At 43.9% G+C, this 278,724-nt stretch overlaps 3 protein-coding genes across 3 annotated transcripts; 1 reads left to right on the forward strand and 2 right to left on the reverse strand.

Annotated features, from left to right (window-relative positions):
- Nucleotides 1-52,996: 52,996 nt before the first annotated feature.
- Nucleotides 52,997-181,533, reverse strand: LOC144493855 (frizzled-3). Its single transcript, XM_078213424.1, has 8 exons — nucleotides 181,444-181,533; nucleotides 177,195-177,339; nucleotides 173,008-173,594; nucleotides 103,514-103,710; nucleotides 90,541-91,558; nucleotides 67,531-67,679; nucleotides 59,377-59,610; nucleotides 52,997-58,429 (listed from the first exon to the last, which is right to left on the reverse strand). The coding sequence occupies exons 3-8, from the start codon at nucleotides 173,218-173,220 to the stop codon at nucleotides 58,219-58,221; spliced, it is 2,022 nt and encodes a 673-aa protein (XP_078069550.1). The 5' UTR covers nucleotides 173,221-173,594; nucleotides 177,195-177,339; nucleotides 181,444-181,533; the 3' UTR covers nucleotides 52,997-58,218.
- A 135-nt stretch (nucleotides 181,534-181,668) lies between these two features.
- On the forward strand, nucleotides 181,669-228,961 carry fbxo16 (F-box protein 16). The gene is made up of 9 exons (XM_078213776.1): nucleotides 181,669-181,754; nucleotides 185,566-185,714; nucleotides 188,456-188,491; nucleotides 208,204-208,410; nucleotides 210,467-210,631; nucleotides 213,689-213,894; nucleotides 215,311-215,413; nucleotides 225,049-225,274; nucleotides 227,786-228,961. The coding sequence occupies exons 2-9, from the start codon at nucleotides 185,619-185,621 to the stop codon at nucleotides 227,851-227,853; spliced, it is 1,107 nt and encodes a 368-aa protein (XP_078069902.1). The 5' UTR covers nucleotides 181,669-181,754; nucleotides 185,566-185,618; the 3' UTR covers nucleotides 227,854-228,961.
- Nucleotides 228,962-240,500: 11,539 nt separating this feature from the next.
- pnocb (prepronociceptin b) lies at nucleotides 240,501-244,004 on the reverse strand. The gene is made up of 2 exons (XM_078213777.1): nucleotides 243,879-244,004; nucleotides 240,501-241,061 (listed from the first exon to the last, which is right to left on the reverse strand). Exons 1-2 carry the CDS (start codon nucleotides 244,002-244,004, stop codon nucleotides 240,501-240,503), a joined length of 687 nt encoding a protein of 228 aa, XP_078069903.1.
- Between the last annotated feature and the right edge of the window lie 34,720 nt (nucleotides 244,005-278,724).

The following is a 278,724-nucleotide window of genomic DNA, read 5'->3' on the forward strand; positions in this document are numbered from 1 at the left end:
GATTTAAAACAGAGATGAGGAGAAATTACTTCTCCCAAAAGGTTGAGAGTCTGGAATTCACTACCCCAGAGCATGGTAGATGCCAGGACTTTGAGTAAGTTTAGTGAAGAGGTAGACAGATTGTTAATTAGTAAGGGTTTGAAGGGCTATGGTGAACGGGCAGATAAGTGGAGTTCAGGTCGAGATTCGATCAGCCATGATCATATTAAATGATGGAGCAGTCTCGAGGGCTTGAATTTCCTACTCTGTTCCTAGCTATTGTGATTCTTATGGTTCTTATGATTCCTGACATACATTTCTCCCAAATAAACCTCACTCAGAAGCACCATGGGAGCATGCAGAAGTCAAACCTAAGTGACAAAATGGAACCCAAACCCAAATGCCTGTAAGGTCCTGAATGAGTTCAAATAATGCTGTCTGTTGATCAGGGAAAGGAGGACAACTAATTGATCAATCCTCTGGTAAAGTGCATCAGGACGTAGACCAGGTAGATAACAGCCATCCCACCTCAGAGTTACAACAACAACCAGGTTTAGAGGCAACTCAACAGTACTCAATTGTTTGCCTTTCTCCAGGTGCTCTACCTCAGCTTCTCCATCCATGTGGGCACATGTCCACGCACACACAAGGCAAATCAGCACGTCCCGGTTCTTCATCTGAGGATGGTGGAAAAAGTTGAAGTAGTTGAAGTAGCCCAGGGATACAAATTTCGCCTGGCACCCCGGACATGCACATACTCTCTCAGGCATTGGTGCCCCAGCCTTTGCTGAGTGGGAGATTCAGTGATGGTAATTTAATTGAATGTTTAAGGTGATGGATGGGGTACTAATCAAACAGACTGCTTTGTCTTGAACCTTCTTGATTGTTGTTGAAACTACACTCACCCAGGCAAGTGGAGAGCATTCCACAGTCATGGGATTTTGTCCCAATTTGCTTAATTCTATAATTAGCATAATTATAATGCAGAATCTGCTGCATTAGCTTGTTTTCTTGTTTTATAACATATAGTATGGTGAAAATTAAGGTCATAAACAATACAGGAATTTGAATTGATTTAGTAATATGTTTTGCAGCGTCTCACTATTTCTCAGCACTTTTATCTCCACAAAAACTTCTGTTAATATAGGGCCTAGTAATAGGGAGCACTGAGATAATTGAAGGAAAGATTTTTGCCGGAATCATATCACTTCACGTTGGTGGGATTTTCCCATTCTGCTGCAGTGAATGGAGATTTGGCTGGCTGCTAAATTCTCTGATCTCGCTACAGTGGGAGCATGACGTGAACGGCAGGTAAGATCGCAACCTTTATTGCACAATGTGGTGCATAGGTTGGCTTGGAAGGAGAGGCCAGAAACAATGAAAGTGAAAGAAGTAAACACTTGCTTGGTCCATAAGAGAAAGTTCGTGGGTATTTGTTTTTTATATTTGTTCCTAGTATATGAGGGTGGCTGGTAAGGCCAGCATTTGTTGCTCAACCTTAGTTGCCCTTGAAAAGGTGGTGGTGAACCATCTTCTTGAACTGCTGCAATTGATATGTAGTTAAATTCACAGTGCTGTTTGGGAAGGAGGTCAGGATTTTGACCAAGTAATAGTGAAGGAATGGCAATATATTTCTAAGTGACGATGGTATGTGACTTCGAAGGGAACTTTCAGATACATCTGCTGCCCTTGACCATTTCGCTGGTGAGGTCATGGGATTGGAGGTGTCTTTTGAAGAAGCCTTGATGAGTTGCTGCAAGTCATCTTATAGATGGTACACACTGCTGCTACTGTGTGCTTCACGGTGGAAGGAGTGAATGTGTGAAAGAGTAAAGTACAGTTATTCAAGTGGAAACATACTGCAGTAAAATATTTTGGTAACAATCGACAGTTCCAAATGAATAAATCAAGACCACACAGATGCTATATTAAATTAATTTTAATTTAAGGCACGGTGCTACAGTGGTTCGCACTGCTGCCAAGGACCCGGGTTCGATTCCCAGCTTGGGTCACTGTCTGTGCAGAGTTTGCACATTCTCCCCATGTCTGTGTGGTTTCCTCCGGGTGCTACAGTTTCCTCCCACAGTCCAAAAGGCATGCTGGTTAGATGCTAAATTCTCTCTCAGTGTTGGAGTGTGGCAACTAGGGGATTTTTCACAATAACTTCATTGCAGTGTTCATGTAAACCTACTCATGACACTAATAAATAAACTAAACTAATTTTATGAAGGATTTAAAATATCGCCAATAAAAACAAAGTGCTGGAAAAACTCAGCAGGTTTGGCAGCATCCATGGAGAGGGAAACAGAGTTAACTTGTGAGTCCAATATGACTTCTTTTGAACTGAAGGGAGCTAGAAATGTGATGAGTTTCTGCTGCTGAAAACGTGGGGAGGGTCAGGTAGAAAAAAAGGAAGATCAAAATTAGGTTCGAGGCTGGTAGAAATTAAATGGGTGGGATTTTCCAGCACACCCGTGGCGTGTTTTCGGGTAGCAGAGGTGGCTCATTGTTGATCGCCAGCTGGATCTTCCGGTACTGCCGATGTCTACATCAGTTTGCGTAGCCTGTCTGTCCTGTCGCTGGGGGGGGGGGGTCACCTTTAGTGTGACCAGAAGATCTGGCTGGTGGGAAGGGCCAGAAAATCCTCCCCATTAAATGACAAAGATGTCGTGGAACAAAAGGCAACAGAAGTGGTAATGATCATAGTAAAGTAACAAAGCCTTTGTTCAGACTAAGTATTAATGACAGAATGAAGGACAGTGACACATGAAATCATAAACATGAAAACAGGATACAGATTGATACTTGGCAAAGAAAAGAATCAAAATGGAGGGCAAAGTTTACAGTCATGAAGTTGTTGAACTTGGTGTTGAGTCCTGAAGGCTGTAAAAGTGCCCTATCTGGAAGCTATCCCTCATGCTTGCACCTAGCTTCACTGGGACATTGTAACAGACCGAGGATAGAAATGTGAACATGAAAGCAAGATGGTGAATTAAAAGGACAAGCAACCAGAAGGTTGGAATCATACTTGCAGACTGGGCTGAGGTATTCGCAAGTGGTTACTCAGAGTCTGTTTGGTTTCCTCAGTGTATAGGAGACTGCATTGTGGGCTGTAAATGCAATATACTAAGTTGAAAGAAGTACAAGTAAATTGCTGCTTTAGCTGGAAGGACTGTTTGGGGCCTTAGATGGTGAAGAGAATGTTGGTAAAAGGACAGGTTTTACGCCTCCTGTGACTGCATGGGAAGTACTGAGACGTTTGGGGTGTCGGAGGAGTGGACCAGAATGTTGGGGAGATCACAGTTCCTTCTGAATTCTGACAGGGGAGGGGAGGGAAAGATGTGAGTGGTGGCATCACACTGGAGGTGGCAGAAATGGCAGAGTATGATCCTTTGAATATGGAGGCTGGTGAGGTGGAAAGTGGGGCAAGTGGAACCCTATCGTAGTACTGGGGGTTAGAAAAAGGGGCAAGGTCAGAAGTGCAGATCGGACATAGGTCAACCAGAGTGTGGGGAAATCCTCTTTTTTGTTTCAAGTTTCCAGCATCCACAGTATTTTGCTTTTATTTTAACACATTGGTACTTCTTTTGCAGGAAAGTCACAAAGTACGAAGAACATTGACTCATTACTTTTCACCATTTTTCAAGTTACTATTGTTCATCAATATGGATATGATATGTTGCATGGCATTGATCCCATTATGACCTATATCCTGATTTGCCTGTTGATATTTGGATGTATTATCTGTAAAAACATACTTATTGCTATGCTAACCAAAACCTTTATCAGGTAGGTGTATCAAAAGTCCAAAAGAAATATAGATGCATTAGTTCATTTACAAATGAAAAGTGATACAGTTCAATAACATAACAGCAGTATTCTTTGTAATTACTTAGTAGATTATGAAATTATTACTTTATTCTGGATATTTTTTTAACCAAATACATGGGATTTCTGAAATAATAAAGAACCTGAAAATGTTTGAAGGACATGTCAAACCAATGATTAAAACCTAAAGACAGAATGCCGACTGGAGATGCAGTAACTAAGCTTTCTAATTTCAGGTTCCTGTTTTGCTTATTATACATCGTATATATTAAGTTCCTGTATCAGCCTAGATTGTAGTTGAGATAATACAACTGACTTCTATGTCCAAACCGGTGACCGAAAATTTAGTCAGAAATGTCCACACCAATGTAGGCGGAATTTGGACAGCTACAAGAAAATGAGTGCAAATCCCACCAAACAAATTCTACATTAAATTTAGACTTCAGCCTGTCCAGTTAATAGAATGGATGCTCAGTTTATTATTTAATCATTGATTTCTTTAGATGTGTTCTTCTAAAACCATGGTTCAACTCTAGGTAGCCAATGCCAACTTTGCTACTGGTGAAGCTGGTTTTAGGATTTGCAATGAATGTCCCAGATCCCTGGGAATTCTGGCAATGCTGTCCTTCTGGCATGGTGAAAAGCACAAGAATGATTCACCATGAAACATGGTCTTATTAGCACTCTTAGGTCAAACAGCTTGGAAGAGACATGCGGCTAAGTAATTCTTAGTTTAGTAAGCTAGAAAAAATGGGTGTGGCGTTCTCATGTATCAAATTGTCTCCTACAGAACTGGTCACAAATCTTTATGCCTGGAATGTAAGACACCATCTCAGTGCTGAGGCAGTGGGTAATTCAGAGAGGGGTGGCCGGAAAATTAGAGGATACCATGTTTGGTTGAAATTTCAATGTCTTTAACTCATTTGCAGATCTTACCAGTGACAGGAACCATGGAGGGTTGACTTCTGATATTAAAATGGCGGGACACCAACTAAGACAGAGGCTAATTAACTAAGAATTTGGGGGTGATTTGAATTTTATCAGTTGAGCATAGGGACCATGGAGCTTTGGAACCCTACCTGAGATGGCAGTGAGGTTGGGGGTAGCAAGGGAGTGGGATAACTGCTGGCCCTGTAACAAAACCAATGCGAGAACCAGTGTGCAGTGACGGGAAGGGTACTGTGCAAACAGCATGGGCAAATGTTGGCCAATGTGGGGAAGAAGGTGCCAGATTCACACAGGTGCAGTGGTGTTTTCCGTGAAGACAGGGCTCAGAGCATGTTTGTGGTGGATGAGGGAGCCACTTTGTTTATAGGCCTAGGATTGAGAAGGAGATCAACTGCCCTGGGTTTAATTCACACAGACCCCCAGAGGCAGGTTGTCTCAGAGGGAGGCAGGTCAAGGTACTTGTGTGGCCACATCACCAAACTCAAGACAAGCAAAAAGGCCTGCCTCAAGGTGGGCATAATGCAGAAGGGCACAAATGTGCCTATCCCCAAAAGGCTGAACTTTCTGCAAAGGTCCAAGTTGCAGTATCAGTGGGAACTGAGGATCTCCAGGAAGGCTGTCACTGCTCTCTACACCATGCTGCATGATGAGGATATTAAAATGGCGGGACACCAACTAAGACAGAGGCTAATTAACTGAGGACGGTCACCTCAGCACTTCACTGTACCGCAAGCCCACGGATAACCTCAGGATGCTCCACTTCTCCAGCTTCCACCCTAAACATGTTAAAGAAGCTCCCGTCATGCCCTCCGTATACACAGGATCTGCTCGGATGAGGAGGATCGGAACAGGCACCTCCAGATGCTGAAAGATACCCTCATAAGAACAGGATATGGCGCTCGACTCATCGATCGACAGTTCCGATGCGCCACAGCGAAAAACCGCACCGACCTCCTCAGAAGACAAACATGGGACACGGGGGACAGAGTACCCTTCGTCGTCCAGTACTTCCCCGGAGCGGAGAAGCTACGACATCTTCTCCAGAGCCTTCAACATGTCATCGATGAAGATGAACATCTCGCCACTTCTTGCCTTCAAACAACCGCACAACCTCAAACAGACCATTGTCGGCAGCAAGCTACCCAGACTTCAGGAGAACTGTGACCACGACACCACAAAACCTTGCCACAGCAACCTCTGCAAGACGTGCCGGATCATCGATACGGATGCCATCATCTCACGTGAGAACACCATCCACCAGGCATGCGGTACATACACTTGCAACTCGGCCAACGTTGTCTACCTGATACACTGCAGGAAAGGATGTCCCGAGGCATGGTACATTGGCGGGACCATGCAGACGCTACGACAACGGATGAATGAACACCGCTCGACAATCATCAGGCAAGAGTGTTCTCTTCCTGTTGGGGAACGCTTCAGCGGTCACGGGCATTCGGCCTCTGATCTTCGGGGAAGCGTTCTCCAAGGCGGCCTTCACGACACACGACGATGCAGAGTCACTGGACAGAGACTGATAGCCAAGTTCCGCACACATGAGGACGGCCTCAACCGGGATCTTGGGTTCATGTCACACTATCTGTAACTCCGACGACTTGCCTGGGCTTGCAAAATCTCACTAACTGTCCTGGCTGGAGACAATACACATTTCTTTAACCTGTGCTTAACGCTCTCTCCACTCACGTTGTCTGTACCTTTAAGACTTGATTACCTGTAAAGACTCGCATTCCAACCATTATTTTGTAAATTGAGTTTGTGTCTTTATATGCCCTGTTTGTGAACAGAACTTGCACTCACCTGATGAAGGGGCAGCGCTCCGAAAGCTTGTGGCTTGTGCTACCAAATAAACCTGTTGGACTTTAACCTGGTGTTGTGAGACTTCTTATTGTGCTTCTAGATCTTTCCAAGGTTCCACTGGAAGCAACTTTGATGTGCACCTGATATCAGTGGGCCTATTATTTTAGTAAGAGTAATTTGATGTATCTGGCTGAAAAACAACAGTAAACATTCACTATCTTCACAACAGAAGATGATGGTCAGAATTCTCTGGTCTCGTATGCCCTGCTACTGCTGCTAGTACAGATCAGATGGACTTTATTACAAATGATAACTTTATGGCCATCATTACTGAGACTAACTTTCAATTCTAGATTTTCTTAATTGAATTTAAATTCCACCAGTTGCCATGGTGGGATTTGAACCCATACCTCCAAATCATTAGTCTGGGCTTCTGGATTACTGGTACATTACCATTGTCAAGCAAACACTATAACTCCTGCCACGAAACACAAACAGAAACTTGGTTCCCACTCTGTTCCCTGATGCAGGCTAGATTTCTGCTGCCATTGACATCACTATTTTATGCTCTCTCCACTTCCCTGTCACTCACTCCCCGTTCCTTGCACAGCTGCTCCCTCCCTGCTCTCCTTACTACTCCCACTCCCTTTAACACTCCGTACACCCTGATGTCTGCTTGACCTTTCTCTCCCGCTCTCTTTGCCACTCCGTATCACTTCCCGCTTCTTTCTACTTCCCACTCCCTCCCACTTACCACTCTCTCCCACTCCTTTTGTCTGCCTTCTACTGCTGCTCCCTTCTCTGCTCCCTCCTGCTTGGGTTGAGAAGCATGTGTCTAATTGGTCCAGATTCACAAGGCTTCTACTAAAATTCCTGATTTCCAGGAACAGGGTGGGGTATTATTTCGTGAAAAATTAACAAGAGGTTAGCTGCTAAAGCAATCAGCCATTGATGTCTTGGGCATTGGATCTCAGATAGCTACCGAAGCGTCAGTCTTGTTGCTTTGTGAAACTGGAATTTCATCAGATTTGTAGAAATTCTTCTGAAACTGCTCAGTCATCTAAAGCCTCATTTAACAATTAGGTGCAATCCACCTAGAAATTTTGTTTTAATCTTCAACAAGCTTAGTTTTGGACCTCCCAAAAAAATGGTTTTGCTTTTGGACCAAGGGTGGGCTCATCACTTACCCAAGGTCCAAGCGTCTCTTCCAGGAAGGTCAGCAAGGACTAGTGCGGCTCTGAGCATTACATTACCGACTCAGCCAGGACAGAGAATTTGGCTCCAAACACCCATCACCAGCCATTCAATGTTCAATAGATTGATTGCCTTATCGCCTTTTTGGAGTTTAAATTTCTTTCAGGAAATGAACTAAACACACTATACTGAGGAATAACTTTCTAAAACATCACTTTACTTACAAAGCTACTTTTTTGAAGATATTAATCTTTCCCACTTTGTCTTTATTTATTTTTCTGCAGGGACCAGGATGATATGTCAACCAAAATAGTTATGCAACGATTGACTGTTCTTATGCAGAGAGATAAGAGTTGGCTCTTCTACTTTGACCGGCTTGCATCACACTATTATATCTGTAAACTAGGCATGCCTCTGACCATCCATGAGAACAATGGTACTAATGCTTCATTCTTTAAATGTTCCTTCATAACAATCACAGTAAGTGTTTGGGTAAAATATAAGAAAGTTTTGTTTATTCTTTTATGGTTGCAGTTGCTGCTGAGTTTTCAAGTAGTTGGCCTCATCCCAAAACCTGACGCACAACAGAAGTGCCTCATAAAAAACCACATCTGATGGAGTGGGAAGTCACCAGTTCTTAGCAATTTAAAGATAAGATTGGGAGACTCGATATAGAGTCCATGCCTGTTCTCAACTTGGCATATGTTTCATCTTGGGTTTGAGGTTTGGATGGAGTTTCTTTAGGGCTTGCCTCTTACCTTAAGTATGCTGCTGTAGACTGTTATTCATAAAAACCATTCTGGTTTACATCTCAGTATTCTACATTAGGTAGTATTTCTGATTCCTACCAGATCTCAGTCTCTTAGTCATGTGAAATTGCATCATAGTTATATCATGTTTACCCTTTACATCTCCCCCCAAGTCTTTATCATGGCTGTATACATCCTCCAATATCACCCCACAGTGTCATAGGGGGCGATCTTACCAAAAACATTCTAAGTGCCGAACAATTGTGAAAATGGGAGTTTCAGAACTTTTTTTTGGCAAGGTCAATAGTACAATTTTGTGTCACTCTGCAAAAAAAATGCACAATCGGTTTCCTGCCAGAAGGGAAGGGGGAGGGGCCTAAGCTCGCCGGTAAGCCGGTAGCTGACAGTAGAGAGCTCAATCACACATGTGCAGATTTCTCTGTTCTGTGTCACCTCCACCCCTTGGATAGTGGCCATTCCTCACCCCTGGTTGATCGCAACACCCCCCCCCCCCCCCCCCCCCCCCAGCCCAGCCTGGTCGATCATCCCCATCCTGGCCTGGTTGATCATCCCCACCCTGGCCTGACCACCCCTCGGTCGATCACCAGTTGCAGAGTGCGCAACTGCCCTCCCCCTGCCACTGTCTGATCCCAGATGCAGAGTGCATAGATTTCCCTGACTACCTCCCCATAGGCCCTGCCCCCACCCAGGCCCCACCCCTTCCTCTTGGGCCTGACCCTCAGGCTCCGCCTCCTTCACACTGCCTAGAGCTCGGTGGGCACTGCCAGTGTGCCAGACTGCCCAATGGGCATTGCCAGGGTGCCAAGCTGGCAGTGCTGGGCTGGCACTACCCAGCAGGCACTGTCCATTACTCCCAACCTCAGAGGGCCTCAATAATCTCTGGTTCCACCCCGAGGCCGTATGACAGGTCCATTGACAGGGAGCATACATGATCCTCACCCATGAGGACCTTCAGCGGCGAGGCTGCTAAGGCAAGTGAGCCCAGACGATTGCTTTTCCAGGCTCACTTATAATATTTAAATCCACACTTAAATCGATTTAAATATTGGGATCAGCCTCGTGCAGTTCCTGGGCGCAAGGCTGATCTCACCAGAAATCCGGGCCTGGTGAGATTGTGAGAGGTGAGAAATTGGGCGCGAACCCGATTTTTCAACTCTCTCACGATCTGAATGGCTTTCCCCACCCATTGACCATCAACTGGCGGGAGGAGAAGATAAAATCACCCCCACAGACGTCACAGGCTTAGCGTGCGATCTTTCTGCAGTGAGCCAGGAAGATAGAGGTGCTTTCTCAGCGAAAGGCATCTTCGCAGCCCAAAAATGGCATGAAGCCAATTTAAATATTCATGACATGTGCCGAAAATCACAGCTGGTCCCCACCAATAGGAGGCCATTCAACTCCCTGGGTGGTTTGATCATGGTTGGCAGTACCAATGGGGTAATGCTAGCCTGGCACTGCCCCATCATAGCTGTGATGTGGAGATGCCGGCGTTGGACTGGGGTGAACACGGTAAGAAGTCTCACAACACCAGGTTAAAGTGCAACAGGTTTATTTGGTAGCAAATACCATAAGCTTTCGGAGCACGACTCCTTCGTCAGATGGAGTGGAAATGTGCTCTCAAACAGTGCAAACAGACAAAATCAAGTTGCAGAATACTGATTAGAATGCTAATCCTACAGCCAGCCAGGTCTTAAAGGTACAGACAATGTGGGTGGAGGGAACATTAAACACAGGTTAAAGAAATGTGTATTGCCTCCAGACAGAACAGCTAGTGAGATTCTACAAGTCCAGGAGGCAAGCTGTGGGGGTTACTGATAATGTGACATAAATCCAACATGCCGGTTTAGGCCGTCCTCATGTGTGCAGAACTTGGCTATCAGTTTCTGCTCAGCGACTCTGCGCTGTCGTGTGTCGTGAACGCCGCCTTGGAGAACGCTTACCTGAAGATCCAAGGCTGAATGCCCGTGACTGCTGAAGTGCTCCCCCACAGGAAGAGAACAGTCTTGCCTGGTGATTGTCGAGCGGTGTTCATTCATCCGTTGTTGTAGTGTCTGCATGGTTTCCCCAATGTACCATGCCTCAACTTGATTTTGTCTGTTTGCACTGTTTGAGAGCACATTTCCACTCCATCTGACGAAGGAGCAGTGCTCCAAAAGTTTATGGTATTTGCTACCAAATAAACCTGTTGGACTTTAACCTGGTGTTGTGAGACTTCTTATCATAGCTGTGCCAGGGACAGTGCAAAGTGTTGGGGCTTGAGTTGGAGTGGGGCCTGAGTGGGGATGGAGCAATGATGGCAGGGAGGCAAGGGGGGAGCTCCGCAGTGGCGGGAGGGTGCTCTGCAGGGGTGGTGATTTGCGGGTGGGAAATTTCTGCAAAGCCTGTCTAAATCTACAACTGAGGAATACAATGGAATACTATCCACTTGTCTGGATAAGTCAGCTCCAACAAGACTCAAGAAGCTCAACCCAGGACAAAGTAGATGCTTGATTGCATCCCCTCACCACCTCCCATTAATTCCTCCCACCACCCAAGGACAGCAGCAACAGTGTGTACCAGCTTGGATAAAAGACTGGCTAACTAACAGAAAACAGAAAGCCAGGATAAATGGGTCTTTTTCTGGTTGTGAAGATGTAACTAGTGGAGTGCCACAGGGTTCAGTCCTCAGGCCCCAACCACTTATAATTTATATTAATGACTTGGAACAAAGAACAGTACAGCACAGGAAACAGGCCCTTCGGCCCTCCAAGCCTGTGCCGCTCCTTGGTCCAACGAGACCAATCGTTTGTATCCCTCCATTCCCAGGCTGCTCATGTGACTATCCAGGTAAGTCTTAAACAATGTCAGCGTGCCTGCCTCCACCACCCTACTTGGCAGCGCATTCCAGGCCCCCACCACCCTCTGTGTAAAAAACATCCCTCTAATATCTGAGTTATACTTCGCCCCTCTCACCTTGAGCCCGTGACCCCTCGTGAACGTCACTTCTGATCTGGGAAAAAGCTTCCCACCGTTCACCCTATCTATCCCCTTCATAATCTTGTACATCTCTATTAGATCTCCCCTCATTCTCCGTCTTTCCAGGGAGAACAACCCCAGTTTACCCAATCTCCCCTCATAGCTAAGACTTGGATGCAGTGATTGTAGCTACCATAATCAAATTTGCAAATGACGCTAAAATCGGTGGGATAGTAAATTGTGATAATGAAATAAGAAATTTACAAATAGATATGGATAGGTTAAGTGAATGGCGTTACATTTGGCAGATGGAGTTTAACGTGATTAAATGTTAGATTATCCATTTTAGTAGAAAAAACACAAAGGCAAATTATTACCTATATGAAGAGAAACTTTGGAGTGCTTCGGTGCAGAGGGATCTGGGTGTCCTCGTGCATGAATCACAGAAAACTAGTATGCAGGTACAGCAGATAATAAGGAAAGCAAATGGAATCTTGGCATTTATTGCTGAAGCAATATAGTATAAAAGTAGTGAAGTGTTGCTGCGACTGTACAAAGCATTAGTGAGACCACACTTCAAATATTGTGTATTATTTTGGTCCCCTTGAGGAGAAATGTAGTTGCATTGGAGGCAGTTCAGAGGAGGTTCACTAGATTGATTCCAGAGATGAAGCTCTCTCACGAAGAGAGATTGGGCAGTTTAGGCTGATACTCACTTGAGTTTTGAAGAATGAGAGGAAATCTAATTGAGGTGTACAAGATGATAAGACAGGTTGACAAAGAGGATGTTTCCTCGAGAACTAGAAGCCATAGTTTTAAGATAAGGGTTAAGAGAGATGAAGAGAAATTACTCCTCTCAATGTTTAAGTTTAAGTTTATTTATTAGTGTCACAAGTACGCTTACATTAACATTGCAATGAAGTTACTGTGAAAATCCCCTAGGGTCATGAGTCTGTGGAATTCATTACCCCAGAGCTTGGTGGATGCCAGGACATTGAGTAAATTTAAGGAAAAGGTGGATAGATTTTTAAGTAGTAAGGAATTGAAGGGCTATGGTGAATGGGCAGTAAAGTGAAGTTGAGGCTGAGATGAGATCAGCCATGATTGTATTAAATGACAGAACAGGCTCAAGGGGCTGAATTGCCTACTCCTTTTAGTTCTTATGATTCTTATGATCTGCAAGGTGCACTGCAATAGTTGAACGAGGCTCCTCCGACAGCACTCTCCAACCCACAACCTCGAACATTTAGAAGGACAGGCATGTGTAGCAGGCACATGGGAACGTCGCGTCGACATATAAACTCCTCTCCACACAACATCCTGACTAGGAACTGTATTGCAGTTCCTTCACTGTCAAAGGCTAGAATTTTCCCATAATCTGTCAAAGTGTCAGGCTCTGACTGAAAATCGGAGTGTATCTCTCCAGCTGCACAACCAAGTTTTCAGACCAGATTACACTCTGACAAAAAAACATGAGGGCGTGGTTTACACTGTCAGTCTGGCAGTGCCTGGTAGAGCTGGCAAGTCTGGCTCCGCAGAGATCTGAGCGCCATATCTAAAGGGCGCCCGATCAGCAGAGAGCTGAACTTTCCCCAGAAGCCACCCCCAACCCCACCACAAAGATATCAGCGCTCTCCCTCCCGCAACCCCGCTCCACAGCACAATCATCTGGGACTCTACTCCCTCCATGGCAGTATCGCCAGCGCTTCCCTGTTCAATGCTAGGTGTCTCCTCACTGCCCACTCATCCCTGTGACTGCAAGTCCCAAAATGCCTGTACCCTCCCCATGCCAGCATTCCTCCCCTCAGTGGCTGTGCCCCCTGTCACTGCCAAGTCCCTGCTTTCAAAGGCCTTGGTGCTTCCCCCCCACGCCTTCTCCTCGCCATAATTAATAATCCCATCATCCCCACATGGGCCCCTCAGAGGCATTCCTGGGGTGATCCCTACAACTGATTCACACCTTCATGTACCTGATGTCGGCGAGGTATGAATATGAAATGAGGGAGATCATGTAGCGGGAAAGCGCATTAATAATATTAAAATTTGTTTAAATGATTTCTAATGAGATCCTTGTCCTTTTTGGGTGAAACCTCGTTATGTCATTGGTAAGGGATGTGGAAAATCAGGAAATGCATTTCTCGATTCTCGCGGGATTTTGTGCCCACACCGCTGTTCTTGCTGATGGCTATCACAGGTGCAAAATTGCCTCCATAGAGTCAAAAACCTGAAATTTCCTCCTTAAAGGCACTGTGGATGCATCTACACCACATGGGCTGCAGCTCACAACCATGTTCTCAAGGGCATTTAGGTAACTAGTGCTGGGCTTGCCAGTAACACTCATCCCATAAATAAATGAAAAATGTGTTGCAGCCTGTGAAAAGGGTCCAAAGAATCGCAAATTTTAAATGAACACAAAGGCTGTGATTCTCCCGAATTGGGGCTGAGTGCTCATGCCAGTGGGAGACCTAGATGCTAATTAATTCATATCGGGCAACCTGCCGGCCAGCCCCGCTGTTCTGGGACCGGGCCACTGTTTTTAAAGAGCAACCCGATCTCCACACTCGGAGACAGGGTCACCCCCCCCACCTCCCACAAAAATATAAATGGTGACCCCCACACTAACCAGGAAGTGCCACCAACCTGTCACCAAAGAGGGACATCCTATATCCCCCAGCCACAAATACTGTGTGACCCCCCCACCACACGGGTGTGAGGGTGACCTGACCTGACCTGACCCTCCCCCTTCCCCCCCCCCCCCCCCCACTCAGGTGCCCCATCCCTGTCAGACCTCCCACTGAGCTCTCCTTCCTCACCAGATCCCCACTCAGCCCCCCCCCCCCCCCCACTCAGACTGCCTCACTCAGGACCCCTCTGCCCTCAGACCCTCCCACTTAGGCTCTCTTCCCCAAAGATCCTCCTGCCCAGGCTCCTTAATGCAACAAACCTTGGTAATGCCAACAGTGCACTGCCCATTGGCACTGTGGTACTGATACCCTGGCCTGGCGCCTTGGGCCCGTGCATGCTCAAGGAGGTAGGGCCAGTGGCCATTTGCCTGTTTGCTGCCGCCAGGCTGCAGAGGAAAGGTTCCTTAAGGGTCCTGGGGGTTGTGTTGGCTTCAGCTGGGGGTAGGTGGTTGACCTCGCCAATCTCCACTAGGGTAGGGGTTGTGGCTGGACTGCCCCTTCTAGCCCTGGCTGACCTGAAATCACCTCTGGCATGGCGATTTCAATAAGAGTTTTAACAACACCAGGTTAAAGTCCCAGGTTTATTTGGTAGCAAATGCCATTAGCTTTCGGAGTGCTGCTCCTTCGTCAGATGGAGTGGAAATCTGCTCTCAAACAGGGCACAGAGACACAAAATCAAGTTACAGAATACTGATTAGAATGCAAATCCCTACAGCCAACCAGGTCTTAAAGATACAGACAATGTGAGTGGAGGGAGCATTAAGCACAGGTTAAAGAGATGTGTATTGTCTCCAGACAGGACAGCCAGTGAGATTCTGCAAGTCCAGGAGGCAAGCTGTGGGGGTTACTGATAGTGTGACATAAACCCAACATCCCGGTTTAGGCCGTCCTCATGTGTGCGGAACTTGGCTATCAGTTTCTGCTCAGCGACTCTGCGCTGTCGTGTGTCGTGAGGGCCGCCTTGGAGAACGCTTACCCGAAGATCGGAGGCTGAATGTCCGTGACCGCTGAAGTGCTCCCCCACAGGAAGAGAACAGTCTTGCCTGGTGATTGTCGAGCGGTGTTCATCTGTGCCCTGTTTGAGAGCAGATTTCCACTCCATCTGACGAAGGAGCAGCGCTCCGAAAGCTAATGGTATTTGCTACCAAATAAACCTGTTGGACTTTAACCTGGTGTTGTTAAAACTCTTACTGTGTTTACCCCAGTCCAATGCTGGCATCTCCACATCATGGTGATTTCACACAGCCCTGTGATTGATGTCTGCTTTCCTGCCTGACAACTGTGAGGGGGGAGGAGGCCTGAGTTGGGGGGGCCTGAAGTGACCAGGAAGCCTTAATGCCCATGCCCCTCTCCCAGCCGCCCACCCCCCTTCCCTCCCCCCACCCCCGGTCACCTGGCAGGATTTTAAATCATTGCAGCATTGCAGCACTTCATTCTGCAGCAAAGATTTTTCCTTTCTCTCTGTCAGAAGCTCCGGGTGTGAGCAGATTCCTTTGAAGTCCTCCGACTGAGAAGAGGTGTCAATTTCACTTAGGGGTGGGGGGCGCTTTCCAGACTGCCCGGCTTTGCACTCAGCCCCAAATGCACACAGCTTTGATTTGTAGTTGTGGTTTCCCAGCAAGCTGAAATCATTGAAAGTCAGTCCATTGCACTGGAAGCCTTTGATCGCAAACAAGTTCAATGTGCAATTCCTCGTAAAAGATTCAGTGTCAGATCAAGGGATTTTGACCATCCTCCAGACACTTGTGTTTATTTTGATTTCCCTTCATGGTTGATTACACCTCAGGTACCCCATTGACCCTGATCACAATGTAGACAAGAGTCTAAGCCTGATTGACAGCCTGGGGTTTCAGTCCAAGCCATCGTGATTCACAATTGGGGCTAGTGGGCCCCGAGAATCCCCCCAAAATTCCTTGAAACATTGATAACTTGTCAAAGTTTATGTCCTTAAAAGAAACATAGAAAATAGGTGCAAGAGTAGGCCATTTAACCCTTCGCGCCTGCTCCAACATTCAACATGATCATGGCTGATCCTCTATCTCAATGCCATATTCCAGCACACTCCCAATACTTCTTGACACTTAGAGTCGAGAAATCTATCTATATCCTTTTCAAATTTGGCCTCCACAACCTTCTATGGTAGAGAATTCCACATGTCCACCACCCATTGACTGAAGAAATTTCTCTTCATCTAGTCCTAACTACCCCATATCCTGAGACTGCGACCTCTTGTTCTAGACCCTCTAGCCAGAGGAAACAACATCCCTGCATCCAGTCTGTCTGGCCCTGTCAGAATTGTATACATTTCAATTAGATCCCCTCTCATTCTTCTGAATTCCATTGAATAAAAGCTCAGTCAATCTAATCTCTCCTCATACAACAATCCTGCCATCCCAGAAATTAGTCTGGTGAACCTGCATTGCACTCCCTCTATGGTCAGTACATCATTTTGTTTTAGATATGGAGACCAAAACTGCACGCAATACTCTAGGTGTGTGATCTCACCAAGGTCCTGCATAGTTGCAATAACACATCCTGGCTCCTGTACTCAAGTCCTCTTGCAATGAAGGCCAACGTGCCATTGGCCTTCCTAACTGCTTGCTCTACCTGCATATTTGCTTTCAGTGACTGGTGCACTAGGACACCCAGGTTCCTTTGTACATTTCCCAATCTATCGCCATTTAACTAATACTCTGCCAGTCTGTTTTGCTGTTTGAAGTGGGTGACTTTATATTTATTTATGTTATACTGCATCTGCACATATTTGCCCAATCACTCCACTTTTTAAAATCACCTTGGAAGCCTCTTAACATCCTTCTCACCGCTCACCTTCCCACAAAGTTCTGTGTCATCAGCAAATTTGGAAATATTGTTTTTGATTCTCTCATCCAAATCATCGATGTATATTGTGAATAGCTGGGGCCCAAGCACTGATGCCTGCAAGACCCCACTAGTCACTGTCTGCCACTTCAAAAAAAAACATTTATTCTTACTCTCTGTTTCCTATCTGCTAACCAATTCTCAAACCATGCAAATATATTATGCCCAATCCCATGTGCTTTAATTTTGTACACTAATCTCCTATGTGTGGTTTTATCAAAAGCTTTCTGAAAATCCAAATACACCACATCCACTGGTTCACCCTTACCTATTTTCTTTATTACATCCTCAAAAAATCTCCAGCAGGTTTGTCAAACATGATTTCCCTTTCATAAATCCATGTTAAATTTGTCTAATCCTGTTGATATTTTCTAAGTGTTCTGTTATCACATCCTTTATAATAGGCTCTAGCATTTTGTCCACGATTGATGTTAGGCTAGCTAGTCTGTAATTCACTGTTTTCTCCTCTCTTTCTTTAAATAGCAGGGTTACATTTGCCACTCTCCAATCTGCCAGGACTGTTCCAGAATCTTTTTTGTTGATTTGTTGTCCATTTTGGATGATGACAACTGACGCATCCACTAGTTTCATGGCCACCAACTTTAGTGCCCTGGGAAATAGATTATCAGATCTTGGAGATTTATTGGCTTTTAGTCCCATTAATTTCTCCAACACTATTTTTCGAGTAATACTAATTTACTTCAAATCCTCCTTCTTACTAGATCCTTGATTCCTAAGCATTTCTGGGAAATGATTTGTGTCTTTCTTCATGAAGACATAACTAAAGTTGTTGTTTAATTGCTCTGCCATTTTCTTGTTCTCTGTTATAAATTCTCCTCTTTCAGATTATAAGGGACCTCCATTTATCTTCACTAATCTTATTCTTTTTATACTTTTATAGAAGCTTTTATAGCTGCTTTTATGTTACTTGTAAGTTTATTCTTATACTCTATTTTTTCCTTCTTAATCAATCTCTTTGGTCTCCTTTTCTGAATGTGGAACTTCTCCAAATCCTCAGGCTTGTTACTTTTTCGAGCAACTTTATAGGACTCCTCTTTGGATCTAATAGCATACTTAATTTATTTGGTAAGCCATGGTTGGGGCTGCTTTCCTGGTTTTGTTTTTGCATCGGAAAGGAATGTATAACTTTTGCAATACATCCATTCCTTGAATATTTGCCTATCCACCATTATGCCCCTCAACAAAGTTGCCCAATCTGTTTTAGCCAACTCACGCCTCAGACCTTTGTAGTTTCTTATATTTAGATTATGGATCCTGGTTTCAGATCGGACCTCTTCACTTTCCATCCTGATGAAAAATCATATTATAGAACATTACAGCGCAGTACAGGCCCTTCGGCCCTCGATGTTCCGTAAAGGACCCCACACAACAAGATTATTTATTAACCACTTCTCATTGCATAATACCAAATCAAGGATGGCATGTTCCTTACTTGGTTCCTCAACATACTGGTCTAAAAAAAACATCTGGTACACTCTCCAGGAATTCAACTGCCACAGTATTGTTGCTAATTTGGTTTGCCCAATCTATATGTCGATTAAAGTCACCCACGATTACTGTAGCATCCTTGTTACGTGCATCTCAAATTTCCTGTTTAATGACATCCCCTACCTTAACAATACTGTTAATTCATCTTCCTATTGTGAGGGGCGGCAGAGTGGTTAGCACTGCTGCCTCACAGTGCCAGGGACCTGGGTGCAATTCCGGCCTTGGGTGGCTGTGTGGAGTTTGCACGTTCTCCCTTTGTGTGTGTGTAGGTTTCCTCTGCATGCTCCGGTTTCCTCTCACATTCCGAAATGTGTGGGTTAGATGGATTCATCACGCTAAGTTGCCCCTTAGTGTCAGGGAGATTAGTAGCGTAAATACTTGGGGTTATGAGGATAGGGCCTGGGTGGATTGTTGTCAGTGCAGACTCGATGGGCCGAATGGCCTCCTTCTGTAGTGATTTATAACTAATTTATTTATGAATGCTCCCGTGCATTCAGATACAGTGCCTTTAAACTAGTCTTTTTAACATTTTTACACATGACCTTTTGTACTCTGGCCCTTTTTGTTGTTTGCTCTCCCTTCCACTTTTGCTTTCTACTTTTCAGTCTTTCATTTTAATCTTTGTTTCCCTCTCGTGTCTTCCCATTCAGATTCCCATCCCCCAGTAGACCTGCTGTCCATTTCCATTTCTCAAAATTTGTTCAACTTAATTTATATTATTGTATTGATGTTCAATAGAAGAAGCTCCATGAAATTGAAGTATTCCTGAAGACAAGAATCATAGATTTTAAAGGGATTGGTGGTATACGGAAAAGGTGAGGCAGATGGACGGTCAGTACCTTGTTAATTGCTCATTTCCTTCTTCTTTGGCATGTATTGAGTTTCTGATGGCGATATTGAGAATGGTTATAAATATATGACAGGTAGGAAAGTGATCAAGTCCACTCCCTATTGAATTTCACTTCAAAGGGAGCAGCAAAAACTGCATTCTGGATGGTCCTGATAAAAATGCCTAAAATTAACTTGGTATTAGATATATAATTTACATATATATATATATATATATATAGTCAATTATGGTGTTTCCAAAGATTTACATCACCAGTTACTGCTTGGTAGAAAACATTTGGCATATGCGTACTGCACTTGCTGAAACCTTTCTCATAATGCATGTTCATTTTGCAAGACTCCTGATATGTCCAGAGATTTCTGAATCCTTGATATATGAAGGAGATTTGTGGATCAACTGTGACAGGTCCCAAACAGGCCTCGTGACTTCAATGCTGCCTTTCTCTGGCACAGTTTAGAGGTTTAGCTGCAGCATAGGCCTTCCAGGATCCATTGTGTACGTGAGCATAACAATTTTTTAGGTCCACTGATCCGTAAAATTTTAAATAATCCCCAAAATAGTATTGACTTTTGTAGTAAACGGATGTTTGTAATTTTGGTTCTCAACTGTGTCACAATTTTCTTCTTAGCTTTAGTTAAACTCCTTGTTTCTATATAGCCATGTCAGAGTCACTTAACAAACAACTGGTAGAAAGTTAATTTTATAGAATCACAGTGCAGTACAGCAGTGAATAAGATCAATTGGTTCACTGATCCACATCAGTTCTTCCAAAGAGCAACCCAGTTATTCCCAGTTGCTTTCCCCATTCCTACAATTATTCTTTCCTTCAAGTGTTTATCCAATTCCTTTGAAAGCCACAATTGAATATGTATTCACCACTCTATCATATAGTGCATTCCAAATCCTGCATAGGTTTATATAACTTCCCGTCTTTTATATTCTATGCCTTTATCTATAAAGCTCAGCATCTCAAATGCTTCCTTAATCTGTCCTGCCACCTTCAAGTTTTGTGCAACAGCGGTCTCTTTCTACCCCTTTTGAAATGATAGCATTTTAGCTTGTATTGTCTCTCCCCATTCTTCCTAACAAAATGTACTCCCTCATACATTACTGTTACATTCCACCAGCCTAAATGTCCTCTTGAGATCTATTTGTATAACCTTCACTGTTTCTGTAAATTGGGATGGGTTTTATTAATTTCTGTACATTGTGCTTTTTAAAAACTAGCAAACTCCAAATTAGTAATGCATGCAATTTAAGCCAGTTCATGGAATCCCCAATTCAGAGTGGCTTGGAAGTTTAACTTTGATCGTGGGGTATGGAAGGTGCTGTTAAGTCAGGAACTCAGGGATTTCTACTCAGTGACAATGAACGAATGACAACATATTTCCATGTTAGGGTGGTATGTGACTTGAGAGGATGGTGAGCCCTCTCATGCCTGCTTTTTTCATGGAATATGAGTGTAATTGACTAGATCAGTATTTGTTGCCCATCCCCAAGTGGTCTTGTTGTGGGAAATGTACCACTGAGTCAGGCTTGAAGGTTTCAAGAATAGTTTTATTTTAACGAAGCTTCGTGGAGAAAAGGCACTAACAAGCAGCAAACCTTCTCTCAATGAGACAATAGGAGCAGTCCATCTTTATACCCTTTACACAACAGATGGACTGGACATCTAGCCATTATCACATCGTTGTAATCAAGTAGGTGATCGATTGTTAACACATCGTTATAGACAAATACAGACAGATACAGACATAAACATGTTAACATCGCATTGTTCAATGAATGGATACATTTCCTTCGTCAGTGACCATCTATGGTTTTAGTTTCGGCTCATTCATATAATCATTTATAGTAATTGGTTTTCCTGCAGTTATGTATTCCCGATCCCACCTATAGCTAATCTCGTTATCCAACCCTATTGTCCTTATCCTAAAGAGTACCTCAAGCCCTGGCTGGCTTCCTGGAGGATTTGATTCCTGCATGTTTAACTTTGAATAGCTGTCTGTCCTTTATGTTTTAATCTCAGGTGGCTGTCTATACTGAAAGTCAGTGCCTGTTTAATGTCTCTTTCCCAGGTGACTGTTTATGTGCCAGGCAGCCATTTTATGTGTACCCATCTGTATATTTTTCCCACTTCAGTCCCCACTTTTGGTCGGATTATGAGTTTCACTAATCCCTAGACCAATGATTTTTATATGTATAATTCTTTGTTGTACTTCTTTCCTTCTTCGTTTCTACTGATGTCTTCGGGGATCTTCATCGGGGTTTCTTCTTCGATGTATACACTGGCTCCTGACACAATTCTAGTCAACATTATTTTAAAACAGACTTTAAGGCATCCAACAGTCAGACAACAGACAATTACAATTGAAACGAGTATGACCAATCCATGTAATAGATAAGACTCCCAGGACCCCCCTACTAACCATTCCAGCCAGTTACTTCCTTTCTTGGGTCCCTGTCTGAAGCTATCAAGTTGCTTTCTGATGCTATTGATGACCTGTGTAATGTTATAGGACTCGTCTGTGACATGGGTTATGCATTTATTGCCTATAATTGTACACACTCCCCCTTGTTGTGCTAACTGATAGTCCACTGCGTATCGTGTCTGCTGTGCATATAATCTCAGTTCAGCCATTTCTTGGTTAACAGCCTCCAGTGCTTTTGAAGTGCTGTTTCCCAGGACTGTTAGTCCACAAACAATATGATTCCTATTCTTTGCACTAATCGCTCCTGCTGCCCCCCCCCAGAGGTAAGGCTCCAAAGAACCCATATCCCAGTGAGGATCCCATTGTGCCCGGGGCTTCCCAGTCAGCGCAGAATTCTTTGCTGATAGCCCGAGTTACTATTCTCCTCCGAATATGCCCCTTCTGAGGGCATGGAACAGCTAGTGGTCCTATTGTTCCTACTGCAAAACGGTTTGGGAGGTTTGGTGTTTCTGTCATGTAAGTACCATTGAAGAGGAACACATATCCTTCTTAGTCCGGTAACATTTAGTGTCTTGATTATGAGTTTGTTCATATTGCCAATTGTTCGGTTTACTTGACTCCCTGTTTGATCCCACCACCTGGTAAGTATCAAATGGGTATGTCCATTTGGCTGAGCTTACGTGAGTTCCATTGCATTGTCCACAAATAAGCTGTCTTCCCGCGGTTATATTCAGACATTTCTGTTCACCACAAGTGCAAGTAAACTGTCCCTTATTAACCCGACAATGTTGATGGACACACTGCGTCTGTACGCAGGAATCATTCTTAGGGACCAAGACATAGGCACATCCCCATCCCTGCCCCGTAAAACAAAGCGGATAGCTTGCAGTATCTGAGCAAGCTTTTCCTCCCCTGTTGGAACTCCCTGCACACAGGATCTGTGGGGTTTACAAGTCCCACACATCTCCCCTGTATACCTCTTTTATATTTGCCAATTTGTCCCTTACAGGGTGTATCTGATGTATCTACAGTATATAAGTCATGAGGGGTCCACCCAGGGGTGGCTACAAATAGGGCTTCTACCGATTGTACTAACGGGTAACATACAGTTCGATTCCCGTGTAAATGTATGTGAGCTTTGTAAAACAAGTTATCCTCCAATCCAGTTAAATTTACAGTCGCGACAACACAAAGTAGTAGTTACATACACGATTACATACATATTCGCAACGATCAAATATCAAACCTAACACTACAATTCATATAAGCTTTACAAGTTATATTATCTATCAATCCGCGCGCGCCAGTCGTTCTTGCTTGCAGTCTTTGCCTGTGTTGAGGAAAGCATTTTCGTTAGTTCATCAATTTAATTACTTATTTGTTTTTACTAGGACTCGACTTCCCGCTGTTGGGATGACCAGCTACTCCTATCTTCTTTGTCTTGTCTCACTTTTCCTTATCTATCCACTTTCTCTGCTGCTCTAAGGTTTGAGAAGTATCCCAGCCATGCTTTTGCATTCTCTTTATTAACTCTTTCCTGTCTGTCATGTAAACTTCAATGAGGGATCCTGCAGGTCCCCTTTTAACTTCATTATCTGCCATTTCGCAGACTTCACTAACCCCGGCCACGATTACTCCCTGTAAAGTGTGCTCTCTACCGTAGGGACTTCACTATCCCCGGCCACTATTACTACTCTAGCACCGTGTTTCACTACCATTGCAGGGTTTCAAATTATACTCACGGCTTCCACTATTACCACCTCGGCAATGTGCTTCTCCACCGGAGTCCAGTTTAGGTCAAGCTCCTTTTCCGCCCCGCTTTTCACAACATTGACAGTACAGTTCCCAACTTTTCAAACTTTCATGCAATCAGATAGCAACTCTGCGTTTGTTCGCCACGACAGAGTTTGATGTTAACCGACCTCTGCCACTTGTGCTTCACAATCCTAAGTGCTCTTGGTGTCTCTTTACCCACTTCAATCTCCTGGCCTTCACGTGGGAGGTTTTTCCTCTTAACAGCCGGTCTAAGGCAGGGTTTTGAGACAGGCACTACCTTGTCCTCTTGTCGGTCAGCACAAGCAACAGTTACTTATCACTATCAGCAGTTAGTACTTATCACTATATCATATACAACAATACTTATTACTACAAATACCCCTTAAGTTTAACCCCTTGCAAACTGTATTCTTGACCTTGTCTGACTCTCACAGATTCAGTGATCTCTACCCCGGCTCCGATCGTGGCCAATCAATCTCACCAGTAATAGGATCCGTGCCGATTACACCAATTGTTGTGGGAAATGTACCACTGAGTCAGGCTTGAAGGTTTCAAGAATACAGTTTTATTTTAACTAAGGTTCGTGGAGAAAAGGTACTAACAAGCAGCAAACCTTCTCTCAATGAGACAATAGGAGCAGTCCATCTTTATACCCTTTACACAATAGATGGACCGGACATCTAGCCATTATCACATCGTTGTAATCAAGTGGGTGATCGATTGTTAACACATCGTTATAGACAAATACAGACAGATACAAACATAAACATGTTAACATCGCATTGTTTGTTGCTTTGGAGAAAGGCAGAGGTGTGACTGGTGACAGGATTTTTGGGGTAAGATTTAATTTAAAGTACTTTTTCGCGGGTGTTAGATATTTATTTAATTATTTTAAAATTTTGACACGAAACCGGCAGTGGCCGCGGGGTTTACTGGGAAGGGTCAAAAGTTATATAAAAGTCAGTTCGTTGGGGGGATAGTCCTCTTTGTTGCTTTGGAGAAAAGTGATTGAGAGCACCCCGGTGGAAGTGCCCCTACATAACAAGTACTCCTGTCTGAGTACTGTTGGGGGGGGGACAGCCCATCTGGGGGAAGCAGCAGTGGCCGTGTCTCCGGGGTGGAGTCCGGCCCTGTAACTCAGAGGGCTAAGGAAAGGAGGAGGAAGGCGGTATTAATCGGGGACTCGACAGTCAGGGGGACGGACAGGCGATTTTGCGGAGGAAGGCGGGAGTCTCGCATGGTGGTCTGCCTCCCTGGGGCTGGGATCCAGGATGTCGCTGGGCGAGTCCCAGAAATCCTGAGGTGGGAGGGAGAGGAGCCGGAGGTAGCGGTACATATTGGTACTGCTGATGTGGGTAAGAAGGGGGAAGGGAACACGAAAAAAGAGTATAGGGAATTAGGGAGACAGCTGAGAAGGAGGAAAGCAAAGGTAGTAATCTCGGGATTGCTGCCTGTGCCACGGGAAGGTGAGGAAAGGAATGGAGTGAGGTGGAGGACGAATGTGTGGCTGAGGGAATGGTGCAGGGGGCAGGGATTCAGGTTCCTGGACCATTGGGACCTCTTTAGGGGCAGGTGTGACCTGTATACTAAAAACGGGTGGCACTTGAATCCCAGGGGGACCAATATCCTGGCAGGAAGGTTGGCTAAGGCTACTGGGGAGAGTTTAAACTAGCTAGGTTGGGGGGAGGGGATCAAAGCGACGTGACTGAGAGTGAGGAACGTAGCTCGCAAACAGAGAAGGGTTATAGGCAGTGCAAGAGGGCAGGTGGACTGGGAACAGAGAAGGGGAGAGGTCAGACCATAGGATTGAGAGGTGTCTACTCTAATGTCAGGAGTATAGTGAATAAACAACTAGCTAAAGGAGGAGAGGGCTTGGGAGATGTTAGTAGCGCTTCAACAAACCGGGTCCAGATAAAGGCTGGCATAAAGACACTTTGCCTGAATGCACGAAGCATTCGAAACAAAGTAAATGAGTTGATGGCACAAATCCATACAAATGAATATGATCTAGTGTCCATCACAGAAACGTGGTTGCAGGGTGACCGGGACTGGGAACTGAATATACAGGGTTATCAGGCATTTAGGAAGGATAGACAGGTAGAAAAAGGAGGTGGGGTAGCTTTGTTAATAAAGGATAATATCAGGACGGTAGTGAGAGACGACATAGGCTCTAAGGAGCAAAACGTGGAATCGTTGTGGGTGGAGATAAGGAATAGTAGGGGGAGAAAGACACTGGTAGGCGTGGTCTATAGGCCCCCAAATAATAACTTAGAGGTGGGGAGGGCTATAAACAAGCAAATAATGGATGCGTGCAAAAGTGGAACGGCAATAATCATGGGGGATTTTAACCTACATATTGATTGGTCGACTCAAATTGGACGTGGAGGGCTTGAGGAAGAGTTCTTGGAATGCTGTCGGGATTGTTTCATTGAACAGTTTGTTACAGAACCCACGAGAGAGCGAGCTATCTTGGATCTGGTTCTGTGCAATGAGACAGGTAGGATTAAGGATCTTCTTGTGTAGGATCCTCTTGGGATGAGTGATCATAATATGGTGGAATTTCTGATACAGATGGAGGGTGAGAAAGTAGGGTCCCAAACCAGTGTCCTCTGCTTGAACAGAGGGGAGTACGATAGGATGAGGGTGGAATTGGCTAATGTAGACTGGGCGAGCAGACTGGTAGGTAGGACAGCTGAGGAACAGTGGAGGATTTTTAAGGAGATTTTTTTAAGTACTCAGCAAAAATATATTCCGGTGATAAAGAAGGACTGTAAGAAAAAGGATAACCGGACGTGGATAACGAAGGAAATAAAGGAGAGTATTAAAATAAAATCAGATGCATACAGAGTGGCCAAAAATAGTGGAGAATTAGTGGATTGGGAAAGCTTTAAAGAAAAACAAAGAACGACTAAGAAAGCGATTAAGAAAGGAAAGATAGATTATGAAACTAAACTAGCTCAAAATATAAAAAATGATAGTAAAAGTTTTTACAAGTATATAAAAAGGAATAGAGTGGCTAGAGTGAATGTTGGACCCTTGGAAGATGAGAGGGGGGATTTAATAGTGGAAAACGAGGAAATGGCTGAGACTTTAAATAAGTTCTTTGTGTCGGTCTTCAGGGTGGAAGGATCTTATTGTGAAGGACCCTCTTGGGTCTAGTGACCACAATATGGTCGAATTTCTGATTCAGATGGAAGAGGAGAAAGTTTGGTCCCAAACCAGTGTCCTCTGTTTGAACAGAGGGAAATATGATAGGATGAGGGATGAATTGGCTAAGGTAGACTGGGAGAGCAGGCTGGCAGGTAGGATAGCTGAGGAACAGTGGAGGATTTTTAAGGAGATCCTTTTCAGTTCTCAGCAAAAATATATTCCAGCAAAAAACAAGGATTGTAAGAAAAGGGAGAACCAGCCGTGGATAACGAAGGAAATAAAGGAGAGTATTAAAATAAAAACAGCTGCGTACAGAGTGGCCAAAAATAGTGGAGAAACAAGTGATTGGGAAAAATTTAAGAAACAACAAAGAGAGACTAAGAAAGCGATAAAGAAAGGAAGGATAGACTATGAAGCTAGGCTAGCAATTAATATAAAAAATGATAGTAAAAGTTTTTATAAATATATAAAAAGGAATAGAGTGGCTAGAGTGAATGTTGGACCCTTGGAGGACGAGAGGGGGGAGTTAATAGTGGGAAATGAGGATATGGCTGAGTCTTTAAATAAGTTTTTTGTGTCGGTCTTCACGGTGGAGGACACAAATAGTTTGCCAAATATTAACGATAGAGGGTTGGCAGCAGGAGAAATACTTAATACAATTAATGTTACCAGAGAGGCAGTGCTGGGTAGACTAATGGGACTGAAGGTGGATAAGTCCCCGGGTCCGGATGGAATGCATCCCAGGGTATTGAAAGAAATGTCAGAGGTAATAGTGGATGCGTTAGTGATTATTTATCAAAACTCGTTGCATTCTGGGGTAGTGCCGGTTGATTGGAAAACGGCTAATGTTACGCCGCTGTTTAAAAAAGGAAGGAGACAAAAGGCGGGTAACTATAGGCCGGTCAGCTTAACGTCTGTAGTAGGGAAAATGCTGGAATCCATTATTAAAGAGGAGATAGCAGGGCATCTGGATAGAAATGGTTCGATCAATCAGACGCAGCATGGATTCATGAGGGGAAAGTCGTGCTTGACGAACATGTTGGATTTTTATGAAGATGTGACTAGGGCGGTTGATGGAGGAGAACCGGTGGATGCGGTGTTTTTGGATTTCCAAAAGGCGTTTGATAAGGTGCCCCATAAAAGGCTACTGAAGAAGATTAGGGCACACGGAGTTGGGGGTAGTGTGTTAAAGTGGATTGGGGACTGGCTATCCGACAGGAAGCAAAGAGTCGGAATAAATGGGTGTTTTTCCGGTTGGAGGAAGGTAACTAGTGGCGTGCCGCAGGGATCGGTACTCGGGCCGCAACTATTTACCATTTATATAGATGATCTGGAGGAGGGGACGGAGTGTAGGGTAACGAAGTTTGCAGACGACACAAAGATAAGTGGAAAAGTGAATCGTGTGGAGGACGGAGAAGATCTGCAGAGAGATTTGGACAGGCTGAGTGAGTGGGCGAGGATATGGCAAATGGAGTATAACATTGAGAAATGCGAGGTTATACACTTTGGAGGAAATAATAACAAATGGGATTACTATCTCAATGGAAACAAATTAAAACATGCTACCGTGCAAAGGGACCTGGGGGTCCTTGTGCATGAGACGCAAAAGCCCAGTCTGCAGGTACAACAGGTGATCAAGAAGGCAAATGGGATGTTGGCCTATATTGCGAAGGGGATAGAATATAAAAGCAGGGATGTCTTGATGCACCTGTACAGGGCATTGGTGAGGCCGCAGCTGGAATACTGTGTGCAGTATTGGTCCCCTTATATGAGGAAGGATATATTGGCATTGGAGGGAGTGCAGAGAAGGTTCACCAGGTTGATACCGGAGATGAGGGGTTTGGATTATGAAGAGAGGCTGAGGAGATTGGGTTTGTACTCGTTGGAGTTTAGAAGGATGAGGGGGGATCTTATGGAGACTTATAAGATAATGCGGGGGCTGGATAGGGTGGAGGCGGAGAGATTCTTTCCACTTAGTAAGGAAGTTAAAACTAGAGGACACAGCCTCAAAATAAAGGGGGGTCGGTTTAAGACAGAGTTGAGGAGGAACTTCTTCTCCCAGAGGGTGGTGAATCTCTGGAATTCTCTGCCCACTGAGGTGGTGGAGGCTACCTCGCTGAATATGTTTAAAGCGCGGATGGATGGATTCCTGATCGGTAAGGAAATTAAGGGTTATGGGGATCAGGCGGGTAAGTGGTACTGATCCACGTCAGATCAGCCATGATCTTATTGAATGGCGGGGCAGGCTCGAGGGGCTAGATGGCCTACTCCTGCTCCTATTTCTTATGTTCTTATTAAGACACAAATAGTTTGCCGAATATTAGAGATCGAGAGTTGGTGGGAGGGGAGGTGCTTAATACAATTACTGTTACTAAGGAGGTGGTGCTTGGTAGACTAATAGGACTGAAGGTAGACAAGTCCCCGGGCCCGGATGGAATGCATCCCAGGGTACTGAAAGAAATGGCTGAGGTAATAGCAGATGCGTTAGTAGTAATTTATCAAAATTCGCTGGACTCTGGGGTAGTGCCGGCTGACTGGAAAACAGCTACTGTTACGCCGCTGTTTAAAAAAGGAAGTAGACAAAAGGCGGGTAACTACAGGCCGGTTAGCTTAACGTCCGTAGTTGGGAAGATGCTAGAGTCCATTATTAAAGAGGAAATAACAGAGCACCTGAATAAGAATGGTTCGATCAAGCAGACGCAGCATGGATTCATGAAGGGAAAGTCGTGTTTGACGAATCTACTGGACTTTTATGAAGATGTCACTAGTGCGGTTGACAGAGGGGAACCGGTGGATGTGGTGTTTTTAGATTTCCAGAAGGCGTTCGATAAGGTGCCTCACAAAAGGTTGCTGCAGAAGATTGGGGTACACGGAGTTAGGGGTAAGGTGTTGGCGTGGATTGGGGATTGGCTATCTAACAGGAAGCAGAGAGTTGGGATAAATGGGTGCTTTTCTGGTTGGCAGTTGGTGACCAGTGGCGTGCCGCAGGGATCGGTGCTGGGGCCTCAATTGTTTACCATTTACATAGATGATCTGGAGGAGGGGACTGAATCTAGGGTATTCAAGTTTGCTGATGACACGAAGGTGGGTAGGAAAGCGAATTGCGTGGAGGACGCGGAAAGTCTGCAGAGAGATTTGGATCGGCTGAGCGAGTGGGCGAGGATCTGGCAGATGGAATATAACGTTAGCAAATGTGAGGTTATCCACTTTGGAAGAAATAATAGTAACTTGGAATATTATTTAAATGGAGAAAAATTACATCGTGCGACTGTGCAGAGGGACCTGGGGGTCCTTGTGCACGAATCGCAAAAACTCAGTCTGCAGGTGCAGCAGGTGATCAAGAAGGTGAATGGAATGTTGGCCTTTATCGCGAGGGGGATAGAATATAAAAGCAGGGAGGTCTTGCTGCAACTGTACAAGGCACTGGTGAGGCCGCAACTGGAGTACTGTGTGCAGTTTTGGTCCCCTTATTTGCGAAAGGATATATTGGCCTTGGAGGGAGTGCAGAGAAGGTTCACCAGGTTGATACCGGAGATGAGGGGTGTGGCTTATGAGGAGAGATTAAACAGATTGGGTCTGTACTCGTTGGAGTTTAGAAGGATGAGGGGTGATCTTATAGAGACATATAAGATAATGAAGGGGCTGGATAGGGTAGAGGTGGAGAGATTCTTTCCACTTAGAAGGGAAACCAGAACTAGAGGGCACAGCCTCAAAATAAAGGGGAGCCGGTTCAAAACAGAGTTGAGGGGGAACTTCTTCTCTCAGAGGGTAGTGAATCTCTGGAATTCTCTGCCCATTGAAGTGGTGGAGGCTTCCTCGTTGAATATGTTTAAATCACGGGTAGATAGTTTTCTGATCGATAAGGGAATTAGGGGATATGTGGAGCAGGCGGGTAAGTGGAACTGATTCGCTTCAGATCAGCCATGATCTTGTTGAATGGCGGGGCAGGCTCGAAGGGCCAGATGGCCTACTCCTGCTCCTATTTCTTATGTTCTTATTGTTCTATGAATGGATACATTTCCTTCGTCAGTGACCATCAGTGGTTTTAGTTTCGGCTCATTCATATAATAATTTACAGTAATTGGCTTTCCTGCAGTTATGTATTCCCGATCCCACCTGTAGCTGATCTCGTTATCCAACCCTATTGTCCTTATCCTAAAGAGTGCCTCAAGCCCTGGCTGGCTTCCTGAAGGATTTGATTCCTGCATGTTTAACTTTGAATAGCTGTCTGTCCTTTATGTTTTAATCTCAGGTGGCTGTCTGTACTGAAAGTCAGTGCCTGTTTAATGTCTCTTTCCCAGGTGACTGTTTATGTGCCAGGCGGCCATTTTATGTGTACCCATCTGTATATTTTTCCCACTTCAGCCTTGAGAAGGTGGTGGTGAGCCCTCTTCTTGAACTGTTGCAGCCCTTGTGGTGTGGGTGCACCCACATGGCTGTTAGGAAGGGAGTTCCAAGTGTTACTTCAGTTGTGACCAGCAGTCTACTGCCACCAGACGTTCCACTCCCACCTGATGACCAGCTGCTTCTTCTGGCTGGCATCAATCCAAAGGCCTGCCAAAGAGGTCCTGGAATTAAAACTTCCGGGTTTTACTTTGCTGAGGTCAAGGAGATTTGGGTACTCACCTGCTCTATGTTAAAATCAGACACAAGGTGACGCCAGTTGCTAACTTTGTCAATCATTGCTCTATTTACAAATAACGTACAGCCTGGTCACATATTAATACTTTTTGATCTAAAGTCCAAACTCTCTTGTCAGCATCTTTCAGCTGTGTAAGATGATACTCATGCAGCCAATCAAGTCTGACGATGATGGTTTAGCTTTATTTGGTGTATTTATAGTGAGTCAGCTAGTCAGCTGACCATCACATCATTCTGTAATTGGTTCATGGTACTGGGTCAGCTGACTCTTACAGCTTGTTACATTGGTCACATTACATCCGATACAAAGTTGTCACCAGTTACATTCACAAACAGTCAAGCTGTCCATTCTTCAGCTTCTTTTCTTGATAGCTGTAAGTTGTCCACATTTCACAGCTATGCAATAGGGTGCTGAGAACGCTAATCTCATAAATACGTATCTTGACATTTACAACCAGGGAGAGCAAGTTACAGGCATAGAAGAGACAGTCTATTTGTCTTTGTAGCTGTGTTTCCATGTGGGTGACTAGCACATCATCGTCAGTGTAGAGGACTTTTCGGACTAAGACGTTTTTTGTCTTCACTTTCAGTCTGACAAATTTTAGAGATTGTCATTTGACATGGTATGCAGGTAAACTTCCATATCTGCAAGGAAGGCGAAGATCAGGAACATGGAGAAGGTACCAAACAATGTGGGGGCTAGGACTGGGGAATTAACTCAAATGGTAAGGTGCCTTAACATGCAAGACGTAAACCCTGTGTACATGTTCTTAATCCCTCCTTCATTCTCTTTGTAATGTATACAAGTTTCATCACAAAGATTATTTCCCTAATTCAGTGTCTCTTAGCTCAAGCTCCCACTTTTCTACAAGCGTAAACTATTTATCACCTCAGTTTAGCACCAGCCACTACCTCTAACCTGTAAGATAGCCACAATAATATGCCAAAACCAAAAAGTGCACAAATAAATTGTAAATGAGAAAACTGTTAATATACCAGGATTCAAAGTGCTATGGTAGCTAATCACTCATTTCCTGGTGTTTCAAGTTATCCAGTAAAATATTGAGAGACAATCTGAGAATCTGTATGTAAAATGTTAATACTTATTTTTGTTTTAGGAAGCAGGAAGAGCAAAATTTGGCTGCAATTGAATATAAAGTGAATATTCTACAGCAGAAGTTGATGAGGATAACTCTATTAAAAGAAAAGAAAAATAAGCTTCTCCTCCTCCAACTGGAAATTTTATTCTGTTTATTGGAACAAATGAAAGCGAGCACTTAACCAAAGCAGGAAGATAATACCGTGGGTTCATTCAATAGTCTTCGGTATACGAGTAATAGATTGGCCTTATTTGTCTTTCTCAGAAGCATGTTTGGAACTAAGTTCTTCCACAAACTTATATATATCCTCAGTGTATTTTTGGTACTCTTGATAGGTTGGCCTATGTATTCACTTTATTGTTTCAAAAATCTTAAGTGCCTCTAATCAGGTAGAAAGATACATTAAACTCACCCACTAATAGGGTAGTGGGCGGCACGGTAGCACAGTGGTTAGCACTGCTGCTTCACAGCTCCAGGGACCTGGGTTCGATTCCCGGCTTGGGTCACTGTCTGTGTGGAGTTTGCACATTCTCCTAGTGTCTGTGTGGGTTTCCTCCGGGTGCTCCGGTTTCCTCCCACAGTCCAAAGATGTGCGGGTTAGGTTAATTGGCTATGCTAAAATTGCCCCTTAGTGTCCTGAGATGCGTAGGTTAGAGGAATTAGTGGGTAAATATGTAGGGATGTGGGGGTAGGGCCTGGGTGGGATTGTGATTGGTGCACACTTGATGGGCAGAATGGCCTCTTTCTGTACTGTAGGGGTTCTATGATAATACCTCACTCTAAGCAGTTTTCACAGCTTCTGATTCTGCCCTTCTCCACAAAACATACTGAAAAAAATTGAGAACACAATATGTGTTCAAGCTACTTGCAATCTTGTAAACAAGGCTTTTTAAGTATGAAAATCAAATTGTATTCCGTTTCTATTTGTGAGAAGGCTAGTTACAAAACAAGGAATGGGCAAGTATTTAATTGAAGGCAGCACTACTGTAGTTAGTACAATTTATTAACCTGTGATCATAACATTACTCATCTTAAAATAAATGGAATTTCATTTTCACCAAAACTTATTCATTGACCTTCAATATCTGGTGACAGAGTGTTGCTATCGCATTGAATCAGATAGCATCTCCTATCCGAAAGTGCAGTACTTGAGGAGAATTAAGAGTAGAAAATAAATCAAAATGAATAGGAAGCAAAAATAATTTACTGTCGTCATTCTCATCCTTTCAATGAAGTTTAACCTATACCAATTTTTCCATTGTTACATCCTCATACGATTTGAGATGATTTATATGTTACTGCTGGCTTTATGATTGTACTCATAAAATCTATTTAAATGAAAATAAAATCTAACTCAGTGGCCTGGAACAATTTCTATATTGTTACACGGACAAAATTTGACACAATTTTGAAGAAGAATAGGGGAGTTATCAACATCACAAAAACAGATTGTTATTTGTGTGCTTGTGTCCAAATTGGCTGCCATATGTGATGACAGTGGCAACATCTCAAAAAAAGTACTTCATTGACTTATAGCACTATGTGAGATGTTTGATGTTCCTTAAAAGCTAGAAAAATGTAAGTCTTTCTTATACGCGAAACCTCTGAAATAATCCTTCTGTCCTATTATGGTAAAAAAAACCACAGGTTTCAAAGGCTCTGCATTCACCACACTCCGTTGGAGTTGAACCTAGCTTGATTGGATCTGGCCAAAAAATAACTGAAAGCAATAATACTAAATGCAATATTTGTGTGAGAAGATTCATGTTCAGTGAAACCTGTATGAAAGGACACATTGAAGATCTTGAATAATTTGTATGGTAACATATGCAAAAGGAGAGAACATATACAAATGGAGAGATCCATCAATATGCTGACCCATGACATGCAAAGCTAATTTGAAGATACCAAGACCTTTGATCAAGGTCAAATGTGTAAAATCTCCTTTTTTAATTTTATTCTTTCATGAGATGTGAACGTCACTGACAAGGCCAGCATTTGTTGTCCAACCCTAATTGCCTTTGAATTAAGTGACTTTCTAGGTGTTTTCAGAGGACAGCTCAGAATCAACCACCTGGCTGTCAGTCTGGAGTTACATGTATGCCAGCCAGTCAAGAGTGACATATTTTCTTCCTTAAAGAGCATTAGTGAACCAGATGGGTTTTTACAACAATTGATGACAGTTTCATGGTCACCATTACTGCTTGAGCCTAGTTTAATATTCCAGATTTTATTAATTGAATTGTAACATAGGGCCCTGGTATAAATTAGAGGTGCATGTATGAAGAGTATACTGTAATCATGGGGGACTTCAATCCATATATAGACTGGTTAAACCTAATTAACACTAATGCTGAGGAGGTCAAATTCCTGGCATGTATACACAATGATTTTCTTAACAGTAGATTGAACTGATGGGAGAACAGGTTAATTTAGTTCTCACATTGTGCAATGAGAAAGGGCTAATTAATAATCTCGTTCTAAAGGAACAGTAGATAAGAGTGATCATAATATATGGAATTTTATGTGATTTTTGAAAATAATGCAGTTCAATCCAAAACTAGGGTCTTCAGTCTAAACAAAGGAAACTCTCGGGGGAATCTACCAAAAAATGGCAGTGTTGGATCTGGTGAGAAAAACAGCAGCGGGGGAGGGGTGATCTTTCTCAAATTTCTAAGTGTTGAACGAGGGAAAACTGGAGAGTTTCAGATCTGTTTATTTGGGCGAGTTTAAAAATGCAATCTTACACCACTGTGCAAAAAAATGCACAATCTATTTTTGCCAGCAGGGGTGGGGACGAAGCTTGCTGAAAGCCAGCAGCTGACGGTAGAGGGCGCAATTGTGTATGCGCAAATCTCTCTGTTCTGTGCAATGGAACGGCAATATATTTCCAAGTCAAGATGGTGAGTGACTTGGAGGGGAACCTCCAGGTGGTGCTGCTCTGTTATTAAAGTTTATTTATTAGTGGCACAAATAGGCTTACATCAACACTGCAACAAGGTTACTGTGAAAATCCCCTAGTCGACACACTCCTGCGCCTGTTCAGATACACAGAAAGAATTTACCATGGCCAATGAATCTAACCAGCACGTCTTTCGGACTGTGGGAGGAAACCGGAGAATCTGGAGAAAACCCATGCGGACACGGATAGAATCATAGAAACCCTACAGCACAGAAAGAGGCCATTCGGCCCATCAGGTCTGCACCGACCACAATCCCACCCAGGCCCTACCCCCATACCCCTACATATTTTACCCACTAATCCCTCTAACCTACGCATCTCAGGACACCAAGGGACAATTTTAGCATGGCCAATCAACCTAACCCGCACATCTTTGGACTGTGGGAGGAAACCGGAGCACCCGGAGGAAACCCACGCAGACACGAGGAGAATGTGAAAACTCCTCATTGTCAGTGACTCAAGCTGGGAATCGAACCCGGGTCCCTGGCGCTGTGAAGCAGCAGTGTTAACCACTGTGCCACCATGCCACTTGATGGTAGTGGTCGTGAGTTTGAAAGATGATACCTAAGGAACTTTGGTGAGTTGCTTCAGTGCATCTTGTAGATTGTACACACAGCTGCCGCTGTTCATTGATGGTGGAGGGATTGAATATTTGTAGAAGGGGTAGCAATCAAGCGGGCTGCTTTGTCCTGGATGGCATCAAGTCCTGGAGCTGCAGTCATCCAGGCAAGGGGAGAGTATTGCATTACACTCCTGACTTGTACCTTGTAGATGGTGGATAGACTTTGGGAAGTTAGGAGATGAGTTACTTGCCACAGGATTCCTTGCCTTTGACGTGCTCTGGTAGCCACAGTATCTATATGGCTAGTTCAGTTCAGTTTCCGGTCAATGCTAACCCCTAGGATGTTGATAGTGCGGCATTCGGTGATGGTAATGCCATTGAATGTCATGGGCTGATGGTTAGATTCTCTGCTGTTGGAGATGGTCATTGCTGGCATGTGCCACTAGCCAGCCCAAGCCTGAAAATTGTCTAAGTCTTGCTGCATTTGGACATGGACCGCTTCAGTATTTGAGGAGTCATGAATGACACTGAACATTGTGCAGTCATCAGCGAACGTCCCAACTTCTGACGTTATAAAGGAGTCAGGTCATCGATGAAATTGCTGAAGATGATTAATCCTAGGACACTACCCTGAGAAACTCCTCAGGTGGTGTCCTGGAACTGAGATGATTGACATCCAATCACCACAACCATCTTCATTAGTGCCAAGTATGACTCCAACCAATAAAGGGTTTTCCCCCTGATTCCCATTGACTCCAGTTTTGCTCGGGTACCTTGATCATAACTTGGTCTTGATGTCAAAGACAGTCACTCTCACCTCACCTCTAGCATTCAGTTCTTTTGCCCATGTTTAAACCAAGGCTGTAATGTGGTCAGGAACTGAGTAACCCCAGCAAAATGTAAACTGAGCAACTGTGAGCAGGTAATTGCTGAGTAAGTGCCGCTTGATAGCATTGTTGATGACCCCTTCCATCACTTTACTGATGATTGAGAGTAAACTGATGGTGCGGTAATTGGTTGGGTTGATTTAGAATCATAGAATCCCTTCAGCCCATCGAACCTGGACCAACAACAATCCCATACAGGCCCTATCCCCGTAACCCCACATATTTACCTTGCTAGTGCCCCTGACACTAAGGACAGTTTAGCATGGCCAATCAACCTAACCTGCACATCTTTGGATTTGTCCTGTTTCTTGTGTGCAGGACATGTCTGGGCAAGCTTCCACATTGCTGGGTAAATGCCAGTGTTGTAGCTGTACTGGAACAGCTTGGCTAGGGGCGCAGCAAGTTTTGGAGCACAAATCTAAAGTTTAAAATGTATTTATTAGTCATAATTAAGGCTTACATTAACATTGCAATGAAGTTACTGTGAAATTCGTCACAGTCCGGCACCTGTTCGGGTCAATGCACCTAACCAGCATGTCTTTTGGACTGTGGGAGGAAACCCACGCAGACACGGGGAAAACGTGCAGACTCCACACAGATAGTGACCCAAGTCGGGAATCGAACCTGGGTCCCTGGTGCTGTGGTCCCCACAGTACTATTGCTGGAATATTGTCAGGGCTCATAGCTTTTGCAGTATCCAGTGCCTTCAGCCGTTTCTTAATATTACATGGAATTAATCAAATTCATTGTGATGCTGAGGACCTCTGGAGGAGACCAAGATGATCATCGACTCGGCACTTCTGGTTGAAGATTGTTGCAAATACTTTAGCTTTACCTTTTGCACTGATGTGCTGGGATGGAGATATTTGTGGAGCCTCCTCCTCCAGTGAGTTGTTTATTGTCCACCACCGTTCACTGCTGGATGTGGCAGGACTGCAGAGCTTAGGTATGATCTGTTTTTTGGTGGGATCTCTTAGCTCTGTCTATTACTTGCTGCTTATGTTGATTGGTATTCAAGTAGTCCTGTGCTGTAGCTTCGCCAGGTTGACACTTCATTTTTAGGTGAGTCCTGGTGTTGTTCCTGGCATGTCCTCCTGCACTCGTCATTGAACCAGGGTTGATCCCTCGGTTGGTGGTAATGGTAGATTGGGGGATATGCTGGCCACGAGGTTACAGATTATGGTAGAGTATAATTCCGTTGCTGCTGATGGCCTACAGTGCCTCATGGATGCCCAGTTTTGAGCTGCTAGATTTGTTCTTTTGCCATTTTGGCACAAGGCCCCAGATATTAGTAAGGAGTGACCTGATCTACCTGAGCTGTTACATTATCCTTGTTAGAGGCAATGCTTGGTGAACCAACTCATCCCTTCCGATGTACAACTCAGGGAGTGAGCAGTGTTTGTTTTGTCCCATTACATATTAGGCCTTCAACACTCAATTTTATTTTAAAGATTTTCCACTCTTAAAAATAGTTAAATGGCACAAGTTCATTTATACGCAGAACATACATTGAACCAATGTTTTTAACATAGCAAGATGTCCCAAAGTGCTTCAGGAATGTTACGTAAGAACTAGGAGCAGGAGTAGGCCATCTGCTCCCTCGAGCCTGCTCCGCCATTCAATGAGATCATGGCTGATCTTTTCGTGGACTCAGCTCCACTTACCCGCCCGCTCACCATAACTCTTAATTCCTTTACTGTTCAAAAATTTTTCCAACCTTGCCTTAAAAACATTCAATGAGATAGCCTCAGCTGCTTCACTGGGCAGGGAATTCCACAGATTCACAACCCTTTGGGTGAAGTTCCTCCTCAACTCCATTCTAAATCTGCTCCCTCTTATTTTGAGGCTATGCCCCCTAGTTCTAGTTTCACCCACCCAGTGAAAACAACCTCCCTGCTTCTTTCTTATCTATTCCCTTCATATATTTCTATAAGATGTCCCCTCATTCTTCTGAATTCCAATGAGTATAGCCCCAGTCTACTCAATCTGTCCTCATAAGCCAACCCTCTCAACTCCGGAATCAACCTCGTGAATCTCCTCTGCACCCCATCCAGTGCCAGTATATCCTTTCTCAAGTAAGGAGACCAAAACTGTAGAGTGCCTCAGGTGTGGCCTCACCAGCACCAACATAACATCCCTGTTTTTAAACTCCACCCCTCTAGCAACGAAGGACAAAATTCCATTTACCAATATTTGAATCAGAGCCAAAGAATGAGATATCAGGACTGACGTCCGAAAACATGGTCAAGGAGGTAGGTTTTATGGATTATGTTAAAGGAGAAGCAGAGAGCAGGAAAAAGCCATTGACTGTGAACTCTAACAAATGACAGGAGATTTATTTAGGGCGTGGTGGCTCAGTGGTTAGCACTGCTGCCTCACAGTGCCAGGAACCTGGGTTCAATTCTGGCCTCGGGTCACGGTCTGTGTGGAGTTTGCACATTCTCCCCATGTCTGTATGGGTTTCCTTCAGGTGCTCTGGTTTCCTCCCACAGTCCAAAGATGTGCGGGTTAGGTGGATTGGCCATGGTAAATTGCCCCTTAGTTTCAGGGGGACTAGCTAGGATAAATGCAAGGGGTTATGGGGATAGGGCCTGTGGGATTGTGGTCGGTGCAGATTGATGGGCTGAATGGCCTCCTTCTGCACTGTGGGGATTCAATGATATGGTTTGAGTATTTAGTAGAAGAATTAATATGAGTACTGCTTCACTTGATATCCTGAACTGGGAGTGGTTTCCTTACTGCCAGATGAAGCTTTTATGCTAGTAACTTTCAGAAGAGGGTTTCCAATTCATGTTTGAACCTTTTGTTTGGTTTTGTACATGATCCACAACCTAAAATTAAACCTAGACAATACTCTCATAGCAATGTCAAGTATCACCTGAAACTTGCAGTTGAACCCTTTAATCCATTCAGTCACTAGCACGCACATGAACATCCATCCGAGCTGACTATTTCCTGGCAATTACTTTGCTCGCCTCTCCACCATATGCCATTTCTAGCCACCTTCTCCCTTAATTTTGTCACCCTTGTCATTTCATTTTATTACACCAGTTTTGAAAGCTGCTTTCAAGTGCTTGTCTTGTTAAAAGAAGTTACTCCAAGTGCAAATATGGTGTCTGTTTACCTGAAAGGAAAATTTAAAAGAAAAATTGTTAATGTTGGAAAGTTGACATCCTTTCACAGTACAAAATATAAAAGTATAATTTTCACTGCCTTACTTGCCTCTGATCAAGAATGAGACTGAAGTCTCCCACACTCCTTCATCATGCCTGAATGTTGTCTGGCAGACCTGCTGGTGCACCAAGCATCTTGGTCATCAACCTTCTGTTGGTTGCACCATTCGAGGTCCTCATCTGTGTATTTCTGCAGCAGTACTTATTTGCCACATTGCCCTCCAAGGAACTGGCACATAGACTGGCCTGGCTACACTCCATTTATGCCCAGTGACTTAACACATGCAAATTCTGACTTTGTACTAGCCTCCAATGATTTGAGTCATGCAAATATCCAAGCTGTTGGTACTGAGTGCAAAATCAAGTGATGGTGCTGCTTCTTCAGTGCTATGGTATGGGGAAGATGTTTTCACACAGCGAGTGGTTAAGGGCCGGAATCCATTGCCTTACAACAGGTTTAATCAAGGCAATCAAAAAGGGAATCCGACTGGTATGTGAAATGGGAGAATGTGCAGGACATCAGGTGAATTGCTCATTTCCAGAGCTGGTGCAGACACGATTCTGCGAGCTGTCCAAACCATAATCAACCCTTGGAGTAATGATAGTCCTTTCTGGAACCCCGAATGCACAGGTGGGCTGTGGGGAATTCCCATCAGTCACCCCTAACTGGGACTAATGTCTCACTGAATTCAGTAACAATTGTGTTATGGACCGAAAGTGTCTGTACTTCAGACATGCTTGAGCATCAGTTCTATTTATCTTCATTGTTGTGCACGGAAGTAGACAAGGTTGCGAAACTCTGAAAACCTATGGCAGTGAAGCAGCTTGTGTGTATATTGTACATGGAGGGACAGTTCGCGAGAGATTAATTCAACATGAACTGCAGTGATCTTGCAGGCAAAAGGCCGAGGTCTAAATTTGACAGAAGTAAAATTTTATTACCTTGATTTTTTTCTGTGATGGGTTTCCTTCAAGATGTCCAATTGGGTAAATTGTTCCGGGGACAGACAAGTGCAGAACCTGAGGGGCTCAAATGACATCCTCTCATTGTGGTGGAACATTGGGTTCTACTCTCCAATATGAAGAGAATATTTGATGAGGTTGCGATGCAAACTAGGTCAAATGACATTTATAACCGACTGAACATAAATCTTTCTGCTTACAGTGTTGGCTATTCGTGCATTGGAAAACGGGCTACAGAAAACACTGCAAATACACAGGAGGTGGGAAAGCATTTGAAATAGATATTTCTCTTTGCATTAACACAAACCCAGTTAACATATTTTAAAGAGATGGGAGCCAAATTTTGGGGAAATGTTGTTATTCCCCTAACCTTTAAACATTTAAAAAATCACTTTCTATTTAGGAAATCAGAGCTGTGGTTTCAGTGCGGTGAGAACATTGATGTAAAATGTGGCACTAATATCAAGAAGTAGAAATGGATAATTGGAAAGTGAGTGCGGGCTTGCATAAAATAAATTAAGTGAAAAATTGCGAATTGATATTCAATACTCTCCTTTATCCACCCAAGACTCTATTCCTTTTACCGTTGTCCTTTGCTAAGATTTCCATGTGTCGATCAGGTTGCCACATTGAACCAATAGATGGCAGTGTATCTAAATAGCTAAACCAGAGTGGGATAGTCACACCCAGAATTTGCCCCACAGCAAATCTTGGTCTTAGCTGCACCATCCCGATGTACAATGAGGGAAGCAGTGGCCACTCCCCTGTACTGCCGAATAAACTGTTAAAAATCTTTGGCAGAACCCAGGAAACATTATCTATGTGCTTCCCCTCCCCGATTTAGAATAGTGCATAGCTTTTAATAACAAAATGGACAAATGGAACCCCAGCCCCTCCCCAATAATTGAATGAGAAACGCAGAACTCAGGCCACTAGATTCCTAGACTAAAAAGGTCTGGAGCTGAAGCTTCAGTCCCAGCTTGACTTCTGACAGTCTTTCCTGGGGGAAGAACGATGAATCCTGGTATCCATACTCAGCACAAAACTAAGTATCTTAAGCGATTTAAAATATGGCTGTTGTTAAAAGTGGAAAGGGTGTTGCAGTCTGGGTAATGGCAACATTAAGCCTGTTTCACCATTTAATTTGATCATGTCTGATATGTGCACCTCAACATGTATACCCACCTTTGATCCATATCACATGATAATATTACCCAACAAAATACTATCCATCTCTGCCCTGAAAGCTTAAATTGAACCTTGGCATCCATAAACTTATGAGGGAAAGAGTTCCAGATTTTCACCAACCTTTGTGTGAAGAAATATTTTCAGATTTCATTCCCTGGATGGCCTAGCTCTAATTTTAAAATGAGATCCAATTGTCCTTGATTCCTCCGGGGGGAATAGTTTCTCCCTATCAAACCTATTGTAATCATTAAAACCTCAATTAACCCATTTCTCAGCCTTCTATGCTCAAGGGACACAAGTCATGTTTGTGCAACTTGACTTCATGATTTAGCCCTCAAAAGCCCCACAGTGCAATTGTGGTGAATATGCATCCTTCCCAGGCGTTCCACAGGGCTGTGACCAGAACGTGAGACACTGATGAACATGTCATTGTGATTATGTGCCTGCACTCTACCTTCAGAAATCTAGCCCTCTGGCTGTCAATTATTGGAAAGTGTGGTAGTTTCAACGCCAGTGTCAACATAGACTCTTTTATGCCCCTTAAATCGGTACCCAGTGACAGACATATATTGTTGTGAAAATGCTGGAATTAAGGAAATCTTAACAATACACTTAGAAAAGGTGGTACAGTGGTTAGCACTGCTGCTTCACAGCACCAGGAACCCAGGTTCAATTCTGGCCTCAGGTCTGTGCGGAGTTTGCACAGTCTCCCCGTGTATGTGCGGGTTTCCTCTGGTGCTCCAGCTTCCTCCCACACTCCAAAGATGTGCCGGTTAGATTGTTTGGTCCTTTACTGGAGTTGAAACCCGAGATCTGGTTTGATCACATTGAATGGTGGAGCAGGCTGGTCAGGCTTGGTCTACTTCTACTTGTGTAAGAAAGATAGAAGCTAAAATTTCAAACAAATCTTTAGAAAATATTAAAATGTGGGATTTCTTAACAAAGAACAAAAACAAAGAACAATACAGCACAGGAACAGGCCCTTCAGCCCTCCAAGCCCGCACCGCTCCCTGGTCCAAACTAGACCATTCTTTTGTATCCCTCCATTCCCACTCCATTCATATGGCTGTCTAGATGAGTCTTAAACGTTCCCAGTGGGCCCGCCTCCACCACCTTGCCTGGCAGCGCATTCCAGGCCCCCACCACCTCTGTGTAAAATATGTCCTTCTGATATCCATGTTAACCACCCACCCCTCACCTTGAACCTATGACCCCTCGTGAACGTCAGCACCGACCTGGGAAAAAGCTTCCCACCGTTCACCCTATCTATGCCTTTCATAATTTTATACACCTCTATTAGGTCTCCCCTCATCCTCCGTCTTTCCAGTGAGAACAACCCCAGTTTACCCAATCTCTCCTCATAACTAAGCCCCTCCATACCAGGCAACATCCTGGTAAACCTCCTCCGCACTCTCTCTAAAGCCTCCACGTCCTTCTGGTAGTGTGGCGACCAGAACTGGACGCAGTATTCCAAATGCGGCCGAACCAACGTTCTATACATCTGCAACATCAGACCCCAACTTTTATACTCTATGCCCCATCCTATAAAGGCAAGCAGGCCATATGCCTTCTTCACCACCTTCTCCACCTGTGACATCACCTTCAAGGATCTGTGGACTTGCACACCCAGGTCCCTCTGCGTATCTACACCCTTTATGGTTCTGCCATTTATTGTATAGCTCCCCTCTACATTAGCTCTACCAAAATGCATCACTTCGCATTTATCTGGATTGAACTCCATCTGCCATTTCTTTGCCCAAATTTCCAGCCTATCTATATCCATCTGTAGCTTCTGACAATGTTGCTCACTATCTGCAAGTCCAGCCAATTTCGTGTCGTCTGCAAACTTACTGATCACCCCAGTTACACCTTCTTCCAGATCGTTTATATAAATCACGAACAGCAGAGGTCCCAATACAGAGCCCTGCGGAACACCACTAGTCACAGGCCTCCAACCGGAAAAAGACCCTTCCAATACCACCCTCTGTCTTCTGTGACCAAGCCAGTTCTCCACCCATCTAGCCACCTCCCCCTTTATCCCATGAAATCCAACCTTTTGCACCAACCTACCATGAGGTACTTTGTCAAACGCTTTACTAAAGTCCATATAGACGACATCCACAGCCCTTTCCTCGTCAACCATTCTAGTCACTTCTTCAAAAAAACTCCACCAGGTTAGTGAGGGATGACCTCCCTCTCACAAAACCATGCTGACTATCGTTAATGAGTTTATTCCTTTCTAAATGCGCATACATCCTATCTCTAAGAATCTTCTCCAACAACTTTCCTACCACGGATGTCAAGCTCACCGGCCTATAATTACCCGGGTTATCCTTCCTACCCTTCTTAAATAACGGGACCACATTAGCTTTCCTCCAATCCTCTGGGACCTCACCTGCATCCAGTGACGAGACAAAGATTTGGGTCAGAGGCCCAGCGATTTCATCTCTCGTCTCCCTGAGCAGCCTTGGATAGATTCCATCAGGCCCTGGGGATTTGTCAGTCTTTATATTCTCTAAAAAACCTAACACTTCCTCCCTTGTAATGGAGATTTTCTCTAACGGTTCAACACTCCCCTCCGAGACACTCCCAGTCAACACATCCCTCTCCTTTGTGAATACCGACGCAAAGTATTCATTTAGGATCTCCCCTACTTCTTTGGGCTCTAAGCATAATTCCCCACTTTTGTCCCTGAGAGGTCCGATTTTTTCCCTGACAACCCTTTTGTTCCTAACGTATGAATAAAATGCCTTGGGATGCTCCTTAATCCTGTCTGCCAACGACATTTCGTGACCCCTTTTTGCCCTTCTAATTCCTTGTTTGAGTTCTTTCCTACTTTCTTTGTATTCCTCCAGAGCTCCCTCCGTTCTTAGCTGCCTGGACCGAACGTATGCCTCTCTTTTCTTTTTGACCAGTCCCTCAATTTCCCTGGTTATCCACGGTTCTCGAATCCTACCCTTCCTATCCTTTTTTTACAGGCACATGCCTGTCCTGCAGCCCTAACAACTGTTCCTCAAAAGACTCCCACATGCCAGATGTGGATTTACCCTCAAACAGCCTCTCCCAATCAAGAGCTGCCAATTTCTGCCTAATCCCACTAAAGTTAGCCTTCCCCCAATCCAACACTTTACCCTTGGGACACCACTCATCCTTTTCCATCGCTATCCTAAAGCTAACAGAATTGTGGTCAGTTTGCCACATGTTCCCCTACTGAAACTTTGAAGACCTGACCGATCTCATTCCCCAGTACTAGGTCCAGTATAGCCCCCTCTCTAGTCGGGCTATCTACATATTGTTCCAAAGAACCCTCCTGTACGCATTTTACAAATTCCTCCCCATTCAGTCCTAGCTCTAAGCGATTTCCAGTCTATACCAGGGAAATTGAAGTCTCCCACTACAACAACCCTATTTTTCCTGCACCTATCCAGTATCTCCTGACATATCCGTTCTTCCACTTCCCTTGGGCTGTTGGGGGGCCTGTAGTATACCCCCAACATAGTGACTGCGCCCTTCCTGTTTCTGAGCTCCACCCACAGTGACTCGTTACACGACCCCTCTGAATTGTCCTCCCTCTGCACCGCTGTAATATGTTTTCTAACTAATACTGCTATCCCCCACCTCTTTCTCGCCTAAAACACTTGTACCCCAGAATATTCAGCTGCCAGTCCTGTCCCTCTTTCAACCAAGTCTCTGTCACCGCAACCACATCCAAATTCCTCGTAAGCATTAAGGCCCTAAGTTCGTCTGTCTTACCTGCTACGCTCCTTGCATTGAAGTAGATGCACTCCAGGCCTACTGAGGTCATCCTCCCCCAGAGTGCTCTTCTTCTTTGCCAGCCTTGTCCTGGCCCCAAGCTCATCCCCAGCCTCTACACTTGTAGACCTAATTTTTTGATCCCCACCCCCCTGCCATATTAGTTTAAACCCACCCGAACTGCACTAGTAAAACTCCCAGCCAGGATATGCGTGCCCTTCCAATTTAGTTGTGACCCGTCCTTCTTGTACAGGTGCCATCCTCTCTTGAAAACTTCCCAATGATCCAGGAAAATGAAGCCCTCCCTCCTGGACCAGTCTTTTAGCCAAGCGTTCAATTATACTAACTCCCTATTCCTAGCCTCACTGGCACAAGGCATTGGGAGCAGCCCAGGTATTGCCACCCTGGAGGCCCTACTTTTTAGCCTATTTCCCAACTCCCTGAATTGCTCTCGTAGGATCTCCCTGCTCTTCCTATCTAGGTCATTTGCACCAATGTGTACAACGACATCCGTTTCTTTATCTTCCCCTTTTAATGTGCCTTCTATCCGCTCGGAGACATCCAGTACCCCAGCACCAGGTAGGCAGACTACCATCCTGGAGTCCCGTTCCCACCCACAGAATCGCCTGTCCGTGCCTCTAACCGATGCATCCCCCACCACTATTGCTCTCCTAATTCCTCTCTTTCCTTTCCGGGCCACAGAGCCCGACTCTGTGCCAGTGACCTGGTCACTGTGGCTTACCCCTGGAGAGTCATCCTCCTCCACACTATCCAAAACAATATACCTGTTTTGGAGGGGGACAACCACAGGTGACCCCTCCACTAATTGCTCACTAAGAGCCAAGCCCTTCCTGCTATGAGAGACAACCACTGGGATACTCTCTGGTACGTTACCCTTCTGACCTTTACTCCTCCTAACTGTGACCCACGTGTCTTCCTCCCGAGGCCCCGGTGTAACTACTTGCCTATAACTCATGTCTATTAGTCTCTCATTCTCCCTGACTAGACTAAGGTCAGCAATCTGCAGCTCCAGTTCCGTGACGCGGTCCCTCAGGAGCTGCAGTTCCACGCACCTGGCGCAAATGTGGTCCTCCGGGAGGCTAGGTGTTTCCAGGAACTCCCACATCCCACACTGGAAGCAACAAACTGGCCTATCACTCATAGTTACCCTTTTCCTTTATAGGTTTGGATAAAAATAACTTACCCTGCTTCGCCCTTTCCGCCTAAGCCCTGTGAGCCAAAGCCCTTATAGTTCACACTCTGCTTCCCCACTCACTCTGCTGCCCGCTCCCGACGCTGCCCGCTGTATCCTGCGGCCTCCCTTTTATACTTTGCGCGCTTAAATAAAAAAAACTACTAAAATGTCCGCCCACGTGACCCCACACCCGGTCTACTTCCGGTTTAAAACTTAAACTTTTAAATCACTACAACCCCGCGAAAAAATAAATAATTAAAGTCGCTCCCTTACCCTTTTTACTGCACCCACCAAACACTCCTCTCTCTCTCTTGCTCCGGATGAACATAATTAATGTTAACATAATTGTAACATACGACAGACACTAAATATAAAATTTCTCATTCAGGCCAGTGAGGATGTTTAACAGTAATTATAAATTTAGTCTGTCATTAAAAATCCAGCCACATCTCATTCAACAAAGTGTAATTTTTTATACCAGGACTAACAGCACAAGAATGGAAGTCTCTTCAGCCTCTATGGCAATTTTGGCAAATTAATTTGGCGCAAATCAACTTCTGAAATACAAAATAAGTTCTCAAAATAAATGCAGTTTTTAAAAAAAACTGAATTTTAAGGCATTCTTCTGAAGTGTTAACCTACTGTGTACAAAAATCAAACACTACAAGATGAGATTAAAAATTAAAATGCAGCTAAAAGAAACTGATAAATGATTGCAATCACACAATACAAAAGGAAACCATGATTTTATTAAAAATTTACTATTCTCAAAAAGTCTAATTTACAACTACCCACATCTCAACATCTATACAATCACAGTTAAAGTGCTAAAACTGAAAAGAGACGTAATGAAACTAAACATTTGAACACAATTCTAATGTAAACAAAAAAGTTCTTTATGGGGGCGAGTGCAAGTTACAAGTTTTTCTCCTTTGCCATTTTAGTTTTGGATACACAGTCCAAGTGATGTTCCCTTTCTTCCACAGGATTGCTTCTGATGGTAAAGACAATGGTTTTCAACAACCCAGCACTCTGATCTGATTGAGGCTGGGTGATCAGGCCAGCAGTTTAGTTTTAGCATAGCTACCCTGTCACACATCTGTTCCTAAAATGACAAAAGACTTGTGGCCAGATGTGCTAACTGCACAAAGTGGGAGATTGAGCACAAGCAGTAATGGGCATCAGGTTTGTGACTTCTGATTTTAAAAAATGAACAGTTCCTCACCGCTACTGAATAAAAGTTAGGTGCACTCAATTCACTCAGTGGCTTCCAATTGGAGCTGCTGAGTTACAAAGGGGTAGAACTCGGCACAGTTAATATCAGCCACTGCTTTCACCCCCAATCAACAATTAATCAGTGTCAACAACAGCACCAAGTGACAGTGTGAAAAATGCAACCACCTGTTTCAGTGCTTCACATAAATCAAGTGCAGCCATTACAATTGGCCCAGAACAATTTTAAATTACAAAATTTACAATAAAAGTACATTTTCTCAATCTTCATTGGCTTCACTTGACAATGACTTCACTTTGATTCTTTACAAAGTCCCGATACTGAAACTGTATTCAGTCCCCTTTATTACCTTCCTGGTTACACATCTTGTAACATGCCTTCACTTATTAGGATTCAGATCAAGCGTTACTTTTGTGTGTGTGTAAGGGGTGTGTGTGTGTGTTTGGGGGGGGGAGTTGAAATAAGACGGAATTCATGAGCCCCTCTTCCTTTGAGGTTATTCTCTGCTATATACCATCCACAACACAGAAGACTTTATTTTTAATTTAAAATTATTAACCAAGGTCACCATAAAGGCTGAAAGAGACAGCTGCAATCTAACAGGGGAGAGTGATGATTGGACAAAGCAAAGTTTGGGCTTGCAAAGTCTAAAGGTTAACAGACTTAGACTGGGAAATAGGAGAGCGGGAGACTGCGAAGAATATTGACTTCAAAGCATTGACTCTAAGCAATCAAAGGAGTATATAGGAGAGCGTCTGTTGAACTTTGCAGGAACAAGGGAAATATACAGAGGAATATAACACATAGTAATGTCAATAAGGTAGAAATGCTCCAATAGAAAGGTGTTGATATAATCAAGGTGAGACAGGGATTACTTTATATTTTATTCTGCCCAGGAGATAAGAAAAGATCAAATTATAGGGCAGCTTTAGAAATACTTGGTCACGAAAAAAGAACACAATCTCTGGAGGCCAGTGAAAATTTTGAGGATAATGTTGTTGATAAATGGGGAGATAAAGGCAGATGCAATAAATTTAGTCGGCACTAAATGGATATTTAACAATTGCACCACAAGGAGGATCAGGTGTGTGAGCTGCAGTAAACCAATGAATGTAGAGAACATTTCAATGAACAGTTACACCGTGCATGGACTAGGTTCGTAATATGTTACAAAAAGAAAAACTTCATGAAACCATTCACATGTGCAGACTCAGATTTTCAGACTTGCTCTTTCCAGAATACCAGAAAATTGTTCGAAACCTCTTGTTTAAATCTTTATTTTGGATATTTTCTTGAAAATTTAAGTTGCACCAATTAATCAATTAAAACTGTTACACTCCCCATTCACCTTACTGTCAAATGAACCTCGCCTCATCCAAGCATCTCAGGAAGACTGAAAAAGGCAAGGGGATGGGATGCTTTGTGTACAGAGGTGTTATCAGCTGGAGCTCCAGCAGCAGCTGGTGTCTTGCAGTATGATGTGGAGATGCCGGCGTTGGACTGGGGTAAGCACAGTAAGAAGTCTCACAACACCAGGTTAAAGTCCAACAGGTTTATTTGGTAGCAAATGCCATAAGCTTTCGGAGCGCTGCCCCTTCGTCAGATGGAGTGAAAATCTGTTCAGAAACAAAATGCAGTTAGGGGAAAGGAAGGCAGAGAAACCAACAGATTTTCACTCCATCTGACGAAGGGGCAGCGCTCCGAAAGCTTATGGTATTTGCTACCAAATAAACCTGTTGGACTTTAACCTGGTGTTGTGAGACTTCTTACTGGTCTTGCAGTGTACCATGTGGATAGCACGTTTCTGGACATTGTCACCCTCCAGATTCAGGATTTACAGTCAGATAGAGAATGTGAGACCAGGCAGTCCAAGAGGACCAGGCATGTAGTGCAGAAGCACATCTCATTCTGAGTGGCTACAAGAACTCCAAGGGGAGAGGATGCCAGCAGTCATGGTGCATGTAGGTGATGTGGGTAGAAAGGGGGAGGAATACGATGTGGCAACAATGGAGAACAATAATGGCTGAAAAAAATGCATGGCTGACTGGTTATTAAATATTCATGAATACAAAGTGTAAAAAATGGAAATGTATGAAAGGAGTGGGGGGGGGGGGGGGGGGAGGAGGGATGTCTGTATAACACCAACCATTGTGCTACTGGTTATATTCCATCGGCCAACTACTGGAAAAAACTTAGAAGAACAAAATGGCAAAGAAATTACAGGAATTGCAAAGGCAATATAGTTTTGATGAGAATTGTAATAATTCTAATGTAGAGTAGGATAGGAATAGTGTTAAGAGCAGAGAAAGGGAAGAGTTTCTAAATATGTTCAAAAGGATTCTCTACATCAGTATGTTTCCACTGAGAAAGTAAACATTGTGGAATCTGGTTCTGGGAAGTTAGGAAGTAACGTGGATTAAGTGTCAGCAGGGATACATTTAGGGAACAGTGATGATAGTGGTTTAGGGTTTAGGTTAGCAATGGTAAAGGACAAAAGGAGCAATCCCACAGTAGAAATAGTTCATTGGGTGAGAGCAGATCTGGCCCAGGTAAATTGGAATCAAAGATTCTCAGGTAAAACTATAATTCAACAATGGACAAGAGGGAGGGATTCAAATTCCTGGGACATTGGAACCGGTTCTAAGGGAAGTGGGACCAGTACAAATCGGACAGTCTGTAACTGGACAAGACTGGAACCAATGTCCTAGGGGGAGTGTTTGCTAGTGCTGTTGGGGAGGGTTTAAACTAATGTGGCAGGGGGGTGGGAACCGATGCAGGAAGTCAGAGGGAAGTAAAGTGGGGACAGAAACAAAACGCAGTTAGGGGAAAGGAAGGCAGAGAAACCAAAGACAAAAATCAAAAAGGGTCACAGTATAGAGACTGTGGAGAACTCAGTGAATGGGTCCAGTAAAGCTAGGAGAAATAAAATACAGGAGAGTGTACAAAACAGGAAAGGACAGATGATCTGAATTGTGTTTGCTTTAACATAAGGAGTATGATGCGTAAGGCGAATGAATTTAAAGCTTAGATTACTACATGGAACTATGATGTTGTGGCAATTACAGAGACTTGGATGAAAGGAGGACAGGACTGGCAGCTTAGCATTCCAGGATTTAGATGCTTCAAGCGAGATAGAGAGGGTGATAAAAGAGGTGGGGGTGTTGTTTTTACTGATTAGGGAAAATGTCACAGCTATACAGAGAGAGAACACCTTGGTGGGATCATGCAGTGAGGCCATATGGGTAGAATTCAGAACTAGGAGCGGTGCAATCACACTGTTAGCATTGTACTACAGAACTCCTAACAGCCAGCGTGAAGTGGAGGAACTGATGGCAAGATGCAAAAACAACAGAGCTGTTGGGATGGGCAATTTTAACTGCCCCAGCGTAGACTGGGATTCCTATAGTGCCAGGGGCTTCGACAGGGCAGAGTTTGTTCAGTGTGTCCAAGAGTGCTTCTTGAGGCAACATGTAGATAGTCCAACTCGGGAAGGGGCTATTTTAGACCTCGTTCTGGGAAACGAGACCGGACAGGTAGGTGATTGATGTCTCAATGGGGGATCATTTTGGGAACAGTGATCACAATTCTATAAGTTTCAAGATACTTATAGAAAAGGATAGAAGTAGTCATAGAGTGAAAGTGCTAAACTGGGGGAAGGCCAACTATGACAGTATTAGGCAGGAGCTAGAGAATGTAGACTGGGGCAGCTGTTTGAGGGTAAATCCATATCTGATATGTGGGAGTCTTTTAAAAGTTAGTTATTAACAATTCAGGACAAGTATGTCCCTGTAAAAATGAAGGATAAAGATGGCAAGATTCGGGAATCCTGGATGACGAGATTGTGAGTTGAGTGAAAAAGAAAACGGAGGCATACATAAATTTCAGGAAAATGAAAACGGATAAGGCTCACGGAATACAAAGATAGCAGGAAAGAGCTTAAACAGGGAGTTAGGAGAGCAAAAAGGGGCCATGAAATGTCTTGGCAGGCAGGATTAAGGAGAATCCGAAGGCTTTTTATGCGTATATAAGGAGGAAGAGGGTAGCTAAGGAAAGGGTAGGTCCACTCAAGGGTAGTGGAGGAAATTTGTGTGTGGAGCCAGATGGATGGGTGAGGTCCTTAACGAGTACTTTGCATTAGTATTCACAAAGGAGAAGGGTGCAGTCGATGGTGAGTGTAGAAAGGAGGATGTTGACATTCCAGGACATGTTGAGATAAAAAGGGAGGAGGTTTTGAAAAACATTAACATAGAACATTACAGCGCAGTACAGGCCCTTTGGCCCTCAATGTTGCGCCAACCTATGAAACCAATCTAAAGCCCATTTAACCTACACTATTCCAATATCATCCATATGTTTATCCAATGACCCTTTAAATGCCCTTAATGTTGATGAGTCCACTACTGTTGCAGGCAGGGCATTCCACGCCCTTACTACTCTCTGAGGAAAGAACCTACCTCTGACATCTGTCCTAAATCTATCACCCCTCAATTTAAAGCTATGTCCCCTCGTGCTAGCCATCACCATCCGAGGAAAAAGGCTCTCACTGTCCACCCTATCTAATCCTCTGATCATCTTGTATGCCTCTATTAAGTCACCTCTTAACCTTCTTCTCTCTAACGAAAACAGCCTCAAGTCACTCAGCCTTTCCTCATAAGACCTTCCCACCATACCAGGCAACATCCTGGTAAATCTCCTCTGCACCCTTTCCAATGCTTCCTTTAAGATTAAGGTGGACAAGTCTCCAGGGCCAGATAGGGTCTATCCCAGAAAACTGAGGGGCGAGGGAAGAAATTGCTGAGACCTTGACCAAAATCTCTGTATCCTCTTTTGGTACGGGCAAGGTACCAGAGGATTGGAGAGTAGCTAACATTGTTCCTCTGTTTAAGGAAGGCAAGAGACAATCCGGGAAATTATAGGCCTGTTATAGGCCTCCCCCACATTAGTGGTGGGAAAATTATTGGAGAAGGTTCTTGGGGACAGGATATACTCACATCTGGAAGAGAATAGGCTTATTAGCGATAGGCAGCATGATTGTTTTGAAGGGGAGGTCATGTCTCAAACTTGATTGACTTCTTTGAGGAAGTGATAAGAAGAATTGACCAGGGCAGGGCAGTAGATGTTGTATATATGGACTTTAGTAAAACCTTCAATAAGGTTCCTCATGGCAGGCTAATACATAAGGTGTAGTCATATGGGATCAGAGGTGAGCTGGTAAGATGGATACAAAACTGGTTTGGGCATAGAAAGCAGAGAGTAGCAGTGGAAGGGTACTTTTCAAACTGGAAGTCTGTGACAAGGATCAGTGTTGGGGCTTCTGTTGTTTTATAGATATAAAAATAAAATGATTTGGAGGAAAATGTTCCGATTAGTAAATTTACAGATGATACAAAAATTGGGGGGAGTAAGGGATAGTGAGAATTGTCAGAGGATAAGCAGGATATAAATCAGCTGGAGACCTGGGCTGAAAGGTGGCAGATGGAATTTAATGCGGAAAATGTGAGATGTTGCAATTGGAAAGGTCTGCAGCAGAAGGAAAGTATACAGTAAATGGGAGAGCCCTTAGAAAAATATTAGCATAGAGGGATCTAGGCGTGCATATCCACAGTTCTCTGAAGGTGGCAACTTAGGTGTACATGGTGGTCAAGAAGGCATATGGCATGCTGGCCTACATCGGTCGGGCGTTGAGTATAAGAATTAGAAAATCATGTTGTAGCTGTATAAGACTTTGGTTAGGCTGCATTTGTGGTATTGTGTACAATTCTGGTCGCCACACTACCGGAAGGATGTTGATGCGTTCTAAAGGGTGCAAAACCAGGATGTTACCTGGTTTGGAGGATATAGAAAATTACAGCTCAGAAACAGGCCTTTTGGCCCTTCTTGTCTGTGCCGAACCATTTTTTGCCTAGTCCCACTGACCTGCACTTGGACCATATCCCTCCACACCCCTCTCATCCATGAACCCGTAAGAAAGGTTGAACAAACTTGGATTGTTTTCATTGGAGTGTCGGAGGATGAGGGGGGGACCTGATAGAGATTTACAAGATTATGACAGGCTTGGAAAGAGTGGGTAGTCAGAGTCTTTTTCCCAAGGTTGAAGGGTCAATTACGCGGGAGCATAGGTTGAAAGTGAGAGGGGAAAAGTTTAAAAAGAGATGTAAGGGGCAAATCTTTCACACAGAGAGTGGTGAATGCCTGGAACACGCTGCCGGAGGAGATGGTGGAAGCAGATTCTATAACAACGTTCAAGAGGCATCTGGATAGATACATGAATGGGCAGGGAATAGAGGGATATGGACCACATAAGGCAAGAAAATATCAGATTAGAGGGCACAGACTTGGTGGGCCGAAGGGCCTGTTCCTGCGCTGTACAGTTCTTTGTTCTCTTTAAAGAGGAGACAGTTTACATACAATCAAGGTGCATCCCCATAAATGGGAAAGTAGGGCAAACAAAGCTGGTGGCCCCTGGGTGGCGAGGGCAAGATGAAGCATAAAAATGGGGAAAGGTGAGGGGGGGGTGGGGTGGGCTGGGCTGGGGCAAGTGACATGTCAATTTGATAATACAAGTGAGAACTATGCTGAATATAGAAAGTTTAGAAGTGACAAGAGCGAAGAGACAGTGAGATGAGACTGACAACTAACATAAAAGAGAATCCAAAAGTTTTTCAGCATATAAATAGAAAAAGGATTGCAAAAAGAGTCAGACTAATTAGGGGCTGAAAAGTAAATTTACACGTGGAGACAGAGGGCATAGTTGAGGAAATAATTGATGACTCTGCAATCACCAAGGACAAAGATGCTGTGAATCAGTGAACGAGGAGATAGTTGAGACACTGGATAGGCTAAACATTGATAAAAGAGATATTTGACAGGTTGGCTGCATTTAAACTGAGTAAGTCACCAGGACTGGATCAGATGTATACAAAGAATGCTAAGGGAAGCAAGATAGAAATTGTGGAGGCGCTAGCCATAATCTTCCAATCCACCTTATATACAGGGGTGGTGGCAGAGGATTGGAACAATTGTATGGTAGGAAGAATGAGGAAAAGCAATATAAAGTTTGGAGTACATTTCTACAGTGGCTACAGGAACAGGTGGGCCTGGGGTGTATCACAGAACGTGACAGAGCAAATTGAGAAAAAATAAAGCATACAGGTCCCTGGGCTACATTAATAGTTACAAAAGCAAAGAGGTTGTCTCTGGAAAACAGTGGTTCAATCTCAATTAGCGTACTGTGTACAATTCTGGACACTACAGTTCAATGAAAATATGAAAGCATTGGCAAGAACAGATCTGAGAATGTAAGACTTTAGCTTTGTGGCGAGGTTGGCAAAGTTGGGGCTGTTCTTCTGGAGAGAAGGTTGAGAGGAGGTTTGCTGGATGGACTCTCAATCACGAGGGGTCTGGACAGAACAAACAATGAGAAACTGTTCTTGTTTGCAGCAGGGTTGAGAAACAGAAGACAGATTTAATTTTTGTTTATTTATTAGTGCCACAAGTAGGCTATCACTGCAATGAAGATTTAAAATGACTGGCAAAAGAATCAGAGGCAACAGGAGGAAAAATCTTTTAATGCAGTGATTGGTAAGGTGCATTTCTGAAAGTGTGATGGAGGCAGATACAATCATGACTTTCAAAAGGGGAATTGGATAATTATCTGAAGAGAAAAAATTGCAGGTCTACAGTGACCAGAACAGGGAGCGGAACTAGTGAGTAGCTGTTAGAGATGGGCCAAATGGCCTCCTTTGTTGCTCTAACCAATGATTCTACAATAACTGCATGTGTGAGACACACTACAATCCAGCCTAAGTCACAAAGGGATGATATTATTAAACCCCTGTGTTATCATGCAGTGAGAGACATTTCCATTAAGCTAATCAGATTGCTTTGAGAGAATGAACTTAGTGCAATACCTTTTACAACCTCAGGATATGCTGAAATGCTCACAGCCACTAAAGTATTGAAATGTAATCACCGTTATAATGTAGGAAATGCAGCAGCCAATTTACACATGCAAGATTAACAAACATCAATTTGATAACGACCAGAAACGTTGGTGATGTTGGTTGTGGAGGAAATATTGAAATAGTGCTGTGGGATTTCTTCCAATCCATCTGAGGGGGAACACAGGGTTTAACGTCTTATCAGAAAGATGGCATTTCTTACGCACCCTCTCGGTACTGACATACCTGCGTCGGCCTAGGTCCTGCCTTCAGAACTCTGGAATGGAACCTGAACCTATTACCTTCTAGCTCAGAGGCACCACTATAGAGGATACCAGTGATCAAATTTTCATGTCCTACAGCCTTCACTGCCCTTTGCAATCAGTGGATTACTTGGTGAATATTTTTGGTACAGAATTCATGTGGTATTTAATTACAAAGCAAAGACCTTTGTGAAAATACTGGCAAGTATTTGAAAGCACCTATTTGGACTGAGGTTTGGATAAATGGTCGGCAGGAGAGATCATTACAGGGCAATTTCACTTTTTAAAATCCTGTGTCAGTTCATTTCAGGTGAATTGTATTGAAAATGTATTGGATAGGTGCTAACAAAATATCAGCAAGGAACAATTTTTGTTGCAAAAGCAACAAATGGACAAACAGAGAGTTTATGGTGCAGTTTCCGGCAACAGTAGAATCCATTTGTCCAGATTACATTTTTTTTTGAGGTGGATGTCAGAGCTGGAGTAGGAGGCGGGGGCGTTGCCACTCTGGAGCCATTAAGCTCCCTTTATATCTGGTATAACGTATCATTGAGGTGAGTGCAGTGACACAATGCAGGTCAAACCCCAGTCCAGTATAATTCTCACCAGCTTTTCTTTTTGTTCTTTCATGAGATGTGAACATCACTGGCAAGGCCAGCATTTAAATACTTCAGGCCACAACTCCCTCCAACATCCAGCCCTCTTCAGCAATGCACTATTCAACCAAAACAGAAATGCACCAGTGATAGACTAAACAGTCAGTTTCGCTGCCTCGTCTGCTACTTGTCTGATAGGACAGATATTAGAAGGGCCACCATGAGGTAGCTTCGCAATATCCTGACACAAATAACAAAAACTTTCCATCAGCCCCTCTACAAAACCTACCTCATTTCAAGTTAATACAACATATTTCTACACTTTACACATCGCTTGATCATGACTTTTATACCATGTTTCTAGTAACAGGATTTAATCTCTGAGAGATGGGAATCCTGAAAACTAACAGGTTTCTTATTAATGTCCTTGTCAAGTCTGCCATAAACTTACGAATAGGTCCAAACAACCATCCTTTTGACCAAGGTGTAGACAGGAGTACAGTGTCTTCATAGAGAAATGTACATGTTCAATTAAAGATGTCACAGTAATGATATTAAAAAAGAGGTTGTAAACTCAGATTCATCATCAGCTTTGCAGAGGAATCCAAACTTCCTTACTCTGTCAGTTTTACAGAGAAACCACAGCCAACAGCAGAGTGTGAGGAATGAGAGGCCGAACTCAGCTTTGAGCTTCCTTCTCCTTTGCCTTCACATTGGTTACCACAGTGGTATTGTGTCTAAACTTGTGTTGTTCCAAAGAAGACTTCAGCCACATTTGTGTCAGCCACCATTTAAACCTCCTTGGCAGCATCAGTGGCATTGGATGAGATTGCAGTTAACCAGAGCATGTATGTATTACTCAGTTGCTGACCTATCACAGTGTGTCAGTAAATGAGTTCCCTCTTGCAAATGCTTTGTCAACGGCTGTGGCTTTACCTGTCTTCTATTAAAGCGTGTGCCCCTGCACTGTGTCTTGGATGAGAGGCTTTGTTTAGGCACTTGTGCAGTCTTCCTCGATGACCCGGTTCATGCTGGTACCATGAGTGATGTGAGTAGCTGGATTAGTCAGATCCCTGACACTACTTTGCCGGGACTGGTCGTTCAGGCGGTGTAAGCTGCTTTGCCGAGACTGGTCGTTGAGCCTTGGCAGGCTACCATGCACCAACCGCTCATCCAGACCTCTGAAGCTGCATGGTGTGTATCTGATTTTAAAAGAATGGTCAAATTTTCATTCACCATCACTTGGCAGGAGGTTAGTAATTATAAAACATCATGGACTGGAAAGGGTTCAGACCACAAACTAAGGTGTTCTCCTGCTAGTCTTCTCATAGACAGTGGAGACTCAGAAATACAGCATGGGCTTTTGGACACAATGATTGCTCCTGTAAAGAAAACCTCAACTAATACTCTTCCTGCACATCATGCTGCTCCATTCCCCATTCTTTCATTCTGCAGCACACAGGACAGCTGATCATGGGCAAGCCATGAGACTTGGCCAGTACAGGGATTAAACCTGCCACGTTGGGGGTATCAGCAACACACTTTAACCATTTGAGTTGACCAGGTGTTGCACTTTGCAGGTGTTCTGCTACTTTTCAGTTCACACCAGAGTCATTGATACATTTGGTGAGATTCTCCCCACCTCCCCCACCACGATTTGTGGTGGTGCAGGCAGCCCGCCATTGGCCAGTGGTGAGATCTTTTGGTCTCATCACGGTCCATGGGGGCTTCCCGTTTTCCGCACCCTCTACCGCTGGTAGGACCGGCTGGAAAATCCTGCCAATTGTCTGTGATTCTGCATCTTGTCCACTCCCAATCTCACAGAGCTGTGGCCTCTTCTCTCTAAAACAATGCTGACAGGAAGCATTCACATCTCTGCAGTTCAGCTGTTACTTGCGCCTGATATCACACCAGTAAAATGTGATCAACTCACCCACAATACAGTCTTCCCTCACCTGACCCCCTTCTTCTTAACCTTTATACCCAAATATCAAAACTCAAATCTGGTTTAACCAATGTGAAATGCAACATTAGTTATTTAATGCGATAATACAGACTGAACAGTACAGTTCTATCTGATACTTCATTTGACAAAAGCCTCTCTGACGTGTGATTTGCTGTGGTGTTTTTTTGTAGTGGTATAGCTCACCTTCCATCCCGTGACCTGTGTAGGCTCCCATGGTAACTGCTGAGTTTACTGTGGACACTGCCGGCCTTGCTCCTCTGGTCGTCCATAATGGCGAGTTGCTGCGAGGAGGCGTGAGTGGACGTGCCTTGTGTGGAGGTGCCTCGGGATTTGCGGATGATTGGAGTGTTGGGGTCTCTCAGCAGTGACTGCGCAAACTCGGGTTCTTGCAATACCTGGCGGCTCTCATTTACAGAACTGAAAGGAGAAAGGCAGGAAGTTGGGGTCAATTGTAGAACGCAGTTAACGGGAAGACAATTTTCAGGGAAACTATTAGATTTCCGTTATCGCCCATTCCCCAAAAGAACTTTTACTAAACACTGGTTTCCGATTACCTGCTCCACTTTGGCATTTAAAAATGTGGAATTTTAGGATATATATACACATACATAACAAGTGTTATAGTAAGCAACTTCCTATTTGGAATGTGTATACTCTCGTCTTTACCGGGTATGAGCATCCGTGAGCAACATCATTTGCAGTGTGAGATTTCACAGGTTTAGTCTTCCACGAGGGATCAGTATAACTAGCTGCCTCCAGCTCTGAGCTCTTGCTCTACTGTATTTCGGTATTTTTTATAATATTGAATATCACAACTACTTTTCTGTGACCAAGTTACCACATAGATGTTAGCCTTTATAGAATCCTACAGTGCAGAAGGAGGCCATTCAGCCCATCGAGTCTGCACTGACCTTAATCCCACCCAAGCCCCATCCCCATGCATTTACCCTAACAAGTCCCCCCTGACACTACAGGACAATTCATCATGGCCAATCCATCTAACCGTTGGACTGCAGGAGAAATCGGAGCACCTGGAGAAACTCATGCAGACACAGGGAGAACGTGCAGACTCCACACAGACAGTGTCCCAAGCTGGGAATCGAACCGGGTCCCTGGCACTGTGAGGCAGCAGTGCTAACCACTTGGACACCATGCCTTATTGCAAGAGGATTTGAGTACAGGAGTGAAGAAATCTTGCTGCAACTGAAGAGAGATTTGGTGAGAACACACCTGGAGTATTGTACACAGTTTGGTCGCCTTACGGGAGGAAGAATAAACTGACCATAGAGGGAGTGCAATGAAGTTCATCAGACTGGACCCTGGGATGGCAAGATTGTCATACGAGGAGAAATTGGGTCAACTGGGACTGTATTCACTGGAATTTAGAAGAATGAGGGGGGAATTCTGACAGGACAGGACAGACTGGATGCAGGAATGTTGTTTCCTCTGGCTGGAGTGGGGGGGGGGGGGGAGGGGCATTCTAGAGCAAGGGATCAGTCTCAGGATATGGGGTTGGCCATCTAGGAGAGCAGAGGAGAAGCTTCTTCACTCAAAGTGATGAACCTGTGGAATTCTCTACCACAGATGTTGAGGCCAAATCACTGAATATATTTGAGGAAATAGACTTAGACTCTAAATGTGTCAAGGGGCATGTGGAGTGTGTTGAGTATGGCGTTCAGATAGAGGATCAGCTGTGACCATATTGAATGGTGGAGCAGGCTCGAAGTGAAGATTGGCCTACTCCTTTTTGATTTGATTTATTATTGTCACATGTATTAACATACAATGAAAAGTATTGTTTCTTGCGTGCTGTACAGACAAAGCACACTGTTCATAGAGAAGGAAACGAGAGGGTGCAGAATATAGTGTTATAGTCATAGCGAGGGTATAGAGAAAGATCAACTTAATGCAAAGTATGTCCATTCAAAAGTCTGACAGCAGCAGGGAAGAAGCTGTTGAGTCGGTTGGTACATAACCTCAGACTTTTATATTTTTTTCCCAATGGAAGAAGGTGGAAGAGAGGATGTCCGGGTTGTGTGGGGTCCTTAATTATGCTGGCTGCTTTGCCGAGGCAGCGGGAAGTAGATAGAATCAATGGATAGGAGGCTGGTTTGCGTGATGGATTGGGCTACATTCACGACATTTTGTAGTTCCTTGTGGTCTTGGGCAGAGCAGGAACCATACAAAGCTATGATGCAACAGAAAGAATGCTTTCTATGGTGCAGCTTGCAAAGTTGGTGAGAGTCGTAGCTGACATGCTACATTTCCTTAGTCTTCTGAGAAAGCAGAGGCGTTGGTGGGCTTTCTTAACTATTGTGTCGGCATGGGGGGACCAGGACAGGTTGGTGGTGATCTGGACACCTAAAACCTTGAAGATCTCAACCCTTTCTACTTTTTCCCCGTTGATGTAGACAGGGGCATGTTCTCCTTTACACTTCCTGAAGTCGATGACAATCTCCCTCATTTTGTTGACACTGAGGAAGAGATTATTGTTGCCGCACCAGTTCACTAGGTTCTCTATCTCATTCCTGTACTCTGTCTCATCATTATTTGAGATCCGACCCACTACGGTGGTGTCGTCAGCAAACTTGAAAATCGAATTAGAGGGGAATTTGGCCACACAGTCATAGGTGCATAAGGAGTATAGTAGGGGGCTGAGGACACAGCCTTGTGGGGCACCGGTGTTGAGGATGATCGTGGAGGTGGTGTTGTTGCCTATCCTTACTGATTGTGGTCTGTGAGTTAGGAAATTCAGGATCCAGTCGCAGAGGGAAGTGCCGAGGCCCAGGCCACGGAGTTTGGAGATGAGTTGTGTGGGAATAATAGTGTTGAAGGCTGAGCTGTAGTCAATAAATAGGAGTCTGCCATAGGTGTCCTTGTTATCTAGGTGTTCCAGGGTGAGGACAGGAGTAAAGAAATCTTGCTGCAGCTGAGGACTACAAAGGGTCTCTACTCAAAGTTATCACTAGCATGTTTCAAATTAGGAACTTTATTATATAGCGACACAATGGCATAGTGGTTAGCACTGCTGCCTCACAGCGCCTGGGTATAAGCAACATAGAAACTTTACAGTGCAAAAGGAGGCCATTCGGCCCATCGAGTCTGCACCGACAACAATTCCATCCCAGGCCCTAAGACCACAACCCCACACACTTAATAGAACATAGAACATAGAACATTACAGCGCAGAACAGGCCCTTCGGCCCACGATGTTGCACCGACCAGTTAAAAAAAAACTGTGACCCTCCAACCTAAACCAATTTCTTTTCGTCCATGAACCTATCTACGGATCTCTTAAACGCCCCCAAACTAGGCGCATTTACTACTGATGCTGGCAGGGCATTCCAATCCCTCACCACCCTCTGGGTAAAGAACCTACCCCTGACATCGGTTCTATAACTACCCCCCCTCAATTTAAAGCCATGCCCCCTCGTGCTGGATTTCTCCATCAGAGGAAAAAGGCTATCACTATCCACCCTATCTAAACCTCTAATCATCTTATATGTTTCAATAAGATCCCCTCTTAGCCGCCGCCTTTCCAGCGAAAACAATCCCAAATCCCTCAGCCTCTCCTCATAGGATCTCCCCTCCATACCAGGCAACATCCTGGTAAACCTCCTCTGCACCCTCTCCAAAGCCTCCACATCCTTCCTGTAATGTGGGGACCAGAACTGCACACAGTACTCCAAGTGCGGCCGCACCAGAGTTGTGTACAGTTGCAACATAACGCTACGACTCCTAAATTCAATCCCCCTACCAATAAACGCCAAGACACCATATGCCTTCTTAACAACCTTATCTACTTGATTCCCAACTTTCAGGGATCTATGCACACATACACCTAGATCCCTCTGCTCCTCCACACTATTCAAAGTCCTCCCGTTAGCCCTATACTCAACACATCTGTTATTCCTACCAAAGTGAATTACCTCACACTTCTCCGCATTAAACTCCATCCGCCACCTCTCGGCCCAACTTTGCAACGTCTAAGTCTTCCTGCAAACTACGACACCCTTCCTCACTGTCTACCACACCACCGACTTTGGTGTCATCAGCAAATTTGCTAATCCACCCAACTATACCCTCATCCAGATCATTAATAAATATTACAAACAGCAGTGGCCCCAAAACAGATCCCTGAGGTACACCACTTGTAACCGCACTCCATGATGAATATTTACTATCAACCACCACCCTCTGTTTCCTATCCGCTAGCCAATTCCTGATCCAATTTCCTAGATCACCCCCAATCCCATACATCTGCATTTTCTGCAGAAGCCTACCATGGTGAACCTTATCAAACGCCTTACTAAAATCCATATATACCACGTCCACTGCCTTGCCCCCATCCACCTCCTTGGTCACTTTCTCAAAAAACTCAATAAGGTTAGTAAGGCACGACCTACCTGCCACAAAACCATGCTGACTATCACCTATCAATTCATTACTCTCCAAATAACTATAAATCCTATCCCTTATAATTTTTTCCAACATCTTGCCGACAACAGAAGTGAGACTCACCGGTCTATAATTCCCGGGGAAGTCTCTGTTCCCCTTCTTAAACAATGGGACAACATTCGCTAACCTCCAATCTTCTGGTACTATACCAGAGGCCAACGACGACCTGAAGATCAGAGCCAGAGGCTCTGCAATCACTTCTCTTGCCTCCCAGAGAATCCTTGGATAAATCCCATCCGGACCAGGGGATTTATCTATTTTCAGACCCTCCAGAATATCCTGCACATCCTCGTTATCAACTGTAATACTGTCTATTCTACTCCCTTGCAACCCAGTGTCCTCCTCAGCTATATTCATGTCCCCTTGCGTGAACACCGAAGAGAAATATTGGTTCAATGCTTCACCAATCTCCTCCGGTTCCACACATAACTTCCCTCTGCCATCTATAACTGGCCCTAAACTTGCCCTAACCAACCTTCTGTTCTTGACATACCTATAGAACGCCTTAGGATTCTCTTTAACCCTATCCGCCAAAGTCTTCTCATGTCCCCTTTTAGCCCTTCTAAGCTCGCTCTTCAACTCCCTCTTAGCCAATCTAAAGCTTTCTAGTGCACTACCCGAGTGCTCACGTCTCATCCGAACATAAGCCTCCTTTTTCTTTTTAACCAACAAAGAAACTTTTTTGGTGCACCACGGTTCCCTAGCCCTACCAATTCCTCCTTGCCTGACAGGGACATACCTATCACAGACTCGCAGTAGCTGCTCCTTGAAAAAACTCCACATGTCGGACGTTCCCAGTCCCTGTAATCTCCTAGTCCAACCTATGTTTCCTAATTCTCTCCTAATAGCCTCATAATTACCCTTCCCCCAGCTAAAACCACTGGCCCGAGGTTCATGCCTATCCCTTTCCATCACTAAGGTGAACGTAACCGAATTGTGGTCACTATCACCAAAATGCACACCAACTTCCAAGTCTAGCACCTGGTCTGGCTCATTTCCCAGCACCAGATCCAATATAGCCTCACCTCTAGTTGGCCTGTCTACATACTGAGTCAAAAAACCTTCCTGCACGCTTTGAACAAAAACTGACCCCTCTAACGAGCTAGAGCTATAACAATTCCAGTCAATATTAGTCAAGTTAAAATCCCCCATAACAATTGCCCTATTACTTTCACTCCTAAGCAGGATTGACTCCGCAATCCTTTCCTCAACCTCTCTAGAACTTTTAGGAGGTCTATAAAAGACTCCCAACAGGGTGACCTCTCCTCTCCTATTTCTAATCTCCGCCCATACTACCTCAACAGATAAGTCCTCATCAAACCTCCTCTCTGACACTGTGATACAATCTCTGACCAATAATGCTACCCCTCCCCCTCTTCTACCTCCTTCCCTACTTCGACTAAAACATTTGAACCCCGGGACCTGCAGCATCCATTCCTGCCCCTGCTCTATCCATGTCTCTGAAATAGCCACAACATCGAAGTCCCAGGTACTGATCCACGCTGCAAGTTCACCTACTTTATTGCGAATACTCCTGGCATTGAAGTATACACATTTCAAACCCTGCTCCACCCCACCTCTGCAATGCCGTGCATTGCAGTCCCCATCCATGCATCCCTCACTTTCAGCCCCACTACTCAGGATCCCTCCCCCCCCCCGAATCAGTTTAAACCTCCCTGCATGGCCTTAGCAAATTTACCCCCCAGGATATTGGTCCCCTTCTGATTAAGGTGTAGACCATCCTTCTCATAGAGGTCACACCTTCCCCAGTACGAGCCCCAATTGCTTAAGTACCTGAACCCCTCCCTCCTGCACCATCCCCTCAGCCATGAATTCAAACCTTCCCTCTCCCTATTCCTCTCTAAACTATCCCGTGGTACAGGCAAGAGTCCAGAGATAACCACTCTGTCAGTCTTGGCCTTTAGTTTCCACCCCAACTCCATAAATCCCTGCCTAATATCCCCTTCCCCTATCCTCCCTATGTCGTGTGTCCCCACATGTACAATAACTTGTGGTTTATCTCCCTCCCCCCTAAGAGTCCTGAATACCCTGTCAGACACATCCCGGACCCCAGCCCCTGGTAGGCAACACACCAACCCTGAGTCCCTACCTTTAGTTCCGACCCTCCTATCTGTCCCCTTAATTGTGGAGTCCCCAATCACAAGGCCCAGTCTTTTACAGCCCCTAACCACCTGAGCTTTCTCACTCGGCTCACCCCCAGAGATCTGCTCTCTATGCTCAGTTGATTCCTCCTCAACTGTAGCCTCCAGCACCGAAAACCTATTATGGAGGGGAACCGCCCCAGGGGATTGTCTTCCCGATTGCTTCTTACCCCTCCTCCTGGCATTGACCCAAGCCTCATTTCTAGGAGTTACTATTTCTCTATAACTCCTATCAACTTCCACCTCCGCCTCCCGAATTATGCGGAGTTCCTCTACCTCCCCCTCCAGCTCCTTTACACGCTCCTCCAGAAGCTGCAATCTAATGCACTTCTTACAACTAAAATCTCCTGAAACACTACTGGATTTCCTCACCACATACATCCCACAGGAGATGCAGCATACTGCCTGAACTGCCATCCCTGAAGCCATTACCAGCAAGAAAAAAAGAAAACAAAAAACTTCCCCACACTTCCCCAACTGTCACTCTCCACTGCAGCCCGAGCAACACTCCCTCACTGAGACACCAACTGTCACACTCTACTGCAGCCCGAGCAGCACTCCCTCACTGAGACACCAACTGTCACACTCTACTGCAGCCCGAGCAGCACTCCCTCACTGAGACACCAACTGTCACACTCTACTGCAGCCCGAGCAGCACTCCCTCACTGAGACACCAACTGTCACACTCTACTGCAGCCCGAGCAGCACTCCCACACTGAGACACCAACTGTCACTCTCTACTGCAGCCCGAGCAGCACTCCCTCACTGAGACACCAACTGTCACACTTACCCCGCTAATCCCTCTATCCTACACATCCTGGGTCACTATGGGCAATTTAGCATGGCCAATCCACCTAACCTGCACTTCTTTGGACTGTGGGAAGAAACTGGAGCACCCGGAGGAAACCCACACAGACGCGGGGAGAATGTGCAAACTCCACACAGACAGTGACCCAAGCCGGGAATCGAACCCAGATCCCTGGAGCTGTGAGGGAGCAGTGCTAACCACTGTCCCACCATGCCGCCCCATGCTCTAACCATCATTCACAATTCTCATGGGCTTGGGTCAGTCCTGATCAGAAATGTCACACACCAATTAATATGTGGTTGTACCATAAAACCACAGCAACCCAATGCAATGAATGAATAACAGCGGGAGTGACCTGTACTGAAACTGAAGTCACACAAGATCACTAGAATTACTCCCATCACAAAAGGAGGTGTGTTAGATGAATATCATCACTCACCACTTACTCGGACACTTTCAGTGCTCTTAACTACCCCAACGGGTTGCCGAAACTCAAAACATACCTCGGCACGAGTGGGATCTGGCTCTCTGCTATAGAAATGAGGCAGCAAGACCCCCCAAAAAAAAAAGAAACGAGTCAAAACACCAACTTCCCCTGTTCAGCTTTGGCAAAGCATCACCTGGACTCGAAACATCAGCTCTTTTCTTTCCTTAGAGATTCTGCCAGACCTGCTGAGATTGTCCAGCATTCTCTCTTTTGGTCCCCAGTTCACCCCCCCCCCCCCCCCCCCCCCCCCCAAGAACAAAACATGTATATTTATGGTCATCTGTTTCTCTTCTCTCAGTGACTCTGATGCAGTGTTTCACAATGAAGAGCTAGCTAGAATAAGGTGCAAATGTGTGGCAGGTAGTGCAGAAAGAGTACAGCTGAGGAGTGCAAGGGAATGCAGCACAAAAAAGCAGACTCACTCTTTTTTCTTGCGCCCATGGAAGAAGCTGGCCCATTCAAAGCAGGTCTTCTTGCTGCCAACCCAGAACACAGAGGGAATTCCAACAATCAGAGCCATCAGGTACTTCATGAGGAAGAGAATAAGATCGGGGCGGCTCACCTGGGTGACCTGATGAGAGACGGGAATAATGAGACATGGTATTTTTAAAGATTAAGAATATACATGTTGGCATATTGTGGAATTTTGCAGCCAACTCAGAGGATAGAATAATTTTATTCTAATTAAGGCTCACACTCGTGCATTAATTTACATTTTTCCATTATGGACACTATTACACATCCCATTCCACAACACACGACCATGCTGCATCCTCCTACACAATGCCATATCCCAGCCTCAGAACAAAGTTAAAGTTCATTTATTAGTCACAAGTAGGATTACATTAACACTGCAATGAAGTTACTGTGAAAATCCCCTAGTCGCCACACTCCACACCTGTTTGGGTACACCGAGGGAGAATTTAGCATGGCCAATGCACCTAACCAGCACATTGTGCCTCCCTACCTCTCACTGTAGCGCATGTACTTGAACCTTTAAGGAGTGTAGGGTGTAACGTCCCCCAATTTCAGCAAAATGCACAAATAAAATATTTTTTCTAAACTCTGTTTTTGTCAAAATTAGCGAAGAGGAAAGTACAGCCGTCAATAATTAAATTAATATTGGCTTCTATTCATTACATTTATTAATTTTCCAAATTAATTTTCCAAATAGGAGATGGATAAATGAATAAAGTTTCTATGGACCTCAGCAGTAACTCAGGACTTTTGTGTATAAAGTAAATGCAAAGTCATTTGCCTCCAAAGAATCTTAGGGGACAAGTCCAAAAATAGACTTAGGTGGATTGGCCATGATAAATTGTCCATTGTCAGGGGATTAGAAATCATAGAAACCCTACAGTACAGAAAGAGGCCATTCGCCCATCAAGTCTGCACCGACCACAATCCCACCCAGGCCCTACCCCCATATCCCTACATATTTTACCCGCTAATCCCTCTAATCTACACATCCCAGGACACTAAGGGGCAATTTTAGCATGGCCAATCAACCTAACCCGCACATCTTTGGACTGTGGGAGGAAACCGGAGCACCCGGAGGAAACCCACGCAGACACGAGGAGAATGTGCAAACTCCACACAGACAGTGACCCAAGCTGGGAATCGAACCCAGGTCCCTGGCGCTGTGAAGCAGCAGTGCTAACCACTTTTCCAACGTGCCGCCCGGGGTTACAGGGATAGGGCCTGGATGGGATCTTTGTTGCTGTGGGCTCAATGGGCCGAATGGCCTCCTTCTGCACTGTAGGGATTCTATAAAAAAGTTTCAGGCTTCCTCTTCTAGCCATCAACAGCAGAGGCTGCTTTGACCCTGCAATTACTGAAACAAAGAACTCAATAATCGGTTACCTGACGGCAGTGTCTGAAGGACATTTAAAGTGGATCCAACATCCAATTGTGCCATTAATTCTGCAGGTATCTAGAACTCATTGCACTGGAGTCTTCTACCCAAATCACTCAGGTAGGTCATTCCCCTGTAACTATAGTATTTATTATATAATGGGGAGCTGAAAACTGGCTGCTGCCTCAGCAAATGCAAGAAAGTTCATCAGTGAGGAAGGGTAAAATAATTATGGAGAAACATGGTTACAGTATCCTAGGCCCCACAACAAAAGCAAACACCATTCACATTATTAGAACATAGAACAGTACAGCACAGTACAGGCCCTTCGGCCCACGATGTTGTGCCGAACCTTTTCCGAAACCAAGATCAAGCTGTCCCACTCCCTAGTGTGCTCCATGTGCCTATCCAATAACCGCCTGAAAGTTCCTAAAGTGTCTGACTCCCCTATCACAGCAGGCAGTCCATTCCACACCCCAACCACTCTCTGAGTAAAGAACCTACCTCGTACATCCCTCCTACATCTCCCACCATGCCCCCTAGTAACAGCTACATCCACCCGAGGAAATAGTCTCTGAACGTCCACTCTATCAATCCCCCTCATCATCTTATAAACTTCTATTAAGTCGCCTCTCAACCTCCTTCGCTCTAAAGAGAAAAGCCCCAGCTCCCTCAACCTTTCCTCATAAGACCTACCCTCCAAACCAGGCAGCATCCTGGTAAATCTCCTTTGCACTCTTTCCAGTGCTTCCACATCCTTCTTATAGTGAGGTGACCAGGACTGCACACAATATTCCAAATGTGGTCTCACCAAGGTCCTGTACAGTTGCAGCATAACCCCACGGTTCTTAAACTCAAACCCCCTGTTAAGTGGCAACCGTCAGAGATCTGTGGCTATGAACCCCAAGATCTCTCTGTTCCTCCACATTCCTCAGGACCCTACCTTTCACCCTGTAATCCGCATTCAAATTTGTCCTACCAAAATGAATCACCTCGCACTTATCAATGTTAAACTCCATCTGCCATTTTTCGGCCCAGCTCTGCATCCTATCAATGTCTCTTTGCAGCCTACAACAGCCCTCCACCTCATCCACGACTCCACCAATCTTGGTGTCATCTGTAAATTTACTGATCCACCCTTCAGCCCCCTCCTCCAAGTCATTGATAAAAATCACAAATAGCAGAGGACCCAGCACTGATCCTTGTGGTACACCGCTAGTAACTGGTCTCCAGTCTGAAAATTTTCCATCCACCACCACCCTCTGTCTTCTATGAGATACAGTAAGAAGTCTCACAACACCAGATTAAAGTCCAACAGGTTTATTTGGTAGCAAATTTGTCCTACCAAAATTGCTACCAAATAAACCTGTTGGACTTTAACCTGGTGTTGTGAGACTTCTTACTGTGCTTACCCCAGTCCAACGCCGGCATCTCCACATCATGACTTCTATGAGATAGCCAGTTACTTATCCAATCAGCCAAATTTCCCTCTATCCCACACCTCCTTACTTTCTTCATGAACCGACCATGGGGAACCTTATCAAACACCTTACTAAAATCCATGTATATGACATCAACTGCTCTACCTTCATCAACACACTTAGTTACCTCCTCAAAAAATTCAATCAAATTTGTGAGGCAAGACTTGCCCTTCACGAATCCATTCTTGGCCATTTGGCTTCCTCTACCATGTAACTGGCATCAAAACACAACTGATAGCACTAGGTACTTGTGTCTAGAACCAGGAAGCTGTATGCAATATATTTTTATCCTGAATACTTCATCAGACTGTAGATAATACTTCATGATGCAAGTCTCCATGTATAATCAATTCTATTAAAAAGGCTACAGGGAAGATGAACAAAGGTGAAACATTCCCAATACACGTTTGATTTAAAGGTGTTTTCAAATGTAGCAGGAGACAATGCAATTCAAACCTGTCAATAATTAGCACCAAAGCCTCTGGCAAAGACAGGTGTTGGACATTAACTGCTATTTGTTACAACAGCTGCCTAACCCACTCAGCACAAGATGCATCAATGGACTACAACCATCACTTTACGTGCTCCACCTGTTTCCCAGAAGCTCCCAGAGCTCACATTAGAAGATGTATTGAGCATGTTCAAGACATATAGATTTCTAGATATTAATGACAACAAGGGATATGGGATAGTACAGGAAAGTGATATTGAGATAGATGAACAACCATGATGATGTAAACTGAGTGGTACAGCAGGTTCACCCGGCCATGCTAAATTGCACCTTAGTGTCCAAAAGATGTGCAGGTTAGGTGGATTGACCACGAGCGGGGCTACGGGATAGGGCGAGGGAATGGGCCTAGATAGAGTGCTCTTTCGGAGTGTTGGTGCAGACTCAATGGGCTGAATGGCCTCCTTCTGCACTGTAGAGATTCTATTCTATAGATACCGAACAGGCACAGTGCTCCAGTGCATGCTGAACCACAAAACCATGTTGACTGACTTCCCGACTGAATTTTCCACATGATCTCCCAGTAACCGAGGCTGGCCAACACTTGTATGCGTTGCCCAATCACCAATTACAGTCAGACATCACAACAGGTTTGGAAAGGGGCTACTTACTTAGATTGTGAAAAGTTGTGTACAGGGGAAAGAAGAAAGCACAAAAATACATGAATAGTTATTCCAGCTACAATTTTCTTTTGCCAAAACAATGACCGGAGAACTGGATATGCAAAGTACTGACTGACCAATGCACTATCCTGTAGAGCAGCAGGTCATGTGTTTCCCTACAAGATTCATCAAGGTAACTGAAACACAGTGAGGGTATCAGATCATTGGTCAATCCAAGCCACTTGTGGTATACTATAGGGTGTCTTGACAGAATCCTCACCTGCCTTATTAAGTTAGACACATCTCAATTCTCAGGGGTATGCGAATGGGTAAATTGTTGTATTTCTCCAACATCAGAATGTGTTATAGATCACCTGGTAAGGGAACTTCCACTTTGGCATTACCCTGCTGAGCTATTCAAAGACACATGTCACTGTAATGTCTACCTGCTAAATGTGCTGAGAATTTCATCCTATAGTTCAGGCACCGATGGATCAATGATGTTGTGTGCAGCAGAGGATGTTTTTCTCAATATGCCTTTGAGATCATCACATGACTGTAGGTTGAGAGTAAAGAAGGGGAGGTGGGGAGTAATTGTTTCTGATTATTCCTGACCATCATGGTGTAGAGCATACAATTCAAGGCTTTGATGTAGCAGACAATATCATTCTGTGCCACAGAGGCAGGATCCATACCTAGTGAGACAGGGAGTTGAGCTTTCACAAGGCTCTCCATCTCCCAGCACATTTCGCTTGCTTGATTATCACGTCAAATCTGCAGCAAGAACCTGGCTTATATCCTGGATTGGTCTTGATGCCTGTTACTTCAGATACTATGCTTAATGCTGCCAGTAGGTAAGGAGTCTCACAACACCAGGTTAAAGTCCAACAGCACTAGCTTTCGGAGTCTCAGGCTCCTTCATCAGGTGAGTGAGGACTTGTGTTCTCAAACAGGGCATAGACAGACACAAACTCAATTTACAAGATAATGGTTGGAATGCGAGTCTTTACAGGTAATCAAGTCTTAAAGGTACAGACAATGTGAGTGGAGAGAGGGCCAAGCACAGGTTAAAGCGATGTGTATTGTCTCCAGCCAGGACAGTTAGTGAGATTTTGCAAGCCCAGGAAAGTCATGGGGGTTACAGATAGTGTGACATGAACCCAAAATCCCAGTTGAGGCCGTCCTCATCTGTGCGGAACTTGGCCATCAATTTCTGCTCAGCGATTCTGCGTTGTCGTGTGTCGTGAAGGCCGCCTTGGAGAACGCTTACCCGAAGATCAGAGGCTGAATGCCCGTGACTGGTGAAGTGTTCCCCGATTGGAAGGGAATACTCCTGCCTGGTGATTGTCAGGAGTTCTCCAAGTAAGCATTCTCCAAGGTGGCCTTCACAACAATGCAGAATCGCTGAGCAGAAATTGATAGCCAAGTTCCACACACATGAGGACGGCCTCAACCGGGATCTTGGGTTTATGTCACACTATCTGAAACCCCCATGACTTGCCTGGGCTTGCAAAATCTCACTAACTGTCCTGGCTGGAGACAATACACATCTCTTTAACCTGTGCTTGGCCCTCTCTCCACTCAACATTGTCTGTCCTTTAAGACTTGATTCCAACCATTATCTTGTAAATTGAGTTTGTGTCTGTCTATGCCCTGTTTGTGAACACAAGTCCTCACTCACCTGATGAAGGAGCCTGAGACTCCGAAAGCTAGTGCTGCCAAATAAACCTGTTGGACTTTAACCTGGTGTTGTGAGACTTCTTACTGTGCTTATCCCAGTCCAACGCCGGCATCTCCACATCACAGCATTAAGCATTCCCATAGCACTGGCTGGAAACAAAACAAAATTTCCTATTCCCAACAAAATGCCTTTATTCCAATTAACAATTTCCAATCGTGTAATATCCTTTCCTAACCTCTCTTTTCAGAAGAGCCACCCCAAATAGAAGCTTTGGGTACAGGTTTTGATTTAATGCCTTTCTGCAAATTGACTGCAGTTTTATAATAAAAATCCTGTTGAAGTGTCAGCCTCAGAAATAATAAACTCTGTATGGGTTAATTTTTGAAACATTAACCCTCAGCCTATTTTAAATGGATTTTACATTGACAATGGTATTTTCAAATCTTTATTAAACACAGCTCTAATCTGTGGGGGGATTGAAACAGGCTAAAAAAAACTGCGGCAAGCTTCAACAGGACTTGGGAATCAAATTGACAAAACCTGATCCCATGCTGTTGATCCTTTAATTATCTTTCATGCTTCACAAATCTGTATGTGGTCTTAATTTGATGCGTAACGTGACAGTAGCCAGAGGGGCAATAAGGCATTGGACAATCTGACAGGTGTATTGGAAAGAATGACCCAAAATGTTAGTGAAACCAGCAGTAATTTTAGACAAACTATTTCTACTTCTCGTATATCACATGTCCAGCCACATTTAGTCCCTCTTAATTTTCAGCCTTTACTGCTGGTAATGGCTGCTTCCGGGGTACAGTTCCACCAGACTTAACAGTCCATTAGCATTTAATCCAAGTGGCGATTTTGTCTCTGATATTTGATGGGCTATTCAACCAACAAGTGAGCTAAATCCAGACCTGGTTCAGTTCTTATTCTCTGTCAGGATCAATATCAATTGCAGTAAATCTAGCACGATCCCATTCAAATCTTCAACATCTCAGAGGACGGCAGGTACAGCAAAACCTCCTGTTGTTTGTTCTGGGATACCCATCACAAAGGGAATGCTGGACTGTGAGCATTATTTACAAACGCTTTCTCCAGCTAACCTGATCTCCAAATCATCTTATTCAAGTAAAATGTTTGCTATGTTTAAAATTCTCTGGCATTAAGTAGTCCAAGTGGTGCCCAATAATACCCGGTACTGGAAAAATCAAAGTTCTAGGTGTGAGCAGAATCTCGAAATGATCACCGTGTAGCTGAAACCCCACTCTGCTAAATCATCAACTCCCTCCCGGGAGGGATCAGAATCTGTCTCTTTGTGCCCAGAGAGAGATGGTAATTGCTGCAGTCACTTTGATCCTTCTGTTTCTGTACAAGATGACTATTTTTCTATGTCTTAATCCTTCCTTCCAGCAAAGGCACAACAGTTCATGAAGATGCTGCAGCAGTGCCAGGTTTCCACTTCTGATGATTTCAGGTGGACTGCCATCGTCTCCTGAGGTTTTACCACTGGCAAAACAGTCAATGGTCTTGTTGAGTTCTATGGTGGGTTTGCTGTCCAGCACTTCCCATGACATGAATGTCTGAATGGCACTCAGCACTTCTCTGTTGTGTAGAGTTTGACCTTTGCAGATGGAAAGGTCAAACTCTGCACAACAGAGAAAGTTGAGTGATGACCATCCCCATGTTGGGCTCTAGAACATAAGAAATAGGAGCAGGAGTAGGCCATCTAGCCCCTCGAGCCTGCCCCGCCATTCAATAAGATCATGGCTGATCTGACAGTGGTTTAGTTCCACTTACCCGCCCGCTCCCCATAACCCTTAATTCCCTTATTGATCAGAAATCTATCTACCTGTGACTTAAACATATTTAACGAGGTAGCATTCCACTGCTTCAATGGGCAGAGAATTCCAGAGATTCACTACCTTCTGAGAGAAGAAGTTCCTCCTCAACTCTGTCCTAAACTGACTCCCCCTTATTTTGAGGCTGTGTCCTCTAGTTCTTGTTTCCTTTCTAAGTGGAAAGAATCTCTCTGCTTCTACCCTGTCTAGCCCCTTCATTATCTTATATGTCTCCATAAGATCTCCCCTCAGCCTTCTAAACTCCAATGAGTACAGGCCCAGTCTACTCAATCTCTCCTCATAAGCTAACCCCCTCATCTCCGGTATCAAACTGGTGAACCTCCTCTGTACTCCCTCCAAGGCCATTACATCCTTCCGCAAATAAGGGGACCAAAATTGCACACAGTACTCTAGTTGCGGCCTCACCAGTACCTTGTACAATTGCAGCAAGACCTCCCTGCTTTTATACTCCATCCCCTTCGCGATAAAGGCCAACATTCCATTTGCCTTCTTGATCACCTGCTGCACCTGCAGACTGAGTTTTTGCGATTCATGCACAAGGACCCCCAGGTCCCTCTGCACAGTAGCATGTTATAATTTTTCACTATTTAAATAATAGTCCATTTTACTATTATTCCTTCCAAAGTGGATAACCTCACACTTGTCAACGTTATACTCCATCTGCCAGATCCTCGCCCACTCACTTAGCCTATCCAAATCTCTCTGCAGACTTTCCGCATCCTCCACGTAATTTGCTTTCCCACTCATCTTTGTATCATCCGCAAACTTTGTTACCCTACACTCGGTCCCCTCCTCCAGATCGTCTATGGTAAACAGTTGAGGCCCCAGCACCGATCCCTGCGGCACGCCACTAGTCACCAACTGCCAACCAGAGAAGCACCCATTTATTCCAACTCTCTGCTTCCTGTTAGATAGCCAATCCTCAATCCACGCTAATACTTTACCCCCAACTCTGTGTACCCTAATCTTCTGCAGCAACCTTTTGTGAGGCACCTTATCGAACGCCTTCTGGAAATCCAAAAACACCACATCCACCGGTTCCCCTCTGTCAACCGCACTCGTTACATCTTCATAAAAATCCAGTAAATTCGTCAAACTCGACTTTCCCTTCATGAATCCATGCTGCGTCTGTTTGATCGAACCATTTTTTTTCCAGGTGTCCTGCTATTTCTTCTTTAATGATGGATTCCAGCAATTTCCCAACTACGGACGTTAAGCTAACTGGCCTGTAGTTACCCGCCTTTTGTCTACCTCCTTTTTTAAACAGTGGCGTCACATTAGCTGTTTTCCAATCTGCCGGCACTTCCCCAGAGCAGCGAATTATGATAAATTACAACCAACGCATTTGCTATTACTTCTGCCATTTCTTTCAGTACCCTGGGATGCATTCCATCCGGACCCGGGGACTTGTCTACCTTTAGTCCCATTAGCCTACCAAGCACTACCTCTTTAGTAATAGTAATCGTTTAAAGGACCTCACCCCCTACAGTCCCACGACCATCAATTTTCGGTAAGCTATTTGTGTCCTCTACCATGAAGACCGACACAAAAAACTTGTTTAAGGCCTCGGCCATTTCCTCATTTCCCATTATTAAATCTCCCTTCTCGTCTTCTGAGGGTCCAAAATTTACTTTAGCTACTCTTTTCGTTTTTATATATTTGTAAAAACTTTTACTATCAGTTTTTATATTTTGTGCTAGTTTAGTTTCATAATCTATCTTTCCTCTCTTTATCGCTTTCTTAGTAGTTCTTTGTTGTTTTTAAAAGCTTTCCCAATCTTCTCATTCCCCACTGGTTTTGGCCACTCTGTACGCATCGGTTTTTAATTTAATACTCTCCTTTATTTCCTTAGTTATCCACGGCTGGTTGGTTATCCCTTTTCTTATATTCCTTTTTTATCACAGGAATATATTTTTGCTGAGTACTGAGAAAAATCTCCTTAAAAATCCACCACTGTTGCTCAGCTGTCCTACCAACTAGTCTGCGCTCCCAGTCTACATTAGCCAATTCTGCCCTCATCCTATTGTACTCCCCTCTGTTCAAGCAGAGGACACTGGTTTGGGACCCTACTTTCTCACCCTCCATTTGTATTTGAAATTCAACCATATTGTGATCACTCATTCCAAGAGGATCCCTCACAAGTAGATCATTAATTTTACCTGTCTCATTACACAGGACCAGATCCAAGATAGCTTGCTCCCTCGTAGGTTCTGTAACATACTGTTTGAGGAAACTATCCCGACAGCATTCTAAGAACTCGTCCTCAAGTCCACCGCGTCCGACTTGAGTCAACCAATCAATATGCAGGTTAAAATCCCCCATGATTATTGCTGTTCCGTTTTTGCACGCATCCATTATTTGCTTGTTTATAGCCCGACCCACCTCAAAGTTATTATTTGGGAGCCTATAGACCACGCCCACCAGTGACTTTCTCCCCTTACTATTCCTTATCTCCACCCACAACGATTCCACATTATGCTAGGGGATCTGATTTGCTTGCTGCTGGACCTGATTCCTTCATATGCCCCTCAAACATCCCTGGATTCAAAGCAACTTGTTTGCTGTCTCAGAGTTTCAGCCAGTATGATTGGCACAGTGCCAAGCTTGGACTTGATGCTCTTGTTTGCTGAGCATTTACTTGAGTTCAGTAGGGTCCTCCTGTGGTCTCACTAACTGGCTCCATTTCAGTCCAGCAAGTCTCCTTTGATCTTGTTTCCCATGTGCAGTGAGTACAGGGTTATAAATGGTGTATACAGATGGCTCTACTTTGACACCGCACTTTGACCTTGGGCATTACTGTCTAAAAAAGGCTGACTGAAGATGTGTGGAACTCTGGGTCCTTTTTTAGGTCAGTGGTACAGCAACGTGTTGAGCCAAGGACAGTCTGCATCAATGACAGGGATATTCCCTTGTTAAATATCATGGGGAGGGTCTTTGTTTGTGCTGCTCTGACTAGATGACAGATCCTGGCATCTCACACACATCCATCTCAAATCTCAGTGCAGCTTCAGAGCTGGCAGATTTTCTCCCTTTGGCAGTTATAGTCTAGAAGAGCCATGAACAGCGCAGACCACTCTACCTTGCCTTCATAGACCTCAACAAGGCCTTCGCTTGTCAGCAAAGACTGACTCTATAAAGTGCTGAGAAAATATGCTGCCCCCTGGGCTCCCGGGCATCATCCCGTCTTACTATGAGAACATTCAGAATTAGTTACATGGAGCATTAGCAGGGGTTTTCAAGATCAGCAGCTGGGTAAAGCAGGGATGCCACCCTGGCACCACCTCTCTTTGGCATCTTTTTCTCCATGCTGCTATTATACACTTTCAGCGATTCAAATCAAGACGTCTACCTACAAGTCTGAGCTGATGGCAAGCTGTTAAAGCACGGCAAGACTACACGCCAAGACCAAGCCGTGTAACGTTCTAGTTCGCAAATTGCTGATGATGCTTCTTTGTCATCCCATGATGAAATTCACTTGCAACAGCTTGGGGATGGATTCTCCCGGGCCTACAAGGAGCTTGGACTGTGAGGAAGACCAAAGTTATGGCACCGCACATAGATACTCCAGCAACACTGACAACCTCACTCCGAAGCTCTTTAGCTTCACATACCTTGGATCAACAATTACCAGCAAAGTTGAGAAGTCAAGTGTGGACCAACAGCAAACCAACTGAAAATAGAAAGCTCAGTGTGTACAAGGCTTGTGTTCTCAGCACTCACCTTGACCATAGCAAGGCATGGGCAACTTACGCAAACCAAGAAAAGTAGCTAAATAGCTTCCACCTATTGAGCATCTCCCAGCAAGACACAATGCCATACATGGAAACACAACCGCATGCAGGGATCCCCAGTGTGCTTGCCTATGTCGAGCCAACACTTTTCATCTGTGCCAGCTACAGAAGGGGCAGTTACTGACAAATCACCCTCTACAGCCACAACAGACAATATTCAATACAGGTGTAACATACACCCTGGGAGCAGTCCATCATCCCAGAGACTAATAGATGTCAAAGTCAACTTTTTTTTTTCTTTTAAACTAGGAGTAGGTCATTTGGCCCTTCAAGTCTGCTCTGCCATTCATTTTGATCATGGCTAATCATCAAATTCAATATCCTGATCCCCCTTCCTCCCATAGCCCTTGATCCCTCTAGCCCCAAGAGCTACATCTAATTTCTTCTTCAAGTCTCACAACGTTTTGGCCTCAGCTACATTCTGTGGTTGTGAATTCCACACATTCTCCGCTTTCTGGGTGAAGAAACTTCTCCTTACCTCAGTTCTAAAAACTGAACCCTTTATCCTCAAACCATGCCCCCTAGTTCTGGATTCCTCCACCACTGGGAACCTTCTTTCTGAATCCACCCAGTCTAACCCTGTTAGAATTTGATATATTTCTATGGTTTCTATAAGTTTTTAAGCTCGGGTCCAATGGGTTCTTAGCACCACCGCTACTGCTAAGTGCTCAGCAATATCCATTTGGGGGAGGCTGAATGCACTCAATGATAATTTCTGCCTGAGCTGTGACCAAACTGCTCCTATTTGTTCCTCAATTTCTCTGCTTTGAACAAGTGAGGACATGTGGTTAAGGAGTCATTCCTATAAACACACAATGACGGGCACAAGGCAGTGGTGTCATGTTTCAGCAATAAGCATTTTAAATGCTGCTCGAGCTCTGTATCAATGGTCTTGCATTTTTCACAACATTTAAATCCTTTGGCAAAGGCTTGTCACTTGCACCAACTTTGGTTTGGAAAGAGGCACTTTGTGTTGGACGTTTGCACCATTTGGTTTGTTTGCCTTTATGTCCTTCTCTCTCGCTGTATGCATGAAACTGGTCAATGGCAATGCCATTTAACCCACCGTTTACAGTTAAGGATATAAACAGAACAGAATAAGTAAACTTATTTTTTTATATACATGTGTTTCCACATAAGCCAGCAGCATCTGTTGAGATTATTTAATGAATTAAACAGCCTTAAATTGAGAGAAGAAAATAAAGACAACATGGACTGGCCTGTTTAGAAACAGGATACATTTACAAACTGAAAACTCAAGACTATCTGATACAGCCTACCAGGACCAGGAGTAAGCTATTCACTCCCTCAAGCCTGCTCTGCCATTCAAATAGATCATGGCTGATCTGTATATCAATTTCATTTTTTTTCTCTCCCCTTACATAGTGAAAATCTATCATGGTCAGCATCCAAAGCCCCAAATGTCCAATTCATCTTGGCCAAGTGAACTGATGCAGATGCTGATATTTTAGAGAACATGTGAATTGATGTGAAGCCACCCATGATCAATACCATAACATTGTTCTGCATGTTTTAAGAACGCAGAAATTTCAGCACTAAATAATCGAGGCTGAACTCCCAATGGTTTGGGAAGAAAGTTTAATGCCAATACAAATGTTTTTTCATCTTAGGCAGTGCATTGGGATCGAGGGTGACTTGCTACCTCTCTGGTTTGATAGATTCTGAGATGGCTGATAAGCCCAATGGATGACCTGTAGACTTTGTCACGTGGAGCAGATGCTGCTTGAAGGGTCAGGCAAATAAGAAGTTTGGAGCTTTTTCTTTGCTCTCCTTGATGCACTGACTTTACTTCTGTGGGGACTGGCTGCCAAAGTAGTCAAGAACACTGGTCTTTCAGCATACTGGTCAAATAAAAATCTCTATCTATATTATTTAAATGGAATATTATTTAAATGGTGAAAAATTATATCATGCTGGGGGTCCTTGTGCACGAATCGCAAAAACTCAGTCTGCAGGTGCAGCAGGTGATCAAGGCGGCGAATGGAATGTTGGCCTTTATCGCGAGGGGGATAGAATATAAAAGCAGGGAGGTCTTGCTGCAACTATACAAGGCACTGGTGAGGCCGCAACTGGAGTACTGTGTGCAGTTTTGGTCCCCTTATTTGCGAAAGGATATATTGGCCTTGGAGGGAGTGCAGAGAAGGTTCACCAGGTTGATACCGGAGATGAGGGGTGTAGCTTATGAAGAGAGGTTGAACAGATTGGGTCTGTACTCGTTGGAGTTTAGAAGGCTGAGGGGTGATCTTATAGAGACATATAAGATAATGAAGGGGCTGGATAGGGTAGAGGTAGAGAGATTCTTTCCACTTAGAACGGAAACCAGAACGAGAGGGCACAGCCTCAAAATAAGTAGGGGCCGGTTCAGAACAGAGTTGAGGGGGAACTTCTTCTCTCAGGGGGTAGTGAATCTCTGGAATTCTCTGCCCATTGAAGTGGTGGAGGCTACCTCGTTGAATATGTTTAAATCACGGGTAGATAGATTTCTGATCGATAAGGGAATTAAGGGAAATGGCGAGCAGGCGGGTAAGTGGAACTGATTCGCTTCAGATCAGCCATGATCTTATTGAATGGCGGGGCAGGCTCGAGGGGCTAGATGGCCTACTCCTGCTCCTATTTCTTATGTTCTTATATTGGCTTCTAATGGTTTATGCAAAGTGAATTTAGGCAACCAACCCAATTTGAGGTGAGAATGGGACTGAAATAGAAAACTCTCAATTATTCCATAGAAATTAAGGATTGCTAAAAGACCACAAAGAAGACTGGCGTAGAAAACTCTAGTAAGCCTTGTGAACGCAGAGCAGATACTCATTTAAAATCTGAAAGCAAATGAAAGACTTGCAGTTATACAGCATCACAACATCCCAAACCACTTTACAGTCAATCAAGTATCTCTGAAATGTAGTTACTGTCGTAATTTGGGAAACCTGATTTGAATACAAGCTCACACAATAGCAATGTGATAATAGCCAGATGATACTTTGTGTGGGAGATGTTGATTGAGGGATTTTGATGCTGAGATTTTGGTGCATTTTCTTGGAGAGAAGAGGGATCTTCATCCTTAACTGAACTTGTCACATTCCCAATTTGGAATGCTGGAAACATAGGGACAGGAGGAAGCCCCTCGAGACTGTTCTGCCATTCAATGAGATCATGCCTTACCTGCAACCTAATTCCCTTTACCCACACTTTCTCCCATATTCCTTATTATATTTGGTTAGCAAAAATCTTTCAGATGTAAAATAAATAATTGAACTTGCATCAATTGTCCTTTGTAGATGAGAATTCCAAGTTTCTACCCTCTGCATGCAGAAGTGTTTCCTATTTTCACCCTGAAGGGTCTGTGTCCAATTTGTAAACAATATCTCCTAATCCTAGGCTCCACGAGAGAAATAATAGATTCTCCGTCTATTCTAATTGTTCCCCTTAATATTTTGATCAAATCACTCCATAGCCTTCTAAATTCTACAGAATACAATTCTATTTTTAGTAATCTCTCCTTTCAACTCAACTCTTAGAGCTCAGGAATTACTTAAGTGAATCTAAACTGCACTCCCTTCAAGGCCAATATTTCCTTCCTAAGGTGTGATGCACAGAACAGCTCGCCACTGTACTTCAGGTGTGGCCTACCAGGACTTTGTATAACCAAATCAGGACTTCTACCCCATTCTATTTTACACTTCACGATATAAAGGTCAGCATCCCATTTTGATTATTTTCTGTACTTGTTTGACATTTTAATGATTTGTGAACTTGGACTCCCATGTTTCTTTAGATGACTAGCCTTTCACCATAAGAAAGCATCCTGGGTTTTTTTAGGTACAAAATGATACAGCAATTTCCTACTGTTTGTCCCATTCACAATCTACCAATGCCTCTTTGTACATTTATACTTCCATCTACACTGCTTACAATGCTGCCTATTTTTGTGTCATCAGCAAATTTGGATAAGTGGCTTTCTATCCCATCTTCTATATTATTAATGAATAGCAAAGAGTTGAGGCTAACACGGATCCTTGCAGGACACTGCTAATAAGATTCTGCCAATCTGGGCACCTACATTATCCCTACTATCTGTCCTCTCCCCTTCAACCAATTTCACAAGCAGGTGGACAATTTACCTTTAGATCCGTGAGCTTCAACTTATGGTTTATTACCAGTGATTTTAGGAATTATGCCTTCTGGAAATCCACACAGATTTTATCCATAGGCAGTCCTCTGTCCACTGCTTTAGCCATCTTTTCACCAGGTTCACCTGACAGGGCCAGCCATTTATAAATCTGTGCTGCCTCTCTCTGAACTGCTGAAATGTTTCAAGTGTTCAGTCACAGGACTCTAGTAATGTCCTTAATAGATGTTACGTTAACTGGTCTATAATTCCCTGCTTTCCCTCTGTCACCTTTCTTAAACTGCAGCATTTCCTTGATAATTTTGGTGAATTTCTGTCCCTGATACAATATTCATTTCCTTGGGATTTCTGGCCTATTGAGCCGTCTCTCCACTATAAATGCTGATGCAAAGCAATTATTCAGCATGACTGCCATTTCCTTAGAATACTGACATGGTGATTAATGACAGTGAGTAAATCTAATGAGAGTTGGCACTTGAACACATTGAACAACAAGATGCTATTATACAAATTAATGCAAATGGCTTTGGAGTCATCCTGTATTGGTTGATGATTCCGTTTTCAGAAGTGTTATATCAGCACAGGGAGTTTGTTCGATATATCTGTGGATGTTTAGAAACAGCGCCCATTGTGGCGAAGGAGACTGGTGACATTGTGATAACAAGATAACATTGTGAGAGGAGCAGACAATGATTCTAACTCAAGAGTAGCTTTGTGCAAAATTATGGAAATAATAATAGTAATGCTATGAATGAAAGTAATATTATTGGACTAGTGATCCAGATGCTTGGACTAAAGCTCCAGTGACTTAAGTTCATATTTCACCATGGCGAGTGCGAGCATTTAAATTTAAATAATAAATGAAATAAGGAATACAATACTAACATCAGAGTGATAACCATGAAACTACTGTACTTCCATAAAAATCCATCCAATTCACTCATGTCCTGTCGGAAAGGAAATCTGTGGTGCTTACCAAATCTGGTCTACATCTGACTCCAGTCCCACAGCAATGAGGTTGAGAGGATTTTTAGTTGCCCTCTGAAATGGTCTATCAAAATATCAAGTTATATCAAAACCACTACAGAAAAGTTAAATAGTTAAATAATAAAACTTCCCAGCAACTGCCTAAGTGCCAGAAATTGCAAAACACACCCTGCCCAAAGAAACCCTACAAAGTCCTCCTCACTAACATCGGGGCACGTGTTCCACTCCCAAGTTGCATACCACCCTGACTTAGAACCACTGTCGTTCATGTACAGTCACTGGGCCAAATTCCTCGAACTCCCTCCCTAACAGCAATGTGGTGTACCTACATCACGTGGACTGCAACAGGTCAAGGTGGCAGCTCATCAGCACCTGTGCAAACTAATTTGGAGATGGCCACAAATGCTGGCCTTGCGAATGATGGTCACATTCCATGAATGAAAATAAAAAAGCTCATTACAAATATTTTCCAGAGATTTTGGGGGTGGGGATGGGTGCTGTGTGGTGTTGGCAGGGGGAGGCAGAGATAAAAGAATCATAACGCAAGATGTCTCTCTGCTGTAACAGCTTCTTACTTACAGTTCTCATTTAGACCATTCCCTCCTCTATCTATTGAATGGAGGGAAAGAAGAGTACGTTACTGCATTCTCTAAACCAGAACAATCTCCCTTTCCTTTGTCCTGTCAAAAAGTCTCAGTTTTATTGAAATATTAGCAGCCATAGAATTACAGAATGATTACAGCACAAAGGATGTCATTCATAAAATCATGTCTTTAAAGTGGGGGGAGGTGTGGCTAGAGAGAAAACAGGGAATTATAGACCAGTCAGCCAAACATCGGTAGTGGGGAAAATGTCGTTTATGTCCATTATAAAATATTTAATAGCAGAGCACTTGGAAAACAGTGGCAGGATCAGACAGTCAGCAAGGATTTACAACAGGGAATCATACTTGACTGGAATTATTTGAGACTATAACTAGTAGATTTGATGAGGGAGAGCCAGTGGTTATGGTTTATTTGGACTTTAAACTTACAGAAAATTTTCAACAAGGTCCCACATAAGAGATCAGAGTATAAAATTAAAACACATGGGACTGGGGGTGGTATATTGAGATGGATAGAAAACAGCTTGGCAGACAGGAAACAATGAGTAAGAGTAAACAGGTCTTTTTCCAAGTGGCAGGCAGTGAACAGTGGGGTACCACAGGAATCACTGCTAGGACCCCAGCTATTCATAATGTATATTGATGATTTAGATGAGGGAGCTAAATGTAATATCTACAAATTTGCAGATGATTCAAAGCTTGGTGGGTCGGTGAGCTGTGAGGAGCTAGCAGAACACTTGAGTATGATTTGGACAAGTTGAATGGGCAAACATGTGGCTGATGCAATATAATGTGAATAAACATGAGGTTATCTACTTTAGTAGCAAAAACATGAAGGCGGATTATTATCTGAATGGCTATAGATTGAGATGGCAACGTGCGATGAGATCTGGGTGTCCTTGTACGCCGTTCGCTGAAGGTAAGCGTGCAGGTGCAGCAGGTGGTGTATTTTGGCCTTCATAGTGAGAGGATTCGAGTACAGTGGCAGGGATGTCTTGCTGCAGTTATATAAGGCCTTGGTAAGATCATACCTGGAATACTGTGTGCAGATTTGGTCTCCTTCTCGGAGGATGTTTTTGCTATGGAGAGAGCGCAGCAAAGGTTTACCAGGTTTACTGATTCCTGGAATGGATGGACTGACGTATGAGGAGAGATTGAGTCAGTTAGGAATTTATCCGCTGGAGTTTAGAATAATGAGGGGGGGAACTCATAGAAATACAGAACTGGATGGGGTAGATGCAGGGAGGATATTCCCACTGGCAGGGCAATCCAGAACCAGGGGTCACAGTCGAAGGATACAGGGTAAACCATTTAGGACTGAACTGAGGAGAAATTTCTTTACCCAGAGAGAGATGAGCTGTGGAATTCTCTACCACAGAAAGCAGTTGAGGCCAAAACATTGTATGTTTTCAACTAAGAGTTAGATATAGCTCTTGAGGCTAAGGGGACCAAATGATATGGGGGAAAGCGAGAATAGGTTGTTGAGTTGAACGATCAGCCACAGAGATAATGAATGGTGGAGAAGACTCGAAGGGCTGAATAGTTTATTCTTACTCCTATTTTCTACGTTTCTATGTCTGCGCTGGCTCTCCAAAGGAGCAATTCACCAAGTCCGTAAATAAATTGCTGCAGCTGGGCTTTACGCTCTGCATTTGATACTCTCAGGGTAATCTGGTTTCTGCCGTTGAGTTTAATCAGTATACTGTCATTTGCCCCTCACTTCAATATAATAAGACTATCGGCTGGACTCACTTTGCTTTCTTTTGCAAACTGGGCTGACGCACATTCCAGCTCTGTCTAATTGAGCTTAACAACAAGTATCAGTCGGCTTCACTCAAGCCAAATGTGGGAATTAAGATTTGTAGATTATAAAGGCTAAGATCAAGCATCCAAATCATAGAATCCCTACAGTGCAGAAGGAGGCCATTCGGCCCATCGAGTCTGCACCGACCACAATCCCACCCAGGCCCTACCCCCACATATTTTTACCCACTAATCCCTCTAACCTACACATCCCAGGACTCTAAGGGGCAATTTTTAACCTGGCCAATCAACCTAACCCGCACATCTTTGGACTGTGGGAGGAAACCGGAGCACCCGGAGGAAACCCACGCAGACACGAGGAGAATGTGCAAACTCCACACAGACAGTGACCCGAGCCGGGAATCGAACCCGGGACCCTGGAGCTGTGAAGCAGCAGTGCTAACCACTGTGCTACCGTGCCGCTAGACCCGCCAAATCAAGCCCAAGTTGGAATGCAATGCCTTATCTTGTCAGCTTTGATCTTGTTTGTCTCTCTTGTAGTTTCCATGATTTGGATTTAATTGGAATTTGAATTTGGGCTTGCCTGGTCCATTCTGAGCATTGGCTATGTAACTTTAAGGATAGAGTATAAAAAAGGAGGCAGAAACTGCAGTCCACTCAATCTCATTTCTCTGCTTATACAGCACCACAGCAATATATTATTAAGGACTAGATCAGAAACTCTAAAGTATATTATGAAGTTAGCCTAGACCCCAACCTTTACTTTTGATTTGGGAATTAGCGTGAGCGTAAGGTGTTTCGCTCCAGGTATGATTCAATTGACCTGTGAGGAAACGAGTCAATTGAATCAAAACAAACTTTATTGAAGAACACAATTAGAATATAACCAAAGGAATTAGCACAACCTTTACCAACAAAAATGCTTAAACATAAATGAAGTATAATTCTCAATAGCCATCCATCTCCATTATTCCAATTTAGCAGCATCTCCATAAATATAAATCCCTTTTTCAGAACCAGTTAGCACCAAAAGCAGATGTGCTTATGTAGATGCTAGATTTCCAGCCTTTTCACACCTCTGGACAGAGATCTAGTTCCACATTAGTCTTCTGATTCTTGTACACAGACTCTCAGAGAAAAATATATCCTCAAACAGCAGAGCTCTGGCAGATCCTAATCTCCAGAGACACAGAGCTACCTCTTCTTTCTATAGCTCCCAAAAAGCAACTGAACTGGCTTTCTCTATGTAAGCCTAGCTCCACCCAATCACCAATCAATTTCTACTCTGCAAAACCCCATTGTAACACTAAGAACAATAGAACAGCATTAGTCCAGATTAAAACAAACATTCTACCAATTATGCTGCTACAGTAACAGTGCTGTTAGTCACCGTCAAAACTGCACTGATGATAAAACAAACTGCTACAACAGATCCTGCACAAGAAATGTGACACATATACATTTCTTAAAGGCACAGTATCGTCACAATATCAACAAATGCTTATCACAGAAATACCATGAGTTGTCAACACAGCTATTGGCAATCTTTTTTTTCATTCATTCGTGGGACATGGCCATCGCTGACTGGCCAGCATTTATTGCCCATCTATACTTGCCCTTGGAGGGCAATTGAGAGTCAACCAGATTGCTGTAGCTCTGGAGTCACATGTAGGCCAGACCAGGTAAGGATGCCAGATTTCCTTCCCTAAAGGACATTAGTGAAAAAGATGGGTTTTTCCGACAATCGACAATGGTTTCATGGTCATCAGTAGATTCTTAATTCCAGATTATTTTTATTGAATTCAAATTCCACCATCTGTTATGACAGGATTCGAACCCGGATCCCCAGAACATTAGCTGAGTTTCTGGATTAATAGTCTAGCAATAATACCACCAGGCCATTGCCTCCCCTTTATCCTTGCACCAGCTATTAGTATACATGCTAAACAACTTGATATTAATGGAAGTCAAGTTATGTAAGATGACTTCTGAACTGCGTTGCATCACATAATAAATGTAAATCACCATCTATTTCTTTCTACAGTGTGGTCATTAGCACTCAGAATTATCTTTTCTTATTCCTCCTATGAATTGAGTATTCATATCCTAAATACTCCTGCTTATACTTTCCATCTTCAGTGGAAATGAGGCTCATCACACCTACCTACTCTCACTCATTCTTTCCCAGGAGTTCATAGTTGAGGCAATTCCTATTTATCCTGGGTCTTCCCCCCTCCTTCAAATTGTAGCTTTTAAAATCTAAAAATATCATTCAATTGCTGATTGACCTCCGCCTTTTAATCTTTTCACCCCTGGTGTTTCAATCATTCAGCTTGGTTTTCCATATAATAAAGTTGTAGTTTCCTATCACTGTGCCCCTTCTGTCCACCACACCAACAACAAAGCGGATTAGACAATTCTAACCTTTGTAAATTACAAGTGACATTAGCAGATGATTAATAACAGCACAGCAATTGCAAGAGAAGTGACTTTTTTTTTAAATAGAAGGGTCCAATTTGACATTGTTTGTTAATAATTGTTGGTGTTTTGACATCATTATGAAAAAGGAGATTAAAACATGGAGGAGATTGAAGCTTTTTCCCTCTGAATTACACTCAAGCAAGGAGATTAGACAATATCAAAAACCACAACAGCAAAATAGGAGTAGTTACTGTATACCATCAAACCATCATAGGGGAGGCCGTGGTTTAGTGGCACTGTCACTGGACTAGTAATCCAAAGACTCAGGGTAATGCTCTGGGGACCCAGGCTTGAATCCCACTGCAGCAAATGGTGAAATGTGATTTCAATAAAAAAATCTGGAATTAAAAGTCTAATGATGATTATGAAATCATTGTCGATCGTTGTAAAAACCCATCTGGTTCACGAACATCCTTTAGGGAAGAAATCTGACACCCTTACCTGGTCTGGCCTACATGTGACTCCAGACCCACAGCAATGTGGTTGACCCTTAAATGCCCTCACAGATGGGTAATAAATGCTGGCCCAGCCAGCAATGCCCAAATCCCATGAACAAATAAAAAACAGACATGTGTGTGTCACGGCTTAACCTTTGCATGAGGCTGTGGGTTTGTGCCCCCACTCCAGAGTCTCCAGTACATGATCTAGGCTGGGAATAAACTGTACTCCCTTGAATAAAGAAGCTGAAAGGGTAGATCCAACTTAAGAGCTTAAGATATTTAGAGGATTTGAGAAGTAGGTCTGTAGAGAGGGAAGAGAGAGATTGAAGGAGGGATGAAGACAAAAACTATTGCATCTATTAGAAAGTCCTGAACAAGGTGCCTTAATCTTAAAATTAGAGCTCAGTTTCTCTGGGGTAATTTATCAGGGATCACTTCTTCACACAAAGTATAGTGAAAATCTGGAACTTTCTCACCCAAGAAAGCTGTTTGGCGGGGGTAGAAGGTCAATGGAAAATTTCAAGACTGAGATTGATAACTTTTGTCAGGCAAGGCTGCTAAGAGACTGTTAACAAATGCAGGCAATTGGAGTTAAGATACAGATCAGCCATGATCTAATGGCAAACATGTTCCTATAGCACTGAGTGCACTACTGAGAGGTTGCTGCATAGTTGGAGATGTCTTTCAGATGAGACTTAAAACCAAATCTGCTCTTTTAGATGGATGCGAAACATCTCACAAAACAATTTGCGGAGATTATAAGTTAATTTATTTCACCGCTGGTTGAGAGAGCTTGCCACATTTTCTACATTGCAACAGTGTGCACAGTTCAAAAATACTTCATTGATTTTTGAAGCACTTTAGGAATCCTGATGGTCGGGAACGGTGCTATACAAATGCAAGTCTTTCTTTTTAACTGTCTTGCATCCACTAAGTATTAGATATTATTTTTAGTATAACAGGTGACATTTTTTATGTTATATATACTCACATGCATACACAAACATGTATATGAGCATTTACACTTGCAGTTGGTATGTGTTATATCAGTAATTATGGAGTAATGCAGGGCATCAGTGAATACAGAGCGTAGATTGAAGCTGCAGGGCCAACACTTAACAGATTATTAGTTACACATTACTGAAAAGTTCACCTCGTTTACTAGTAGTCAGCTATGAGTTATACTTTCCTTACCCACTACATTCCAATATAAATAGTGAAGCGTGACGTACCTGGTAAGGACAGGGAATGTGGTATTCACGACACCGCTCCTGAATCCATGTCGTCTCCCATACAGTGCGGAATGCTTGCTCATAAAAGTAACATCCAATTACGACAAGGAGTGGCACGAGGTACAGGATGCTGAATACACCAATGCGGATCATGAACTTCACCAGCTTGTCCTGGTTCTCTTTTTCCAGTGGGATTTCAATCCGGACACGGTTCAGGGATATTATACCTGCTAGCAGCAAAGAAACCCCTACCACCACATAGAGACACAGAGGAGCCAAAACAAAATATCGCAGCGCGTCAACGTCATACAGTCCAACAAAGCAGACACCACTGATGTTGTCCCCTTCAATTTTGTTCATGGCGAGGAGAACGATAGTGAGGGTTCCTGGGATCCCCCAGGCACTTGCATGGAACAGGAGTGCTTTCTTCTCTATGGCCTCACTGCCCCATTTGGGAACGGCAGCTAAAAACCACGTGATGGTAAGAATGACCCACCAGACACTGCCTGCCATTGTGAAGAAGTAAAGTACCATAAACAGCATGGTGCATGCCTTATTGTGGGAACCTTGTGTCACTGTAGACGCTTTATAAACTGAAGGATCATTTCTGTTGCAGGCAACTGTGTCTTCTAGAAGAAACCCAATAAAGAACACCAAGGAAACCATCATGTAACACACTGCATAAAATATGATTGGTCGCTCTGGATAGCGGAATCGCTTCACATCAATGAGGAATGTGAGAAAGGTGAAGAGTGTAGCAGATAGGCAGACGATAGATATCACACCAATGAAGTACCTGGCAAAAGAAAGCTCTTCACGTCTGAAATACATGTTAGGACAGGGTGGTGAACAGTCTGTGACCCCGAGAAAGGAATAGCCAAGCTCAGGATCGATTTTCAATTCTCTTGGGCACCAAAAACCATAGTCCCTCTGCACAGCCATTGGGGCCTCCTCGGTGGGATCACCGCCTGAAACAGAGTCACTGTGGCGTGGGTAGGCTTCATCACAGTCTGGAAATCTGTGGGACAGAAAAAGTCAATCAGAAAATCAATTTATATTTCTCAGCTTGCAAAAGATGGGTAGCTAATTTTCACATTGCACTGATCCCCACTTCTGATTCTGTTTGGAAGAATTATGGTTAAATTAAGAAAATATGAGTGCTTCTGGCAACACCAGAAAGAATTGATCTGAAGAACCTGATGTTAACAAAGCAAGAAGTCTGAAGACCATACTTATGTGATCACTGTATCTATGTGATTGTCACCAAGGTCTTTCACACCAAAGATTATGGAATCCCTTCAGTGCAGGGGGCTATTTGGCCCATTGAGTCTGCACCAATCCTCTGAAAGAGCATTCCACCCAAGCCCACCCCTGCACTATCCCTGTAACCACACACATTCATCCCATTAATCTACCTAACCTACACATCTTTGGACATTAAGAAGCAATTTAGCATGGCCAGTCCACCTAACCCACACATCTTTGGACTGTGGGGAGAAACCGGATCACCCGGAGAAAACCCACGCAGACACGGGGAGAACGTGCAGACTCCACACAGACAGTCACCCAAGCCTGGAATCGAACCCAGGTCCGCGCCGCTGTGGGGCAGCAGCGCCGCTGTGGGGCAGCAGCGCCGCTGTGGGGCAGCAGCGCCGCTGTGGGGCAGCAGCGCCGCTGTGGGGCAGCAGCGCCGCTGTGGGGCAGCAGCGCCGCTGTGGGGCAGCAGCGCCGCTGTGGGGCAGCAGCGCCGCTGTGGGGCAGCAGCGCCGCTGTGGGGCAGCAGCGCCGCTGTGAGGCAGCAGCGCCGCTGTGAGGCAGCAGCGCCGCTGTGAGGCAGCAGCGCCGCTGTGAGGCAGCAGCGCCGCTGTGAGGCAGCAGCGCCGCTGTGAGGCAGCAGCGCCGCTGTGAGGCAGCAGCGCCGCTGTGAGGCAGCAGTGCCACTGTGAAATCACCAGATGCTCCTCTCTGAAGCCACTGCAGTCAATGCTCACTTTATCTAGAGCTCAATGACCTATAATTTGACAACTAGTTAGGATAAGTGTAGTATGATTGAGAAGAAAAGTCCACCATCTACAAGTTACAAGTCAGGAATGTGCTGGAATATGCTCCATTTGCCTGGATTAGTGCCACTCCAACAGCACTCAAAAAGCTGGACACCATCCAACACAAAGCAGCCTATTTGGCTGGCACTCACCTACCACTTTAAACATTTACTCTTCCACTAGTGCAGAGTGACAGGCAAGCATATCATCTACAAGAATCTCAGCTCCTTCAGTAGCACCTTCCAAGCATGCAACTTCTACCACCGAGAAAAACAAGGCCAGCAGTTGCGTGGGAACATCATGACTTGCAGGTTACAGAGCAAGTCAGAGCACTGTGATTTGGAACTAGAACGCTCTCCTTCACGGTCACTTGTTCAAAAACTTAGAACTCCCTTTTTTGGATGTACCTACACTGGATGGAATGTAGCAGTTCAAGAAGCTTGCTTCCCACCACCTTAAGGGCAGTTGGGCAATAAATGCTGGCTTTGCCAGCAATGCTCACATCTCAGGAATAAATTTTAAAAACAAGGTGACTTTGGAAAAAGTTTTCCACCACTGGCACTTTCCTGGCTTCAGACAATTGCGCACCCTCTACCAACTGGCATTTGGAAATAGGTCATTAACCGATTCTCAACAAATGAAAACAAAGCACAAATTAGGTGGTGAGGAAACAAAATCAGTCAGTAGGTTGTTTGTACTCATGCCAAGTCTGTCAGATTAAATATATTTGGGAATCCCCACTCTGCCCTCTCCACTCATTTATTTAGTTATATAACATGCAGGAAGAATAATTGATCCAAATCACATCTCCAGCCACTAAAACAAATGTATTTAGTATTTATTTATAACCATTTTTTAGAAAAAAAACTAAATGTTAGAAGACTGTGCCAAAGAAGCAAATCTGTGTGCTTCCCAACCAGAAACCATGGATGAGCAGGGATATCCACTGCTTGCTGAAGTCCAGGTCTGAGGCGTTCAAGTCAGGTGACCCCAACCTATACAAGAAAGCCAGATATGATCTACAGAGATCCTCAAAGATGCTAAACGACAGTACCAGACCAAGCTAGGGTCCCAGGCTAGCCACACGGACTCCCGCTGACTATGGCAAGGTCTGCAAGACATAACAGGCTATAACATGAAGGCAGATAAAATCGCCAGCTCCAATGCACCCCTCCCCGATGTGCTCAATGCATTCTATGCCCGTTTTGAGTAAGAGGTCAGCGAGAGCATGTCCTCCATCTCAAGGTTCGGACGAACCTGCATCTGAGGTCACCATGGCCGATGTCAGAGCAGCCTTCTCAAAAGTCAACCCACAGAAAACGACTGACGGTGTACTCGGATGAGCACCCAGGTCGTGCGCAGACCAGCTGGTGGGGGTATTCACAGACATCATCAACCTCTCTTCACACCAATCGGAGATCCCTACCTGCTTCAAGAAGACAACCATCATCCTAGTACCAAAGAAAGCCCAGGCAGCATGCCTTAATGACTATCATCCGGTGTCTCTGACATCATCATTATGAAGCACTTCGAAAGATTAGTCATGACACAAATCAATTCCTGCCTCCCAGACTGCCTGGATCTACTACAGTTTGCCTATCACCACAACAGGTCCACAGCAGACATCATCTCCCTGGCCCTACACTCAACCCTGGAACACCTAGATAACAAAGACATCTATGTCAGACTCCTATTCATAGACTACAGCTCAGCCTTCAACACCATTTTTCCTATGAGACTTATCTCCAAACTCCGTGACCTGGGGCTCGGCTCCTCCTTCTGCAACTGGATCCTAGACTTCCTAACCAACAGACTTCGGTCAGTAAGGATAGGCAACACCACCACCGCCACGATCATCCTCAACACCAGTGCCCACAAGGCTGTGGCCTCAGCCCCTTTCTATACTCCTTGTACACCTCTGACTGTGTGGCCAAATTCCCCTCCAATTCAATTTTCAAGTTTGCTGTTGACACCACCGTTGTGGGTCAGATCTCAAACAATGACGAGACACAGTACAGGAAAGAGAGAGAGAGCATCTGGTTAACTGGTGCGACAATAATCTCTCCCTCAATGTCAACAAAACGAAGGAGACAGTCATCAACTTCAGGAAGCCTGGTGGAGGACATGACCCTGTCTACTTCAATGGGGACGAAGTAGAGATGGTTGAGAGCTTCAAGTTTTTAGGTGCCCAGATCACCAACAGCCTGTCCTGTTCCCTCCATACAGACACTATAGTTAAGAAAGCCCACCAACGCCTCTACTTTCTCAGGAGACTAAGGAAATTTGGCATGTCCACTACAGCTCTCACCAACTTCTACAGATGCACCATAGAATGCATTATTTCTGGTTGTATCACAGCTTGGTATCGCTCCTGCTCTGTCCAAGACCGGAATAAATTACAAAGGGTCGCGAACGTAGCCCAGTCCATCACTCAAACCAGCCTCCCATCCATTGGCTCTGTCTACACTTCCCACTGCATTGGGAAAGCAGCCATCATAATCAAGGACCCCACACACCCTGGACATACTCTCTTTGACCGGGAGAAAGATACAAAAGTCTGAGAACATGTACCAACTGACTCAAAAACAGCTTCTTCCCTGCCTGCCATCAGACTTTTGAATGGACCTACCTTGCATTAAGTTGATCTTTCTCTACACCCTAGCTATGACTGTAACACTACATTCTGCACTCTCTCCTTTCCTTCCCTATGTTCGTTATGCTTTGTCTGTATAGCGAGCAAGAAACAATACTTTTCACTGTACACTAATATATATGACAATAATAAACCAAATCAAATACCTTGCACTTTTTTCCCCCTCCCTCAGCTGCACAACATTCATTGAACAGGTTCAAGACTAGGCCCTCAATTGCCCATTCCATGTGATAGCCAAACTGAGATCAGTACTCTGACTTAGATGAGGAACCTGAATCTATTCTATGGACAACACAAGTAAACAAATCAACAAGTTAGCCACTGAAGGGGAGCAATGAACACAGGCTGTAGTTGCACAGCACACTGGTGCTTCAACATACTATTTGTGGAGTGGATCTTTGGGAGGAAGCAAACAAAAGTTTTAAGGCATTTCTAATTAATTATGAGACTGAGGTACATTCTCTTATCTGATTCTTTCAGTGTAGAATTGGAATGCTAAATTGTAAGCTGATTTGCCTTTCGAATGAGATGTTAAATGGAGGCCCTCTCTGCCCATGGTGCTTTTTGGAGAGCAGAAGAGTTTTCCTGGTGCTCTGGCCAACATTTATATATGTTATAAATGAAAGAAATATGAGCAGAAGATCATACAACCCATCGAGCCCCCTCTGACATTCACTATGATCACAGTAGATTGGGGCTTCAACTCCACTTTTCCACTTGCTCCTCATTCCAGTGAGACCAAATACTGTCTGTCTTGGCCTTAAACATATTTAACAATAGTGCATCCACAAACATCTGGGATAAAGAATTCCAAAGATTCACAAATCTTTAAGTGAAGACATTTCTCATTTCAGACCCAAATGATCGACCCCTTATCCTGAAACTGTGCCTCCCTCCCCATTTTAGATTCCTTAACCAGAAGGAACAATGTCTCAGTATCTAGCCTGTAAGCCCCTTCATAATCTTGAATGTTTCCACCAGAGAATATAGACCCAATTTACTTTGCCTCTTATCATAGGTTAACCCTCTCACTCAGGGATCAATTTAGTGATCCTTTGCTGTACTGCAGCTAATACAAGTACATCCTTCCTTAAATATGGAGACCAAAATTGCATAGTTTCCAGGTGTGGCTTTGCCAAAACCCTGCACAATTGCAGCAAAACTTCAATTTCTAAGACTCTAATTCTCTTGCAGTAAAGGTTAACATGCCAACTGCTTTCCTAATTGCTTGCTGTACTTGCGCACTAACTCTCTGAAGCCCTAGTTATATGACTCTCCAGGGCACTGGTCTCAGACCATCCCAACAGTACAGCTCCCTCTTTCACCAGTGCCCCATGAATTGAATCCCATTTCTCCTATGCCATGCATCTAACTCTGATTTTCTTTCCCCTATATCAATTTGTTCATGGCTCAGGTAGTAATCCAGAGATTTTTACCTTTGGGGTTCTTTTTAATTAGCCCCTGGCAGCTCATTCTCCCTTAGCAGAACCTCTTTTTTCATTGTATCTGTGTCATTGACATGGAAACTAGATCCTTCCCCTCCCAGTCCCAAGCTCCTCTCTAGTTCAGAAATGTCATTAAACACAGCCTTTGGGACTCTCACCCTTGATTGCAGAGAACAGCATCAATCTCTAATTATACTGTCCCCTCAACTAATGCAATGGAAAACAGGTTAAGTATCACATTTGCTGTCACTGGGGCCTTTGTGTACAAAATGGTTGCTGCATTTTATCTGCTTGCATATTAAGTCACTAAATTTCTGTGAAGTGTTTTGGACGCTCTGAGGATATGAAAGATGCAACAAAGATGCAAATGCTTTCTTTTTTCAAACTCAAGCTATCTTTGCTCTATTCATTAAATCATCAGATTTCAAATTTCCAGTGCATTCTAGTCAAGTTAGCGGGAAGAGTAAAAGGGATGGGGAAAACAATCCTCGGGGGAAGGTTTGCCAAATAGCAAGTGTCTCTTCTAATGGATCGACCAGGAAATGACACAATGTATTAGATATTATTTCTTGGACCAGTATGTTGTGGAACCAACCAGGGAGCAGGATGCTCTGGATTTGGTATTGTGTAATGAGGAGGGATTAATTAATGACCTCATAGTTAAGGATCTTCTCGGGAGTAATGACCATAGTATGATGGAATTCAAAATTCAGTTTTGGGGTGAGAAAGTGGAGTCCCAAACTAGTGTTCTGGAATTAAACAAAGGATATTACATAGGCATGAGGACAGATTTGGGCCAAGTAGAGTGGGCAGGAAGGTTAAAAGGTCGGACAGCGGATGAGCAGTGGCAGCTGTTCAAGGAGATACTCAAGTCCTCACAACTAAAATATATCCCAGTGAGGAAGAAAGATGGTTAGGGGTGTAAAAAACATCCATGGTTAAACAAGGAGGTCAAGGACAATATAAAGACAAAAACTAAGGTATACCATATTGCAAAGGCCAGTGGCAGGCTGGAAGATTGGGAAACTTTCAAACATAAACAAAGGGATACTAAAAAAGTAATAAAAAGAGCTAAGATAAATTACAAAAGAAAACTAGCGCAAAATACCAAGAAGGATAGCAGGTATATAAAAGGGAAGAGAGTCGCTAGGGTGAATATTGGTTCCTTGGAAGATGAAACCAGACAGTTAATAGTGGGGAAACCTGAAATGGCAGAGATATTAAAATCAATACTTTGCCTCAGTTTTCACAGTGGACGACAAGTCAGAGGTAATAGAAAGAGTAGAACTTGGAACAATCAACATCGATAGGGAAAAGGTACTCAGCAAACTATTGGGATGGAGGGCAATGGCACAGTGGTTAGCACTGCTGCCTCACAACGCCAGGGATCCGGGTTCGATTCCCAGCTTGGTCACTGCCTGTGCGGAGTCTCTGCACGTTCTCCCAGTGTCTGCGTGGATTTCCTCCAGGTGCTCCGGTTTCCTCCCACAGTCTGAAAGACTTGCTGGTTAGGTGCATTGGCCATGCTAAATTCTCCCTCAGTGTACCCGAACAGGCGCCGGAGTGTGGCGACTAGGGGATTTTCACAGTAACTTCATTGCAGTGTTAATGTAAGCCTACATGTGACACTAACAAATAAACTTATAAATAAAGATAAGTCCCCTGGGCCTGATGGCCTACATTCTAGGGTATTAAAGGAAGTGGCGGCGGAGATAATGGATCCATTGGTTATAATATTCTAAAATTCCCTGGACGCACGAAAGGTTCCAGTGAATTGGAAAAAGCTAATGTAACACCCTTATTCAAAAAGGGAGGGAGGCAAAATGTGGGAAATTACAGACCAGTTAGTTTAACATCTGTTGTTGGGAAAGTGTTAGAATTAATTATCAAAGAAGCAATATCAGGACATTTGGAAAGTCAAAACACTATCCGTCAGAGACAGCATGGTTTTATGAAGGGCAAATCATATTTGACTAATTTGCTAGAGTTCTTCGAGGATGTAACAATCAAAGTGGATGTAGTAGATGTAGTATATCTAGACACTGGAAGGTGTTTGATAAGGTGCCGCACAAAAGGTTAATTCACAAGATTAGACCACACGGGATTAGGGGAATTCATTATCTTGGATAGGTGACTGGCTGATGGGCAGAAGACAGAGTCGGGATACATGTTTTTTTGGATGGCAAGAAGTAACTAGTGGGGTGCCACAGGTTTCGATCCTTGGGCCCCAGCTATTTACAATCTATATCAATGACTTGGATACAGGAATAGAAGGATCTACAGCCAAATTTACAGATGACACAAAAATAGGCGGGACAGTAAGTTGCAATGAGGAAATAAGAACCTTACAAATGGATGTAGATAGGTTAGGAGAGTGGGCCAAAATGTGGCAGATGGAGTTTAAAGTGGATAAATGTGAGGTCATGGATTTTGGTTGGAAAAATGGGAAGGCAACTTAGTGTCTAAATGAGGAGAGACTTCGGGGTGCTCTGGTGCAGAGGGATCTGGGTGTCCTTGTTCATGAGTGACAGAAAACTAGCATGCAGGTACAGCAGATAATAAAGAAAGTGAATGGAATGTTGGCATTTATAGCTAAAGGAATAGAATATAAAGGTAAGGAAGTATTGTTGCAACAATACAAGGCATTGGCGAGACCGCACCTGGAGTATTGTGCACAGTTTTGGTCCCCGTATTTGAGGAAAGATGTAGTGGCATTGGAGGCAGTTCAGAGGAGGTTCACTAGATTGATTCCAGAGATGAGGGGTTTGTCGTGTGAAGAGAGATTGAACCGTTAAGGCCCATACTCTCTGGAATTTAGAAAAATGAGGGGAGATCAAATTGAGTTATATAAGATGATAAAAGGCATGGATAAAGTAGACGTGGAGCAGCTGCTTCCTCTTGTGGGGCATTCTAGGACAAGAGGTCATTGTCTTAGGATAAGGGGTAACAAATTTAAAACAGAGCTGAGGAGAAACTCCTTCTCCCAAAGGGTTGTGAATCTGTGGAATTCGCTACCTCAAAGTGCGGTGGGTGCTGGGACAGTGAGTAAATTTAAGGAGGAGCTGGACAAATTTTTAATAGGTAATGCGTTGAAGGGTTATGGGGAGACAGCAGCAAAATGGGGAGGAGGAGCATATCAGCCATGATCGAATGGTGGTGCAGACTCGATGGGCCGAATGGCCTAATTCTGCTCCTATATCTTATGGACAACAGCAAATCTTTGCGGGTTACTGACTGAGGGTGGTCAAGTATATACTGGCATGGGAATGGAAACATAGATATAAAAAGGAAAAACAAAGTGCTTGATTTGGAACTTTAAAATTATCAAATGCTGGAAATTCACACAGAACTCCTACGTGAAACGATACGATATACTTGACACATCACCAAAAGAACTTGTGATAGCAATTCCAACGAATCAAGAGCATTGCAAGTCAATGTAAAAGTCCAGAGACAGTTTTCTTAAACCTTTTACTGAAGCAGCAGTAGAGCAGAAGAATGAAACACTGCTCATTTACCCATGAAACCTGTTTAAACAGAGCCCAGACTGGAGAAATAGAAGTATTCTCTCTCACTGGTTACAGGAATACTATAAGCTCAGGCAGTTTTAAAGTAGTTGAAGTTGGATGCAGCAGCGTATCCATTACAGTGATATCTGCAAAATTGACAGTCAGATAGTTGGGAGGTATTTAGGTGCCCTGAATTGGTCATTGCTCTAGGTAGGGATCAATAAAAGAGCTTTACATTTATATAGCATTTTTTCACAACCCGAGTGCTTCCCAAAGTGCTGTACAAACAATGATTAAAGGAGAAATGTGCCTCAATTGCTCTATAAATGTCATCAGAAATTTCATGCCAGCTAAGTGGCAGCTCTTAATCTTTCTACTTTATAGTCACAGGTCAGAAACAATGGGTGAGACTCTCCAACTTCCCAGCCATGTGTTCCCGCTGGCGGGAGGTGGCACGTTGTTTGCTAGCGATGGGATTCTCTTGTCCAACTGCTGCCAGTGGGAACGTCGCCCCACATTGGCGGGAAACCTGCCGGTGGGAGTATGCTGCCAGCAGTTTTAGCAACTCAGGTGTTTGACTCAGCCTTTCTCCCCACTCATTAGTGAACACAAACACTTCTCCAGTCAAAAGAAAAAGGTCTCAATATATCTGCATCCAAACTGACTACAATCACCAGTTGCAAAGTATGGAAAAGCAGTTTTGGATAGACATTATATGTACACATCCTAAATGTAGTGACAGTTCAGATATATGTATAATTTAGTGGGCATCATAGAGAAGGGTGAATGTTTTTGCACATTAAGCAGGATAACAGGGGTCTCATGACAGAGCTGTAGAATGTTATAAATCTGAAATGCACAGAAAATATTTTAAATGCCCATAGATCAGTCAACACTTGGAAGAGAAAGGAAGGTGACTATTTTGAGAAAGATCCTTTACTCAGTTGTGATAAAATTACGGGCCCGATTTTACCAAAACTTCGCGCCTGAAATCACGGTAAAGTTGGGCGTTGGTCCTTTAACGCGGTGCGCACCCGATTCCTAGCAGAGCGTGATTCGGGCCCGGATCGGGCGGCCCGCCGATTTAAATGCATTTGCATGCATTTAAATCGACTTAATGAAGCGCACGCCCAACTCTACCACCAAATCGCACTTTACCACCGTGCGGCCCAATCCGCGTCCGCGTTTTTAACGACCTGGTAAATAAAAGTCGGAAGCCGGTGCTTCCTCAGTGAGGGTTGGCAAGGAGGTAGGCGCGTTGCGTTCGGAGGCTCCCCGGTACTTACGTGTCTTGAGTCGCGGCCATTCCGCTGTCCCGGGTCCGTGGCGTCTCTGCGAGTGTGTGGGGAGGAAGGGGGGGCTGTTGCTGTGCACGAACTCCGATGTCCATGTGGCAGCACGGACCTCGGGTCCTGCAGTGCAGCTGGATCCTAGCACTGCTGCAGCCTTCCAATGTTACCAGGGGCTGTGACTGTGTGCAGCATGTGGCTGGGGGGCATGGGGGGGCTGTGACTGTGTGCAGCATGTGGCTGGGGGGCATGGGGGGGGCGGCTGTGACTGCGTGCAGCATGTGGCTGGCAGGGCTGGGGGGCATGGGGGGGCTGTGACTGCGTGCAGCATGTGGCTGGGGGGCATGGGGGGGGCGGCTGTGACTGCGTGCAGCATGTGGCTGGCAGGGCTGGGGGGGCTGTGACTGCGTGCAGCATGTGGCTGGCAGGGCTGGGGGGCATGGGGGGGCTGTGACTGCGTGCAGCATGTGGCTGGTGGGGGGCTGTGACTGTGTGCTGCAGGTGGCTGGGGGGGGCTGTGACTGTGTGCTGCAAGTGGCTGGGGGGACTGGGGGGCATGGGGGGGTCTGTAACTGGATTGTTGATGGTGAAATGTTCAGAGTCCTGTGGTGAACTTGGCAGAATTGTTCCCGTGGTGGAACTTGGTTGGAAATAAGATTCAAGGAGATTACTACATCTGGGAAACCAACCATAGTGAAAAGAAGCTTGTATTGGCAACTCTTCTCTCACATCCCATGGCAGATGTGCCCCTACTTATGAATGTGATTTGCATGGGCAACGTTGGGTGCAGCTACTCTGCCTCTGGAGCAGCCTTGGATCCTCGGTCATCTTGTTTTCATCTGAACATTGCACAGAATTAGAGGAATCCCCTTTGGAAGATAATGTCAAAGTTATAATCACAGGAACTAAAAACCTGACAGTCAAAAATCTGGGATAATATTTCAAAATGTATATCCCTCCCATCCATGTTCTGGAATATTATCCCAGATTTTTGACTGTCAGGTTTTTAGTTCCTGCGGTTACAATTTTGACATTATCTTCCAAAGGGGATTCCTCTAATTCTGTGCAATGTTCAGATGAAAACAAGATGAAAGAAAGGATCCAAGGCTGCTCCAGAGGCAGAGTAGCTGCACCCAGCATTGCCCATGCAAGTCACATTCATAAGTAGGGGCACATCGGCCATGGGATGTGAGAGAAGAGTTGCCAATACAAGCTTCTTTTCACTATGGTTGGTTTCCCAGATGTAGTAATCTCCTTGAATCTTATCATAGAATAGAATCATAGAAATCCTACAGTACAGAAATAGGCCATTCAGCCCATCGAGTCTGCACCGACCACAATCCCACCCAGGCCCTAGCCCCATATCCCTACATATTTACCCACTAATCCCTCTAACCTACACATCTCAGGACACTAAGGGCAATTTAGAATGGCCAATCAACCTAACCCGCACATCTTTGGACTTATTTCCAACCAAGTTCCACCACGGGGACAATTCTGCCAAGTTCACCACAGGACTCTGAACATTTGACCATCAACAATCCAGTTACAGACCACAAATGTATTATACAGGTCACTACTTGCTCACTAGGACACTGTAGTTTAATTACCTTTCTCATAGATAATTAGGCAGCACAAAGAGGATGCTACATTATTTGCAGTTTGCAAGATTCTCCCAAGTCCATCCGTCCCCCCCTCTCTGCTCTCTCTGCTGTTTTGTATTTCGCGCCGCTTGGGATTTTTTTTGAACTGCGCATGCACAGTTCACAACTCAGATCGGTCCGCCAGCGCCAAGCACCGCCGACAGCGCGCATCGGGCCAGAGCTGACAAAACGCGTATGGGCGCGCTGGAAAGAGGATTCCGGGCTCGGATCCGTATTACGCCCGGATCCCGCCCTTAGGCTCCGATTGGTAAAATCAGGCCCTACGTATCTTTCTCTCTAAGAATGTGACTGATCTGCTGGGTATCTCCAGCATTTTCTGAGATGCTTTTCTCACCACCTTGCTGGCTCAGAGGGTGAGGTTGCTTTCTTACTTTATACACTCCATCTCCTCTGGCCACGTGACTCCAAACATCTCCGTCAGCTTACGGCACGGCACATATGCTCGCTGACACAGCTTACGGCACGGCAGTGTAATACGCCCATATTCCGTGCAAATTGGGGCATACATCGCGCATAGGAACGGCTGCAGGTCCCGGGAACATTCCAAGTTTACAAGCGGATGGAATGGCTGAAAGAAAAAAAGCATAAATGTAAGGTTACAGTGTTCTATTTAGAAACCTCAGCTGTCAAATTCAATTAGAATGATCAGTCATGGTCAAAAGAAAATTGAAATTCATTCGTCATCTCATTACTGCAATATGGTTTAGCCAGAGATCAGCAATGTGTGCTAAAACCCAATTCAACATCTTTGACTGGACAAATATTTCGCTCCAAGCTCATTCAAGGCCAATCCACCCATTGCTCCAAACTTTCAACACATCAATAATAGTTACATTGTACTACATGGACAACATAATTACTTCCCAGCAGGCTAAACAGGGATAGTTGGCTCGGCCAAGTCTAACTCAGGAATCAGTATCACTTCCATGCCAAGTGTTACACCACTGTTTATGTTTACAAACTTTGATAAAGCTGTTTCATTTCTCCCTCCCCAGTTCAAAGAAGTTTCATTTGGAGAAACAGATCTGAAAGTACTTTGAGGAGTGGAGTACAGGAGGACTTAAATGAGATGATACATTCGAACATTAATAGGGCTGTCTTGTGCCAGTTAGAACTTTAACAACACCAGGTTAAAGTCCAACAGGTTTATTTGGTAGCAAAAGCCACACAAGCTTTGGGAGCCTTAAGCCCTTTCTTCAGGTGAGTGGGAATTCTGTTCACAAACAGGGCTATAAAGACACAAACTCAATTTACAGAATAATGGTTGGAATGCGAATCCTTACAGCTAATCAAGTCTTAAAGGTACAAACAATGTGAGTGGAGAGAGCATCAAGACAGGTTAAAGAGATGTGTATTGTCTCCTTCTTACTGTGTTTACCCCAGTCCAACGCCGGCATCTCCACATCATTGTGCCAGTTACTCAGCCATGTCATGCTGCAGAAGAGGGTACATTTGGCATAAACATCACCAAAGCTGGGATTACACACACTGCTGAGATGTTAATGCCAGTGCACGGGGACATCCAGACCACAAAGGAAGTGCTTATGGTGTTAGGAGCCAGATCAGAAACCCACAGTTACGTTATGACATTAGACTAGACCTCAATATTTTTTTGGATTTTGGCATTAGTGTGATAAGGTGTAATTCTTTTGACACATCAGGAAGCTTTTATCAAAACAAACTGTATTTAACAACACACTTCAAATATAACAAATGAATTAGCTTAAATTTTAATAATTGAAATACTTAAACATGACATGATACAATTCTTATTAGTTCTCCCCCCCTCCCTCTCTCCCCCCCTCCCTCTCTCTCTCGCCCCCCCCCCCCCATCCCTCTATTAGTTTCAATTTAAGCAAAATTCCTGATGGCGGGAGAGGGGAGACAGCAGGAGAGAGGGGGGAGAGCGGAGGGGGGGGGGGGAAGAGAAGAGAGAGGGAGGGGAGAGAGGGAGGGGGCAGAGAGAGGGAGGGGGCAGAGAGAGGGGGGGAAGAGAGAGGGGGGAAGAGAGAGGGGGGAAGAGAGAGGGGGGGAGAGAGAGGGGGGGAGAGAGAGGGGGGGAGAGAGAGGGGGGGAGAGAGAGGGGGGGAGAGAGAGGGGGGGAGAGAGAGGGGGGGAGAGAGAGGGGGGGAGAGAGAGGGGGGGAGAGAGAGAGGGGGGAGAGAGAGGGGGGGAGAGAGGGGGGGGAGAGAGAGGGGGGGGGAGAGAGAGGGGGGGGAGAGAGAGGGGGGGGAGAGGGGGGGGGAGAGGGGGGGGAGAGAGGGGGGGGGAGAGAGAGGGGGGGAGAGAGAGGGAGGGGGGAGAGAGAGGGAGGGGGGAGAGAGAGGGAGGGCGAGAGAGAGGGAGGGGGGAGAGAGAGGGAGGGGGGAGAGAGAGGGAGGGGGAGAGAGAGGGAGGGGGGAGAGAAAGGGAGGGGGAGAGAGAGGGAGGGGGGAGAGAGAGGGAGGGGGGAGAGAGAGGGAGGGGGGAGAGAGAGGGAGGGGGGAGAGAGAGGGAGGGGGGGAGAGAGGGAGGGGGGGGAGAGAGGGAGGGGGAGAGAGGGAGGGGGAGAGAGGGAGGGGGAGAGAGGGGGGAGGGGGGAGAGAGAGGGGGGTGGGGGGGGGAAGGGGAGATATAAAGAGAGATACACCTATCTACTGACAGCTCCAAAACAACTGCCTCCAGAAAGAAAGACATCTATTGCAGAAGCTAACCTGGTTTTTCCTGTAACTGAGCTCAGCCAATTCATATGACTGTCTCTTGATAATCAACGTAATTGAACCCTACTTTGAAAAACCAAGCGAAAACCAAAAATATAAAAAAATGCATGAGCTCAGTTTAAAACAAACACCCCATTATCTGGGATCAATTATTTTCCTGCATTTTCAGCATCAGCACCACATAAACAGAGCTGACTTCAAAACATACCCTTCTCAAGAAACATGATATAAATACATTTCTTATCATCACAATGGACAAAAGTCCATTCCAAGGACTGAAGCATAACATCTGGGTTGGCAACAGTACCTTACTGAAGAACAATAGATTGTCACAAGTCCCATAAACTGCAATGAGGTAAAGGGCTGGATAATCTGTTTTAGTGATGTTGATTGAAGGATAAACACTGACCAAGGCATTGAAGAGAACTTCCCAGCTGTTCTCTAAAGTAACGGTGTGGAATCTTTTATGCGCACTGTGACACATATTCACACTGTGACATAGTATTTTACTTTGCTTTAGAATCAGAAATGCACCACACTGCGCTACACAGGATACTTTGTGAAGAACTGTTTGAAGCAACTTTCAGTAACATGGAAAGCCAAACACCTGCCCAAGCAAAAGCTGAGGAATGGCAACTGCTGATCAAAAGGAGAAGCCATTGTCGATGAATCTCTGGCTATAATTGGATAGAAGAAAATGGAACCAGGTGAGTGCTGTTCCACGAATGACGGAGAGGCATCGCGGGAGCATACTGTGATCAACCACATCAATGACTGTAGAGAGGTGAAGGAAGACGAGGAGAGTTGGTTTACCTTTGTCAGAGTAACATCGGGTATCACTTGTGACTTTGATTTCTGCAGGGGCAGATACTCAATTGGAAGGAATCAAACGCGCAGTTCTGAGAAAGACAGGCGTGGATTTGGGAGGCGATGGAACATTTAAAGAATTTAAGTTAATTCAGTTTAAGTTTATTAAGTTTACTGATTAGTGTCACAAGTAGGCTTATATTAACACCACAATGAAGTAACTGTGAAAATCCCATACTCACCACACTCCAACGCCTGTTCGGGTACACTGAGGGAGAATTTAGCATGGCCAATGCACCTAAACCTGGACTATGGGAGGAAACCGGAGCACCCGGAGGAAACCCACACAGACACGGGGAGAACGTGCAAACTCCACACAGACAGTGACCCAAGCAAGGAATTATATTCAGGTCCCTGGTGCTGAGGCAGCAGTGCTAACCACTGTGGATTTGGAAAGAGGTTAGAGATGGGAAAGGAGCTTTTGATCATGTGTCCTAATATCTCATGTAGCTCGGTCTCAGATTTTGTTTGACAGCGCTCCTGTGAAGTGCCATGGGATGTTTGACTATGTTAAAAGCTGTAGAAATACAAACTGTCTTTGCTGTGGTTCTCTAAATCTTAAGATCTGTCATGAGTTAATTTAAAACCTTAATCCCACTTTCAATAAAAATTGCAACTAAAATATGTTATTTCTTTAAAAAATTCTAAAGGAAAGTATTTCAACAGGCCTCTTAATGTCATTAAATCCCAGATTCACTGGCTTAGGATGCCATCAGTTTAAACTTTATTTCTAGCGTATTAAGCTCAAGACATCATGAAGGTGGCAATTTTGTGCTCCACTTGCACCTTAAATTTAACACGTATTGTTATTCATCTGAGCGGTTGTGATGCAGGTGTCATGATTACAACCGAAATAAATAACAGCATTTTTTAAAATGTGGAGGATATAAATGAAAGTGAAGATGTCTACGGTGCTGTACTTGGACAAAGCCCTGTGTTTTTTGAATGAATTTTAATCTCTCTGAACGATAATGCTTTGCTGACACCCAACAACTGAAAATAATGAAGGCATTGGTTCAGAATTTGGTGGCAGCAATAAAAGGAGGTGATAAAGGTACTTGGAGATTGGCAGCACCAATGGCGCCTATAGGACCGGTCTCTCAGTAAAGCGTGAGGCCATCAGCGGAGAATCCACCCTGACGTAATGCAAGATACCTGACCAGCACCTCTGTTGACGGGGTTTGCGAGGCAACTGAGTATCGCTGAAAATTCAGACAATACCAGACTCACGAGGCCAGCGTCTCAGTTTAAAGATGCAACTTTTATTTAACCAGCAGCTGCTAGAGAAATCACCAAAAGGGTCAGGACTCCTCCAAACATAGATCAGCTAGACCTCGCCAATGAACTCTGACATATACAATTCAAAACAGATCAATTATAGGTTTCCTCATCAGTAACAGAGAAAGTAGAAAAGAACTCAAACAGGGACTTAGAAGGGCAAAAAGGGGTCACAAAATGTCCTTGGCAGACAGGATTAAGGAGGATCCTAAGGCATTTTATACATACGTTAGGATCAAGAGGGTTGTTAGGGAAAGAATCGGACCTCTCAGGAACAAAGGAGGGGAATTATGCTTAGAACCAAAGGAAGTAGGTGAGATCCTAAACGAATACTTTGTATCAGTATTCACAAAGGAGAGGGACATGTTGACTGGTAGTGTCTTAGAGAGATGTGTTGACCCGTTAGAAAAAATCTCAATTACAAGGGAGGAAGTGTTAGGTTTTTTAGGAAACATTAAGACAGACAAATCCCCAGGGCCGGATGGCATCTATCCTAGACTCCTCAGGGAGGCGAGAGATGCAATTGCTGTCTCTTGTCTCTTCACTGGACACAGGTGAAGTCCCAGAGGATTGGAGGATAGTAAATGTGGTCCCGTTATTTAAGAAGGGTAGCAAGGATAACCCGGGTAATTATAGGCCGGTGAGCTTGATGTCCGTGGTAGGGAAGTTGTTGGAGAAGATTCTTAGAGATAGGATATATGCACATTTAGAACGGAATAATCTCATTAGCTATACACAGCATGCCTGTCATGCCTCACAAATTTGGTTGAGTTTTTTTAGGAAGTGACAAAAATGATTGACGAGGGAAGGGCCGTGGATGTCGTCTATATGGATTTTAGTAAAACGTTTGACAAGGTCCCTCATGATAGGCTGGTGCAAAAGGTTAAATCTCACAGGATAAAAGGTGAGCTAGCTAGATGGGTGGAGAACTGGCTTAGCCATAGAAGACAGAGGGTAGCAGTGGAGGGGTCTTTTTCCAGTTGGAGGTCTGTGACTTGTGGTGTTCCGCAGGGCTCTGTACTGGGACCTCTGCTGTTTGTGATATATATAAATGATTTGGAAGAAGATGTAACTGGTGTGATCAGTAAGTTTGCGGACGACACGAAGATTGCTGGAGTTGCGGATAGTGATGAACATTGTCAGAGAATACAACAGGATATAGATAGGCTGGAACATTGGGCGGAGAAATGGCAGATGGAATTTAATCCAGATAAATGCAAAGTGATGCATTTCACTAGATCTAATGTAAGGGGGAGCTATACAATAAATGGCAGAACCATGAGGTACAGACACACAGAGGGACCTGGGTGTACAAGTCCACAGATCCTTAAAGGTGGCAGCACAGGTGGAGAGGGTGGTGAAGGCGGCATATGGCATGCTTGTCTTTATTGGACGGGGCCATAGAATATAAAAGTTGGCATATGATGTTGCAGCTGTATAGAACGATGGTTAGGCCACATTTGGAATACTGCATCCAGTTCTGGTCGCCACACTACCAGAAGGATGTGGAGGCTTTGGAGAGAGTACAGAGAAGGTTTGCCAGGATGTTGCCTGGTATGGAGGGTCTTAGCTATGAGGAGAGATTGGGTAAACTGGGGTTGTTCTCCCTGGAAAGATGGAGGATGAGGGGCGACCTAATAGAGGTGTATACAATTATGAAGGGCATAGAGTGAACAGTGGGAAGCTTTTTCCCAGGTCGGAGGTGACGAACACAAGGGGTCACAGGTTCAAGGTGAGGGGGGCAAGGTTACACACAGGTGTCAGGGGGACGTATTTTACGCAGAGGGTGGTGGGGGCCTGGAATGCACTGCCAAGCAAGGTGATTGAGGCGGACACGCTGGGATCGTTTAAGACTTATCTAGATAACCACATGAATTGGGAATAGGGGGATACAAAAGAATGGTCTAGTGGGCACATGAGCTTGGAGGGCCGAAGGGCCTGTTCCTGTGCTGTATTGTTCTTTGTTCTAACTCCTGCCTTTCATTAGCTTTAAATCAATCAAGTTCAATATACATAAATCAATAATAATACCGTCATATTCTTTAACAAATCTCATCTCACCTTCTGGGATAATGGCATTTCATTAGTCCACAGAATCCAGAAACTAACTCCTGTTTTGGCTAACCACACTTCCTGTGTTGCCTAGTAATGATGTGGAGGTGCCGGCATTGGACTGGGGTAAACACAGTAAGAAGTCTCACAACACCAGGTTAAAGTCCAACAGGTTTATTTAATAATAAATTAATAATAATAAATAAACTTGTTGGACTTTTGCCTAGTAACCTCAGATGCAAGCCATAAAGTTCAAACGACCATTCCCATAAGGTCACTGCCAAACCAGACTAACACATGACTCCAGGTCTGGACATGCATCCATCTTATCTGGACAGTGAACAAACCCTTTTCATGAAATTTGATTAAGTGTTCTGAATGTTCTCCCCATTAGAAACTCTGCTGATAAATCTTGCATACTTCAAAGGCTTGAATTTTCCCTTAAAACATGGCTTTTACCATGATGCTTTGCGGGAATCTGCCCTTGGTTAAAGTGAACAATGATTCTTAAAAATACATTAACACATTCAAAATATCAGCATTTGTGCTTTTAAATGATAATCACTTGTTTAAATCTATTACTGCATTTCATGTGTGTGTAAACTGCTTTCTTGTTAGCTTATAAATACGTTTTAACTCAATGCTGGTAGTTCTGTCAGTGTCTTAATGTCTAATGGTTTAAAAATCTTTATTAACCAATTAGGATTTTTCCCCTTGCAATCCCTTTTCCCAAGCTAGTTCAGTACAAATATGCCTTTTAAAAGAAAGTGCATTTGTCAACTATGATCATGAATCCAGTCAGTGCATGCAGTATTCAAGCAAACCAGCTCTTTTGTTCTTCCAGGCCAGTTATTTCATAGTTTTTCTTAGAATATTGTTGAGGAAATTAATGAAATTTATGAGATTACTTTTGAAAAGGTGCTTGATTGGTTCACTTCCATAGTTCCCATTTTGCTGTTCAGATAATCAAATGTCAATAAAATCTGCACATCAGCCATTCAAATAGAAGCAATTCAAATGGAGGAGAAAGATGTAGACAATTCAAATAGTGAATCTCTTGTAGAATCACAGCAGCAAGTCAGAGGATCCGCTGAATTCCAAGGATGGGAATATTGAACCATCTAAAAATGCAAAGCATTATTCAGCTGAAGTACTGGGGGTAAATTTCCTCATGCAAATTTCATTCTGCCAATGTAACTTCAGCAGAAAGTCTTCTTTAAACAAGCTAATGTTAGAAAAGGAATCATCCTAAAGATATGACTGGAATAGGCAGTTTAATTGGTATTAAGTAAACATGGGGAAGTCACTGACAGGTTGATTGTTATTCAAACCAGAGGACTCTGTCTTGTTAGTTGTTCAGAGGCCAATTTTGAGCCTAGCTATTGAAATTGGAACTCCGGCACCGTCTGATCCTCGAGTGTTTTTCTGCACATTGTAAATAACTGCACGTTTCCTTATAATTTGAGCTTCAGACTAAAATTTCCTCCTGTCTCCAACATCTGACATCAGAAGGTGAGGATTTGCACAAAAAAAATCAAAGCAAACACCACGTCAACATCTGACGGAGTCACTCAATTCATCAGGACCTGACGAGCACTGCTGCCTCACGGCACCATTTGGATTCCCGGCTTGGGTCTTTATGTGGAGTTTGCACATTCTCCCCGTGTCTGCGTGGGTTTCCTCCGCGTGCTCTGGTTTCCTCCCACAGTGCAAAAGATGTGCTGGTTAGGTTCATTGGCCATGCTAAATGTTCCCTGTGTACCCGAACAGGCACCGGAGTGTGGTGACCAGGGGATTTTCACAGTAACTCCATTGCAGTGTTAATGTAAGCCTACTTGTGACTAATAAATAAACTTTAAATAAAATTTGCATTAATCAGTGTAGATCATCTGACCTGCAAGGGCTATCATAGGCATGACGGGCCAAATGGCCTCCTTCTGTGCTGTATAATTTAAAGAAATTTCAGTTGCTTGTGCAAACTCTGACGCAATGTGTGATGGATGGGCTGATGGAACACAATACATTTCCTCGCCCAAAGATTTCATGTAAATTGGAGTGGTTACAAAGATTCTTGTTTCGTTTTTAAAAAATAACAATTATGCTAAATTTTTCATTGTGGAAACCATTCTGCAGCCACGGATATTAAGCCTGGGTAGCAGTTACCTTTCACCAGTGAGCTGTCTACCAGAATAATGAAATTAGCTTCCTTCTCCCCTCACTAGGGTACCCATTCCAAAATGACCTCTGCTGCCAAGTGTATGTGTGGGTGCTGGTGTGCCGTAGTATCAGAATCAGCTGTTATGTTCCTCATTGTTAATATCCCAACAGTGCTCACTTGCTAGGTTCACAGGGAATATCTGGATCAGGTAACAGCTGCTGACATCTGTGGAAACTTACATACTAAGGAGGGTTGGTTAACTCGATTGGCTGGATGGCTGGTTAGTGTTGCAGAGTGATGCGAGCAGCACAGGTTAATTTCCCAGACTGCCTGAGGTTATTCACGAAGGCTCACCTTCCCCCTCGCCTGAGGTGTGGTGACCCTCAGGTTAAAATCACACCAATCAGTTCTCCCCCTCAAAGGGGAGATCAGCCTATGGGACAACGGCGACTTTACCTTAAGAGAAAAGAAAGGTTGAATCTCATTTTTTTTCCAAATCCTGTATTCTAAGGGAAAGCACTCTGTAGATACTTTACACAAAATAAAACACTTTTTTTGCCAGATGTCAAGAAAAACATTTCAAACTACCATTAACTAGAATCCCTGTATTTCTTTTAAATGATTAGATAATGCTGCTAACATAGGACTGTTTAATGATTATAGGAATTTAAGTGCCTTTATATTTGAATACCTGGGGATGTTTTGTATATTAAAAATGAAAGTTGCACTTTCATAGTTTGATTGACAGGTCAAAGTTTTAGGCTTCCCATGAAAATGGAGGTGCGCAATTCTGCCTCGAGATAAACAAGGTGCCTTTGGCAATGTAAACACAGAGTCCAGCGTCAGACTCGTTTACAAATGACAGCAGCACTATTGGAGGATTGTTTTAAAAGTGTCCTGTGGGTTAAATTCCAGCTGAGGCTAGTAAGGTTGTAATCACTTTGTTGACGTTAGTTCATTTCTCATGGAAGCAGACCCCAAGGACCCCTCCAACTCCATTCTTTAAATCTAGTACGCAGCAACTGCACACGTAAAGCAGAGATGGGCAGCAAGAGACCACTGCAAAGGATGTTACATTTAATGATAGTCAAGTGCTGTCAGTGTTGGAAGAGTGATTAAGAATTTCATTGGAGAAAAAGCATTAGATAATTATGAGGGTTTTTTTGCCAAATTTCAACAGTATATTTCTTATATGCTGGAAGAAATACGGGAAGTTCTTTGCAATTTGATTTCTAAAAGAGGCCCTGATGAAGACTGAATCCTCAGAACACTTTTGTAATCAAATCTTCATCACCAAAATGATTGTCGTCAAGGATCTAAGGGGTATGCTTATCCACAGGAAACTCTTAGAGGAATTAAGCAAAATATTAATCATTTTTGACAACTGCAATGTACTGCACACCCCGAACAAAAGATACTGTTACCACTAACTTGATATCAGTTATTTTAACCATGACATCCTTTGACTCCATGGCATTAACTAATCTGCAAACCACAGAGGCAAGTCTACTGGTCGCATTGCAGCTGTGGTGCAGACGAAGAAATATGTAAATCCCAGCCCTGCAGAATGGTTTCAAGTGCTGAAACACCCTTTCTCCACTCAGGAATGCCATCCTTTGTACAGTGCCTCACCTCCTGTGGGCCCCGTCTCTCCTCCTCTGCAGAAATTAATGCCACATGGGGTGGCCCCCCACTCATTTAATTAAAATACAAAGCAGCACAATCGAGGTCAGGACAGTCGCTTCTGCTGCAGAAAGGAAGGGGGCAGGGAGAAAGGGAAATCAATGTCCTTCGACAAGTCATTTGAATTTCAAAAGACTCTCCAACTCTGACAGAATTGCATGTTCTTTGTCTGCAAATTAAATAGGAGGAAAACAGAACTTCCTTGCACATTCATCAAGCAACATCATCTAATCTGTTAGTAATCAGATATTTTAAAAAACTACTAGTGATTCATTCCATCCTTCACAAAGCAAACACCTAGATATATGGAAATGGATCTTGGAATTCTCTCCTCCACATGGTTGTGAATGTTCCATCACTGAATAGATTCAAGCTGAGATGGGCGGATTTCTGGTCTCAAGAAATCCAAGGATATGGGGCGGTGAGAAGGCAGAGCAAGGGCAACGGCTTTGAGTGGAGATGAGGCAGAAACTCAGTCATGAAAGGAAAAGCAGGTTTGAAAGGTCGAGATGTCTGCTCCAGCATCTATTCCTTATTTTTGTATGTTAACATTGATGCAGAACAATAGATACAAGAGAAGAAATGAGGAGAAAGAGAGAACAAGTTTTAAATTATCCTAAAATTATCCTAAAAGCTACGACGGGTCATCTAGACTCGAAAAGTTGGCTTTATTCTCTCCCGATGTGGAGATGCCGGCGTTGGACTGGGGTAAGCACATAAGAACTATCACAACACCAGGTTAAAGTCCAACAGGTTTATTTGGTAGCAAATATCATAAGCTTTCGGAGCACAGCTCCTTCGTCAGATGGAGTGGATATCTGTTCTCAAACAGTGCAAACAGACACAGAAATCAAATTACAGAATACTGATTAGAATGCAAATCCCTACAGCCAGCCAGGTCTTAAATGTACAGACAATATGGGTGGAGCGAGCATTCAACACAGGTTAAAGAGATGTGTATTGTCTCCAGACAGAACAGCTAGTGAAATTCTGCAAGTCCAGGAGGCAAGCTGTGGGGGTTACTGATAATGTGACAAATCCAACATCCCGGTTTAGGCCGTCCTCATGTGTGCGGAACTTGGCTATCAGTTTCTGCTCAGCGACTCTGCGCTGTCGTGTGTCGTGAAGGCCGCCTTGGAGAACGCTTACCTGAAGATCCAAGGCTGAATGCCCGTGACTGCTGAAGTGCTCCCCCACAGGAAGAGAAGAGTCTTGCCTGGTGATTGTCGAGCGGTGTTCATTCATCCGTTGTCGTAGCGTCTGCATGGTTTCCCCAATGTACCATGCCTCGGGACATCCTTTCTTGCAGCGTATCAGGTAGACAACGTTGGCCGAGTTGCAAGAGTAGGTACCGTGTACCTGGTAGATGGTGTTCTCACGTGAGATGATGGCATCCGTGTCGATGATCTGGCACGTCTTGCAGAGGTTGCTGTGGCAGGGTTGTGTGGTGTCGTGGTCACTGTTCTCCTGAAGGCTGGGTAGTTTGCTGCGGACAATGGTCTGTTTGAGGTTGCGTGGTTGTTTGAAGGCAAGAAGTGGGGGTGTGGGGATGGCCTTGGCGAGATGTTCATCTTCATCAATGACATGTTGAAGGCTCCGGAGGTGATGCCGAACCAGCATCTCCTCCGGAGCCTTCAACATGTCATTGATGAAGACGAACATCTCGCCAAGGCCATCCCCACACCCCCACTTCTTGCCTTCAAACAACCACGCAACCTCAAACAGACCATTGTCCGCAGCAAACTACCCAGCCTTCAGGAGAACAGTGACCACGACACCACACAACCCTGCCACAGCAACCTCTGCAAGACGTGCCAGATCATCGACACGGATGCCATCATCTCACGTGAGAACACCATCTACCAGGTACACGGTACCTACTCTTGCAACTCGGCCAACGTTGTCTACCTGATACGCTGCAAGAAAGGAAGTCCCGAGGCATGGTACATTGGGGAAACCATGCAGACGCTACGACAACGGATGAATGAACACCGCTCGACAATCACCAGGCAAGACTGTTCTCTTCCTGTGGGGGAGCACTTCAGCAGTCACGGGCATTCAGCCTTGGATCTTCAGGTAAGCGTTCTCCAAGGCGGCCTTCACGACACACGACAGAGCAGAGTCGCTGAGCAGAAACTGATAGCCAAGTTCCGCACACATGAGGACGGCCTAAACCGGGATGTTGGATTTATGTCACATTATCAGTAACCCCCACAGCTTGCCTCCTGGACTTGCAGAATTTCACTAGCTGTTCTGTCTGGAGACAATACACATCTCTTTAACCTGTGTTGAATGCTCCCTCCACCCACATTGTCTGTACATTTAAGACCTGGCTGGCTGTAGAGATTTGCATTCTAATCAGTATTCTGTAAATTGGTTTCTGTGTCTGTTTGCACTGTTTGAGAACAGATATCCACTCCATCTGACGAAGGAGCTGTGCTCCGAAAGCTTATGGTATTTGCTACCAAATAAACCTGTTGGACTTTAACCTGGTGTTGTGAGACTTCTTACTTTATTCTCTCCCCACATATGCTGTCAGACCTGCTGAGATTTTCCAGCATTTCCTGTTTTTGTTTAAATTATCCTGTAGCAGAATCCAAATGTTCCACGCTTAACCCCACAGTTGTAAAGAACAGATTCTACTCTTCATCCTACAGCTGACTGCACAATTCTTATAAATACATGTTATAATTACAGGAGCTTTGCAGTCAGCCGTACATGATGGAAGGAATGTATGCACGAGTAAGGAATGATTTGGACTGGCTATTTAAGTGCAGATGAAAATAAATCCACAGCAAAGGAAGACAGGTGAACAGTGTGCTCCTGCTGTTGAAGGTAATAAGGAAGAGACAGTATTGGAATTGGATATTTTTTGTGGATCTCATGAGCTGTGGCAGCATTTCAATTTAAACCCTTGGGGGCAGATTCCATTTCAGGCCTTGAACTGCCTGGATTAAGCAGCAGCAGCTAAACAAAACATGAACTATTAGTCACAAGTTTCCATCCGAGTTTGAGCACTGCTCCCTCGATTCCCCTGATCTTTCAATCTCATTCCATTGCATACATCACCTCATTTATCTTCGGGGCTACTTGTAGTAATGGAACAGGTCATATCCCGTTTTACAACCTAGAATTCCAATATATTTACCTCTGATTTTAGATTTCACTCAACAATCTCATCCATTTAAAATCAGGTCCACTACTTTGTGACCAACATTTCAATTTATAACATGGATTAGAGAACGTTTTAGGACTGGAGAGATACATTTTGCTCCAAAATGAAAACTGGAAAAGGTGGATAAACTTTTTATTCTGTTCATTTTCTGAGAAAAATTACAATTCAATGGATAAAAACCATGGGCGGCACGGTGGCACAGTGGCTAGCACTCTGCTGCCTCTCAGTTCCAGGGACATGGGTTCGATTCCCGACTTGGGTTGCTGTCTGTGTGGAGTATGCATGGGGTTCCTCCGGGTACTCCGGTTTCCTCCTACAGTCTGAAAGACGTGCTGGTTAGGTGCATTGACCATGCTAAATTCTCCCTTAGTGCACCCAAAAAGGCACCGGAGTGTGGCGACAAGGGGATTCTCACCCGTAACTTCATTGCAGTTTATATAAGCCTACTTGTGACACTACTAAATAAACTTAAATAAATAAAATAATGGTTGGATATCTGGAAATAAAAATAAAGTGCTGGATAAACTCAGCAGGTCTAGCAACATCTGTGGAGTCATTTTAGGCTATACTCTCTGGGATTTAGAAGAATGAGGGGAGATCAAATTGAGGTATTCAAGATGGTAAAAGGTATAGATAAAGTGGGGCGGATGCTTCCACTGGTGGGGCATTCTAGTACAAGAGGTCATAGTCTTAAGATAAGGGGTAGCAAATTTAAAACAGAGTTGAGGAGAAACTACTTCTCCCAAAGGGTTGTGAATCTGTGGAATTCGCTACCCCAAAGTGCGGTGGATGCTGGGACAGTGAGTAAACTTGAGGAGTTGAAAAGATTTTAAATTGGTAATGGGTTGAAAGGTTATGAGAAGGCAGGAAAATGGGGAGGAGGAGCATATCAGCCATGATCGAATGGTGGAGCGGACTCGATGGGCCGAATGGCCTAATTCTGCTCCTATATCTTATGAACTTATGAATGGCTCGTCTTCAGTTAGAGTGAGTAAAGTTTAAGATGGGTAAAGACAGAGATTTGGGCTGTATCGAGAGTGTATTCTATTGAGATGTAGTGAGATGAGAATTACCATCTATTAACTGATGTTGTTCTATTCAGAACTTTGATCACTTATGCTTCATTGATACTCATGATACTTCATTGATACTCATGACTTCACTGACAGATGCCTAAGAGGCACAAGAATGCACTTTGCGTATTTAAGCTTGCATTTATGTGGTTCGTAACCTCATTTAACATATTTGCTTCCCTGGTAATTATTTTACTTCCACAAATTTCAAATATTGAGAGAAAACATGATTTTGCCATTTAAAAACTGCACATAGATCATTAATCACACATATTCATAATACCATGCTAATCCCAGAATAGTTCTTTACATTCCCGGGTGAATCAGAAATAAGATGATGATGAGGTAATAATGTTGAACCATGCAGAAAAACAGGTGCTACCTTGAAAAGCAGCGTATGAAAGAGGTTTCACACCAATTGAAATGAAATGTACATCACAGGCTTTAGGTAGCAAAGTACTGGAAAATCAATTTGTTTTTGATGTGAAGTACTTTGGTGAGTCGGTTATTACATGAAATAGAAAGTAACACATTTGGAGCCTTTCACCAGAGCTCATGGGTTATGAATGAATGCACAGATACGTTAACTTTTCTTTCTGAGAACACCTGTGAGTGAAACACAACCAAACTCTCACTATTACTGTGGAATAGGCAAAAACTAAAGAGAGAAAAACACAGAATCTAGGAGCAGAGCAAATACAGGGATTGAAAACAATGCAGTCCAACCGTTTCCAGAACCTAAACATTCTCAAACATCCAGTGCCTCAAAAACGTAATCATTCCTCAAATATTGGTACATCATCTACCTCTTCAACCACATTCATCATCTCCCAAATCATTAAATTTAAAACTTCCCACTTGCCTTCCCTTTAAGCTAAACCAGAACCAATCATAACCTCCCAGTTACAGAGTTAATGGAAATCTCAAATGAATTTTCATGGTACAATGGATCTGTACCTTCAAGATTCTTCAGCAACCTCATTCTTAAGCCTTCTCTCCTCCAGAGTAAACACCCCTGGCTCTTCAATCTCTCTTCAGGGTAGAATTGGATAGGTGTTTGATAGTTATAGTGAGAGTTTGAATGTGTTACATATCCATGTGTGACCTCAGAAAGATGCATCTGCTGCAATCATTCATCACAAATGAAAAAGCCCATAAGCTCTGATGAAAGGTTCCAAAAGCGTTAGTTTCTTCCTACTTTATTCAGAGTGATTCGCCAAAGTACCAGAGATCTTGTGGCACAATGAGTAGCATCTGCCTCTGAGCCAGAAACTCCCAGCTCGAGTCCAGCTCCAAGAATTGATGACCAAGGAAGATGCGTTCATAACATGGTCAAACAAGTTGAGTACCAACCTGCAAAATGCTTTCAAAATATGCCAATTGCAAGTAGTAAGAACGGGGAAAAAAAGGTAGCAAGGAGAGAGTAGATGCAATGGTTTTGATTTTCCAGAATTTCCTAGACTCTTGAAGAAGTGCCATAGATCGAAAGTAATAAACTGAAAGCCACAATTCAAGAAGGAAGGAAAGAGAAAACAGGGTAACTAGTCTGTAGTTTCGTATCAGTAATAGGGAAAATGCTAGGACCTATCATTTAGAAAATCGTATGTTTGGGAAGCAGCGTAGATTTATGAATTCATGTTTAAAGCATGTTTTTTTGAGCAGGTTGTTATGGTTCAGGTTAGAAATTCCAAAGTGTTTTATGAAGGCTGCTTGAATCATAAGTTTTGCATCTTGAATTTGGCTAGGATAAGCATGATATGTTCCACTTTAGGTGTGATTTAAAAGACCCACTAGTGAACTTTTATCAAACAAAGTTTATTTCAGAATATAGTCAACATATATGGTGTGAAAATTAGCAGAAACTTTGATCAATTACAAACAAGAAACAAAACCACCACTATAATGTAAAACCCTTAATGAATATATACAAGCTGTCCCAATCAAACCAACCTCCATAAACAACCCCTTTAAACAGGTTCAACACAGCACAGACTAAGGCTCACGTGATACTGGGATTGAGGTTGTTAGTTGAATTCTGCAGTCAAATGCTCTTGAACCTCAGAACAGTTTGAAGACAAGACAGCTTCCCTAAACACCAGAAGGACTCTGGTCTAGCCCACAACAGCAGATTTTCACCCTTCAGAAAAGCAAGAGCATTTCCAAAGGAAAAAAAACAGGAAAGAGAGAGACTGCTCTTTTAGCTTGATGCTGCTAACACTACAACTCCCCAAACTGAAATCCCTGTCACCTAACCTGGCCACAGTTTCTTTTCCTCCTCCCAACAATGACATCACCTAAGGCTGGGAGTATAAATTTAAAAAAACTTTTAAAGATACACTAACATCACACTAGCAGGATAAGAGAAAACCAGTAGTTGTACTGTATTTGGATTTTCAGAAGACATCCAATAAGGTGTCACACAAGAGGTTACCACACAAAATGTGGGCTCATGGGATGGGGTAATGAGGATTGGTTAATGGATATAAACAGAGTACAAATAAATGGACTGTTTCTAGGTTGACAGGGTGTAACTAGTGGGATACTGCAAGGATCGACTTTTGGGTCTCAGCTTTTTGCAACCTAAATCAATGACTGAGATGAGGGACCACATGAATGGTAGCCAAGATTTCTGACAATGCAAAGTTAGATGGGGAAGTAAGCTTTAAGGAGGACACAAAGAGGCTACAAAGCAATGTAGGCACATGGGCAACAACATGGCAGATGCAACATGATGTGGGAAAGTGTGAAGTTATTAACTTTCAGAAGAAAAATAGAGGCGCAGAACATTTTTTAAATGGTGAAAGACGAGGAAATGTTGGTGCTCAGAAGAACACAGACATCCTTGTACGCAAATCACAAAATTTACATTCAAAAATAGGTCTAAATTTGGATTTGCAAGTATGCATACCAAATTTTGGAATAAGTGATGCTTTCTGTAATACAACCCTGTTTAGAGGATCATTTCACAAAATCAAACATCTTAACAGGAATATTTGTAAACCCTTTGGGCTGGGCGCAAACCGGCTTGAATTTCATAGCACAGAAAGAAACTATTTCAAATTTGGACAGACTGCTCATGTAAGAAGTTTTCAATAAATTAATGCAGGTCAATAATTCATTCACCTAAAATAAAATGTTAGCATTAAGAGTCTTCTAGTGATTCAGTTGGCCTATGTGGAGATAGTGTGACCAATGGAAGATCATCAGCATCAGTAATGGCAATTCAATTAAAAGCTGCTTAATCAGAAGATCCAAATGTGAACATGTTCAGGTCACAGGTTCCAGGACCTGGCACTGGTCTTGTCTCTAATCTGCTCAGTGAATTGCCTTTGTTACTGACACTAGTCACTGCCTGCCAATCGGAAAAATACCCATTTATGCCAACTCTTTGCTTCATATCTGCTAAGCGGCTCTCCCTCCATCTCAAGACACTACCCGCAATCCCAAACTGGAATCAATTTTTATAATAACTGAGCATTTGGAAAGCGCTGACAGGATCGGTCCAAGTCAGCATGGATTCACTAAAGGGAAATCATGCTGGACAAATCTTCTGGAATTTTTTGAGGATGTGACCAGTAGAGTGGACAAGGGTGAACCAATGGATGTTGTGTATTTGGACTTTCAAAAGGCCTTTGACATGGTCCCACACAAGAGATTATTAGTAAAATTAAAGCTCATGGTATTGGGGGTAATGTATTGATGTGGATAAAGAACTGGTTGACATGCAGGAAACAGAGAATCGGAATAAACGGGTCCTTTTCAGAGTGGCAGGCAGTGACTAGTGGGGTATCGCAGAGTTCAGTGCTGGGACCCCAGCTGTTCACAATATACATTAATGATTTGGACAAAGGAATTGAATGCAATTTCTCCAAATTTTCAGATGACACCAAGCTGGGTGGCAGTGTGCGTTGCGAGGAGGATGCTAAGAGGTTGCAAAGTGACTTGGGACAGGCTGACTGAGTGGACAAATACTTGGTAAATGCAATATAATGTGGATAAATGTGAGGTAATCCTCTTTGGTGGCAAAAACAGGAAGGAAGATTATCTGAATGGTGGCAGTTTAGGAAAAGGGGAAGTACAATTGAGTTTGTGTCTCTGTATGCCCTGTTTGTGAGCATTTCTCCACTCCACCTGACGATGGGGCAGCGCTCCGAAAGCTAGTGGCATTTGCTACCAAATAAACCTGTTGGACTTTAACCTGGTGTTGTTAAACTTGTTACTGTGTTTACCCAAGTCCAGCGCCGGCATCTCCACATCATTGCTGCAGTTATACAGAACACACCTCAAGTATTGTGTGCAGTTTTGGTCTCCTAGTCTGAGGAAGGACATTCTTGCTATTGAGGGGATCCAGCGAAGGTTCACCAGACTAATTCCCACTGTTCACCAGACTTATACCACTGCTTTCCAAATGCTGAGCTATGAAATCTTTGATAGTGAACTCCAGCAACTTCCCCAGGACTGACATTAGGCTCGCTGGTCTATAGTTCTCTGTTTTCTCTCTACCTCCCTTTTTGAATGGCAGGGCTGACATATAAAGACAGACTGGATCGACTGGGCTTGTGCTCAATGGAATTTAGAAGAATGAGAGGGGATTTCATAGAAACATATTAAACGCTGATGGGACAGGCTAGATGCAGGAAGAATGTTCTTGATGTTGGGGAACTCCAGAGCTAGGGGTCACAGTCTAAAATAAGGGGTAAGCCATTCAGGACTGAAATGAGGAAGAACTTCTTCACTCAGAATTGTGAATCTGTGGAATTCTCCAAGACAGAAGCTGTTGGGGCCAGTTCGTCAGATATGTTCAAGAGGGAGCTGGACATGGCTCTTGCAGCCAAGGGATCAAGGGTATGGAGAGAAAGTGGGATTGGGATATTTGATCAGCCATAATCATATTGAATGGTGCTGCAGGCTCAGAGGGCCGAATGGCCTACTCCTGCACCTATTTTCTATGTTAACTTTACATAATAGACTGCTGCGAGGCCTTTTCAAAAGTCTTCTGAAAGTCTAAATAGACCACATCCACCGGTTTTTGTTGGTCAACTGTACTCGTTACATCCTCAAAGAAATCCAATAGATTCATCAAGCATGATTTCCCCTTTATAAATCCATGTGTCTGATTATACCACTGCTTTCCATATGCTGAGTTATGAAATCTTTGACAGTGAACTCCAGCAACTTCCCCAGGACTTTCATTAGGTTCGCTGGTCTATAGTTCTCGGTTTTCTCTCTACCTCCCTTTTTGAATAGTGGGCTTACATTAGCTACCCTCCAACCTGTAGAAACCACTCCAGAGTCCAAAGGATTTTGGAAAATGACCAGAGCAAGATGGCAGTGCCATGGATCCAGGTTGCTGTCTGCGCGGAGTCTGCACGGAGTCTGCACGTTCTCCCAGTGTCTGTGTGGGTTTCCTCCGAGTGCTCCGGTTTCCACCCACAGTCCGAAAGGTGTGCTGGTTAGGTGCATTGGCTATGCTAAATTCTCCCTCAGTGTACCCGAACAGGTGCCATAGTGCCAGGGGATTTTCACAGTAACTTCATTGCAGTGTTAATGTAAGCCTACTGGTGACACTAATAATAAACGTTAAACCAATGGATCTACTATTTCCAGGGCCACTTCCTTCTGGGATGAAGGTTATCAAGCCCTGGAGATTTAGCCACCTTCAATCCCATCAATTTCCCCAAAACCATTTCTCTACTAACACCGATTTCCTTCAGCTCCGCACAAAAACTGGTTTTGCTCAGAACTTCTGGTACATTATTCATGTCTTCCTTTGTGAAGACACATGCATAAAGTACGAATTTAATTTGAGAGTACACAAATCCTGTGTATGCTTCAAGGAGAAGGCAGGTTTCAATGATGCTGTCCATCTCCTTTGTCAAACAACATAGATCAGGTAGTCTGACTGCTGCTCGGTTGTTATGGAAACTGACATATTTCTGATGAGTGTTTAGACAATCTTCATTCTAAGCTGTGACTAGCCTGCTGTGACCCAATTTCACCCACTGGGACTGACACTCTGCCACTGGGCCAAAGAATACTATAATCTGCAATACTGTTTATGAAACATAAACCATTCCCATTTACACAGGGAAAAATGGATTCAGACCAGAAAAAGGGGTGAGAGAAAGACTGGGGAGTGTAAAGTGCACAAGACAGGAAGATTGCAGGGATTCATTCAGATTCCTACCAGAGAAAAAACTTACGTCAGAAAAGATATGAATCCTTAAGAAAAGTCAACAAATCCTCTGAAGCTATGCAAACATTACAAAAGTATAATTTACAAAAGCTCTGCTAGAGCTGGCAGAGTATCCATACTTTCCATATAATTGAAATAAGAGCAACATGACTCATTCTTTATATTAGCATAAACCTCTTATGTTCCCAAAGTCCAGGTCATAAATTGGTTACCCAAGGCAATATTCTCTTGTATAAAGTGCAGCCAATCTCCTTAATCCTAGAAATATGCATAGCTGTCTGAGCAGGGGTAGAAATATATACTAATACTTTAAGACGGTTCTTTCTTCATTCTCACTAACTCCTTTATTAGGTGACGCACATTACCTTCTGAATTGTCGTTAGTTTTTTTTGGAAAAGTGTTTTCTAATCAGATGCTTTAGATAATTTATAAATAATTCTTGCATATTCCATTTCCTAAAATGATAATTCTAACTACTTGGCACAAGATAACACTGGGAATGAGTTTTACAATGTTCAGCCAACCCCTGGATGGTTGGAATCGAGTAGGTGAAAGTGCAGGTGTTGTACGTCTTGTACTTGCATGGGAAGATGACTTGGAAAGTTTTTATATTCTATTTTTCTAAACAATAAATGTATTATTGCAGAAAGGACCTGCTTTGAGCCTAGTCTTCCTGCATGACTGATTTTTACTGTCTATGGGTGGAATTTTCCAGTTGTTCACACCAGCAGGATCTTCCGATCCTGCCATTGGCACACCACCGCCACGGGTAACCTGGTGGCGAGGGGTGCATTCAACATGAAACCCCATTGACAACAGCGGGACAGACGATCCCACTGCCAGCTGATAAGTTGAACAGAAAATCCTACCCTATATGTCTATGGTACAGCCAACTATGTCTGTGTGCCTTCTTTATTTGGAAAGTGGTTTTGAAAATGTAGCATTTGGCAGGGTTTACAGCAAAGCCCCCGATAGTTATATTAGCCCACCACGAAATAAAGACACTTTCTAATAGTTTGTTGCAGATGAAACCCTGTCAGGATAAAAATGGGGTCTGCTGCAATCATCAAAATGGATTAAACACAATTCGCTCTTAAAAATAAAGTAACTAGACACTTGCGGTCCTTGGTTTCTGGTTTTATTGGAAACTGCTAATTTCATAAAGTGCTTATTTATTTGTCCAAAGATGTACAGGCTCGGTAGATAGGCTATGCTAAATTGCCCTTGTGCCCCAAGATGTGTAGGTTAGGGGTATTAGCGAGGTAAATACATGGGGCTGCAGGGATAGAGCAGGGGGTTGGGCCTGGGTAAGATGCTTTGTCAGAGAGTGGGTACATACTCAGTGGGCCGAATGGCCTTGTTATGCACTTAAGGGACTCCATGATTCAGTAAGTATTTGCAGACTGTTTATTGGATGAGATATGACTAGCAGGAAAAAACTCAGGATTCTGATTTTCAGTTGTGTGTGGATTTACTTGCAAAACTCATCGGCAACTTCTCCTACCAACAGAGGTCAGCTCAAACCAGGGATTGTGTGTGTTGTCTGAGTGTTAACCAGCAAATAATTACAAATGCAAACCTGGAAGAATGCAATACAATTTATAATTTGAGATGCAATTGGTGATTTCACAATAGCCGATTGATGAAATTTGTGTCCTGTACATCTCAGGGATCTTTCAACTCACCTCCTGAAATATATACTTTTGTAAAATTGAGACCTTTTTTGGGGACAGTTCTACGCTTCTGAGTTGGATCACTCCTTACAAGGTTCACACTGATCTGGAATATGCCGCAGTTCCATTGATTCCAAGTCATTCTACAAGCAAATCAAAGCACTCCACTTCTTCAAAGCTGGCTTTCAACAGAGTGGGTCACTCATCCAATGCCAACTTTACAATCTGGGCAATTTTCAGTTTCTTCCACTTTTCCTTGAGGCGGCAATGCCACAGGATACGGCACGGTAGCGCAGTGGTTAGCACTGCTGCTTCACAGCTCCAGGGTCCCGGGTTCGATTCCCGGCTCGGGTCACTGTCTGTGTGGAGTTTGCACATTCTCCTCGTGTCTGCGTGGGTTTCCTCCGGGTGCTCCGGTTTCCTCCCACAGTCCAAAGATGTGCGGGTTAGGTTGATTGGCCAGGTTAAAAATTGCCCCTTAGAATCATTAAAAAATGCGTAGGTTAGAGGGATTAGTGGGTAAATATGTGGGGGTAGGGCCTGGGTGGGATTGTGATCGGTGCAGACTCGTTGGGCCGAATGGCCTCCTTCTGCACTGTAGGGTTTCTATGATTTCTAAAACACACTTTCCCAAACCGTCCTCAGAACTTTTGGTCTAAGAGCTCCTTCACACATCACCAACCCAGGCAGCAAGTTACAATGCTTTCTTCCTCAAAATACGTGGCAATTAATGGCAGATGAAGGGGTGCGAATAGCAAAAATACTGGAACAGGTGAATCAACAGATGTGGAGGTTTGGATTCTTTGAAAAGAACAGGTCAGTTCATTCTTCTTTTGAGTGTTTTCATTTCAAAGTCTCTTAGCTCTCCATTAGAATAAAAAAAACCTGAATGTTACAAATTGGTGAAGAGGCTAGTAAAATTATCCATGAACATTTGGTTGTATTACTCGAGATGAATTTTTATTCGACTCTGATTTGATTTTGTTTCACAATATATTGGACTTTACAGCACACTTGATAGTGCATTGATAACACTGCGAGGCACTCGAAGAAAATGGCCAGTTATGAAGCACTGGCCTATCCATCCTTAATTTCTCTAGGATGTCCAGCAAAAGCCATTTCTTCAACATGGCTTCCTCTTGAAGTGATCAATAATGGAGGCAGTGGGACTGGCCAGAACAACTGGGCCTCCAATCACAGGTTCCTTCCCTCCCACCTGGCTGCTCTGGTCTCTGGAGGAGCAGCGAGAGCAGGAGGGAGGGAAACTGCAATTGGATAACTGTAGCAGCCAGCACAGCAAAGAAAGAATCTGTGATTGGAGGAGCAGCTCTTCACAGATTCTTACACCACATGACTGAATTTCCCCCAGACCTTTTGGGACTTGAGGATGAATTTATCCCCTGCCCCACTGTTATTTGGAATATTGCAACTGGAATCTTAGGCACTTGATAACATCCCTCCTTGACGGCAAGTTATTGACCTGGTTAGGAAATTGGCCAAGTGGCAGGAGACAGAGAATAGGGAAAATTGGCAGGATTTAAGTAATGGTGTGCTGTAAACTTATTGTAGCCTCAGCTATTCACTGTATTATTAAAGATTTAGATGATGGGATAGATGTATTCAAGTTTGCCAAGACGCAAAGATAGGCAGCATTGTAGAAGGAAGCATAGAATTACTGGGAGATTTTGATAGGTGAAGGGAATGTGCAAAATGTGAGTCATCCACTTTGGACAGAGTACTTTCTAAATGGTGAAAAATTAAAAACAGTTAAGGTCCAAAGGTTTTTGAGTGGGATGGGAGGGGTTATGGTACATGGATCATTAAGATGTCACCAACGCATTCAGAAAATAATCAAAAAGGCTAAAGGAATGCTGGTCTTTATATCTACAGGAATAGAATACAAGGAGGTAGGAGTCACACCAGCTATATAATAAAGCAGGGGTCAAAATATTCTTTTTTGTGAGCTACTTTTTGAGGTTACCATTAGTTTTCGGAACTCTGTTCCATTCTCACTAACTCCTTTATGAGGTGACGCTGTCATGTAGTGATATTACCTTCTGTATTTTCGGCTGACTTCTTTTAGGGTTTTCTTCTTTAGACAGATAAATACCAGATACCACATACATAGATAGTAAATATTTTAACTTGAAATCTATAAATAAGAAATCTCCCATGCTCCATTTCCAAAATGGGATAATGGAGTAACCTGAACTGACAGAAGTGGCATTGAATGATTCAACTTCAGTGGATGAACGAGGACGACAGGAATTTCCAATTGAAAATATTGCATCTAAAAATGAATTTCAAGCATTTTCTCAGGTAAAATATCAAATAAAGATAATTGCTTTGGCTTCACACACATGTTGTGATCAGCCCCCTCTTCACACAGACATGACTTTCTTCCTAACCACCTTTCCCCACTCACTCAGTAGCCCAGCATCGTACTCCAAACTGAGACTCTGCCTCTTGCAGTTCAAAAATAATCTATAAAATATTAGATGCAGATTTACCCTCTTCAGGGAATGTTGTGTGTAACCATTTGTTGATTTCTACAAGGCATTCCAGAATAGGCAGACATCCCCACTTACACCCACTTTGTTTTGTTCCCAAATTGCACAGCTCCCCTTGTTCCCACCCCTGCCCCTCCTCCAGCCATAGGCTGTGTCTCCGAGTAGCAGCAAGAGCTGACTGGATGATCGGAGGAGCTGCAGTGGGCAGCATGGGAGAGACAGAATTTGTGATTGGATTTTGTCACTCCCACGTATAGCAGTGACCTTTCTCTTAGCGGTGGCCGCCGTGATTGAATATTTGCTAGTTTTTTGGGAATTTGAGGGAAAATTCACATGCTGTCCTTGTTCACGTTGAACACTAATACAAAGTCTTTGCTAGGTGATAGCTGGCGTACTATTGGCAGTTCTTGGAACTCCACCTTAGAAAGCGTATACTAACATGGAGGGAGTTCAGTGAAGATTTACCAGAATTATAGCTGGACTCCCAAGGGGTATTGTTGGGATTTAGAAGATTAAGGATTGATTTGATTCAAGTTTTCAAAATATTAAAGGGGAACAGATATCGTAAAGAGTCAGAAACTGTTCCACCATTGAGAAGTTTCACAGTAACGTCATTGCAGTGTTAATGTAAGCCTACTTGTGACACTAATAAATAAAAAGTTTCAGACTAGGAGGCATAGTCTTTCAAAAATTAAATGAGGAAACACATGCAAAGAGTGGTACAAGTTTGGAACTCTCTATAAATGGAAGCTGATGCTACATCAATGGTAAAGCGATAGACTTGTTAACCAATGGTATAAAGGGATTATGGGAAAAAGATGGTATGTGGAGTTAGGTCGCAAAACAACTGCAATCTCACCGAATGGTGAATTAGGTTTGAGGGGTTAAATGGCCTACTTATGTTCCCATGTGGCACCATGTATCCACAAAAAGCCTGCACTATAATATCCAGGTATTTATTCCAAAGCCAGATCGTTTGGATTTTCAATCCATCCATCTGCTTGTTTAAGAGATTAATCTTAAACAAGCTGAACCAGGAATGTGTGGGTTGGGTGAACATTTATTTTGTTCTTCCACAGGATGTGGGTGGGCAGAGTAGACTGGGCCAGCATTTATTACCTATCCCTAATTGCCCTTGGGTAGGTGGTGGTGACAGACAGGTCATGTATTTACATTGTTCAAATACCTCATGTGGCAACACACTTGCTGATCTGTTTATGGTTTGTAATTATTGGAATTTTTCAGTAAACTTTCAAAACCAATAAATGTTTTCAAAAGAGATGATGATTAAAAAGCCCCATTTAATTTCATGAGTTGAGTGCATGCAGATAAATCAAACATTATATTTACATAATCATAACATATACATAATCATAACACATCGGTTTTAGCACAAAACCAACCTGTCTCGTCTGTTCCGGTTCTCTGCAAGAGCAATTTAGCTAGTCTCACTCCTTGACCCATTCCCTGAAGCTCTTCAATGTTTTTCCCTTCAGGTGCATGTCCAGTCTTCTTCTGGAAGCCAGGATCGAGTCTGCCTCCATCATACTCTCGGGCAGTATATTCCAGAGCTTAACCACTTGCAGTATAAACAAGATTTTCCTCAACTCACCCTTGGTTCTTTTGTCAATCACTTTTAAATCGGAGTCCTTTGGTTCTCGACCCTGCTGTTAACAGTTTGTTTCTATTTACTTTGTCTCAACACCTCATGATTTTGAGTACTTCTGTCGAATCTCCTCTTAAATGTCACTTTTCCAGGCAGAACAAACACCAGCTTTTCCAATCTAACCCATGTCCCTTATCCCTGGAACTTTTTGTGTAAATCTTTTCTGTACCTGTTCTAAAGCCTTTACATCCTTCTTAAAGGGTGAAACCCAGAAATAGACAGTGCTCCGGTTGAGGCCAAACCAGTATTTTCCAAAGGTTCACTATTACTTTCTCCTTTTCAAAAGGGATGGGAGTGGTACAAAATTGGCAAGAATCAGAGCGAATGTGATGATAGTGTGCTATTGCTATATATAGCTGTTTTTTTTAATATTTGAGTGGACTGTTTACAGATTCAGCTCTATTCTGCAGGCAGTGTGTTAGAAAAACATTTAGCTCAGATACTGGGAGAGCAGGATAATTACTAATTTTAACCTATAGTGATTACTTAGGATAGAGCTAATGGATTTTTCTTTATAAATGGAGATTTCTCCGGGATTAAGGGAATGAAGTTTTAGGTAGGCAGGGACATGTGATGATGTGGTTAATGGGAGGAGCGTGGACTGTAGCAGAGAAACAGCTTTTCAGTCCTAGCTGGGAATTGCTTGAAGACAGAGGTTTTCTGCAAGCTGCTGAAACTCATTCTCTCTCTCTGAAAATTTCAAGGCTGTCTACACTTATAGCAAGTATATTTATGGGTGCTAACTGTATTTAAAGTGGCCTTTGAGTCTCTAAGAGGATGTTGCTTATTTGGAACTGAAACTGAGAAATTAAAGTTGTTTCCTTCATTTTTAAATATTGTTCAACTGTTAATAGTTAGGCTGCTTCATTTGTTAGAGTTATGTGTGAACTGTGTTATTCAATAAAGTTTGTTTTACTATAAAAGATCCCTAACTTGTCAGTGGAATTATTCTTGGAGTGAAGCATTCTTTCCTCACATTTATGCCAAAACCGAAAAATTGTTGGGGTCTAGACTGGTTTCATAATGCACCTTGGGGTTCTGGTCCAGAACCCAAACAGGATGGAGAGTTTAATGAGCTCGGGCAAACATTTTAGGTCTGGAGGTAGTGTCAGATGTATTGGGATACAGTGAAAAGTATTGTTTCTTGCGTGCTGTACAGACAAAGCATGCTGTACACAGAGAAGGAAAGGAGAGGGTGTAGAATGTAGTGTTCCAGTCATAGCTAGGGTGCAGAGAAAGATCAACTTAATATGAGGTAGGTTCATTCAAAACTCAGATGTCAGCAGGGACATCAGACTTTTGTATCGTTTTCCCGACAGAAGGTGGTCCGGGGTGCGTGGGGTCTGTAATTATGCTGGCTGCTTTTCTGAGGCAGCAGGAAGTGGATGGGAGGCGAATGGACTGGGGTTTGTTTCTTGCCGTCTTAGACAAAGCAGGAGCCATACCAAGCTGTGATGAAACCAGAAAGAATGCTTTCTATGCATCTGTAGAAGTTAGAGTTGAAGTGGACGTGCCGACTTTTAAAGTGTTAAAGTTTTATTTATTTATGTCACAAGTAGTCTTACATTAACACTACAATGAAGTTACTGTGAAAATCCCCTAGTCATCGCACTCTGGCACCTGTTCGGGTACACTGCAAGAGAATTTAGCATGGCCAATGCACCTAACCAGCACATTTGATTTAATTTATTATTGTCACATGTATTAACAGTGAAAAGTATTGTTTCTTGCGCGTTATACAGACAAAACATAGCATTCATAGAGAAGGAAATGAGAGAGTGCAGAATGCAGTGTTACAGTCATAGCTAGGGTGTAAAGAAAGATCAACATAATGTAAGGTAAGTTGATTCAAAAGTCTGACAGCAGCAGGGAAGAAGCTGTTCTTGAGTCGGTTTGTACGTGACCTCAGACTTTTGTATCTTTTTCCTGAGAGAAGGTGGGAGAGAGAATGCCTGGGGGTGCGTTGGGTCTTTAATTATGCTGGCTGCTTTGCCGAGGTAGCGGGAAGTGTAGACAGTCAATGGATGGGAGGCTTGTTTGCGTGATGGATTGGGCTGCATTCACAACCTTTTGTAGTTTCTTGCGGTCTTGGGCAGAGCAGGAGCCATACCAAGGCTGTGATACAACCAGAAAGAATGCTTTCCATGGTGCAACTGTAAAAGTTGGAGAGAGTCATAGCTGACATGCCAAATGTCTTTGGTCTTCTAAGAAAGTAGAGGCGTTGGTGGGCTTTCTTAACTATAATGTTGGCATGGGGGGACCAAGACACCTAAAAACTTGAAGCTCTCGACCCTTTCAGACTTTCTCAACGTCTTTCGATCTGTGGGAGGAAACCAGAGCACCCGGAGGAAACCCACGCAGACACAGGCAGAACGTGCAGACTCCGCACAGGCAGTGACCCAAGCCAGTAATCGAACCTGGGTCTTTGGCATTGTGAGGCAGCAGTGCTAACCACTATGCCACCGTGCCACCAATTGGGATAAAATACCAAATCATGATGTTGCATTGCACTGTACACAAGGATGTGGTACTGAGGAGTACAGGAACAGATTTTAATATAAATGATCAGATTTAAGATCCAAAAGGAGAGATGCCAAGCCTCGACCAAGAACTTGCCAATGGGAGAAAAATATTGCTAAAAATTACAAAAGCTGAGATCTGGGAATATCAGGTTTCCCACCACCATTCCCTTTCAACAAGGAGGCAGTGAATGGTGTGGAGAATTTCACCCCTCTCAAGTTACCATTACCATAACTCTGTTCCTTGGTGGCTGAAGGTCATAATATGCATTTTCAACCATGGGCTTTAACTGACCAACTGGAAGTGGTCATCATCAGAATGCAACACGAGTCATCAAATCCTCCCTGCAGAATAGTCCATGTACTGAACAGAAAAGTTTCTGAATAAAGTGGAATCCTGTCCTATCCCTTCACAGCCCTTAAAACTGGACCCCCCCAAAATTTTCAAAGTAAACCCAACCCTTTTGGAACTAATGCATTCCATGGACTTACTGACTTATTTACTTCAGATCTACCTAAAAGCAAGCTAGACTGAGAATAGCAACGGTCAGGTTTCAGTGCTACTGAAATGCTTCAAAATGCTTTAGCAACCAGAGACAAAACAATTTCCCACTGTTAGCAATTGTTTCTGTCCGAAACATAATACTCTGAATTGTGATATGTATAGGTTACGTTTCACCTCCATTCAAGTGTGGAGTCACGGAATGGGAGTGGCCCTGCCATCAAGATTACAAGCTTGGTACAGCATTTTGCTATCTCCAATGCCGCTGCATTGAAAGAGCCCTCGAGAAATTTGCTTAAAATATTTAGAGAAAGTTGAAGCAGTATTGTATTGATTTCACAAAAGGAAGCTGCTTTGTGAAGGTTTTCTTTTAAAGAGATTAGTTCAACAAAAGCAATGCAAATTATACAGGCGATTTTATGCACTTAGATGATAGTGTAATGGAATAAAAACAGGACATGCTATATCAGACAGGTTTAACATTTTTCCTGATTTAACAGCACAAAAACAGATTAAGATTATTTAATAGACTGAGGACAACAGGACTGAAAACTTGAAACTGTACTGGACTTGTTGAAATGATTAAATCGATGCCAATGATATCAAATGGGAAGCAGGAATGTAGGGCAGGAAGAAAGGAAAGAAGCGTGGGGGCAAGAAATGCAAGTGAATTAGAAGGTAGTGAGTGTTTGCCCAATAGGTATTAATGTGGTGGCACGGTGGCACAATGGTTAGCACTGCTGCCTCACAGCGCCAGGGACCTGGATTCAATTCTCGACTTAGATCACTGTCTGTGTGGAGTTTGCATGTTCTCCCTATGGCTGCGTGGGCTTCGCCCGGGTGTTCTGGTTTCCTCCCATCATCCAAAGAAATGCTGGTTAGGTACACTGGCCATACTAAATTCTCCCTCAGTGTACCCAAACAGCTGCTAGAGTGTGGTGACATGGGGATTTTCACATAACTTCATGTAAGCCTACTTGTGACAATAACACAAACATTTTTTAAAAACTTTTAAAAAGGCTTGGCAGCAATTGACAAGAAATAGGAAAAAGAATACTAAGAGCAAAAAAAGGTCAGAATGCATTACAAATGTAGCAACAGTCAATGTGGACAATTTAATGATTTTGTACTATTTTATGTGCATGATTAATGAGACTAAAGTGAGTGCAAAAATTAGTTTGAGGTTTTACCTTTCAGGTGTTAAAATAACTGCACAAATTGATAAATTCAAAACAAAATTGTGCATGTTAATGCTGTGTCTGAGAAACACAGTAAGAAGTTTAACAACCCTTGGTTAAAGTCCAACAGGTTTATTTGGTAGCAAACGGCACTAGTTTTCGGAGCGCTGCTCCTTCGTCAGGTGGAGTGGGAGATCTGCTCACAAACAGGGAATACAGAGACACAAACTCAATTTACAGAATAATGATTGGAATGCGATTCTTTACAGCTAATCAAGTCTTAATGGTACAGACAATGTGAGCGGAGAGAGCATTAAGCACAGGTTAAAGAGATGTGTATTGTCTCCAGACAGGACAGCTAGTGAGATTTTGCAAGTCCAGGCAAGTTGTGGGGGTTACTGATAGTGTGACACGAACCCAAGATCCCAGTTGAGGCCATCCTCATGTGTGCGGAACTTGGCCATCAGTCTCTGCTCAGCGACTCTGCGTTGTCGTGTGTCGTGAAGGCCGCCTTGGAGAACGATTACCCGAAGATCACCTCTGCAAGACGTGCCGGATCATCGACACGGGTGCCATTATCTCACGTGAGAACACCATCTACCAGGTACACGGTACATGCTCTTGCAACTCGGCCAACGTTGTCTACCTGATACGCTGCAGGAAAGGATGTCCCAAGGCATGGTACATTGGGGAGACCATGCAGACGCTACGACAGCGGATGAATGAACACGGCTCGACAATCACCAGGCAAGACTGTTCTCTTCCTGTTGGGAAACACTTTAGCAGTCACGTGCATTCGGCCTCTGATCTTCGGGTAAGCGTTCTCCAAGGCGGCCTTCACGACACACGACAACGCAGTCACTGAGCAGAAACTGATAGCCAAGTTCCGCACACAAGGACGGCCTCAACCGGGATCTTGGGTTCATGTCACACTATCTGTAACCCCCAAAACGTTCCTGGACTTGCAAAATCTCATTAGCTGTCTTGTCTGGAGACAATACACATCTCTTTACCCTGTGCTTAATGCTCTCTCCATTCATTGTCTGTAGCTTTAAGACTTGATTAGCTGTAAAGAATCGCATTCCAATCATTATTCTGTAAATTGAGTTTGTCTCTCTGTATGCCCTGTTTATGCAGTAAGAAGTCTCACAACACCAGGTTAAAGTCCAACAGGTTTATTTGGTAGCAAATACCATAAGCTTTCGGAGCGCTGCTCCTTCGTCAGATGGAGTGGAAATGTGCTCTCAAACAGTGCACAGAGACACAAAATCAAGTTACAGAATACTGATTAGAATGCGAATCCCTACAACCAGCCAGGTCTTAAAGGTACAGGCAATGTGGGTGGAGGGAGCATTAAACACAGGTTACAGAGATGTGTATTGTCTCCAGACAGAACAGCTAGTAAGATTCTGCAAGTCCAGGGGGCAAGCTGTGGGGGTTACTGATAATGTGACAGAAATCCAACATCCCGGTTTAGGCCGTCCTCATGTGTGCGGAACTTGGCTATCAGTTTCTGCTCAGCGACTCGGAGCTGTCGTGTGTCGTGAAGGCCGCCTTGGAGAACGCTTACCTGAAGATCCAAGGCTGAATGCCCGTGACTGCTGAAGTGCTCCCCCACAGGAAGAGAACAGTCTTGCCTGGTGATTGTCAAGCGGTGTTCATTCATCCGTTGTCGTAGCGTCTGCATGGTTTCCCCAATGTACCATGCCTCGGGACATCCTTTCCTGCAGCGTATCAGGTAGACAATGTTGGCCGAGTTGCAAGAGTAGGTACCGTGTACCTGGTAGATGGTGTTCTCACGTGAGATGATGGCACCCGTGTCGATGATCTGGCACGTCTTGCAGAGGTTGCTGTGGCAGGGTTGTGTGGTGTCGTGGTCACTGTTCTCCTGAAGGCTGGGTAGTTTGCTGCGGACAATGGTCTGTTTGAGGTTGCGTGGTTGTTTGAAGGCAAGAAGTGGGGGTGTGGGGATGGCCTTGGCGAGATGTTCATCTTCATCAATGACATGTTGAAGGCTCCGGAGGAGATGCCGTAGCTTCTCCGCTCCGGGAAAGTACTGGACGACGAAGGACACGGTGGACAGAGTACCCTTCGTCGTCCAGTACTTCCACGGAGCGGAAGCTGCCTCATCTACTGAGTGTTTCCAGCATTTTCTGATTTTATTTTAAACAATGCCTTTGTTTTGAATTATATATTTCAACATTTCAATATGGTTGAACCAGCAGAGACCCATAGAACATTTTCAGTGGAATTAGTATCATTATTGGTGGCATGATGGCATAGTGGTTAGCACTGCTGCCTCACAGCGCCAGGGACCTCCAGGTCCTATTCCAGGCTTGGGTGACTGTGTGGACTTTGCATGCTCTCCCAGTGTCTCCAGTTTCCTCCCACAGTCCAAAGATGTGTAGGTTATGTGGATTAGTGGGATAAATGTGTGAGGTTACGGGTATAGGGCAGGGGTGGGCCTGGGTAAGGTGCTCTGTCTGAGAGTCGGTGCAGATGCGATGGGCTGAATGGCCTCCTCCTGCACTGTAGGGATTCTATGATCCTTTTGCAACAGTACGTATCTAGATCTCCATCCCACGCTAATCTCCTCCAGCCCCACAATTCTATGAGATATCTGTATTCTTAAGTCTGGCCTCTTGAGCATCCTGAATTCTAATTGCTCCACCATTGGTCACAGTGCTTTCAATTCGCTAAGCCTGCTGTGGAATTCTCTCCTGGCACCTTTCTGCCGCCACCTTCCTTACTTTTCTCCTTTAAGACATTCCTTAAAAATTACCTCTTTGACCATATTTCAAATGTGATGCGGCTCAGTGTCACATTTTGTTTCATAATGCTCCTGTCAAAGATATCTGGTTACATTTATGGTGCTGTGTAAATACAAGTTAATATGATTCTCGCTGTACCAATAAAAATGTTATTGGAACATTTGGTAGCTCGTCATCTTCTTTCACCTCTGGAAAGTAGTTTCAAATCCTGTTTACATGATGGGGAAGTTTGTTTTCTGTGCAAAGAGGTTCTCGCATCCATTTTACGGAAGTTGGCCAAGGTTCACCATCAAACTGCAGTCTGATTCAAAGGACACGAGGGTGGTCTGTCCAAAAATCCACGACGCGAGTGTCCATTTACTCTGGTACTAATTAGGAGGTGGCGATGGCCTAGTGGTATTATCGTTAGACTATTAATCCAGAAACTCAGCTAATGTTCTGGGGACCCAGGTTCCAATTCCACCATGGCAGATGGTGGAATGTGAATATAACAAAATATCTGGAATTAAGAATCTACTGATGACCATGAAACCCTTGTTGATTGTCAGAAAAACCCACCCTGTTCACGAATGTCCTTTCGTGAAAGAAATCAGCCATCCTTACCTGGTCTGGCCTACATGTGACTCCAGAGACACAACAATGTGGCTGACTCTCAACTGCCCTCGGACAACTAGGGATGGGCAATAAATGCTGGCCAGCCAGCGATGCGCATGTCCCACAAACAAATTTTTAAAACTCTGGTACTCTTGACACTGAGCAAAAGGAAAACGAAATTCACTTGGCACATCAACTTTACTCTGAGAATGCTCAACAACACCACGTGTAAAATTTGTAAGTGTTTTATATCTCAATCCTCTTTCAATCACCTTGAGGGCCATAAAATTCCGCAAAACAAAATACAGATACAAAAGACCTACAAATCTACCAGAGTACCATAAAGAGTTGAAAGGGGCCATCAACCTCAAATCCTTTGTATTGAAAGATTATTTACCAGGTGTAAGATTAAAAGAATCTCAAGAGGATTGATCCTGCAAACTGGTTGTTGGCCCGACTGTTCATTTTCTGTGGGTAGTGTCAAACCTGGGGGGGTTGGATTCAAAGGTAAATCTTTTGTTTCAGAAATCCTGTCAGAAAGAAGAGCAGAGCTTGTTCAAGGTGGGCATTATTGGAAGAGAAACGGCTGTGAATTATGGGAAACAACTTTATACAGGGAACAATAATGACCTGGAGCTCACCTCCCACAAGGGTGAGCAAGCAGAGACAATCAATAATTTCAAAAATAAACTGGTTGGACACTTGAAGGAAATAAACTTGCACGGCTATGTGAATATAGCAAGAAGACATGCCTGACTGGATTGCTGTACCAAATGTCTACATGGATCGAATAGGAAAAATGGCCTCCTATGTAGTAAGTGCCTCTGACTCTTGTACGGTCATCTAATTTTGATATTAAATAGCTTGGAGATAGTCGGTAAACTACAAGAGAATAAAAACACTGATCCAGATGGATTCATCTATTAAAAAAAGCTAAGGCATTATATATTTTATATAAAATAATTCAATAGAAAAGGGAACAGTGCCAGAGAATTGGAAGGCAGCGAATGTTATTTCTAAAATTCAGGGAAGTATAGGCCAAATAGTTTGTCAGAAAACAGCTGCAGTAGCTACTGAGGCAGGCAAAAGGTGGAAAGTAGAAAATGCTGGAAAATCTCAGCAGGTCTGACTGCATCTGGAGAGAAAATAGAGTCAATGTTTCGAGTCTGGATGACCTTTCTATGTCTCCAGGTTATGGACATCTCAACCAAGGGAAATATGGCCTTTCTAACACCTGACAAAGGGTCATCCGGACTCAACATGGGCTCTATTCTCTCTGTAAGAGTTTTAAAAACACCAGGTTAAATCCAACAGGTTTATTTGGTAGCCCTTTACAAATAAACCTGTTGGACTTTAACCTGCTGTTGTTAAAACTGGGCGGCACGGTAGCACAGTGGTTAGCACTGCTGCTTCACAGCTCCAGGGACCTGGGTTCGATTCCCAGCTTGGGTCACTGTCTGTGTGGAGTTTGCACATTCTCCTCGTGTCTGCGTGGGTTTCCTCCGGGCGCTCCGGTTTCCTCCCACAGTCCAAAGATGTGCGGGTTAGGTTGATTGGCCATGCTAAAAATTGCCCCTTAGTGTCCTGAGATGTGTAGGTTAGAGGGATTAGCGGGTAAAATATATGGGGGTAGGGCCTGGGTGGGATTGTGGTCGGTGCAGACTCGATGGGCCGAATGGCCTCCTTCCGCACTGTAGGGTTTCTGTGATTCTGTGAAAACTCTTACTGTGTTTACCCCAGTCCAACGCTGGCATCTCCACATCTATTCTCTCTCCACAGATGCTGTCAGACCTGCTGAGATTTTCCAGCATTTTGTGTTTTTCTTTCAGATTATAAAAAGGTGGAAAGTGGTATTCCAAGGAATTAATGCAGGGACCAACATTGTTCTCCATTTACATAATGAATTTGAACTCAAGAGAACAACTTTAAAATTAATGGACGACAGCAAACTGATGGTTAGAGTTAATACTGATGGTTAGAGTTAATACTGAAGATTGTGACAAAATAACATTACACTTGCAAAATGGTGTGTAAAATTAAATTAATTTCAATATAGATAAATGTGAGATGAGAGGAATGTAGAGGTCACATACTTTTTGGAAATTAAGCATCTTAATTGGGTAGAGGAGAACTCGAATCTAGGGGTACACTTTCACAAATCACTAAAAGTAGCAGCAAAGATTAACTGCCATGAATATAAAAGGGGTTTCTTACTGGAGGAACAGCATTGAAAGAGAAAGAATGCTAATTTTGTACAGAACCTTGGTTAAATCATACGTGGAGTACTATCTATAAATCTGTTTCCCAGATTACCAAGAGAATACGGAGACACTGGAGATAGTGTAAATAAATTTACAAGCACGATTCCAGAACAAGAGGATATAACTATTAGGAAAGGGAGAACAAACACTCTAGAAAAGAGAAGACCATGAGGTGACTTGATAGGTTTTTTTAAATTATGAAGGGATTTGATAGGATCGATGTAGAGAATGTGTATTTCCACTTGTCAGAGACCAAAAACTCGGGGTCATATGTACAAGATAGTCACCCAATAAGGTATTTGGAGTAGATTTCCCTATTCTGAATGGGAAGCATCTGATGATGACAACATTGGAAGTGGTTGAGGCCAACAGCACAGATGCTTTTAAGGGAAAGCTAGAAAAGCATATGAAGGGTTGGAGGTGACATGTGATGCACTAACATTGGCATAGACCTATTGGGTCAAATAACCTCTGTGATGTGAATTCTATGGTGATGGATGGTATGAAAACAAATCTATTCAGTTCTGAAGGTTTACTGAATTTTAAATTATTTATTTACAGATCCTATGTGGAGATAATCATACCAAGCAAAAGGCTGCACTATTTTCTCAGGACATAAGCACACCATGTAATGTGTATCATTGTGTAGCTATACATGATACAAACTGTTCCTTCAAGACCACAAGATCTAACTGCAAATCCTGAAGTCAATTTATCTGGGACATGTCATGGCTGAGCAGATAAAAAGCAATAAGCATAATTGTAATGCAGCTGTAGCAAGTGCACCATGTAATGTGTGACTAATATAAAGCTTTAATAGATTCAAATTAGTTGCTATTCTCACCTAATGTCTTTAGATAAGTTGCACACTTCAATATTGCAATTTTTATTTGAAAGGTCAAAAAATAAAGCAACTTTATTTCTCTTTTGAATATATAAAATCTTATAGACCATGGACACTGCATCCTTCAGATACACAATTAATTATACCGAGGAAGCTCAAAATATAGTTTTCTTGATCATTTGATCACATAGCTGATTATGAGGAAATACAGACACTGAATACAAATGCTTTATATGATTTTCTATAGATTTGCTTAATGAATTCAGCCAACAAAATTAAAATTGTAAATTGTTATCCACATGTACCTGATAGGTCAATTCCTGATAACTATTGATTTCTGTTAAGCAGATACTATTTAGCCTGCATTACCAATTCCATTTTGTCTTGTAGCTCAAATCCACAGGTAATTGTTGGATGATTTGTTACATCAACAAATTACGTTAAATTAACAACAGGAAACTATAAAACAAGTTTGTCATCTTCCACTACAATTACAGGCACAAGAACATTGAAAATTCCTTCAAACTATTAATTATTCTGAAAGGGCTGAGAATTTTTCTGAACAACAACTCAGCTCGGAGCAACTAGGCCTTATTGAACCAAAGGTGCCAAAAAAATACAACTTCCATCAAGTTTTGGAACATCCAAATTTAACAAACTTGCTTCAGCTCTGTCTCTATCACGCTAGTAGCTTCTCTCTGCTTTCAGTTGTTCATTGTAGAAATTATATAGAGCAATATCTTGTAGAATACAAGTACAGCAGGCAAGTCAGACTCTACAGAGTGGAGTGCTAGTCACAGGGCAAACACCAGTTACTTGGAAGCGAGACACTAACTTTTGGGGTCGATTTCTATAGTGGCTATGAAGAAAATGAAGTTTTGCACAAACAATACCAAAGAGCAGCACAAAATCATTCTTAAAAGTAAGAAGTTTCCAAAGCTTTAAGATACTCGTAAGGATGGGACTGGCTCACAAAATTCATTTAAACAAAAGCAAATTACCAACAAACCAAATTAACTCCTCAATGTTGCAATTCACTGCATATACTGCAACAAATTATCTCAAACACATCCCAGAATTAATTTATCAGCAACAAAATGAAATGGTGGCAACTGGCTTGAGCAGTGTCTTGAGGCTCTCCAACATACAGCACTTTCTTGATCTCAGTCATGCTACCAAATAATGGTGCTCAAAGTCACAACTAAGAAAGCCCACCAATGCCTCTACTGTCTCAGAAGACTAAGGAAATTTGGCATGTCAGCTACGACTCTCACAAGCTTTTACAGATGCACCATAGAAAGCATCCTATCCGGAAATGCCTCCTGCTCTGACCAAGAAACAAGAAACTACAAAGGGTTGTGAACAGTTCATCATGCAAATCAGCCTCCCATCCATTGACTCCGTGTACGCTTCCTGCTGCCTCGGAAAAGCAGCCAGCATAATTACAGACCCCACGCAGCCCGGACATTCTCTCTTCCACCTTCTTCCATCGGGAAAAAGATACAAAAGTCTGAGGTCACGTTCTAACCGACTCAAGAACATCTTCCCCGCTGACATCAGACTTTTGAATGGACCTACCTCGCACTAAGTTGATCTTTCTCTAAACCCTAGTAATGACTGTAACACAACATTCTGCCCTCTCATTTCCTTCTCTATGAACAGTATGCTTTGTCTGTATAGCGTGCAGGAAACAATACTTTTCACTGTCTGTTAATACATGTGACAATAATAAATCAAATAAAAATCAAAGCCGAAAGGAATCATTGCTGAGAGTTTGGAGTTCAGGCCATCTGCACCTCCTCCTGTCAGGAAAACCTGTCAATAACAGGGTAACTCTCAACAGTAGTGAAAAGGAAAACGAAACTCAGGCTGGCTGTTCGTATTGGCTCTGCAGAAATTTAAAATGGATGTCTCAGCAACTTTAGAGCATAACATTCTCAAGCAGAAGACCCAGTTCAGAGCTCTGTGCTTTCAGCAGCAGCTGCACTCTGAGCTCCCCTAGAGAAGAACTATATCACTTTCAGGGAAAGGAAAATTTAATTACTCTCTGCATATCTTAAAGCTTACCATTTGCTGGGTCGACATCAACAGAGGGAGCCAAGATTTTCTGTGAAGAAACTAGGTAATTATTCCAAAAAGACATTCAAACTGGGCTGAGATTAATAACCTTCCTGGAATCTCAAAATGGACCATTTGGAGGTGGAAAAGGTTAAAAGGAGTCTAGACATGCACTGTAGGAGTGTTTGCATATGCATGACAGTAACATTAAGCACTGACTGCAGGGAAAGGTTAAACTTTTACATGACTTTGTTTTTTAAGCAAATTGATTTTTCAAAGTCACCATGAATGTATTAAATAATATCCAAGCAAATTCCAGTTATTAAGATCAACACTTGATCTCAGAGTGAACACGACCTCCACATTATTCAACCTCCACATTGTTCAACCTCAGAAGCCTAAACTTAAAGTAACCGACTACCAATAGTGTCGTTCTGGAAAGTGAACCATTTCCAGTTATTCAGAAATTCACATTCTATAGGAACATTTTCCTAAATTAAAACACAGACATTCATTGTATATCCAACATCTATCAACAGCGGTGGCATGCAGTGGAGCTGTACATCAATAACTAGCCACATTATATTTACTCTTGCGTGGAGAACTTGTTCTACAGAAACCTTTTAACATCCAGATTGAGATTGGAGGGGGGATAAAACCACAGATTCATACCACTCATCCAAACAGGGTTTTCAAATGCTAACTGATTGACTTGTTGTTGTGCAGTTGCGTTCTCGTAATTACATCCTGTCATTCTTCTGCACTGTTTTCAGCATTTTAGGAACAGCATGTAGAATTGCCACCGCCAATGCACCCCTCCCCGATGAGCACAGCGCATTCTATGCCCGTTTTGAGCAAGAAGTCAGTGACAGCACTCCTTCCACCCCGGAAGCCTCAACTGAACCCGCATCCGAGGTCACCATCGCCGACATCAGATCAGCCTTCGCGAAAGTCAACCCACGGAAAGCGACTGGCCCGGGTGAGCACTCAGACCCTGCCCGGACCAGCTGGCGGGGACATTCACAGACATCTTAACCTCCCCTTACACCAATCTGAGGTCCCTACCTGCTTCAAGAAGACGGCTATCATTCCGGTACCCAAGGAAAGCCAGGCCATAAGACATTGGAGCAGAATTAGGCCACTCGGCCCATCGCGTCTGCTCCGCCATTCAATCACGGCTGATATTTTTCTCATCCCCATTCTCCTGTCTTTTCCCCATAACCCCCGATCCCCTTATCAATCAAGAACCTATCTATCTCTGTCTTAAAGACACTCAATGACCTGGGCTCCACAGCCTTCTGCGGCAAAGAGTTCCACACATTCACCACTCTCTGGCTGTAGAAATTCCTCCTCATCTCTGTTTTAAAGGATCGTCTCTTTAGCCTGAGGTTATGCCCTCTAGTTCTAGTTTTTCCTACTAGTGGATACTCCACGTCCACTCTACCCAGGCCTCGCAGTATCCTGTAAGTTTCAATAAGATCCCCCCTCATCCTTCTAAACTCCAACGAGTACAGACCCAGAGTCCTCAACCGTTCTTCATACGACAAGCTCTTCATTCCAGGCATCGTGCCTTAATGACCATCATCCGGTGGCTCTGACATCCATCATTATGAGGTGCTTTGAAAGGTTAGTCATAGCACAAATCAATTCCAGCCTCCCAGATTGCCTGGATCCACTACAGGTTGCCTACCACTGCAACAGGTCCACAGCAGACGCCATCTCCCCGGCCCTGCACTCAACCCTGGAACACCTGGATAACAAAGACACTTGTGTCAGACTCCTATTTATTGACTACAGCTCACCCTTCAACACCATTATTCCTACAAATCTCTAAACTCCGTGGCCTGGGGGCTCAGCTCCTCCCACTGTGACTAGGTCCTAGACTTCCTAACCCATAGACCGCAATCAATAAGGATAGGCAACAACACCTCCTCCATGATCATCTTCAACACCGGTGCTCCACATGGCTGTGCCCTCAGCCCCTTATACACCTAGATCTGTATGTCCAAATTCCCCTCCAACTTGTTTTTCAAGTTTGCTGATGACACCACCGTAGTGGGTCGAATCTCAAACAATGATGAGACACAATACAGGAAAGAGATAGAGAATCTGGTGGAAATGGAGCGACGACAATAATCTCTCCCTCGATGTCAACAAAATGAAGGAGATAAACATCAACATCAGGAAGTTGAGTGGAGGACATACCCCTGTCTACATCAATGGGGACGAAGTGGAAATGATCGAGAGCTTCACGTTTCTAGGTGTCCAGATCACCAACAACCTGTCCTGGTCCCTCCATGCTGACACTATAGTTAAGAAACCTCACCTACTTCCTCAGGAGGCTAAGGAAATTTGGTATGTCCGCTACGACTCTCACCAACCTTTACAGATGCACCATAGAAAGCATCCTTTCTGGACATATCACAGCTTGAAACTACAACGGTTGTAAACTAAGCTGGTTTGCGTGATGGACTGGGCTTAGTTCACAAAATTTTGTAGTTTCTTGCGGTCTTGGACAGAGCAGGAGCCATACCAAGCTGTAGCTCCAGTAGAGTATGGAATTCACGTAGGTGTAAATATAATTTTCACCAAATCACCCAATTGCTTAGAAGGATTACACAGCCTGAGAGGACATTTATAGAATGGAAATAAAAGGAATTACACTATGACAAGGTTCCATTTTCAGAATGCAAATTCAGAATAGAACTTTTCAATGCTGGGGTTATCAGCAGCAATAGTTTTAATTTGATTTTTTTTTAATGTTGGGTGTACTAAAACCCTTCAAGGTTCAGTGAGCAGTGACATTTTACACAATTTCAAACACATTTATATATTTTTAACCATTTAAGGTAAATCAAGACAACTCAAAAGCTTTTGGCATTAGATCAGTAAGACTAACTTTTAACGTTAGCATCCATTCCCATTGATCAAAGGTTATGTGAAAATTAGATGTAAAAATGCATCTCCCAATGCACGCGCAAGAGTGGCTGAACATCAAAAGAAAATTGTGGCTTTGAAACATTTTCACTATGATGATATTACATAAATACAAGTTATTTCTTACCTAGTAAATATCCAAAAAGGCTTTTAAAAAAAAAAATAAAAGGTCAAGATAGGAAACTGAAAAATGACCACCCATCTTAATTTTCTCTTCTTGGAGGTATGTTGAACTTTTTGTACCACTTAACATCCGAGCATCACTCACACGATTGCAATGTCCGAAACCTACTTGACTGTTATAACTTGCCCTCCGATATTTCTGTGTGCCTTTTATTCCATGCTTCCCTCTCCAAGACACCATCAACATAAACAAGCACGTAACATCCTGCCTCAGTCTAGCAATGGGCTTATTTCATTGCCGATTTGTAAATAACATTTCTTCAATATTGGGCTGAGCCAGACTGCCATCTCCCAGTCATGTTCATATATTTTGTTTTGCAATATATATAGGGCGAATTAAAATTAAACAAGGAATCAACTCAATAATAAGAGCAACAGCACACTCCCTGTCCTGAGGAAAGTTCCTAGTCTTTTCCTGAAACCTCCCTTAGTGGACATTCTGAAGTCAGAAACTGAGGAGTGACAGGAACTTGCACCCCTGTGACGCAAAGGAGCTCCAAACCATGCTGCATATTGTTAGTGGCATTACCAGGTTAATAAGAGTTACCAGGTTAACGGAGTTATCAGGTCACATATTTATATTATATACTTTAAATAAATGTACAGGCAAATGCATATCTGCACAGTGGCAGACTATAAAAGTAACATCTCAAAACCCATCAAACTAAAGTGGAAACAAGTCATCTTTGATCCTCCTTCTTGGGCAGTCCCACTGGAAAATAGACGTTTGAATTCAAGAGATCAAATACAATAAAATGGACAGGTTTTAGTGAAAAGGATACTGAAGATTAATTGCTTATATATTTAAAAAGTCTTACTAGCTTGCACTAATCCGACTGATCTTTTGCCCATAAAATATGGTTTAGAGATTCTTGGATGGGTTTGCTATTAAACGCAGATTGTTGAAACAGTGCCAATTTGTACTGAGAATATCAATGTAACTGCAGATGTGCACAAAGAATCATCTAATTACATAATTAACTAGTTGCCCATTGAATGATAGAGCTTTATTAGCTTAGGGTGGTGCATTGCCTCTGATGAGCATATTTATGGTCTTGAGGAACAAGGAGGTAGATGATTTCAAAGCACGTTACTGTATTAAGTTTGCCCATCTCTTTTCCTGCTCTAAACTTTCAAAATACTGCCTCTCAAAGTGGAATGCAGCTTGCCCAACGTCTTTCTGCTACTTGTCTGTAGTGAGCTACTGCTAGGATTCCATGTTGAAAATATAAATTGTGAAACAATTGGGTTCTCCATGGGAACATTACCTTTATTCAGCTGGACTAGAATTAAAACTTAGGCAACTGACCATCAGACATCTTTAACTTTGAGTCAGTTGATGTCACAGGTTTCCAAGTTAGAAGGTGTTAAGTTCAAGTTCCACTACAGGACTTTAGCCTGACTTTTCAAGGCAGTATTGAGGGCCAGTTGAGATACAGGAAGCTCTCCGAAGGTGTTAGTCAAACACCACCAAAAGCTGACTGTTTAGTCATTTACTGCATTGTCTAATAAAAGCAGACTTGCTAGGAACCGGCCCAGAGAAGGAGGATATAAATCAGCACCGAGGCACGAGGCCTGCATCTACCTGGGAGTCAGAGGGGCAGGTCGGCCAACTGCTGGGAACTGGCCCATGCCGAGCATGAAAGAAGAGTGAAAATAAACAACAGCATCACAGCGAAGAAGCAATATGACTAGTTGGTCAGTATCTACTTTAAGGGTCTGTTTGCAAATAGCTACATTAAAATTCACTACTTTTAGGAAAGCGGGATAATAGAAAAACAAAAATTTTAAAAATCCTTAAGGAACTTACTTTATAGACACAGGGAAGGGGCTGTTTTGGTGAGTAAGTCTACTTTACTTTCTAGTCCCCAGTTTGCAGTAAATGATCCAAAAGTAAGCTTAAGGCAGGGCAGGAAGCTCACTGTCTAGATGAGCATATGAGCAGAAGTGTCACCAGCTGCAGAAACATGAGCTCCAGGTTTCAGAACTCAAATGGCAGCTGGAGTCATTGTGGGCGCATCCATAACACTGAGGACTATGTGGATAGCACGTTTAAGGGAGGTGGTCACACCACAACTAGGACTGTGCACGCAGCGGGGGAATGGGTGACCACCAGATAGTTCTAGGAGGACCAGGCAGGTAATGTCCTCTCAGTATATCTTGCTCAAGAACCAGTTTTCCATTTTGGACACCGGTAAGGGTGATGGTTCCTCAGAGAAGTGCAGCAAGAGTTAAGTTTGTAGCAGCTCAGGCAGGAAGGGAGAAGAGTGCAGGAGGAATTGTGGTAGGGGATTCAATAGTTAAGGGAACATACAACCAAAGACATGACTCCACAATGGTATGCTGCCTCCCTGGTGCCAGGGTCAAGCATATCTGAGTGGTTGTCGGATATTATTTAGGGGCAGGGTGAACAGACAGAGATCATGGTTCACATTGGTGCCAACGACATAGTAGAAAGAGAGATGACGTTCTTAAAGCAGATTTTAAGAAGCTAGATAAGACATTAAAAATCAGGCCATCAAATCCAGTGCCACACAGCAGGGAACATAGAAATAGGAGGTTAGAATTGATGAGTGTGTGGCTGGAGAGATGGTGGAGGGAGGGATTCCAATTTCTGGGGCATTGGAATCAGTTCAGGGGCAGGTGGAACATGTAGAAGCTGTATGGTTCACACCTCAATGGAGCTGGGACCAATATCCTTGATGGGAGGTTTGCTAGTGCTGTTGGGGAGGGGTGAAATCAAAAAGGAACTTAGGAAAGCAAAAGGACAATGTTAACAAATATTAGTGAGCAAAATCAAGGTGATTTCAAAGATGTTTTATCAATACATTAAGAGTAAGAGGATAACAGAGTAAGGCCCATAAAGGACCAAAAAGGTAACCTCGATGTAGAGGTAGAAGATCTGGGTGTAGTTCTTAATGAATACTTTGCATCTGTTTTCACAAAAGGACAATGCAGATATTATAGTTGAGGAGGAGTATGAAGTATTGGATGTAATAAACATCAGGAGAGAAGAAACATTAAGGGGATTAGCATCCTTGAAAGTGGATAAATCACCAGGGCCAGATGAAATATATCCCAGACTGGTAAAAGAAGCAGGCAAGAAATAGCAGAAGGTCTGATGATCATTTTCCAATCCTCACTGGATACAGATGTGGTGCCAGAGGATTGGAGGTCTGATAATATTGTACCTTTGTTTCAAAAGGGAGGAAAGGGTAGACCAAATAGTTACAGGCCAGTCTGACCAAACTAGGTGGTGGGCAAACTACTGGAATCAATTCTAAGTGACAGGATAAACTGCTACTTAGGATAGTCAGAATGGATTTGTTAAGGGAAAGTAACATCTGACCAATTTGATTGAAATTTTGAGCAAGTAATAACGAGGATTGATGAGGGTGGTGCAGTTAATGTAGTCTATGTGGATTTTAGCAAGCTTTTTGACAAGGTCCCACATGGCAGACTGGTTAAAAACTAAAAGCCCATGGGATCCAGGGGAATGTAGCAAGCTGCTTACAAAATTGTCTCAGTGACAGGAAACAAAGGGTAATGGTTGATTAGTGTTTTTGCAATGAAAGGCAGTTTCCAGTTGGGCTTTGCAAAGGTTCAGTACTTTAAGTAGAGAGGTCAGTATAGGGAGTATAGATTTAAAATGATTGTTAGAAGGGTGGGAGATGAGGAAAGAAAATTCAGCCCTGAACTCATTGCCTGAAAGGGTAGTAGAAACCCTTAATTCATTTAAAAGGTGTCTGCATCTCAATGCTGTAACATGTAAGGCTACAGGCTAAATGCTGCTAATTGGCATTAGGCTTGGTGGCTCACTTCTCAGCCAGCAGACATGATGCGCCTCTTTCTGTGCTGCAAACTTCCTATGATTCTACAACAAATATATTTCAAAAGTAATTTATTCTATTGAAGCACTTCGAGCACTTGAAAAGGTGTTACACAAATGCAAGTACTTTCTTTCTGAAATCAATCCATTGAATTGTCTCTTCATTATCTCTTGTACCTCAGTAAAAGCTCAGAATTCTTCAATATTTGTAACATGTAAAGAATACCAATAATTTATTGACGTTTCTATTCAAGCTTTTACTTTGAGGCCAGGAGATGAAGTAGTTATTTAACCCCCTCCCCCCCCCGCCCCAGAAGAGTTGAAAGGAGCTACCAATATCACCTGTGGATTCTGAGCATGTGCAATTTGCAAAACTTCCCAGCATTTCTTGGGTTTTAAGCACAAGGTGACCGTCCTTGTGCTTTGAAGGTTTGAAAGTTTTTTTGCTCCCACTGCAATTTTTTTCCAGCAACTTCTGTGTTTAAAATACTAACAGATGCCCCTTTTCAATTATTAAATGCTTAATATTTATTTCACTCAGATGGAAAACTGAAATTAGCAGCACTCATGCTTTTTTCTTATTGACATTTACAAAACTCCCATAAACTTGGTTACTTCGGTGGGTAGGTTGGCAAAGCAAAGCTGTTTTCTTCTAAAGAGAGGTTGAGAGAAGATTTGATAAAGGTGTTCAAACTCATGAGGGGTTTGGGCAGAGTGAGTCGAGAGAAACTTCCTACTGATGAAAGGGTTATGATACCAATTTAATGTGACTAGCAAATGAACAAATGGAGTCGTTAGGAATTGGGATGCACTGCCAGGCAATGTGGTGGTGACAGATTCAATTGTGGTTTTCAAAAAGGAATTGGATAATTAACAGAGAGAAAATATTTGCAGGGCTGCAAGGAACAGGAAGGAGAAATGGGACTAGCTGAAATGCTCTTGTACATTGCCAGCACAGGCACAAGGTGCCAGATGGTCATCTTCTGCATTGTGAGCTTGAGCCACTCTCAGCTGTGGTCTAATGAGTCTTCAGGATTAACTGCTGAAAATCCAGAAAGTATTATGGCTTCAGGTTGGATAAGCCCCACTTAACAGATGAGCCAAAACTTGAATGCAAATTGAAGAAGATTCTGAGGTAAGTAATGAAACAATGTATTTTGAATGGGGGACTTCAATACTTCTCATTAAGGAAGCTTTCATAGAAATCATAGAAACCCTACAGTACAGAAAGAGGCCATTCGGCCCATCGAGTCTGCACCGACCACAATCCTACCCAGGCCCTACCCCCATATCCCTACATATTTTACCTGCTAATCCCTCTAATCTACGCATCCCAGGACACTAAGGGGCAATTTTTTAGCATGGCCAATCAACCTAACCCGCACATCTTTGGACTGTGGGAGGAAACTGGAGCACCCGGAGGAAACCCACGCAGACACGAGGAGAATGTGCAAACTCCACACAGACAGTGACCCAAGCCGGGAATCGAACCCAGGTCCCTGGAGCTGTGAAGCAGCAGTGCTAACCACTGTGCCACCGTGCCACCCTTTGGTAACACCATTATTGTTTGAACTATGTAAACCTAGGAGGTGTAGGTACCAGACTGGGTCTGCAACAGTAAAAAGAATCAGCATGTGGAAATAACTGACTTGAACTTGGCCTCATCCTCAAAAACCTATCACAAACATGTCTTTTTAGTAGAATTGGTAAGAATGACTGTTTTCACAAGATGTGGAGATGCCGGTGTTGGACTGGGGTGGGCACAGACTTCTGTGTCTCACAGCTAAGGTGAGACTCATCTGATGAAGGAGCAGCGCTCAAAGCTCGTGATACCAAATAAACCTGTTGGACTTTAACCTGGTGTGGTGGGACTTCTTACTGTTTTCACAAGGAGTGTGCAGCAACGGTGTTCCACAATGAGGGCATCCTCTGTAATGCAATAGCTAAACGAAACGAAGGATGGATCTAGCAACTCAAACTTGGGTATTCATAAGGTGCTCTGGGCCATTAGCAACAGTAGAATTATACACCATGACAATTTGTAACTCCATGGTCGAACATATTCTTTATAATAATGCAAGGAGTCTAGTTCCCAATTCAATAGCGAATGTAGACAGCAAGCTGCATAGACTAGAGTCTCTCACCCAATGGGTCAGAGTGGAAATGGATAGTTGAGCATTGTAGACTACAAGAGTACAGTGCTTTCCTCACCTCGATGCATTATTCTGAGCTTCCAGTCTTTCATGTACCCATTCATGATCCTGTGACTCATTCGTATTCTGTAGTCCCGCATCTGAAAGGCTTGTAATATTTTTGCATTCATGATAATTTAGTTCTTATTTCTACTGCCAGGAATAGCAGAATTGCTCATTTATCCAATTATTATATTCTTGCATGCTCACTCTTCTTGATCCTGCTATAGCCAAGTCCATTTGGCATGTATAACCACTGTGGCACAAGCAAGAATTATTTGCATTACAATTTGTGCTCGATTTTGGATTGGTGAAATTACAAAAATTGCAAGCTGTCCTTGGGTTTGTGTATGAAATGTTTATTCTGGGACCAACACATGACTTGCTGCTTTTATCAATTTATATTCAATGTAAATATCTATCCTAAATCTATTTTTGTTGTTTCATGTCTATGACACAGTGTTCAAAGTACCGCCCATCATCCTCACCATAGTATCTTCTTCAAATTAATTTTCCAAATTAATTTTGATAATAACAGGTTTGACTGGCTTCAACTATTTAAACGAAGCTAGTTGAAAATACGTGAACACTACTGATGAGAAAAGACCCCGACCTAGACCATTAATTCAGCAATTAGTACAGAGATGCCCAAGCTTAATCTTTATGGCCCCAAACATGTGCATACAAGTAAACCCTTGGGAGGCCACAAAATTAGAATCACTATTTCCAGTAATCTGCATCAGTCAAACTGCTGGCACTAACAGAGCTAGGTGTTCTGGTCCAAGAATAATGCAACAGTGAGGTAACAAACTAGGAAGAGGCTTGTACCATCTGCCAAGCTTAGAAAATTCAAACAGGATAACCAGAGAATGAGGATCAAGTTTGTTCAGCTTAACCTACTGGACTGCCAGGGTTCAGAGGCCACATGCAGGCTATAGTCCACAGTTTGGACATGCTTGATTAATTCTGGTATTATTCTGCTTAAATCCTGCTAATTAAATGAGAAAACAATTAAGAGAGATTGCTCCCACATTAAAAGGATTTTGCACATCAACGTCAAGCCACATAAAAGTGTTTCAGTTTTCTATTCATTGCACCTCCATTCTGGGATGGGAGGCAAAGTGACAGATACAGTTTCATAAGAATCTTGCAAAGGCAACACCAAGGATTATTTTAAAGAAATGTTGCAATGACTACCTGTTGGAATAAAGGTCAGTTTAATAAGTACTGGCAGTTTGCACTGTATCGCATGCATTTTACAATATTTTATCTGCATTACAATCTGGACAACAGTTTTAGCTGTGGCCAATGGGGTGATATTTTCTCAGCTGAGTGGACAGGAAAGCACAGTCTGCATTTTTCAGTGACTAATTTACTGAAATTAAGGCTTTTGTTGTTAAAGATTTGAGCTACATTAATCCAAACACTGAATAAATGTCGATTCAGAGGAGGCTTGGCTTGCTTACTAAAACTCTCATTGAGCTTGAAGTGAGAGTTTGGGTCAACTGGTCATACTGTGAACTCTGGCTCAAAGAGTCAAGGGATGCAACCACTCCAGGGTTTGAGCACATGATCCAGGCCACTCTTCAGTACAGAACTGAGGGTGTGATACACCGTGCACAATAGGTGAGAAATAATGCAAGGCCTCACCTGTTTGCTCAGGTGGGAGTGGCCAACATCCCTTTCCCTGACACCACTACCAAGAGGAGATTCATTGGTCCTTCAGCTGATTAATGCTTGGGGCCCTGCCGTGCATGCAATCGGCTGCCTCGTTTTCCTGTGAAAATTTGCTTTACTATCTTGGTCAAGCACCGTGATAATGCTTCAAATAATTGCAAAGTATTATTTATTAAACAAAAAGGAGAAAAGCCTGATCAATTCACTTTGAACAGAATATGGGGACTATTTCAAAGGTTATAGGGGTTAGGTGGAACATGGAGTTGAGGCCGCAATCAGATCAGCCATGAATTTATTTCATGGAGGAGTCAGCATCAGGGGCCAAATAGCCTACTCCTGCTCCTAATTTGAAAGCTCAAATTTTCCCTACCAATTCTTATATTCTCTATTAGTCATCATTAATCCTCAGATCCTTAGAATCAGTGCCATCATATAGGACTCCAATTCAAAACCTTACACATCTATCTGTAGAATTGATTTAGCACTAAATAGCCATGGCAAGTCTCGACAGTGTTGGAGGCATCCAACACTGTTCTTGCACAATCTGCAGTAGCAAATAACTGGGCCTGATGCACTGAAATCTGAATCGGGTTTCATAAAACCTCTCTCACATTTGCAATACATAATTAGATGACAGATTCACTTTGCTGTTTGCCTTCAACAAAAGTCTCACTTGTAAGAATCCTTTATCGTATCTGTTTTTAAAAACAGGCATTACTCGGAGTCAGTTGCACATCAATAGGTCTGCTCAAACATGCAAGGGCTAATAACATTTCATTCAACATGACAGCAAAAGAGGGGAAAAAAATGCATGTAAAGGTCGAGCAACTCACAACAGTTTTGATACGCTTGGCACTCTGTCATGAACCAGTATATTAAAAAATAACATTTCCAGTCATTTAATACTCTTTGATCTCTTTGCCAAGTTGGCTCATGAGGTAGGAGTTTGAAGACATTTCACAACAGCCCCAAATAAATATCTTTATCTAAACAGCAAATTAACAGAAATATTGATTTTTAAGATAATAGTTTGGGTCTGAAAATTAATATTTTATTTCTTAAAAGACAGAGCAAGTTATTCAGCCCCTCAAATAGATCATTGTTGATCTTTACCTCAACTCTATTTACTAGTCTTTAATGCCTTTACTTAAAAAAAAATCTATTGATCTCAGCTCTGAAAATTTCAATTTTCCCCAAGCATCCAAAGCCTTTTGACAGAGGACAGAATTTCAGATTTCCTTTTGTAAAAAGTGCTTTCTGATTTCACTCCTAAATGGCCTAGTTCTAATTTTATGATGCCATCCTGCTCTGGATTCCCTATATCTGCTCTATCACATATTCTTACTATTAAACACCTAAAATAAATCACCCCATAACCTTCCAAACTTAAGGAAACACAATCCAAGTTTATGTAACCATCCTCAAACCATGACATACAAGTCCTGGTATAATTTTGGTGCATCTGCAATGCATCGCTTCTTCGGTCAACATATCCTTCCTATGGTGCGGTGCACAAAACTGAATGCATTACTTCCTTCTCTTTGTATTCCAAACCCTTGAGACCAAGACCGATGCTTCATTAGTCTTTTTAATTAGTTTTGATACCTAAACAATGAAGAAACAAAAATAAATGGGCCCGTACCACAACCTCAGCTCAAGCTGGTCCTTATTTTCAAGAAACATTGTGCTGCAATCAGATGGGTCTCAGGATTCTAAGCAAACAGAATCTCGATTAAGTGAGCAGTTTTAAATTAAGGCAGCAATAGTGATTGACTGGAACAGAATGGAGGTGCTGCATATATAAGCATATGGGAACAGCTGTTTAATTTCAAACAATTTTTATATAAACGGCTCCTTGCACCTCCCACGGGATGCACATGTGATGGTTGAATCATTCTCCACCCTAACCAACCCCCCCTCCCCCAAAAAAAACACCAGAGATCCTTCTTGGACACTGTTGCTTGTAGTTCAAGCATCATGGAATCCATGACTGAAAATCACTAAATTACTCTGTTTCTAATCCTACACTATTTATCCTTGACCTGGAAATGCTCAATTGTTACGCTGTTCCATTCCTTTAACACCTCTTAAAAACAGTTGTCATTTATATAACTCCTTCAATGTAGTAAAATATCCCTAAGTACTTCACAGGATGCCACAGTGGCACCATGGTTAGCATTGCTGCCTCACAGCACCAAAGACCTGGGTTCAAATCTGGCCTTGGGTGACTGTCAGTGTCTGCAGTCACGGGTTTCCTCCGGGCGCTCCTGTTTCCTCCCACAGTCCAAAGATGTGTAGGTTAGGTGGATTGGCCAGGCTAAATTGCCCCTTAGCGTCCAGAGATGTGTAGGTTAGGTGGATTGGCTATGGTAAATGCACGGGGTTATGGGGATGGGGTGTGGGGGGGTTGGTTAAGATGCTCTTTCGGAGAGTTGGTGCAGACTCTCAATGACCAACTGGCCTCCTTCTGCAGTTGGGATTGTACAAAAAATTGACAGTCACAAAAGGAGGCGAGGGCTGGTAGAGGAAGGCAGTGGTGGTAATGTCCCAGACTAATCCAGAAGCTCAGGTGAATGCTTTGGTGACCTGGGTCCAACTCAGTTCATGAAATCTGGAATTAAAAATCTAGTCTTGGTAATAGTGACCATGAAATCATTTTCGATGATTATTAAAAAATAACTCTCTGGCTCACTCACGTCCTTTATTGACCTGGCCTGCCTTACATGCAACTCCAGACCCACAGCAATGTGGTTGACTTTTAAATTTCCTCTGAAATGGCCTAGCAAGACACTCAGTTCTACCAAGACCACTTCAAAGCTTACAAAAAGGAATGTAACCGGGTGGGCTATCCAGCATCGACCTAGGCACCAGCAACAACAAGGCAAACTCAGCCAGCGACCCTGCAAAGCTCTCCATTTCTAGGGGCTTGAGCCAAAATTGGAAGAGCTGTCCAACAGACTAGTCAAGCAACCGCCTGACATCATCTGTAAGGTATGATCCCATGAGTATACCCATGTCCTAGACATCACCATTCCTGGATATGGCCTGCCCTACTGACAGGACAGACCCATCAGAGGAGGCAGAACAGTGGTATACAGTCAGGAGGGAGTTGGCCTGTGAGTTCTCAACGTCAGCTCTGGACCCCATGGATTCTCATAGCATCAGGGCAAACATAGTCAAGGAAACCTCCTGTGATTACCAACTACCACCACATTCCCTCAGCTGATGAATCAGTACTCCATGTTAAACACCACTTGGAGGAAGCACTGCGGTTGACAAGGGTGCAGAATGTACTCTGGGTGGGAGGATGTCAATGTAGCATCACTACTGACTGAGCCCTGAAGGATATAGCTGTGGCATCTGTGGCACATGGTGAGGGAACCATCAAGGAGGAAAAAGTGACTTGACTTCGTCCTCATCAATCTACCTGTCACAGATGCATCTGTCCATGATAGCACTGGTAGTGAGCACTGCACAGTCCTTGTGGAGATGAAGACCCATCTTCACATTCAGGTTAACCTCCATCAGGATGCTCTACCACCACTGTGCTAAATGGGATAAATTTCAAACAGATCCAACAACTAAAAACTGGGCATCCATGAGGCGCTGTGGGCCATCAGCAGCAACAGAATTGTACTCAACCACATGGTCAGACATATCAACCCACTCTATTGTTACCCATGCCAGGAGATTAAACTTTCTGTTGGACAGCTCTCCCAATTTTGGCTCAAATGACGACTGCAGGAGTGCATACAGGATCAGGCATACCTAAAAATGAGGTCAACCTGTTGAAGCTACAACAAAGTACGACTTGCATACCAAGCAGCATAAACAGCACGTGAAACACAAGGCTATGCAACCCCACAACCAACAGATCAGATAAAAGCTCAGCAGTCCTGCCACGTCCAGTTGTGAATGATGGCGGACAACGAAACAATGAACATGAGGTGGAAGCTCCCCATCATGGGGGAGCCCAACACATCAGTGTAAAAGACCTAGGTCGATGCTGGATAGCCCACCCGGTTACATTCCTTTTTGAAGCAACTGCAACAATCTTCAGCCAGACTGGATGAGACATCTTGGCCTCTCCAGAAGTCCCCAGCATCACAAATGCCAGTCTTCATCCAATTCTATTCACCCCATGTGAAGTCAAGAATTGGCTGAATGCACCAGATACAGCAAAGGTTATCGGCCCTGACAACATTCTGGTAATAGTACTGAAGTTTTTGGCACAGTGGCACAGTAGTTAGTACTGGTGCATCACAGTATCAGGGATCTGGGTTTGATTCAGCCTTGGGTGATCGTGTGGAGTTTGCATGTTCTCCCCGTGTCTACGTGGGTTTCTTCTGGGTGCTCTGGTTTCCTCTCAGTCCAAAGATGTGCAGGTTAAGTTTATTTATTACTGTCACAAGTAAGCTTGCATCTGCAATGAAGTTACTGCCATACCCACACTCCCCCTGTTGAATAGTTTCCCACTTACTCTGCAGACTCATACATGAGCAAGGGCCACTTAAGTAAGGCAGTGAAGGAGAGTGATATATAGGACAGTGGAGAAAATTTGATTTATTGTCAATGTATTGGCATACAGTGAAAAGTAGTTTCTTGCACACTATACATACAAAGTATACCGTTCACAGAGTACATAGGGGAGAAGGAAAGGAAAGGGTGCATAATGTAGTGTTAAAGTCATAGCTAGCGTGTAGAGAAAGATCAATTTAATGTAAGATAGGTCCATTCAAAAGTCTGACGGCAGCAGGGAAGAAGGTTCCCCACTTTCAAGGAGCTATGAACATGTACCTCTAGATCTCTTTGTTCTGTAACTCTCCCCAACACCCTACCATTAACTGAGTAAGGCCTGAGTAAGTCGGTTGGTACGTGATCTCAGACTTTTGTATCTTTTTCCTGACGGAAGAAAAGATGCCCCGAGTATAATAAGTGGCTGAGGACATAGCCTTGTGGACACCAGTGTTGAGGATAATTGTGGAGGTGGTGTCGTTGCCTAGAAGGAGGAGAAATGAATTCCTACAAACTTAAAACATGAGTTGAGGACACAAAAACGTCAGTACTTATTTACACACACAACTTAGTTTGGTGTTGCATATTTCACCCCTTGTACTCCACACGTTACTATTCATAGAGTCATAGAGGTTTAGAGCATGGAAACAGGCCCTTCGGCCCAACTTGTCCAAGCCGCCCTTTTTTTTTAAGCCCTTAAGCTAATCCCAATTGCCCACATTTGGCCCATATCCCTCTATACCCATCTTATCCACGTAACTATCTAAATGCTTTTTAAAAGACAAAATTGTACCTGCCTCTACTACTACCTCTGGCAGCTTGTTCCAGACACTCACCACCCTGTGTGAGAAAAAATTGCCCCTCTGGACCCTTTTGTATCTCTCCCCTCTCACCTTAAACCTATGCCCTCTAGTTTTAGACTCCCCTAGAATATAAGTGTACAATACCATGACTATGGTATCCAGAACATGCACAAAGACCTTGTTATGTACGCTATATATGGGCCTTGTTATGTATGCCATATATGGGCGGCACGGTAGCACAGTGGTTAGCACTGCTGCTTCCCAGCTCCAGGGGCCTGGGTTCGATTCCCGGCTTGAGTCACTGTCTGTGTGGAGTTTGCACATTCTCCTCGTGTCTGCGTGGGTTTCCTCCAGGTGCTCCGGTTTCCTCCCACAGTCCAAAGACGTGCGGGTTAGGTTGACTGGCCATGTTAAATTGACCCTTAGTGTCCTGAGATGCGTAGATTAGAGGGATTAGCGGGTAAAATATGTAGGGATATGGGGGTAGGGCCTGGGTGGCATTGTGGTCGTTGCAGACTCGATGGGCCAAATGGCCTCTTTCTGCACCGTAGGGTTTCTATGATGCTATATGCAGACGCCAGTCCTTTTAGGAAAGGGATTGACAAGTACTCCACTGAGACAAGGCTCTAACATAAATCATGAGTGAACAGAGTAATTTACCACAGCATTCATAGTTGCTGTATTGTTACATTATGGAATATATGGCTTTCTATCAAGACGACAAAGTGAGGATATAGTAATTATACTTATTCCCCAAGGGTATAAACTTCCACCTCTACGCCACTCTAATGTTAGAGGATTTTTTGTTCTCATGTTATATCTGCTTCCAAATTTTATTCCATTTTTCTTGGCTATCCAATCTCTTTTTTGACCTACTCCTCTATAATTTTGTATTCAACCAAATAGTCATCCCCTCTCTTTACAGGATGTGAAATTATTTTTAATACATCACTGGATAATTTTTCCACTTCAGGAGTATTTTTGTTTCCAAACCCCAGCTGCTGTTGCCCTATTTTGTGTTTCTGAAGTATTCCATTTATTGTCAACAGAACATATTTATTCTCAGCAAGTCATACCTCTTGTTTTAAGTACAAGCATATGTTGGCACACTGGATCCCCATTGAATGATGTGGAGATGCCGGCGTTGGACTGGGGTAAACACAGTAAGAAGTTTAACAACACCAGGTTAAAGTCCAACAGGTTTATTTGGTAGCAAAAGCCACACAAGCTTTCGGAGCTGCAAGCCCCTTCTTCAGGTGAGTGGGAATTCTGTTCACAAACAGAGCATATAAAGACACAAACTCAATTTACATGAATAATGGTTGGAATGCGAATACTTACAACTAATCAAGTCTTTAAGAAACAAAACAGCATGAGTGGAGAGAGCATCAAGACAGGCTAAAAAGATGTGTATTGTCTCCAGACAAGACAGCCAGTGAAACTCTGTGGGGGTTACAAATAGTGTGCCATGAACCCAATATCCCGGTTGAGGCCGTCCTCGTGTGTGCGGAACTTGGCTATCAGTTTCTGCTCAGCGACTCTGCGCCGTCGTGTGTCGCGAAGGCCGCCTTGGAGAACGCTTACCCGAATATCAGAGGCCGAATGCCCGTGACCGCTGAAGTGCTCCCCAACAGGAAGAGAACAGTCTTGCCTGGTGATTGTCGAGCGGTGTTCATTCATCCGTTGTCGCAGCGTCTGCATAGTTTCCCCAATGTACCATGCCTCGGGACATCCTTTCTTGCAGCGTATCAGGTAGACAACGTTGGCCGAGTTGCAAGAGTATGTACCGTGTACCTGGTGGATGGTGTTCTCACGTGAGATGATGGCATCTGTGTCGATGATCCGGCACGTCTTGCAGAGGTTGCTGTGGCAGTTTGTGTGGTGGCATGGTCACTGTTCTCCTGAAGGCTGGGTAGTTTGCTGCGGACAATGGTCTGTTTGAGGTCCAGACCATTGTCCGCAGCAAACTACCCAGCCTTCAGGAGAACAGTGACCATGACACCACACAACCCTGCCACAGCAACCTCTGCAAGACGTGCCGGATCATCGACACGGATGCCATCATCTCACGTGAGAACACCATCTACCAGGTACACGGTACCTACTCTTGCAACTCGGCCAACGTTGTCTACCTGATACGCTGCAAGAAAGGATGTCCCGAGGCATGGTACATTGGGGAAACTATGCAGACGCTGCGACAACGGATGAATGAACACCGCTCGACAATCACCAGGCAAGACTGTTCTCTTCCTGTTGGGGAGCACTTCAGCGGTCACGGGCATTCGGCCTCTGATATTCGGGTAAGCGTTCTCCAAGGCGGCCTTCGCGACACACGACGGCGCAGAGTCGCTGAGCAGAAACTGATAGCCAAGTTCCGCACACACGAGGGCGGCCTCAACCGGGATATTGGGTTTATGGCACACTATTTGTAACCCCCACAGAGTTTCACTGGCTGTCTTGTCTGGAGACAATACACATCTTTTTAGTCTGTCTTGATGCTCTCTCCACTCATGCTGTTTTGTTTCTTAAAGACTTGATTAGTTGTACGTATTCGCATTCCAACCATTATTCATGTAAATTGAGTTTGTGTCTTTATATGCTCTGTTTGTGAACAGAATTCCCACTCACCTGAAGAAGGGGCTTGCAGCTCCGAAAGCTTGTGTGGCTTTTGCTACCAAATAAACCTGTTGGACTTTAACCTGGTGTTTGTAAACTTCTTACTGTGTTTCCCCATTGAATCACAGACTTCTATTCCTTGTCAAGTTCCTGACCTCAGTATAATTGACAAAAAATGTGGCCAAATCAAGCAAGCTGTTAGCGAGTAGTGCATAAAATGCCTCAAGACATCTGCACAGTAACTATATAACATTTGGTTTTGTGAAGGGGAGGTCATGTCTCACTAATTTGATCGCTTTTTCGAGGAAGTGACGAAGATGATTGTTGAGGGTAGGGCAGTGGATGTTGTCTACATGGACTTCCGTAAGGCTTTTGACAAGGTCCCTCATGGCAGCCTGGTGCAGAAGGTGAAGTCGCATGGGATCAGAGGTGAGCTGGCAAGTTGGATACAGAACTGGCTCGTCATAGAAGACAGGGGGTAGCAGCGGAATGGTGTGTTTCTGAATGGAGAGCCATGACAAGTGGCGTTCCTCAGGGATCAGTGCTGGAACCTTTGCTGTTTGCAATATATATAAGAAAATGTAACTGGTTTGATTAGTAAGTTTGCGGATGACACAAAGGTTGGTGGATTTTCAGATAGCGATGAGGACCATCAGAGGATACAGCAGGATATAGATCGGTTGGAGACTTGGGCGGAGAGATGGCAGATGGAGTTTAATCTGGACAAATGTGAGGTAATGCATTTTGGAAGGTCTAATACAGATTAGGAAATATACAGTCAATGGCAGAGCCCTCAAGAGTATTGATAAGCAGAGGGATCTGGGTGTACAGGTACACAGGTCACTGAAAGTGGCAATGCAGGTGGAGAAGATTGTCAAGAAGGCATGCGGCATGCTTACCTTCATCGGTCGGGACATTGAGTTTAAAAATTGACAAATCATGTTACAGCTTTATAGAACCTTAGTTAGGCCGCACTTGGAATATAGTGTTCAATTCTGGTCGCCACGCTACCAGAAGGATGTGGAGGCTTAGGAGAGGGTACAGAAAAGATTTACCAGGATGTTGCCTGGCTTGGAGGGCATTAGCTATGAGAAAACGTTGGAGAAACTTGGTTTGTTCTCACTGGAACAATGGGGGTTGAGGGGCGACCTGATAGAAGTCTACAAGATCATGAGGGGCATGGACAGAGTGGATAGTCAGAAGCTTTTTCCCAGGGTGGAGGAATCAATTACTAGGGAGTATAGGTTCACGGTGCAAGGAGCAAGGTTAAAGGAGATGTACAAGGTATGTTTTTTTTTACACATAGGGTGGTGGGTGCCTGGAACTCGCTGCCGGGGGAGGTAGTGGAAGCAGATATGATAGTGAGTTTTAAGGGGCGTCTGGACAAATACATGAATAGAATGAGAATAGAGGGATATGGTCCCCGGAAGGGTCGGTGCTGGCTCGGAGGGCCGGTCTGCTCCTGTGCTGTAATTTTCTTTGTTCTTAGGCAACAAACTTCACAGCAAAACTTCGACACTCGCAGTTATTACACATTCAATGTGACAAAAATATGTGTTTCAATTTTGCCTAATGAATGAGCTCCAAGTCCTTTAGAGATACCGAACAGGCAGTGCCCCAGTGCATGTTGAACTACAGAAGCATATTGATTGGCTTCCCGACTGAATTCCCCACATGATCCCCCAGTAAATACTAACCGAGGCTGGCCAACACTCGTATGTGTCACCTAATGACCAATTACAGCCAGACATCTCAACAGGTTTGGAAAGGAGCTACTTACTTAGGTTGTGAAAAGCTGTACACAGGGGAAAGAAGAAAACACCAAAAATACATGAATGGTTATTCCAGCTACAATTTTCTTTTGCCAAAATAATGACTGGAGAACTAGATATGCAAAGTACTGACTGACCAATGCACTATCCTATAGAGCAGCAGGTCATGTGTTTCCCTACAAGACTAAGTAAGGTAGCTGAACTTATGATACTGTGCCTTTAAAGAAATATATTTATATCATGTTTCTTGTAAGGGGTATGTTTGAAATTCAGCTCTGTTTTGCAGGGTGACAGTTTGCCTAGAAAACCTTTATATTAGTAGTGTGAATACAACACTAATGTTGCCTGGATTGGTTGGCATGCCTTATGAGGATAGGTTGAGGGAGCTCGGTCTTTTCTCCTTGGAGAGACAAAGGATGAGAAGCGACCTGATAGAGGTGTACAAGATGTTGAGAGGTATAGATCGGGTGGATTCTCGGAGGCTTTTTCCCAGGGCTGAAATGGCTGCTACGAGAGGTCACAGGTTTAAGGTGCTGGGGAGTAGGTACAGAGGAGATGTCAGGGTAAGTTTTTCACTCAGAGGGTGGTGGGTGCGTGGAATCAGCTGCCGTCAGTGGTGGTAGAGGCAAACTCGATAGGGTCTTTTAAGAGACTTCTGGATGAGTACATGGAACTTAATAGGATTGAGGGTTATAGGTAAGCCTATATATAAGCCTCGGTAGGTAGGTAGGGACATGACCGGCGCAACTTGTGGGCCGAAGGGCCTGTTTGTGCTGTATTTTTTCTATGTTCTAACATAAGTATCCATTTTAGACATGGAGTGTTTGTTTAAGCAGAGCTAATGCATTTTATGTTTACTTAGGTTCGATCTGGGGTTTCAGAGTATAGTTTTCATTAGGTTGATTGACAGGGATAGAGTCATACGCTTAATGGGAGCAACTAAGCTTGCAGGAACAGGCCAGTTTCAATTTCATTTTAAAATATAAGCAGTTGCTGCCTGAAGAAAGCAGTGTCTTTTACTCCCCCAACGGCTTACTGAAAGCTCCGAATCTGGTAGCCTAAATTAAAGCAAGTATGTCTGTGTTTTGCTAACTCATTTTAAAGAGAGGTTTTAGTCTATAAGAAAAATATTGTTTGATTGGAGCTCTTAGTAATAGGTCAGCAGATAAGAATTGTATCTTGCCATGTTTAGGTACAGTTCAATTGTTAAAAGTTAAGCCAATTCATTTGTTGTAGTTAAACTGCGTCATTAAATAAAGTTTGTTTTTATAAAGGCTTTCCAGTTTGTCAGTAGAATTACGCCTGGAGTGAAACATCTTATCCTCACACTAATGCCAAAACAGAAAATTGTTGGGGTCCAGTGATGACTTCATAATGTACCTTGAGGTTTCTGATCGGTACCTTAACAATAATTGGGGGCTCTTTTCCAGGATTAAAAGCTACAAGACAGTTGATGCTGAAAACCTGGCGTTTTCTTTTTCAGGTGTTGCATTTGGTTAGTTTAAACAGGCTTGTGGAAAAATGACTCATTCAGTGGCTAAGGTTTTCCTGGGTGTGCAAGAGGTCACTCGGAGAGGTTTACAAAAGGTGGTTAAAACAAAGCTTTTCGATTTGGCAAATAAATCAGGCTTTGCCTGAAAGGGGACAAAATAATTTCAGTGATAGTTCAGCATTTAAATTTTCCAGAGACATAGTTGGAATAATTGGAATTGGCTAAAATTTAATTACAAGTGAAACAGTTGCAACAAGAAGAATAATTGAAATAGTTTGAACAGGAAAAAAGAATTGAGACAGTTTGAATTGCAACTAAAAGCAGCGGAAAAGGAAGAAAGAAAGAATAGTCCTGGAAGAACAAAAGTGAGAGAGTGGTATTAGCAGAGGAAAAGGAAAGAGAGAGCTTTTGAACTTTGAAACTGGAACTGAAAAGCAAATGTCAAATTAAACTGGCGGAGGCAAAGGTAAAAGTTGGGTATAGTGATGAGGACAGTGAGGAAGAATGAACCCCTCAGTTAAAGGCCTAATGAGAACATGTTTAAAAACATTCAAGTGCTGCCAAGGGTTGACAAGAAGGGTGTAGAAGCCTTTTTCATTTAATTTGCGCAAGTAGCTGAAGAATTAAAGTGGCCACAGACCACATAGATATTGTTGGTCCAAAGTTGGTAAGGTAGAGCCAGAGAGATGCTTGCATTGCTATCAGAGGAGATACCCAAGGATTGTAATGGGGTGAAAAAAGCCCAGTGCATATGAACTAGTGCCAGAAGCCTACAGACAGAAGTGTAGAAATCTAAGGAAGGAACCAGATCAGACAGATAGAATTTGAATGAATTAAACAAAGTAATTTTGACTGATGGATAAGAGCATTGAAATTAGACCAGACATACGATGCTTTTGGGGAAGTGGTTATTTTGGTGAATTTTAAAAATTCACTTCCCAAAGTAGTGAGAGCTCATGTGGAGGAGCAGAGGGTTAAAACTGCGAGATCGGCAGCAAAATGGCAGCTAATTTTGAGTTAGTTCATAAATCAAGGTTTGGATTTCGTCAATTTCAATTAGTGAGGGATATAAATTGGGGGAAGAGAGAAATCCTGAGGTGGTAAACGCAAAGAGGATCTCATTGGAGATAGTAAAGATAATTTACCTCAGGTTAAAAAGGAAACATATGACGGTAGAAGAGAAATAGGAAACCTTAGATGTTTTCATTGTAATAAAGTTGATACACAAAGTTGCAGTATTGGTGGCTTAAGAAAAGCACTGGGAAGAAAGCCATGGTAAAACGGGTAAGCCAGTAGAGTTTGTTAAAGTGGTAAAGGAAACTAAAGTGGCACAAAAGAATGTACAACCTGTTCAGACGCTGGTTGATAAGCAAATACCAGATCTCTTTAAATAATTTATTTCTGTGGGTACGGTTTACTCATGTGTACCAGGAGAGTAGGTAAAGTAGTTAAGATTTTGAGATACGGGAGCAGGTAAATCTTTAATAGTTAGATATGAGGATATATATTGCCAGAAAAGATGGTAATATGTGGAATTCATGGTGAAAAGAGTGGTGTTCCATTATGTGAGGTAAGGCTGAAAGGTAAGGTGAAAAGCTGTGAAGTGGTGATAGGAGTAATGGAGGAATTATCTTTTCCAGGGCTACAGTTTATCCCGAGTTACGATACAGCTGGATCACAGATGGGAGTGATACCTACTGTGGTCGAATCATCAGTAGAAAATCAAACAACTGAGGTGTTGCAGGACGCATATCCTGGGATGTTTCCAATTGTATGGTAACAAGATCATAAAGCCACAAGTTGAAACAGGAAGAGGAGAAATCAAAGAGTTAATGCATTTGTCTTTACTTAGATACCCCCTGGAGTTTCAGAGTAGAGTTTTGATTAGGTTGACTGACAGGGACAGTGTCACATGCTTAATGGGAACAGCTAAGTTTGCAGGTTTGGAACAGTTTCATTTTCATTTTAAAATACAAGCACTTGCTGCATGGACTGCCTGAAAAAAGTAGTCTCTCTCCAAAGGCTTTTTGAAAGCTCCAAATCTGGTAACCCAAGTTAAAGTAAGTATGCCTCTGTTTTGCTAACTAATTTTAAAGGGAGGTTTCAGTGAAAAATTGCTTGATTGGAACTCTGTGATAGTAAACAGGTAAGAATTGTAACTGTTCATGCTTAGGTATTATTCAATTGTTAAAAGTAAGCAAATTCATTTGTTATTTAACAAAACAGTTTAAACTATAAAGTTTTGATAAAAGCCTCCCAGATTGCCAGTGGAAACATTTTATCCTTACACGAATGCCAAAACAAAAAATCACTGGGGCCTAGTCTGGCTTCATAATATAGCTTGGGCTTTCTGATTGATACTTTCACTATTTTAGGGTACCAATCAGCACATTGACCAATACAAGCCACTTCCTCTGTTTTACTACACAGTGGCATTAGTAGAATCCTCATGTGCCTATTAAGTTAGACAAATTTCAAATCTCAGGTGGAAATATGCAATATGGATGTGTGGAGGAATAAAGACGATTAATTTAGAATTAAAATTTCTCAGAATTAAATAGAAATGTTAATCATACAGTGCAGAAGGAGGCCATTATGCTGCCCATCAAGTACATACCGACTCTTCCACAGCGCATCCTAATCAGGCCCTGTCCCTGTAACCCCACTAATCCCCCTAACCCACACATCCTGGGACACTAAGGGGCAATTTAGCATGGCTAATCCACCTAACCGCACATCTGTGGGAGGAAACCAGAGCACCCGGAGGAAACCCACGCAGACATGGGGAGAACATGCAAACTCCACACAGTCACCCAAGACTGGAATTGAACCCGGGTCCCTGGTGCTGTGAGGCAGCAGTGCTAACCACTGTGCCACCATGCCACCCACATATTCAAAAGAACAATGCAGTATATTCATCCCTTACCTCCTCCACTCTGCTGTACATGCAATGAGTTACTTTGGGAGCTCTTACACTCCGAGCTTTCCCTACTTAACCAATCCCCTGATGCTTCACTGCACAGGATTTACACTCTCCTCCACCTTCTTTTGGAATAATTATATTTAATGAAGTCAAGGAGTAAGAGAACAGCTGTCATAGTTCAGCTATCAGCACTGCTTATTAACTGCCAGGAATTAATGGTCTCCTAGGTAACACCAACCTCTGTGGGTAGGGGGATGCTACTGTAGATTATATTTGAATAACATCTCTAGCCAAAGGTTACTGTGGTTTACCACATGCTCCAATGACAGTCAACATTTCTAACTTTGCCAGATTAAAAGGGCACTGTCACAGAGTAAAATAACTCAAGTAAACATCACTAGGTTTGTAAACAGACAAAAGTCTGATGACCTGAATGGCCTTTTTCTGTGCTACATAATTCCATGAGATATTGGAACCCTGGTCACGTCAGTTCTGACGGAGAAAATTAGAAACTTGTACAAATAACCAGAGAAAAAGCAGCATTTACACAAGTGTCCTTATATCCTCGCGATAACCTAAAATACTTAACAGTCAACAAGTTGCTTTCCAGGCAGTCACTCTTATGGGGCAGAGTTTCAGCAGCAATGTGGATGGAGCTTCCTTAGAAACTGCTCATCCTTTTACAACTCCATCAAGGTTAGTGAACTCTGGCTATATTATCAAATGTTCATAAGCTCCCCAGCACCACCATCCCCACCATCCTTCCCCACAGCCCCAGTAACATCTGCCAACAGCTCTCTTTGATTTGTCACATGTATTGGGATACAGTGAAAAGTATTGTTTCTTGCGTGCTATACGGGCAAAGCATCTGTTCATAGAATACATAGGGGAGAAGGAAAGGGAGAGGGTGTAGAATATAGTGTTACAGTCATAGCTAGGGTGTAGAGAAAGATCAACTTAATGCGAGGTAGGTCCATTCAAAAGTCTAATGGCAGCAGGGAAGAAGCTGTTCTCGAGTCAATTGGTAAATTATCTCAGACTTTTGTAACTTTTTCCTGATGGAAGATGGTGGAAGAGTGTATGTCCAGGGTGCGTGGGGTCCTTGATTATGCTGGCAGCTTTCACGAGGTAGTGGAAAGTGTAGATACAGTTGATGAGTGGAAGGCTGGTCCGCGTGATGGACTGAATTACATTCACAACCCTTTGAAGTTTCTTGCAGTCTTGGTAAGTGCAGGAGCCATACCAAGCTGTGATACATCCGGAAAGAATGGTTTCTATGATGCATCTGTAAAAATTGGTGAGTCGTAGCCAACACGCCAAATTTCCTTAGCCTCCTGAGAAAGTAGAGGCGTTGGTGGGCTTTCTTAACTATAGCGTCGGCTTGGAGGGACCAGGTCAGGTTGTTGGTGATCTGGACACCCAGAAACATAAAGCTCTCGATCACTTCTACTTCATCCCTGTTGATATGAAAGGGGCATGTCCTCCATTATGTTTCCTGAAGTCGATGACTATCTCCTTCATTTTACTGACATTGAGGAAGAGATTATTTTCATTGCACCATTTAGGGCGGCACGGTAGCACAGTGGTTAGCACTGCTGCTTCACAGCTCCAGGGTTCGATTCCCGGCTCGGGTCACTGTCTGTGTGGAGTTTGCACATTCTCCTCGTGTCTGCGTGGGTTTCCTCCGGGTGCTCCGGTTTCCTCCCACAGTCCAAAGATGTGCGGGTTAGGTTGATTGGCCAGGTTAAAAATTGCCCCTTAGAGTCTTGGGATGCATAGGTTAGAGGGATTAGCGGGTAAATATGTGGGGGTAGGGCCTGGGTGGGATTGTGGTCAGTGCAGACTCGATGGGCCAAATGGCCTCCTTCTGCACTGTAGGGTTTCTATGATTTCTATGATTTTGCCGTATTCCCTACATCTTTCCTGATCGACTCACTCATCCCAAGTGCCATCCATTTTGTTGTCAGTATAGGAGAAGTTTGCAAAACGTCACAAACTTCAACATTTAGTATACTCCTCAGTTATGGGATTTGTTAAATAGACATCCCTACCATGATGATTCTTTCCAGGACATTGAGAAACAGTTTCCTGTTGTCAGGCTCCTCCCTGCCTACAAGTGTCTTCTTTTTGCCATCAAGCCACTACAAGGTTTCAAACCTTCCACATGGGCCAAAGGGACTCCAAGCCATGACAACATATGATCAATACATCCTTAACTCACACTGCGACTTATCTATCACATACAGCAAGGAATTGGATTTGAACTCAGGGCACAGTGTTCCAACTAACTGCATCACTCAGCCACAACTTGCCTCAGAAAAATAGCAAACTTTCAAAAGGGAAAGTTTCATTCAGCAAAGCAGAATAAATAAGTCCAGAATGAAAAATACTATAGATTAAGTATTAATTGACTGCACTAAAATGTAAAAACATCAAGACAGCTCAAAGCTGGCAAAACAATGAGTTACAGGTCCAATCCACTGCAACCCAATGTTTGCACCTGCAGTTCTTTGCATGCCACTCACTGTTTTGTGTCAAACATGAAACTAAAGGTCAGGTATTTCACTAAAGAGCAGTAAATTAGACAACAGAATAAAATGACCTGCTCTCATGAACCAGCTATAGAGCAACAAGGTTAAGGGACAATTAGCCTGATCCATCGGCTGGAGAAGGGTCATTCACGGACACTGTGACAGGGTAAAAAAGTGAATAATAAAATCTTAAAGTCAGGTTTAAGAGAGGGTAACAGCAGAAAACTAAATGTTGAATTAGTGATGTTCCCATTCGCTGCTTCAATTAGATCAACACAATATTTTTCAGCAAACTATGCTTTCCTTAAGGTGCAGAAATATGAACACAATCCTCAAAGGGAAATGCTTAGAAGAAAATATCAGCTTCAGTCTACCTTCAAATGTGCAAAGACAGCTTTCGAAATGCTGCAGGGCTCAGAATGGCCTTAATCAGCCGTGATAAATTGAAACGACAACTGCACAGGTGCAAAAAATACTTGATGAACTTGTCTCAAGGGAGACAGATATGGAAGAGAGAAAAATCTAGCAAGGGAAGACAGCCAAAGGCTAACTAGCCTTTCACAGTCTAAATTATAAATCATATAAAGGATTCACACCGTTAGGAGCCAACAAAATAGCAAATGCCACAACAAAACACAGATAGCTTTTAAATTAAATTCGACAGGTACCAAGTGAGACAAATTTTGTTTTTGAAAACAAAATTGCTAGAAATAGATATGTCAGCGAGCGGCTGAAAGAGCAAGAGAGATAAATGTCTTAGGTTGGACCTCGCATCAGATGATGGGTCTGGTCAAAGGTCCCAACGGGGAACATTAACCTTTGGCTCTTTTTCAAATATTGATCGATGATCTGTGTTTTTCTGCCATTTTCTGTTTTCAATTTCCACAGTTTACAATTATTGTTGTTCCACTTTGCCTCAAAATTTACTTTGAATTCTCATTTTGAAAATTATTTCTTTTTGTTCTATTCTAGGATTGAACCAAATCTTCACCAATCCAAGTGCACTACCATCAACTTTAAAGCTTAGAAAAAAATATCAATGTTCACTTCATCTGCATTTTTGGCTTTCCCTCATTTCAACATTTCTTTCAAAAGATTTGTTTGAGATGGGGAACTCCCTGCAGGATAAACTGCAAAGTAATCCAATGTAATCTATGCCACATACATTGTGCCACTTGTACAGGAAATCTCGGGGGTTGATTTTAGTTTAAAGAAAACAGATGATAATAAAGCAAACTTTTCAGGGGATTAAAGCTTGTACGAAGTTCTGTAACAGTTCCACGAATATGCTTGTGGTAAATGCCACTACCTTACTTCACTAAGTTAGCCACAAACTCTGCACCCTTGTCAATAATTTGATCCCTCTTCCCTGCCACTGTTCTTCTTTCTCTTCCTGCACCTTCCAGTGTACTAAGGCAAACTTTTGTCTGTTTCTATAGCTAATTATTCCTGGGACAGCCTGCTAGTCTGTCACCAGAGGCTTATAGTTTGAGAGACATCTACTGACTCAGAGTCTATCCTGATCCGGCTGCCATTGGTATGTTGGAAGGATTTTGCAGGTTGGTACTCAACTTGTTTGGCCACGTTACAAACTCACCTTCGTTGGGTATCAAATCCTGGGGTGGGACTCAGACCTGGACGGAGCTTCTGGCTGAGAGGCAGGGATGTTACTCACTGCACCACAATACCTTCCTTGCCACTGTGCCAAGCTGTTAAAAATCACGGCTCAATACTTCATCACACGCTTAGCTTCTGACCCTATATCCTGTCCATTTCAAATAGCACACATTTATGATAGTTACAATCACCTATCTTTACAAGACCTCAATTCATCTGCTGCTGAAACCCCTTTCTCCAAGCCTATCACCTCCAGACTGGACTATTGCAGCATTCCGATTTCCAACTCTGCACCCTCCACTAACTTAAGCTAATCAAAAGGTTAGCTGATCAATCGTTCCTGCTGACCCATCACCGATGTCCTCACTGACATGCAGATTAGATCCCAGACCACAAAACTTCAAATTCCTTCATGGCCAGTTTCCCCTGATCTCGCTCTCTGTAAATTCAGCTGTTTTTCCAGGGCTTCTGGAACGTTAGCAGGAGATTGGGAAAGCAGATAAGATGACTTAAAACTTGATCATTAAATTTACTTTGCTATACTGGTATATATCATTGTAGGAACTGATCACATAAACATGGTGCCTAAATTTTTCTTGATAAATTCCAATCCTTCATTACCAGGTAATGAACTAACAACCACCTACAGGGAAGAAGTAGAGAAGGAAAAAAATGTCCAAGGCTTATCCAAGCTATCACTCCCTCAAGTGTTGTGTTTTCTTAGCAGGCAATTAAAATAAAGTTATTTCCTTTGATGGCAGGTGAATCTCCATGTGATGCCCTCAGTTACTTAACCACATTCCAAAACAATGGTTCCCATTCTACTCCAGAAGATTCTACCTCCAAACCAAGGGTATTCTGTAAACCTATAAACAACCAAACAAAAAGTGTGCCAAAGTTTGGACAATCTACTGCTCTCAGCTAAGTTCTGAAGAGGAGAAACATTTTTTTTAAACAAGCATTGTATCAGCAACAATACACAGCTCACTGCCACAACAGCAAGGATGGAAAGTCAGCTTACCTCCATAGCCAGGGCTGCCGTCTGCTGGTCGTAGTGATTCAGAAGATTTGGCATAAATGTCATATTGTAAGGCAGGTCACGACACATTCTCAAGGATATGGGTTCACAGGCAAACATACTGTGGCCACTAACAAGTTCCAAAAATGCAAACAGTGCATAAAATGTCCACAATACCTCCTTGACAGTCACAGCCATGACTGCAGCATTCAACATCAAAAACTCATTCTCTTACTAACGGAAGGAAGAAAAACAGGTTCACTAATTGAATGTTTGCTTTTTAATCTCCTTTGTTTGCTTACTCAAGCTGCCATTCACTTGGAACACCCTGAAACTTGTTCATATTTCTCTTTCAGTTGCGGTTTTCTGGAACTTAGCAGGTGCATTTCTCATCATTTTTTTTCTCCTCCATAAAATAGTGGTGTTTGCTTAGCAGCCAATTAAAATTAAATTCTGGCAGTCAACGGCTTTCTTTTGGTGGCAAGTGAATCTCCATGTGATTCCCTCGGTTACTTAAACCGCATTCCCAAACAACGGTTCCCATTCTATTCCAGAAGATTCTCCCTCCAAACCAAGGGTATTCTTGTGACCTATAAACAAACATACAAACAAAAGTTACCAGAGGTGTTTCGTGCCCTGCTCATCAGCATTCTCCACTCTCTGTCATGTGGTTCTATATACACCAGTCATCTTTTAGTATCCAACACAAGTGACCAGTCTTTTTGTGCAGGCAGCTTTGGTGATTGCTGACAGGCTGTTTGAGATAAGAAAGGACAGTATGAAAAAAAAAATCAAATGCTGTCTGCATCCAAGATAACCAAATACACACCTTACGCAGGAATTTCTGAATGACAATCACAAACAAAAATCCATGCTGATAAAGATCACCTAAGCCAAAAGGGCTCCTATTATCATGCCAGGGAAAGCATAGATCAAGGATCTAATTAACTGGTTCAGATAAACAGAGCCAAATATGGTTTTATGCATTTTTGTGCTTATGAATATCCCGTAATATGGGCATGAGCAAACAGTAACATCAAGTTCCTGTCCAGAACGTCAAAAGTCAAGATTATCAATCTTTGATACACCTCTTTTCATACTTTCTCTTTACTTGATACAGAATCTAACAATGACAATAAAATGACATGTATATGCAAGAAACGTATTAAAGTCTTTGTGAGGAACACACTTATAACTCGTATCATGATCCCATTACAAAACCACTGCATATGTGATCTGTAAGAGTCTTTGCAGAACCCACATTTTTATACTGTCCACTTTCACTGCTATTCAGAAAAGACACTTGCTCTCATTTTTATAGCCAGAAGAAAAAATTCGCTGGGCTCCACTGTAGAGAAGAGGCTCAATGGATGCATTGTTGAAACACAGGTGATGGGTTTTCCTTGTTTGCTAACCTAATATCGCCATCATTAATATGCAGGCAGAACCATCAACTGAATTTTGTGATGGTTTAAAAGCTACCGGCTCTCTGAACATTTGTACTAAGAAATGCAGCCAAACATGGGGAATCCACATGTCTATTATATTGCAGGAATGCAGCTGATAAGAGTCATAAAGGCTTACAGCATGGAAACAGGCCCTTCAGCCCAACTTGTTCATGCTGCCCACTAAGCTAGTCCCACTTGCCCGCTTTTGGTCCATATCCCTCTATACACATCTTACCCATGTAACTGTCTAAACACTGTTTAAAAGATAAAATTATACCCGCCTCTATTAGTACCTCTGGCAACTCATTCCAGAAACTCACAACCCTCTGTGTGAAAAGATTGCCCCTCTGGACCCTTTTGCATCTCTCCCCTCCCACCTTAAACCTATGCCCTCTAGTTTTAGACTCCACTACCTTTGGGAAAAGATATTGACTATTTTCCTTATCTATTTCTCTCATTATTTTATGGAGCTCTATAAGATCACCCCTAAGCCTTCTACGCTCCAGGGAAAAAAGTCCCAGTCTATCCAGCCTCTCCTTACAACTCAAACCATCAAGTTTCAGTAGCATCCTAGTAAATCTTTTCTGCACCCTTTCTAGTTTAATAATATCCTTTCTATAATATGACCAGAACTGTACACAATATTCCAAGTGTGGCCTTACCCATGTCGCGTCAACAAGAAGTTGTTCTGACCAATGAAACCAAGCATGCCGAATGTCTTCTTCACCACCCTGTCCACCTGCAATGCCACTTTCAAGGAGATATGAACCAGTACCCCTAGATCTATTTGTTCTATAACTCTCCCCAACCACCTACCATTAACTGAGTAAGTCCTGCCCTGGTTCGATCTACCAAAATGCATCACCTTGCATTTATCTAAATTGGGCCATTCATCAGCCCACTGGCCCAATTGATCAAGATCCTATTGCAATCCTAGATAGCTTTCCTCACTGTCCACTATGCCACCAACCTTGGTGTCATCTGCAAATGTACTCACCATACCTCCTAAATTCTCATCCAAATCATTAATATAAATGTCAAAAATCAGTGAACCCGACACCGATCCTTGAGGCATACAGGTCACAGGACTCCAGTTTGAAAAACAACCCTCTACAACCATCCGCTGCAGCCAACTTTGTATCCAATTGGCTACCTCACCCTGGATCCCGTGAGATTTAATCTTATGCAACAATCTACCATTTAGTACCTTGTCAAAGGCATTGCTAAAGTTCATGTAGACAATGTCGACTGCACTATCCTCATCTACCTTCTTGGTTACCCCTTCGAAAGACTCGATCAAATTTGAGAGACATGATTTTCCACTCACAAAGCCATGCTGACTGTCCCTAATCAGTCCTTGCCTCTTTAAATGCATGAAGATCCTGCCTCTCAGAATACCTTTTAACAACTTACCCACTACAGATGAGAGACTCACCGGCCTGTAGTTCCCAGGCATTTCCCTGCAGCCCTTCTTAAAGAAAGGCACAACATTTGCCACCCTCCAATCTTCAGGCACCTCACTTGTGGCTGTTGATGATTCAAATATCTCTACTTGGGGACCCACAATTTCCTCCCTAGCCTCCCACAATGTCCTGGGATACACTCCATCAGGTCCCAGGGATTTATCTACCTTGATGCTCTTCAAGACTTCCAGTACCTCCTTCTCTGTAATATATACACTCCTCAAGACATCACTATTTATTTCCCCAAGTTCCCGAACATCCATGCCTTTCTCAACAGTAAATACTGATGAGAAATATTCATTTAGGATCTCGCCCATCTCTTGTGGCTCTGCACATAGATGACCTTGTTGATCCTTAAGAGATCCTACTCTCTCCCTAGTTACTCTTTTACCATTTATGCATTTGTGGAAGCTCTTTGGATTCTCCTTTGCCTTATCTGCCAAAGCAATCTCGTGTCCCCTTTTTGACCTCCTGATTTCTCTCAACTCTATTCCTACACACTCTATACTCTTCAAGGGATCCATTTGATCAGTTGCCTATGCATGTCATATACCTCCTTCTTCTTCTTGACCAGGCCTCAATATCTCGAGTCATCCAGGGTTCCCTACTTCTACCTGCCTTGCCCTTCACTCTAAAAGGAACGTGCTTACCCTGAACCCTGGTTAACATACTTTTGAAAGCCTCCCACTTACAAGATGCCCCTTTGCCTGCCAACAGACTCCCCCAATCAACTTATGAAAGCTCCTTTCTAATACCTTCAAAATTGGCTTTACACCAATTTAGAATTTTAATTTTTAGGCCAAACCGATCATTCTCCGTAGCCATCTAAAAACTAACGGAATTATGGTCACTGTTCCCAAAGTGATCCCTCACTCACACTTCTGTCACCTGCCCTTCCTTATTTCCCAAGAGGAGGTCAAGTTTTGTCCCCTCTCTAGTCGGGCCATCCACATACTGAATGAGAAATTCCTCCTGAATACATTCAACAGATTTCATTCCATCCAAGCCCCTAATGAGTTTTAACCTCATCCCTGACAAAACCTCAAATACCCTGCTTATGGCATTAGTACAGCATTCTCATATTGGTCAGCTGTCTCAAGGCTGTGATCGCTAACATAATGAAGAGTCCTATTTCAGACAGCACAAAGCAACACAGATAAAGGTCCCATCTGGAATCCAGACTACTCTGCACTGTGGCCAAACTTGTTGTAAAACTGAGTCAGATGGTACAGGCATATTAATAAGCTTTCTGGAGATGGCAGGGCAGAATCAAGCATACCTGCAGGATGAAGTGTGTGAAGTTTTCCTGAAATATCCGCAAAGATAAAATGCAGATTATTTTATAGTGTGTACCGAGTTGCTGCTTAATAATACAAGCTCCCAGCAACCTTGTACAAAAGCAAAATACTGTGGCTGATGGAAATCTGAAACAAAAACAGAAAATGTTGGAGATGCTTAGCAGGTCTGGCAGACATCTGTAGAGACAGAAACAAGGGTAATGTTTCAGGTTAGACACATCTCTGAGATTAAGTATTGAGGGATAATTCACAAACAGTCGACCTGCCCATCAACTAATAAAACTGCTCCTGTGCTCATTTTCACATCTCTGCTTGAATAATTATACCAATCGACACTAAAGCACAAGATGTGAATGAAATGTCAGCTATGGTTCTGTTGGTATCACCCTTGCCTCTGAACCAAAAGATTGTGGGTTCAAGTCCTATTCCAGAGACTTTACAAAAATCTAAGGCCATATATTCCAGTAAGGGAATGCTGCCCTTCGGAGGTACCATCTTTAAGATGTGATGTTAAACAGTGACCCTGTCCGCTCTCTCTTAGTTCAAACTAACACATCCCATAGCACAATCTTTTTCAAGAAAGAACTGGGAATTCCCACCCTGATGCCCTTGCAAATATTTATTCCTCAATAAAATTATACAAAAAAGAACTGGTCACTTATCACATTGCTGTTTGTGAAAGCTTGCTGTGTGTAAATTGTCTAATGGGTTTCCTACATAACAACAATGACTACACTTCAAAAGTTAAAAGTTAATTAGCTGTAAAGTACTTTGAAACATCCTTAAGTCATGAATGGTGCTATACATAGATAAACCCTTTTTTCTACCACCCCCCCCAAACAAGCAAAATAACAAATTAACGTATACGGTTTAGTGTTATCAGCAAGTGATTAGGAAGGCAAATATAATGTCATTGTTTGCAAGGGAAATGGAATGTAAAAGTAGGGATGTTTGCTACAATTCTTCAGGGCATAGGTGAGATTCTCTCGCCTCCCCACTGCATTTTTCTCATGACAGGAAGCGACTCAGTGTTGGCCAGCGGCGAGATCTTCTGGTCCCGCTGCTGTCAATGGAATTTCCCATTGAAGCCACCACATTCTGCCAGGAAACCTGAGGCAGGGGTGCATCGCCAGCGGGAACTGCTGGAAGGTTCAGGTCCATATCTTGAGTACTGTTACAGTTTTTGTCTCATTATTTAAGAAAGTGTATACATGTGTTCAAAGAAGTTCACTTGACTGATACATGCAATGGGATATCATCTTACTAGGAGAGGTTAGATAGTCTGGGCCTTTATCCATGGGAGTTTAGACGGTTCGGATGTGATTTTATTGACAGGGTGGTTGCTGAAAGGACATTTCCCCTGGTGGGAGAGACTAGAACTAGGGGATCCATCTTAATTTTAAAACTTAAGACGGATAATTTTTTTTCTCAGAGGGTCGTGAATCTTTGGAACTTTCTTCCCCAGAACACAGTGGAGGCAGGGATAATGAATAGTTTGCCGGTAGAAGTAAATAGATTCTGGACTAATAAGGGAGTCAATGGTTATTGGGTGTAGGTGGAAAGTGGAGCTGAGGCCACAATCAGGTCGGCCATGATCTTACTGAATGGCGGAGCAGACTCGAGGGGCCAAATAGCCAACTCCTCCTCCTAATTCGTATGGACGTGTTTTCCCTATGCAGCACTACAACATATCAAACAAGAGAACAAAATAGTCAAACACAAAATATGCAGTTGAAATTAAAAATTAAAAAAACAATCTTGGGAGAGCTCAAACTTTACTTTCCAACCACAATTAAAATTTACAAGAATAATCTGACAGCTTTCCCTTCAGCACATTAGATGAACCTGTTTCGTAATCTTGGTTATGCTTACAGTTATCAAATTACAGTATGCAGGTTTTGTCTAGATCTTTCACTCTCCACTTGCAAAGCAATGTGCCTTCCCACCCAACTGCTTTTAAAGGTATCTCTGTAACATACATGTTCCGCTTTCTGAGTGGCAGGAATCTCATTACCTGGCCATTTGAAAGCCATTCTTCAGCAGTGAGGTGATTGATACTTAGAAATGACTTCAATAACTTAATGAAGAGCACAAAGCAAACAGCCAAATGCAATCTAATTTAGAAACTGAACTGCAGTAAAATACTGGGCACATCCTTCACCTTCCCCAATCTGCAATAGATCAAGGCCTAATTAGAAAGGTCTATAAGATTCCAACTCTAAAAATGAATTAATAAATTCCCATTTCAAATAGAAGAATTCTGCTTAGTATAGCTAATGTAGTGATATGCCACAGTGCTTCACAAGGCAGAGTTCAGATGTTGCAGGAAACGGGAACAGATCTTTAGTAAGTGATCAAAAAAGGTAGATTTTCAGGAGACTTCGGAAAACGGGAAGAAGTGTACTTGGGTAGAGGGATCTAGGATGGAGAAATAACAGTTGAAATTCCTGTTGCTGACAACAGTTTGACTCAGAAGGGAGACAGGACACATGGAGGTGCCAAAAGAGGCATGGAACCAAAGATTCTAATATAAATGCAATGGTGTACAAGCAACCAGCAAAGTCTGATGAGACTGGGCTGATACCTGAATGAGGTTTACATGTGATAGGATGCAAGTGGAGAGTTCTGCACAGGTTGCAGTTTGTCTACAATAGAAGTGCGAAAATGTTGGACAACTTCAGTGCCAAGGTGACAAAAATGCAAGCAAAGATTTTGTCAATGAGGGAATGGAGTGAAGACAGTGTGGGAAATCCCTCAGTGATGTTATTGGACAGTCTCAATAATGGAGGCTAGGTAAGAGTCATGACAGAGTTGCACATACCCATGCATGCATGAGGTGGAGCATGTGACCATTCCTTAGGAGGGAACCCTGGTGACCTGGTCAATATTTATCCCTTCAATTCTCACAAAAACATATCTGATCATTATCACACTACTGCTCATGGGAGTTGAAAGTTTGCAAATAAACTGCCACGTTATCTGGGTTAAGATTATCAATAAAATGCATTATACATACTTCAAAGTTTCCACTGAAGATCCTCTTTCTAAACTATAAAAGTCAAGATTCACTCATCATCTCTTGCAGATGGGGCCCTGCCTTATAGTGGTCAAACAATTCAGCTTCCTTTTATCATTACACAACATTTTTTAAATATTTTGCAGATCCCAATATAAATATTACTCATTTATTTATGAAAACCCACAACTCAGAGGTCTTGCACAGATCTCATCACTCATACTTGAGATGATCTTATTCCTCTTATATTTGAGATGAGTCATGTTCTTCTTTTTATCAACCTTATAAATCTTTTTTTTGACACGAAGACCCAAAAAGAATTTATGAAGGATCTGAACAGCTTTAGCATAACCTATATATTCTTATTTTGCAGTTTTTTGGCCACTTAAAAAAAATAGTTGCAATGTTTGCCTAAGTGTTTTACCTTACTTTAAAATTTTGTAAAAAGAGCTCAGCTGCGGTTGCTCAGATACTGTCCGTGTCTCCTGGTGCTGATTCAATACCATTCAGTGGATGTTTACTCGTATATTGTTTCTTTACCCCATTGACCTCGGCCCAATCAAATAATCTTCGTGTAAACTAAGATTTTTTAACATAAAGAAAAGATTGATGGAACAGATCTATTACCTCGACATTTACACAGCTTACAGGTTAAAAGTTAACCCACATCTCCTCACAAAATTTGAAATAAAGTGAAAAGGCAACTGCACAGATTCGGGATAGAAAAATAAATCTGAACAGGATCATTTTGCACATAATAAGAGAAAAGGAATATCTAATTTGGGGATACACACAAGCAATGAAACTCAAGACTGCGCTTTGTATTAAAACGAAGGATCGCTCACTGCAAACTCAGCCAGGGAGAAACACCGAGACACATGCATTAACAGGGATTAAAAGGCAACAGCGGCCAGTCTCGGCTCAAAACAGAGTGAAAACCCCGGGCGTGCATCTTGAGGTGGGGGAAGGAGGGGAGGGGAGGCCCCCAAGAACCGGGGGGGGGGGGGGGGGGAGAGACAGGAGACAAGAGCCGGCGACCGAGCCACAGCTGCAAGTACTGCACGACCGTTAACCGCTGCACCTGAGGGTCTGCCCTCCGGGGGAAGGGAGAGGAGCAAATCTCACAGCTGCGGTCTAACTCTCCCTTTTCCCTTCCCCTTTCCCTTCCCCTTTCCCCGCACCCGTGTCGCGGCCACCGCCATTCAGGCGCTCACCCTTCAGCAACAGCCGCCCATCTCCATCCCGGCTCCCCCGTCCGCACCACCGTCAAAACCTCACCAACCGGCACCACGCCTCCGACACGAGGCCCGATTGGCGGAGAGGAGGCGACCAATGGTGAGCGGCGATGCTCGTTGCCCGGGCGACGCGTTCCTCCCGCCTCTGAACCCGTGACCCGTGACCGATGCTATTGGTCGGAACGTTGGCCAACACGCGCGCGGGGACGGGGCCAGGCTGTTGCCGTAGAAACTGAGCCAGGCCCAAGCGGAGGCAAAGATGGAGGCTGGTGCAGCTGAGTGAACGGGAGGTGAGAAATCAGCTGGAAAAATCATGGCGTGAAATGAGAGGCGGCTCCACACGGCGGCAACCGAGTGACGACATTTGATTTGATTTATTATTGTCACATGTATTGGGATACAATGAAAAGTGTTGTTTCTTGCGCGCTATGCAGACAAAGCATACCGTTCATAGAGCATATAGGGGAGAGGGAAAGGAGAAGGTGTTGAAGTAACTGGCATTTTTGCTGAGATCCCTACAGGTCGGCCTGCCTCTGTGATCCCCAGCCAGGGCACCCTGAGGCTCCATTTCCTCCATTGTTGTGATGGGTCTTTGCAGCCAGCCAGCCCGCCCAAAATACTCTGGTGGTTCAATGGCTGCTGTCCTGTCCACTACCCCCCCTCCCCCCTCCCCCCTCCCCCCAGCTGTCAGCCCGGTAGCCATTTCATGGCAGATCATCCTGGCTCTTTGGGTGGGATTGAGGTCAGTCAACACCAGCTGACCCTGTAAACTGCCACTTAGTCATTCCTCTTGCCATAGGGTGGTTCAGCAGATGTTACCTGGCCAGTTGGGTGTTTCTGGGATTTTCTGCTTTTGTTCCAGATTTCCAGCACCTGAAATATCTTTGCTTTTATTATCTCTAGTCAGTTCATAAGATATAGGAGCAAAAGTAGGCTAGTTGGCCCATTGAGTCTGTTCAGCCAGAAAGGTTTTTCAACTCCATTTTCCTGCCTTTTCCTGCAACCTTTGATCCCCTTACTAATCGAGAATCTATCTATCTCTGTCTTAAATACACTCAATGACCTGGCCTCTGCAACCTTCTGTGGCAATGAATTCCATAGATTCACCGCCCTCTGGCTGAAGAAATTCTTCCTCACCTCAGTTCTAAAAGGTCGTCCCTTTACTCTGAGGCTGTGCCCTTGGATCCTAGCCTGTCCTACAAATGGAACTATCTTCCCCACATCCACTCTATCCAGGCCTTTCAGTGTTCTGTAAGTTTCAATGAGATCCCTGCAGTTTGCAGTGCTGTCAAACGGTGAGGAAACTTCAAGAGGACATAGGCTGACACGATGGACGGAGATACTGCAGCCCACTGCAGAAAACTGCAAGTGAATTTTGGTAGGTGAATGAGAAGAGACAATACAGTTTTAAAGGGTGTGTGAGAGGAGAGTGTCCTGGGGATGCTGATGAACAAAACTTTGAAGATGGCAGGACAGGTTAACAAAGATCATGGATCACACTTTAGAGACCTTAAACTCCTAAACATGGCTGGCAAATTAGTGCAGTATTGAGAGAGTTCTACACTTTAGGGATTGTTCTCTTGCAGACTTGTTCAACCAAGGCCTCATGTACAGCTTACCTCTTGCACATTTCTGTGGAACTCCTCCCAGAGCTCCAGCTCTCCAAGAACAGGAACAATCAACAGGAACTCCATACTGGAGTTTTTGAACTGAAAGTCAATAATAGGCGATGATAAGTGGAAGAAGTTAAAACAATACTAAATTGGAAAAAAAATGCCTGGAAAATTGACAAATAAAATTCATATTCCAAATGAAAGCAAATCAAAAAACCAAAATAAATCTCAGCACATTGTAATCCTGAACCAGCTAAACACAACTTTTCAAAATAGACTACTAATGGCAAATGAGTTTATGACTGGACTTCAGTACAGACATTGGTTATCCAGAACCGTGCGAGGGAAATGCAGGTTAGAGTCACAGCACAGAAAGAGGCCCTTTGGCCCATCGTACCTGAGCTGGCCATCAAGCACCTATGTATTCTGATCCCATTTTCCAGCCCTTGGTTTGTAGCTTCGTTTGCTATGGTGTTTCAAGTGCTCAACTAAATGCCCTTCTTAAATGTTGTGAGGATTCCTGCCTCTACCACCCTTTCAGGCAGTGAGTTCTAGATTCCAACCACCCTCTGGGTAAAGAAGTTTTTTCTGAAATCCCCTCTAAATCTCCTGCCCCTTATCTTAAATCTATGCTGCCTGGTTATTGACTTCTCTGCTAATGGAAACATTTTCTTCCTATCTATCCTTTCTATGTCTCACTTAATTTTGTACAACTTAATCAAGTCCCCCTCAGCTTTTTCTGCTCTAAGGAAAACAACCCCAGCCTAAACATCCTCTCATCATAGCTGAAGCACTCCAGACCAGGCAACATCCTGGTGAATCTCTCTGAACGCTTTCTACTACAATCACATCCTGAAAGGTGTGGCAACCAGAACTGAACACAGTAATGTTGCTGTAGCCTAACAAGCGTTTTATACAGCTTCATCATAACATCCCTACTTTTATATTCTATGCCTCAGCTAAACATCCCATATGTCTTCTTAACCACCTTAACTTCCTGTCCTGCTACCATCACGGATCTTTGGACATGCACCCCAATGAAACTCTGTACTTCCTAGTGTTTACTGTGTTCCCTTGCCTTGTTAGTCCTCCCAAAATACATCACCTCACAGTTTACAGGATTAAATTCCTTTTACAAATGCTAACTTAATTAGTATCAATCCCACATCCTTGATGTACCTAATAACAATCCAACCATGAAAAAGTAGACGATGCTTGGACTGGTAATTGACAAGTAACATTCGCGCCACAGAAGTGCCAAATAATGACCAACAAGAGAGCGTCTAACCATCACCCCACGACATTTAATGCCATTACCATCACTGAATTCCCAACTGTCAACATCCTGGGGGTTGCTATTGATCAGAAACTGAACTGGACCAGCCCCATAAATACTGTGGCACAAGAACAGGTCAGAGACTAGGCATTTTGCAGCAGGTAACTAACCTACTGACTCCCGAAAGCCTTTCCACCATCTAAAAGGCACAAGTCAGGAGTGTAATGAAATACTTGCCGCTTGCCTGAATGAGTGCAGCTCCAACAAAACTCAAGAAGCTCAACAGCATCCAGAATAAAGCAGCCCGCTTGATTGGCATCCCATCCAGGGACCTGAGACATGAATTCCCTGATGCACAATGACTGATCATTCACTGACGCATAATGGCACTACCATCTATGAGATACACTGCAGCAACTCATCAAGGTTTCTTCTATAGCACCTTCCAAACCCATAACCTCTACCACTTAGAAGGACAATGGCAGCAAATGCATGGAAACACCACTACTTGCAAGTTCCCCTTCAAGCTGCACAACATCCTGACTTGGAACTATATTGCTGTTCCTTCATTGTCAACGTTCTGGAACTCCCTTCCTAACAGCACTGTCGGTGTATCCACCCCACATGAACAGCAGTGGTTCAAGAAGGGCAATTAAGGATGGGCAATAAATGCTGGCTGTGCCAGCGATACACACATCTCATAAAAGAATAAAGAAGTGAATTTCCAGCATGTAACTGTCTGAAATTGACAAACCTCTGTAGTTAGTGAAGTCTTCCCAATGCCCAGAGCAATGGGCAATGTACTCTCACGTAGAGTTGCACACTGTACCATGGAGCACCATTGCTTTCATCCTTAATAAGAAGCCTTTGACGTAAAGGCTTTTTGATAGTCTAATCCATTGTCTACATTATTTGCATGGTTATCAAATTATAGGATAGATTTTCCATTCTAGTGCACCTGGTATGTGTCGTGGGATGTATTGGATTGAAAATAGCGGGGGATAGCTATGCAACTTCCCAGTGTACAAGAGTGCCAATGGTATCTTTCAGGCATGATACAAAACATGATCTTCCCTTCTGAATGCTGTATCCTTCAGCCTGGTATAGAGGTTAGGCTGATAGACGTGCAGTTGCTTGAATCAGATTCATTGGCTTTGATGGTTAGGTGATGCCAATGGTTTACTCATTGTTGTTCTGCCTTTTAAATTTCAGTTGAATGGATTTCACACAAGGAGAAAGAACAACTACCGACTGTTCATTTCACAATGGCATTTGCACCATCCAAGATCATGAATGGACCTAAAATGCAGACTAAGATGAGCACGTGGACACCCCTGAACCACCAACCCACCAATGACAAGGCAAGGGAATGTGACTTCAAATTACTGAGGAAAATGGCTTTTAATAATCACATTCAACAAGCTGTATCCTAGATAAATTACTTCTTTGTCGTGTGTTCTCCATATAGGCGGATAATCATGATCAGTGGTGACGGATGGTAGATATGAGGTGATCAGGCAAATTATTCTACTTCTTTCACGTGTGAAATATAGGCAGGAGCCAGGACTGAAGTTGATAACATTGAAAGGTTACAGTTCTGGCCAAATGGAGTGGAACTGCCAAGATCTAGTTGATAGGAATGTACTGCGATGAGAGAACTCTGGCTTTACAATATAACCATTCTATGGTTATCTTGAAAACCATAGAACGTTCATTCAAACTAAAATCTGGGGATTTTTGGGCCTTTTCAATGTGAATTTCCTTCGAAGCATATTGTATTTGAGGAACAACACTGCATTTCACCGGTGCCATTTGTTATACATAAGGTTTGCTGTAGTTTTATGCAAAGATAAAACAAAAGGTCTCGAAGGATTGAAAATAGATCTTTGACAAGATAGACTGTACGTCCCAAAGATTGGCTGATTAAATCAAGCAGCATGTTCCTTCAGCTGTTTGTAATAGGCAGGATACTGACCAACCTTGACAAGACTGCACTTGTAAAATCAAAACGTCTAATGTTAGATGTGATTCCACGATTGGGCAGTGCCTGTTAAATGATGCTGTGCATGCTAACAGCAACATTAACAACCAACTTAAGATAATCAGTCAAATTTATAAGGTGGCTCATTTATGCTCGCTGGAAGTGACAGATATTCCCATGGCAGGACCCATTCCCTGCAAACAGAAATACATTCAAGCCTTGTAGCGTTTTGAATTATTCAGGAGCTTGGGGGGTGTATAGTTCCCCATTACATTCTCCATAACAATGCTTCAGCAAATCAAAGTCAACTTATTCTATTACTCCTGTAGTATGAAGTGATTGTTTAAAAGTTGGCATTCTCACATTTGTCCTGAGGAGTTCAAGGTGAAAATCTTTGGCAAAATGTCTCTCTTTTCAACGATATTCTAGTTTTCTACTACCAAGCAACTGAATGTAGTTCTGCTGCAGTTGCCTATCCTATTGCTCAGGTTACAAGTTATCTTCCCTAATATACTCATACTGTGTCTAGATTGATTGAGGACAAACCTCTCGCAATTTTAATTCCTTTTAACATCACTGATCGCTAGTATTGATTTTGTTGACAAGGCTGCCTTATAAAACCATAAGACATAGGAGTAGAAGTAGGGGTTTCAGCTCATCGGGTCTGCTCCACCGTTCATGAGATCATGACTGATCTGATTGATAATCCTCAACTCCACTTTCCCGCCTTAGCCTCATAACTCTTGATTCCTTTACTGATTAAAAATCTGTCTATCTCAGCCTTGAACATACTTAACAATACAGCCTTTACAGCATCCCTGCGGTAAAGAATTCCACAGATTCACTACACGCTGAGAGAAGGAATTTCTTCCCACTCTGTCTTAAATGGGCAAACCTTTACTCATAGAATATGTCCTCTGATCCTAGATTCTCCCACAAGAGGAAGCAGCCTCTCGGCATCTACTCTTGTCAAGCCCCTGTTATATATTTAAGGGGTTGCATGTTTGCTTTAAGAGCTGATCACATGATTTGATGGTGATGTCATCAGAGTTTTTCACAGGCTCCTGCTTTTACTTTGAGTGTGTATTCTCCACAGGCAAAAGCTGCTGGAATAAATCTGTTGTTAGTTTGACTCTACATGTGCAAACCATGTTCTTTTTAAAAAAATTAATTTATGGGATGTGGGCACCACTGGCTGGGCCAGCATTTATTGCCCATCTCTAACTGCCCTCCATTTCAGAGAGCATTTTAAGAGTCAGCCACATTGCAGTGGATCTGGAGTCACATGTAGGCCAGATCAGGTAAGGATAGCAGATTTCCTTTCCTAAAGGACATGAGTGAATCAGGTGGGTTTTTGTGACAATTATTTCATGGTCATACTTGACTTTTAATTCCAGATTTTGTATTGAATTCAACTTGGGGCAACACGGTGGCACAGTGGTTAGCACTGCTGCCTCACAGCGCCAGGGACCCGGGTTCAATTCCCGGCTTGGGTCATTGTCTGTGTGGAGTTTGCACATTCTCCCTGTGTCTGCGTGGGTTTCCTCTGGTTTCCTCCCACAGTCTGAAAGACGTGCTGATTAGGTGCATTGACCCGAACAGGCGCCAGAGTGTGATGGCCAGAGGAATTTCACAGTAACTTAATTGTAATGTAAGCCTTACTTGTGACTAATAAATAAACTTTAACTTTTCATCAGCTGCCATGGTGGGATTTGAACCCGGGTCCCGAGAGCATTACCCGGGGTCTCTGGATTACTAGTCCACTGACAATACCATTACACCATCACCTCCCCTCTTTTTGTTAAAACCGACAGCCCCGAACATAGTTAGGTCATTACAGAAAGAAAATTGGTGATGAAGGTGGGATTTTGTTTCATTGCAAACATCAAGAAAGGATCCTAAGTAGAAGAGAAAAAATTGTGGGTCTTCACACTTTGAATATTAGAAGAGTGGGAAGAAGCAACCACAGGATTAAAGATTGAATTGCCTGTGCAGGAAGACAAGTAAGAAAAAGCTCCCTGTGTGGATTTAAAAGAGACACTTTGTTGGATGTGCCTTGGATATCTCCAAGAAACAGAGATTGCCTTTTAATTCTAATGTGTTCTTTTCTCATTCCATTAGGTCTTTGAAGAAAGAGGAGAATTACTTAGGAAATGGGTAAGAGGATCATTAATTGGTTTGGAGATATAAAGTTTTAATTTTAATGAAATACAAATTAGTAGATTAAAAGCAAGATACAATGGAAGCTGGAAATATGAAATTAAAGCAGAAAATGCTGGAAAAACCTAGCATCTGAGGGGAAAGAAACAGAGTTAATGTTTCGAGACTGTAGGACTGAAGAAGTTATATGGATTCAAAACATTAACAAATTAATAGATCCCTTGGCTGTTCAGAAAATTCATCCATTGAATAAATGAACAACAAAGAACAATACAGCACAAGAACAGGCCCTCCGGCCCCCCAAGCCTGCCTAAACTAAAACCGTATGCACTTAGAGTCCGTATCCTTCCATTCTCATCCTATTCATGCATTTGCCTAGATGTCCCTTAAATGCTGCTATCGTACCTGCTCCCACCACCTCCTTGGGCAGCACGTTCCAGACATTCACCACTCTCTGCCTCGTACATCTCCTCTAAACTTTTCCCCGTTCATCTTAGACCTATGTCCCCTAGCACTTGACTTTTCTACCGTAGGAAGGAGCACCTGACTATCCACTCTGTCTATGCCACTCAATCTTGTAAACCTCTATCAGGTTGCCCCTCAACCTCCGTCGTTCCAGTGAGAACAAATCAAGTTTATCCAACCTCTGGACTCAGGCAGCAGAGCTTTGAATGACCTCAGGTTTACGGAGGGTAGAATGGGGGAGGCTGGCCAGGAGTGTGCTAGAATAGTCAAATACGGAGATAAGAAAGACATGGATGAGACTTGAAGCAGCAAAGGAGCTGAGGCGGGGCAGATTCAGTCAATGATCTTAGTGATAGTACGTAATGTGGTTGAAAGCTCATCTAATGACCCTGAGATTGCAAATACCCTCCAGACCAGGCAACATCCTGGTAAACCTCTTCTGTACCCTCTCCAAAGCATCTGCATCCTTCTGGTGATGTGGCGACCAATATTTATCAGGAGTCGGCTGTAAAGGAACAGTACTTTATTGCACAAAATAAAGTAGGACAAAAAACTACAAGTCCATGGTGAACACAACAAGTCCCAACCAGGACAAAGTGATAATGGACCCACTCAGGGGTCTGCTTTATACAGGACTCGGCACATGAGCGCCATCTGGTTGGTTAATTACCAATCCCCAGGGAGCTCATATTCAACCAGTCCTAAAGGGAGGCAAGTCATGGGGTTATCACAATCAGGAAGCCTCAATGCTGAATCCCCATGTTGTGTTGGGTTAGTTGATCAGTTAGGGAGGGGGATAGGAGTGCAAGCACCATTTTATATTTATATAGCACCTTTAACATCATAGAACCTCCCAAGAAGTTTCACAGTGACATTAATATGACACTGAGTCATATCAGGAAATAATAGGGCAAATAACCAAAGTTGGCCAAAGAAGAAGTTGTAGGGAGTGTTTTTAAAGGAGGAAAGCAAGGAACAGGGATGGAGAGGTTTACAGGAGGGAATTACACAGTTTAGGACCTCGGTAGCTGAAGATGTGCGGGAGAAACTAAAATCAGGGATGTTCAAGAGGCTGGAATTAGAGGATCGCAGGCATCTTGGAGAATTGTAGGGTTAGAGGAGAATACAAAGACAAGGAGGAGCCAGATCATAATGGATTTGAAACCAAGGATGAGAATCAAGCTGTTGTTCAACCGGTAGGGGTAGTCTAGATCAGCGAGCACAGAGGTGATCAGTGCAAGTTTGGACACAGGCAGCAGAGCTTTGAATGACCTCAGGTTTACGGAGGGTAGAATGGGGGAGGCTGGCCAGGAGTGTGCTAGAATAGTCAAATACGGAGATAAGAAAGACATGGATGAGACTTGAAGCAGCAAAGGAGCTGAGGTGGGGCAGATTCAGTCAATGATCTTAGTGATAGTACGTAATGTGGTTGAAAGCTCATCTAATGACCCTGAGATTAAGGGATTGAATTGGTGATGAGGGAGCAGAGTTTGTGGCGGAGACTGAAGACATTGGCTTCAGTCTTCCCAATACTCAACTGGGGGGGATTTCTAGGGGGAATACTGTATGTCGAACAAGCAGACAATCATTTGGAGAAAATGGAGGGGTTGAGATAGGCGCTGGTGAGGTAAAACTGAGTATCATCACGTGTGGAAACTGACATTGTGTTTTCATATGATGTTGCTGAGGGGTAGCATGTAAGGATGAAATAAGAGGGAGTCAAAGATAGATCCTTCAGGGACCCAAAAATAAGAGTGCAGGATTCAATGGCTATGAATAGATAAATAAGAATCAAACCAGGCAACATCACTCCCAACTAGCTGGATGAGTGTGGCGAGTCATTGCAAGACAATGGTGTAAATAACTATATTAAAGGCTGCACACAGTCGAGAGGTGGAAATGCAGTCGAGAAGGACATGGAGAGATAGTGTTCCTTTGGCACACTGGGATGTCATTTGTGACTTTGACAACAATCCTTTTGGTACTGTGGCAGAAGCAGAAACCTGATTGAAAGGATTCAGACATGGGATGAAATCTTCCCCAAAAACTTGTTTTATAATGGGAGTGTTCCGCACTAGTATTTTGGGCGGGTTTGACACTGCAATCTTCACACAGTCTTGTCAGTTTTTCTGGCACCTGGGAGATTTGGGAGGGGGGGGGAGCGTAAATATGCCAGGGAAGCTGGCTGCAGAGTGCTCGGGCGCCATTACGCAGAGCGCCCTGATCTCCCAGTGAACTGGACCCTCCTCCCACACATATCGGACCCCCCCAATCACGAACATGGATCGCTGGCTTCGGGGCATCAGGACCCTCTAGATTAGTCCCCTGGCGGACACCCCCGACATTGCCCCCTGCCTCTTAACTTCCCCCTTGCATAGGCCACCTTTGCCCCCCTTGTGTGACCACTCCCCCTTGCAGAGCTCCCCCTTGCATGGACCCCTCTTCATCGTGCATACACCCTCTCCCATAGCCCCATCCCTATTTAGGCCCCACCCCACTCAGGCTCCACCTCTAGCACTATTGGCACAATTGTACCCAACAGGCACTGCTAGGGTGCCCGATGAGCACTGCCCTGCCACGCTCCCAACCACCTGGGGGCTTCAGTGGCCTCCAATCCTCCTGGCATGGTCACTCTCCCTCCCTATCCCTTAAATTCTGACTGTGGTCATTGATGGTCACTGCCAATAATGCAGTAGGCCCCGGAGAAGATGGAGCCCTGGAACACAGGTAAGCAGGACAGCCAGGGTCAGTCAGGAAGACTCTGGTGAGGAGGGAGGGAGGAAGCTGTAAAGGGCATAGGACATCACCCCAAGGGGAGATTCCTTGCTGCTGGCAGGTCCTACCATTGGGGACAGGTTACCTAAAAGGATGGGACATCCCCCAACCAGAGCATAGGCATCCTTGCCAGGGTTTACCTAGTGCTTAACCACAAGGCATGGCCTTCCCCCACTGCAGCAGTGGGATGAGGCCCTTAAGTGGCCCTCAAGTCCTCCTAGACCACCCCACCCCAGACTTGGGGGGAGTCAGGAAAGCAGGCGCCATGTCTTTCTGCTCCATGATACGGCTGCTCCGCCTGCTCTCGTATTGGGGTAGACATTAAATTTCACCCATCTTGTTTCTCCAAGTACCTAAATAAGCTTTCCAATGGCCTGTACCTGTGCTTATTTGAGTGTACCTGAAGGTCAGTCACACAAAATGGTTGATTCCATGCTTGGTACTGGAGTGATTCTTATCTCACAATAGCTTAGCCCTCGGAAGAACCTTCAGTGGGCTGCGACTCTCACAAGGTTGCCTGGACTGGCTAGCCCTAACTTCGATGTACTCTTTAAGACACCCATGAGGGGACAATATGGAAGCCTGGTATATGCTGGTATTCCAGGCACAGGTTCAAAGTCACCACAGATCAGCAGGATGGGAAATCCTAAGTATTATAGGGTCTATACAGCCTTACTGCTGAACTTTCACAGCTTCAGTCCTGTTCCTGAGGAACTGGCACCAACCTGTCATAAATAACCTAAGCAGTTGTAGACGGCGAAGCTGCCATTTACTTCATTAGATCTGCAACAGGTTCTGCAAGTTCTTGTTGCTACATATGACAGTGAAGTGAAGTCCACCACAACCCCTGCCGTCTGCCGCACCTCCTTCAGGCTTCCTGAAAATATCACTGTCCCTTCTGAGAGAAACTCAAAAGAAGTTAGGTACAGGCAGCAGCAGCACATGTCGCCGCAGTGGCCACACTAACTCCCAGTCAGGCCTAAGGAAATGCACAGGTGGAAAAGGTGGTGAAGAAGGCAATGGCATGCTTGCCTTTATTGGACGGGGCATAGAGTATAAAAGTTGGCATATGATGTTGCAGTTATATAGAACGTTGGTTAGGCCACATTTGGAATACTGCGTCCAGTTCTGGTCGCCACACTACCAGAAGGACGTGGAGGCTTTGGAGAGAGTGCAGAAAAGGTTTACCAGGATGTTGCCTGGTATGGAGGGTATTAGCTATGAGGAGAGATTGAGTAAACTAGGGTTGTTCTCCCTGGAAAGACGGAGGTTGAGAGGCAACCTAATAGAAGTTTATAAAATTATGAAGGGCATAGATAGGGTGAACAGTTGGAAGCTTTTTCCCAGGTCAGAAATGACAAACACAAGGGGTCACAAGTTCAAGGTAAGGGGGGCAAGGTTCAATACAGGTATGCGGGGGACATATTTTACACAGAGGGTGGTGGGGGCCTGGAATGCACTACCAAGCAAGGTGGTTGAGGCAGACACGCTGGGATCGTTTAAGACTTATCTAGATAGCCACATGAACAGCTTGGGAATAGAGGGATACAGACGGATGGTCTAGTTAGGAACACATGATCGGTGCAGGCTTGGAGGGCCGAAGGGCCTGTTCCTGTGCTGTATTGTTCTTTGTTCTTTGAAATGGGATCTCTGTGAGTGATTTGGCCCAAGCCAGTCAGAATGGGCTGATTGTGAATTGGCCACTCATTGTAAACTGTACCTGATTTCCTTTCTCATTACCTTCGGCACCGTATAAATTTGCTATCAGCAGAAACCACTTTCACCCGCTCTTTCTCTGCATCTTATGTTCAGTCGACTCAAGAACAGCTTCTTTCCTGCTGACATCAGGCTTTTGAATGGACCTACCTTATATTAAGCTGATCTCTCTCTACACCCCAGCTATGACTGTAACACTGTATTCTGTAACCTCTCGTTTCCTTCTCCTCATGTACTCTATGAACGGTATGCTTTGTCTGTATAGCAGGGAAGAAACAACACTTTTCACTGTATACCAATGCAAGTGACAATAATAAATCAAACCAAATCAAAATTCCGTATCTTGCCACATCTTTATTTTTCTTTTTCATTCTTACTGACCTTGTCTGTTAATAATCCCAACAGGAATCAGTTCAGACAGGTTACATCTGTAGCTGAAAAATACCCACAGGAATTAACATGTAATTGGCATTCTCCAAATGAGAAACCACAAAGACAGATGTGAGGAAACTGGAAATGTTACATGGAACAATAGGTTGTTCTTGGCTAAGCCTGAGGATGCAATTGTTAGTATTAGCAACACGGAGGAAACCATATCTGATCTGTGGCATACTACACCTTGGAATGTAGCAGTTAACAAGAATAAACAATGATGTCTTAATCGGAGCATCTGGATAAATAAATAAGTAAATGTAGCTGCATTGAATTTGGCTAGCAAATATATTTGTTGATCATTGTGGTTCAGTTTTTTTCTGTTCAGTGATCTCCCATAAACTTTGAAAAGAAAACTTCTTCTAAAGGATTACAGACTATCGTGAATATGTCCTTCTCTGCCATTTTACAAGTCTAGACTCATTCCCCCATTTCTTTCACAATTGCACAAATCATTTCCTCTCTGATTTGATTAGAAGCTACATGATTCCAAAATAACTCGCACTTATGTTTGAAGAAGCCAAATGTCCTTTGGCGCTTCACAGCTGGGGCAAAGCGGGTGACTGACTGAGCAGGAGCTAAAAGAGTTAGTGAAAGTGATTGAAGGTGTGGAGGAGTGATGACATTGAAAAGGGGCTAGGAGGAGAGTTGACGACAGGCGTGGAGGCCTGAGATTAAGAATGAGCAGAAACTGTGGGGAATTGTGGAATGATACAGTGCAAAAGAACGATATACAGCCTATTTTGCCTATGCTAGCCCTTTGAAAGAGTTATCCAATTAGTTCAATGATTCATGATTTAAGGATTTCTCAAAGATTACAGTGGGGCTGAAAGAATTGGGGGATGGGCAAGACAGGGCAGCATCTAGAGAAAAGCTAGAGAAGTTGACTGAAGATGTGGGAAGGTGACTGAAAACGTAGAAAGTAGGTGCATTGGAGCAGTGATAAAGGCAGTGGAGCCAGATGATAAACCACAGAGGAGAGGAGAGAGATTGATCCAGCGATCCAAAGGACAAGGCAAGTCATAGTCATAGAATCCCTACAGTGCAGAAGGAGGCTGTTTGGCCCATTGAGTCTGCATTGACCACAATCCCACCCAGACCCTATCCCCACAACCCCACATATCTACGCTGCTCGTGTCCCTGACACTAAGGGGCAATTTTCCATAGCCAATCAACCTAATCTTTTGGACTGTAGGAGAAAACCAGAGTACCCGGAGGAAACCCATGCAGACACGGAGAAGGTGCAAACTCCACACAGTCACCCGAGGCCAGAATTGAACCCAGGTCCCTGGCGTTGTGAGGCAGCAATGCTAACCACTGTGTCACCATGCCATCCCATGGTAAATGTAGCTGCATTAAATTTGGCTACCAAATATATTTGTTGATCATTGTGGTTCAATTTTTTTCTGTCCAGTGATCTCCCATAAGCTTTGAAAAGAAAAATGAGGAAGAGACAGTGCACCACATGCATAATTATTTAGGATATCATGGATTTTGACTAGGACAATGAAATGAATGTGGCAGTAATGTTTGATGACTTAGAGGGGAAGGGACTTTAGAATTGGAATGGTAGTTAGAGTTTAGGGGAGGCGATGGCCTAGTGGTATTATTGCTAAACTATTAATCCAGAAACTCAGCTAATGTTCTGGGGACCCGGGTTCAAATCCTGCCACAGCAGCTGTTGGAATTTGAATTCAATAAAACACCTCTGGAATTAAGAATCTGCTGATGACCATGAAACCATTGTCGATTGTCTTAAAAACCAATCTGATTCACTAATGCCCTTTGGAGAACGAAATTTGCCGTCCTTACCTGGTCTGGCCTACATGTGACTCCAGAGCCACAGCAATGTGGTTGACTCTCAACTGCTTTTGGGCAACGAGGGATGGGCAATAAATGCTGGCCAGCCAGCGACACCCATGTCCCACGAATGAATAAAAAAATAAAAATAAAGAAAGATAGGATAGAGGGGTTTTTTTAGGGATAGGGTTGATGTTGGCAGTTATGAAAGGATTAAAGGATAGCTTAAAGAAAGGCAGAAGTGACATTGTCAAAAAAATGTCTCACAGAAACAGGAGAATGATCAAGAGTTGGGTCAGGAAGAAGCTGAGATAGCAGGTTCCGGGTCTTTTGGAAGAGTTAAGACCATTAAGGGCTTTCCTGGAGATAAATTACACTGGGGCACTTTCGAATGATTAAAAATGGTGCTCAGTCAAATGGCCATCTTGATGTGTGAGCCTGAATGTTGACTTTGGTGGACCATTCAGCCATGAGGAGGGGACTCGCAATGAAAACCAGTCACCACGTCCAGAAGATTGATCACAAAATTAGGCACTTTGGCACCTGATTCTTTGATGCTGTCTGTGCCTTTTTGGCTCCAAAATGCAGTCCACGATATTGTGTATCTTTCAAAAGAATGCAGACTAAGCAGATTGTGATCTCAACCAAAATGTAACACTAATTAGACACCATGTTGGAGTTCAAAATGCTCCAGCTAGCATTTTTTCTTAAACATGCACAGCTAAAGATGTGTTCAATATAAAAAACGTGCTCCTTCCCCCTCAAAAGTGCTATTCAAAGAGATTATCAACTGCTTTCAGGTTAGTTGCTGATGGATTTCTACTGCGCTTTGTCGTAATTGCAGCTGTGTTTGGTGATTTCTGGAATGTAATGTTACTAAAGTAACATGGCACACGCTGAAGGACTTTACCCTGACTTCAAGGATAAACCGATTGCTAGACACACGCGCAGTAAAAGTATTCCTCTTGGACTACAGCATGACAGGAGGAATGAATAGAGGTCACACAGAGCAGGACCAACTGCTAGAAGGGTGAGATGGAGAAGGACTCTCAGAATGAGGCCATATCCCCCCCCCCCCCCCCCCGGATCAGGGAACAATTCTCCTACCTGAATCTCAGCAAGGAACTGTGTTTCAGACATCGCTGCTTCAGTGAGGACGCACTCACTAATATTTTCCACCAGCTGTTACCTCAGCAGAATGATACTGGCATTGTTAGTGGCCATGAAGGTGACCATGACTATGAACTTTAATGTGTTGGATTTCTTCAGGCTGGAGAAGGTGATATTTGCAACACCTTTCACTTCACCATCCATTGTTACATAAGAGAGGTTACTGAGGCTCTGAATGCCAAGAGAGCAGAATACATTCCATTTTTCTTTTGCCCAGAGAGAGGGAAGTAGAGCAAGCATATGTTTTTTCAAGGATTACAAGCTTTTCCAATAGCAGAGTGCCATTGACTGCACGCACATCACTTAGATCATAGATCATAGAATCCTACAGTGTAGAAGGACGCCGTTCGGCCCAGCAAGTCTGCACTGGCCGCAATCCACCCAGACCCTATCCCTATAAACCCATAAGGGGCAATTTAGCATGGCCAATCCACCTAACCCGCACATCTTTGGACTGTGGAAGGAAACCGGAGCACCCGGGGGAAACCCACGGAGACACGGAGAGAATGTACAAACTCCGCACGGACAGTGACCTAAGCCGGGAATTGAACCTGGGTCCCTGGTGCTGTGAGGCAGCCGTGCGAGCCACCGTGCCACCCCCACTTTGAGATGTACAACAACTGAAAGGAATTTTGTTCCTTTAGGGTCCAGCTGGTGTGTGGCTGTAATACAGCGTATCATGCAGGTAAATGCCTCGCATCCTGACAGCAAATATGTGCCAGAATTCTACCGCCTCGCTCGCCACGGAATCGGAGTGGGCGAAGGGTGGACAACATAAATTCCGTTAACCTCAGGCGGGAACTTCCGGTTTCGCTCAAGCGAGGCCATAAAATCCCAGCCATGATGTCTTTGTTCTGCCGCAGTCTTTTGAGATGACAGCTATCTGAAATTGAATCATTGCAACAAACCAGAGGGTGACTACTGGTTTACGATGGCTATTGCTTGATGATGTTACTCATGACCCATGCATATGTGGGCAGCATGCTGCCTCACACATTGTTATTTGATTTCATTTCATTTCATTTATTATTGTCACATGTATTAACATACAGTAAAAAATATTGTTTCTTGTGCTATACAAACAAAGCATACCATTCATAGAGAAGGAAACGAGAGAGTGCAGAATGTAGTGTTACATTCATAGCTAGCATGTAGAGAAAGATCAACTTAATGCGAGGTAATTCCATTCAAAAGTCTGATGGTAGCAGGGAAGAAGCTGTTCTTGAGTCAGACTTTTGTATCTTTTTCCCGATGGAAGAAGGTGGAAGAGAGAATGTCCGGGGTGCGTGGGGTCCTTGATTATGCTGGCTGCCTTTCCGAGGCAGTGGGAAGTGTAGACAGTGTCAATGGATGGGAGGCTGGTTTGTGTGATGGAGATAGAGCATTTTGATAAAGCAGACCATTATCATATTGAAATAACTGCCTGGAACACTCTGCATGAGCCCATAGCACTCAGCAGAGCAGACTCATGATTCACAATAGTCTCCTGCATGCTTCACAGCCCCACCATCCTGAGGGCATAGCCGTAAATCCGGCTGCCGGAGACTCGCAGAGGCCGCGGCCCCCAGTGGAGAGCCCGCAAAACGCTCTCCGCTTGAGTCTCCCGTTCTACAAAAGCAGTGCAGCAGGATGGGAGAATCGCACCCCTTACATTTCCTCTGTTACTGGCCATCACAATATTCACTTTGCCACACAACGCAAAATAAAAGAAACTACAAAACAAAATGCTGGTGCAACTCTTCCCTTGGTTTCCAATAGCGGGTTCTTGGCGACGGGAAACCGGCCTTGGCTGAATTACTACAGGAAGCAAAATATCTAGGGGTGGCACAGTGGTTAACACTGCTGCTTCACAGTGCCAGAGACTCGGGTTCGATTCCCGGCTTGGGTCACTGTCCGTGTGGAGTCTGTACTTTCTCCACATGTCTGCGTGCATCTCCTCCGGGTGCTCCGGTTTCCTTCCACAGTCCAAAGATGTGCGGGTTAGGTGGATTGGCCATGCTAAATTGACCCTACTGATTAGCGGGGTAAATATGTGGGGTTACGGGAATAGGGCCTGGGTGGGATTGTGGTCACTGCAGACACAATGGGCCGAATGGCTTCCTTCTGCACTTTAGGGATTCTATGAAATCTGCAGATAGAAAATGCAACAAAGAAATAAGAAGAAGGATAACAATGGGAAAAGCCATAGATGTGACAGCTGTTCACCGGAAAGTTGAAAAGCAACTGAAGCAGCGAATTGTAAAGAGCTTGATTTTGAGTGTGATTTTGTATGGGTGTGAGATCTGGACCTTATGAAAAGAGGAGACCAACTTAGAGAAATGGAGAGGCTTACTGAGAGTCAAGAAACTGCCTTCAGGCATAGCACACAATATGATGGTGCAATGTGTTTAGATAATGTGGCTGTCATGGTTGAACATCTGGCAGTCTGCATAAGCTGTGAGATATGTGTATGAGGCTTGTAGCAATGCTATGTGTGAGGCAAGGTGAAGCTGTGAATATGAGTTGTGAGTCATTAATTGTTGGTTGGTGAGCAATGGAAGTTGCCTGATTCTGCTGCTTTTATACAATTTGTCCACAGGGCCTTGTATACACTATGGTCAATCACATCACTCCTCTTCCCCACTCTTTTTTTTCGCAAAATATACTTTATTCATTAAATAAAAGGTTTGAGATGTGTCTATTTTAACGCCAGGAGTGTAGTGAATAAAGTGGATGGGCTTAGAGTGTGGATCGATGCTTGGAAGTGTGATGTGGCGGTCATTACGGAGACTTGGGGACAGGGACAGGACTGGATACTTCAGGTGCCGGGTTTCAGATGTTTCAGAAAGGACAGAGATGGAGGCAGAAGAAGGGGGGGAGTGGCACTGCTGATCAGGGATAGTGTCACAGCTGTAGAGAAGGTGGAAGCCGTGGAGGGATTGTCTACGGAGTCTCTGTGGGTGGAAGTTCGGAGCGGGAAGGGGTCGATAACTTTGCTGGGTGTTTTCTACAGGCCGCCCAATAGTAACAGGGATGTTGAGGAGCAGATAGGGAAACAGATCCTGGAGAGATGTAGGAATAACAGGGTTGTCGTGATGGGAGACTTTAATTTCCCAAACATCGATTGGAATATCCCTAGGGTAAGGGGTTTGGATGGGGAGGAGTTTGTTAGGTGTGTTCAGGAGGGTTTCCTGACACAGCATGTGGATAGGCCTACAAGAGGAGAGGCTGTACTCGATCTGGTACTGGCTAATGAGCCTGGACAGGTGTCGGATCTCTCAGTGGGGGAGCATCTTGGGGATAGTGATCATAACTCTATCTCCTTTATGCTACCATTGGAAAGAGATAGGATCAGGCAAGCTAGGAAAGTGTTTATCTGGAGTAGAGGGAAATATGAAGCCATCAGGCAAGAGATTAGAGGCGTAAATTGGAAGGAGACATTCTCGAGGAAAAGTACTGAAGTAAGATGGCAGATTTTCAAGGAATGTTTATCTGGAGTTCTGCATGACAACGTTCCGATGAGACAGGGAGGTGTTGGTAGGTTACGGGAACCGTGGTGCATGAAAGCTGGTAGGTTACGGGAACCGTGGTGCATGAAAGCGTACAAAAGGTTCAGAGAGCTAGGCGATGATAGGGATCTAGATGAGTATACGGCTTGTAGGAAGGGACTTAAGAAAGAAATTAGGAGAGCCAGAAGGGTTCACGAGAAGGCCTTGGCAGGTAAGATTAAGGAGAACCCTAAGGCGTTCTATAAATATGTGAAGAGTAAAAGGATGAGATGTGAAGGAATAGGACCTATAAAAGGTGAAGGTGAGAAAGTCTGTACAGAACCGGAAGAAATAGCAGAGGTGCTTAATGAATATTTTACCTCGGTATTCACGGTGGAAAAAGACCTGGGTGGTTGTACTACAGGATTGAGGTGGACTGAAAAGATTGAGTATGTGGACATTAAGAAAGAGGATGTGTTGGAAATTTTGAATAGCGTCAAGATAGATAAGTCGCCGGGGCCGGATGGGATGTACCGCAGGTTACTGTGGGAGGCGAGGGAAGAGATTGCAGAGCCTCTGGTGATGATCTTTGCGTCCTCGATGGAGACGGGAGAGGTGCCGGAGGATTGGAGGATTGCGGATGTGGTTCCTATATTCAAGGAAGGGAATAGGGATAGCCCAGGAAATTACCGACCGATGAGTCTAACCTCAGTGGTTGGTAAGTTGATGGAGAAGATCCTGAGGGACAGGATTTATGAACATTTAGAGAAGTTTAGTACGCTCAAAAGTAGTCAGCACGGCTTTGTCAAAGGCAGATCGTGCCTTACGAGCCTGGTGGAGTTCTTTGAAAATGTGACTAAACACATTGACGAAGGAAAAGTGGTAGATGTGGTTTATATGGACTTCAGCAAGGCGTTCGATAAGGTCCCCCATGCAAGACTTCTCGAGAAAGTGAGAGGGCATGGGATCCAAGGGGCTGTTGCCTTGTGGATTCAGAACTGGCTTGCGTGCAGAAGGCAGAGAATGGTTGTAGATGGGTCTTTTTCTGAATGGAGGTCGGTCACCAGTGGAGTGCCCCAGGGATCTGTTCTGGGACCCTTGCTGTTTGTCATTTTCATAAATGACCTGGATGAGGAAGTGGAGGGATGGGTTGGTAAGTTTGCCGATGACACGAAGGTTGGTGGTGTTGTGGATAGGTTGGAGGGATGTCAGAAGCTGCAGCGTGACATAGATAGGATGCAAGACTGGGCGGAGAAGTGGCAGATGGACTTCAACCCGGATAAATGTGTAGTGGTCCATTTTGGCAGGTCAAATGGGATGAAGGAGTATAATATCAAGGGTAAGACTCTTAGCAGTGTAGAGGATCAGAAGGACCTTGGGGTCCGGGTCCATAGGCCACTTAAATCGGCCTCGCAGGTAGAGGAGGTGGTTAAGAAGGCGTATGGTGTGCTGGCCTTCATCAATCGAGGGATTGAGTTTAGGAGTCGGGAGATAATGATGCAGCTTTATAAGACCCTCGTCAGACCCCACTTGGAGTACTGTGCTCAGTTCTGGTCACCTCATTACAGGAGGGATGTGGAAATGATTGAAAGGGTGCAGAGAAGATTTACAAGGATGTTGCCTGGATTGGTTGGCATGCCTCATGAGGATAGGTTGAGGGAGCTCGGTCTTTTCTCCTTGGAGAGATGAAGGATGAGAGGTGACATGATAGAGGTGTACAGGATGTTCAGAGGTATAGATCGGGTGGATTCTCGGAGGCTTTTTCCCAGGGCTGAAATGGCTGCTACGAGAGGACACAGGTTTAAGGTGCTGGGGAGTAGGTACAGAGGAGATGTCAGGGGTAAGTTTTTCACTCAGAGGGTGGTGGGTGAGTGGAATCGGCTGCCATCAGTGGTGGTGGAGGCAAACTCGATAGGGTCTTTTCAGAGACTTCTGGATGAGTACATGGGACTTAATAGGATTGAGGGTTATAGGTAAGCCTATATATAAGCCTAGGTAGGTAGGGACATGACCGGTGCAACTTGTGGGCCGAAGGGCCTGTTTGTGCTGTATTTTTTCTATGTTCTATGTTCTATATCTGAAAGAAACATTACAAAACATTGCAAATTGTCCTAACAGTAAAGTGCAATGATATTCCATTGTCTCCACGTAGTTCTGAGAGATGCACTTTTGGAATGTGCCAGTCTTCAGCCTCTGACCGAGGATAATTCTTTGCACTGGAAGATCAACAAATTTCAGACAGACCAAAGAGCAGCTTTCACCGAGTTGATGTTCTTCCTGTAGCAGTTGATGTTTGTCTCGGCATCCCTGGAAACAGCCCCTAGAGCACAGAGTCCTACAACAACAGAATTTACAAAGCTGCTTGGGATGACCCTTGACAAATACACTTCATCTCTCTCCAGACCATCTTTGCAAAGGCACATTCCACAAGGAGATGTGCGACCTACCCCTCTGCAGCCGCTTCGAGGAGACTTCAGGCATGCATGAAGGATCTGACTGGGAATGCCCTCCTCACCACCAGGCAAGCTTGGTGCTTGGTTGAAAGTTCTGGTGATGAGACATTCTGCCAAGTGACTCTGACAGTCTGCTCGGGGAGCCATGCAACATGATCCACTATCTCCTTTTCCCTCAGGACCTCTAGGACATTACGTGGAGACCACTGCCTGATGGACTTGTGGTCAAAGGTTTTTTTCTGAACAAACTTTTCCATGAGGGACAGGTGATACGGCACAGTCCAATGTGGCAACATGGCCAGACCCATCCTTCACAACACCAGCAACAGGTAGAACCTCAGCCCTTAGTGTCACTTGGTGTTTGCATATCGCCTCTTCCCCACCTCCTTCATCAAGGCACGCAACTGAGCATGATGTAACCTTGGAGCACACATTTTCACCTGTGGCATCCTAATTCACTCATTTTCTTCTCAGACTGTCTTCCTCAAATAGTTCAAGCGTTTGCTCCAGCTATAATGTACCTTCCTGCAAAAGATACAGGCTGGCTTTAAGTAGTGTCAGCTGACTTATCTTGTACGAACTTGGACCCTTTGCTGATCGGTGCAGCACTCAACAATGCATTTAGTGCTGACTGCATGCAGCAATCATGCAGATGAGAAGGCAGCACAAAGTTGGTATGCTGCCTCCATCAGAATGAGTGCAGGTTAATCATTTATCATAATCCCAGGCCTACCTCCCACCTTTTGTCGGGGGCTGTTCAGTTTAACTCTGACACATTCTCTTGCCATGACCAGTGGGTCGATTTTCCTCCCACGCCTATCCTTGGACACCAGTGTCATTTGTAGCATGACTGTCATCTCCGGGTTGAGATTGTTTCACTCAACAAAATGAATGTGGGGCCTTGCTGTGGTTTTGATTTGCTTAATATTGATTGTACGTGGATCTGATCCTGACACACATGCAAGGTTTCCCCCCAGGTGATATTACAAGTCTGAGCCAGTTCATCATATCTAATTGTACAAGTTAGGTGGCAGATTTTAATACCTGTTTTCCCAGTATGCGGTGCAGTAATAGAAAGCTATTCACTGAAACCCTAGCTGACAAGTTTACTACTTTATCCTCAGCCATTGTAAAAGACATTTTTGGCTTTCATAGTGTATGTTTCTGATTATTGGAGACCTAGCAATGTCTCGGAATGTCTTCATTCTTTATGCCATGTGATGGGAAACTGTGGTTCGCCTTACCTCCTCCTCTCCTTCCGGCGTTGACACAAGCTCAAAAGTACACACATTCCCCTCATAGCTCTCCCAAGTGGTTGCAGTGTGTGCTTGGAGAGTAAGTGTTGGGCACTTTTTGACATACTCACACATGATCACTTTGAGGGGTAGAAACTGCACAAATAATCCCAATCATTCTTTCTCCACTTCCTTACTCAGGACACTAAAGCCAAGTCTACCATCAAAAGTCGGCTAACTTGGTTCAGCTCAGGAATCAAATTGAGACTAACCAAGTGAGCCTTCAGGATTATTGTGCTTTGACTTTCTTGTTGTTAATTCCCAGTTAAGTGGGGTACACCCACTTTATCAGGGCGGCACAGTTGTTAGCACCGTTGCTTCACAGCGCCAGGGGCTCGAGTTCAATTCCCGGCTTGGGTCACTGTCTGTGTGGAGTTGCACGTTCTCCCTGTGTCTGCGTGGGTTTCCTCCAGGTGCTCTGATTTCCTCCCAAACTCCAAAGATGTGTGAGTTAAGTTGATTGGTGTCAGGGGGATTAGAATGGTAAATCCGTGGGGTTACAGGGACAGGGCCTGGGTGGGATTGTTGTCGGTGTAGGCTTGATGGGCCGAATAGAATCGTTCTGCACTGTAGGGATTCTATGATCACTGCACTCATCTCTAAGTGGCCTCTGCAATGCCAACTCATCTTCTCAGCTGCAGCTTTCGTGACTTCGTAGAACAAAGAACAAAGAACAATACAGCACAGGAACAGGCCCTTCGGCCCTCCAAGCCCGCGCCGCTCCCCGATCCAGGAATGAATCCTGAATCCAGGATCCCCGCCCAATTTTCCAGCCTATCTACATACCAATATCCTATCCACCGAGCTGTCCCTCACAGCTACGATGCTTTGTTCATTACAACCTATTAACTCACCCCCACCCCCCCATTCCAGACCAAGTGATCTCCAGGGAGAGGCGAAAACCCAGAGTGAAAAACCCCAGGGCCAATATGGGGGAAAAAAATATGGGAAATTCCTCTCCGACCCCCTGAGGCGATCGAAACGAGTCCAGGAGATCACAATGGCCCTGATCGGAAAATGCTTCCCAACCCTAGTCATTTCCACTTCCACGAACACCATATGAATTCCCTGCCCCTGAGACAGGTTCCCAACTATCCGCAGTCTCGCTCTGTACTGGCACCAGCAAGATGATCATAGAATGAAGCCTTAAAACGAGAAACAAGGAACAATTAGCCCGCGCCGCTCCCTGGTCCAAACTAGACCACTCTTTTGTATCCCTCCATTCCCACTCCGTTCATATAGCTGTCTAGATAAGTCTTAAACGTTCCCAGTGTGTCCGCCTCCACCACCTTGCCCGGCAACACATTCCAAGCCCCCACGACCCTCTGTGTGAAATATGTCCTTCTGATATCTGTGTTAAACCTCCCCCCCTTCACCTTGAACCTATGACCCCTCGTGAACGTCACCACCGACCCGGGGAAAAGCTTCCCACCGTTCACCCTATCCATGCCTTTCATAATTTTATATGCCTCTATTAAGTCTCCCCTCATCCTCCGTCTTTCCAAGGAGAACAACCCCAGTTCCCCCAATCTCTCCTCATAACCAAGCCCCTCCATACCAGGCAACATCCTGGTAAACCTCCTCTGTACTCTCTCCAAAGCCTCCACGTCCTTCTGGTAGTGTGGCGACCAGAACTGGACGCAGTATTCCAAATGCGGCCGAACCAACGTTCTATACATCTGCAACATCAGACCCCAACTCTGATACTCTATGCCCCGTCCTATAAAGGCAAGCATGCCATATGCCTTCTTCACCACCGTCTCGACCTGTGACGTCACCTTCAAAGATCTGTGGACTTGCACACCCAGGTCCCTCTGCGTCTCTACACCCTTTATGGTTCTTCCATTTATCGTGTAGCTCCTCCCTACATTATTCCCACCAAAATGCATCACTTCGCATTTATCAGGATTGAACTCCATCTGCCATTTCCTTGCCCAAATTTCCAGCCTATCTATATCCTTCTGTAGCCTGACTATGTTCCTCACTGTCTGCAAGTCCTGCCAGTTTTGTGTCGTCCGCAAACTTACTGATCACCCCAGTTACTCCTTCTTCCAGATCATTTATATAAATCACAAACAGCAGAGGTCCCAATACAGAGCCCTGCGGTACACCACTAGTCACAGGCCTCCAGCCGGAAAAAGACCCTTCCACTACCACCCTCTGTCTTCTATGACCAAGCCAGTTCTCCACCCATCTAGCCACCTCCCCCTTTATCCCATGGGATCCAACCTTTTTCACTAGCCTACCATGAGGGACTTTGTCAAACGCTTTACTAAAGTCCATATAGACAACATCCACGGCCCTTCCTTCGTCAACCATTTTGGTCACTTCTTCAAAAAACACCACCAGGTTAGTGAGGCATGACCTCCCTCTCACAAAACCATGTTGACTATCGTTAATGAGTTTATTCCTTTCTAAATGCGCATACATCCTATCTTTAAGAATCTTCTCCAACAACTTCCCCACCACGGACGTCAAGCTCACCGGCCTATAATTACCCGGGTTATCCTTCCTACCCTTCTTAAATAACGGGACCACATTGGCTATCCTCCAATCCTCTGGGACCTCACCTGTGTCCAGTGACGAGACAAAGATTTGCGTCAGAGGCCCAACGATTTCACCTCTTGTCTCCCTGAGCAGCCTTGGATAGATTCCATCAGGCCCTGGGGATTTGTCAGTCTTTATATTCTCTAACAAACCTAACACTTCCTCCTTTGTAATGGAGATTTTCTCCAACGGTTCAACACTCCCCTCCGAGACACTCCCAGTCAACACATCCCTCTCCTTTGTGAATACCGACGCAAAGTATTCATTTAGGATCTCCCCTACCTCTTTGGGCTCCAAGCATAAGTCCCCACTTTTGTCCCTGAGAGGTCCGATTTTTTCCCTAACAACCCTTTTGTTCCTAACGTATGAATAAAATGCCTTGGGATTCTCCTTAATCCTGTCTGCCAAGAACATTTCGTGACCCCTTTTTGCTCTTCTAATTCCCCGTTTGAGTATTTTCCTACTTTCATTGTACTCCTCCAGAGCTCCCTCCGTTTTTAGCTGCTTGGACCTAACATACGCCTCTCTTTTCCTTTTGACCAGTCCCTCAATTTCCCTGGTTATCCACGGTTCTCTAATCCTACCCTTCCTATCCTTCTTTTTTACAGGCACATGCTTGTCCTGTAGCCCTAACAACCGTTCCTTAAAAGACTGCCACATACCAGATGTGGATTTACCCTCAAACAGCCTCTCCCAATCAAGAGCTGCCAATTTCTGCCTGATCCCAATAAAGTTAGCCTTCCCCCAATCCAACACCTTACCCTTGGGACACCACTCATCCTTTTCCATCACTATCCTAAAGCTAACAGAATTGTGGTCACTATTTGCCACATGTTCCCCAACCAAAACTTTGAAGACCTTAGAAGCAGGAAAGGATAAGATAAAATGGAAAATCAACAAAAAAAATAGATTATCAACAGAACAAGACCTTTCCAGAGCAAGTCTAGATGTTGATATCAAATTATGATCATAATTTTTTTCCAATTATTTTCAAGAAGGTTGCTGATTGATTTCATGTAACATTGCACACGAGAGCAGCAGATGGGTAAAAGGAAAGGGCAGCGGAGAGGAGAATAATGGAGAGAGGATGAGAGAAGGGCGGGGAAACAGGAGAGGAATGAATAGAGTGAGAATGGGGAGGAGACTGGGACAGGCAGAAGAGCAAGTGGGAAAGGAAGAAAAAGAGGAGACAGAGGCGGGATGGAGAGGAAAAATGTTGGAGGGCAGGGTGAGGAGAGATAGAAGGGCAGGATACAGTGACTTGGTCGGATGATCAACAGAAATAGAGTAGTGGTGAGGGAGGAGTAGAATAGACAGGAAGAAGGGAGGGAAGGACAAGAATGGACTTTAAAGGGGATAGAGGGAATGGAAGGTAAGAAATGTGAATAGGAGTATTGGAGGGGAGAGGAAGGAAAGGGTGGAAGACCAGATGGGGAGAGAGAAAGGTGAGAATGAGACAGGAGGGGAAAGGAAGCAAGGGTAGTGACTGCTCACTATTTCAATATGTAACAGATATCGTGGCTATAGCAATGTGGATACTGCTGTCACCATGTTGGTGGGACTAACTGTTTTTACTTTCCCTCATTCAGTTTGACAAGTGGACTGATTCACAGCGTCGCAAGATTCTTCTCCATCTGTTTGAAAGGTGTTCTGCCTCTCAGTTGAAGTTCTGTGAGCAACATTTGCGTAGCAGAGTTCCTGCAGAAGCTCTGGATTTCACATGTTTCCTTCCCAGAGTGCTGGCTTTGTACATATTCTCCTTCTTGGATCCAAGAAGCCTTTGCCGCTGCGCACAGGTAACATTAGTCAGAGGTTTAATGTGGTGCTTTCACAAACAGATAGAGAAACTGTCGTTGGTTCCTTGCAGCAGTCACACTAGTGTTAGGAAATAGATGCAGTTTTAAGTAATTTATAATTTTTTTGCTAATAGGAATAAGATATAGCCTTAGGTAAGCTTGATTTGTATATCTGTATTTGTATTTTAAGAAAGGGTTAAGAACTTCAGTTTAGTTTCACTTTAAACTTTGCCTGCATTGTAATGAGCTTTTATGACCCAAAAGAAAAGGTATAAAAAACTGGGCTGTTGCCTAGTAACAGAGAGGCCACAGAGGAACAGAAAGCAGTTAGAGTCCAGTTGGAACAAGGTAATCCAGAAGCAAGGAGCTTTTCACAGAAACTGCTGTAACAGGGATGAAGAGAGGCCGCAGAAAGCAGGCCACCAAACTAAAGAACACAAAACTCCCAGTAACCAGGGAATGGGTCAGAAGAGAATTCCAGGGAGACAGCAAAGTCAAGGAACAAGGACAGGAATTTGGGAAACAGGAAGTTACTAGAGACGCTCCAAGTTACAAAGGGCAAAGCTGCAGAAAGGAGACGGAAAGTGAAATGGGCTTGCAAGAAGCCAGACATCCAAGGCGACCTGTGAAGCAGTGGTGTTCTGTTAGCATGTCTGGCTATCTGAGAGATTGCGCGGTAGTTTGAATACATATGGCGATCCAGGGCAGATGAATATTGGAAGATGAGGTTGAAACTCATGAGGTGGATCCTGGCGAAGACATTTGAGAGAAAGAGTTTGTTTGGGTGAAAATTCCAAGGCGTGTTCTTCGAGAGCAGAGATTGGAAGCCCTCGTGAAAGACAGAGTTGCAGTGAAACCAGCTGGTTCACAATGTGACAAGCAAATGGGGGAATTGCTGAGAAATCCATAGAAGTTCTTTTGGGTGGCATCTGCCTCTTGCTTTCAGAGAGTTGTGTATCTGCAAACGATGTGTAGATTTGGTGGATTAGCCATGGTAAATGCACCGGGTTATGGGGATAGGGCCGGGGTAAGATGCTCTTTCGGAGAGTTTGTGCAGGCTTGATGGGCTGAATGGCCTCCTTCTGCACTGTAGGGATTCTATGGATAACAATGAACACTTGGCAAACAGAAGCTGTAAATTCAGAACTCTCATCCAACTTGTTTGGATGTGGCTGGTACTGGTAAGGCCCGCATTCTTCACAACTTTACACAGTCCTCTCACCACCTCAGAATGTCCTACAGTGTTTCACAGCCAATTAATTACTTTTGAAGTGTAGTCGCTATTGTAATGTAACAAAATCTGGCAAGGTCCCACAGGCCCCACACACACAGCAATGAATTAATCATCTGTTTTACATTGTTAGTTGAGGGATAAATATTGGTAAGGACATCCGCTTTTCTTTGAACTGTTGGCTTGAGAGAGCTTTAATTTCTCATCTGAAAAACCTCCAACAGTGCAGCACTCCCTCAGTACTGGACTGGGAGTGTCAGCCCAAGTTTCTGGAATGGGATTCAAACCGCAAACGTTTTGCACAGAGGAGAAGGAACTGAGTCAAGGCTGGTTCTGTTCTGTTACTGTGACAATCCTTGAAGATAATGTTAGTGTAGTGCAGAGAGGCAACTGATGTACTGGGACTCGAGCACTGTCTTATGGAAATGTTTAATATGGTATGGACAGCTTTTCACTGCTTTCATACAAATGAACACACAGATTTACACATGTACATTGTTGCTTCTGGACATTTTCTCTTCCACCTTCTTCCATTGGGGAAAAGATACAAAAGTCTGAGGTCACGTACCAACTGACTCAAGATCAGCTTCTTACCTGCTGCCATCAGACTTCTGAATGGACCTACCTCGCATTAAGTTGTTTCTCTACACCTTAGCTACGACTGTAACACTACATTCTGCACTCTCTCGTTTCCTTCTCTATGAACGGTATGCTTTGTCTGTATAGCATGCAAGAACAATATACTTGTATACTAATACATGTGACAATAATGAATCAAATCAAATCTCACTAAAAATGAGCTGTGTCCCTTCTGCTGCACACTAGGTGAGCTGGCATTGGAAGGATTTGGCGGAATTGGACCAACTTTGGATGCCAAAATGCCTGAGATTGGGGTGGTACATCAGCTTCACACCAACGCTCTATGAGCAAAGAATCTGGAAGAGGCACTACATTGAGATGGTGAAGGAACTGAATGTCACCAAACCAACGGTTAGTAGCACATCCCAATGCACATCAAAGTTCACTTATTAATTTGATCGCTGTAATTATCCTATGAGTACCTGGGAAAAGTTGTAGAGCTGTTTCCAAGGAATGATCAACTGTTACATAAAGTTGCCATAGCCCCAGATGACCATAGGCTGCTCTCTCAACAAAGAACAAAGAAAATTACAGCATAGGAACAGGTCCTTCCGCCCTCCAAACCTGCACTGACCATGCTGTCTGTCTGAACTATAACCCCCTCCCTTCCGGGGACCATACCCCTCTATTCCCATCTATTCGTGTATTTGTCAAGGCACCCCTTAAAAATAACCCAATCTCCTTTGAGGGATCAGCACACCTCAAGTGAGGGGCAAGGTTGGGAAGGCAAACTTTCAGGAATAATCCAGCCGGTACGGGAAATGAACCCGTGCCATTGGCATCACTCTGCAACATTAACCAGCTGTCCAGCCAACTGAGCTAACTGACTCCCCAATACTGTTACAGGCCTATTAAGCAAATATAAATATGAATGAATTTAAAAATATGCCTGTCATGTATTATAAGCACTTATCAGAATGAATGTATTATGCATTATTTTGTAGAACAATTAGTTCTCATTTTTAAATGGAAGTGTTTGATGCTGTTTGATCCCCAGACCAGGCACTCTTTGTTTTTGCTGCATTTATAAATTAGCAATATGTTTAAAGTGGAAAATTGTGAAAGCTGCGTCACGAGTGTTCCTTTGTCTTAGCTCGAGGATCAGCTGGCAAATCATGACACATACCTCAGGAGTATTGTATATTAATTTCAGTTTTAAATTGGTCCAGTTAACTGATTGAACTCCCAGTCACAAGGGGTACACACATAAAAAACTGAACAGGACATAATTCTAAGAAGCTTGTGAAGCTCTACGCTGGTTTAAGGTTGTTTACACCTGTGGAATCTTTATGGGCGATATTTGTTGGCTTAGTGTCGCTTCTGGCAGTGCTGTTTTGGGATCAGTTAGCTCAGTTGGCTAGTGTGCAATGCAGAATGATGCTAATGGTATGGGTTCAGTCCCTATACCGGCTGCGGTAGCGATAGGCCTCACACTTTCTAAATAAAATTGCTGCTGTAAAGTAACCTCAGACCCATACTGTTTTATTTCTAATCCAATATATTTAAATGTGCCATTAGCCTGACTCCCAACCTTAAAATCTGTTCTAATCTTGACAGTAACTTTGTTTTGAAACTCACTAATGCCACCCTATAGCAAATCGTCAAAGTGCATCATGCCCACAGGTTTCCCACCATGATATCAATAAAACTTGGCAGGATCTAACTTCAGTTGGAGACAAACCAACTTTAATGACATTGATCGCAGTGAAAAGTACCACCCTCTGGAACCATATACACACTTATTCAGCTTCTGCCTCTGGTTCCTCCTTTGGAACTTTAAGAAACACGTCCCTCTACAGGTGATCACAGCAGAAATGTTTTTTATTTATCAACTTACATTATCATGAAAACATTGCCGAAAAGACCAGAAAAAAATTCAAAATTACCTTACCTACTATGGGTTAGTCCACTTTGACTTCTTTCCCTGTTAAGCATTCTTCAAATCCCCGGGCCTTCTGAGTTCCATCCAGTAGGACCTTTTCCTGCAGACCCACCAACATGACAAAGCTGTGACAATGCTGGCTGAGCCCTATTTGCAACTTCTGAATATACACCAAGCTCCCTCCAACTCTCCAACTCCCTCTAATTAGCTTCTTGTATAGCTTAATCCCCTAACATGTTAGCCTTTCAATCATGAGGACCCTGATTCTGCTATGTTATTGTGATGGTTCATCATTCTCCACTCTATTATATCCAGTCAAACTGTGACTCCTTCTCTGATTGAAGTCTTTCCAGGCTCCTACTATTAGATCCCCTGTAATATCTGTCTGTGGCCCTATCCTCCACATGTGAATGTTTCCTCACTCGGGATTCATCACTACAACTTGGGCTATGCTTCCTTATTTTACATTCTGGTACTTGGTGCGCCCAGCCCATGGCCTTCATGACTTGTCCATCATCCTGGACATTCAGCCAATTCTTGTATTTTTCAATCATCCTGTCCCATTATTGTTGCATCCCCCCAGGTATGCGATCCTTCTGGACGATATGATACCTGGGAACCCACTTTGGGCAGCTGACCTCGATAAAATAGTCCCTTCCTATGTATCAGAAGCAAATTTTCTACCGATGTCTAACACCGGATCTGCCATATCTTGTCCCTGTGGCTCTACCCCATTAAATATATGAATATGCGATGTGCATAATTCTTCATCATCTTCTATCACAATGTTGGTATTCACAAATTCATAATTCATTCCGATGCTCTGTGTGGAATGGGTTTTTATTGTCTGATTCCCATGTTGAATAATCCCACTTTTCCCTTCATGTCCTTTGACTTTATCTGGACCTTTCTGTTCCCTTTGCCCCTCTTACAATAAACCGGATTACCAAAGTAAATCCTACCTCAGATGATCTTATGTGGTGCCACACTGCTCTCCTAATTCTATCCAAAAGAATTGGGTATATTTTTGCTACACCTTTTGTAGATATGGCAATTAGATTTAGTCTGCTTGCGGTAATAAATGGCAAGGACAAACAGACCATTGTCGGCCGGGTCGTGGAGAAATGGGTGGGAACAGGATTAGGAAAGGATCGTGGAAGAGAATTTGCAAATAGTGAAATTGGGACATGTCTGAATGTAATAGTCATGAATTCTGTGGCTGAGAACCCATTCAGCAGTGGCTTGTGTGAGAGGAACTGATGAAATGTCGCATAAGATACTGGCTGACCAACCGGATTGCAAAAGGTGCTGGTATGGGCAGTACATGTAAAAAGTGCTAATGATAGGGGAGTATAATCCATGTCAGCCGGTGAATAGTAGAAATCAGCTTTGTCTGACTCTATGTTCTTGGGAAGGTCATGGAGAAGTTTTTACTCGACTTCCTCCTCTTTCCAACATCAAAATGAACAAGCCCTGGGACTGATTCCACAAGCATGTCTAACATTCAACATTTCGCCTGTTTCTAGATTCCACCTAGAGATGAATTTATTGTGGTGGATGTCCATCCATTAGCAAAGGATCCTGCGGACCAGAAGCAGCTCAAAACAGCAGCAGCGCGATCCCTGCCTGGGAAAGTGCGGCTGGAGCTCCCTCCCTGGCGTGGCTCAGACCGACATCCAACAGACACCGTGCGCTTCAACTACCTGGACAACTGTGACCCCATTGACGAAGCGTAAGGAGGTTTTGGCTAACCAACAGGGAAGGGAGCAACCATTACGTGAGAGGGACATTTTTGCTGTTCCAACTCAAGAGTGATCTCTGGCTGTTGCCAGGCGTTCATGGATTTAAGAGTCTCCCATCACTCCCCAGGGAGCCAGATTGAAAAGGGTCACTGAGTCTCCACTCCCTTTACCTTGTTCTGTGAGGTCTGCAACTTTCACTGAGGAGGAAGGCAAAGGGCCAGCCAAAGACACCTAACTGGGATATTCCCAGCTTTATTGCCTGTGTTTCTGAAGGTTTACCTGAAGGATACGTAGAGGAATGGGGTTTCACGAAGAAGCAACAACAGCCTCCTCCTACTCTCCTTCACATAGGGCCTGAAGAGTTTGTCACAGGCTCCAACTCCTGGTTCCTTCCCATGGGGCTGGTGTGAGAGTGGGGGTGGTGCTGTGACATTCAGATAGCAAGCCAAGAAAGGAAAATGTATTTTCTTTTCCCATCAGTTTATGAGGTTGGTGATCTTCTGGCTTCCACACTATGGCCAGTGTCCATCGCCACCTCTGCTTCTCTGCCTCTGAATCAAGAATAGGCCGCTGCTAGGAGGAGTTGTGGGGGGTTAATAAAAGTAAAAAATTTAAATAAAAGTTTTCATGGCACAGTGGCACAGTGGTTAGCAATGCTGCTTCACAGCGCTAGGGACGCGGGTTCCATTCCCGGCTCGGGTCACTGTCTGTGAGGAGTTTGCACATTCTCCCCGTGTCTGCGTGGGTTTCCTCCGGGTGCTCTGGTTTCTTCCCACAGTCCAAAGGTGTGCAGGTTAGGTGGATTGGCCATGCTAAATTGACCCTTAGTGTCAGGGGTCTAGCTAGGGTAAATACATGGGGTTATGGGGATAGGGCCTGGGTGGGATTGTGGTTGGTGCAGACTCAATGGGCCAAATGGCCTCCTTCTGCACTGTAGGATTCTATGATTCTAAAATTAATTCACATTTCTATTAAAGTAATAAATAACTTCATTTTAGGTTCAATTATACAGAGTACCCCAAATTAAAAGACTGAAAAACTAACAATTTTATGTATAAAATGATCTTTTATCATATAATTTAATTTATTTATAGTTAAATTAATTGGCCTGACTGTCAAAAACATGAATGGATTTTGAGCAGACAGAATAGGCTGTTTCATTTTTCTATCCGGTGTCTGCTTTGATGTTTGGCATAAGTTAACAGAGCTTGTTGTTCATTGGAATTGGTCACATAGCAATAAATATCCTCCACGTAACTTCCCTACAGGTAATGGATTGGCCCTGCACCTCTTTCATCTGCTCTTCTGCATTGCTGCCTATTTATTCTGCAACTTTAATATTTAACTAACATGTCTTTAACATGTATTATCCTTGTTTTTGAATGCGAGCTGCTTTATTTTCCCAGGAGAAAGAAGGAAGTCGGAGCCCCCGCTGCTCTTGGCCGACAGGCTCGTGAAAGAAAGAAGCATCCATCAGCAAACTACAAAATGAGGAAAGCAAAATCATTGGTAGGCTCGCTAGTACTGGCTTTCTCGCTTTCCTTTAGGAACTTTGAGGAGGGTAAATTTGGTCTTTAGAGAAAGAACAAAGTGGCCCGTGGTGAAGTAGCAACCCACTATTCCATTGATTTCAGTGGAAAGGAAATGGGGCACAGGGTGATACAGGCGTCCAGTTCTGGCTATTGGCTTTACCCCATTTTTGGCAGAGGCCAGTTTTACTCTCTTGGTTTCCTTCCTAATGATATCTATTTCACTGTCACTTTTGCTAAATTCTTAAGCAGAATCAGAGTTAACTATTTGCATGTTATTGATGAGATTCCTGTATTTAGATTTTCATTGCCAGTTGATTAAGGATGAGTTCCTATAGTTTTCAGTGGATGATGGGACCCTATTTTCAGAGCTGCACTGATTGCACTGGCTCCTTCCACAGCGAACACATGTATTTGTCTACCCAACAGCTTGCAATTGCAAATGTTGCCTGCTTGGAAGTGACCAAAGGGCCTTCATAGGAGGCAGCCCTTCAGGCAAGAATAACTTTCCTGCATCACGACCCAGGCACTAATTCCTAGAGCTATTCCCCAGGGTGTGAAAATAATATTGAGGTTACACCCAAAATGAAAGCACCAGTTCCTCTTTTAGCCACAGTTTGTGGAGTCTCAAGGCTTCACAAGTTTCGTTGTCGCTGTCTGAGCAAAAAGAGGAACTGAAGTCTACCAGTACAGGTGAGACTGATCATTCGGTCTAATGAATTCATCTTTCCATTTTGACCTGCAATTCCACCACCACATCATCCAACTACTCCTTCATTGATTCTAGTGTTTGTAGCCATGACTATAGCTGAAAAACCATCCCAGTTAGTGCTCTTTACTTGTAGTCACAGTTAAACACAATCCATCTTTTCTAGTCTATTCGGTCTCTTACATGCCTGTACCTGCCTCCCTCATTCTTTTAATAAGAACATAACAACTAGGAGCAGGAGTAGGCCATCTGGCCCCTTGAGCCTGCTCCACCATTCAATAAGATCATGGCTGATCTTTTCGTGGACTCAACGCCACTTACCTGCCCGCTCACCATAACCCTTAATTCCTTTACTGTTCAAAAATTTATCTATCCTTGCCTTAAAAACATTCAATGAGATAGCCTCAAGTGCTTCACTGGGCAGGGAGTTCCACAGATTCACAACCCTTTGTGTGAAGAAGTTCAACCTCAACTCAGTCCTAAAATCTGCTCCCCCTTATTTTGCGACCATGCCCCCTAGTTCTAGTTTCACCCGCCAGTGGAAACAACTTCCTTGCTTCTATCTTATCTATTCCCTTCATAATCTGATATGTTTCTATAAGATCTCCCCTCATTCTTCTGAATTCCAATGAGAATAGCCCCAGTCTACTCAGTCTCTCCTCATAAGCCAACCCTCTCAACTCCGGAATCAACCTAGTGAATCTCCTCTGCACCCCCTCCACTGCCAGTATATCCTTTCTCAAGTAAGGAGGCCAAAACTGTACACAGTACTCCAGGTGTGGCCTCACCAGCGCCTTATACAGCTGCAGCATAACCTCGCTGTTTTTAAACTCTATTCCTCTAGCAATGAAGGAGAAAATTCCATTTGCCTTCTTAATTACCTGCTGCACCTGCAAACCAATTCCTTGTGATTCTTGCACAAGGACACCCAGGTCCCTCTACACAGCACATGCTGCAATTTTTTACCATTTAATTAATAGTCCATTTTGCTGTTATTCTTACCAAAATGGATGACCTCACATTTACCAAAATTGTACTCCATCTGCCAGACCCTCGCCCACTCACTTAGACTATCTATATCCTTTTGCAGGCTTTCAGCATCCTCTGCACACTTTCCTCTGCCACTCATCTTAGTGTCATCTGCGAATTTTGACACACTACATTTGGTACCCAACTCCAAATCATCTATGTAAATCGTAAACAATTGCGGTCCCAACACTGATCCCTGAGGCACACCACTAGTCACTGATCACCAACCAGAAAAACACCCATTTACCCCCACTCTTTGCTTTCTGTTAGTTAACCAATCCTCTATCCATGCTAATACATTACCGTAACACAGTGCACCTTTATCTTATGCAGCAGTCTTTAGTGCGGCACCTTGTCAAATGCCTTCTGGAAATCCAGATACACCACATCCACAGGTTCCCCATTGTCCACTGCACATGTAATGTTCTCAAAGAATTCCACCAAATTAGTCAAACATGACCTGCCCTTCATGAACCCATGCTGCATCTTACCAATGGGACAATTTATATCCAGATGTCTCGCTATTTCTTCCTGGATGATAGATTCAAGCATTTACCTTACTACAGAAGTTAAGCTAACCGGCCTATAGTTACCCGCCTTTTGTCTACCTCCTTTTTTAAACAGTGGCGTCACATTTGTTGTTTGCCAATCTGCGGGAACCACTCCAGAGTCCAGCGAATTTTGGTAAATTACCACTAGTGCATTTGCTATTTCTCCCGCCATCTCTTTTAGTACCCTGGGATGCATTCCATCAGGACCAGGAGACTTGTCTACCTTTAGTCCTATTAGCTTTCCCAACATTACCTCTTTCGTGATAATGATAGTTTCTAGGTCCTCACCTGCCATCGCCTTCCTGTCATCAATTTTTGGCATGTTATTTGTATCTTCCACTGTGAAGACCGACACAAAATACCTGTTCATTGCCTCAGCCATTTTCTCATTTCCAGTTATTACATCCCCTTTCTCATCCTCTAAAGGACCAATGTTTACTTGAACCACTCTTTTTCATTTTATATATTTGTAGAAACCTTTGCTATCTGTTTTTATATTCTGAGCTAGTTTACTCTCATAATCCATCTTACTTTTCTTTATAGCTTTTTTCATGGCTTTCTGTTGACCTTTAAAGATTTCTCAATCCTCTAGTTTCCCACTAATCTTTGCCACTTTGTATGCATTTTCTTTCAATTTGATACCCTCCTTTATTTCCTTAGATATCCATGGCTGATTATCTCTTTTTCTACAGTCCTTCCTTATCACTGGTATATACTTTTGCTGAGCACTGTGAAAGATTGCTTTGAAAGTCCTCCACTGTTCTTCAGTTGTCCCACCATAAAGTTTTTGCTCCCAGTCTATCTTAGCCAACGCCTCCCTCATCGCTTTGTAGTCTCCTTTATTTAAGCACAAGACACTGGTATTGGATTTTACCTTCTCACGCTCCATCTGTATTTTAAATTCAACCATACTGTGATTGCTTCTTCTGAGAGGATCCCTAACTGTAAGACCTAACTAATATTTGCCCTTGGGATGTGAGCATTGCTGGCAAGGCCAACATTTAATGCCAATCTATAATTGCCCTTGAGAAGGTGATGGTGAGCTGTCTTTTTGAATTGTTGCAGCCCATATGGTGTAAGTGAACTACAGTACATTTTTCTGCAGCTGTTTGATACAACCCTTTGAACTGGCCTAGCAAGCCAGTTAAGAGTCAACCACATTGCTGTGGACCTGGAGACTCATGTAGGCCAGGCCAGGCTAAGGATGGAAGATTTCCTTCCCTGGTGGACAATTGTGAACCAGATGGGGGTTTTTTGTGACAATCCAGTAATTTCACGATCATTATTAACAAGACTACCTTTTTAATTCCAGTTTGTTAAATAATTGATTAATTAATTAGTTAATTAAAATTCTCCCAGCTGCCATGGTAGGATTTGAACTCAGGCCCCAGATTCTAATTAGAGGAAGTGGGAAATTTTGGTGATTCCTTAGAAGAGCCAAGGCAGTGGAGGTGACTGTTTCAATCCTGGCGGATAGTTTGGAGGTTCATAGGGTCGATGTTTTGCAGCAATGCCACTTTGGAGTGGACACTAGCAGTTCTGCCTCCTGGGACTTGAATACTGCACGTGATTCCCATTATAGAATGAGACTCTGTTTCCGATAAGAGTCTTGGCTGTCTGTCCAAAAGCCTTGGTAAAAATGGCAGTGGGCAGAAGCAGAGTAGGAGTGGGTTTGGAGCAATAATGCTTCCTAGTATTGCAGTTTGCACATGTACAGAGATTAGCCATCATAGAAGCAGAAGTTGGCCTTGACCACATTCAGTTTAATCATGGCCAATTTGTACCTCAAGTCCATTTATCTAGCTTTGCTCCTTATCCCTTCATACCCTAGTTCAACAAAAAATTATCAATCTCATTCTTGAAAATGATTGCCAGCAGCCACAGGTTTTTGGGGCAGACAGTTTCAGATTTCTATTGTCCTGATTTCCAAAAGCCTAGCTCGTAGTTTGAAATTGTGCCTCCTTATTCTGGATTCCTCTGTCAGAGGAAATAGTTTCTCTGTACCCATGCTATCAAATCCCTTCATCGTTTTGAACACTTCAATCGGATCACCTTCCAATTCTCTAAATAAGTTGAATCCAACCCAAGTCCTCAAAATATACCTCTTTTAGCCCTGATATTATTCTGCTAAATCTGTGCAGTATCGTTCCGAGGCCAATCAACTCATCCCAAAGTACAGAGAGCCCAGAACTGAATGAAGTGCTCCAAGTGAGGGCTGTGTACAAGTGAAAGCGCATTTCCTGTCCTTTGTATTCTCCACCCCTTGAGAAAAAGGCCAGCATTCTATTAGTTAGCAAATAAGCAAATTCCCCTAAGATACTTTCTAAAGCAATGATTTGAAAGTATTTTTCTTGGGCCAGGCAAAACCTTGCAGCACACATGGGAATGTTGGTAGCAAAGGGACAATCCTCTGCCACTAACACTGGCATCTGTGGGCATCACACCATTTATCAACACCAGCAAGCAGTGCCTATTTACCCACTCATTACAAGCCCTTAAAAATGAGTGAAGCTTATTGGAAAAAACATTCCAGACTCTGGAGCAAGCATATATTTACAAGGACCAAGGAAGAGGATGTACCAGGGAGCAGCCCTCAAACCTGACCTGTGCTACTCCCAATGTGAACACAGTACCAAATCCAACAGGCCGAGTCTAGATAAGAACATAAGAAAGAACATAAGAAATAGGAGCAGGAGTAGGCCATCTAGCCCCTTGAGCCTGCCCCGCCATTCAACAAAATCATGGCTGATCTGAAGTGAATCAGTTCCACTTACCCGCCATAGATGGGTGGTGTGAAAGGGTGGTGAATCTGTGGAACTCACTGCCACAGGGGGCTGTGGAGGCCAGGTCATTGAGTGTCTTTAAGACAGAGATAGATAGGTTATTGATCAATAAGGGGACCAAGGGTTACGGGGAGAAGGCAGGAGAATGGGGATGAGAATCATATTGGCCATGATTGAATAGCGGAAAAGACTCAATGGGCTGAATGGCCTAATTCTGCTCCTATATCTGATGGTCTTATGGTCACTCCCTGAGGCCAATTGCAGTGCTAGGATATAGTGGAAATGCTGAATACGAGTGAGGATTAACATTGTTTGCTCTGTCAGCTCTATTGCTTGCCAAAATTGGTGCTTTTAAGCCATCTAGTGACAGTTCCCCATTACTGCGCCTCTCTCTGTAAGAGCGGCGATAACAGTCTGGTTTTATTTTCATAGAAAGAAATCATAGAAACCCTACAGTGCAGAAGGAGGCCATTCGGCCCATCGAGTCTGCACCGACCACAATCCCACCCAGGCCCTACCCCCACATATTTACCCGCTAATCCCTCTAACCTACGCATCTCAGGACTCTAAGGGGCAATTTTTTAGCATGGCCAATCAACCTAACCCGCACATCTTTGGACTGTGGGAGGAAACCGGAGCACCCGGAGGAAACCCACGCAGACACGAGGAGAATGTGCAAACTCCACACAGACAGTGACCCGAGCCGGGAATCGAACCCGGGACCCTGGAGCTGTGAAGCAGCAGTGCTAACCACTGTGCCACCGTGCCGCCCCTTTTGTTGGAGACAAGACAATAAATGAAGGGCTGAAATACAAGGGTGCCCAAGTTAAAATAACAGAAGATTAGGTAAGAAGATAATGAAGCTGAGCAGAACATTTTTAACAAAGATAATAGATTTGGAGAAGAAATTGCCAGAAAAATCCATACCCTGGATTTTTCATAGCCAATAACTCTTTCATCTTTTATGAAAGGCTTTTGTGGAGCTTTTGTGGCTTTCACATAGCAATGACATAAGTTTACAGAGGATATACAGCACAGAAACAGGCCGTTTGAACAACCAGTCCATGCTGGTGCTTACGCTCCACTTGAGGCTTCTCCCCGTCTTTACTCATCCAAATCTATCATCACGTCACCTTCTCCATCATATACTTGTCTAGTTTAAGTAAATACATCTACACGATTTGCTTCAACCACTCCGTGTGGTAGTGAGTTCCACATGCTTACCATTCATTACGTTAAGAAGTTTCATTGGTGATTTTCTTACATGGATAGCCTGTAGTTCAGCTCTTGCCCACAAGAGGAAGCATTCTCTCTATATACACTCAATCAAAACCTTTCAACAATTTAAGGACCTCTATCAGATTACCCTTCAGCCTTATTATTTAAAAGAGGGAAGAGCCTGTTAATCCTTTCCTGACTTGTATAACTTCACATTCCTGGTATCATCCATGTAAATCTTCTCTGCACTCTCCAGTGCCTCAAAACCCTTACGACAAGGGTATTGACAATGTGACAATCAGAACTGCGTGCGAGACTCTTAAGTATGATCTGACCAAGATTTAATACAGGTTTAGCATAACCTCCTACTTTTCAATTCTATCCCTCTAGAAATAAAACCTAATGCTCAGTTTGTTTTTGATGGCACATAATAGAAACCTGTGGCACAACTTTTATTGATCCATGTATTTCCACTCCGAGGTCCCTTTCCTCCAAACTTGCACCTTCCAAGTAATGAGTGGCTTCCCTACTCTTGTTCCAAAATGTACTGTCTCACAATTGTCTGTGTTGAACTTCTTGTGGTGAATTTTCCCGTTCCGCCCACCACGGGAATTGTAGCGGGCAAGGGGTGGACCATGGAAAGGTCCGTTGATCACGAGTGGGATTTTCCGGTTTTGGGGCGAGCGCGGCTGGAAAATCCCGCCCCATATGTCCGTCCTGTCAGTTTATTTTTGTCCTCCTCAGTATTGACTTTCCCCCAATTTGGTGCAATCTGTGAATTAAGTGCTTTTGATTCCAAAGTTCAAATTGTTAATGTAAATTGTGAACATCAGTGGTCCCAGCACTGATCCTGGTGGAACACCATTCCCACCTTCTGCCACTCTGAATAACTCCCACTCTTTGCTTTCTACTTTGAAGCCAAATAGCAATCCGTGCTACCACTTGTCCCCTGACCTCTAACCTTACTCATTAGTCAATCTTGGACACCTTATCTCAAATCTTTTGAAAATCCAGATAAATTACACCCACTACATTACAGTTCTCTACTCCTCAAGAATTCAATAAAGTCGTGAAGCAAAATTTACCCTTTTGTAATCCATGCTTGCTGTTCATTATTACATTTCTAATTTCTAAATCTTCTTTCCTTTAGTAAGAACTCAACTATTTTTTCTACCACTGATGTTAAACTGGTTGCTTTATAATTACCTGGACATGTTTTGTCCCTTTCTTAAATATAGTAATTACTTCAGCTGTCTACCAACCCACTGGCACAATATATTTTTTCAAACAAATTATTAATTATGAATAGTAATGCTTCTGCTATCTCTTTGCTAGATTATTTTAAAATATGTGGATTCAATTCATCTGGACCAGAGCTTTTATCCTTTTTGAGTTTGTTTTGCTTCTTCAATATATTCCCATTTTTATTTTATTACTCATCTCATCATTCAGTATCATGTCTCCCTATCCTATCAGTCTGCGTGGGTTTCCTCCGGGTGCTCTGGTTTCCTCCCATAGTTTGAAAGTCATGCTAGTTAGGTGCATTGCCATGCTAAATTCTCCGGGTGTTCCAGTTTCCTCCCACAGTCCAAAGATGTGCAGATTAGGTGGATTGGCCATGTAAATTTCCCCTGAGTTTCCAAAGATGTGTAGGTTAGTTGGATTAGCCATGTGTGGGGCTATGGACATAGAGTGGGAGAGAGAGCTTGAGTAAAATAATCCGTCAGAGTGTGAGGAAGGCTTGATGAGCCAAATGGCCTCTTCTGCACTGTAGGGATTCTATTCTATCACACTATCGTTACCTATGGTGTTATCGTGATTATCCCTTAATAATCCTATTCCTATCACATCCTCCCCTTTTATTGACATGCCTATGAAATACTTTCTTATTTTATGTTTCTTGATCATTTAATTTTATATTTCCTCTTTGTCATCCTCATTGTTTTTTGACCTCTCACCTGATTTCTCTGCTGTCTATGTACCTAATATATGCCTCGTTCTTAACCATCAGTTGTTCCATTATGTCTTCATTCATCCATGGAGCCATTAGTATTTAGATTATTCCTTCTTCTTAGCAGAATGTATTTTTCCTGTATTCTGTTGAACACAGTTTTAAATGTTCCCCAGTGTTGTTCTACATCATTTTTTATTCATTTGTGGGATGTGGACATTGTTGGCTGGGCTAGCATTTATTACCCATCCCTAATTGCCTTTGAGAAGGTGGTAATGAGCTGCCTTCTTGAACTGCTGTAGTGTAGGTACACCCACAGTGCTGTTAGGGAGGAAATTCTAGGATTTTGACCCAGTGACAGTAAAGGAAAGCCAATATGTTTCCAAGTCATGATGGTGAGTGACTTGCAGGGGAACTTGCAGGTGATGGTGTTCCCATGTGTCTGCAATCATTGAACTTCTAGATGTGGGTTTGGAAGCTGCTGTCAGAGGAGCCTTGATGAGTTCCAACACTGCATCTTGTAGATGGTACACACTGCTGCTAATGTTCATCCATGTTGGAAGGAATGAACGTTTGTGGATGGCGTGCCAATCAAGTGAGCTGCTTTGCTCTGGTATCCAGCTTCTTGAGTGTTGTTGGACCAGGCCAATATAGTTATTCATTTTACTTTCCCAAGTTCTGTTCTCAGCCCCTCAAAGTCAGCTTTTCTTCAATCTGTTAACTTGGTTCTCGTCATACTTATGTCCTTTTCTGTGATCATCTTAAATGTATTGTATAATGGCGACTATTGCATAGATGTCTGAATTAGATCCAATTCTAGGGAGAAAAAGAATGTAAAGGTGAGAAGGTGGGCATGTGACATGGTGAGAGCGTGGGAGAAGGAACGCCCAATGATATTGTGCCTTTTCATGACTTCAGGACATCCCAAAGCAATTTACAGCTGATGAAATACTTATGAAGTATAAGAATGAAGAGTGTTGCAATGAAGGGAAACACAGCAGCCAATATGTGCAGAGCAAGATCTACACACTCCAATGAGATAATGGCCAGAAATCTGGAATTAGTGGTTGAGGGTTAATTATTGGCAGGGCACGGAGGAGAACTATCTTACCCCTCTTTGAGAAATGCTGTGGGATTTTTACATCCAATTTAGGAGAAGATGTTTTCTGCCAGTCCTAACTCAAGGGGGCAATGAGGCATGTTGCAATGGCTCAGATTAGATCAATGTGGTATTTTATCTTCTTTCTATCAACTGTACCAACTGCTGATGATGCATTCTGTCTTTGCTGCCTGCCTTTCATTAGTCACATTGATTGCAACCATTTTCTATTTTCCAACACTGCTGATGTTTTCTTGGCTTTGATTTGTGCTCAGATGTGCATGTCTCTTGACTTCAGCTTAAGTCAGAAGCGCCAAGCGCGCCCAGTCTGGGCACGTCAAGGTCCAGTGGGGGATATTGTTTCCAAGGAGGAAGTCAAGGCACTGACTCGGAGTTCTGACTGGAATGCTGGGATTCGCCCAGCACCAGTTCGACCTGCCATACCAGCAATGAGCGAGAGGGGGCAGAAAGCCTCCCTGCGGACCCAGAGGAGCACCCCTTGTAAGTACAACGCTAGTCCTCTGCATTACCTTGTCAGCCTTGCCGAAGCATCGCTGGTAATAGCAACTTGTGCAAACCATATTTAGCTTAGTGGCTGCAGAAATAGAAATTTTTAAAAAGCTGGTGCATTTATATAGCGCCTTTTGCATTCTCAGAATGTCCAAAGTGTTTCAAGCCACTGCTACTACCATAGAAAATGCCGCAGCCAGTGGGTGCACAATAAGATCCCACAAACAGCAATGAGGAAATGACCAGGGATTCTGTTTTTAGTTGTGTTGGTTGAAGGATAAATATTGATGATGGGGGGAGGGGGTACATCCTGAGGTGGGATCTTTTGTGTCCAATTGAGACAGCAGACTGCAACTCCACTCCCTCCCTCAAAGAACAAAGACCTGTACAGCACAGGAACAGGCCCTTCAGCCCTCCAAGCCTGCGCCGATCACGTTTACCTATCTAGACCGACTGCTTATATCCCTCTATTCCCCGTTAGTTCATATGCCTATCAAGGTAAGTCTTAAATGTGGCGATCGTGACTGCCTCACGTGGCAGTGCATTCCAGGCCCCCACCACCCCCTGTGTAAAAAACTTCCCCGCACATCTCCACTGAACCTTTCACCCCCTTATCTTGAACTTGTGCCCCCTTGTAATTTCTGCCTTGGGAAAAAGCTTCCAACTGTTCACCCTGTCTATGCCTCTCATAATTTTATAAACTTCTACCAGGTAGAAGCCTCCGTCTTCCCAGGGAGAACAATCTCAGTTTATTGAACCTTTCCTCATGTCTAATACCCTCCATACCAGGCAACATCCTGGTAAACCTTTTCTGTACTCTCTCCAAAGTCTCCACGTCCTTCTGGTAGTGTGGTGACCAGAATTGGTGACAGCAATTCAAATGTGGCCTAACCAAAGTTTTTTACAACTGTAACATAATTTGCCAACTTTTGTAATTGATGCCCATCCGATGTAGACAAGCGTGCCATATGCTTTCTTCATCATTTTTTCCACCTGTGCTGCCATTTTAAGGATCTGTGGCCCTGTACTCCCAGATCTCTCTGTGTGTCTATGCTCCTGATTGTTCTGCCATTTATTTTATAGCTCCTACCTGAATTGGATCTACCAAAATGCATCACCTCGCATTTGTCCAAATTACATTCCATCTATCATTTCTCTGTCCACCCAATTTTCCAGCCTATCTATAACCTGCTGTATTCTCTAACAATCTTCATCACTATCCGCAACTCCACCAATCTTAGTATCATCTGCAAACTTGCTAATCAGACCAGCTAAGTTTTCTTCCAAGTCATTTATATATATTACAAAACAGCAGAGGTCCCAGCACTGATCCCTGCAGAACACCATCAGCCTAGATTTTGTACTCACGTTTCTCGAGCTTGAAGCAATGACCTTCTTACTCTTCAGATGTTTCCTCTTAGCAGAGAAGCATGTTCCATCCACTGTGCGTTCTTACAGTAACAAAACTATCTAGTTTTATAGTGAAAGGATTCACTATTCTATTGCTGTCAGTGCACTGTATATGGAGGCGTGGTACAGTGTCAGGTTGTCATATGGTAGCAGATTAGTGTGAAAATTGCTGAAATAATAAGTTTTTTGTTGTTTCTAAAACATTTATCATAGAATCCCTACAGTGCAATAGAGGCCCATCTAGTCTGCACCGACAACAATTCTACCCAGGCCCTATCCCCGTAACCCCACGTATTTACCCCACTAATCCCTCTAACCTACGCATGCCGGGACAATTTTAACATGGGCAATTAAAGTAACCCGCACATCTTTGGACTGTGGGAGCAAACTAGAGCACCTGGAGGAAACCCACGGGGAGAACGTACAGACTCCACACAGACAGTGACCCAAGCCGGGAATCGAACCCAGGTCCCTGGAGCTGTGGGGCAGCAGTGCTAACCACTGCGCCACTCTGCTGCCCATTATGTTATAATCAACATTATCTGTTGAAATGGATATTGCAGAGAAGATTGGATGATACATGGTTTTTTAAAATGTATTTATTAGTGTCACAAGTACGCTTACATTAACACTGCAATGAGGTTACTGTGAATATTCCCTAGTCGTGTGGCATTGGCATGCACAGGATTAATGTAAACCGTGCTTTGGAGAAACCACAAGAAGCAGAGTCTTTACCAAATATGTGTATCATACATTGCCCTGGGGCTGAATTTATTTATCATCTACTGTAAATGACCCTTTAGTTGCTGCAAGTGTTCAGTATAAAGCTGTGTTTGTACCTCTACGTCTTATGCATTTCTTAATTTCTGCCTGAGTTTGAAGCCGTGAAAAAAGAGAGATAACTTTAATGGGACAATGCGCCTGTGCTCGGGAGATCAGTGCTTGTATCATTGCTAATGTTATTCTCTCTGGAGGCTGATGGGTTCCACAATTGCTCACTTTTTTATTTGAAAAAGAGGAGAATAACGCAGCCAAAGGAAAGCAAAGCAAATAACTGTCTTGCTGTGTTCTCTGCTCCCACCTCCCCTCCAGCATGCCCACTCTTTGAGAGTCAGCCATGGAATTTCCCCATATCGGAGAGAGGGTCTGATGAAGACTGAGAGGGTGAAGCCATCTGGAGCAGAGACAGTAAACCCACCAACAGGCCGAGCCAGCTAGTGCAGAACGGCAAAGACTGGGTGAACTGGAGTGCGACTACACTGAAGGAACTGCTGGATTTACATATTAACACCCCCGATAACCACACAAAATGAAGTGCGACACTTTGAGTGATTGGGTTAAATGATTGTAATTCCTTTTGGTTTCATTTTGGTGAAAGTAAGAAACAAAATGAGAACTAAAGGCATTTCATAGAATCCCTACAGTACAGAAGGAGGCCATTCGACCCATCGATTGTGCACTGACCACATCCCACCCAGGCCCTCTTCCCGTGACCTCACACATTTACCCTGCCAATCCCCCTGATACTAAGGGTCAATTCAGCATGGCCAATCAACCTAACCCACACATCTTTGGACTGTGGGAGGAAATCGAAGCACCCGGAGGAAACCCATGCAGACATGGGGAGAATGTGCAGACTCCACACAGACAGTGACCCGAGGCGGAATGGCGCTGTGAGGGAGCAGTGCTAACCACTGTGCCACAGTGCATTTTATAGTATGTCTCAAATTATTAAGAAACATATCAACAAAGCCTGGAAGATTGAATAAAATATTATCTATTTCTCTTGTCCTATCTATTATTGAGCTTTGGATGTCACCCGATGTGTGAGAACAGAGTACAAATGAAAAGAGGAGCTAACCCCCAGGTAGGGATGGAAACCTGCAGCTGATTGCGACTGCTGGCAGAGGCTTTTGTGCAGAGTTAGTTGAGGTCTGCAATCCCTGTGTGGGGAAAGTCCAAGAGGAATAAAATGTTCACAAGATCATTTTACCTTTTTCAAAGCTTAAGTTTACGATCACTTCCCCCTAGCCACAGAGATCGTGCATTTGCACCAGTTCCAAAGAGCTGTATTGGATTTTTTTAAAACGATGTGAACTCTATTGCAGTGTGGTGACATTATGATTAATTGATTGACGTGAAGTATAAATGATTGCTGTAAAGTTAGTTGAGTAGACTTTCGAATGTACTGTCTCAAATAAATTGTTTAAGTCATGATTGTTGAATGAATCATTAATTAGAACAATACATAATAAACCTTTTTAAATTAATTGCTGGGATGTGGGCATTCCTTGGAAGAACAAAATATGTAGAGACGTTTTGGTTCAATCTCTCGTCAGTTCTGAGCAGGCTGGTCTTGCCCTGCCCTTACTGCTGGCTCAATAATCTTCAGATTGGGAGTGGAAGTATTCAGCCAGAGTTTCCAATTCGGATCAGTTTTAATAAATCACCACTTCCCCACCCGTTCCCCTCCCACTGCCCACCTGGAAAACCTGGCACAATGCCAACAAAATGGCCTGAGTCATGATACCCTATACTGTCATATAGCCTGTTACTGCAGCTCACTCAGGCAAGTTTCCAGAGGGGAACTGGTGCCAGTGTAATCACAACCAGCATCAAACAATTACTTATGAGATGGGGGATGGCATGGCGGCACAGTGGTTAGCACCGCTGCCTCACAGCGCCAGGGACCCGGGTTCAATTCCTAGCTTGGACCACTGTCTGTGCCCAGTCTGCATGTTCTTCCCATGTCTGCGTGGGTTTCCTCCGGGTGCTCCAGTTTTGTCCCACAGTCTGAAAGACGTGCTGGTTAGATGCACTGACCATACTAAATTCTCCCTCAGTGTACCCAAACAGGCGCTGGAGTGTGGCGACTAGGGGATTTTCACAGTAACTTCATTGCAGTGTTAATGTAAGCCTATTTGTGACAATAATAAATAAAATATTGTGATGAACCCCTGCAATCCCCACCCCCAGCAAAATCACTTTAAAAAAAAAAATCCTTCTTGGAATATGAGCATCGCTGGCAAGGCTGACGTTTATTGTCTCTAGTTACAACTGAGGGACTTTGATAGGCCACTAAATAAGAATCAACTGTGGGACTGGAGTCACAAAAAGACCAGTTCTGATTAGGATGGCTGTGATGTTTCCTTCCCCTACACACATCAGTGAACCCATCGGCAATCCGACAGTCTCATGGTCACTTTTTACTTTTTTTAAATTGAGTTCAAATGCACGCCAAGCCCTGATTGGATTTTATTTCACATTCTGAAGAATATTGTTCCATTAATTTAACTTGACAGTAGTCTACTGAGATTAGTGCTATATTCAGTCACATTCCAGGCTGCCGTCCACAAAAGAACAATACACTGTTGGCAATGTTCTTCTCCAGTCTGTCGCTCAGAGAATATTGACAGATCATTACTCTGCCTGAAATCTTCAGCTATCAGCAGGTTGGTTGAGGGACCAACATTTTGAATCGCTGACCAAAGTTCTTCAGTGAGGAACCACAGGCCACTGAAAGATTAAACTGTAAACTGCGAAGTTATTGCATGGTTGCAAAAGAGAAAGAAACCTTTGCTCCAATTGTACCCTTACCACAAAGGAAACTGAGGAATTTGAACTATGCATGAAGGTTGAGCGAATGAGGAATGCGCAGGTGGGCAATCATTGCTCACAGAGTATCTGAAACCTTAATAAACAGCAACTCCCAAATAAATATCAAAAAGCAGGAGCAGGTCACCAAGTGTCTAGGGGAGGCGATGGCCTCGTGGTCGTATCACTAGACTATTAATCCAGAAACTCTGATAATGTTCTGGGGACCCAGGTTCGAATCCCACCATGGCAGATGGTGGGAAAATATCTGGAATTAATCTACTGATGACCATGAAACCATTATCGGTTGTCGAGATGTCCTTAAGGAAGGAAATCTGCCGTCCTTACCTAGTCTGGCCTACATGTGACTCCAGAACCACAGCAATGTGGTTGAGTCTCAACTGCCCAAGGACAACTAGGGATGGTCAATAAATGCTGATGTGGAGATGCCGGCGTTGGACTGGGGTAAGCACAGTAAGAAGTCTCACAACACCAGGTTAAAGTCCAACAGGTTTATTTGGTAGCAAATACCATAAGCTTTCGGAGCGATGCCCCTTCGTCAGATGGAGTAGTTATCTGTTCTCCAACAGTGCACAGACACAGAAATCAAGTTACAGAATACTAATTAGAATGCAAATCTCTACAGCCAGCCAGGTCTTAAAAGGTACAGATAATATGGGTGGAGGGAACATTAAACACAGGTTAAAGAGATGTGTATTGTCTCCAGACAGAACAGCTAGTGATATTATGCAAGATCAGGGGGAAAGCTGTGGGGGTTACTGATAATGTGACATAAATCCAACATCCCGCTGATATGGATGGCTGGCTGTAGAGATTTGCATTCTAATTAGTATTCTGTAACTTGATTTCTGTGTCTGTGTACTGTTGGAGAACAGATAACTACTCCATCTGACGAAGGGGCATCGCTCCGAAAGCTTATGGTATTTGCTACCAAATAAACCTGTTGGACTTTAACCTGGTGTTGTGAGACTTCTTACAATAAATGCTGGCCTGCCAGCGATGCCCATGTCCCATGAATGAATAAAAAAAAGATTATACAGAAACAATAATGAAAGAAAGAACTCATGAAACAGCTTGCACAACCACATGCCATCCAAGGCACCTTCTTCTTCTTCATTCTCCTCTTGCACCTAGAGACATGTGAGGCAGATGAAGCATATGCTTATGTCTGTTTCCATAGCTGGTTTTTCCTGGAATAGGTTGCGAGCTGTCACCAGAGGCTGTAAATTCAGAGGCACCATTCCATAATAAGCATGGCTAACCAAGAGGCTCAATGGCTCTTACTGCCTGCCATAGGTGTGTTGGAGGGATTTACAGGTTGAAACTCAACCTATGTGACCAAGCTATAAATGCACCTTCTATAGTCATCAAGTGTCAGAGTGGTGCTTGACTTCTGGTTCAGGGCAGGGTCATTATCTACTGTCCACAAGATCTCCTCCACAACGCACTTTACAATCAAAGAAATGTCGAAAATGCATGAACCAATTTATGTACAGCAAGGTCCCACACACAACAATGTAATAATGACGAGATTTTTTAAAAACGTGATGCTAGTTGTTGGATAGATGTTGGTCAGAGCACCAGGGAGAAATTCCTTGCTCTTCAAATAGTGTTGTGTGATCTTTTTACATCCACCTAAGAAGGGAGACCGTGGTCGGAATCTTACCACCATTTACGCTGGTGGGATGTTCCCAGCTGGCCGCCAATTTCTCCGACCTCGCTGCAGCGGGAGCGTGGTGTGAATGGCTGTTAAGAAACCGCCCTGATTCTTGGTTTAAAGTGTCATAAAGGACACAGTGCCTCTGACATTGCAACATTCCCTCAGTGTTGGCTTAGATTTTGTACACAAGTCTCTGGAGTGGGATTTGAACCCACAACCTTCTGACTCAGAGGTAAGAATTTTATCCAGGCTGACATTTTTGTAAGTGGTGTTACGAGAGCTCAGAGCTGAACTGAAAAGGTCATTATTACCTTTTCCAGTGGTTAAGTTTGTACATTTTTCACTAACAATAGAAACACTCCATGAATCTTAAGAAACTGAGAACTTTCCAAACCATTGGCTTTCATTGTCCACTGTGTCACCCTGTGTGGGCGACATGGTGGCACAGTGGTTAGCACTTATGCCTCACAGGGCCAGGGGCCCAGGTTTGATTCCAGACTTGGGTCACTGTCTGTGTGGGGTCTGCATGTTCTCCCCGTGTCTGCATGGGTTTCCCTCCGGGTGCTCCGGTTTCCTCCCACAGTCTGAAAGACATGCTGGTTAGGTGCATTGGCCGTGCTAAATTCTCCCTCAGTATACCCGAACAGACGGCTAGAGGATTTTCAGAGTAACTTCATTGCAGTGTTAATGTAAGCCTACTTGTGACACTAATAAATAAACTTTAACTATTATGTTCTGTGCTGTTAAAGATTTTGCCAGGTACAGATTGAGGACTACATGGTGCCATAGGTGTGTTGGAGGGATTTACAGGTTGAAAGTGTGTCTACTTCAACGCCAGAAGCCTCCGGAATAAGGTGGGTGAACTTGCAGCATGGATTGGTACCTGGGACTTCGATGTTGTGGCCATTTCGGAGACATGGATAGAGCAGGGACAGGAATGGTTGTTGCAGGTTCCGGGGTTTAGGTGTTTCAGTAAAATCAGGGAAGGTGGTAAAAGAAGGGGAGGTGTGGCATTGTTAGTCAAGGACAGTATTACGGTGGCAGAAAGGACGTTTGATGAGGACTCGTCTACTGAGGTAGTATGGGCTGAGGTTAGAAACAGGAAAGGAAAGGTCACCCTGTTGGGAGTTTTCTATAGGTCTCCGAAAAGTTCCAGAGATGTAGAGGAAAGGATTGCAAAGATGATTCTGGATAGGAGCGAAAGTAACAGGGTAGATGTTATGGGGGACTTTAACTTTACAAATATTGACTATAGTTCGAGTACTTTAGATGGGTCAGTTTTTGTCCAATGTGTGCAGGAGGGTTTCCTGACACACTATGTAGATATGCCAACAAGGGGCGAGGCCACATTGGATTTGGTACTGGGTAATGAACCAGGCCAGATGTTAGATTTGGAGGTAGGGGAGCACTTTGGTGATAGTGACCACAATTCGGTTATGTTTATTTTAGCGATGGAAAGGGATAGGTATATACCGCAGGGCAAGTGTTATAGCTGGGGGAAAGGAAATTATGATGCGATTAGGCGAGATTTAGGATGCATAGGATGAGGAAGAAATCTGCAGGGGATGGGCACAATTGAAATGTGGAGCTTGTTCAAGGAACAGCTACTGCGTGTCCTTGATAAGTATGTACCTGTCAGGCAGGGAGGAAGTGGTCGAGCAAGGGAACCGTGGTTTACTAAAGAAGTTGAATCTCTTGTGAAGAGGAAGAAGGAGACTTATGTAAAGATGAGACATGAAGGCTCAGTTAGGGCGTTTGAGAGTTACAAGTTAGCCAGGAAGGACCTGAAGAGAGAGCTAAGAAGAGCCAGGAGGGGACATGAGACGTCTTTGGCGGGTAGGATCAAGGAAAACCCTAAAGCTTTCTATAGGTATGTCAGGAATAAAAGAATGACTAGGGTAAGATTAGGACCAGTCAAGGACAGTAGTGGGAAGTTGTGCGTGGAGTCCGAAGAGATAGGAGAGGCGCTAAATGAATATTTTTCATCAGTATTCACAAAGGAAAAAGACAATGTTGTCGAGGGGAACACTGAGATACAGGCTTTTGGACTAGACGGGATTGAGGTTAACAAGGAGGAGGTGTTAGCAATTCTGGAAAGTGTGAAAATAGATAAGTCCTCTGGGCCGGATGGGATTTATCCTAGGATTCTCTGGGAGGCTAGGGAAGAGATTGCAGAGCCTTTGGCTTTGATCTTTATGTCGTCATTGTCTACAGGAATAGTGCCAGAAGACTGGAGGATAGCAAATGTTGTCCCCTTATTCAAGAAGGGGAGTAGAGATAACCCTGGTAATTATAGACCAGTGAGCCTTACTTCTGTTGTGGGCAAAGTTTTGGAAAGGATTATAAGAGATAGGATTTATAATCATCCAGAAAGGAACAATTTGATTAGGGATAGTCAATACGTTTTGTGAAAGGTAGGTCGTGCCTCACAAACCTTATTGAGTTCTTTGAGAAGGTGACCAAAGAGGTGGATGCAGGTAAAGCAGTTGATGTGGTGTATATGGATTTCAGTAAAGCGTTTGATAAGGTTCCCCATGGTAGGCTATTGCAAAAAATACGGAGGCATGGGATTGAGGGTGATTTTGCGGTTTGGATCAGAAATTGGCTAGCTGTAAGAAGACAAAGGGTGGTGGTTTATTGGAAATATTCATCCTGGAGTTCAGTTACTAGTGGCGTACCGCAAGGATCTGTTTTGGGGCCACTGCTGTTTGTCAGTTTTATAAATGACCTGGATGAGGGCGTAGAAGGCTGGGTTAGTAAATTTGTAGATGACACTAAAGTCGGTGGAGTTGTGGACAGTGCGGAAGGATGTTGCAGGTTACAGAGGGACATTGATAAGCTGCAGAGCTGGGCTGAGAGGTGGCAAATAGAGTTTAATGCGGAAATTTGTGAGGTGATTCACTTTGGAAGGAGTAACAAGAATACAGAGTCCTGGGCTAATGATAAGATACTTGGTAGTGTGGATGAGCAGAGAGATCTCGGTGTCCATGTGCATAGATCCCTGAAAGTTGGCACACAGGTTGATAGGGTTGTTAAGAAGGCGTACAGTGTGTTAGCTTTTATTGGGAGAGGGATTGAGTTTCAGAGCCATGATGTCATGTTGCAGCTGTACAAAACTCTGGTGCGGCCGCACTTGGAGTATTGCGTACAGTTCTGGTCGCTGCATTATAGGAAGGATGTGGAAGCATTGGAAAGGGTGCAGAGGAGATTTACCAGGATGTTGCCTGGTATGGTGGGAAGGTCTTATGAGGAAAGGCTGAGTGACTTGAGGCTGTTTTCGTTAGAGAGAAGAAGGTTAAGAGGTGACTTAATAGAGGCATACAAGATGATCAGAGGATTAGATAGGGTGGATAGTGAGAGCCTTTTTCCTCGGATGGTGATGGCTAGCATGAGGGGACATAGCTTTAAATTGAGGGGTGATAGATATAGGTTAGATGTCAGAGGTAGGTTCTTTCCTCAGAGAGTAGTAAGGGCGTGGAATGCCCTGCCTGCAACAGTAGTGGACTCGTCAACATTAAGGGCATTTAAAGAGTCATTGGATAAACATATGGATGATATTGGAATAGTATAGGTTAGATGGGCTTTAGATTGGTTTCACAGGTCGGCGCAACATTGAGGGCCGAGGGGCCTGTACTGCGCTGTAGTGTTCTGTGAAACTATGGAAGGGCATTTGGCTTGAATAACATCTTGAAATCAGCAAGTTAATAAGTTCTGGAATGAACTGCCTGAAAGGGCGGTGATTAGATAATAAGTTTCAGAATGGGTAAGTGCTTGAAGGGAAACAACTTAAGGCTAAGGGGAAACTCCGCCTGAGAGCTGGCACAAGCTCAATGGGCCAAATGGCCTCCTTCTGTGCTTTGGTCATCTCAAATATGAAAGAAATTGAGCTGGGCTAATATTTCTAATTGTGAAATGTTGAATGAACTTCATTTTTGTCAACACTGTTGAAACTTATTTTGTGATGAAACCTGTTGACATGATTATCAGAAGAAAAAAGTTGTTAATTTTAGCTTAATGTTACTGTTTTGTAATGAAAAATCACATTGTTTTAATTGATATCATTTAGTTTTGTTTGGTTCTGTAGGGGCTCTGAGTACATTGAAAAAACTAACCAGTGGAAAATATGTAATTATGCAGGAGTGTATTTACATTATATTTAAAAGAAAAACACTCAAAAATACTATTCCCATTAATATCTTGGCTTCTTTGAAGGCCTCCAGATTTCTTAACCCTTTAAATGGTGTTGGATGTGGGTATGTCTGCTTTTAAAGATTTCAATTCAAACCCTAATGCCCCAATTAGAATTGTACAAATACTAAAGTATTAGTAATGTCCATTACTGTAAATACCAAGACATTAGGAGTAACTCACAGAAACTTAGAAACTAGGAGCAGGAGTAGGCCATTCGGCCCTTCAAGCCTGCTTTGCCATTCATTTTGATCATGGCTGATTATCAAATTCAATTTCCTGCTTCCCCTATTCCCCCATACCCCTTGATCCCTTTAGCCCCAAGAGCTATATCTAATTTATTCTTGAAATCAGACAATGTTTTGGCCTCAACTACTTTCTGTCGTACAGAATTCCACACATTCACCACCCTCTGGGTGAAGAAATTTCTCCTCATCTCAGTTCTAAAAGGTTTGCCCCTTATCCTCTCGACCCCTAGTTCTGGACTCCCCCGCCATTGGGAACATTCTTTCTGAATAAACCATGTCTCACCCTGTTAGAATTTTATAAGTTTCCCGTAAATATTTCAGTATTCAGAGTATTCATGAATAATAAGATCAAGAGTATATGTAAAACACAGAGATATTGAGAGGATTACTGTAAATGCTAAAGATATTGGGAGTGGTTAAACAGTAAATAGTAAGATATCAGGTGCATCTTTATAACCCAAGACTAAGAGAGTGGGGTTTTGTCAGGTTTGTTTTCTGATGAAATACTATCGTGTTGTTCTGAGCAGCCTCCTATTTTCCACAGACTTTAATTCATTCAAATCTGTGCTGCCCTATCCTAACTCGCGAGTCTTATTCACCCATCATTCCTGTGCTCGCTAACCTATCTTGGTTCCATCAGTACCTTGATTTTAAAATTCTCATCCTCCTATTTAGATTTCTCCATGATCTTGTTCTTCTTGATCTCTATAATCATAATTAGCCCTACAATTCCATGAGAAATTGGTTCCTCTGATTTTTTTCCCTCTCGTGTATTCCCCATTCCCTTCAGCTGATTATTATTGGTAGCCATGCCTTTAGCCACCTCAGCCATAAGCTGTAGAATTCTAAATTTGTATGCCTCTTTCCCCTTTGGGACCTTCCTTCAATCTTACCTAACTAACCAAGGTTTTAGTTACAGTTCATTTTCCTTGGTGTCAGTTTGTATTAATCATGCTCTGATGAAGTGCCTTGTCTCAGTTGTATGATAAATGACCTCGGTATATTTGCTATTGAAAACCATCTATGAGGAGATCTACAGAGCAGTTTGAGATCTCTGCTGAAAGACCGATAGAGAGACGGAGAGAGGTGCACTTGTGGAGCAAGGTGTTCTGACGGATTGGGGAGTCCAAACGTCTAGAACATGCTTTCATTTCAAATAAAGACTGGCCAACAAGGCTGAATGTGCAGAAACAATGAATGGACAGGAGCAAACCTGGATCAACCATTATCTGCCTACAACAGTGAGACTAAATTAATAATAAACTAATTTATTCATAGTTTCCTATGTACAGTTTATAATGCTCCAAATTGTGGTCAAATATACAAACAACCTTACAAACATTTTGCTGTTGTGACAATGAAACCAGGATCTCTTTATTAGTCATGCTGAGTGGTACGGAACCGCAGGCAGGCAGGCTGGCTGAACCAAGAACCAGTCTACCTTCATCAAATTCAAAAATACAGGCTACTGTGGCTGTGAGCTGGAAACAAAAAATCAGTTTCAGAAATGATATCATTTGGTTACGGTGCATGCAGAAGCTAAACTAAACACGAGTAATAGCCATTGAAAAGGAAGTCAGCCTTAACTACTGAGGATTGCACACATTACAATGTAATGTGCCTATTCACGGTGGGGGCTAATCCGACACACTTCAAGAGAAAGAATGAACTACTTTTGTTTAGGTACATTTAACAAGGCAGTGGATTTAATGACATTAAAAGGCAGGTCTCAAATGAAAGGGCAGATGGCTCAAATTTGGAATACTAGATAAATGGGAGCAATTTAAACAAAGAGGTTCAAATCATCTCCTACATGTTTGTAACCATTGTCCGATCCTCTCAATCTCTACCTGGCCACTATTATCTCTGTTCCAACAGCGGGATCACCCTCAGGATATAACTCGGATGTAAATAGTGCAGACCTAGCCCTAAAACAACAGTGCTATTTCTCTTAGGTTTGTTTGAAGTTTAACTGAGGAAGTGGGGATGGGGGGGAGGGGGGGGGGGGGGGGGGGGGACAGTGAGATTCCAACACATATTTGTTTGGTAAAATAACAGCAAAGATACATTTTTTACAGACAAAGAACAGTTAATTGCGAAGACTGTCATTCTCATGAGTTTGAGGTAGGTAATGGGTCATTGTTACTCCTGCCGTTCCTGCAATCGATTATGTGGGTAAGCCCCCAATGAAATGGAGTTCTTAACTGACTGAGAGGAAAGATAACAAAGGGCAATCAGTGACTAGTCTCTTTAATGAGAATATTCCATATGGTGGTTTTGTAGGGGGTGTGGAGGGAAACAAAGGTTCACCCGATCTGCTGCTCTAGCTTTGGGGCAGCTGATCAAATAGCCTTAGAAATCACAGTGAGAAGTTCTCACAACACCAGGTTAAAGTCCAACAGGTTTCTTTGGAATCGCGAGCTTTCAGAGTCACCTGATGAAGGAGCAGCGCCCTGAAAGCTCGTGATTCCAAATAGACTTGTTGGACTTAACCTGGTGTTGAGACTTCTTACTGTGCCCATCCCAGTCCAATGCCAGCATCTCCACATCCTGGTTAAAAATCATAATCAGAATTCAGGTCATTTTGTGTGGATCGCCAGAGGTATGGAGGAAAATCAGGAGAAAAGAGGAGAGTTTCTACCCCTATTCTACCTCCTATGTGGACACATGTACTCAGAGCAGCTAAACCAGGTCAAATGGTAATTGGAGGCTTTCGGTAATATTGACCTTCCTGTCACTGATGTTCAGGACTGAGGAGTGCTGAATGACTGCCTTGGAGTTTAGTGGCAGTGGTGAAATTCTTTAAAATAAATCCTCCTGATCCAAACTTACAGCAACTGGGAATGAAAAGTAGAATTGATCGAAAGCTTGTGAGGACACTGCAGAGTTAAGAGGCCTTGCGTAGTTTCCCTCACTTTAGTTACAACTACAATACATTGCTGTCGTTCCTGTACTCTGGTGCTCAACAGGGAAGGCAAAAGCATGAATGAGGATACCCTATCATTGCACATAGTAAGAACTTCAGCAATGTGTCACTGGCCTAAGATTTAATAAACCAATTTGTTCAGATTTCTCCATTGTTCTTGCCCCTCCCTACTTCTGTAATCTTAATTATGCAAGAGGTAGGAACCGAGTAATGAATCACAGTCAGTGTGGTCTCCTGGGTCATTTTCAATCACCGAGAGGGATTGGAGAAGAATTTTCTAGCTTTTTCCCTCACCGTTCTTGTGCTTTGTATTTGGCTTCTCCATCTTCCAGGACATTACATGGCCTTGAGGGGCTAGGGAATGTTTTTTACTGGTGACAAACAAGGTATCACAAGTATATGAGATTGGCTGGGTGGCCTATTCATATGTGATATTTTGGTATGTTCTTATGACTGTGGGATTTTACAAGGTTATTTTGGCCAAGCCAAGAAACTTCAGACTGATTTCCGGGAAAAGATCAGAGCAGAAATTAGGAGAATGTACTTTACACAATAAATAGTTATTTATATGATCTGGAATGCCCTGTCCAAAAAGCAAATCCAATCATAATTTTCAAAAGGGAAGTGGACAAATATCTGAAGTGGAAAATTTGTGGAAAATTGGCAGGGGGAAGAATTGGGCAGCTTTTTCAAAGAGCAGACACAGGTACAATGAGCTGTATAACCTCCTCCCATCCATAGAATCAATGATTGTACAAGACGCCATTGAGAGCTTGTCCAATTAAACACCAGATATGTTATCAGAGTTGCAAGATTGAATGCTTGACCTGTTGTGCGTTGATCTTTCTGGGTTGGAAGGATGCGAGAGGTGAGTTAACATCCTGACATCTGCCGTTTATGTACATCTGTCCACCAACCTAATCCAATATCTCACTATTTACTTTTCACAGATGATGAGGCTTCTGTAAGGACTGTGGAACTGAGCAAAATTCAATATAAGATATTTTTCTTTGATGTAAGTGAGCCATTAGTTGTGTATAGTGGTCACAATGGTACCTTTATCCAAGTGTTTCAGTATCGCAGAATAATAATGACATGAACTAATGTTAAGGCTGACTCCCCTTTAAACTAGACTAGGCATTAGCTCTAACCAGTCTCACAATCTCAAATTTACACAGCCACGTTGCCTGGTAAACTGTCATACTCAGTGGAACGTGTTGTCAGCCCCAGGTACTGCCTCAGAAATTTGCTGTATCTTTTCTGGTTAGTCTGTCTGCTCAAATTGCTCCAGTTCCTGACCGATTTCCTCACTCCCATAAAGCCTCCATATCTCTTCTGGAAGCTTCTGTTGCCCTCTGCAACCTCTCTGAAATTATGTTTCCTCTCCGTGAACCCTCCGTATGTGTTGGAAGCAATTGGCTGTGCTTGGGAACCATAGGGGCTCTGGTCCGATGGCATCTCTGCATCTCGTGCACTGTTGTCCGCCTCAGCTCCGTTGTCATAGATCTCCCCCGTGCTGCCAATTGGCGACATGATCTTCATGGTCTGGAGAAAGCCACGTGCGTTTCCCGAGTTGACTGCCCCATTGCTTCCGGCACTACCGAACGACAGGCTTTCAGTCTGAGATGCGCTCATGCCAAGAGGTAACACTGAGGATGCAGAGGCAATTTTTCTGCAGTGGTCCCAAATGCCAGACGATGTAACTTGTCCTTCGCATTGTAGAATGCAGACCTAAAACAGCAGGACAGGTTATTCAGTGATGGAATGTACTTCCGACACTCCCTTTTTATGAAATCATTTGTATTACCAATCTACAAGTGTCTGTATTCTGACACAGGAATAGGAGGAGGAGGCCATTCAGCTCCTTCAGCCTATTACACTATTTATTTCCATCATGACCATTCTGTCCCTTAGCCCCAATTACCCACCTTTGTTCTTTAACCCAACAAGACTCTATCCACCTCAGTCTTTATTACTGTAAATACATCACTAGTATCTCACTGGAAACACTAAGATATTGAGAGCATCTCTTTTACCGTAAATCATAAGGTACCAGCAATGTGCTTATTACTGTAAATACCAATATAATGGGAATGATTACTACTGTAAAAGGTAAATTATTCAGTGTGACTCACTTTACCTACCAGGATAATGGAAGGATGTCATTGTAAAATGAAAATATCTTTGGAACAGAAGCAGGCCATTAAATCCCTGATACTGTTGCACTTTCAAAAAAGATGGGGCTAATTTGTACCTCAAATCCATTTTACCCACCTTTGCCCTCTATCTCGTTATCTCCTTACCCAACTATAATTTAGCAATCTCAGTCCTGAAAGCTCCAAATGATCTTGAGTATCCACAGCTCTCCACTAATCATAGAATTCCTACAGTGCAGAAGGAGGTCATTTGGCCCATCGAGTCTGCACCGACACCCAAGCCCTTTCCTTGTAACCCCACGTAATCCCCCTGACACAAGGTGTAATCCACCCAGACCTGTTCCCTGTAACCACAAATATTTAACCCAGTAATCCCCCTAACCTACACATCTTGGGACCCTTAGGGGCAATTTAGCATGGCCAATCCACCTAACCTGCACATCTTTGGACTGTGGGAGGAAACCGGAGCACCTGGAGGAAACCCACGCAGACACAAGGAGAATGTACAAACTCCACACAGACAGTGACCCAGGGCCAGTATGGAACCTGGGTCCCAGGCGCTGTGAGGCAGCACTGCTAACCACTGTGGCACTATGCCACCTCGTTGAATGAAGGAGTCCTTCCTGAGTTCACTCCTGAATGGCCTAACTCTGATTTTAAGATTGTGCTCCCTTGTTCTGGATTTCCCAATCAGAGGGAACAGTTTCTCTTTATCTGCCTTACTGAATCGTTTAAACACCACAATCAGATCGCCCCTCAGACAGAATAACTCAAGGGAATACCAATCAAGTTTTTGTGAACTGTCCTCATGATTTAACCTTCTGAGCCCCAATATGATTCTAGTGAATCTGAAACCTCCTTAAGGCCAATACAGCCTTCCTGAGCTGTGGGGCTCACAACTGAACAGTCACTCCAGATGGGGATGATCAGAGTTTTATAAAGATCGTATATAGTTCTGGTATTTCATGGTGGCACAGTGGTGAGTCACAGCGTTAGGGACTTGGGTTCGATTCCCAGTTTGGATCACTAAGTGTGTCGGTGCAGACTCGATGGGCCAAATGACCTCCTTCTGCACTGTAGGAATTCTATGATTAGTGGAGAGCTGTGGATACTCAAGATCATTTGGAGCTTTCAGGACTGAGATTGCTAAATTATAGTTGGGTAAGGAGATAACGAGGTAGAGGGCAAAGGTGGGTAAAATGGATTTGAGGTACAAATTAGCCCCATCTTTTTTGAAAGTGCAACAGTATCAGGGATTTAATGGCCTGCTTCTGTTCCAAAGATATTTTCATTTTACAATGACATCCTTCCATTATCCTGGTAGGTAAAGTGAGTCACACTGAATAATTTACCTTTTACAGTAGTAATCATTCCCATTATATTGGTATTTACAGTAATAAGCACATTGCTGGTACCTTATGATTTACGGTAAAAGAGACTGCACGTTCTCCCCGTATCTGTGTGGGTTTCTTCTAGGTGATCCGGTTTCCTCCCACAGTCCGAAAGATGTGCTGGTTAGGCCCATTGGCCATGCTAAATTCTCCCTCAGTGTACCCAAACAGACGCCGGAGTGTGGCGACTGGGGGATTTTTCATAGTAACTTCATTGCAGTGTTAATGTAAGTCTACTTGTGACACTAATAAATGAACTATTTCTTGTGACAGCATAGCTCATTATTGATGACTTTCCTGTGAACAATTGCAGATCCGAAAGCGATGGAACTTATTGACCCTGCGGACAATGTGATGAGTCGTGTGATGCAGCAGTCTGAACATGAAATCCCGCTGTCAGTCCTGCACTCCCAGCTTCCTGCCAGTGGTTGGTGCTATTGGACTTTGTACATTTCTCTGTCTGAAAGAAAATATTTTCTGTGCACTTCCTCCATCCACCTCGAGTCCCTTACCAGGCAACTAGGTCAGTGCTTTAGAGAGAACACTTACATCTTGGACTGGATTCAATTACCTGAGGGGGTCAGAGAGGAATTTCTCCAAAGTCTGTTTTCCATTATTGGTCCTGGGGTCTTTCTCTGTCCTTTTGCTTCTTTCAGGAGATTACATGGTAACAGAGGTGTATGAGTAGGGTTTGAGGACTCTGGGTCTGTACTTGATAGAGTTTAGAAGGATGGGGGTGGGGGGGAGGGGATCTCATTGAAACTTACAGAATACTGAAAGACCTGGATAGAGTGGACGTGGGGAAGATGTTTCCATTGGTAGGCAAGTTCCAGACTCAACCACAAAGGGAAACAATTTCCCCGCACCTATTTCGCCAATCTTAACAATTCCTTTCTTGCACAATGGTGAGATAATGGCATCAGAGAAAACTGTGACAAAGCCCAGGCAACCCCTGATGAAAACTGGCATTGTAATTGTCAGACTCCGTTTCTGAGACTCACCAGTACATTGAAGCCTTGATGCTGATAGAAGAGTTTGTTACAGGTGAGGCACTCAGCCACACAGTCTCCCTGACAGCAAGGAACCAGAGAGAGGATCAGGATGAGGGGCAGGAGAGAGGTCCTCATGCTGATTTAATAACGATAGGCTGCAAAAGAAATAGGCACATTAAACATTCAACCCATCCATTAGCTTCATGCAGCTGGTCTGCAGACTCACTATCCTGCTTACTGAAACACAGGCAGAAGACAAACTCAACACATGTGGAACAAATAAAACACAGAGCTTTCAGCGACTCTCTATAACTGACGGATATACAATAAGACAAAACACTGAGCTTTCTATAACCCACAGGTCTAGAATAAATAAAGTACTGGACTCTCTATGGCTAACAGAGAACAAATAAGACAATGGACTCTATAACTGGCAGATATACAACAAATAAAACTGAACTTTCAGTACCTGACAGATATGGAATAATAGGATATATAGCACAAGCCAGGCTATTCAGCCCAATCTGTCCATTCTGGTGTTGATGCGCCCTTGAGCTTCCACCCATTCCTTTTACCTAAATCTACCGTCATAACTCTGACACTGTCTTCCTTACATACTTGTCTCTTTTCCCCCTAAATGCATCAATACTATTTGCTTCAACCAATCCCTGAGGCAGAGTTCCACATTCTTACTACTCTTTGGGGGAAGAGATTTCTTCTGAATTTTCTATCTCCTGGTGACTGTCTTCCATTAATGGCCTCAACTTGCTCTTTACCCTGAAGGAGAAACATTCTCTCTCTATCCAAACTATCAACCTTTCATAATTTTAAAGATCTTTATTCGGCTACCCCTCAGACTTCTTTTCAAGGGAGAATTTTATTTATTAGTGTCAGAGCTAGGCTTACATTAACACCGCAATGAAGTTACTGTGAAAACTCCCTAATCGCCACACTCTGGCGCCTGTTCAGGTACACTGAGGGAGAATTTAGCATGGCCAATGCACCTAACCAGCACGCCTTTCGGACTGTGGGAGGAAACCGGTGCACCCAGAGGAAACCCACGCAGACACGGGGAGAACGCGCAGACTCCGCACGGACAGTGACCCAAGCTGGGAATCAAACTCAGGTCCCTGGCGCTGTGAGGCAGCAGTGCTAACCACTGTGCCACCCCGACACATCATCTTACACTAATGGCCTCAAGTTGCTCTTTACCCTGAAGGAGAAACATTCTTTCTCTCTCCAAACTATCAACCGTTCATAATTTTAAAGATCTTTAAAGATCTCTCTTTTCAAGAGAGAAGAGACTGAGATGGACAATCCTTTCCTGATATATCTATCCATACATTTCTGGTATCATCTTATAAATCTTCTCTGGACCCTCTGCAGTGCCTCTATATCCATTTTATAACATGGTGACCAGGACTGCATGCAGTATTCTAAGTCTGTTCTAACCAAGGTTCAATACAGGTTTAGGTAACTTGCCTAGTTTTCAACACTGTCTCTCCAGAATTAAAGCCTAATACTTGCTGGTCTGGCTAACTTGAGGCACAACTTTTTAGTGATTAATGTATTTGTATTCTGAGATCCCTTCGTTCAGCTATCTCGCCTAGACTTACACCTTCCAAGTAATAAATGAACTCCTATTCATCCTGCCAAAATGTACCACTTCACATTTATCTGAATGGAATTCATTTGCCAAATATTTGTCCATTCTGCAAGTTTATTAATTTTTTTGCAATGTTCTGCAGTATTGAGTAATAAAACGATGAGATTTCTGTTATAGTCATAGAGGTTTACAGCAAGGAAACAGGCCCTTTGGCCCAACTTGTCTGTGCTGCTCTTTTTTTTTAACAATCCCTAAGCTAGTTCCAATTGCCTGCATTTGGGCCATATCCCGCTATACCCAGTTATTGTTGATATCGAACAAATTAAGCTCAAAGCTTTCCAAAACTGACAGATACAGAACAAATGCAAACTAAACTCTGAAAAGCTGACAAAAAAGACACAAATAACACACTTAGTGCTCTGTAACTCAAACACCCATTCATAGCACACAAATCGCTGAGCGTTCTATAACATACACTGATCTAGAACAAATCAAATGTGCTTTCTATTACTTTATTTCATAGACTCATGCAGTGCAGAAGAGGCCCTTTGGCCCCTCGAGTCTGCACCAACACACAAGAAACACCTGGGGCAGGATTTTCCGGCTATGCTCGCCCCAAGACCGTAAATTCCTGCCCGAGGTCAACGGACCTTTGCATGGTCCAGCAAACTTTCCTTTCCGCCCACTACAATTCCCATGGTGGGTGGGATGGGAAAATTCCACCCCGATCTCTCACTGAATCCTATTGACCAGCACTTGGCCCGTAGCCCTGAATGTTATGATGCGCCAAATGCTCATCCGGATACTCTTTAAAGGATGTGAGGCAACCCGCCTCCACCACCCTCCCAGGCAGCGCATTCCAGACTATCACCACCCTCTGCCTTCACTCCAAAAGATGTGCTGGTTAGGTGCATTGGCCATGCTAAACTCTCCCGAACAGGCACCGGAGTGTGGTGACTAGGGGATTTTCACAGTAACTTCATTGCAGTCTTAATGTAAGCCTACTTGTGACAATAATAAATAAACTTTAAAACTCTGGGTAAAAACATTTGTCCTTACATCGCCCCTCACCTTGAACCTATGTCCCCTCGTAACTGACCATTCAAATAAGGAGAACAGCTGTTCCTTTGCCACTTTGTCCATGTCTCTCATATTCTTGTACACCTCGATCAGCTCACCCCTCAGTCTTCTCTGCTCCAACGAAAAGAACCCAAGCCTCTCCAACCTCTCTTCATAACTTAAATGTTCCACCCCAGGCAGCATCCTGGTGAATCTCCTCTGCACCCCCTCCAGCGCAATCACATCCTTCCAATAATGTGGCGACCAGAACTGTACATAGTACTCTAGCTGTGGCCTCACCAAAATTCTATACAACTCCAACGTGACTTCCCTGCTTTTGTAATCTATGCCTCGATTGAGAAAGGCAGTATCCTATATTTTCACCACCCAAAAACATGTCTTTCTGCCGTCAGAGATCTGTGGACAAACACGCCAAGACCCCTTTGTTCCACAGAACTTCCTAGTGTCCTACTATTTATTGAGTACATCCTTATCAAATTACCTCATCTAAAGTGTATCACCTCTCACTTTTCAGGGTTAAATTCCATCTGCCACTTATCTGCCCATTTGACCATCCCATCTATATGTTCCTGTAGCCCAAGACACTCCACCTCACTGTTAATCACTCGGCCAATCTTTGTGTCATCTGCAAACTTACTATACCCCCCACATAGTCATCTTTGTTGTTTATATAGATAACGAATAATAGGGGGCCCAACACAGATCCCTGTGGTATCCCACTGGACACTGGCTTCCAGTCACTAAAGCAGCCTTCTGTCATCACTCTCTGACTCCACCCACAGATCGCCTCCTTCATCCCTAATGGGCCCTACTCTTTCTCTGGTTAATCTCCTCCCATTGATATACCTATAGAATATCTTGGGATTTTCCCTACTTTTACCAGCCAGAGCTTTCTCATATCCCCTCTTTGCTTTCCTAATTGCTTTCTTTAGTTCCACCCTGCACTTCCTATACCTCACTAATGCCTCCACTGATTTGCTCCCCTTGTACTTTTCCTTCTGTATAGTCAAGATAACTCGATTAGGGACGTGATCTGGTGGTGAAGGAGTTATGTGGAAAATCAGGGACTCTGGCACCAGTACTGGGACAAGAAGGAACTTCCCCCTTGGGATGGTCTCCACCTGAACCAGGCTTGCACCAGAGTCCTGGTGGAAAGGATAAATAGGCTGGTCACATGGACTTTTAAATAGTAAATATCTTGAGGAGAAAAGGTAACATGACTCGAAAACAAACAAAAGGAAAAAAGAGGAACAGTCTGCACTCCAGGTAAAGGGAAAACTGAAAGATATAAAGCACTCAAATGAGGAGAGAGAAATGAGGAATGTGTAAACTTCATTTGGAGCCTATGATGTAGTAACATCACTGACTGTGTGTGTGTATGTGTGTGGTGGGGGAAGATGGGGCGGGGAGTGTGCATATGTATGTGAGAGTGTGTGAGTATGAGAGAAAGAATGTATGGGTGAGATTTTCCAGCCACACTCACCGCAAAACTGGAAAATCCCACCCTGTTAATGGACCTTTGCGTAGTCTGTGCAGGAAGATTCCACATTATGTGTATGGGAGAGTGTGAGTGTATGTGAGAATGTGTGTGAGTGTATCTGTGAGTGCGAGAGGTGTATGTGAGAGTGTGGGTGTATCTGTGAGTGCGAGAGAGTGTGTGTGTGTATGTGAGAGTGTGAGTGCGTGTGTGTATATGTGGGAGAGAGTGAGTGAATGTATGTGGGAGAGAATGAGTGCGTGTGGAAGGAGACAGTGAGTGCGTTCATGGGAGAGAACGAGTGAGTGAGCATGTGAAAGAGAGTGAGTGTGGTAGGGAGTGTGGATGTGTGCGTGTGTCACTCTCACCCTCGCCCCTACGTGTCAACACATATTCTCACCCACCTCACGGAGTAAACAGCCTGAAACAGAAGATGAGCTGGACACAAACGCCCTCACCCTCTTATAATCATTGGGCGGGATTTTCCGGCTGCGCTCGCCCCAAAACCGAAAAATTCCATTCGAGGTCAATGGACCTTTGCATGGTCCGCAAGTTGTTTCTTTTTGTCAAACTCAACTTTTTAAAAAAATCCAAGGATCTTTGTAAATCCAAGTAAAATTTACTCGTCAGTCCTTTAGGTGAGAAATCAAATCCCCACCACCTCACGACTCACTGATAAGCCATTATTATACTCCATTGGTGTTTGGAATACGGCAAGTATTCATGTGTTGAAATTAACCCAGTCAATATTGAGTTGTAATGAAACCTTCTGTGGCTCAGCTAATAAGTCCCCAGATTTGGACCCGGTTCTCAGCATTGAGAACTCTGTCTCACAAGGGACATAGTGTGGGGATATGGATAGGTATTTAGTACATTTAATGACTTCCGAGCTCATATTAATACATTTTTTCCCCGAATGAGCCTTGCTATTTTATTCAGCTTGCAAACTATTTCATATTTTGGAGATCATGTCGGGAGCGATGCCAAGTTTTCTGTTTAGTTGTAAATATCAGAAGGGAAGAGAATCTGCATGAAGGCTGCTGCCCCCCTGCATTGCCAGCATTGTGTCTCTGAGAGGTTGCTGCTATGAAATGCCCTCTTATCCCAATGGTAAAAGAAACATAAACTTTGCATAAAACAAGGGGACTTCCAGTCCTAAATGACACTCCGAATCAGGCTGTTGGTGGGAAGCTACTTCCATGGATCAAGAGTCAATTTTCAGCTGTCTACGATCTCAAATTGTTCATCGTTGACAAGTGGATGTTTACTTAAATTTTTGCTTCAGTGGAATTAATAATCCTGTCCTTCAGACTCACTCTCCATGCACAGCGTAACATCTGTTACATACGACACTAGATTCACTGTGAAAACATGCAGGGTAATGGCCTCCACTGCTCCTGCCCCTAATCACTCGCTCCTGCCTAACTCAATCTCCAGAATCATTAAAACAAAGGAACCATTTAGCCCCTCAAAGCTGCTCCACTAATCAAATTAATCTGTTTTTCATTCATTCACGGGACATGGGAGCCGCTGTCTGGCCGGCATTTATTGACCATCCCTAATTGCCCGAGGGCAGTTGCTGTGGCTCTGGAGTCACATGTAGGCCAGACCAGGTAAGGACGGCAGATACCCTTCCCTAAAAGGACATTAGTGAACCTGACGGGTTTTTCCGACAATCGATTCATGGTCATCAGTAGATTCTTAATTCCAAATTTTTAAAAATCGAATTCAAATCTGCCGTGGCGGAATTTGAACCCAGGTCGAAAATATCTAGGAACTTTAGCTGAGTTTCTTGGATTAATAGTCTGGGGATAACACCACTAGGCCATCATCTCCCCTCCAAGCTGGTCTACATTTCAACTTCTGATTTGCTATTGCCTCCATATCCCTTGATGCCCTTAACTAACAAAAAATCTATTGACCTCAGTCCTGAAAGGTCCTATTGGCCCGGCTGGCACTGTTGAAGATGCGATCTGACCAAGCTTTGCTACAGAGAGCAGATGAAATCTACTTGCCTTTTCATCCATATACCTCCACACCCTTGCCTAACAAAAACCTATCCAGTTCCATCAGTCATTTCAGCCTTAAAAGTTTATCTCCAGCATCAAGAGCCTTTTGAGGGCAAGGAGGAGAGGTGCAAGATTTCCGTTACTTTTTGTGTTTAAAAAAAACTTCCTGATTTCAGAATAGCCTAGCTCAGATTGTATTTCTTTGTCCCAGCCCAAGGAAATCATTTCTCTGTTTCTACTTTACCAGCTCCATTTATCATTGCAATGGTTTCCGCTCACCCTTTTAAACTCAGAAGGAGTGCAAGCCAAGGAATACAACCTACCCTCAACATCTATACCATTATCCTCAATAATACCAACAGAATCATTCTATTGTTAAATATGACTTCTGTCTGAGCAAAATATCTAGTAACTCAACAATATGGAATAGAGAGAAGCCCTTCAAAAAAACTTTAAACTCACCCTTAACTATTCAATAGTGAGAGTCACAAAATGAAAGAATATTTCTCAATCTGAGGCCCATGGTTATGTGTTTCAATGGATGTATCTGAATCTCTGGTCCAGTCTTTCTCCTTTACAAGTTGCATTTGGACAGCTATTTTAAATCAACAAACAGTTATTTATGAGATTTCCACCAACTCCTGCTCCTTTTGTATTCTTAGTATCTCATCTCTTCATCCAGTTTCAGTTCTTTAGCCTTAGTTATGGTTGTCCATTTTTCACACCTCTGCTTTCTGTCTGTCTGCTCTATCCACATCTCCCCACCCACTGTCTGCAAGCACTGATCCTCACCTGCAGCTTGCAGACAGGAGCCTGGGCGGAGCTGTGAGGTTCAATGGGGAGGAAGCATTGCAGAGGAGCTGGGTTCTGGTCCACGGTGTCCATACAACCAGACACACAGCAACTGATTAAACAGTCAAACACACTTGTAGACACACAGACAGACACACAGGCACACACACACACAGTCAGACGCACACACACAGACAGTCAAAAAGATACACACACAGACAAACTGACACACAGATACACACACAGGCTAACATACACACACACAGACAATCCAATACACAGATACAGAGACAAACATACTCACACACACAGACAAACCGATGCACACAAACAGGTACACACAGGCAAACATACGCACACATACGGACAAACCAATACACACAGGCACACACAAACACATACAGAAAAACAGATACACACAGACAAACACACACACACACATACACACAAAGGCTAACAGAGACAGAGACACACATCATGCCCAGAGGTTAAGCAATGGGACACTCCGAACAACTTCTGCGCTCCCCTCCTCAGTACAAGAGTCTGAGCTTCTACCTTCAACGCGAATAGTGATCAAATTCTGCAGCTGCTGGACTCGGTACCAACTGGACTGCACATTTACCCTCTGAGACACACTCTGGCTCTTCACTCCTCTCACCCTCACCTTCCTCTCTGTTCTTTCAATCCGGTTGGGAAATCAGTCGCTACCCCCAGTCCCGCTCCCTCACCCCCTATCGCCCCTTTGCCCTACCCTCACTGTGCCACAAGCGTCCCTCCCCAAACACAAGGAGCTGCGGAGAGGCTGGCAAGGGGTGAAACAGACGCTGAAATTGCCGCTCCCACTCGGGCAAATGCAGGAGGTCCCCCTGTGACCGGGGGGTTGGGGGGGATAGATGGGGATGGACGGAGGGACAACACTTTCCCTTAAATAAAAAGTAGGGGAAAAAATGGGCAAATGAGAAATTAAACGGGACAAAAGACAAGAGAGAGAATAGAGAGAGAGTTCCACATAATCTAACCAATAAAACTGGTGAGTTAAACCCACGAAATGAAAGGGGGGAGAAAGTTTAAGTAGAGAAAGAAAGAGGGAAATAATCAATGAACAGAGAGACTGGAAATGGTTCCGAGGAAGGAGTGGGATGAATGGGAGGATAAACGGTAAAAAAAAGACTGACGGATTGCAGGGAGCTCAGAACACACACAGAGAAAGGAATGAAGTTTACAGCAGGCACCTGGCGTTTAACTCTGAACGGATCCCCGGAGTGAGATAGAGAATTGAGAAAATCCCGTACCTGACTCTGTCCAGCACTGGCTGAGAAGCTGTTGCGAGTTCTGCTTCTCACTCTCTCAGACACACGTTGCAAGTCCTTTACACGTCCCCTCAACCCTGAAGAACGTTGGGTGGTTGAACACTGGCTGTGTTTCACTCCCCCCTTCTGATATACCCTGACTGGATAACCCAGACAACCAGCAGGCAAAGAACACACCCCTTCCAGGAATAGATACACTTTTATAAGCAACTTCCTGGAACCCCCCCTCACATTCAGTCAGTGACTGGCACATCCTCACTCAGTTACTAACCCCTGAGTCATATAGCCACTGACCCCTGAGTTACACCGTCACTGTCCCCCCAAGTTGTACAGTTACTGACTCCTGAATTATACAGTTACTGTCCCCTGAGTTATACAGTCACTGTCCCCCCCAAGTTATACAGTCACTGTCCCCCCCAAGTTATACAGTCACTGTCCCCTGAGTTATACAGTCACTGTCCCCCCCAAGTTATACAGTCACTGTCCCCCCCAAGTTATACAGTCACTGTCCCCCCCAAGTTATACAGTCACTGTCCCCTGAGTTATACAGTCACTGTCCCCTGAGTTATACAGTCACTGTCCCCCCCAAGTTATGATGTGGAGATGCCGGCGTTGGACTGGGGTACGCACAGTAAGAAGTCTCACAACACCAGGTTAAAGTCCAAGTTATACAGTCACTGTCCCCTGAGTTATGCAGTCACTGTCCCCCCCCCCCCCCTCCAAGTTATACAGTTACTGATGCCTGAGTGCCTGTTCGAGTACACTGAGGGAGAATTTAGCACGACCAATGCACCTAACCAGCACGTGTTTTGGACTGTGGGAGGAAACCAGAGCACCCAGAAGAAACCCACGCAGACACGTGGAGAATGTGCAAACTCCGCACAGACAGTGACCCAAGCTGGGAATTAAACTCAGGTCCCCGGCGCAGTGAGGCAGCAGTGCCAACCACTATGCCACCGTGCCACCCATGTAGCAGACTATTATGTAAAATTGAAGTGCATGGAATTACAGGTAATGTATTGAGATGGATAGAAAGCTGGTTCGCAGATAGGAAGCAAAGAGTTGGCATAAATGGGTTCTTTTCAGATTGGCAGGCAGTGACCTGATGCTTCAGTTTGATCTGGACAGGCTGAGTGAGTTAGGCATATGCATGGCAGATGCAGTATAATGTGGATGAATGTGAGGTTATCCACTTTGGTAGCAATAATAGGAAGACAGATTATTATTTGAATGGGTGTAAATTCAGAGAGGTGGACACTCAGCAAGACCTTGGTGTCCTCATGCATCAGCCACTGAAAGTAAATGCACAGGTACAGCAGGCAGTAAAGAAGGCAAATGGTATGTTGGTGTTTGTAGCGAGAGGATTTGAATATAGGAATATAGATGTTTTACTGCAATTGTATAGGGCATTGGTGAAGCCACACCTTGACAGTTGTGTGCAGTTTTGGTGTCCTTATCTGAGGAAGGAAGTCCTTGTTATAGAGGGAGTACAGTGAAGGTTTACCAGGCTGATTCCTGGGATGGCAGGTCTGTCATATGAGGAGAGACTAAGTCGGGGGTTAGGATTGTATTCATTGGAGCTTAGAAGAGTGAGAGGGGATCTCATGGAAGCTTATAAAATTCCAGCAGGGTTAGACAGGGTAGATTCAAAGAATGTTCCCAATGGTGGGGGAATCCAGAACTAGGGGTGTAGTTTGAGAATAAGAGGTAAGCAGAAATTTCTTCACCCAGAGGGTGGTGAATGTGTGGAATTCACTACCACAGGATGTAGTTGAGGCCAAAACACTATGCGATTTCAAGAAGAAATTAGAGATAGCTTTTGGGAATAAAGAGATCAAGGGACATGGGGGAAAGGAGGGATCAGCTTATTGAATTTGATGGTCAACCATGATCAAAATGAATGGCGAAGCAGGCTCAAAGGGCCAAATGGCCTACTCCTGCTTTTAGTTTCTACATGAGTTATATAGTCACTGTCCCCTGAGTTATACAGTCACTATCCCCCCAAATTATACTGTTTCTGATCCCTGAGTTATACAGTCACTGTCCCCCCAAGTTATCCAGTTACTGACCCCTGAGTTATACAGTTACTGTCTCCTGAGTTATAAAGTCACTGTCCCCCGAGTTATACAGTTACTGTCTCCTGAGTTATACAGTCACTGTCCCCCGAGTTATACAGTTACTGTCCCCTGAGTTATACAGTCACTGTCCCCTGAGTTATACAGTTACTGTCCCCTGAGTTATACAGTCACTGTCCCCCGAGTTATACAGTTACTGTCTCCTGAGTTATAAAGTCACTGTCCCCCGAGTTATACAGTTACTGTCCCCTGAGTTATACAGTTACTGACCTCCCAAGTTATACAGTCACTGTCCCCTGATTTATACAGTTACTATACCCTGAATTATACAGTCACTGTTCCCTGAGTTAGACAGTCACTGTCCCCCCAAGTTATACAGTTACTGTCTCCTGAGTTATACAGTCACTGTCTCCTGAGTTATACAGTCACTGTCTCCTGAGTTAGACAGTCACTGTCCCCTGAGTTATACAGTCACTGTCTCCTGAGTTATAAAGTCACTGACCCCTGAGTTATCCAGTTACTGTCTCCTGAGTTATACAGTCACTGTTCCCTGAGTTATAAAGTCACTGTCCCCCCAAGTTATACAGTCACTGTCTCCTGAGTTATAAAGTCACTGACCCCTGAGTTATCCAGTTACTGTCTCCTGAGTTATACAGTCACTGTCCCCCGAGTTATACAGTCACTGTCCCCTGAGTTATAAAGTCACTGTCCCCCGAGTTATACAGTTACTGTCTCCTGAGTTATACAGTCACTGTCCCCCCAAGTTATCCAGTTACTGACCCCTGAGTTATAAAGTCACTGTCCCCCGAGTTATACAGTTACTGTCCCCTGAGTTATACAGTTACTGTCCCCTGAGTTATACAGTTACTGACCTCCCAAGTTATACAGTCACTGTCCCCTGATTTATACAGTTACTATACCCTGAATTATACAGTCACTGTTCCCTGAGTTAGACAGTCACTGTCCCCCCAAGTTATACAGTTACTGTCTCCTGAGTTATACAGTCACTGTCTCCTGAGTTATACAGTCACTGTTCCCTGAGTTAGACAGTCACTGTCCCCCCAAGTTATACAGTTACTGTCTCCTGAGTTATACAGTCACTGTCTCCTGAGTTATACAGTCACTGTCCCCTGAGTTAGACAGTCACTGTCCCCTGAGTTATACAGTTACTTTCCCCCGAGTTATACAGTTACTGACCCCTGAGATATACAGTCACTGTCCCCCCAAATTATACAGTCACTGTCCCCTGAGTTATACAGTTACTGACCCCTGAGATATACAGTCACTGTCCCCCCAAGTTATACAGTTACTGTCCCCTGACAGTTATCCGCCACTGATAACTGTCAGGGGTCAGATGACCCTGACTGTCACGCAGTTAATAACCCTCACCAGTCACTCAGCTACAACACATCACCAGTCACTCAGCTACAACACATCACCAGTCACTCAGCTACAACACATCACCAGTCACTCAGCTACAACACATCACCAGTCACTCAGCTACAACACATCACCTAGTCACTCACTTGCAAACACTCGACAGTTACTGACCCTGACAGTTATTTCGTTACCACCCGCCCAAAGTCCCTTCATTAATAAACCCCAACAATGAGTTGGTTAATAAACCCAACAGTAACTCAATCACTAAATCCCAATGGTAACTCAGTCACTAAACCCCAACAGTAACTCAGTCACTAAACCCCAATGGTAACTCAGTCACTAAACCCCAACAGTAACTCAGTCACTAAATCCCAATGGTAACTCAGTCACTAAACCCCAATGGTAACTCAGTCACTAAACCCCAACAGTAACTCAGTCACTAAACCCCAATGGTAACTCAGTCACTAAACCCCAACAGTAACTCAGTCACTAAACCCCAACAGTAACTCAGTCACTAAATCCCAATGGTAACTCAGTCACTAAACCCCAATGGTAACTCAGTCACTAAACCCCAACAGTAACTCAGTCACTAAACCCCAATGGTAGCTCAGTCACTAAACCCCAATGGTAACTCAGTCACTAAACCCCAATGGTAACTCAGTCAGTCAATAAGATGTCAGTCAGTCACTGACCCCTGAGGGAGTGACTGTCAAATCATTCAGTCAGAGCAATTTATTCAGCCAGAGACTGGTGAATCTGTGGAACTCTTCGCCACAGAAGGCTGTGGAGGCCAGGTCATTGAGTGTCTTTAAGACAGAGATAGATAAGTTCTTGATTAATAAGGGAATCAAGGGTTATGGGGAAAAGGCAGGAGAAGGTGGGGATGAGAAAAATATCAGCCATGATTGAATGGCGGAGCAGACTCAATGGGCCGAGTGGCCTAATTCTGCTCCTATGCCTTATGGTCTTATGGTCTAGTCTCTAAAAGGTCACTCGGCCACTGAACCCTGGCAGTCGCTAACTGATTTGGGACATAGGAATATTGGAAAATTAGATCATTTCACCTTTAAGGTATGTTCTGGCAGTCAATGAGATCAGGGCTGATGTGTGACCTCTATCCCTATACATGCCTTACCTATAGTAAGATCTCTATTCATCTCAGAATTAACATTTACAATTAATCTAGCACCAGTTGTGGGAAGTGAGTTACAAGCTTCCTTAACCCTCTGGCTGTGTCGAGGTGTTTTCGAATTTCACTCCTGAAATTTCTGTCTCTAAATTTTAGACACTGCCCCCTCATCCTAGACTTCCCATCCAGTAGGAATGGTTTCTCTCAATCAATCCTATCTGTTCCCCTCTCATAGCTTGAAAACTTCAATCAAATGGCCCCTTAAACTTCTAAATTGCAGGGAGTGCTAGCCTAGTTTGAATAATCTCTTAGCTTCATCCTTGAAATCCAGATATAAATCGACACTGCATTCCCTCCAGGGAAATGTTATGAGATGTTATGAAACTCGCCATATTCTCCAACATTAAATGTTAGTTGTTTGAGAGGTTGGTGCCTGTGTCCTCTTGCTTGGTTGGAGCTCTTTTGTAGCAGGTCTGAGCAAGGCGAAGTGAGTAGACAAAACTGTGCAAAATAGATTCCAGCATGGGTAAATTTTGGCTTTGTGAAAGGCAAATGTGAATGTTTACTTGATAGCGAGAGATTCGGAACCATCGAGGAGCAAAGAGATCGAGGTGCCAAGGTATAGAAGTCGCTAAAAGCTGGTGTACAGGCACAAGAAGTAATCAAGAAGGTTAATCAAATGTTGCATTTGTCTCCAGGGCATTGGAATACAAAGGTGAGGACATTTTCCTTCACTTGTACAGAGATTTGGTCAGATCCCATTCGGACTCCATTTAGTTTTTTTCAGGAAGGAAATATTGACCTTGGAGAGGGGGTGCAATGCAGATTTACTAGAATCATAGCACGAATTCATGGGTTAAATTTTAAGGACAACTTGTATAAACTTGGGCTGTATTCCTTTAAGTTTAGTAAGTTGAGGAGTGAATGAAGATTCACCATTGGCTACAAGAGCAGGTGAGAGATTGGGAATTCTGCATTGAGTAATTCACCTCCTGACTTCCCAAAGCCTGTCCACCATCTACAAGGTACAAGTTAGGGGTGTGATGGAATACTCTCCACGTGCGTGGATGGGTGCAGTTCCAAGAACGCTCAAGGAGCTTGACACCATCCAGGACAAAGCAGCCCGCTTGATCAATAGTCCTTCCACCTCATTAAGCATTCACCCACTCCACCACCAGGACACAGTGGCAGCAGTGAGTACCATATACAAGATGTTCTGCACAGAAGGCTCCTTCGACAGCACCTTCCAAACCTATGACCTTTGCCACCTAGAAGGACAAGGGGCAGCAGGTGGATGGAAACACCACCAGCTGCAAGTTCCCATTAAGTCACAGAATTGCCGTTTCTTCACTGTCGCTGGGTCAAAATCCTGGAACTCCATTCCTAACAGCACGGGTGGGTGTACTTACACCACATGGACTGCAGCAATTCAGGAAGGCAGCTCACCACCATCTTCTCAAGGGCAATTCTGGCCTAGCCAAGAAATGCATTTTAAAATACCCAAATTTACATGTGCCAAAATCATGAACCATTTTCCATTTGTGATCTACTCTGTTCCAGTGAGTTAGCTGCTCCTTGGACAGGTACAAATGTTTATTCACTGCTTCTATTCATGAATAACTGCTACAAATTGCTGATGTGTAGACTCTGATGAATTAATAATGATATTCTTCAATGGATTTATCCAGGTTTTATTTCACAGCATTCAGTCTCTCTCCTCCCAGATCTCCTTCACTTACCCAGTTCCCAAGTCACCATATTGGTTGAATTGCCCTGATTCACACAGGCCAGCTGTGAACACCTCCCCTCAGAGAATGCACATCTCTCCCACATGTCCAGTCCTTGCTCAACTTCACCTCTGTACAGGTCCAATTTACATCTGGAATATTGTGAGCAATTTTGAGCCCCGTATCGAAGGAAGGATGTGCTGTCCCTGCAGAGGGTCCAGAGGAGATTCACAAGAATGATCCCTGGAATGAAAAGCTTGACATAAGAGGAGTGGGTGTTTGAGGAGTCTGGGTCTGTGCTCGATGGAGTTTAGAAGGATGAGGGGGATCTCATTGAATCATACAGAATACTGAAAGGCCTGGATAGAGTGGACGTGGGGAAGATGTTTCATTATTAGGAGAGATTAGGGTCTGAGGGCACAGCCTCAGAGTAAAGGGACGACCCTTTAGGACTGAGATGAGGAGGAATTTCTTCAGCCAGAGGGTGGTGAATCTATGGAATTCATTGCCACAGAAGGCTGTGGAGGCCGGGTCATTGAGTGTATTTAAAACAGAGGTAGATAGGTTCTTGATTGGTAAGGAGGTCAAAGGTTACAGGGAAAAGCGGGAGAATGGAGTTGAGAAACTTATCAGCCATGATTGAATGGCAGAACAGACTCGATGGGCCCAATGGTCTAATTCTGCTCCTATATCTTGTGGAATTTTGGTCAAATGCTGGTGTTTCTCCAAATTCTCCCGGTTCACCAGATTGATTCTGGGGATAAAAGGGTTGACATAGGAGGAGAGATTAAACAATTTGGGCCTGTACTTGCTGGAGTTTAGAAGGATGGTGGGGGGGAATCTGATCGAGGTATATAGAATACTAAGAGGGATTGATAAAATAAACATAGACCAAATAGAACATAGAACATAGAACATAGAACAGTACAGCACAGAACAGGCCCTTCGGCCCACGATGTTGTGCCGAGCTTTATCTGAAACCAAGATCAAGCTATCCCACTCCCTATCATCCTGGTGTGCTCCATGTGCCTATCCAATAACCGCTTAAATGTTTCTAAAGTGTCTGACTCCACTATCACTGCAGGCAGTCCATTCCACACCCCAACCACTCTCTGCGTAAAGAACCTACCTCTGATATCCGTCCTGTATCTCCCACCACGAACCCTATAGTTATGCCCCCTTGTAATAGCTCCATCCACCCGAGGAAATAGTCTTTGAACGTTCACTCTATCTATCCCCTTCATCATTTTATACACCTCTATTAAGTCTCCCCTCAGCCTCCTCCGCTCCAGAGAGAACAGCCCTAGCTCTCTCAACCTTTCCTCATATGACCTACCCTCCAAACCAGGCAGCATCCTGGTAAATCTCCTCTGCACTCTTTCCAGCGCTTCCACATCCTTCTTATAGTGAGGTGACCAGAACTGCACACAATATTCCAAATGTGGTCTCACCAAGGTCCTGTACAGTTGCAGCATAACCCCACGGCTCTTAAACTCCAACCCCCTGTTAATAAAAGCTAACACACTATAGGCCTTCTTCACAGCTCTATCCACTTGACTGGCAACCTTTAGAGATCTGTGGATATGGACCCCAAGATCTCTCTGTTCGTCCACAGTCTTCAGAACCCTACCTTTGACCCTGTAATCCACATTTAAATTTGTCCTACCAAAATGAATCACCTCACATTTATCAGGGTTAAACTCCATTTGCCATTTTTCAGCCCAGTTTTGCATCCTATCTATGTCTCTTTGCAGCCTACAACACCCCTCCACCTCATCCACTACTCCACCAATCTTGGTGTCATCAGCAAATTTACTGATCCACCCTTCAGCCCCCTCCTCTAAGTCATTAATAAAAATCACAAAGAGCAGAGGACCAAGCACTGATCCCTGTGGCACACCGCTAGCAACCTGTCTCCAATCCGAAAATTTTCCATCGACCACCACCCTCTGTCTTCGGTCAGACAGCCAGTTACCTATCCAATCGGCCAACTTTCCCTCTATCCCACACCTCCTCACTTTAATCATAAGCCGACCATGGGGGACCTTATCAAACGCCTTACTAAAATCCATGTATATGACATCAACTGCCCTACCTTCATCAACACACTTAGTTACCTCCTCAAAAAATTCTATCAAATTTGTGAGGCACGACTTGCCCTTCACGAATCCGTGCTGACTATCTCGGATTAATCCGCATCTTTCTAAATGGTCGTAAATCCCATCCCTAAGGACCCTTTCCATCAATTTACCAACCACCGAAGTAAGACTAACCGGCCTATAATTACCAGGGTCATTTCTATTCCCTTTCTTAAACAGAGGAACAACATTCGCCATTCTCCAGTCCTCTGGCACCATCCCCGTGGACAGCGAGGACCCAAAGATCAACGCCAAAGGCTCTGCAATCTCATCCCTTGCCTCCCACAGAATCCTAGGATACATTTCATCAGGCCCAGGGGACTTATCGACCTTCAGTTTATTCAAAACTGCCAGGACATCCTCCCTCCGAACATCTATTTCCTCCAGCCTATTAGCCTGTAACACCTTCTCTTCCTCAAAAACATGGCCCCTCTCCTTGGTGAACACTGAAGAAAAGTATTCATTCATCACCTCGCCTATCTCTACTGACTCCATACACAAGTTCCCACTACTGTCCTTGACCGGCCCTAACCTCACCCTGGTCATTCTTTTATTCCTCACATAAGAGTAAAAAGCCTTGGGGTTTTCCTTGATCCGACCCGCCAAGGACTTCTCATGTCCCCTCCTAGCTCTCCTAAGCCCTTTTTCAGCTCATTCCTTGCTAACTTGTAACCCTCAATCGAGCCATCTGAACCTTGTTTCCTCATCCCTACATAAGCTTCCCTCTTCCTTTTCACAAGACATTCCACCTCTTTCGTGAACCATGGTTCCCTCACTCGGCCATTTCCTCCCTGCCTGACAGGAACATACCTATCAAGGACATCCAGTATTTGTTCCTTGAAAAAGTTCCACTTTTCATTAGTTCCTTTCTCTGACAGTTTCTGTTCCCAACTTATGCCCCCTAATTCTTGCCTAATCGCATCATAATTACCCCTCCCCCAATTGCAAACCTTGCCCTGCCGTACGGCCCTATCCCTCTCCATTGCAATAACAAAAGACACCGAATTGTGGTCACTATCTCCAAATTGCTCTCCCACAACCAAATCTAACACTTGGCCCGGTTCATTTCCCAGTACCAAATCCAATGTGGCCTCACCTCTAGTCGGCCCATCCACATATTGTGTCAGGAAACCCTCCCGCACACACTGCACAAAAACTGCCCCATCCAAACTATTTGACCTACAAAGGTTCCAATCAATATTTGGAAAGTTAAAGTCCCCCATGACAACTACCCTGTGACCCCCACACATATCCATAATCTGCTTAGCAATTTCTTCCTCCACATCTCTATTACTATTTGGGGGCCTATAGTAAACTCCTAGCAACGTGACCGCTCCTTTCCTATTTCTAACTTCAGCCCATATTACCTCAGTGTGCAGATCCCCCACGAAGTGCCTTTCCGCAGCCGTTAAACTATCCTTGATTAACAATGCCACTCCTCCACCTCTTTTACCAGCTTCCCTACACTTAGTGAAACATCTATACCCCGGAACGTCCAACAACCATTCCTGTCCTTGTTCTACCCACGTCTCCGTAATGGCCACAACATCGTAGTCCCAAGTACCAATCCACGCCCCAAGTTCATCTACCTTGTTCCGGATGCTCCTTGCATTGAAGTAGACACACTTCAACCCACCTTCCTGTCTACCAGTACCCACCCTTGACCCTGATACCTTCCCCAATACCTCACCACCCTCACTGACTTCTCGACTACAACTCCCTTTCCCACTCCCCTGACAAATTAGTTTAAACCCCCCTGAAGAGCCGTAACAAATTTCCCTCCGAGGATATTGGTGCCCCTCTGGTTCAGGTGCACCCCGTCCTGTTTGTACAGGTCCCACCTTCCCCAGAACGTGTTCCAATTATCCACGTATCTGAAACCCTCCCTCCTACACCATCCCTGCAACCAGATATTTAACTGCACTCTCTCCCTGTTCCTCAACTCGCTATCACGTGGTACCGGCAACGTACCAGAGATGACCACATGTTTCGTCTTGGCTCTCAGCTTCCAGCCCAGCTCCAGAAATTCCTGCTTTAAATCCCCGTCCCTTCTCTTACCTATGTCATTGGTACCAATGTGCACCACGACTTGTGACTGTTTCCCCTCCCCCTTCAGAATCTGGAAAACACGGTCTGAGACATCACGGACCTTGGCATCCGGTAGGCAACATACCATCCGTGAGTCTCTTTTGCTGCCACAGAACCTCCTATCTATCCCTCTAACTAACGAGTCCCCAATAACTATCGCCCTCCCGCTCTCCCCCTTTCCCTCCCGAGCCACAGAGACGGACACAGTGCTGGAGATCCTCTCACTGCGGCTCCCCACTGGTATGTCATCCCCCTCAACCGTATCCAAAGCGGAATACTTGTTGCTAAGGGGAACGACCACCGGGGATCCCTGCACGGACTGCTTCCTCCCAGCCCCTCTCACCGTCACCCATCTGTTTTCAATCCTCGGAGTAACTGTATTCCTAAAGCTTGTGTCTATGGCCATCTCTGCGTCCCTGATGATCCTAAGTTCATCCAACTCCAGCTCCAGTTCCCTAACACGGTTTTGGAGGAGCTGCAGATGGGTGCACTTCCCACAGGTGTAATCAGTAGGGACACTGTCGTCGTCCCTCACCTCAAACATAGTGCAAGAGGAACATTGCACTGCCTGCACACCCATCCCCTCTAGATACTTTGCCAGTACCAGGTAGAAAGTGCAAAAATGAATTCAACTCACCCCTGCTCGCCCTTTCAGCCTAAGCCCTGTGAGCCAAAGTCTTATAGCTCACACTCTGCTTCCCACACACTACACTGCCCGCTCCCGACACTGCCCGCTGTATACTGCAGCCTACCTTTTATACTTCACGCGCTTAAAAAACCCTTCCCAGACTCCTTTGCTGCCCACTTCTAGTTTTCACTTTAAACTTGAAAAACTGCTGTTAAAGTAAAGGCCAAAAAAATACACACACTAGCTGACTAATTAAATAAATAAACAATTCAATTAATCCAATTAATCTCTCACCAGCACTGCTGCTTTCAATCACCCTTCTCAGCTTGCTCCAGTGGATCAATGAGGGAATCAAATGATTCCCCTCGTGGGGCAATCTGGAACAAGGGGTCACAGGTACAGGTTGAGAGGTGGTAGATTTGAAACTGAGATGAGGAGGAACTACTTCTCGCAGAGGGTGGTGAATTTGTGGAACTCGCTGCCCCATAGCGCGGTGGAGTCTGAATCGTTGAACGGTTTCAAGAAGGAGATAGATATATTTCTAATTAAAAAACAGGTTAAAAGGGATATGGGGAACAGGTGGGGAGGTGGATTTGAGACCAGGCAGAGATCAGCCATGATCTGATTGAATGGCGGAGCAGGCTCAAAGGGCTGATATTGCCGACTTCTGCTCCTATGTGCCTATGTTCTCTCGGTGTCGGATATTAGTTGGCAGACACTACAAGGTTAACCTGCGTGGGGCTTTCTTTAAGTGTATGAACCTCAAAGAGAACACTGGGCAGTCCACTCCACAATACTCACCCTCTAGGCTAAGGACATCGTCAGTAACAAGGTGCCCAGTATAATCAGCTAGAAAATGAAAAGGGAATTCAATAGGATGGATACAAATAAAATATTTCCTCCGGTGTTGGAACCCAGGAATAAAAAGGGGATAGACTGTTAAAATTCAAATGGAGGAATCAGGAAACACTTGTTCACATGAAGAGTAATGGAAATGTGGAACTGACTGTCAATGCTGGCAATCACTTGGAGCTTTCAATGCTGAGATGGGGAGATTTTTATTCTGTGTGCGTATTGAAGGAAATGGGACAAAGTCAGGTAGATTTTGATCACCTCCTGCTTTCTATTGCAGTGCCTGATCGGGTAACATCTTGAACAAAGCGAGCTGTACCTGGGCTGCTGGGAAGCTTTCGCAACAGGAACTGGGTGGTCTTGTTTTCTTGTTCTCTCTTCATTTCTATTCGTACAGTCCGACTCCAAGGAAAACATTTATTCTCAGATGCAGCAGCGCGTCATTGAGATACGCGCCTTGTGACGGATACTCTCCTGCGAGCATTTGTGTAAGTCGCCAGTCTCTATTCTCAGGGTTGATTGACTTTTTAAATCCTTGCGTGGGGTGTGGGTGTCACTGGCTGGGCCAGCATTTATTGCCCATCCCTAATTGCCCTTTAACTAGGCCATTTTGGAGGGCATTTAAGAGGCAGCCACATTGCTGTGGCTTTGGGGTCACACGTAGGCCAGACCAGGTAAGGACGGCAGATTTCCCTCCCTAAAGGACATTAGTCAACCAAATGGGTTCTCACAACAATCGACAAGTTATCAGATTTTGATAGAATACAAATTATGCCATCTGCTGTGATGGGATTCGAACCCAGGTCCCCAGAGCATTACCCTGGGTCTCTGGTTACTAGTCTAGTGACAATACCACTATGCCACTGCCTCACCAATTCATCCTATTAATGGAGATGAATATCTTGCTCATTGCATGAGCAAAGAAAGGGTTAACGTTTGCCCAAAATCAATCTCTCATATTCCATTGAAGCAGGAAATGGGTAGATGAATGGTTTAATCAATTTCTTTGACAATAGATTATCCGCTAATCATAGGAGAAGAGAGTGAATGAGAGGTTTGTCCTCTCCTGCCCGGCCAGGTTTTATTAAGACGGATGTAATTTCTGTAACAGCACAAAAGCGCTGAAACATTTTCTGAATTTAAAAATGTGACAGATTAGTTCAACCAGTCAAATGTAAACTCCCTCACTCATTCTCATGGCGTATACACCGACTTTATGAGTTATATTAGTGAGAATGGGAGACTTAAACCATTGTTTTCAGCTCCTGTCAGCTCTGTGTCATTCTCGTTGCTTTCCAATCCCTGGTGATTTCAGACTGTCTCGGTCTGAACCAGCCCAATTTGGCTTTGAGCTGAATTTCTGACCCCGTTGCCTCTCCATTACGAAGGCAGCCTATGTTCATCACCGCAACACGCTCTGTTTCTGTCCCAGCCTCAGCCCAGCTGCTGCTCTCATCCACACTTTGGTGACTTCTAGACCTGACTCCTGCAATGTACTCCTGGTCAGCTTGAAGCCTTCCACTCTCCACCAACCTGATTTGATTTATTATTGTCAATGTACTGGGATACAGTGAAAAGTATTGTTTCTTGCGCGTTATATAGACAAAGCATACCGTTCATAGAGTACATAGGAGAGAAGGAAAGGAGAGGGTGAAGGGTATCGTGTTACAGTCATAGCTAGGGTGTAGAGGCAGATCAACTTAATAAAAGATAGGTCCATTCAAAATTCTGATGGCAGCAGGGAAGAAGCTGTTTTTGAGTTGGTTGAACAAAGAAAAGTACAGCCCAGGAACGGGCCCTTCGGCCCTCCGAGCCTGAGGTGGTTGGTACGTGACCTCAGACTTTTGTATCTTTTTCCCGATGGAAGAAGGTGGAAGAGAGAATGGCCAGGGTGCGTGGGGTCCTTGATTATGCTGGCTGCTTTTCCGAGGCAGCGGGAAGTGTAGACAGAGTTGATGGATGGGAGGCTGGTTTGCATGATGGAGTGGGCTATGTTGACAACCCTTTGTAGTTTCTTGCGGTCTTGGTAAGAGCAGGAGCCATACCAAGCAGTGATACAACCAGAAAGGATGTTTTCTATGATGCATCAGTAGACGTTGGTGAGAGTCATAGCTGACATGCCGAATTTCCTTAGCCTCCTGTGAAAGTAGAGGCGTTGGTGGGGCTTTCTTAACTATAGGTTGGCGTGGAGGGATCAGGACAGGTGCTGCCTGCCTCCTATTTCACACCGAGTGTCAGACATGGCTCAGTTGAAAGTACTCTCCCCTCTGAGTCTGAAAGTTGAAGGTTCAAGTCCTGTTTGAGGACTCGAGCACGAAAATCTAGGCTGACGTGCAAGTGCAGCGCTGAGGGAGTGCTGAGGTCAGAGCTACCATTCTTTGGATGAGATGTTACACTGAGTCCCTATCTGCCCTTGAGGAAGAGATGGGGAATTATCTCCAGTGTCCCGGCCAATAGCTATCCCTTAATCATCACAAAAAACAGATTATCTGATCATTATCACATTGTTGTCTGTGGGAGCTTGCTATTCGCAAATTGGTTTCCTATATTAGAACAGTGACTGTGCGACAGTAAAGTACTTCATTGCCTGTAAAACACTTTGGAACATCCTCCAGTTGTGAAATGTGCTTTTAGTTGGAAGTCTTTTTTTTCCTTTGAAGTTTTATTCATCCATCATTCTGGTGCTTACTGACCTACATGGACTCACGGCGAAGCAATGTTTCAAAGATTGAGAAGATTGAGCATGTGGACATTAGGAAAGAGGATGTGTTGGAGCTTTTGAAAAGCATCAAGTTAGATAAATCGCCGGGACCGGATGGGATGTACCCCAGGTTACTGTGAGAGGCGAGGGAAGAGGTTGCTGAGCCTCTGGCGATGATCTTTGCGTCATCAATGGAGACGGGAGAGGTTCCAGAGGATTGGAGGATTGCGGATGTGGTTCCGTTATTCAAGAAAGGGAGAAGCGATAGCCCGGGAAATTACTGACCAGTGAGTCTAACCTCAGTGGTTGGTAAGTTGATGGAGAAGATCCTGAGAGGCAGGATTTATGAACATCTGGAGAGGAATCGTATGATCAGAAATAGCCAGCACGGCTTTGTCTAAGGCAGATCATGCCTTATGAACCTAATTGAATTTTTTGAAGATGTAACTAGACACATAGACGAGGGAAGAGCGGTAGATGTAGTTTGTATGGATTTCAGCAAGGCGTTTGATAAGGTGCCCCATGCAAGGCTTATTGAGAAAGTGAAGGGGCATGGGATACAAGGGGACATTGCCTTGTGGATTCAGAACTGGCTTGCCCACAGAAGGCAAAGAGTGGTTGTAGATGGGTCTTTTTCAGTATGGAGGTCGGTCACCAGTGGAGTGCCCCAGGGATCTGTTCTGGGACCCTTGCTCTTTGTGATTTTTATAAATGAACTGGATGAGGAAGTGGAAGGATGGGTTGGCAAGTTTGCTGATGACACAAAGGTTGGTGGTGTTGTGGATAGTGTAGAGGGATATCAGCAGTTGCAATGAGACATAGATAAGATGCAAGACTGGGCTGAGAAGTTGCAGATGGACTTCAACCCAGATAAGTGTGTGGTGGTTCATTTTGGCAGGTCGAATAGGATGAAAGAATATAATATTAAGGGTAAGACGCTTGGCAGTGTGGAAGATCAGAAGGATCTTGGGGTCCGGGTTCATAGGACGCTCAAAGCAGTGTCGCAGGTAGAGGCTGTGGTTAAGAAGGCATATGGAATACTGGCCTTCATCAATAGAGGAATTGAGTTTAGAAATCGGGAGATAATGCTGCAGCTGTATAGGACCCTGGTCAGACCCCACCTGGAGTACTGTGCCCAGTTCTGGTCTCCTCATTACGGAAAGGATGTGGAAGCCATAGAAAGGGTGCAGAGGAGATTTACAAGGATGTTGCCTGGATTAGGTGGCATGCCTTATGAGGATAGGTTGAGAGAGAGCTAGGTCTTTTCTCCTTGGAGAAGCGAAGGATGAGAGGTGACCTGATAGAGCTGTATAAGATGTTGAGGGGTATTGATAGAGTGGATTCTCAGAGGCTTTTACCCAGGGCTGAAATGGTTGCCACAAGAGGTACCAGGTTTAGGGTGCTGGGGAGTAGGTACAGAGGAGATGTTAGGGGTAAGTTTTTTACTCAGAGGGTGGTGGGTGCGTGGAATCGGCTGCCGGTAGTGGTGGTGGAGGCGGATTCGATAGGGGGTCTTTTAAGAGACTTTTGGATAAGTTCATGGAAGTTAGTAAGATAGAGGGTTATAGGTAAGCCTAGTAGGTAGGGACATGTTTGGCGCAACCTGTGGGCCGAAGGGCCTGTTTGTGCTGTAGCTTTTCTATGTTCTAAATATAGAGGCCAGAATTCTCTGGCCATTCACGCCGGCAGGATTCTCCAGTTCAGCCGGCAGTGCACCCCCACCCACGGGTTTCCCGCCAACATGGGGTGACATCAATGGGAATTCCCATTGACAGCGGCGGGACCAGAGAATCCCGCCGCTAGCAAACAACATGCCACCTCCTGCCAGCGGGAAACATGTGGCTGGGAAGCCAGAGAATCTCACCCAGAATCTCATCCTCATGGCTTTGCCTCTTTCTATTTCTGTAAATCTCCCTTAAGCTCTCCGTTCCTCTCACCCTGGCCTCTTGTGCTTGTTCCCTCTGTTTGTCCCATCACTAAGGCCCGGCTAGCTCCCACACTCTGGAACTCCCATTATAAGCTTCTCTACTTCTCCAACTCCTCTGTCCTCTAAATAACTCCTTAAAATCTACCTCGTTGGTCCCCTCTCTTATTAACTCCTTCTTTGGCTCAGCAATCTGCGAGAAGCACCTTGAGTTGTTGTCTCGTGCTGAAGTTTCTATACGATTACAAGTTGTATTGACAAGTGCTTAATCTTCACCGAAGATTCATTCCAGCTGAACCGGAATGGATCATCGAACACTGGAAATCAAATGCAGCGATAATTCTTACAGAGCTTCAAATGTCTATCTGCTAGGATGCATCACCACATTTGTGGTTATTCCACACCATTAGGTCTGACCATTTCATTGACAACTTTGATAAACAGTGCTTTAAAAAAAAAGGTTCAAAGAAATAATGTCGGCAGCTGCAATTTTTGTAAATTATATTTTGCGTCTTTGAAAATGAGTGAAATTGTCAGAATCCTGGCTCATTTGTCATTAAAGTAGACCATCCTGTAGAATAGTGGAGCATATGGACTGTGAAATCAAAAAACCACGTAGATTTCTCCCATCAATTTCCAAAAACATAAACAATCCGAATAATGTGATGAGTGATGCGCTATCAATTAGGCGAAAGACTACTTGTGTGCCAATACAACTGTAGGCTTTTATTCATAACAGAATCAGGAGCACATCCCAACAGATAACCAACCTGGACTGAACAAGGGGGAGGAGACAGCCACCTTTATACTCGGTGACGAGGGGAGGAACCAAACCGGGAGGGGATGTGTCCAGGCATGACAAATACACAACGGTGGTCCATATAGGACAAAGGCACAACTGAAGTCCACCACATTCACCCCTCCTTTAAAAAAAACAACACGGGGGTGAAGCGGAAACAATATCACAAGTCCAGACGAACCGGTGGCTTGATCCGCCGTCGTGATCGTCGTAGTGCAGGTCGCAGAGTCGTCTGAGCAGGGAGCGATGTCGGCCCAGGCTCCGTACAGTGAGCGTCGAGAGAAGGCGCTGGGTGGTGTGAGGCGGACCGATCCGTTGTCCCGTCCAGTCGTCGGGTACTGCGTGGCGACGGCTCCGGCGACTCAAGCGAGCTGTACATAGGGGTGAGAGGAGTGAGCAGTGGCCCTGGTGGCGTATGGAGAACAGTGGGAACTGGAGCTGGGGGGTGGGGGGCCGCAACAGGCTCTGGGCGCACAACATTGGAGACTGGGACTGAAGGGGGGAGGGGCGTAGCGGTCTCTGAGTGGACAACACACCAGGGACAGTGGGGCGGAAGGACGTGGTGGCCTCAGGGGCACCCGCGGGTGCCAAGTCACGGACAGAGACCGTGTCTTCCCGCCCATCAGGGTACGCTACATAAGCGTATTGAGGCTTAGCGTGGAGCAATTGGACCTCCTCGACCAAAGGATCTGCCTTATGGGTCCGGACATGCTTCCGAAGCAGAACGGGCCCCGGGGACATCAGCCAATCCGGGAGCGAAAGTACCCGAAGAGGACTTTCTGGGAAACGAGAACATCCGCTCGTGAGGGGTCGTATTGGTCGCTGTACACAAGAGTGACCTAATGGAATGTAATGCGTCCGGGAGGACATCTTGCCAACGGCTGACTGGAAGGCCCCTAGACCGTAGCGCTAATAGAACAGCCTTCCAGACGGTTGCGTTCTACTTGACCATTTCCCCTGGGGTTATAGCTAGTGGTGCGGCTGGAGGCAATGCCTTTGGCGAGCAGGTACTGCCTCAGCTCGTCACTCATGAAGAAGGAGGACCCACGGTCGCTATGAATATAGGATAGAAAGCCGAACAGGGTGAAGAGCGTGTTCAGGGTCCGAATCACCGTAGCCGTGGTCATGTCCGGGCAGGGGAAGGCAAAAGGGAAACGCGAGTATTCATCAATGACATTCAGGAAATAAACATTGCGGTTAGAGGAGGGGAGGGGGCCTTTAAAATCAATGCTAAGGCGCTCAAACGCCTTTACAAGGTGCGCCCAACTTGGCCGGTAGAACTGCAGTTTGCACTCAGCGCAGAGCCTGCATTGCCTGGTAATCGTCCGGACTTCCTCGAGGGAGTAGGACAGGTTACGGGCTTTGACAAAGTGGAAAAATCTGGTGACACCTGGATGACAGAGGTCGTTATGGAGGGACTGTAGCTGGTCTAGTTGGGCGCTGGCACAAGATCCCCGGGACAGGGCATCTGGGGGCTCATTGAGCTTCCCGGGCCGGTACATGATGTCATATCTGTTTCTCCCCCGATTTAACTACGACCACCTGCGCCCTCCAGGGGATGATGCTGGCCTGGATAATCCCTTCCTTGAGCAAACGTTGTACTTCGGACCGAATTAAGGCCCGGTCTTCCGCACTATAGCGCCTACTTTTGGTGGCTATAGGCCTGCAATCCGGGGTGAGATTATCGAATAAAGGGGGGGGGGGGTAATCTTGAGGGTCGAGAGACTGCAGGTGGTGCACGGGGGGCGCTGCAGTGACAGCGCCTTGCAGACAGAGAGCGGGGGATAAGGGCCATCATACTGCAGGGTGACGCTCCTATGATGGATGAGGAAATCTAACCCCAGCGGTACAGCTGCGCAGAGTCGCGGCAGCACGAGGAGCCGAAAACGCTCGTAGACTGTGCCCTGTACCGTCAGCATCACCAAACAGCACCCGAGGACCTCCACTGAGTGGGAATTCGAGGCCATGGAGATGGTCTGGCTCCAGGGTCGCACGGGAAGGGCATATTGACGCACTGTGCGAGGATGTATAAAACTTTCTGTGCTCCCGCAGTCGAACAGGCATGTTTTCTGCATGACCATTTACCTTGATCTCCATTATTGACTTGGAGAGTTGATGAGGCTGCGACTGGTCCAGGCAAATCGATGCCACCGTCGAATCCAGGAAGAATCCATCTTCGTCCGCGTCTGATGACGTCACGGATAAAGCATCCTGCTCGGCGCGTCTTGATGACAGCCTCAAAGATGGCGATTCCCGCGCATCCGGTGACCGCATCAAAGATGGCGACTCCCGCACTTGCGGTGACCGCATTAAAGATGGCAATTTGCGCGCAGCCGCCGCCTGCATTAAAGATGGCTGCGCCCGCGGAACACACGTGGCGCCACGAGACTTCGGAATCGACTTCGCCCGGCAGACTTTAACGAAGTGGCCTAGCTTACCGCATCCGGAGCAGATCGCATCCTTCGCCAGGCAGAGACGCCGAGGAGGCTTGGATAGGCCACAAAAGTAACATTTGGGCCCTGCCGGAACAGCCGTCGCGATGGAGCCGTCGATAGAATGGGATGCGGGGTAGGACCCGAGGTTGTGAGAGGCCACTTCTAGCGTTTCAGCCATCGTGGCCATTTTCCTGAGATCCAGACCATCTTGTTCAAGCAGACGCTGCCAAATGTAAGTAGACTCAACGCCCGCAACGTAGGCGTCCCGGATCAGGTCCTCCGTGTTCTGAGCTGCTGAAACAGCCTTACAGTCGCAAGCTCCAGCTAGGACCCGCAGGGCGCGCAGAAATTGGGCGCACGATTCTCCTGGCTGCTGCTTGCGGGTAGTTAGGAGATGTCCGGCGTAGACCACGTCAGGGCTCTTTTGAAACTGCCCTTTTAGGAGTTCTATAGCGTCTGCCTATGTAGCAGCGTCCCGGAAGATACTGTAGACTGCTTTGCTTACCCGGGCGCGGAGCACGTGGAGCTTAACGTCGTCGGAGTCGATGGCCGTAGCGGCGTCGACGAATGCTTCGAAGCAGTCCAGCCAATGGTCAAATTTATCAGAGGCTCCGACCTCTTGAGGGTCTAATGTTAACTTGTCGGGTTTTAGAAGCTGCTCCATGTTGGTCAAATGTTATGAATAAAATTGATGTGCTATCAATTAGGCGAAAGACTACTTGTGTGCCAATACAACTGTAGGCTTTTATTCATAACAGAATCAGGAGCAGATCCCAACAGATAACCAACCTGGACTGAACAAGGGGGAGGAGACAGCCACCTTTATACTAGGTGACGAGGGGAGGAACCAAACTGGGAGGGGATGTGTCCAGGCATAACAAACACACAACGGTGGTCCATATAGGACAAAGGCACAACTGAAGTCCACCACAATAAGTATCTATCAAACTGAAACCATGGGCAGGATTTTATTGCGTTGCTCGTCCCAAAACCACATAATCCCTCCTGGAGTCAACGGACCTTTCCATGGTCCACCCCCTCGCCCGCTCCAATTCCCGTGGTGGGCGGGACGGTAACATTCTGGCAGATAAGTTTCAGAAAGTTGTTCTCAGGAAGTGACGAACGCTGGCAAAAAAGGCAGTCATTGCACCTTTATACAGGGCTCTCACTATCCCAGCATCTTCCCAAGTACTTTACAGCCAATGGGGTACTTGTGAAGTGTAGTAATTGGTGTGAGTCTGGGAACGTGGCAGCCAGTCTACAGCTAAACCCATCATGTTGAGCCAAAGCCAGTAACCGGCTTTGACATAGACCATCAGCACAGTTACCAACAGCAATAGGTGTTCCCACCATTTCCAAACATACAACATTCTTTGACGATTACTCAGGTCTTTGGAGTAATGTGCTTTCATTGGCTACTTTTAAGATCACTACCAGAATATTCGAGGAGGAAAGCTGTTGCTTTACTGAAAGCAGAGGATTGAGTGTAAGACCACTCCCAAGGCTGATCCTTTGTTTAGTAGTTGGTGTAATGGGGCCAGGATGGAGGCAAGGTTGGGTATAAATTTCCTGTAGTAGGTTCCCAACACCAGAAATGATCTTAGCTCCTAGGTGGACATAAGAGCTGGGGTGGCTTTGATCGCCTGCACCTTGTCTTCCAAGGGGTGTAGACCAGACTTGTTTAGTCTGTAGCCGAGAAGCACTTGGGGGACCTGGAATTTCTCCCTTCTTAGGCTTACGCCTACCTTGGAAAATTGACTCTAGGTGTTCTTTATTCATTTTTCCTGTAATGTGGATATCATCCAGATAAATAGCAACCTGAGGTAGACCTTGTAATATGTTCTACATCATTCGCTGGGGGATTGAGCAGGCTGACAATAACCCACATGGCAGTCTAGTGTATTGGTAAAGGCCCTTATGAGTATGAATTGTTGAATATCTCTGGGAATTTATATCTAGCTGTAATTGTATGTATGCAATGACTCTTTTTTTTCATTCATGGGACATGGTGCTTGATGGCTGGCGCAGGCACGATGGGCCAAATGGCCTCTGTTTGTGCTGTTAAACCCTCTGGCTATCTGAATCTTGAGGAAGAAGTGAGTGATCGTGATGGAACGTTAGGTTGAGTTCGCGAGTCAGCTGAAAATGGAACAACTGGAACTGGAAAGAGGTGGAGAAAAGCAAAAATTTGAATTTGGGAAAGAAAGAAGAATGAAAAGACTTGAATTCAAAAAAGAGGAAAAGAAAAAAGAGAAAGAAAGGGGAATGTTAAAAACATGAATTGGAGTTTCATAGTGAAGGGGGAGCCAGAAAATTTGAATAGGACAGAGAAAGGCTTTGAATACATGAACAGGGAGAACGAGGCAGATTTAGGGTTTTGAGTTGAATCATAGAATCATGGAATCCTACGGTGCAGAGGGAGGCCATTCGGCCCATCGAGTCTGCACCGACCACAATCCCACACAAGCCCTATCCCCATAACCCCATGCATTTACCCTAGCTAATCCCCCTGACACTAAGGGGCAATTTAGCATGGCCAATCCACCTAACCTGCACATCTTTGGACTGTGGGAGGAAAGTGGACTATTGCAAGGACTATTTGCCAAAGTGTCTAAATTTAGTGAGGAAGACATTGAAATATACTTCATCTCATTTGAAACAATTGCTGCAAAGACCCGGACAGAACTTGGACAGTTTTAATTCAAGATGCTTTGGTTGGGAAAGGGTTTATTCAGTGAATAGACTGCAGGTTATAATGGTTGAAATGGCAACACTTACTGTGTATGTTAGTCCCAGTGGAGAAAAATAAAAGATTTTTGACTGATGGTATAGGGCTGGAGTAAGATTTTGAAAACCTTAGCGGGGCGTTATTAATGGAAGAATTTGAAACCAGTATTCCTTTAGGAATCAGGTCCCTAAAAATCAGCTGTTCTGGCTGGTGGTGACACAAACACATAGGTGGCAGCAAACCTTTGCGAACCAACAGGGAGGCTACAGAGATAAAAGAAGTGATAATGAACAGGCCATGAATTATAATGAGGGGAAAGGCGGAAATGAAAAAACGGATGCTTCTCGGAATTTTCTGGAGGAAATGACCCTGGTAATTATAGACCGGTTAGTCTCAGTTCGGTGGTTGGTAAATTGATGGAAAAGGTCCTTAGGGATGGGATTTACGACCATTTAGAAAGATGCGGATTAATCTGGGATAGTCAGCACAGATTCGTGAAGGGCAAGTCGTGCCTCACAAATTTGATTGAATTTTTTGAGGAGGTAACTAAGTGTGTTGATGAAGGTAGGGCAGTTGATGTCATATACATGGATTTTAGTAAGACGTTTGATAAGGCGTTTGATATGGACAGCTTATGATGAAAGTAAGGAGGTGTGGGATAGAGGGAAAGTTGGCCGATTGGATAGGTAACTGGCTGTCTGATCGAAGACAGAGGGTGGTGGTGGATGGAAAATTTTCAGACTGGAGGCAGGTTGCTAGCGGAGTGCCACAGGGATCAGTGCTTGGTCCTCGGCTCTTTGTGATTTTTATTAATGACTTAGAGGAGGGGGCTGAAGGGTGGATCAGTAAATTTGCTGAAGACACCAAGATTGGTGGAGTAGTGGATGAGGTGGAGGGCTGTTGTAGGCTGCAAAGAGACATAGATAGGCTGCAAAGCTGGGCTGAAAAATGGCAAATGGAGTTTAACCCTGATAAATGTGAGGTGATTCATTTTGGTAGGTCTAATTTAAATGTGGATTACAGGGTCAAAGGTAGGGTTCTGAAGACTGTGGAGGAACAGAGAGATCTTGGGGTCCATATCCACGAGTTGCCACTCAAGTGCATAGAGCTGTGAAGAAGGCCTATAGTATGTTAGCTTTTATTAACAGGGGGTTGGAGTTTAAGAGCCGTGGGGTTATGCTGCAACTGTACAGGACCTTGGTGAGACTACATTTGGAATATTGTGTGCAGTTCTGGTCGCCTCACTATAAGAAGGATGTGGAGGCGCTGGAAAGAGTGCAGAGGAGATTTACCAGGATGCTGCCTGGTTTGGAGGGTAGGTTGAGGGAGCTAGGGCTGTTCTCTCTGGAGCGGAGGAGACTGAGGGGAGACTTAATAGAGGTTTATAAAATGATGGAGGGGATAGATAGAGTGAACGTTCAAAGATTATTTCCTCGGGTGGATGGAGCTATTACAAGGGGGCATAACTATAGGGTTCATGGTGGGAGATATAGGAAGGATATCAGAGGTAGGTTCTTTACACAAAGAGCGGTTGGGATGTGGACTGGACTGCCTGCAGTGATAGTGGAGTCAGACACTTTAGGAACATTTAAGCGGTTATTGGATAGGCACATGGAGCATACCAGGATGATAGGGAGTGGGATAGCTTGATCTTGGTTTCAGATAAAGCGCGGCACAACATCGTGGGCTGAAGGGCCTGTTCTGTGCTGTACTGTTCTATGTTCTATTAAAATCCCCATTACCCATTAACATTGGCTGATCTGATCTGTAGGAATGACAATTTACTCTTTTGTCTTACCACACAAGAACGGCCACCTTTAAACAGAAAACTTTTACAATTTTCTGCACCCTTCCTGACTGACGAATGAATACAGATTTATCATCAACTTTACCCAGTGGGACAGGAGCACTGTGCTGCCTTACAAATCTTGTTCAAGCAGTGGTACTGTCACTGGACTAGTAATGCTCTGGGGACCCGGGTTTGAATCTCGCCACGGCAGAGGTGAAATTTGAATTCAGTATAAATCTGGAATTAAATGTCTAATGATCACGAAACCATTGTCAATTGTTGTAAAAACCCATCTGGTTCACTAATGTCCTTTAGGGAAGGAAATCTGCCGTCCTTACCCCTTCTGGTCTGCGTATGACTCCAGAGCCACAGCAATGTGGTTGACTCTTAAAATGCCCCCAGGGATGGGCAGTAAATGCTGGCCCAGCCAGTGACACCCAATTCCCATGAACAAATTTTACACACACACACACACACACACTTACACACACACACACGGCTCACTGAAGTTGTGAGGTTTCTTGTAGTCAACAACTGGACTAGGAGGCTGGTGCTCAGCTGATCTTTGTAACTGGAACAGGTTCGATATGAAGGAAAAGAGCAGCAGACAATAAAAGTGTCCAAGTGTTCCAGGGCACTCCCGGGAAGGTGCACTGCCCATCGAGGGGAAATAAATTAAATGATCATTGCACCAGCAATCAAGTGAAAGCTATCAAAAATCATTTCCTTTTTTCGAATAAATTCCACTAAAATATGACTCAATTCCCTCCTTAAATGTCTAAATTTCTACCTGTAGGCCTCCAGCACAAGTTTGTAGGCATTGAGGACAGTAGCTTTCACTCTATGATAGTCACCAGACTGTACACCTGAAATAATTTTTAAAATTCAATTGTGGGACATGGGCATCACTGGCTGGCCAGAATTTATTGCCCATTCCTAGTTGCCCTTTAAGGGCAGTTGAAAGTCAACCACATTGCTGTGTCTCTGGAGTCACATGTCGGCCAAACCAGGTAAGGGCAGCAGATTTCCTTCCCTAAAGGACATTAGTGAACATGATGGGTTTTTCTGACAATCGACAATTGTTTCATGGTCATCAGTAGATTCTTAATTCCAGATATTTTTTATTGAATTCAAATTCCACCATCTGCTGTGACGGGATTCGAACCGGGTCCCCAGAACATTAGTCGAGTTTCTGGAGTAATAGTCTAGCAATGATACCAATAGGCCACCGCCTCCCCAAATTAGTTTGCAATAACTTTATTTTGACCACTGTAGTTTCGTGACAATTTTCTCAAATGAGACAAAATACATTTCAAACCTTTCCTCACTGAATCTCAGCACTATGTGAACATTCGCCTATTCACCAAGATGTCGCCTGATCTCGAGGGTGTTGTCTATGAGGAGGCGTTGAATAAACTAGGATTGTTTCACTGAAAAGACAGAGGAGACGTGATAGAGGTCTACAAAATTATGAGAGGCATGGACAGGGTGGATAGTCAGAGGTCTTTTCCGAGTGTGGATGTGTCAATTACAAGGGGGCAAAGGTTCAGGGTGAGAGGGGGAAAGTTTAAGGGAGATGTGTGGGGGAAACTTTTCATGCAGAGAGTGGTGGGTGCCTGGAATGCGCTGCCAGAGGAGGTGGTGGAAGCAGGCACTTTAGCAACATTTAAGGGGCATCTGGATGGGTTCATGAATACAGAAGGAATAGAGGGATACGGACCGAGTAAGAGGCAGAAGGTTTTTTTTAGTTTAGTTGGGGCATCATGATCGGCACAGGCTTGGCGGGCCAAAGGGCCTGTTCCCGTGCTGTACTTTTCTTTGTTCTTATCACCCCCAGTGAGTTCCATTTTGCCACGACAGGCACCTGCAAAATGAATTTAAAACATTAACTGACGAAAATGAACTGAAGTCATTAGGGTAAGTACAGGAACGAGCAGAGAAATAACATGGAATTATTTTGGAAGATTACAGAGGGAGCAATGGCATGATTCCAGTACATCATTGAAGCACATTTAATGCTGAATGAGATTGTTGCAGGATGTGAGAAAGTACTTTCTACAGATTTGATGTCTGATTGTTGGCAGTAGTCAGATCAGAGACATCATTCAGTTTATAATTGTGTGTGTTGCAGGAAAGACCGTTTTGGTATTGATCTACCAGATGGGGGATACTAAGAGGGAGGTAACCA

The sequence above is a fragment of the Mustelus asterias genome, chromosome 5 (genome assembly GCF_964213995.1).
Source record: "Mustelus asterias chromosome 5, sMusAst1.hap1.1, whole genome shotgun sequence".
In the NCBI taxonomy this organism is placed as follows: Eukaryota; Metazoa; Chordata; class Chondrichthyes; order Carcharhiniformes; family Triakidae; genus Mustelus; species Mustelus asterias.

Bases quoted from the DNA above. Each gene is read 5' to 3' on its own strand.
- LOC144493855 (XM_078213424.1), bottom strand. From the start codon at position 173,220: ATGTTGAATGCTGCAGTCATGGCTGTGACTGTCAAGGAGGTATTGTGG. The intron at 91,559-103,513 runs GTAAGAAAGCAA...TCTGTCCCACAG, and splicing joins GAGGAGATGGAGTGTATAAA to ATTTCCAGACTGTGATGAAG. The intron at 59,611-67,530 runs GTGAGTCTGCTT...TTCTCCTTTCAG, and splicing joins CATGGGCGCAAGAAAAAAGA to TTCTGTAAATGAGAGCCGCC.
- fbxo16 (XM_078213776.1), top strand. From the start codon at position 185,619: ATGGCATTTGCACCATCCAAGATCATGAATGGACCTAAAATGCAGACT. The intron at 185,715-188,455 runs GCAAGGGAATGT...TCATTCCATTAG, and splicing joins ACCAACCCACCAATGACAAG to GTCTTTGAAGAAAGAGGAGA. The intron at 213,895-215,310 runs GTAAGGAGGTTT...TTATTTTCCCAG, and splicing joins TGTGACCCCATTGACGAAGC to GAGAAAGAAGGAAGTCGGAG.
- pnocb (XM_078213777.1), bottom strand. From the start codon at position 244,004: ATGAGGACCTCTCTCCTGCCCCTCATCCTGATCCTCTCTCTGGTTCCT. The intron at 241,062-243,878 runs GTGAGTCTCAGA...CTGCTGTTTTAG, and splicing joins ATCAAGGCTTCAATGTACTG to GTCTGCATTCTACAATGCGA.